General features: G+C 39.3%; 4 protein-coding genes across 6 annotated transcripts in view; 1 reads left to right on the top strand and 3 right to left on the bottom strand.

The window, feature by feature from the left end:
- Nucleotides 1-793: 793 nt before the first annotated feature.
- Nucleotides 794-19,404, bottom strand: LOC145990245 (uncharacterized). The gene is made up of 2 exons (XM_083125920.1): nucleotides 19,331-19,404; nucleotides 794-1,635 (listed from the first exon to the last, which is right to left on the bottom strand). The coding sequence occupies exon 2, from the start codon at nucleotides 1,626-1,628 to the stop codon at nucleotides 942-944; it is 687 nt and encodes a 228-aa protein (XP_082982046.1). The 5' UTR covers nucleotides 1,629-1,635; nucleotides 19,331-19,404; the 3' UTR covers nucleotides 794-941.
- Nucleotides 19,405-61,774: 42,370 nt separating this feature from the next.
- Nucleotides 61,775-245,786, top strand: wge (BAH domain and coiled-coil containing protein winged eye). Of its 3 annotated transcripts, none has more exons than XM_083125352.1 (21): nucleotides 61,775-62,920; nucleotides 153,373-153,501; nucleotides 156,714-156,869; nucleotides 167,268-167,759; nucleotides 170,120-171,031; nucleotides 193,559-193,756; nucleotides 205,056-205,199; nucleotides 210,579-210,698; nucleotides 211,894-212,432; nucleotides 213,214-214,846; nucleotides 218,309-218,491; nucleotides 220,828-220,988; nucleotides 222,403-222,852; nucleotides 224,861-225,191; nucleotides 228,219-228,409; nucleotides 233,044-233,272; nucleotides 235,092-235,315; nucleotides 236,172-236,828; nucleotides 239,451-239,642; nucleotides 242,612-242,782; nucleotides 243,219-245,786. In XM_083125352.1, exons 2-21 carry the CDS (start codon nucleotides 153,405-153,407, stop codon nucleotides 243,432-243,434), a joined length of 7,296 nt encoding a protein of 2,431 aa, XP_082981478.1. In that variant the 5' UTR covers nucleotides 61,775-62,920; nucleotides 153,373-153,404; the 3' UTR covers nucleotides 243,435-245,786. The 3 variants fall into 3 exon arrangements, with proteins under 3 accessions (XP_082981478.1, XP_082981477.1, XP_082981479.1); XM_083125351.1 differs by lacking the exon at nucleotides 61,775-62,920 and adding an exon at nucleotides 98,583-98,628; XM_083125353.1 differs by lacking the exons at nucleotides 61,775-62,920; nucleotides 218,309-218,491 and adding an exon at nucleotides 98,583-98,628.
- Nucleotides 245,787-263,319: 17,533 nt separating this feature from the next.
- LOC145990244 (hexosaminidase D-like) overlaps nucleotides 263,320-288,358 on the bottom strand; it is a 41,205-nt gene continuing 16,166 nt past the window's right edge. The window contains exons 5-8 of the mRNA XM_083125919.1: nucleotides 285,819-285,905; nucleotides 279,489-280,171; nucleotides 266,233-266,298; nucleotides 263,320-263,831 (exon numbers count right to left, since the gene is read on the bottom strand). Of these exons, the coding sequence (XP_082982045.1) occupies nucleotides 279,976-280,171; nucleotides 285,819-285,905 (283 nt within the window). The 3' untranslated portion in view covers nucleotides 263,320-263,831; nucleotides 266,233-266,298; nucleotides 279,489-279,975. The remainder of the gene's footprint in view (nucleotides 263,832-266,232; nucleotides 266,299-279,488; nucleotides 280,172-285,818; nucleotides 285,906-288,358) is intronic.
- On the bottom strand, nucleotides 276,302-277,738 carry LOC145990494 (zinc finger MYM-type protein 1-like). The gene has a single exon (XM_083126189.1). The coding sequence runs from the start codon at nucleotides 277,736-277,738 to the stop codon at nucleotides 276,302-276,304; it is 1,437 nt and encodes a 478-aa protein (XP_082982315.1).

Genomic DNA, 288,358 nt, shown 5'->3' with positions numbered 1-288,358 from the left:
GTCAGTCAGTTTGAACTTGTTCCGACAGGTTCTCGTGAGGACAAGAAAAAACGTTATCGGATAAACAAATTAGACTGTGCGTTCATCGGTTTTTTCAGGGTTGTAATTATTTCTGACAAAGGAAAACTGAATCAGTCATATTTGATAAAAAGGAACAAACTTTAAGAAATTCTCATAAAGGGATGCAGCGTACTATAATTTCTTCAGGTAAGAGAGACACAATACTGTTACTGCTTGAAAACTGTACAGTGAAAATTCCTGTTTTATCGAAACATTATATTTACAGCAGGCCTCTACTACAGTATGTTCATTTTGGAACTCAACAACTAGATATCGCTTTTTAAAATGGGTTCTGGGTTCACGCATTTAGGTGATACGGACCATTGGCCGACATCAGCCAAGACGTTTCAAAAAGTTCGTCTCCTTTGTGGAAAAAACACTATGATATTCCAAAATCTGAAAAACATCTGCTTCGCGTTCCTTCCAGAGGATTCACGTGAATCTGTTGTCCAGATATTCGCAATAGTTTCGTGGCTATATAAGACTATTGTCCATATTTAGACAATAGCGAAAGCAAACCACATGTAGATTCGCGTGAACGCTCTGGAAGAAATTCCAAGCAGACGCAATTTTTTTTCAGAATATGGAAGACCGTTAATTGATTGATTAAAAATCGTTATTTTACTTCCCATTCCTGCCATTTTGTATAATCGAGTGATAATATGATAAAATTGATGAAGGGAAACTCACAAAGAACATGCCCAGGTCGGGATTCGAACACAGGAGCCCTAGCGTCGTAGCGCGCTGTGCTAACCACTTCGCCACGGAAGTCTTGGCAGACGTCGGCAAAGGCCAGCGGGTGTCCAGTATTTCTATCTGTGCACAAGGTGAATACAAATAAGTTTTCTCGTGCATGATTGGTTTTGGGGTTGTTCTGACCTTCAAGATTTTTGCCCAGATGACGGCACTTCCAGCGCCATCACAAGGCAGCTCTCCGCACCCTCGATCTTGGCGTCGACTTGGAACTCCTCGTAAGACACTTCCGCGATAACCTCGTAGCCGAGTTTTTTGGCAAGGTTCTGGGACTGCGTCGCAGAGAACATCGTTTTGATGACCCTGACTCCGAGGGCCCCGCACAGCCCCAACCGGGCCCTCAGCAACTCCGTCCCGAGACCCTGGCGCCTGTAAGTGGGCCTGACGGATAGCCCGACGCCTTCCATGTACTTGTCGACGCCGTACTGGTCGTACATGTTGACCAGGCTGTTGCAGTAGGTTATGAACGCCATGCTGGCGGACAGGACCCTTCCTTTGAAGGCGAACTGTTCATCGTCCTTCTGCTCCACCACGAGGCAGTTGAATCCGACCACCCTGTTCGTCTTCTCGTCGACCGCCATCAGGGAGATCCCGACGTCGAGGACCTCCGTCCAGAACTCGATGGCTTCTTGGATGGACTCCGGATCTTCGCAGAGCCGCACGGCCTTGAAGATGGGTTCGTCGCGAAAGAAGTCTTCCTGGAGCTGGTACATGATCTCCGGGATCTTGTCCCGCGTCACGTCCGAGATGTGGAATTGGTCCTTCTGGCTCCACTGCTGGAGCGGTAGTAACGGCGGCCGTTTGAAGCTAAACATTCCCCCCCTGAAAAGAGAGATATGAGTGCTTACAGGTTGGCCTACTGTATGGTATGTGCGTATGCCCATCCTCTCTATCGCTCTATCGGTTAGCCTCCTCGCACATACACGCAATTGTTTAGGCAGGGGGGTAAGTTCGCATTTAGGTAGAGGTAAAGGTAAATTTAGTCATAATAACCATAATTGGGCCTTTGGGTGCGAAATCCAGGGGGGACAGGGGGGAATTCCCCCCAAAGATCTTGTCCTTAAAATTTTGCCCCCACCAAACTTTCCCGAGGGGGAGAGTTTCTTGTTCTAACAACAAATATAAACAGTTTTGAAGTTAAATTTTTGGGTACTTTACTGGAGCAATATTGAAAAAACACAAAGAATTAAGAACAAAGAGCCTCAGGAATCCCCAGAACATACAAATTAATCCGACTTGGTATTTTTCTTCTGCATTTCTCATCACCTTTTGTCAGCTACCGCAAAGTATATAAATATATAAATAAAATATGTATATGTAATAGCATTTAGATGTGAATTTTACATAAGATAGTATTATCTTCTTAATGTTTCTTAACTTTTGTCCCTCCCCCCAGTCACACAAATCATTATTCATAGCAATGATATTATATTAAAATCTTCAATGTGCAATCGAATTTTGAATCAAGAACAGTCCATACATTACATGTTTTATAATATAATGTAATTATTTAATAATTGACATATTTATTATATATATAAAAAAAACTATTGGACATCAATGATATTGAAGCTATGAATATTCCGATTTTATAAGAGCAGAATTTGACTCATATATAACCCCAACAAATGAAATAATAACAAAAGAAATCATAGATTTATACCAATTATTTTTTGAAACTGCAACTCATAAATCCTTTATTCATTGATTAATAAAAATTACACAAGAATCATTAGATGACTGAAAAGTAAGTAATGGTCTCTTAAACCACAAAATAGTAATATAACAACTACTTCTAATGAAAAAAGTTAGTTAATATATAACATAGGAATGTTAAACCTAAATTATCCTTATGGATACTTTTTTATCCCACAAATATATCCTTTAAACTGACTCACCCTATTCACAATATTTATATCAGATTCCGTTGTCAATGAGTCATGTCCCTGATAGAAGCTTCTGAAGATGGCGTTCTTTCTTACATGACAGTGGTACAAGATCGAGCTGTGGAGGACGGAAAGGTTCGAAAACGGCGTGATTACGACCCCCCGTAAACTTAAAGATGCCGTAAAAATGATAATTCATCATCATTGGACAATATATAAGGCTGCAAGAGAGTCTGGGATTCCGTGGAGTACCCTCAAGCTCCATGTAAAGCAGCATACCTCGGACAGTTCTTCAGATGTAGAAATTGACATTCCTAAACTTGGGCGGCCATTCGTGTTATCGAAGGAAGTAGAAACTATATTCTTATTCCCATGCCTGAAGCAAAACAACGTGTAAGGCCAAGGAAAACCACCACTGTTGAAGACCGTCGAACTTGTGACGACCGAACTAATATGACTGCACCTTCTACAAGTAAGGGAAAAGCAGGTGATACGTTTTGTGGTGAATGTTCTGGCTCCTATAATAAGGATGTACATCTCAAAAATGTAGCTGAGTGCATTCAATGTGGTTTTTGTTTTGTATGGTACCACGAAACATGCGCCAACATTGACGAATCTCCACAGCTCATGTTCTAAAAATGTGTGGATTCTGTGGACGATGACAGTGATTAAGAACAGAACTTGAAATTTGCCAAAACTTTTATATCAGACACTTAAAATATTACTACGTAAGTTTCTTGTTTATTATATTGATTAATTATGTGAAACACATACGGGGTTTGAGTTTTTTTAAGTTTATCACAATATTAGCAATCCTGTATCACAATATTACCATCACTGTCACAATATTATTCCATGCTGTGGACATAAATATTTTAATTGAAATATATTTAATGTAATTGTGCAGTGTGTTTCTTTGATAATGACATTACTTAATGAAGCTGTATACATGTCTCCTGTCATTGCCAATTAGTTTTATCTTATTTAGTTTGAAAATAAATAGGGTTTTTCTTTAAAATATCACAATATTACCAACCTTTACCCCTATAGTATAGGTCAGTGGTTCCCAAAGTGGTGGCTGGCTTGCAAGGACGCCGTGAAATGTTCCAATATTTTCACTGAAATGTCACTTATTCCAAATTTAGTACTTTTTATATTTGAATTTAAATTTTAGGTGCGTCAGCACTTACGCTATTTTGCACCCGTCACGTTATACGGGGTCCAGCCCCTTACCATAACAAAAAACATAACGGTAACGTCGCGTAACTAAAATCTTAAAATATTCTGACTTAAGTTAAAAGCTAAGGCTGTAAAGGGGCACTCAGCACACATAAGGACAAAAAACAGGACAGCACACAGAATTATACTGGCCAGACGCCAGAGCCTCGTTAGTCTGGAAAATGCAGTCCAGGGTGTACTACGTGGAAGGTCAGCCCTTACACCCCAGTACTGTTTACATGTAAAATGTTTCTTAATTTGAAATATGTGTTTAGTTATTAACTTTAGGCACCTAACCACACTAACTGAGTGTTGCAAGTGTTAGATAGGCCTACATTCTGACTTGGGCGCCGCGTGAAAATCTTGAAACACTAAGGGCGCCGTGAAGCGAAAACGTTTAGGAACCCCTGTTATAGGTTATTCATGCTGTTACCAGTTTAGTCTTCTTTAGGAAGGCCACTCTGGAGCAACAACTAATTTTATATTGATTAATAAATTAAAGGTTACAAATCGTATTTCAAAATGTGTAGCTTTATCTTAGTTGGATTCTTGGCTTTAAGTGGTATAATAGCAGCGTGTTTTCATAGCTGGCTGGTATGGAAGAAACGTTGAGTTATTCTATATTTTTAAATATTGCGAATGCTATGAAAATTCCAGAAACTATAAAGAAATATAAATAAAATAAAAAACTATACTGAAAACGCAGACGAAACGAATGTATACGTACTGTTTCTTCAAAGCAGTGTTGTTTCATCTGTTCCTCAGGTTGTAACTGGGTCTCTCGGAAATGATTTAAAAAGAGCAATAGACCTGTATTTGAAAAGCTGGCTCAGGAGAAAGTTGACCACATACCGTTGCAGTTCTTCCTCCAAAAAAGGCAGGCTGGTTTAATAATAACACAGAATAATGATAATAGAATTCACAATTTCATCGAGTCTATCTTCACTGAAAAAGGACGTACTGAATGAAACACATGTCGATTTTCTTTTTCTGGTTACCTTTATGATTACAGACATTAATTAATTAATTCTCAAACTATTTTCATCTTCGCACTTATCGACTTGCACCTGTTCCCAATTTCATACATAATACATTGTTTATCTGGATGCATTGGGCAAGACGCTTCATGACTTTTCGATTTATTTTTTTTTTCATTTTTTTTTTCATAAAGTACAATTAAAACTTTACTTTCATGGTAAAAGAATCGTCTTTCGGAAAATAAAGAGAACAGACATCGTGCATTCTTCGCAATTTCCTTGCCGCATTTCAATGTTATCCCCCATGCCAATCTTCTGTCAATCAATTCTGTCTTCCCTGATTTATTTACAAATTTCATTTTGTTGATTCCACGGGGTGGAAACACATGTAAACTTTTCACTTGTCCTGACACACAAAACGATTTAGAGCAAAAAACTGAAGAATACTCTTTCGAACATTTCCCATGCTTTGAACGACTTCAACACAACATAGTATCCTACATAGAGTGGTTCCGGAAAATCCCACCAAATGGCATATCGGATAATTTTAATCGCGAATTGTGAACAACGATAATCCGCGAGGCACCACCGCTGAAAGGTCGGTCCCTGGGACCCCCTTTGTAGAAAGCAGGTAGTACGGGACTACCAGAGCTTGAGCTTGGAAGAACTGGGCTTAGAGGGAAGGGTGTACGGATGAAAATGTACGTCGCAGTAACGTACGTGCGTAAATAAGCAGCGGATTTACGTCGCGTATTTGCACTTTAGTATTAGGGCATACCGCATTACAGAAAAAAAAACAACTGCCTCCTGAGAAAAAGGGGCTGGCACCTGAATTATTTTAAGTTTTTCCTACCCCTGGTTGGGTGGCAGCGGAAATTGACAGTCTTGTCATTTCTGGAATCAACTTTTTACAATGTAGCTAAACGACCAAAGGTGATGGTGATGCTAATTCCAAATTTGACTTTATGAAATGACCAACTGTGTACGTGGGGTTTCTTTCACAATAACTTCTGATGATCTAATAATTTCTCACTCTTAGCATTCACAGCACGTCCAATTACAAGTCGTTGTTGTTAACTAACTTAACAGAATAATAAGTTCGTTGTCATGTTACAGTCTTCGTGCCTGGTTGGTATTTTTTTCGCTTCATTTCTGACCAATGGTGGAAGGATAACGCTTTCCGGAGTGGTACGACGTATAGATGATTGTGGTGACGCGTTGGGGCATTGGGAAGTGGGAATGGGTACAACACGATTTACGTTCTAATATTATTTTTGCTAATGTCCGCATTGAACTTGATATTTTGCGTCACTTTGTTACATTTATCATCTCCGATATCAAAAGTGTCACGAAGTTGTCTAGCTCAACGCGATTTCATGGAACCAGAACTGTCTTGAATCCATCCAAGCAACGGACAGTTTATGCTTCAGTCGCATAAAGTCACACACTTGTCGACACGTTCTGTGAGAACTTGGGATAGGTGGCGTTTCGTGAGAAGATTTAGCACTGGAAAAAAGAGAAATATTTTTTTTTCTCGAAGTCTCAAAACTCAGAGTTTGTTTCTAGTGCACTTTATGCTCATATGAGCTAACCGGGACTGGACTTGTAGTTTAAAGTAGGCTTGAATGGGGGGCCAAATCCGAAAATGTGGAACAAACCCCGACTCGAACCCAGGATATATCTTGAAATCGAAAGCAGCATCATTTTTGTATACACTTTGTTTTATAATACGAAGTTTATTTACGTCGAGCTTACATGAAAATTACTATTCCCCGAGATCCTTCCCTCTGAGGCAGCTTGGGAGCACTGTTGCCAACTTAGCTCTTTTAGGGCCAAATCTGGCTCTTTTGTCCACTCGTTTATTATTATATTGGCTGCGTCGCCCCACCCCGTCTTATTTCCCCAGCTACTTCTATATAGCGCCGTGGCTGAGGTGAAGATGACAATATTGTAATCCCTTATTTTCGATTTCATATGACCATCGGTGGATTATTGAGATGACTGATGTCGTCAGATCTACATGGTGAAAACTAAGAATAAATTGTCATCACTTTAAAGTTACCGGTAATAGGAGCACCCCCACCCCCTTGACAGCTAAAATTACCATGGGAGGTAATTTATCCAGCCTTCCTAAATCTAGCTTCTTGAAAGTCAACTTTAGCTCAATTTAAGGTGAAATTTAGCTCTTTTATGCTCATCAGGTTTGGCAACACTGCCAGTCCATTGGAGGCAAGGAGAAATGCATTACTCTTATGGGGAATTATTTTATTCGTTTTCTGAGAACATCAAACTTCCGACGGAGGGAAAAAACATATGATTGGGTAGAGGATCCATTGAAGATGATATTTTCGCTAGAAAGAGTCGAAACTCCCATTACTTTAGCCGCAACTTGAATTTGAAGTTGTTTATCCATAAGGAATACATGGGATTCTGTAAATACTTATTCATCATATTTTTCAAAGAACGGTATCTAGCATAATAATCATTTTTTTAAAAAAAAACTGTTCCACTTGCAACATGGGGAGAAATTCATACTCTCAAATTATGTGTGGATTTTCTTTAGTAGCAGTGCCCATTCCGACGATATTTAAATAACGGCTAATTTTTTTTAATGCAATCGTTTAAGTGTTCTTAATCATAAATGAGTTACATACATAAATGTGCGTTACTCTATCTTTGAACTCTTCATGCACATAGGCGTGCGCACGGGGGGACAAATGCCCCCCTAATCATGAATGTCCTCAGATTTTTTTCTACGGAGGGACAAGCAAGGTATTATTCCATGAGGCATATTATCCCTATTATAGTGTTGCCCCCTCAAAAAACACCTCTTGAATTTGAAATTATCACATTCCTGCATCCCCATTATAATAATTAATGTAAATTACTATGACAAATCAAATTATATGCGTGAAAATGTACTTTTAGATTGACATTCGATTTCAGAGGGGGAGATGTGGCCATCCTTGCCCCGCTTCCAGACGTCCATGACCCTATATTATTAAATTTTCACCTAGAAATTTAGGATAGAGGAATTTTATCGCCGTTCAAAGCAACTACGGGGAAAGGTGGTGGAGTGGCGCAACCACAGGGGGTAGGGTGCATTGCCCCCTAACCTTGGACGGAAATCAATTTTAGGGGGGCAAACATGGAAGTAAAGGAAAGTAAGACTAGCAGAATCTAAGAGTAGCAGAACAAAAGAATACTCAAGGTGGAATTAGTTTTCACGTCTATCTTGCATTATTTCTTCCAGACGGCCAAGAGCACCTGAAGGGAGGCACAGAGCTGCAATTGAGCCCTCAATTTCAAATTTTATACAAATGAAAATACATTTCGTAAAATGTTCTTGCTCGCTTCGTTCGCAATGTCTGCTTTTCTTGCAGTCTTGTCAAGTTGAGAGTCGTAGCTAGGGGTCGGCCGAAGTTGGTCCTGGACACCGAACGGTCGAAATGAAAAAAAAAATGTAAAAGAGAATGCCATGGCGCTCCATGAAAGTTTTTGCGTCATATTAAATCAATACTGTTTTCATTTTGCAGCAATTGGATCTGAATTTTTTTTTGCTCGCCACGCTTGCAATTTCTTTTCTGCACTGCATTGTAAATTGCCAGGGAGAGAAGTAAGAACAACTAAGTACTACTGCTAAACTGTCGGGTGGGTGCGGGGGGGGGGGGGGGATGGGGTGTACTTAGTCTAGCCATAAATACTGTTACAAACTTTCGGCTTGGACTGTACATCCGGTAGTCAGGCTCATGAACCATGCTTGTGGTGAAGTTCACTCCTGACCATTGTGTATTTAGCTGTGAAAGAGCAAGCGTGTATCTTCTTGTGCTTAGCATGGAGTGGGGCGAATATGAAAACAGAGTAGCCGTAATTGCTCTGCATTTGGTTGCGAAGTCACTCACTGAGATTTTCCAGCCCCTAAAAATCCCGAAGATCAGCAAAAGGTATGTGTATCAGACAATCCGGAGATTCACTGATACTGGTAGCATGCAAGAGTTGGTCCACTTCACACCGTATGAACAGCTGCTGGCTCGCATCGGCGGAAATCCCATCCGGAAGCAACTGATAATGGCACAGGAGCTGAACATTTCACAACAATCAATGTTCAGGGTACTTAATGAAGACCTTGGAATTGGAGCTTACCGGTGGAGTACTGGAAATTTCCTGACGACACAAGTGAAGAAGCAGAGGGAACTGAAATCGAGACGGCTCCTGCAGCGGTACGTTGCCAGTGGGCATTGCAGGATTCTCTTCACTGATAAGAAATTGTTCACCACTGAATAAAGTTTTAACCGCCAAAATGAAAGGGTGTATGCTTCAAACGCTCGAGAAGTTTGTGAGAGAGTTCCCAAAAATCAGAGATGTCACCAGCCCTTCTCAGTCATGGTTTGGTAAAGGGTGAGCTATGAGTTCCACCAGGCCTCATTTTTGAGAAAAGGGCTTAAAAGCCGTGCGAAAGTGTATGTGGAGAGTATCCTGGACCCTCTCGTGACACTGTTGAACCAAACAATGCTTCACAATGAATCCTGGATGTTCAAGAAATATTCTGCCCCAGCTCATAAGGCAAGGATGACGCGACGGTGACTGGAGACCAGTGTACTCGATTTCATCTCCACTTTTGATTGGCCATCTGATAGCCATGATCTCAGTATCTTGGACTACAAACTGTGCCCAGAGCTAAAGAGAACTGTCTGCAAGAAGAGGGACCCTATAATTCAAAGTTAAAAGCGCTCCTTGATAGCAGCAGGGGCGGACTTTCCCATGAAGACCATCCGTGCTTCAATAGATGCCTGGCCAGAGAGACTTCGAGCCTGTGTGAGGGCGAAAAGTGTCCATTTGGAAAACTGATTGGTGCTATTTGTGTGTAATATATGTAAGTGTAACATACTACAAGAACAATTAAAAATCTAAAACCACATTCAATTTATTCACAAAATAGTATGTAACAGTATTTATGGCCACACTAGGTATATACACACACCCATCAATGCAATAAAACTAAAACAGTGAGATAAAATTAAGTTCTTCTTTCCCAACTGAACTTTTATCAATGCTTTTGCCCCCCTAATCACAGGGTCTACGCACGCCTATGTTCATGCGATAATTATAATAATATTATTATTCCTACTAACTGATATACGTGGTTAGTCTGATAGGAATCCTTCCGAAATATATTTCCCGATACGTGTCCGAGTGTAGGTCAATATTTGACGTGTGTAAGTTTTCCTTTGCAGTAGGAATGCAGGGCACTGAATGAACTGTTGCTGATTGTAGTGTAAGTACACACATTATTCGAGCGACATTTTAAAATTTTCACATTGCTGAAAATATTGTTTTTATGTATATGTGGGTGATTAGTTATTATTTTGTTTGCATTTGTAGGTAACGTACAGTATATTATATTCAATAAATAGTAATATCGTTCAGTTTATAATGCAAAAACGAAAAGGATCGTAAGGTTTATGGTTTACGTTTACCTTATAACTATTACTAATCCCTCCCGATTAATCTGGTATGAGTTTTAACAAACATGAACCTTTCCGTGTGAGGATGTGGCTAAGTCTTGATTCAGATATTTTCACCGCTAAATTATGATGAAATCGATGAAAATAAATCACAAAACTGAGATTAGAACCCAGGCTTTCTGGATTTTCAATACATTACGGTACAGTTATATAGCACAAAGCAGGACGATATTATTCAATTACATTAGAGCGTCGATTATCCGAACGTCGGTCAACCGAACGACCGCTTAACCGAACTGTGTACTCGCTCACTTTCAGATATCTGTAATGAAAAAAGTACGTGACTTAGCTGCTCGTAAGCGTGTAGGCTTGCTTAGACAGACCAAAATAAAGGATTTTTTTAAACGTTAATTTTGTGTACTGTGTGTATTGTTCATGCAAAATGCGTATGTAATATGTACATATTTTTGTTTAATAAACTGTACCACATACTATATATTCCTACTAAAGTTGCCTTTGTACGTTACTTTGTAATACATACTTAAAGAGATGCCTGTTTTTATGAATAAATTTACTGTACAGTACTTCTTTTTGGCAAATAAACATGTACAGTTCCATTATCCGAACAAACCAGTTTTCCGAACACCCATGTCCCCCAATTACTTCGGATAATCGACGCTCTACTGTATTTGTCTAGCATTTACCCCGCGATGTACAATGTTAAAGAGTTGAAGGGCAGTAATTTAAAGGTAATTATGTGAAAACACAATTCTTCTTCATTTAATCAATATATACTGTAGCACGGAGGGGTCGGGGACGATTAGGATGTATGGAGACAGCAAAACGAAATTAACTATACTTCACCCTCAACTTATGCACGTTAATTTCCGGTAAATATAACATTGATTTGGGTATGAAAACATATAAAACATATAAAATCAGAACTGTTAACGTCCCCGAAGAGGTTCTCACCTTGATAAAAACAGGAAAAGAGGTCTCGAAAAATAACCTGATAAATAAGACATTGCTCGTGGAAAGGGAACGTTCTAATCTGACAAATTCGTGCACAAAATAATGAAGTTATTCTTATTTTGCAATCGTTGTTTTTTTTAACGTTCTTTCATCTGTCCAGCAAAGAAAGTAAGTGCATGTCAACTTACTTGCCTATTCACTTGTATTCTCTTTGATTCATTTTTTAAATTTTGCTCTTTACGTACATAACGTTATATTCAGGCATTACTAGAGGAAAAGGTCTAAATATGGGCCCCGATTTTTATGTTGTCATTTTCGGAGGAAAAAAAATAATATATCAAGCACCTGCCTTTAAAATGCATATCTATGAAATATATACTTAAATGTAATAGCATGCTAAAGTATAAAAGGTCTCCATTTTTTTTAAAAAAAAGCAATTTCCAAAAAATGGTAAAATGATGTATTTCAAAATTGTGGTCTAACTATGAGCTACTAGTGGCAATATCACAAAAAGCAATTAACATTTTTAAAAAAACAGTCATTTATCGCTAAAACATTATAAAATTCATATTTATGAATAATGTTTTGAAAATCACGCGGAATGGGGAAAAATCGAAATTAAGAAAAACATCCTAATATTTGTTGAAAATGTGATCTCAACATTAGACCTCATGTCATATTTAGACTATCACGCTATTTTTATTCTTCAATTTATTTTCGCTCTCTGTGGTACATATTTCACAAACAAATCATGGCATTATAAAAGCCCACATTTGTTTTATGTACCGCTAATATCATAACCTATACAAAGCAGATGAGAATTCAGAAAACGCCGAGTTAAAACATACCTGCAAAAAGTTATCGGAGTTCGCAATTCTATAACAGCGTCCAAGGCCGAAACTAACCACCACTTTCTCTTGCGAATTGGCGCCGCAACCTTTGTCCTTGGCAGATAACCAGTTCCAATAGCCTCTGCCAGGCTGCAGCACCCAGGAGCGCTGATAACTCCAAAACCCATATTTAAACCTTCGCCCATATTTAGACCTTCTCCTCTACTTTTTGTTTTCTTTTAAACAGTTCTCATCAACACCATTTCACCCACATTTTAATGTTTCTAAAATCCTGAAATGTTCTTCAACCTTCCCAACAGGTTCGTTCCTGTTCGATTCCCAGTCAAGCTAACCGAAAGTTCAAGTTATTGTAATATAAAATAAGAACATCAGAAGAAAACACATAGCGCATTTCCAAATGTATGCGTTTTAGATGTAGATGTACGTACGCTGAAGACTGTGATTTACGTGCATTGGAATTGGAGTCCATTTTATGTGCAGATATTCGCCGGCCTCCGTGGCGGAGTGGTTAGCACAGCGCGCAACCCGGGCTCGAATCCCGGCGTGGGCATGGACCGCGTTATTTGTGAGCGTCTCCATCAATTTTATCATGTCATTCGTCCTCGTCTTCGCGGTTAGCCAAAAGTGGCAGAAATTCGAATTAAAATAAACCAAATTTATCAATGTTGAGATATGGTAACCAATCAGGAATGGACCTATTGTTTAAAGTGGGATCTGAATCACTGTGAATCAATCCACCTGGAACTGAACCAAGCACACCTTGTTTACAAAGCTCCAACATTAGCTTTTACGACATCGCAGAGGTCCGCAGTGAAAGTGTAAATTATGTACTAGCAGTATTCAGTATTTTATATTTTAACAACTTTTTTATATAACTATTTACGATGTTATGCAATGAAGGAATAAAAAAATGAATTTAGGACAATTGCGATTGCGGACAATTGCGATGAAGCCAAAATCACGGACAATTGCGATGATTTCGGCGGTGAAGGTCAGTTTACAAATGAATGGTAGCACAATTGCGACGTTCAGGACCTAACCTAACCTATCCAAAGGCGCCACGGAACTAATAATGCTGTAGAAGGTTGGAACAACAAAATGAATAGGTGCTTTGGAAAATCGCTTCCAAAAATTCATGATGTTCAGGCCTGCCTCAAGTCAAGAGCCAAGCAGAAGACACCCAACATCACGTACGTACATGCGGATGGAACTTAATCTAGGTCAGAAAAGAAAGAAGGGTAACATTAATATCGGGAAGTGTATGCGCACATATGAGGAAATGGGTGACTACAAAAGGTGTCCGTTGGCTCTAGCCCATGTTCAAAAACTTCATTGGACCAAATTCCCAGCCGAAAATATCAATATTTCACATAATTCTCTTGTAAGAGGTATTGTACTGGGTGTTAATTCACCCTTCAATTTGATAGAAGATTTAAAATGTCATCGCAATTGTCCACCCGCCCTTTCACTTCTGTGTTCATCGCAATTGTCCATCATCCCGATTGTCCGCCATCGCAATTATCCGGCTACCCCAAAAAATAACTTACATTCCATCATTTTTGTTGAAGTTTGTTTTAAGACCGTTTGATGCACAAATAGGCTAATCGGAACCAGTGGCGCAACCACAGGGGGCATTGTCCCCTCCCAACCTTGGATGGAAACCAATTCTACGGGGGGGGGGGGCAAACATTGAAGTAAAGAAAAACAAGAATAGCAGAATAAAATGATACTCAAGATGAAACTAGTTTTCATATATTTCTTGCATTTTTGTTCCAGACGGCCAAGAGCACCTGCAAGGAAGGAGGGGGGGGGGGCTCCCTCGATTTAAAATTTTATGCAAATGAAAATACGTTCCGTAAAATTTTCTTGCTCGCAATACCTGCTTTTCTTACAGTCTCACCAAGTCCAGAGCCTTAGCTAGGGGGCGGCAGGAGTCGGGCCTGGGCACCGAACGATCTAAATGAAAAAGTTGTAAAAGAGAGAATGCCATGGCGCCCCGTGAAATTATTTGCGCCCTATTGAATCAATATTGTTTTCAAGTTGCAAACAATGGATCTAAACATTTTCTTGCCCGCTTCGCTCAAAATTACATTTTGTAATGCATTGTAAATTACTAGACAGAGAGAAGTTACACCAAATATATACTTCAGACTGTTGCTGGTAAACAGTTTTGTTTTAAATGTATGAACAATTGTTTTGAGGGAAAGGAGCACACACTTGTGAGAGACAATTTACATCATTTTTGTGGTGGTTTGTTATGAGGTGGATGAATTGATTATTTAATGTATTTGAATAATATTTATATGTATTAAAGAAACATTGAATACGCGCAGAATTTAGCGTTAACATGTTGCATATGTATTTCCTTATTTTACGTCGCTCCACGTTGCATATGTGTAAAACATATGCTCTACATGAAAGTTACACGTCATATGTACAAAAAGAATTATATTCTTCATTTTTGTCTTTCAAAAATACAGTTTTGTGCTAGTTTTACATTACTACAGCTAATGTGAAATTGAACGTGTTGATAAAATACAAGGAAAAATGCCAATAATAATAATGCCATTATTATTATTCCTATTATTATTATTAGTGGCACGTTTATCCTCCTGGTACTTTGGTACTTGCCCCCACCCCCAGTGGTTGTGCCTCTGATCGGGACTGGACCTACAGTTTAAAGTGGGATCCGAAGCAATATGTGTCTCCACCGGGACCCCCTTGTTTGCAAAATGACGACGTTATCACTTCACCATCCGGGAGGCCCGCAACGTTTTTGTTTCAGTATACTACTAATTTATTGTCTCTCGATTTTTAAAATTAAAAACTGACACCACAAGATGGCAATGGAGCAGGTACAAAAAGCAATATCACGAGAAACACAAATGTCGCTTAGGTAGCACATGCTTATTTTTATTATTTGCATTTTAGCTATTTTGATTTCTGTTTTCTTTTCTATGTTAGTGTCGACAATAAAAATAGACTACATGACAAGAAGACTAAAATATAAATCGGAGGGAAATGTAGATTTTCATGATTGCTCGAAATTCAATCCCAGGCTGAGTGTGCTATTCGCGGGACCATAGAGACTAGCGGAGATTCCAAGCAATGTATTCTAAGAAATGCCTCACTTTTTCGATAAGTGCGTTAGTTTCCTGCTACCAAAATTTTACAAATATCGATAATGCATTTATAAATATCAATAGCTTGTTATAATTGTGCATAGAAGCAGCAAAATGTATAAATACAGAGATAACAACGTAATTCACATGTATAGCTTAGGTTAGTTCCAATTTAAGCTACTATAGTGGAAAAACACAACTATTCTAGGTAAAACACTAATGTCAAGGGGAATATTCAGAAATCAACATTTGCAGGATAATATAAAAGGTTCTTACTTCAAGCAGAGGAAATGTAATTTTTGTTCCTAATGTGTTCTAAAAAAAAAAATCTGAATACAAGAAGACAATCTGCCTGACGATTACTTTGTCCAAGATTTTTTTTCTTTCGACAATACAAAATCCTAGAGATTTATCAGGGCATATACAAAACGTCGTTAAATACATTATTTTTCTACTACTTCAACCGCAGTCCAATATTTTTCATTTGTATGCAAGTATCACAGTAGTAAATATTTTATCATTAGCACATATAGATAATTTTAAAAAATATTTAATTTTCAAACTGAGCAACTCTTTGCGATAAGTTCTGAACCCCCTGCAAATAACTTCTTGCCTACAGCCCCCTCCCGCTGAAGGATAAATTCCGTAATGGATTTGTATTGAAATGCAGGAATCATACTATCATGCACATATCAATCACTAAATCACTACCAATCAACTAAAAAAGTTTTTTTAATGTGTATAACTTATTAACGCATGTCAAAAATGGGCAGCATATTTTTTTGCGTGTGCGGTAGAATTGTGTAAGAAATATTAGTTTGTTTAATAACAATTCAGTTCCAACGAAATTCGGTGTGTATGTTCGTGCGTGTGTGTATTATATAATACATAATTTTATGCCGTGCCTTTTAATGAATCGTGATAATGACAATCTAAAATGTTGAATTGTGAAATAAAAATGCATTAAATTATGGTTAAAAACATGTCTATGTTTTACAAAATGCTACGGAAATACAAAATTGAAAGGGAACTGAGGTACAACTGAGACACCGATAAAAAAAAAGGTATTTATTTCTATTGATGATTCCTATGTTATACCATGTAACGGTTCAATTCTCAAATAACACTAAGTAATGTAAACATGAAGTAAAATTTATTTTCAGTATTTGAGATCTGACGAGGCCCACACAAATATTTTCTGTAAGGAATCTGAAATTTTACAGGGAAGAACTTGTCCACTCTTAAACCACTCTAAAATTTTGAGCCTTAAATTTTGCTAAATTGGCCCGCTTCACTTCTCATTACAGGAGTCTCACTACAGTAGATAAAATTAATTGAGCATCCAAGGAGCATGCTAGAAATTTATTTTTGTTACGTTACGTCTTTGTGGCAAATTTTGTCAACATGTTGTTCTTTCAAAACACGATATGCACCACAGAGTAATTGTGATCCTTATGATAGTAGTATTTTACACTGGAGAACGGAATAGAAATTTCTATACACAGTATATCCGGTCCATGTATGTACGTACAAATCCTGCACAAAGCATCATAATTTATTGTGTATAGTTATCGAACTGAAACAAGGAAAATTCACCTCCATTTAATGTTTCTTTCCCCGATTTAAGTATATTTCGAATCCCAATCAGAGTAAGAAACCTCCAAGTTTCTATGTTTATGTTATGTAATTATTTCTTTCATATTATAATTATTATTATTATTGAAAAAGGGGTTTTGCTGTAGTGGATACATAACATATTGGATTCCACATTCGTAGATAATATGAAGTCGCACGTCTGCGCTAAACCTTGAAAATTTCCAAATCTTTCATTTGATTTTTGTTATTTAGCGTCGCTTTCTTTCAACTTTTGCCTAATCGCGTCGATGAGAATGAGTGATGATGAAATTTTTGAAAGGCACTTGCAAAGATTACCCATGCTCAGCCCGGGACCCATATTATCGTAGGGCGCTGTGCTAACCACTCCGCCACAGAGATAGGCGAAAAATACTTTATAAGTAAAGATAAATATTTTAAAAAATGAGCTACTGGTTTTTACAAATGTGTGCATGAATTATTACACCGTGTTGTTTCGTTACTGTGAAGAATTTCAGTTGAGTTTGTAATTATTATTATTATTATTATTAGGTAAATCCCGTGTTTAAATTGATGGGGGAAGAAACCCACTCCTCAGATTTAGTTTTCCAAACTGTTCATTTCTAAATTCATTTCCACTCTAGGAAATTAAAATTTGCGCAACTTCGAGAAAATATATATTTTTTGTTCAACATCAATAATTTATTTTTTATTATTCATATATGAATTTTTGGCAATCTTAAGGTAGAAAACTGGTGTGTTAAATAGTTTGCAAAAAGAATGAAACTGTAGCTTGTAGCTTTGATAAAAAAAATGTCATCTTCGTTGCTTTTTATAAATAACACGATTTGTGAAGTGACTTCTATTGAATAAGTCATAACACTTTACAAAATTCGTAAATGATGGCAAATAATTCAGAGTTTAATCTGAACCCTGGGTTAATCATACTTTTAAAAAATAATGTACATTTGAAAATATAAAGTTCTGGATTTTACTGAAATTTAGCAATTTTTTTACACGTCATTCATTGGATATAGACAAAAACTTTCCAATTATAAGAATGTAGGCAGGCATCTTTTAATGAACTGTCATTATTATATGATTTTATGCATATTGTGAAATTTGCTCTGTTATCGAATCAGACTTAAACCTTTTTTGAACTGTATTCATAATATAGTAAGTTGTAACTCCAATGTCTTAAATTTTTTATTCTATTTTTGTATCTTGCAATGTTCAACATAAGTGGGGCTTCAGTCATGTGATGAACAAATAAATTAATAACAATATGAATCCGAACATCTAAAATTGAAAAATAAATTACGCCCCTTCGGAACTGCTCTGTTCATGAATATCAGAATTGAGGAAGTTAAAATAATCGGGTGATACGGGATAAGTGATGGCCCATATGGAAACTTGTCTTTTGTACAGAATTGTTGAATGATGTAAACCATACAGTACTAAATAAGAGAAACGAACCTGATTGGTGGGAATGTTTTTCTCAGGGGCACTGGGAGGCTACAAGAAACATTTTTCAATGATTTTTTTTTCTCAGGTAACAAATAGCGAAATTGATAGTTACTTTTTAGTCACTTTTTTGCACCCCTTTAACGGTAAGGAACAAAATTATAGTTTGCTAATAAATTATACAAATTCAATGTGAATGTTCTTCATAAAAATGTATGTTACGAGTTAATGTTTTTGAATCACGTATTTTTCAACTATAATAGTTTACTGTGTGTTTTCTAAAATCTATACATATTCACATTTGAACATGTGAGTTTTATTGTAATTTAATTTAATTTTTTGTTAATGTTTTATGATTATCGGTTATGAGAACGGACCGCTCGTACGTGCAACGCGTTCTTCGAGTTATAGATAAATATCTACATTATAATCTAGAATAAAGTAACTATAACTGAGTTACTTTTGTGCAAAGTAACGAAAAGAAATAACTTTCCGAACACTGCAGGAAACATAATCGCACTTGGGAAGGACGCACACAGCCAGGAGTCTATTATTGACCGGCTGCCACCTACTCATTACGCGATGCCTTGAGGGGGAGCGGCCATGTTAAAACTTGCATCTTTCCTGTTTTCCTTGCTCCCACCCCGCCCTGTCGGTGATGAATGCGTCGGCATTCAGTCCCATGTCTTCCGAATCTTTCTTTTTTTCGGTCAACTTCTGATATCCAGCGGCTCTGGACAATACGGACGTACAAAGCTTGAAGAGCCGAGCCGCGCGCGCGCATACGCATAAACACATGGCAGCCTACAACTTCCATTGTGTTGCGCTCTCCCACCCCGAAAGAGAAAGAAAAAAAACTCAAACCAGTAAAGCGTGCATTTAAAAAGCATTCAGGAAATGCGTTTTGCACGGCTTTCGCGTGCGTGCGTACAGTACAGTTTCTGCCTTTACGTGCTAGACTAGGCTTACCTGGGCTTGCGAAGGTGGCGTGCAGTTTTTCTCGCCTAGCCGAGCGCCGTTTCTCTTCCTCGTCGAGTCTTCCGATTTCCAGGAACTGGCGAGGCAACGTTTCCCTATCGGCTCGGGTCCCCCTTCCGCGTGTCCACCCCGAAAAACACAGGGGTGCCAACTGCTGCGGCGTGAGGGAACAGAACAGCGCCAGGCTCTTTCTTCTTCTTTTTAACTTTCTGCACCATCTTCAATAAAATATCATTTCTTTTTTAGTACCTGTAATGAGCATCGAAGTTCCTGGGCAGGTGTTGTTCGGGTTCGCACGTCTGACTCGGAAACAAAGAAATGCGGCAACGTTTGTATTTACCGGAAGGGAATGCTTGTTGCCTGTACGCAAGATAGGAAATCATTGAAGACTGTTGGGGGGAGGAAGATCTTAATTTACACAAACACACACACACACGAAAATATACCAAGGACGTATTTGTGGGAGTCCAGGAGGTCTAGGGGGTCCGGACCCCTCCCCCCGAAAGACTTACTAAGTCCTAAAATGAAATAGTGAAATAATAAAATAACTAAATTTAAATAATGGAAATATACTTGTTGTTTAATCGAGGGTTATTTATTTTCGCCGAACTTATTGGAATGCAAGGATTATCTTGGGATCATACGACTTTGAATGACAGTACCAAAGAAGATTTAGGGCGCCGACTTTCCAAAATTTCTGTGGGTGCATATCAATGGTGGTTAGATCTGTAATTATCAAGTATTGTATACTTTAAACAACATACACGCACAATGATTGCAAGAGGCAATGATATTATCAACACGTTACTAAAAGAAAATATCACATTCATACAAATTAAAATGAAAAATCTTCATAAATGCAAATAATTTTAATTGTATTGCAGAAAGAACTATCCAAGGATTTTGTTGTGAACAGAAACTACAAAAGGACTAACTTTATGTACCAAATAATAATAATAATAATAATCATGACATGTTAACTTTCAATATAAAACACATTCCTTCTTACGTCATTTGCAATTTTGGTAATGTCAATATTTTTAGTCATTTCTTTAGGAACATGCAAAATTTGCCAAATCATTCAATCTTTTTTGGGTCATTGTTGACCGCAAAAACGTTTCCAATCGTCTAAGTGGTAAAAATGACCGCTCAGAGGTACATGAAGTAACAGGTATAGTTAAAATCACCCGTACAAACTTCACAAATTCTGTGAGCATTTCACGCATGGGACCACTGTTTTCTCTACTTAAAATATTTGTAATGTCTGACAAGTTGGCCACTTTTTCTTTGTTCATTCTGCACACATAAAACTGCAGAATTCGATCAGCACCAATTTGACCGATAGCAAAATAAGTTCCAAAACCTTCGTTTGAAATCTACGATTTAGCGAATCCACAGCCACATCAATTATTTCAAAAAATATTTGTCTGTACATTTACTCCGGCGTTTGATACGTATGAGGATCACTACCTTCGTCATAGCGTTTTGGCATTTTCCTTTTTCTAGGCAAAACTGGTTCAACAATGTTCAATTCCTCCGCTTTCCTCATGGTTTCATTCCACAACTCAAACAATATATATCCCTTTGTGGAGCTAAACTTGCAGACAAAGTTTCAACCAAAGTTTTGATTTCTCCGTATGACAATGATTTCTTCTGAAGAGAAGAATGAAGTTGTTCAATCCTGCCGAAAACTGAAATTTACATTTTCAGGAAAATAAGAAATCTGAATTGATGTAGGTTTGAAAAATATCAACTAGCCTTCCCACCGACTTCACTTTTGTCTTCTGACAGATCTTCCAAAAATTTCAAGAGAACGTCATAATTACTTTCCACCTTGTGGGACAGAATGGTCGCAAAATCAGTCTGGGAATGTTTTTACAACACCATCTTCGTTGTCTTCTTGTAGCGATTGAAACACTGCTAGCCTCTTTGGCGAATGTCTTACAAATGATATTAATTCACGAAGAATCACCAGAAAGTCTCGCACACAACTGATACCTTGCATCGCATCTTGCACTACCAAATTCAAATTATGCGGCTCCCTTGTGTTTCGGTTTATTCTTTATTAGTGCTCAATATAGGCAAGTATTATTTTAAAACAATTGTTGACGAATGAAGTGGGCGTTAGTAGTGTGTCACTTGTAAGGAAACACCAAAGGAAGCCGAAAAGACGGGATTCTATTCACAATACAATATACTTCCATTGTTATTCTGGGGACTGCCTTTGACTTGGCCAGAGACAGGCAAGGAAGGGGATGGAATGTGGTGTTGCTTGGTTGCCTTTGCACAAACACATTTGAAACAATTATGTTTTAGAGTTTAGAAATTTTAACTTCCATCTCAATGTTTTAATTGCTTATTATTTTTTTGATAATGGCAAGTAAGAAATATTTATTTTATTTTGTTTTTATCGAACTAAAAATCTTGTGGGTGCGGCGCACCCACAAGATTATTTATGTGGGTGCTCGAGCCCCGGAGCACCCACGTAGTCGGCGCGCAACTACATATTAATTTTAATAGCATGAAATATTACCATGAACTTAAATTTACTTTTCGTCAACTGGGTCTAACATCCTTTTTTGATATTCAATAAATATCCAATTCTTTATCTATTTGATATTCATTTCCTTGCCACATCGTCTTTTTTTCTTGACTATACCTAAGCTGGATAATGAATACCGTATTTTTGCCTATTCATGTAATAAAAATATAACATTAATTTGAATATTTTAATTTAAACATTATTATTATTATTATTATTATTATTATTATTATTATTATTATTATTATTATTATTATTATTATTATTATTGAGACACTTGGACCCCCGAAATGTACTTGTAGATACGTGTCTGATATATATACAGTGATGTATATATTTATTATTAATACCCATACCAATGTTTGAAAATCGTAACAATCAAAAATTGTTTAAAATATTGATTAATATTAGTGAGTGAGCTATTCTACTCCAAATGTAAGCATCAATTTACCAGAGTTTTGCTTTGAAAATTTTAGAAAATTACATCAGAATACAAAAATACCTGTTATAGAATCACAAAATATACAGTTTATCCACATAATATTGGTACAAAATAAATGGAAATCTCAAATGTTGCATAACTTCCAGGATGATTAGACGTGGGAAAAGTGTCGGGCGGCATTTAGTGTTGCCCACGAGACGAGACTTTGGCCTGTTTCGTCTCGTGGAGTCTCGTGGAAATGCTGTCTCGTCTCGAAAATATTCGTTTGTCTTATGACACATGGTCAATCTTGTCTCGTCTTGAATTTTTAAAAGCCTGTCCCGTCTCGTCCCTTGGACAACACTAGCGGCATTTTTGCGGACCCCGCGAATGGTCAAAACATTGGGAAAATATTGGTAAATAAAACCCAGCAGATACTTTCCGATTAATCGGTATCGGTATCTGCTCAGTATTAATATGAAGAAATTCATTTGTTACTTCTATATCAGATATTTATTAAGTAGCAAACTAATTGAGGACTAAAAGTGGTAAACGTTGTAAGTGCCAAAAGCGAAACTGTTGCGAAATCGCATCGTTCCGCACATCAGCCCGTAAGAACGTGCACACTAGTGACCTCCTTACACGCCCTTTGAACTACTTAAAGGGCTACCAGCCACATTTCACGTTTACCTCATTATAAAGCATGGCACATTTCACAGTTTAACGCGGAAAACGGTATTTGAATTATTGTGGCGCTTACAGCGTTTACCAATTTTAGTCTTCAATTCATTTACCAACTGGTTAAAAATATCAGTAAATTACAAAAATAGCTGAAATGGTTTCATTACCTATAATTTTTTGCTTTCTACGAGGGGATATCAAAGAATAATTGAGTAATTTTTTTAGAGCCAAACGGAAATGTATTCACAAAAACTGAAATATACAATTTGAAGGTTGAACATTACTCTCCTTTTCCACATAACATCCATTCATATTTATACATTTGTCCAACCGTGACACCAATTTTTCGATTCCCATGCGGTAGAAATCGTTCGGCTGGACGCGTAACCAATGACGCACGGCTGTCACAACTTTCGTGTCGCAGCTGAAGTGTTTGCCGGCAAGGTGTTCCTTCAGTGGGCCGAACAGGTGAAAGTCTGACGGGGCCAGGTCTGGACTGGATGCTTGAGAATTTCCTAGTGCCACCAATTGACTTTTTGCGTCACTGATGCAGCCACATGGGGACAAGCATTGTCATGGAGAATGATGATCTCCTCCAGAGATGTTCTTGAACGTTTACGGCACAGAGCAGCTCGTAGACGATTTACTGTGGCACAATATGCAGTAGCATTTACAGTTGCTCCTTTTACCCGAAAATCAGCAAGAATGACAACCTGGCTGTCCCAGGGAACTAACTGTAAGCAAAACCTTTCCTGCAGATGGGGTTGTCCTGAATTTTTGGGGTGGGGGCGAGTTTGTGTGTTTCCATATCTTACTCTGTCGCTTTCGTTCAGGGGTGTAATGAAAAAACCCACGATCCGTCCCCGGTAACTGCAGTCGAGGAATGCGTTTCCAACACGTACCGGAGCAAATGCTCAAGACTATCCCATACGGTCCTCCATATGCTGTGGTGTGAGCTGTCTGGGGATCCATCTCGCTGACACTTTGCAATATCCAAGTTCTTCATGGATGATGGTGTATGCACTGCCATTTGAAATGCCCACTGCATCCCCTGTTGTTTGGATTGTTGACCGCTGGTCCTCCTGAATCAATGCCTCAACAGCGTCAACATTGCTCTGTGTGTGGGATGTCCAGAACGGGGTTCATCGAAGACATTTACATGCCCTGTGTTGAACTTTGCACACCAGTTACAGACATTTGTGAATGTCATGCACGCGTCACCCTACACTGCACACAACTCACGATAGATTTCAGGTGGTTTCTGTCCCTTTGACCACAAAAACCGAATCACACTCCGCAGTTCAACTCCAGCGCCTTGAATAACGTAGTGTGGAAAACGACCCAAGAAACTGGTTCCCGAGATGGATGACAACATAGATGGCAGTGCGATCAGTACGGCTGCTAATTTTCTTATGAAAGTAATGCGGCTTACTTAGTTTTTGGAGATTTGTTTGTCTTGAAAGGTGGTACATGAATTGATGGAAACAGTTATATTTGTGGAGTGATTTGCAGTAAGGAAATGGCATTAATTTGGAAAGAAAAGTAAAATAAAATAAATAAATAACATGCGTAACACAAGAAGAAACGTCGCAATGTGATTCCGGACGTCAGGTGTTGCATTGTGTACTAGAGTTTATTTTTCTATATTATTAGAATATAAATAGTATCCTGACAGATATTTCATACCGAGCCGACAAACCACAGTTGTCGCTTGGAGGCGAGCAGTCGGTAATCAACCAATGCAGCCTTTCGAACCCTAGGGATACAAGCTCTGACTGCACCGTTTCTTCAAGGAGATTTTAGACCAAAGCGACACGCGATAAACGATACGGGGATTTCACACCAAAGCGACACGGGTCTTTCGGTCCAAGGCAACTTTCATACCGAAGCGACACGCGACACATGTCGCTTGGAAACGAGCCAATCAAGAGCAATATTTCACATCGTAGCGGCATGACGGGCAGCACAGGCCAGCGTTCGGTTGGTGAAATCCTGAAGCGATAAGTGTCGCGTGCCCCTTGTCGCTTTGGTGCGCAATCTCCATAACGCAATACACACATTGCATCGCGCATGCGCGAACAACAAACCACAGCAACATGTTGCAAGCTATTGAGGAAATGACCCAGTTTGAACGACAAAGCGACACGTATGGCTTATCGTGTCGCCTAGATCTGTTGTTGTAACGTGCGGTTTATCGTGTCGCCTAGATCTGTTGTTCGCACAATTAGCAGCAAACGCTTGCTAATAGACTGAAGGCACCATGTCGCTTGTCACTTAGTTGGGAACTCCCCCCTGTAGCGCGTCGCTTCGGTCTGAGCACCCTTCCTTTAATGAGCTTTCCGACCGTAGTAACAAGTAGCACGCGAATACGCCGTATGGACGTGTTGTTTGTTGTTTGTACTCTCATCCGCAATGAATGCTATTTTACAGTCTGGAAGTGTCTGTGTCACTAGTCAGTCACATCCGTGTGAGCATCCCGTGTCGCTTGTCCCATCGGTCTGAAAGTTTCCTTACACCCATTTCGATGGCACCAAGGACGTTTTGTGGGGTTTCCCTTGTCGTTTCATGCAATCATCATTATCATCTTCGCTGCGATTACTTTAAAGCGGAAGAAAGAGACCGTAAATTTCAAAAATCCAAATGCTTCAGTGTGTATATCTTTAAAAGAAATTATGATGATGATGATAATAATAATAAACCTAATTCATACACAAAAATTTAGTTACCAAGAGCATTCCACGTGTATTTTTTCTCCCGTATTAAAGAAGGACCCTATTCTGAAACTGAACAACCTCACTGACAACAACAACTGACAACAGCAGGCTATTTTCCACTTATGTTTTCATGGCTGATATTTTACACGTATGAAAGTGTTCACAAGAAACTTGGAGGTAGGTTGGATGGACATGAAAGTTGTACCACAGACAAATTTTTGACCAGAAGTGAAAGCGGGCGCCACAAAGTGGAGGATATACGAACTTCTTGCAGGAGCTCTTTTAAAAACGCACCAGTTTGCTGTCTGAGATCAATGTCTGCCTAATACATTTGTCTGTGGTTGTACTTTGCAATGCAAATTTGGTCAAATTTTCGGTGTTATTAATAGTTCGATAGCTCTTTTATTTACGAGTGTGATTTTTCTTAGAATGTAAATACACTAAATTACGTGTAAATGTTATCATAAAATCTAATGACCCAGGCTAGAACCAATTTTCTAATGTACTTAGAACAGCAAGGTGTAACGATCCGGAATTTTTTTGTAAATTTTGATACTTGTTTTAAAAAAAATCAGCCCTCGTATATGTACTTTTAATTTTTTTTTTATTTTTTTTTTTTGCGAGAGTATAATTTTTCTTGGTTTCAAAGTAACGCAATTTCTGCCGGATGAAAAAGAATGCAGAGCAAGCTGAATCTTGTATTTTCTTTTGTCTCAAGAATGCGTTTCTTACACTCGGCGCTGCGCTTGGTATTATCAGTAAACTTAAGTTCTATAGTGTTTCTTTCTGTGTGTCTTTTGGAAGGGCAATGGTTGTGGCTAAAAATAACCTTCAGTTAGGCCCAATCATTTGTTCGGGGGAGAAAATTACGCAATCCGGCAAGTATAAATACTGGGAGATTCAACGGCAAAATTCATTCTGATCTTGGGTTTTGAGCTAATCACTTCGCACGTCGGGGTCCAGGCTTTGAGAATACGGGCATTGTGTGGGAAGTGGCTGGTCAGCCCTGTCCTTCCACAATGTCCGGCATTTTTAACAAAGTGCTGGTCAGTACAGTCTTTAAGGGGGAACAACGCGTGTCTGTAAATAATTAATTCATATATATATATATATAAATATTTAAAATCATTAATCATTTATAAATTTTCGTTGGAGTTAGCACTGGTCAGTGTGACCCAGCACTGGTCAGTGTGACCCCATTTAAAATTCATGATAATCAAACTGGAATTTTCAAAGATCTACTATCTTCTTGTCATGTTCGAAATCCTTTATATTTTTAAATCATCCGGAGATTTCCTGGTCAGGAGGTTCTGTAAATAACTTTGAAATTTTGTTGCTTTAAATTAAAAGCACTCTTCTGGTCAGAAGGTGCACGTTAAGAACTTATCGTGTGAAAATCATATTGCGAATTTTAACATTTTTAACTTAAATCTTTCGGAGCTTTCCTGGTCAGGATGTTCTGTAAATAAAATTGAAATTTTGCTAACTGAGAGCACTCTTCTTAAAGTCCGTTAGAATGTATATACTTGCGTCATTATGGAAGAGCAAATTGTTTCATTTATTGGTTGTCATGGTACAGATTATTGGGTCAGCTATAATAAGTTTTGGTCGTAAATTTCTAATAGAGAATTAACGAAGTGTATTCTGTAGATCTGCTTTTATAATATGAGTAGCCGGCGGTAGTTTGAAAAGGGTAGATATGGTTTCCCCTGTTGAAGAGGGTTGAGATTGGTTCCCCTATTGTGTTGCATTTATAATATAAGTAGCCGATGATGGCTTGAAAAGGGTTGAAATTTTTTTCCCCAGTTGAAAAGGGTTGATATTGGATCCCTTGTTAATTGTTGTGAATGCTTGATAGAATTCAGAAATGTTGCATTTATAATATAAGTAGCCGGTGATGGCTTGAAAACAGTTCAGATATTGTTTTCCCCTGTTGTAAAGGGTTGAGATTGGCTCCCCTATTATTTGTTATGAATGTTTTGAGGTTGGCCTGTATTGTTTTCCCCGGTGGTAAAGAGTTGAGAATTGGTACCATACCTCCTGAATTTTGTAGTAACATAATGTTAGTGTTGACTTTAGTGCTGTTAACGTTGGACTATAGCTGGTAGTATGCCTTGTGCACTAGCTAATGTTTTGAGGTTGACCTGTAATGGGTAGTATACCTCATATGCGAAAGAATTATGAAGGCAAAGATATACAATTTACAAATAATAAAGTTCAGTCTTTTGTAAAGGTTTTGAATACAAAGTAAGATCTTTGACCTTATGTAAAATTGTTGCACTCGTAATATGTCCAGTTGTCGGGACCGAGTAACTGCAGTTTTAGTTCTTTGATGAATTCAGACATGTAGTAGAAAAGGTGCTCTTGGTTTTATGGTTATTTTTGTATCAAACTTAATTCCAAATAACTGAAGTTATTATTTTTTTGTGTTTGTAAACTGTAAATCTTTTTATGTCATGATCAGAAGTTTGTACATTTTGGGAACTCCAACCATGATTCAAAAAACTTAAAATTTCAATTGATGCACAATTCAGGAATATTTCTTTTTGTATTATATTTAGGAGTTGGATAATTTCGAGTAGAGTTGTGAATTAATTCAGTAATTGATAAAGTTTGTTTCTTTGAAAAGTAATAAGTAAATATAACTAATGATCATTGTGTGTATATATAATATTTTGTTGATTGACGGACTTCTGGTTTGACAGGGTGTCAGCGGGGTGGAGGTGCTGTTGATCCACAAGTTCGTCAATTATTTTGGTGCTGCTTCCATCGTGACCCGCATGTACGTTCTCACTGGTCAGTGGAACGTGGGTGCGATCACGATGGTTAAGCCAAGTACAGAAGTGCGGATAATTATGCTTGAATATACGTAAGTTTAAGTGATTAAATCCAGTATAGGTATATAAGCTAAGTTCAGATGCAAACCCCATACCCGAACTCTGGGATGCGGTTTCTCATGTCCCGAAGGTTCTGAGTAAATACTTGAGGCAAATAAGTATCTGACATTTTAGGCAGCGACGCCCGGTCTTGGTCGTTCGAGGGTACCGAGCTGTAGCGTCGGCTACCTGACGGTGGGCAAACGGCCTTATTCGTTGCAAAGGCAATAGTTAATTTACTTACTGGTAGCATACACAAATTTGCATACCCAATGAATTCTTCCTCCCGAAATGAAATCACAAATACGACACTAAGTGGGTATCTCCCCCCCCCCCCAAGCAAAATGCTTAATTCGCACAGTGATTGGGTAGATCTGTCAATGGTCTCTTGACAGAGGGAGAGAGAAAAAGCATGCAACACTCATAAACACACACAAAGAGACAGACATTGTCCAACGTTCTTTGTGTATTTGTTCGGTATTATCTTAAGTAAAGTATGTTTGAAGTCAAAACTAATTGCTTATCTTTGTTGCGGACACCGCGAATTTGTTATAAATACAAAAACTCTCCGCCCGCAGGTAATTCTGGTGGGGGGAGGGATTTTTAGGACAAGGATTTGGGGGTGAAAATCTCCCTGTCCCCTCCTAGGATTTCGCAGCCTACCTGTAGGAGTGAGCTTGCCCCTCACGAAAGGATCCGAAAGGTTCATTAATGTATGCCGAATTGAAGAGAGGCCTTTCGTGGTAATCAAAATTGTGTTAGTATACTCTGTCCCAACTATCTTTGGAGCAGGCGAACGAAAACAAGTCTGCGCAAGTAGTGACGCGAGACGGCTCCACCAATGAAGAGGGAACGGGACTGCGGGGAGGGGGAAAGCGACTACAATTACCATCCTTCGCAGCAGCGTGTACTGCTTCGCTCTGCCCGCTCGATTTCCCCCCTTCTCTGCCGCTCTATCCCGGGGATAGAGCGTAGTACTAATGTTCTCCTTACTGCATGTAAAAATGCTTGTAAGAAACATGCGTGGTCCAAGGTCATAGCCCACCCTGTGGAAATGTAATAGGCAAATTTCGTGTTAAAAATAAAATTGAAGCCCATACCACTTTGAACCGATGAAAGTTATAATAATTAAAACTTATTCAAAATACTGATTAATACTTGTGTGTTAATATTCTATTCTAATTATACCGGCCCCGGTGGCGGAGTGGTTATCACATCGCGCTACGACGCCAGGGGTCCCGGGTTCGAATCCCTGCCTGGGTATGTATGTTTGTGAGTGTCCATTCATCAACAATAAAGCAATTAGCTCTATTCTAATTAGGCTATATACATCAATTTAGCAATATTTTTGCTTTCAAATATTCAAGAATTACATCAGGATATTAAATTCCATGTTATGTTATCACAAAATTCAGTTTCCTCAACAAAAAAAAATACTGGTTCAAAATGAAAAAAAAAACCTCCGAATTTTGCATAATTCGCGTGGCAGTTTTGTGGAGCCCGTGAAAGATCAAAATGCCGGAAACGTATCGGCCAGTATCCGTACATAAATCACAACCGTTACTTTCCAACACGGATACCATTGGTATCGGATCGGTATCGGTTCAGTCATAATAATGATGAATCTGTTTGGAACTTGCGAAGAATCCAACCCAGGTTGTGTAGCTTCTTGTGCGCTTTACTAACCCCTGGATCATAGAAGTTTTCACTACAATAGTATTTTACATATTTCCCATTAATAATTGGGTTATAATTTTAATTTTATTACTATATCAGTTGTGTAATGCGTGTACGGGACACACAAAACACTTCAGAGCCTCGTTTGCATGGAAGAATGCATGTTCGAAAGCGTCGAAGGGAAATTGATATTTGTGTGGCTGTCGGAATGCTTACAACTTACAGCTTTACGGTAACCATCACAAGTGTGGTAAATATCCTTGTATAAAGCGCTTCCCCTATGGCATAGTGGTAGCGTCGTCGCCTTGTTATCAAGGGGTCTCGGGTGGATACCCGGTGAAGGCACAAGTTGTTTGGAACCCACATTGGGTCCGATTAGCCTTCCCGTGCATAAAATGGATTTAAAAAACCAAACCCAATTTTGCCGGCCTACGTGGCGGAGTGGTTAGCACAGCTCGCTACGACGCCAGGGGTCCCGGGTTCTAATCACGTCCTGGGCATGGGTGTTCTTTGTGAGTGTCCCTTCATCAATTTCAACATATCATCACTCATCCTCGTCTTCTCTAATAGCCCAAAGTGGCAGAAATGCGAAGCAAAATAAACCAAAATCAATCAGTTTTGTTTGCTTTGTAACTTTAACTCTATCAAGATTTAATATTAAATCTTCTTCATTCATGTTTTCTATCTCTGGTAAAATCATGCATTTTTTAGCACTGCAATTCAGTTAGGGACCTTCAGACGTGGCAAGTCGAGTGGGATGAGACAAGGGAGAACAAGCTTCGAACTATCAAGCTCCTCACTGGTGCTTGGCGTTCCTCGTCTCGTCCCTCGCGCCGAGAAGTGACTTTAACGCGGCTCCGAATCGGACATAGCCGTCTAACGCATCGCCATTTGCTGCAAGGACTGGACCCTCCGTTGTGCAGTAGTTGTGACGTTCTTTTAAGTGTTTTTACACATTCTTCCTGTATGTGCCGATTTTTACAACCTCAGACAGAGTTTTAACCTTTCCAAAAACTTGTCAACCATGTTGGGTGACGATGTCAGTGCTTTAACTAATGTTTTTAGGTTTTTGAGAAGAGCAGGTCTCTTCCACTGTTTCTGAGGTAGCTTTAATTTATCCTTACCTTTTTTTTAATATGTTGTATTTGTCCAGTGCACGTCTATTTACAACCTGCATTTGTTAACCTTTCTTGAAGGGCTTTTCCCACCCCTTCTTTATCTTTTTTATTTGAGGTAAGGGTTTTAGATCAGGGGATCTTTTCCGCATTCATTGAAGAGTGCAAATGGCCTGATATGCCCACGCACCCAAAACAATTTTAATTCAATCAATCAATCGATCATAAATGCAGTCAGCAACGTTATGTTCCTGTTCATACCCAGAAAATATTTGCTGAGCAAGCACATCGAACAATTAATCGTCGTATGAACGCGACAACTTCAAAAATTTAAGCAGTCTCTTTCTTTTGAAGATGCCGCGCCGTTTTGGCAAGGGAATGTTTTACTTGCGAGTGTTGTCGAATACAGATTCTTTCATGCAAGTACATCATACAGTGCTTTATTCACTGATAAATTTTAATGACATTAAAGAAACAAAAACAAACAGAGGGTATCGTGCAAAAAATTGTTTAAATATACAAAATATCAACTTTGCCTTGTTTGTACAGTCACCTGCAATAAAAAAAGGGACACATAAATCCTGAAATACACACTTCATTGCAAGGCGCCAACTCTACGGCGTTGAACCAACTTCAATAGTAATCTTTCAGTAGCAAGTTCGCCCATCGCTGTACAGGTAGGCAACACACATAGCGCTTTGCAGTGAAGTGTGTATTTCAGGATACAGGTGTACCATTGAGTGCGTCAGGAACATCGATATCGGGTGTCGTGCGTGGAAGTCAGGCTGGACCTAGATTACATGGAGATTTTGTATTTGTTTATTTATTTATTTTATAAATGGGAAAAACTGTACCGTTTGTTCGAAGAACTGAAGCGAAACAGTTGAAATAATTAATATTGTGACCAATAAATAATTAATTTGTTATTCGTTATGCCTCTGTGTTCCCCTTTCCCTTCCTCAGGGTCTGCTAGGATGGATACTTTTGTCGTACTTTTTCAATGAACCCTAGTTTTTCCGGGGGGAGCTGTCAGGCTCACCTCCTCTTTTCTTTAACTGTTAATATTTTTATAAAAAATTGAAAATAATGACATTTTTCCCCCAGGGAAATATTTCTGTATTACTTTTGTTCAAAAAATCCTGAAGGTAACGTAAATAGGGGCAAAATTCACATGCACCCCCACCCCTCCTTTCGGGACGTGTGTTCCGACATGATACTCGTTTCTGAAATAGTATACAATTCGTTGGTAATGAAGGCAATTTTTGTAATTATTATGATTACTATATAACTGCACATGTATATATATATATATATATATAATAAAAAATCATTGATGCGCCATTAGCAATGTTTTTTCGAGGCTTGATAAAACATGTATTTGACACTCGTGCAATAATTGGTTCTTATTTTTTGTTAATGGTGGCAATTTTTGTAACTGTTATCATTATATGAACAAGAATGAAAGCAGTGATTGAATACTGTAACAGAGTGGTTTCTTGAATTTTAGTGAGAAAAAAACTGTGGGTGTGTGAGGCCTCCCTCTCTGGTAAATAAGTTTCTCGTAAGTTTCTAGTTTGTCTTCCTGCCGCTGTGTTTTTAGAACAAGAGTATTACTGAATCTATTTATCGCATGGACATAGTTTTCTGGTAATATTTTGGTACTTGTAATCGTTTTCAGTACACAACTTACACGATCCTTTCATTTTCAGGTGAGTACAGCCGTAGCTTGACTTTCCTGGGTGGTCTAAAGTTGGTAAGTACGTGTACCATTGTTATATCATTTCCGCATCGGCGCCCAAGCTGTCGGTCACTGTGGGTTCCAGGTTCGAGGATTGGGTGTACCCTTCCACGTGTTCCGTCATTAGTGTCGTCTATTCAGCATTCATGTTCATCGTCGCAATCACACAGGAGCGACGTAAAATAAGAAAAATACTTTCCGACCACGAAAGACGAGACTAGCTCGAAAGGCGACTTTAAGCATTTTCCTTAGCATTTTTCTTAACATTTACGCCATGACCAAAATGCTAACCTGTAAAATGAAAAATCTTATGGCATATTTCATGGCATTCCTCAAGGATAGAATCGGGTCCTATTTCCTAGCATTTCTCGTAGCATAGCCAATCAGAAACAACCTCTAGGTCACGAGTGCAGTTGTAATGGCGGCGGCGTGAGATGTAAACAACGTATCACTTCACATTTTTAAAAGCCGATAACTATTCAACCGAGATGAATAACGTTTCGTATAAAACGGTATTAGGTACGAAACAATGGCGCTGCTTGGATGCATTGGTTGTGTTGGTCTGTTTTGTTCATTATATCGATTGCTATGTTGTGTACAGGGACGGCTCAAGATAGCATTTTTACCCGGGCGAGGTGGATTTCTGGCACCCCTCATCCTGCCACCCCCTCACAACTTTTTACCCTGGCCCCCTCCCCTGTTTTCCACCTTCCTACAAAATCAAAAACCTAGCCAAGTTATATATTTACTGTTTCAACAACGAAAAAGAATATGCCTATTTTAAAATAACTTTAAGCATTACTGTTAAAGAACACCTTTATTGCAGGTTAACAGTAATCTCTTAGCTTAAATTGCTTAAATTACTTCAATTAATTCTTTTCTACACAAATTCAACTCTTTTTAGAACAAAGAGCCATGATTCTGCAATCTGAAATAAGTTTTTGACGCCCGGATCTTGAAGCTGCCCCTGTTTGTGATTATGATTGCTGTTACAGGAAAAGATGGCAAAATAAGGACTGACTACTGAAGGAAATATACATAACGACTTCCTTTTCGAAAATCCTGGGCACGGCACCATACACAAATACAAATGTATTTCGCTCCAGACTCCTGATGGTACTTACAAGTTCCCAAATGAAATTTAAGCCTAATTTGGATAATATCTTGAGAAAAACGTACATGTTTTGCACATATTACATACAGAATATTCACAAACCAATAAAAAATAATGGAACACTTTCCGTGCTTGATGACTAAATAAATGCAAATCTTCAGAAAACGTTTTCCTTGTAAAATGTCAGCACGTTCCACTGCTGGTCACATGCAGTTGGACGTAAGAATACAAAAGCAAGAACACACTGTCATGTATGGACCGATGGAGAACATACGTAATTATGGTACGCAGGAGTACCACCAGGATTTATCAAACGGTGAGTCCAGAAAGTGATTTACTGGTACTTTAAAGTGCCGTCAGTAGATAAAGGATTAAATTTCAAGGGTGCATATTAATTCATGCAAGAACACTGTAGTGCATTATGTGTGTTGCCTAACTCTTCGGCGATGAGCCAACTTTAATTACAACCAGGCGCATAGCCAGGGGGAGGGTTATGGGGGGGGGTCCAATACCCCCTCCCGAAATCCTGCAAATATCGAATTTAAATAGTGTATAGTGGTAATTTCTAAGGCTCTGTGCTTTGGGCTCCTACTGCGGGACGGCATGGGTTCGGTCTCTGGGTTCTCAGCCTATGTATAGGGCCGGTGGCAACCTACCATCGTGAGTAAATTGGGGAGCTACGAGTGAGTAGCGTAACCCGGTCTCGGAAATCTCCTATAACGATTGAGGGTTCGACGTGCTGACCCCACGTCACTCCATTACCGGTTGAAGATCTCCACATCTCTAGGTAGGATTGTGGAAGATCGGCCTAGGCCCTTCAAGTGCTGTCGAGCCACGGGTTATTATTATTATAGTGGTAATTAATTTTACTTCCTTAGCAGCATTAAACATCGTGTATAATAATGAGAAATTCATCTTCAAGACTTCTACCCCCAACTTTTTTCCAATTTAAATGGCGGCTGCTGATAAGGGATGGATAAGCCCCTCCAGAAATAAAATCCTGGCTACGAGCTTGATTGCAACCTTTCAATATCAAGTTGAATTGTCCACATTCTTCCTTCTCCTTCGTGTGTCAGATTTCACCATAGCCATCGATGTTTTCATTTCTAACCTTCCGTTTGCACTACATCCATGCCTCATGCAGGAATCAAACCCATTGCGAACCTTCGGAATGCTGACCACCATTTCTAGGAGCTTTGTGACTTGGCGAAAGATCTTTTTGGTTCACCAAGTCAAGATCATGGAAATAGGAAGAGGCGTTAGAAGTTCATGGAAATAGGAAGAGGCGTTAGAATTGAGGAAAGAAGACGGTCATTATATTAGTAAAAATGAGAAGATGGCTTAATTTCCACGTGAATAAAGTCCTCCCTCCCACACATAGTTTCTATACACACACTCTCATGAACATAAGCACCTGTTTCTGGGAGCATGCTCTTCTTTTATTTGTATCAAAGTGTGAACATATGCTCAGTTTTATTCACATGATCTAATAAACAGTCAGAAGCAGTAGTGGCTTGTACTGTCCCAAATTGACTTCTCACCCAACAATTAATTGAAGGGCTCGGGTGTTAAACATGGTAAGTGACATTTTGGTCATTTCAGAGCTCATCAAAAAAGAAAAAAGTATATTAGAAGCTATATTGTAGGTAAATTGTTTTCGTGTTGTGTTTACCGATTTCAGAAGGCTTCACTGAGTCCAATGCAAATTGTATGACATGGCAATTTTACTCGAAAATTGAAGGTACATTTTACTTTGTTACTCAAAAATTACAAAATGTCACTTACCATGTTTTATTTTACTTCGCTTTTCTGCCATTTTTGGCTCATCGCGAAGGAGATGGTGATAAGCTGAAACTGACGAAAGGATGCCGGACGCCAGAGCTTAGCTTGCTTAATGCAGTGTGTACTAAGTTCCGCGACAGGTTAAGTTTCCAGCAATTTTTCACATATATAGACCCCAAACGTGCACGCAGAATATAGTTCCGCTGCAATACTGCGGATTTTCTCACTGTATGTGATTGAATTGTTCGGCGGTTGAGGCAAGACCTCCACGGAAGGTGCTGAGCGCCGTTCTCGCGTGGATTAATACATAAAAATTGCTGCAAACTACCCTGTCGCGGGGATTCCGTGGAAGAGAGGTTTGCATTTGGGTGTCACCACAAAAGTTCAAAATGAGAGATCTGAGACGAGATGAAATCCTGTAGCAGTTTTGTTTGTTATTACAGCTAGATTGTGTATGTTCGTCATTAAAAAATTCTTACGGTGAAATACATATTTGGTGGGTCTGTGACCCCACACCCTTATTATCTTTACTAGATTTATCAGTGTCTCCATCCGCTCCTATTCGTGATGCATTGTGAATCTCTTTAGGTCTTTCCAGTGTTGATTGATTGATTGAGTTGGTGTATCAAGTCCTCTTTATGCCAGCGGCGTGCATTCGGGATACGCAAGGTACGCACTGCGTACCCACAACACAGTAAGAAAAAATAAACATTTTTTCGTCTTCCCCGAACATGAAAATTCAACAATTATCGCTCCGAAAGCAGTTCCACTGCAAGACATTCAGATTTCCGCACGAACACGCTGCTGCCTTCCTGAAGGCAGTCCCGAATGATCCCGATTGTGACTTCGGCACCCACCCGATCCCCGTTCCTGCCGATTTCCGCAGAAAGACGCTGTTTCTTCTGCTTGGTACCCTAGAAATTCGGAAGGTAACCCCATTGGCTCATATCAGCCCCGACCACGTGTTTGGGTCTGCCCGCGCTTACCCTCGCTCTCACTTCTTTCCCGGTTCTAAGCATCGAGGGTACCCAAGATTTTGACAGCGTATGCAGTGTTGACAGTAGTCAACATATATTTTTTTCTGGAATGCTTAGCCTACTAGCATTTAGCAGCCACGCGTAGATAGATCACTGTTGGATTGCAATAAAAATACATTATAAAAAGTGATACAGGAATCAGAGAGGAGGGCAAGAATATGTAGTGGTGGAAGATCATATTTAATAAACGCGTAAACTATCACATATAAAATATTTATGTAAGGTTAAAGTTACACTAGCAAGTTTTTTTTTTTTTGTATAGAGAGGTGAGGACCAGAATGGACTGTCACTGTGTCGAGGGGAAAATATGTGAACAATTTGCAAGTTTCGCACAATTCTCAGAGTATAAGAGTATCTGTTTACCTCCTTTCGGGATAAACATTTCCTTTGAGTTCCATAGCATGGGTGTTGATTGTTGACCCGTCGATATGAATGAATGATAAAAGAAAAACATCATAAAACACAATGCTTACAATGGGATTCGAATGAGCCCCGCTCCCTCCCGCAAGACATTGCAAAGTGATGTAAGGTAGTTTAGCTTTTGAAGTGTTCTGGGATGTATGCTGACGTATTTTCTACTTGTCCTTAATTATCTCCCTTCTACAAAATCCTTTGTCGACTGGCAACTCCGATTCATTCGTCCACAAGAACGCGTGGTTTTCGGGCATAGCGGGACCGGACACAACGTACCGTGGGAGGTTGACTTTTGCTTTCTTCTGCCGTGTGAAATTTGCAGCGAGTGTTTCGTTCATATTATTTACATTACAGGATCTCTAATGTTTGTCGGTGCTGTGAAGTGATAAAATAGGGGGACCGGGAGTTATTGATGACATTCTGGAGAAGGGATTTTCGGAATTTACGAAAAAAGTGTAAACAATCCGAAATGGAAGGTCTGTTCCTGAGTTGGAAGAATTGTTTCAGGCAGGAGTTGTGAAGGATGGTAAGTAGTATATTAGGCATTTTGATTTTTGAGAAGAAGAACAAATATCTCTACAGAGTGATTGACTGAGTATAAAAACAGTGAAACTTTATTGTTGGCCTTATTCGTTGGTTTCCTCTGCGAAAGGTGTTGTGAAATAGTAGAGGATACTGAAATTTATCAAATTTATTTCATGAAATTTGAAAGGACGGAAAATGATTATGCCATTTCCTTCCCGTTCAATGTTCATCGCACTGCATGAAGGAAATAATCGCAGTTGAATTGTTGGACTCTACGTAGCTATACGCCTTCATGGCGTGGTGCTAAGCACAGGGGAGTGTTGAGTGTTTTTACGTAGCTACCAGCAGAATATATTTGCGAATATAAAATATCATACATATATTTTACCTCGTTACATTTGGATATTGATACAAGGATGAGAAATTTCCCATTATAAAATTGTAGAAAGAAGTTATTTTCTGAATAACATGATGGCCAGGGAGGGGGGGGTTCTGGCCCCCATAATCCATCTCGGTTGGCCCATGTTGCGTACCCTAGTTTAAATGTCACCGCACGCCACTGCTTTATGCACAGTAAGGTAATTGGGACTGGACCTACAACTTTAAGTGGGATCCCAACCACTATGTGCCTCCACCGGGAATCGAACCCGGGACCCCTTAATTACAAGGCGATGGCGCTACCACTGCGCCATCGGAAGCCCCTTTCCAGTTGTGAGGCTTCCATCAGACACGACTGTTCACACACCACCAGCTCCTGGAGACCTCATTTTGGTTGCCAGCGTCTTGCGAGCTGGAGACGTGAGTGGAGGGTGCGATAAACATGACGCAATAAGGTGAACGCAATGATGCGTGCAGATGTGGCCCGGCTGTCGACCATTATTCAAGGGAATGTTCGAGTCTGCGTCCAAAACGACGAAGTAAGACTTGACGCAGACCAATGGATTGCTTCAGTGGCGTGCCCGGGATTTTCGATAGGGGGTTGCGGTTACTTAACCTTTTCGTAGTAGTCAGCCCTCATTTTGCCATCTTTTCCTGTCTTTGACATTCTATTTTTAGGAGTACTAGGCCAGATCCCCACCAATCCCACAGTGGTTTGCTTTTTGCCTCTTTGGTACAGTGGGATCCGTGAGTATTACCGTGCAAATTGTCTATGACTATTTTCATTAATTTTTCTCTCACATCCTATGTGTTTTTAAGCGATGGGTTTTATTGTATGCTGGTGCAGAAGTTGTCAACAGCTTGTTTTAAGTTTTCTTTTAATACTTGAAGCTCTTATTGGGGCAAATAAAGTGCTCGAACATGGTGATGGACAATTTGGACGGTAATACTTATCGATCCAACTGTGCGACGTTAAATGCATGAAATTAAAGTTGATGCACTTTTAATTAGGACTGAGTCGATACCACTTTCAACCGATACCGATATCGATAGTTGAAAATTGCAATAATTTAAAGTTGTTCAAAATATTGATCGATATCAGTGTGTAAGTATTCTACTTCAATTGCATGCATCAATTTACCAAGAATTTTGCTTTAAAATATTCAAGAATTAAATCAGAATATTGAAATGCATGTTATGTAACAAAAAATCCATTTTTTAACAGCAAAATTGGTGGAAAATAAAAAAGTAAGTTCGGATTTTGCATAATTTCCAGGATAATTAGTCTCGGCGAGAATGTCGTGCAGCATTTTTGCAGACCCCCATGAAAGATCAAGTATCGGCTGGTATCGGTTAATAGATTCCAACGGATACTTTCCGATACAGGTATCGGCTCAGCCCTACTTTTAATTGTAATTTGTTCCTTTCAGGTAGTCGTGTCTGACCTTCTCGAATGCATTTGTGAATTTGGATGCAGAAAAAGTGCACACTTGGCAGTTCATGCACTTTAAGAGTCAACATGCGTATTTGTGTCAGTTGGAATCTTGTGGAATCTGTCTGGGTTGAACCTTGAGTTTGTTGTTAAGTGCACTTTATACACAGAAAGGCTAATCGGTACTGGACCTACAGTTTAAAGTAGGATCCGACCCACTATGTGCCTCGAACCTGGAACCCCTTTACTACAAGGCGACACGTTACAACTATACCATAGGGAATTACCTGGAATAGATAACTAAGATAGGAAAAAAAAAGTAACAGTGATTTTATCGCACAATCCCAAACATCTTGCCTAAAATTTTTCACAAAGGCCGTGGCGTGTTTTTGCTTTAAATTTGCCTTACACTTCACTAAATACGAACTTATACATTCCCCAGACTGAAAATTCTGAATCAACTCCTGAGAAGTAGGCTTGCAGTACCGCGAAAGTGTAGTACAACATACCGCTATATCTCGACCCAGCTTTGATTCTAGTCTGTCTCTTGCGATGATGGAAGTCCTACCAGAAAGGCCTTCTGGACTGGCACCAGATGGTTGCCCAGCTTCTAATTTTTGTTTCACAAGGCATTTATCACAAAAACGCTGGTTTGGGTGTACTACGTGGAAGGTTTTGAGTGCTCACCAGAAGCAAATTATTTTAATAATTGTGCACATTTGCTTAGATTTACCAAACAATTTAGTCAAAATTACCAAATTTAGTAAAGGCTGCCAATTTTTTTTATTTGCGGTTACAAGAAACTTAACCAAGCTTGTTTTGTTAATTAAAACAAATACGATTTTTTCTGTACAAATGATGAATGTAATCTTCACCATTAGCAGAAAATGACAGAAAAACAACGCAAAATAACAAAAATACAATCTTGTCTTGTCTCAGTCTTGCGCATATATTGCATATGTTGTTCTCGGCTTCGTTCTTTCTCGATGTCGTTGTGAATAAACCCGTCGTTGGAGAACGGAACACGCTGCGCTCTTGAACACTAGCGACATCTGACCGCTGTCCCTCGAACTTTTACCAGAGCACGCGGCGGGATTTTGAAACTTGCTGCATTATCATCTGGGGTCTCGCTTATCGCACCCATATTGAAGACACTTCTTGTCCTGATGTCATTGTGGTGTGACCAAAAAGTTATTATTTTTGCTAAGAGAACTAAACTTAACAAGCCTACCCTAAGAACGAAGACATACCGCAATGACGCCAGGACATGAAGTGTCTTCAATATGGGTGCGACAAGTGAGACCCCATTATCTGCAGCTAACCTAAGGATTCTTGTTTCAAAGAAATTGAAAGCGATGATTGGATTGGCTCCTCGATGGCGCAGTGGTACCGTCGTCGCCTTGTAATAAAGGGGTCCCGGGTTCGATATCCGGTGGAGGCACATAGTTGTTCGGATCCCACTTTAAAACTGTAGGTCCAGTCCCGATTAGCTTTACTGTGCATAAAGTGGACTTAAAACACTAACTCAATCAATCCAATATCACTATGAACTATGGCATTGTTGGCCATTTTTTTTCACATTTCAATGTCAACAATGTGTCAATCCAATTTTCTTAAAATATTGGAGTTTTCCTCTCTGTTCACCTGGAGCTAATAAACCCACTGAACGAGTTTTTTCTCACAGGAATGTTTTGTGGACAAAGTAACAAGAACGCGCTCTCGGTGAAAACTTTGAAAGTTGTGAACATAATCACACCTGTATAAACTATTACATGTTTGTTTTAGTGTAGAATTTTACGAAGAATGGAAAGTGTACATATATACTGTATTTTCACTTTTCAAAATATAATGGCCCAGCTATGAAGTTCGCACAGGGGCTCGTGTATCCTAACGGCGGTCCTGGATACATGACCTACGGTCATAACGTTGCATGTAAACGAAGTCTCTACACAGGTCTATTATATGATGAGTAGAGCAGGGATTTGTATGCAATTGCATATTCTATTCCTTTGTAGATACATACCTTGAACAGGATAATGTCAACGAATTATATAACTGACATGATTTTGCATAAGTTTCATGTTACACATTTGTCAGGATATTACATTTTGCTAATTTACTTTACATGAAACAACATATTTCAGTATTTTTTCTATCTTTATCCTTTTTCCTATATTTTCGATCTCTGAAACATGATGAAGAAAATTTGTGATGTCATATTTTCTAATCAATTAGATGCATAGTGCTTACGGACACCTAAAATTGAATGCCAAGTCGAAAGACAAGCTGAAGACCCCTTCCCCAGAAAATAGAACTGTTTTTTATTGAAAGCTGCTGGAGTTTCTTCCCCCTCTCCCCACCTTCTAGTTACATATTTTCCTTTCGCTTTAGATTTAGGCAAAGCACCTATAGAAACTTGGCATCTGTGCACAAGAAAGCTACTTTCCTGTACCTAGCTAGTTGCTCAATACGTTCCCGTTCCCTTGTGCAAAAAAGTACAATAGTAGCTATGTATTTTCCTTCGATTCTTCTTTCTGTAGATTTTTTTTTTTTTTTTTTACTTTTTGTTTCGAAAATTGCGGAGAACTCTTGTTCATATTGTAATGATGCGATCATTACTGGATCCTTATTTATGTTATAAATTGTGTATGTCTATGTATTCCTGTACGTTTGAGTTCTTGGCCGTTGGGGTAGGTAGATGTGTCGCTGGACAGCCGACCAGCGGTAAGTTTACAGTAACGGGTTAAGTCATTAGCGGGGCCTATAAATAGGAAGGGCAGTGGAGCAGTGGGCCTCAAATGTTTGGCGGAGTACAGCGATGTAAGGGGAGTGGCTGGGCGAGCTTTCTTTCCTTACTATGTGAACCGAAGGGGATATTAACTTTCTTTCTTTTAATACACCCACTTGCTCTTTTCACACTATTTCATCTCATGTGGGAAACCGGGTACACATGTACACATACCTTCATCCACCTTTTTTTGGTACTGAAGGTTTTTTTTATTTTTTTATTCGTGAAGCCAGTGACTACGGGAGTCTACACACTCTCTTCGGGAAGGGGGGACATGGTACACCGAAATGTAGATTTTGAGAATAACGGCCAAAAAGAAACCTATATAACGGGAGGTTATTTCAGTCGTTCACCGCCAGAGTGACGGCCGTTCCGCGGACTCTTCATGCAACAGGTCCCGGCAAATTGCGTTCAGGAAGTCCGTAACAGAAACCGCTTGTTTTGTAATGTTTCCACTTTTCACAATTACAGTTACAATTACAATTGAAATAAGCACGTACCTTGTCGCACGGATGCAGGAAAAGGTGTCCTCCCAAATACAAATATTTCTGGCACCTTATTTCTGACATCTAATCTTAGATTAGTCATCGCTACTTTATTCTCAGTTGTCGCGACAGCGCCTGCAGCTTATCGGGGGTTGGGTGAGTTGTCAGCCGCGAGAGGGCGCTTCATACTGCACGTGTCGGCAGTGATGCCAACCGTAGGGACATGTCCCTACGCATAGGGACTTTTCACTAAATTTCGCCCGCGTAGGAACGTAGGGACAGATTTTGCCAAATGAGGGAAAACGTAGGTACTTTTTTCAATCTTGGTAAATTACATTTTATGAATTAGTTTATCTGGATACTTTAGCGAGGAGGAGAAAAAAGAACTAACTAACAGATCTCCATCAGAATTTTGGAACATGTTATCGGTTACCAAAAACTTTCAAGGCAAGTTCCTTTTTGAAAACATTTCCACTCTCGCGAAAATAGTGCTAACATTGCCGCATTCTAACGCGGAAACGGAAAGAATATTTTCAATGTTAAGTGATACAAAAACAAAAAAGGGAAATAAAATGGGACCAAAATTGTTAAAGAATGCAGGAAATACAGCATCACCAACCAACATCTATCTCTTCACAGCAGCAGCATGTATGACTTCAAATAACATAATCAGCAGTAAACGACTCAACGTTATTCATTAGGGGTGTGCTGGATTCTTTACTTTAAAAAGTCGTTAATTCTCGACGTTTTCTGCCTTGTAAGTTTCTGGAACTTATCGAAAGTTGTAAGTTTTTATTCTAGAAATGCAAAAACAATCACTTAAAGTGAAAATGACTTGTAAAATTCGAGATTTCCAGTGCTTCGGGAAATTTCGAACATTTCCCGTCCAGAAAATTTTCCGACTTGGTCGGGAAATTGCAAATTTTTCAGTCCCGAATGTCGGGATTTAAAAAAATTACCGTCCCGATCCCGTCCCGACCCAAAAAATTCTGTCCAGCACACCCCTATTATTCATTAAGGCAAGAATTTACAATACCGGACCCTTCTGTAATTTCTATGCTACGTCTTATACTCACGAAATAATTATTCGTGATTATTTATCTCAAGTTAACATGTTGGGGTGAGGGGGAAAAAATGTTCATTAACGTGTAGAAGTTGTAAAATAAGCTTTTCAATTCTCGCAATGATTCTCCGTATACAAGTATGGTAGCCATATTTGTTGATATGAACAAATTAAAATTAGTTACGCTGTCTACAGCGTTGCCACACTGTTGATTTCATACTTGGAGAGCATGGATCGTGTAAGAATGGCGGAAGAGAACAGTAAAAAAGTTGTTAATGTTGTACAGATTGTTAGGTGGAGTGTGCAGGAGGATGGCTGTGGGCTAATTAATAAACTTATGGATTTCAGTATATTGCCCAAAGAACGTGCTTACATGTGACAGCGACAATCACGATGTAGAAGAACTGATTTGATTACAGGTAAATTTGGCAACAGTACATCAATCATAAAATTGCAGGATACGAAAATGGCGTCTTCGATGATGAATAGTGTTGCCCACGGGACGAGACGGGACAGGCTTTTAAAAATTCGAGACGAGACGAGATTGACCATGTGTCATAAGACAAACGAATATTTTCGAGACGAGACAGCATTTCCACGAGGCTCCACGAGACGAGACAGGCCAAAGTCTCGTCTCGTGGGCAACACTAATGATGAACGTTTGCCGTTAAAGTGCTACGAAAATAATATTTTTTATCGGTTCGTAATCACAATTACCGCAAAACCATTCAGGAATAGCCCCACTGACCATTCTCGGTAAGTTTAGGTTAAGTTAGGTTAGGCAAACATAGTTAAAATTTGGGCTCGAAAAAAACATGCACGGGTAGCCCAACAAACCATTGACGGATAGCCCCACGAACCATTCAGGTACGGTTAGGTTAGGTTAGGATAGGCAAACATAGTTAAAATTTGGGGTCGTAGTAATATCAGGAATGTATATTTCGTTTTTTAAGTATTGGAAACACAAAATCTTCCGGTAAATAATAAGCAATCGTGCCGATCGCGGACCACTCAATGTCACTTATTTTGCAATTTCTACACGTGACCCCCCAAATTTTAACTTCAAATTCGTGATTAGGAGGCCTCAATTAGTGAGTATGCGAAATATTACAAAAAATCGGGGAGAGGTCCTGTATTGTAAATTCGCTCCTTCATTAATTGTGGAAGCACCGAGCAGAAAGATTTGGTAAGTAAATGTGTATATTTTATCTTCTGTTTTGCATGCTAATGAGGTGTTGTTTTTTTAGTCACTTTACTTGGCGTAGGGACATTTGGTCAGTTGTAGGGACATTTTGACTACGTCTGTAGGGACATTGCTGAAAAATGGTTAGCAACACTGTCGGCTACCAGACGTCAGTGTTCGTTCATGTTCAATTCTGTTTGCGTTCAACAGTACGCGTGTTGCTTATACTGTGTTATTGTAATGTGCTACTCATGGCCAGTGCTTTATTGTGTGTTAATTGTTATTCATTCATTACTTATGTCGTTAAACAAATATAGTCTTGAACATAGAGTTTTTATGTACGATAATTACGTGAAAACGAATTCTTGCAGAAAAGTGGTCAGGGATTACGATAGACAGGATCTCTTGAACCTAAGAAACGTGTTGTATTGCTGTTGAAGGAAGTCATTTTCAACATCTCTTATAACACAGGAGGTTAGTGATCATCATTATTATTACTTTTAAATATCATTTTACGCTTTCGGTTTGCTTTATGCGCCGGGATGCTGTCTTCCCTTTCTGTCAACTGAGGATAAAGTAGCGATGTCTAATCTAAGATTAGATGTCAGAAATAAGGTGCCGGAAATATTTGTATTTGGGAGGACACCTTTTCCTGCATCCGTGCGACAAGGTACGTGCTTATTTCAATTGTAATTGTAACTGTAATTGTGAAAAGTGGAAACATTACAAAACAAGCGGTTTCTGTTACGGACTTCCTGAACGCAATTTGCCGGGACCTGTTGCATGAAGAGTCCGCGGAACGGCCGTCACGCTGGCGGTGAACGACTGAAATAACCTCCCTAAACGGAAATGGGCATTAAGTTATAATTAGTAAAAGTACCTGTCTATTGCCTAAACTAGCATCCACAGCACTTCAGGTACTGCAAGTTTTGAACCTAGGGACAAGGATTCAAAAATGTATGGTTGTGTATATTGTGTATGTTGCTGAGAATCGCCTTAAAAGCACAAACTATACCTATACAATATTTACATATTCTACAATAATTTGCGATGTGAGAAGTAATTAATAGTTGGCAAAATTCGTTTCTTAAATATGTGCACGTTTCTGTGTTTTTTTTTTGAGATTATGCATTTTATACAAATGTTAATTTGAACAACTTATTTCTTTAAAATTACGTTGAATATGTTCAAATCAGATAAATATCTAGCAGAATTCTTGAAATTGCTTGGGTACTCGATTGTTATTAATATTACATATTTAGCTACATATCCTTTTGATTTAGGTACATACGAATTTTATCAATTATTGTTACATATTTTGTACTTTGATATTACATAATAATCCGGGGTTTAATGATGAGGCATCGGTTTCGCTAAGGAGAATCGCGAAATATATCTGCCGGAAAAAATAGAATAAAGTGCATGCCACTTTTACAGAATAATGGTCTAGTTATAAAATATGAACTGGGCGACCGTTAAATATTTTGAATGCGAATTCATTACAGGCTCAAGTAGCCACAGTGCGTTTACGATTAATAAATTTCTTGAGCTGATCTCTTCCAGACTTAACAGCACAGTGGCCAGCGTTGCATTTGTCAATAAACTCAAGGAATCGTAAATCAAAATTATCGCACGCCTCGGCCAGTTAGGTGCGTTCCTCATTCCATAGTATTTCCCTCGCAAGGACGTGCGACTGGACTGTCTTCCTTTACAAAAAGCCAATTGCAATTTGATTTATTAGGTTGCGGGGCGAATTTTCTTAAGGATTCATAAATCACTGGGGGAGGACAAAACATTTCACCCACTTCATCAATTTTTCCTTCTCAGCTGCTATTCTCGAATACTTTCGCTGAAAGGCTATGTTCTGATAAGAAGGGTGAGTTCTTGAGGTGAGACTCTTTGTTTAAAGCTACAGTCACGGTCGGTTTCGGGTTACAGGTGTCCTGTTTCCTCGTAGAAAACTTGAGGGAGTTACTTTTTCACTCAAAGAAACAGGAACGTGTGATAATTATTATGTTGAATCGAGCACTGCATTTATTTTTCCTTCTTTTTTTCCTTTTTACCAACTACACTCTGTTCCGGTAATGTGTGGAGCAAGCTAGAGGAAAAAAGTCGTCTGCGCAGGTAGTGACGCAAGACGGCTCCGCCAATGAACACGTGAGGGGAATTGAGTGCATGGAGGGGAAACGCTGCTGCAGCTACCAGTCGTTTGCAGCAGCGCACACTGCTTCGCTCTGCCCACTCACTTTATCCCCTTCTATGCCGTTATGCGTGGCGTAGCTCCACATATTCCCGAGATAGAGTGTATACAACACATTTCACGTTTGTCATTTCTTAGGATATGATTTCCCATCTTGTAACCCCACCCTTTTAAGTTCACATATATTCAGTCGACATCCCTTTATCTGCCATTAGAAATTATTTTATAAATTGCCCAAATTCGATTTGATGTTATTTTTTCTGCTGGACTGCATGGGTACGAGTCTGCCTGGGTTCAGTCTCTGGGTTTTCGGCCTGTTTATAGGACCGGTGGCCAACCACCATCGTGAGAAAATTGGGGAGCTACGAGTGAGTAGCGTAATCTGGTCTCGGAAATCTCCTATAACGGCTGAGGGTTCGACGTGATGACCCCACGTCACCCCATTACAGGTTGAAGATCTCCACACCTCTAAGCCCCGCGACAGGTTAAGTTTGCAGCAGGTTTTATGTATCAATCCACTCTAAAAAGGCACTCAGCATCCCCGTGCCAGTCTCGTCTTAACCGCCGAGCTGTTCATATCACAGACAGTGAGAAAATCCACAGTATTAAAGCGGAACTATTTTCTGCGCACGCGTTTGGGTCTATATATGCGAAAAGTTGCTGCAAGGTTAACCTGTCGCGAGGCTTAGGTAGGATTGTGGGAGGGAGGCTGGCAGTCGGGAGATAGGCCAAGGCACTCTGAGGGCTGTCGAGCTACGGATTATTATTATTATTATTATTATTTTAAACAGATAGAATAATAATTAGCATTATAGGGTTGATTCATTCGTTCATTCATTCATTGTTTCATGGGCAGAGGCACGTCTGTCCTTAAAACCTCTATGCTCTTCAATCATCGCTATGTAGGGTTGATATTGTTTTAAATTTAAAAATACAAAAACAATGTAAAAAATAGTAGAGATGGCGAATGGAAGTTTTCTTGCCGTTAAAACGCTCTAACCGGAGGGTACGTTGTGACTCGCCTCCGAATTTAGAATACGGACTGACCGGTCTTGAGTCAGGTCCGGAAGGGAGAAGCAACTTGCAGCCCAAGCTGGCAACCACCTGGAAAGATAGTCTTTCGTTCTAGTTTCGTTTCGACTGCGATAAAAGTTAACGCTTTCGTTTATTGATTTTATTTATTTTACTTCGATTCTCTAACACGTGTGTCTAATCGTGAAGATGAGAATGAGTGATGATATGAGAAAATTGATGAAAGGACAATCAGGCCGGCCGGGATTCGAACCTGGCATCCCTGACGTCGTAGCGCTCTGTGATAAACACTCCGCACCGGAAGCCGGCTTATCGCTTTCGTGACAGTGGAGGTGATGGATCAAACGGTCTATCCGTAATATGCGTTGATTCCAGCCTTCAAACTTGGAGGTAGACGGACGCATGGGCGTAACTTGGGACCTAATTTTGATGGGGCAGAATCAGACTTGGGGCCTAATTTTGAGGGGACAGAATCAGAATTTGGGCCTAATTTTGAGGCGAAATAATCAGAATTTGGGCCTAATTTTGAGGCGGAATAATCAGAATTTGGGCCTAATTTTGAGGAGGAATATTCAGACTTGGGGCCTAATTTTGAGGAGGAATAATCAGACGGGGAATAATTTTGAGGAGGTAGAATCAGACTTGGGGTCTAATTTGGGGGGGGGGGCAGAATTAGAGCTGGGCATAATTTTGAGGGGACAGAATTAAACTTGGACCTAATTTTGAGGTCAAGTTTTGAGACTTAACTTTGGGGGAAGAGACTCGAAAAGTTTTTCATCCCATGAAAACAGCGTCCAGGATTATTTGCTAAATAACTGCAACGTTTGCAAAATCAGAAATCTTTATTACTTTGCTCCTCATGTCCCCTAACTTGTAAATTTGAATAAATCTGCCCCCCCCCCCTTGTCCCCGCCAAGTGACGCCTATGGACGGACGGACCCGTTCTTGATTCAGCTTCGGAAGGGTGAAGCGACTTGCGGAGCCAGAGTTGGCAAGCACCTGGAAAGATGACACCTGCCACAATTATGTTGATTAACTTTTCTGCATGTGTGGAACGTAGCTTCATCACTGAACAGAATTGTGTTGATTAAATCGGCAATTCTTCCACGTTCGTCATCGGTGGTAGTGGTCTCAGGTAACATAATCTTTATTTATTGTAAGCGTTTTGAATACATACACGTTTATATCAATATAATTTACACAATAATTAATTAATTTTGTTATTAATTAATATTACATGTGAAACAATAAAAATATATTGGTCTGAGGTGGAAAATTTACACAAAATTCGACACAAATCAATTAACCTTTCGTAAATACACAAATTTGCACTGAAGATACATAATGTTACCGAAATAGATAGTGATTTTGGAGACACCCTGCACAGTATATGGACGTATCCTGGGGGGGAAAGGGTATAAAATTTGGTCCCTTAGGTTATCCTGCCGATATTATTATTACCAGTTTTATCATCATTGTATTTCACTTCCACTAATGCATGTTCTCTATTAATAACACTTGTAAATTTTAAAATATAGACACATCTGATTAAAAATTCTTTATTAAACTTACACTTTGCATTTCGCCACATAACTCTAATACCGCCCACGAACCAAAGGAAAAGGAACCGACACTACATTACGCTAGCCACACTGGCAGGGGCGGCGCCAGAAATTTTCGACCGGCTGGGCAGAAGCTTCATAGTGATAGATTAGGGTGGGCAGTATAAATGTATGTGTAAGTGTATGTAAGACGTATGTATCTCCCTCTCCTCTCACACTCCTGATTTTCCTCTTACTTCTTTCCCCTTTCCTTGTTTTCCTCTTTATTATTTTCTAATCTATTCTCGCATCTTGTTCCATTTCCTTTCGCTTTGTCTCTGATGGACACAATTATTTCAAGGAAGTGTTTTAGCCTGTGCAGCCATATATTCTAATCACATTCTTTCATGCATGTTAATACAGTGAAATAAATGTGAAGTAGGTTTAAGCTTGTTTTGCAAATACAAGGCACATACTTGATTTTATGTATTCGGCGACAATGATAGAAAGTGCGATGGTAGACAATCGTAAAGTTTCTCGTAATTTAAATGCATGTTCCTGAGCATAGTATTTTCATCGTACAAGTTTTTGACTGAAAGAGTTTTCTTACTCCTTGGGGGTTACTTTTCTTAGCTTACAAGGTTTGTACAACTGACAAATCTATCTGAATGTTTGTAGTACCAGCGATTGGGTGCCAGCATTTGAGGGGCAAGGGCAATATACGCAGGGGTGCCCATCCCCCCAAGGTCAATGGCGCATCCCCACAAAAATCATGTCCATGTCATCCGCCCCCCCCTCAAAAATCATATCATTTGCGCCCTGAAACTATATCCTAATCCCTACACCAAAAAGTAACTTTATCCTTAGCTTTTTGTTACAAATGATGCACCTGCTTTAAAATAAGCAGTATACCAACACTAAGCACTATATTTTAAGAAGTGATGTTACTCATGAATATGGAGAATATCGCTCATGTCTTGTAATGCAGCTATAGCATAAAAATTCACATTCACCCCAGTAAAGCGCCAAACACGCATTGTTGTAACAAACACATTGTTGCGAGCGAAGCAAGCAAGAACATTTTTACATCCATTTCTTTGCAGGCTTTCAAGAATATTAATTTAACGGGGTGTCAATACTTTCTTAGGATCCCGGGATATTTAGTCTTTTCCAACTTCTGTTTTGGCACGTTCGGGGTCGAAAACGTGTGGATACCATATCGCTAAATACAGTCTCCAAAATTTAATGTTCAAACTTTCTCTTCGCTACAGAAATCCCTTGACAATCTAAGATTTAACACTTTATCAAAAGCTTCCTATCTCCCCCTTTAAATTTAATACTCAATCCAACCACAAAAATGTCCATGCCAATTTTAGACTCACTGTTGATATTGAAGACTGGATATTGCCTCCTCCAAAAAATTAATTCTCAGTCTCCACACTGGAATTTCTGCAACATTCTAAGACAAAAGTAATACACAAGAATTGGATACCTTAAGGCTCAATGCCCCTCTAACTAAAATAGCCGCCATAATCTAAGACTTAGAGTTGAATACTGTCCCCGCCAACGTTCAATTCAGAATTCCCCCCAGAACCCAAGTGTCAATTAAGGCCTAATATATAAGAGTTGGATATTTACCCCCCCCCCCTGTTCCTCGCACCTTCAATAATGACCTTAAACGCTTTCTTTTCTTCATCTAATGGATTAAATATGGTGAATTTAAGGTGTAAAATTTTTACCTGTATTTTGGAAAAATATATAAATGTTCAATTTTACATTATTTGAAGGGAAAAAAATCCCCCAAAGAATCTCGATGGCGCAGCCTGCGCCATAATCCCCCCCCCCCTGTGGGCACCCCTGAATATATGTTTTCTTGGTAGAAAAGGCTTAGCATATAGAGGCCATAGTGCGGGGGAAAAAGTGGTAAAATGTGGCTCGGGAACTGCATCCCCCACTTCCCGCTCCTCCTAATCGCCGCCACTGAATATTTGGATTAAAATGAACGTCTTATTGGGAATGATTTAAAACACATTATTTGAAAGAAATTAAGAAACAAGTTATTTGTTCATTGTCCATTAAGTATCCCTAGGCTAATGAAAGGCTATTTTGACAAAATATCACTCGTCATAAGTAATAAACAAGTAAGATTGAGAAATCTGTTCAGAATTTAAGAGATTATTAGCTAAGTTGCTATTCGTTTTCTGAAGAACTGTCATATTACTAATGCGGGAGAAGCAATACACGTAAGGTTACATGAACATATTTTTTGAGGTAACAAAATGATTTAGGACACAAGAAATTCATCGAAGTTGATCATCGTACCAGTAATACTTCATCTATTTTTCATTGGATTGTATGGCGTGACCATTTCGAACACACTAGAATGTCAACCTCTATCCTGTGCAGCATACCCTGCAAACTTTATTCTTTCAGGGCAACGAGTTCCTGGCGCCTGGAACCACTGTCAAAGTAATAATTTATGAGGGTTTGTATTTTGAGTGTCAGCGTGTGTTTGTTTTCGCCCCTTCGTTACTTTCATCTAATCACCATTGAATCTTATAACATCGTCATTATTAAAATTAGCAGAAAAATGACTTACAATAAAACAAATCAACCAGAACTTACTCTTCCAAAAATGGAGTTTCATTAGTTTATACCTCTTAACAAGTTGAGGTGGTAATTTCAATCGCACAGCGTTTCATTAGTGGATCAAGGCAGCTAATTCCGTGAACAATGAAGTTGTTTTCCGAAAGTCTCAAATATTTGTCTCAGGCAATCACCCTCTTAAAATAGACGCATCTTCTGTTGTGATAAAATGCCACGTTTGGTGCGAGTTCTTTCTGTATATTTTTCACCAATGGCATAACGCTGTCGCATTATAATGAAGAGGTTCTGTGTTTGACTCCCCCCTCCTCTGGTGGAAGCACAATGCACACTGGTTTGGACTACACGTTAAACTGTAGGTTTAGTCCCGATTAGCCTATCTGAGCATGAAAGTGGGCTTAGAAACAAACTAACAAAATCTCTTCTGGATACTTCGTGACATAACTTGTTTTTCTTTACTTCAGCTGTATCCTCAGATTCTGTTGACTTTTTCGGCTGATTCATGTGGCAAAATTTATGTGTGAAACGAGGATTTCTAAATAGGATAAGCCACTCATTAGCAATTGAATAATTCTGTAGCTTTTTCCATATATAACTGATTTATTAAAATTTATTCACATCGGTATTGTAGTGATTGTTGTGATTCCTTCTTATTAGTAGAACGAATATAAAGTTGATATTTCGTATACCATATTGATATTTGAAGATGACAGGTATATAAAAATTGTAATGAAGAAAAGGGACACTTCTGGAATTTCAATGCAGAGCTAATTAAAATTATATTATACTCTATAGCAGGCATGTCCAACTTCAATCAAGCAGTGATCTACTTTTTATTTTCACAACAGGCAGTGAGCTACTATTAATCTTTCATCTTTGCAAAAATTTGTACCTGCTCAGCCACTATACATTATAGAATTTGAATTCAAATAACGTATATTCGTATAATTACAATAGATAACTGCGATCGACCAACAAACGCCCCGCGATCGACCGGTCAATCGCGATCGACGCGTTGGACATGCCTGCTCTATAGTATACTTAAACCCGAAGGTTTATGGCTGTCCCTATCCTGGGCAAGATCAATCCAATCTTTCCCATCCTTACGGATTTATTTTAGGTCCATCTCAACGTTGTCCCTCCATCCTCGTCTTAGCCTTCCTACTGGTCCCTTACCATCAGGTTTCCCAACAAGAATCCTGTAAACTATTATTTCCTCTGCCGTTCGTGTCACATGGCCTGCCCATCTAACTAAGTCTTCTTGATTAAACTATTCTAATATTAATTAAAAAGTCGAAATAATTTATTGTGTTGCTGGTGGAAGTAATGCTAAGATAATGTTTAGATTTGTTTATTTGGAGATTATTTTAACCATAGCCAGGCCGGAATATATATACGTAGTGGAGGCCCGGAGCTGCAGCCCTCAAGTTCACCCGCAATTCTGATTTACTCTTGATCATACCCTGCATAATTTTGAGCCTCCTAAGCCTACTAGCTGCTTTTAAACATAGAAGTATTCATTTGATCACAGTTTTTGTTTCAACAATGACAAAAGTGACTTTTTATGGGTTGTTAATATGTGAACATTTCCAGCATAGATAATATTCACAAGTAAAATATACATGCTATGAACACCAGGTTACACTTAAATATTTAATCATTCATATATCCCCGAGTATATGTACTTATTGAATTTGATTGGGTGGGCAATCAGGTGGGCACACGAATTTTTGCCCACCCCCTGTCGCCGTCCCTGCACACTGGCCACGTAGTACGTACTGAGAAACAAGGATGTTGATTGCAACCGTCAATATTCCTCCATTTGATTTTCAATTGTTGGCATTCAAAATGTTTACATTCGTTTCTTCGAGGAACAATTGTTTATATTCGAGCACTGTTACGTAACCTTTGAAAGGGTTATGATGTAAGAAGTTATTCAAAACTCAATAAACTCCGTCCTTCTACCATCTTTCATGAAATAAGCAAGTAAATGGTCTTGCTTGACATGTTGTTTTATGTTGCTTTCATCACAATATTAAGTATTTTAAATAGTCGATGGTTTTAGTGACTTGTAACCCCTTCAGCGTCTCATTTTTGTGAGGCCCCTAGACCATACCCTAAGATAGCGTAGTGGCAGGCACGTATCTAGAAAGGGGCGGGGTCCGAACCAAGTGTCTCAATAATAATAATAATATAAATGTTTAAATTAAATAATTGTTAGAATTAAATTAATTATTATTAATATTGCACTTTTATTATTACATGAATACGTAAAAATATGGTATAAGAATATAGATATCACATCATATATTTATTATCTAGCTTGCGTGTACTTAAGATCGCCAAAATTTGTATAAAAACAAGGAAATTAATGTCAAATATGCTAAAGAATTGAATATTTATCAAGTAATTAAAGAAGGATGTTAGATTCAGTTGACGAAAAGTAAATTCCTGATTAATATTTTATGCATATTATCATGAGTAGTAGTGTGCATAAATCTTCTTTGGTACTGTCCTTCAAAGCAGTATGTTCCACATATAATAATAATAATAATTGTAATAAATAAATATAAGTATAACCCTTACCTTCCAAGTTCATATGAAATAAATAGCCATCGATAATAGTACAATCGAATAGAGTATTATGCTGAAAAGTACATTTTCATTATTTTACTTTAGTACTTGGTAAGTCTTTCGGGGGGGTCCGGAACCTCTGGGCCCCCTTAAATACGTCCTTGCCTAGTGGCAAATCCCTCTCCTGGACGTACCCGAAAACATGCTCGGGATTTCGCTTCGTTAAAAGAGAACATCGTGATGAAGGATGAGCCTTCCTTTTAGCTGTGTCATTTTCACCAGCCCCAGGAGTAGTTAGCTTACTTAGAGGGCGAAGGCGTGTAGTGACCTTGGCTCTTGATTGAAGAAGTTCTTTTCATCTCCACTCCCTTCCCACGAGTTTCCGAAATCCAATCGGAGGTCCTTTTGTACGGCAGTTTTTACCTTCCACATCGCGGCCTGGGCATGGATATGCTTCGTGAGTGTTCATTCATCAATTTTATCATATCACCACTCATCCTCACGATTAACCAAACGTGGCACAGAAGCGACGCTAAATAACAAGATCAATTCAAGTCAGTGCTGCACACAGAAAAGAAATTACATCAAATTTTATTTATCCACTTCGAATATATCAACTGATACAATCGTAATTATTGATCGGAACTTCTGATCCGATGCATTTTAATGCATCCTAAAAACATGATGTGCTAAGATAATTCAAGCAAGACACTGGATAGCTCTTATGCACTTGAGTAAAGATTTAATGTATTTCCTTGCATTCATAGACGCCCCCCCCCCCCCCGTGGAAAATGAATGTCCACCTAAAAATTATACATTTCACACATAATTTCATTTCAGTCACAATAACTTATGTTAATTATTATAAATTAGTTGAAGAAACATGATAATTTCAGACTGAAATAGTGTTTTTTGAGGGAATCACTATTAAGGGAAAAAATGTGCCTCCTTTGCTCCCCCCTGGAAAGAAATTACCTTGCTTGCCCCTCCCTGGAAAAAATTCTGAGGACGTCCATGCTTGAATTTATGCATTTCATCGCATCATTGGTTCATATGACTGCTTTACTTTCCCGTTAATTTTCTTTAATATAAGGATGGCGGGGATGTCATCTCACAGAGAGACCGAAAAAGGTTATTTCAGATGGCAGCCATGCCACACGCTGTGGTTTCTGCAGGTCTAAGCATGACAAGAACTTCATGCCTGCAAGAAACGAATTCCCAAAATGTGAGAATTTAACAGGTCACCCCTGGGTACCAATGAACCTAGAAACACTCCATACGAAATTTGGTATCCGAGCGACATTTTCCAACCGTGCCAAAGCTTTTATCTTTCCCATATGGATTTCATGCCTAGAATGTAAGCATCCACGCCGAGTCTGCCCTGTGACCCTCAAAGGGTCTGATCGGTATTTTTTTTTTTTTTTTAGGAGAAGGTAAGCTATGCAGAAGGTCATGGAAGAGTCAGAAAGTCACAGAATACATATTCATTACAGAAACATTATATTGTAAATTTGTATCGGTAGTCTAGTCAGCGGCTCTGGGGTTGGGTACCTGGGGGATAAAGGCGGCCGGAGCGTGGTGCTAATCATCACCTAAAAAAATCGGCTGAGATCGAGAATATGTGGGGCCCTACCCCCATATCCCCTAAATGTGCCTTCATGGCACATTGCTATATGCACGAGGAACTTTACTTTACCTAACATTACGACAAGATTATGTTGAAAAAAGGAGTACAAGTCACAACTTAAGCACTTGCCTAATAATTGTTAGGCAAGTACTTAACATCGTACTCATAAAGGTAGTAGATGAGCCAAAAGTCTCTTAACTGATTGATTGAGTTGGTGTTTTTAAGTCCACTGTATGCACAGTAAGGCTAATCGGGACTGGACCTACAGTTTAAAGTGGGTTCCGAACCACTATGTGCCTCCACCGAGAATCGAACCCAGGACCCCTTAAAAGTCTCTTAACGACCCCGATAAAATGTAAAGGAGTTATGCTATTCTGGGTACAGTTGGTCATGATACAGTGCCTTTTATAGTCGAGGCGTTTGTGGAGCGGCGGCTTAGGCGGCGGGAAGTGGGATTGCGGCCGGCAAGCTGGATGCAACATGCGCGTAACTGGAACCGCTAGCTATGTAATGAAATAATCTCGTACAATTACATTTACAGTTACAATTAAAATGAGAACATACTTGTTACAAGAGGTGTTGGAAATGATGTCCTCTTGCATCCACACATTTATGACATATACATATAGCCTATAGGAAATGTTTACTAACACGTATCAGTTCCTCTTCCGAAATTGCTTCAATTTCTCTCCTGATATTTTCCTTCAATTCTTTTAATGTATGGATTGACGTTTAAAAGCTTGGAGGCTCGCCACGCAGACGTCATCAAAATGTCTGTTTCTTGAGAGGGTCGTATTTCAACATCGTCTAGTTTCTCCTCTTTAAGCACACGCCGTTTTACCCTTCGCTTCTTATCAAGAACAGACCCTGATTACCTAAATTTGTTCACAAGTATCTCTGTGTGAAACAGGAAGATCTGGGAATTCTGCTGCAAAACGTATTCTAACTTCCTTACAAGAATTCGTAATGACGTAAGAGGCGTACATAAAAATGCTTTGTTTCAAATTGTACGGTGGCATTGTTAGTCTGCATAAAAGCACCAGTAATACGTAAACTAAAACAAAACAATCTAGAACACTTGTTTACTCCTTAACACTTCACAAACACGTGCAAACTGGACACCAGTTATCTGGATATTGAAGCACTGACGTGCCCAGTGCCAAGGTCAGCTACAGCTGTGGGTCTAAATGCTGGCAGACGCAATCCCACTTCCCGCCTCACTAGCCGCCGCTCCACGGACGCCTCGAACATAAAAGGCACTGGAACAGGGGGAACCATAGTTGTGTGTGCCAAGTGTACATACTGCATATCCTTAAGCTCAAGGAAAAAGAGGATAAGACCCCTTTAGGGTCATAGAGATGCATACATTCCAGACATGTTATCCTTACGGAAGAAAAAAAAACGCTCGGCCAAGACCGAAAAATGTCGCTCGGACCATCGGAACCCAACTGAGAGGTGACTTGCTTTAGAAAAAAAAGGAATTTTAGCAAATTTCGGACCAACCTTAAACCCACCTCCGACTCGAAACTTCCATAAGATCTTTCACCTCTTCAGTTCGCGAAGGCAGCAAAAGGGGTTTCACACGATCCTTAAAATCGCACCCTTAAAAATGGCGACTACACAAACACGGTATACCACTTCGCAAGTTTAGATGCTAATAACTGCTGAAGATTTGGGAAAATAATGTTTGCTCTTAAAAGAATAAGAGAATAACATTGGCACTGTTGAAAAATGTAGCACATGTAACCCGTGGCAGTGAATGTGAGTGTATAACATATGTTACTTCAAGTTGATATACCACTTACGGACACACTAGCATAAAGTTGCATTAACCGTGTATTACGATAGAAGTTGTATATTCTAATGAAATGAAACCCTTCTCCTACGGTTTTGAAACATATCCTCCAATATCAACTAGTCAATTAAATTACACCAACTTCACAACATTCAAAGTGCGAAAATTGTGGTGTTTACATTAACATTAAGTTACCATATTATATTTATATTGATACTTCTTTGCTCCTAAAATACTTATTGTGAAATTTACTTTGAAGTCCATGGAGAACTAATTACAATTCATAACTTACGTATATATGATTACAACACTAGCAGATTAATTTACTGCGATGCTACACACAGCACAGTCTACTTGTTACAGCCAGCCAACAAACCATGTATATACGTATGTGGCTGTTCAAAATGCTTTACTTCAAAATAAAATAGTATTCGCGTCTGTTGTGAAAGTAAAATAATAAATAGTATTCTCAGTAGGAAATTTAGACTTACGAACTATTTATTTAAAACAATAATAATTAGTAGACTCTTCACTCAACAAATAAAATATTCGCCCTAATCATTAAGGCCGGCTTTAGACGAAAGCATTTCCTTTAGCATTTATGCTAGCATAAATGGTATGTAAAAGCTTCCAAAAATCTTATAGCAGCTTTACACGCAACGCAAACATTTCATGTAACTTTTCGGCTCGCTTTTGCGATTACAATGTATAACATATACAGCATGAAAGGCACGTCGAGTTACACCATCTATGTTGAATGCATGGTGTTTACATTTGAAACAACTAAAGTATTATTTCATACGTGTACAGTAAACGTTGTAAAGTATGTATTTAAGCAGCGCCATTGTTTTTTACCTATTAACGTTTTATACGAAATGTTATTCCTCTCCGTTGAATAGTTATTGGCTTTTAAAAATGTGAAGTGATACATTGTTTACATCTCACGCGGCCGCCATTACAACTGCACTCGTGACCTAGATGTCGCTTCTGGTTGGTTATGTTTCCTACTTCAGCTGCCAGTGTGCTCCTCAATTCTGATTGGTAGTTCTATGGCATTAACGATGGATTTAGAGATGGTTTCTAATTCTGTCGGGAACTGAATAACAGAAAGCTCTCACACGATCGTTAAGTAACGAAGCTAGAAGTCGATGGTGAAGTGAGGACGTATCTAACTGCCGTGTGAGACTGGCTTTACGAACCAGATTTGATTCGTGTAAATGCATCCATTTTTAAACTGGCCTTAAAAACAAAATTGAAGAAAGAAATCAACAATGACCTGTGCTGAACACATCCCATGACACTCCAGCATTATGTTTTAGGTAAGCACTGTTGCCAACTCAAGGGCCTCTTTGATGGTGTAGTGATAGGGCCGTCGCCTTGTGTTCAAAGGGTAAAGGATCCGATACCCGGTGGAGGCACATAGTGGTTCGGATCGGAGGGTAGACAGCCTCGCTTTACTTGTTTGTAAAGTGGTTGCATACCAGCAAGGAATGAACTTATTACAATGATTGGAAAATTAATTGTAACGAGTCATGTATTCTGTTTTTAAACGAAACTCTTATACACGTGCTGTACATGTCCCAGAGCCGGGCTTAGGAGGGGGGGGGGGTGACTACTCAGGAACTCGCCCGAGGCCCCGCGTCAGGCCATTCCCATACAGAATAAAAATAAAGTATTTATCCTCATCGGCAAGTACAATATTAAAAATATTTGTAAGATAGGGTAAAAGAAGGGATGTTCGCCATGCTGGGAATTTCGCCGTACTTGTGGTTTTTGTAATCGTAGATAGAAACTATAGGTTGGAAACACTCACTGATGGCTGTAAAAAAATCAAGTAACATGTGCCTTGTTTCCACTGAAAACTACAGTGTGGTGAGCGAACTAGCAAGCAAGCAGTGCAGTTTGCAATGCGCAGTTGCGTCTACACAGTTGCATCTATTTTTCACTTGCCCTTCCCTCTATCTGTTATTTTCCCCCTCGCAAGAAATATTCTCATCCACTGGAAAATTTGAACTTGTACGAAAAACTGATAAAAACTAAGCTTTGTAGTTTGGCGACCAGTTGACGAACACAGTTATCTATCCACAACACTGAGCGTGTAAGGGGTAACCTTTTTATAATACACCCTAAAGTCAACCTCACTTCCCCCTACTACACCCCGGTAACTGCTTTTGCAGGCCAACGAGGCTCTGGCGTCTGGATCCACGGCCATTATAATCCTCTGTAGAGCTGTGTGTGTTGTCCTGAGTGCCCCTTTATAGTTTCAGCTTTTAACTCAAGTAAGAATGTTATTGTCCTCAAACACGTGTTTACGTGGTAATAGATTGGGCCCCGCTTAATGTGACGGGCGCCAAAATAGCCTAGGTGCTAATGCACCCACGATGTTCAGTCTACCCACAACACCACCTTAAAATTCTAGAATGTTCCATGTAGACTACGAATGTTTTGGGTAAGAATTTGACTTTGCATTTTCCTAGAAATTTCTTACATCACTACCTCCTGTTTGAAAATGCTACAAATTCACTTCTTCCTGATTTTTTTCTTTTATCCTGCTAGCCCTTTGTAGATAGGCAACAATGCAAGTTGAATAATGTTGCTGTTCAGTGTATGATACTAGCAATTAATAACACTGCCCGTGTTGCCGGAGTACATCGAGGGAAGCGTGCACGCGTCTTCAAGCGATTCTTGACAAAATCGAAAGTTGCGAGGTCCGCCCGCGACTGCGCGCTGCAACTCGTCTCTATTTAACCTACATTTAACAAGGAACGCGCGGGGGGGAAACTGTTCAAGATATTCTTCAGATGTTTCCAAGATGTTGGCACTACTGCTCGCTGCCTGTAAGGACCCGGGAAGAATCGATCTGAAGCGAAACTTCCCCGCCACAAGTGGTCCCCGCTGCACGCACGTTTCCTCCCCTCCTCTCTGCCAGGCCTGCACCCCCGCCCACCCTCTGGGTAGAAAATACTCCTCCTTCCCCCTCTCCCTCCAACTCTCGTAGTTGTTGCGAGCTCAGGTGAAGCCCAACCCCGAAGCCCTGCCCAGTGCCGCCTCCTCCGAACTGCGCCGAACATGGCCGAAACGGCACGGGGTTCGTACTAAGCTGAAATACCGGTTACATTCGACCAAAGCAAGGGACAACGTGCTCTCGTATCGAACGTGGGACTGCGATATGCAGTTCTTGTCTGAACCGGAGCACCGAGCAGAAGTTTTCCCAATGTCCAACATAAACGTAGCCACGGCGTTGTCATTCTTTTTTTAGACTTTCCAAGTTGACTGCAACGTGCGATGTGTGATTCCAGTAGGTGTCTGCAGCGAAGTAGTTGTGCAAAAGTTTTTGTTTTGTAAAGAACATATCTCCCTCCAACTTATTAATCTTCGCGTGCGAACGAAAACCTGAAGTTCGTTAGGCAGTCTCTCGAACATTCGGCGGATTCGAACAAGGACAGGAATAAGTGTGCGACGGTGTGTGGAAACAGCAGGTGGAGTGGTGTGCGGACTAACGTGGGTGAACATTGGCCCTCGTTCGGAAGGATCCAGAACTGCACCAAGTGGTACCCCAACGGTGACGTTTCGCATCAGTGTAGAGTGAACCTTGACGAAGACGAGAAAATTATCGTCAATCCAATCCGAGAAGCGTAAATACTGAAATCGCCACAGAAACTCCCACCCCGAGAAGTGCACCCGCGTCACCGACCGTCGTGCCCTGACGCAAACGGCCACGACTCTCGCTCTTGCCGAGGAGCAAGTTCGACGTCTCCGGTGAACTGCTCGAACGAGTGACAACCGGTTTTTCAATGTGACAGCGTTGCAAGTCGACCGCAGTCCAGTGTTACTGCAGCAGTGCACTTCGGCCAACAGTGTATATTGCAAATTGAAGTTCGCAGTGTTTGTGTAGGTGCCGAGTTTTGTTTTTTCGTTCAGAAGACCAGAACAAATAAATATTCGGGCTTGTGCTTGAGTGATGTGATAACAATTATGCATTCGCGTTGCACTGTTCAACGATACCCAGAAATCCTTGCACCCTCAACTAGCGAGACGCGACACTCCGGCGGTGTGATTCTTGAAAATGTAAACTCTCAGTGAGGACAACCATTGTCGAGCTGTGAGGGTAATTTTTGTCGACGCGAGGGATACTAAAAATTCGTCAAAACGCCTAACTACGACAGTTTGTCGCCGTCGAAGCAATGGACTGAGCTGCGAGCGGCAGAGGGGCACACTACTGGGGACTTCTGCTTGATACCAGGTAGGTTGCAGGTCAAGGAAAATTCAAAACACGTAAATTCGAGCGGTGTCATGGTCATTTTTATTTGTTACATTGTCCAGTTTGCCACAGCTAATCTCGGTGCTCACGGGACATTTGTATTTCGAATTTTTGCGTCTGCTTGATACCAGGTAGGTTGCAGTCAAGGAAAATTCAAAACACGTAAATTCGAGCGGTCCTATCGCTTGTCATGTTCATTTTTATGTGATACATTGTCCAGTTTGCCGCACCTAATCTCGGTGCTCACAGGACATTTGTATTTCGAATTTTTGCGTCAAAACTGATTTATCCGTGGTCCCATTTTTTTTTTCGTGAATTTCCCAAAGTTTTTCACCGCAACCATATTTACGGTCATTATGGCATAACATTCGCAGTTTCACCACCAAGAAATTCTCCAGTGAAAACTGCTGATTAATTTATGCTTTTTAACCGCGAATAGACAGCTAGATCCCATGTAATGTCATTGTAGCAGCAATTCAACCTAAACGCATACGTTATATGCACCCCTGGTGTTGAATACTGTACACTAGACATACTGACAACGTACCGTCTGAGTGTGGGGTTAAACCGAAAATTGTTGTCGAGTGTTCATAATAACAAACGAGCGCAAGCACAGCGGGCCCTTCCTCAAGATCACGCCGGCATCGCTTGTTGCCCTGGCCGGAGTTCGATCGAGCGACAGCGGGCTCGCGGCATTGGCGATGATCTTAGCGTGTTGCAGTCCGACTACATTCAGTCGTGCTCATATGGTATTTTAACATGAGTTCTGGCGAGAAGTTATGCATTAATATGAAATTAAAATCGGTGTTATTGTTCAACTGGGTAAATATTATTATTATTTTTTTATTATTAAAAAAAGTGAAATTGACTTTAGAATTTGCACGAGAGTGGACGTCACAGCCACGTATTTCCACGAAAAATCGAACTTTAGAATTATTAATTATTAAAGCAATAATATCCTTTGGACAAAATTAGGCCGGCTTCCGTGGTGGAGTGGGTAACTCATCGCGCTATGGCGCCAGGGGCCCCAAATCGAATTCTGAGCAAGTTGTGGATTGGCCATTGTCTGTTTTATGAGTAAATTCGTACTCATCTTGGCGATTAACGTAGAGATAGGAAAGTGCGTTTTCTTATTTTTTACGTCGGTTTCGCGCCTAGGCGAATCGTGTTGATGAATGATATGATGAGATTGAAAATGGATACTCGCACAGAGACTCAAGTCAGGGCTCAAACTTCGGTAAGGTTTCGATTTCTCGTGCTACGATTGTTTTAAAAACGATCTCCTTCGTTACGCAACAGCAGAGAAATCGTTTGGGGGTGTTACAATTGATTATGACTGAAAGGAAAAAAAGCAGGAATTAGTTTAAATATCACTGGCACGAATTATTTTTGATATTTCAATCATGCAGGGATTTCGACTTTTAAGAGCAACTAGCGTATGATCATCCCCTTTCCCCCCAAAAGATGAATGATTGTTTTGCAAAGTTCCGTGGCAAAATCCGTTGACGAAGATTCATTCCCCTTTGCCGCTGTCAAGTTTTCCGGGCCGATGTGACAAAATTCAACTGCGCAGTCGACGGGGTGCCCACGTGTGAAGAAGCGATGTAGAGCGCATTTTAATAAGTCCCACAATACAAGCAGATCAAAAAAATACTGCCGCGGGCGGTGGAAGCCGAAGGGTGCAAGGGGGGGGGGGTTAGAGTCAACATAACATTTAACCCTCCCGAAATTCCTTCGTGCCCATGCGAGTATGGTTTATTTGGCAGGTACACCATCCCGCACCTGATTGGAAATCCAGCATACGTACGAAAATGAGAGAGAAGGGGGAGGGGAGGTAAAAAAAAACTTACGAGGACATGCGTATGTCGTTCTGCGTATGAAAGGCATTCCCGCGTAGGGGGAGAGGGGCACTTGCTGTTACCTTATTTTGCGCGGCAATAGTAATTGTACCTCCCACCGTTTTTGCGTAAGCCACGCCTACCGGGCCGTATTTTTTTTACACACATATATACGTCGCAGGTAAAGAGTGTTTGAATGGAGGGAGGGGTTCGTATCAACGGGCTCTTGTTGGGGCAGTCGAAATTCGGGGTCGGCCCTGTTTTTTTTTGCGCCTGGGACGGTCGAGTCCTTCGTGCGTGGTTCGACTCGGGGCTCGCCTCCAGTGAAAAATGTTGTCGCATCTTCGACCGGGTATTCTTCAGGAAAACCGTCGTCCACCGAAATCAAAGACGAATCGTAGATACAAATTATAGTGACGCTACCGTAACTTAATAATTCCCCTTTCCGTACGTCGATATGTTGTGACAAGTTCTATACCAAAATGCGCCTCCTCAACAGTAATTGAAGCTTGTTCAAGCTTTCAGTTTTTTCCAATCGTTCATTTATCCAAATTGCGCATCATAATACCTGAATACATAAAAATTAATTCTTTTGCGGTCGACTGGTTGTTAAACTCACGTAACGGGAAGTATTCACAAGCTATTCGAACTACAGCGAGATTGAACAATGCAAATCGGAAACGACATGCCCAGCAAAATTTTTGCTACTTCCACACTTCTAGTACGGTATTGATACATGCACTAAGGTGAGGCCGACGTAACTCCCGGCGCTGGACCCGCCTTTCTGACAGTGACCCTCTGTTGCCGCCTTTACCTACGGAGGAACTTGCGGTCAAACAGACCTACCGCTGCCACCCTGTTTGGGCAAGAAGCGGCAACTTTAAAATTCCTCCTCCCCGAAGCAGTCAGCAAGGAAATAGGATTTTGTCAAATTAGCCCTTCTGTAAAACTTCTTAATAACTTTTATAGTCCTCGTTTTAAAAGTTGTTCAAAGACAAAATATGGTAACGGGGCGTTATTTTAAGCACTTTGATTTTTGCAGTGTTCTGTGCTGCTTTCGTTCGAAAATTTTGATTTTATCAAAATTTCGAAACGCTATGTAGACCCATAAGCTCCACCCCTGCGTACGCTAGTGACTACATGTATCGATATGCTTTACTTGCACGTTACTAGTTTTAAATTTCCGCATGTCATTCATAATTTCCGCGAATTTATTTGGTTTCGGGTGCGTACAACACTTGAATTGCGTCCGATGTTCGTGCGTCGGTTGTTCCTCAATGTTGTAATCTGACGCTTATTTTGAAAATACAGTATGCAAATCTTTCTGCTTTTTTATGCCAAGCGGACAAAATGTTTGTATTTATTTCCATTCGCGCGTAGGGAGTTTAGTGCATCATAGATGTAATAGAATCATTTTCTTAGCTTATTATATCGCTAGGTAAAACATAACGCTCCCGATAAAATTTATATGCGAACCTTGTGGTCCGCTGCTTGTCACCGACAACGTAAAGATTCTGCTTCGAATCTCTGTATTGTATCTTTTGTCAGAATTATGTTTCACAAATTATAACCGAAAAATAGTTACTTTTTCCACAGAAAAATATTTTTTAAATATTTTTATTACTTAAATTAAATTAATTTTAAAATAAATCAATTTTAAGTACAAAACTTAAGAAAAAAATATTTTATTTAGTGTCTCAATCCGACATTGTATCAGTAATTCTCATCGTATTAATCCTGTATACATAGAAACGAAAAACGTAACTCTTGCGACCAGCATTTAATTTTTAACAGTACCGTACGATAATATATAATTAATAACCACACTCAATCCCAATCTTTGACCTTTTCTGTTTATTTCCCTGCGTGTCTCGTATGTAGCAGGGAGGGAACTTATCCAAAAATTATCAATTTTCGTTATTGTATCTTAGTTAGAATTATGTATCACTATTTGTTACTGAAAAATTTTATTTTGCCATTTTTATTACTTTAAAAAAATTAATTTACAATATAGTTTTAATAGAATAATAATTATTCCCCTCGCTGATGAATAATTTATCTCGCGTCCCAAGAATATTAAAAATAATATAATACAATGAATTTATCTCTAAAAAATGTAAGTTGCGAACCCAGTGTTCTAAGAATTTCCCCAATATTTTTTTTCCTGAGCCATTACAGTAGTGCATTCAGTAAATGTTAGTAGCAGAGGGAAATTGTGAGCGGACTCTGATGTCAACATTATTATTTTTGCTCTCGGCATTATTCAATGTCGAATTTTGTCAGAGCTTTAAAACAATTTTGAGATTGGTGCGATTTAGTTAAAAGTAACTGATATATTTTTTAAAAAAATCCTAAAATGTAATTCTTTTCACTTTTTGTCAGTTTGATGGTTTAGAAAAACCATGTTGAAGAGGCGTTTGTCTTGCAACTCTTCGACTGTGTGCGAGAGCGACCTGTGTTCTCAATTCTCCCACATGCTATCGCTAACTCCCGCATCTCATGGTCCAACGCGACAAATTGCTACATTCATTTATCGAGTGAATCTAAAAGTATATACACGTATGTGTTTTTATACATAATGTAAATTCAACTGTTCAAGGCAGCTAACTAAAAGTTAAGAAAACGACCATCTGTTATTATTTATTAAAAAAACGGACGACCCCGACGTGAGAAGCGGGATTTATTAATAATGCAAATATTAAATCCACATATTTTTTCTGACATTAGACGGGTTTAATTATAATTAACGTTATGATGCCGTTTTCAGAATGATGTTATATACCACTAAAACAATACTAACAACATAGTAATTGAAATATTACTTTTTGAAGCTTGACAATTCAACCTAAAGTATCTAATATTATTTATCCCAGTATCCCTAAATATACCTGCGATAAAATAGATGTACATACAATGTACCAACCATGCCGTTTGAAACTTTTAAAGTAGTAGTATGTAGATACCTACTTTTATTTCTTACGTAATACAATTCCATAATTAATTTGATAATTTTTCGGTATGTTTTGTATTAGTTTTAGAACAAGGCTAGATCCAACATTCAAAAACCGAAATAATTTATAAAATATTACCTACACTAGATTTCATTGTCGGCAAAGTTTCCGTTTTCTAAATATATTGTGCAGCTTGAACGTACATTTTTCCAGCTATATGTAAGTTAAATTTGAGAGTTCTTGTAAATTCTACACCAAGACAATATAAATTGAACAAGGTTAAATAAATAAATTAATGAACTAAGATCCCCTAACACCAAGAATATATTTAGAAGGGGTGTCAGGGGGCCCCAGATCCCTCTCCCACAAGAAAGCTCTCTTATTTTTGACGAACTTTCATGAAGCCAAAGACGATTGGGATGAATGATGAATCAGTTTTGAAGTGACTATGATTGCAAAAAATAATGTATAAAAATAATAATTAAAGACGTATAATGAATTTTTCTATTTATTTTGACCCAAAATTTTAAATAATAATAATATGTATTTAAGTGGAGAACGGTGTAACACAAAATTACAAAATTGAAGATATAAATATTACAATTATACAAAAGATCGTACAAAATTATTCATCATCAAAAATTCATATTGTAGCTTTCCACAAGTTCAGCCATTATACATCTGTTCTTTTTGAGAGATGCTAGAATTGAGGTATTGCTCATATTCCATTTAGGAAGTTTATAAAGTAGATTATTTCAGAAGTATTCACTATCCAATTGGAAAGACAATTATCTTTTATACAAAATTGTTCCTTTTCAGTTTCCTTATTTCTTGTAAGGTAGACATTATTTAACTGTGTTAGCCATTCGGAATAATGCTGTTCATAGTAATTATTCCTAAACTTCGTACATAGCAACCTAATAAAGAGTTTCTGAACAGATTCAACGTTTGAAAGTAAGTCTTGGCTCCCAAGGACCATAATTCATTCACATATTCAAGAATAGGACGGGCTATTGTTTTATGCAGCCATGGGAAAAATATTTTATCTGCTTGCTCTCTTGCAAATTTCAGAGATGTGTTCTTGAAATAGAAGGAGGGGTCTGTCTATGAATATTCCCAAATCTTTGTGCCTGTCACGTACTAGGATTTTACTTTGATAAATGTAATGGTTAGAAACTACCTTATTTGCCGGCTTATAAGACGCAGCCCATTTTTCGGACACATTTTTGAGAGAAAAGCGTTATCACTGAATTTATAATTAATTTACAGTATTTCAAATATAAAGTAAACTGTACGCCTTCAACATATAACTTACGTAATCTAACTAGGAAAGAATACATTTTAATATTCTTCGTCACACATCGCAAGAAAGCAAGAAAAAGATCGTCTAATTCAGAACATAGAAAGTTTCCAGAAATTAAGGTAATCAAAACTGATTTTCAGCGTATAAGAGGCTACCTATTTTTCAGACATATTTTTAGAGGAAATTCACACCTATTTTAAAAGGAAAAAAGACGGCGGCAAATACGGTATATACTTAACTTTCCTATCTTAAAACTTCACACTTTTTCAAGTTAATTTCCATTTCATTAATCTTACACCAATATGTCATTCTAAGGCCAACGTGAAATTGAACAACATCATTATTTGTTAAAATATTCTTGAAATTTTTTGTATCATATCAATATAATAATATAGGACAGCTTAAAAATAAAAAAATAATTTATTATTGTTAGGTCTGGGACACCTGGTTATCATACATTTTTGAATGCATTCCTTTTTTTTTAAATTTCACTAATATCTTACTTAATATGATTTTTTTCTTTTGTTACAATTCACAGCCATTGTTCCAATCACCTCTCAGTCATATACAATAGGTAGGTAATAATTAATTACCTACCTGTAATTAGTTTTGTATGTGAAATAAGATATTTGTTTCTGTATCTGCTGTTCACAGAAATTGATAAATTTCATAGGCACTGATTTCTATTAGCATTAGCAGTCAAACTGCACATGGTGTCCAAAAAAAATTAGCCAGACATTATTTTCAACTTCACTTGTGTGGGGAAAACATTCCACCAAAATTGTATTACGTGTATACCTATGACCATTGCAACAATATTTTTCCAAAGAACCGTAAATATTTTCGTATTTAAGTAGCTATTCGAACTGTCACATAATTTAGAACCAGACACATTTCAGTAAATTTAGCGGAAATTTTCTGAATCCCATGACGATAAAAAATTAACAGTAGGGCTACCTAGGTTTTCTCATGCGTGCATATTGAAATGTTTTCGAACCATTGTGAACACATTTTATTAATTATGATTAATTACCGTTTGTTATGTGGCTACCTTGGGCTAGATGCGTACTGTTCTTTAGCTGTGTAATTGTAATTATTAAAATCATTCTATAAGTTTTGATTAATCGGCTCGCAGAACCAAGAAATTCATAGTATTTCTGTGAATTGAAATGTCATAGTGCGATAGGTATGCACTAAAAATAAGCATTACCTAATTTCTGTTTTATTTTTGTGATAATTGTGAAAACTGTGAAGTAACTAGAAAGTTCGACTATCGTCCAGAGTAACACAAAATCCTTGTATTGTGGATGCTGTTGTTTTGTCCAGGAAATACATAGACATGAATGTCATTGTATCCGGTTTTATGCTTGAAAGTCCCCAAGAATTAAATTCTTGGAAATACCTTTATTGACTTTTTTTGCAAAATGACTTCTTTGTAGTTGCATAATTTAAATTTTAGTTGCTTTCTAATTTATGTATTACAGTTTGTTCATAATGGTAAGAGTATAAAGTAGAAAACAATATTAATGTCACGGCTGACGGACGTTGCCAGATATTTTTGAAGAAAGGGTCAGTCATTTGGAAACATATGAATAGTGAAAATAATAATGACAATAATAATTATTATTATCGTGGTTATCATTATTACTATACAATAATTCCTATTATGAAATAATTTTATTCTAATTTTTTATTATTATTATTATATCCCCTTTGGGAGACTGCTACCCGATCGACCAGATGAGTGAATATCCAGAACAACTGTTTTCCATTATTTTTTGTACATTTCACACAATTAGTGCACTGAAACGCATAGTTATTCTATTTCTTTTATTAACTTTTACACACCTCGTTCAAGAAAAAGGTTTAAAAAGTTGAAGGGAAAATTTCAGTCATAAAGCTTACGTTGTCTAACCTCTGACAAAAAATTATATATCTAATTTTTGGAACCATTTATTCTTTGGTTTAAATGGTAGAATGTGAAAACACAGCCTGGTTCCTGTGTCTTTACTTCCGTTATTCTCTTCGAATACAAACAAATAAACTTTATTTATGTTATTTACAATAAAAATAAAAGCTTTCTGCTTTTTCATTACTTGAAATGAACCAACTTCCAGAGCGAACGACAGACTAGTTCGATAAGTTGCGTTGTCAGTGAATTATCGTAACTAAGCTCCCGATAATTTCCACTCATTTTTCAAACAGGCACTATCGCTTTTAATTTTCTTTATCACAATCCTATGTTCCACAACTTTTTTTTATTCTTTTTCACGTTTTTGCATTGCATGTTCTATTCCAACTAAATTTGTATTCTTACAATGTACGGAACTTCTTTTTTTTTTTTTTGTTTATTAAACTCAATGTCCCTCTCAGCTCTGAAATTTTCATCCCTTCAGTCAGTCGAGTGGCGAAATATACGTGTGTCAAGCCGCTCGTATAATTATACAACAATTATAGAAGAATATTTATTAGAAGCATGGTGTTCAGAGTTTTTATGTTTGCACCCGGAACCCTGTAGTATCGGTCAGTTTATTTATACGTATAATGCTGAAAATAAACTCTGGACGACATCTTTAGACGAATTGAAACATGCATATGTGGTGATTTGATGCATGTACATTTTATTGTCGGTAGATGTAAGATTCTACCACGGTGTCTTGATATGTATTTGTTTGTTTGATTTGTCTTATTTTACTTCGCTTTTCTGTCACTTTTGGCTAATTGCGAAGATGTTCTTGCATAACATGGCAATATTTTAAGCAGGTTCTTTTTTATCTTCACGGTTCTTTTTTTTTAAGGGGGAGATTGTATGCAGGAATGTAAACACTTGAAATGCATTTTTTTCATTGATCATAATTTCTTGCAAAAATGTCGAGGAAAATGTGTGCACGAGAGATTGGAAAATATATTTGAAGTCTGTACCGTTCGTGTGCGTAAATATCAGTGGCGGCGATTAGGGGAAGGAGGGCGAGGCGGGCAGTTGCTCCCCAGTTTTCGCCACTTTTGCCCCCGCACTATACAAAATCAAAGGGAAATATACTGTCTTTGCCCTACTAGTTTTGACACCCCCCCCCCCCCCGGTTTTGGGACCGAATCGCCGCCACTGGTAAATATCCATTTGAAGATTTGCTGCAATGCAATTACGCATTTCTTGTAGTACGTTCGGTGGCTGAGGCCAAACCGACGTCGGACAAATATAGATATCCATAGAAAATATACATTTTTTAACAGCATGAAGTAGACGACTTTCGATTTCTCCGTCAAAATTTCCAGATTCGAGTCCCGGCTTGGGCATTGATGTTCTCTGTGATCGTCCCTTCAACATTTTCATCTAATTACTGCTCAACCTCATCGTCGCGACAGAGGTTGTGGCAGAATAGCGACGCTAAATAACAACAAAAATAGGCTATCCTTTATATTATAGCTCCCCGGTAATGACGTCGTCGCCTTGTAATCAAGGAGTTCCGGGTTCGATACCCGGTGGAGGCACATTGCATAGTGGTTCGGATCATTCAATCAACCTTTTTATACCATAATATACAGGGCTCCATGCTATTGACTAGTCAAATATATCCACTGCTTTGACAACAAACAAAATATTTTTGTCATTTCAATTGTTGCTATTCAATGATAAATGCATATGTCGACGATTGAAGGGGCAGTAATTTATTTATTTCAGGATATTCCAGTCAAATCATTCACAACATTTTTAATCGATCGTGCCAGAGGCTAGTAACTACGCAATAAAACGGATCGCGCGTGTTCAACATGAAGGGGTTAGCTTCGTGCAGGCCATGGCCAGGATTTTATTTCGGGGGGGGGCATCCCTTATGAGCACAGGGGTTGCCAGAAATATTTGTAGAGGGGGCTAGGACGTTGATAGAACTTGATTAGTAGAAATAATAATGACAATAATAGTTATTTCCACGGTTATAATTGCCATTTTACAATAATAACTATTATAAGATAACCAAGTTTAATCCAAATTTATTATTATTATAAGCTACTGAATCCACTGTATGAGTGAATATCCAACACAACTGTTGTCCATTAGTGTACTGAAATTCATAGTTATTGTATTTTGTCCTTAACTTTAAAAGTTATAGGGGCAAATTTTACTCAGTTTACAACCTCTCACAAAGAAAACTATAAATTTTGGAAGCTGTGGATCCATTTTTTATTTGGATTAAATGGTAGAATAAAAATATAGCTAATCTGGATTCTCTATTATACACTAAATTTTTTCGATCTAATGTTTAATCCTGCTAAGGAAGTAAAATTAATTACCACTATATACTATTTCAATGGTATATTTGTAGGATTTCGGGGGGGGGGGGTTCAGCCTCCTTAGCCCTTCCACTGGCTACGTTCCTGGCTTCTTGCATTGCGTTCGCCTTGTATGCAATAACTGCGCAGAATCTTGTAACCCGATATATATATTATTTCGCAACAGCTTTATGCAGTGGCGCCAGGCGTAATAGAGGAAGCAATAAAACTTAGTTTTTTTTAACCCTTCTTCGGGTAGCCTACTTGTAGTTTCGTTGAGTCATTTGGTGCGATTGCGGTATTTTGCTCAATATGGAGACAGTCAGCCTCTGGTGCCGCTCGAATTGCGAAGGGGATAAGATGGAAGGATAGTAGGGGAAGATTTTTAAAGAAGTTTCAGTTTCATCTCGCTGTTAGTGGTTAGTGGTTGTTAGTGGTGTACAGACACAGATAAATTAACTTTATAAAATATATAAACTTGTAGCTTCCCAGGGACGCCAACTTTTGAAAAAAAACATTCCGTGTGCTCAATCACTTGAGTTGCAAGTTCACAATCTCATAAATCCTCATCATGATATTAAGGCACGCCAACATGCCTTCCTTATTTATATTTTAAAATATTATTTACTGATTTCAATAAGCAATCCACCACGAATAACGATATCAAATATATAATAATGCCACACATTATTGGGTGGACTCGGCCCTACGGTCCATAAGGTAGGGAGGGGGCCCGAATTTCGTCCCCCTCGGTATTTCGGCCCTGTAGCTACCGTAGAAGCGCAGTCGGCGCCAGCACTCCAGCATTGAGAAAGGCAAACAGAACCAGTTGTGAAAATTTTGGGCTCAAGACGAGTTATGGTCCGGTGTAACGAAGAAGTTTCTTGATAAGGTGAGTTGTTGCAATATCATTGTTAGCAGTCATTTACACCCAGTATAAGTGTAAGTTTTATATTCGCTGCATGTCATTGGCTTAGGTACGTTGGCAATATAGAAGGGTGTGTGCATTGGTTTCCATCAAGGTCACTTGTTGAAAAGGTAGGAACCGTCATGTTAGTTTGAGGGTTGTTCTTAATTTCGTTCTCCGTCAAGTTCCTAATTTCGTCGACGAGATCCGCTGCACAAATGTTCCATATGTTTCCACGAAACATGCACAGGAGCCAAAACCTGTGTGCGATTTATTTGTGCTACTTCCTTGGAAGGCTAAAGGTTCATCTTACAAATAAATAATAACTTCTTTTTTTTTTCAATTAAACATAATATTGTTTCTGATTTGTGCTAAATTTATGTTTTCAGTTTGCTACATTCTACTAATTATGTTCATTATGTTCACTTTTGTAATGGCCTTTTGTAAGTAACATGAATACCTTGGCAAATCATTATTACCCTCATGTTTTCCGACCTTGTTTTGGGGGACGAAATTAGGCATGCTTTTTTTGGTTTTGCGATATTGAGTCCTTACGAAATTAATTTGTCTTGATACTAACAATAGATTATACAAGCGCTTTGACTTGATTTCCAGGTAAAGAGAGTTGGCGAAGGTAATACAAAATATTGGAGATCTTACGTCATTTGCCGGACTCTGTGGCCGAGTGATTAGCACATCGCGCTGCGACGCCAAGGATCCCGGGTTGGAATCCCGCTCGGGCTTGGTTGTTCGTGAATGTCCATTCATCAATTTCATCATTTCATCACTCATCTTCGCAAATTAGCCAAGAGGCACAAAACGCGAAGTAAAATAAACTAAATCAATCAATCTTACGTCATTTGATATGGTCTCCAGGCACGCAAAGTGACTAGGGGACGATATTTGGGCCCCCTACCTTATAAGCTGCGCCACTGGCCTCTATCAAACATCTAAATTCACCAGAAAATGAATATATTTTATTAACTTATTCAAACAAAGCTAAGTTATTTAAAATTCTTAAGATACTCCATTACTTAATAACTCCATTTTGATGTTTAGAAAAATGTATTCTCCTTTGGGATTGGAATACAGCAAATGTTATAAATTAGACCAGTGTTCTCAACCTTCCTAAGACCGCGGCCCGGCAAATTCTTTTAGAAGTCTATGCACCAACTTAACATTTTTATAACCTTTTCCCATTAACTAATACTCGTGTAATTAAATACGTATTAATAAATAAAGTATGGCATGATGAGACACAGTAATAGATCGATTGTGTCCATACGCTTGTTGAAATTATGTTTAAATTACTTGTCACCACTCGTTCTTATGAACCTTTCGCGGGTCACTACAATTGATGTGTCAGTAATTTTCACCGTAATGTTTTCAGAACTTTTTTACATCTTCAGCAACAAATTAAAGAATAACAGAAAAATGCACGGAATCAGATAAATGAATGATCGATGCAGTGAAATGCACACATGCAATAAAACGCATTAAATTTTCTATTCAAGTACAAAAAAGCATCTCCTGATTCATCTTCAGTTTCTCTTGATACATTCAAAATGCATAAACGACAAAACGAAGAAACCAACAAATATACGCTCAGTCATATAAGTTGAATATTTTTGAAACGCAGCAAATAAATTTGATGCATGTTATTTTCTTTTGCTCAGATATTAACAGAATTAGTTTCAGCTCCTAGTATTTCATGTTGTTTTTTCCCTTGCTAACAATGTTTACCCAAGGCTTTATCACTACATGAAAATATTTCAAGGTCCTGTTTGCACTAAGTGAGGTTAGTGGATCAAAGAACAGCAAGTATCATATCATGTACCCCGCGTGGAAACCCATAAATAATTTGGACCCCTAAAATCCCGCGCGTGCTATACAGAATTCATCTGAGGTCGCCGTTCTTGTAACTACACTCTCTATATACGTATGTATGTAATCGAATGCCTTTCATGTTTTTGCTGCTTTTAATATATATAATATATATATATATACACATTACTTCGTTAAGAATTTGAAACATTTCTGTAATTTTGATTTTATCACTTTTTGGTATTTTAATTATCTGTGAAAATGGATCCGTAATAATATTAGCGAGATACCCATATGCAATTACAGGTTTTGAAACGTGCTTACACTGGAATGTTTTTGATTGTCTGTCTCTAATCACTAATGAGCCGTAATTAATTCAATTATTTAAAGTAAACACAACATTTTTTTTTTATTTTGTTGTCTAATTGGCAATTTTAATTTTCCATTTGTATTTTTGTGTGGAGGTGAGCATGTTGATATTTAACTATGTGTTCTAAATTATGGACAAAATCTGTGGTCAATGAAATGCACTTTGAAAACACAAAGTAGCAGCATATTATTATGGCCTTATGTGATAAATTCAAATTTGATCCTCGTCGGTGACTCATTCGCATTTAATAAAGGGTAGGAATTTCAGCGTCATTCCGATAGTGCCGCAACAATGCTAAATGTATACAAACTGTACATATTATTATAAACAAGATTTATTATAAACTATTTCGTAATTATTCCATGATTGTTTTATATTTTCACATATACATGTTGCCGCTGTGAAGGAAGTATTCACCATGTGTCTGTAATTAATTAAATAATAAAGAAACCAAAGACAAATTATTGTTCAACTTTCGTTTTCTGCCTCATGTAGAGCAAAGAGACTTTAGTCGAGCGTACATCCGTTGATTGTGCCATTTGTTACATACTGTTTTCCTTTTGCATGTCAGTAAATCATAAACATTTTCCAGTTATACATATTGTATAGTATTCATGTCGCATGTTGCTAAAATTTCACAAATGTAACACGTAAAAGCAAGATGGAGTTCCATTGCATGACTGTAGCTTTTATAACCTCCCACTGCGAGGCATCTGACCTGAGAACGCATAATCACTCAGAAACCTTCCTGGCACCAGCGCTAATGGCAGCTGAGACCATTTATTAGATGCACGCATGCACACATATTAATTCATACCAAAGGGGGTTGGGGTGGGTTATTTTTTCCACGGCGTAGAATAAAAAATACATTTAGAGGGCATTTTTTTCATATTTCTTTCCCAATGTGTAGCCATGCTTTGATTGGGTTGGACAAAATATAAATAGTCAGTAGCTACATGACCAAAACAAAGGAAGGTTAGTGATAAGAAGGATTTTTACAATTTTAGATTGCAAATAGTGTAGCAGTGAAAAGTTAAATAAGATTGTTAACATTAATTTATAATGTTACTATTTATTTTTATTTTAAATCAGCATTTATACTGCTATATACAGAGAAATTCCACTTTATCCGTACACACAGAATATAAATATACTACCACAGAGTAAACGAAGAAACAAGTTAACATAATTAGAACATTCAAAATCTTTAACAAAGATAAGAACGATATCAAGATCTTAATGGCAGTGTAGAAATTTAAATCGTATATTATAAATTTAAAAGTCTAAACAAAATACCAAAAAAATACGGTTATTCTTCGTCACATAATATAAAGTTATTAGATTATGTAAAATGATTTCTTCCCATTACACACTCCTCACAAAAAGTTCGCAATATTGTTATATTAGGCACAAATAGTTTGGAATGTTGTTATAGTAGGCAATAAGTGATAGGCACAGTGGCGTATGTCGGCGAAACCACGAGAACTTCCGGCAGACAGATACCATATGTTGTTTTATTCCAAGGCTGTGCCTATCACCTATTGCCCAATATAGCAAATTTCTAAACTTTTTGTGAAGAATGTATTACACATTACTCATACTCTTCAGTTAATTTCGAACACCATATGTTGGGATATTCAGCCCTAACCTCATAAGATTATCGACGCATGATAATAGACTAGTCATAATACCTTCTACAAATTTAATTTTGACATTACTTCTCGTATCTGATAATGGCCTAAAGTTTAATCTGTCAGATACTCTTTCATAGTCGTAATAGAGACAAAATAATTTATTATAAATAAACCCAACTGAGAATTTCTGAAATCTTAAAGAGTTGAATATTGCAGTTATTGCAGTCCCTTACTGTAGAAATATAGTCCATTGACACAATTAAAACCTTTTTTTTTTAACTGTGTAAGCAATTAATGAAAATATGTTTTTTTTGCTTCATTTTTATTTCATAAAAATAATTACATTGTACAATTAATATCAAAGAGAAATCTTGTTAATATTAAAGGAGTTATTTATCGGCTGCATTGTAAGAGAACTATAGAAACGGCATTAAAAACTGACTCTAAAATTTTATGAAAACGCAGGTTGTCTAGAGTTAATCGTGTTATTAGAAATCTAAAAATAGAAGAATAATTTTGTAAAATGGAAATAAATCTATGTTCAGCTCAATTAAAATTATATTTTGTTTCTTCCTTCCACATAATACGTGCGTGCGAAACTATTAGATTTTGTTGTGCTCGAGTGCATTTTTACTATACTTCATGTATTCGTATATTACAATTGAAGATGAAAACCACCCCTGGACTCGCACGTATACCGTATATATATATATATATATATATATATATATACCCTGTCGCAACTAACTGTAGTAGAACAGGGCAGCGCATATCGGCAGAGGAGGAGGAGGAGGAAAATCGAGGGTCTCACTTATCGCACAACACTTGAGCAACCTTGTGTTCTGACGTCACGGGAGAAGGCTTTTTAATTTTAGGCTAAATGCCTACATTGTTAGGTTAGGCTAGCTAAGTTTAGTTCTCTTAGCCTAAATAATAAATTGTCATTGTATTTATGCTAATGGAACCTAACAGGCCTAACCTAACCTCGCAGGAATTCCTCGTCTGACGTCATAGCACAAGGTAGCAAAACTGTTGTGCGGAGAGGAAGACCCGAAAATCGAGTGGTGAAAGCGCAGCGTTGCCAAACTTACGGTCCAGACCTTAGTCCGTACGCTAAATGCACGGCTTGTCAAAATTTGCTCTTGCAGCTTTATCCCTAATATTTCCCTAAGAAATTCTTAAACCAATCGTACGGACCTAGAGACAAAAATACGGCCCGTTTGCCATGTGCGTTCGGTATTATCCTTTTCAAAAGTTTGCAAAGCTTACAGATTTCCTCGAGGAAATCGGCTCCCGTCACCCATTACACAATCCCGTTTCTCTCACTGTTCATTGGTGGAGCCGTCTCGCGTCACTACTTGCGCAGAGACTTGTTCTCTTGTTCACCTGGTCTACAGTTAGCTGGTACGGAGTTTAGTGAATTTACAGTGCATTGAAAGTTGAAGAATGTCGAAACTACACTCATTTTAACTCCACGAATTGAATTCATAATGACTTCTAGAGTCAGCGACATGAAACTTGTTTCCAGAAAATCCGACCATTAGTAGTAAGGTCAGTGAAATTCTTAATTCTAGAGGCTGGTTATAAAAACCGAAGCAGTAGCGTTTTCCAAGTTTAGGAAGTTGTGTATCAACATTTTAAAGCTGAAATAAGTTGTTTAGAAGATGATGAAATGAGACCCACTGCAGAACATTTGGTACATAAACACCGTTCTTAATACTATGTTTCCGTTTGTACACAAACTTTTTGAACTTACTTTCCTTCATATTTTAATATTTAAAATTTCACTCAGAACAAAATAAAATGCAAATTTTAGAAAATTTTTATCACTGAAAGCACATAAAACAAACACATCCAGACATCATACCAAACATAACTGTGATAGAGTTACGGAAGCATTCCCATCTGTAAAGTTTATTTCTTAGCTTGTTTTTTTCAGGAAAGTGTTAAATGAGACGAGGTCACCATTAGACGTTGTATACATATTAACTTGCAAAGAAATAAAAAGTTGATGAAGCAGTTGAAAAAAAAAAGAACTATGGACTATCCTCTTAGTTGACGTGGTATTTTTAACAGTGCTTTCTTGTTGCTCTGATTATTTTGAGAGAAAACCCAGATGAAAATACCAATAGCAACTACAGTTTGGTCCAAAAAAATATCCCCACCCAAAGGTTTTATTGAAAGCACATGAGAATGAAAACTAACCTAATTCTATTGAAAAGAAGGTAGTATTCTACACTATTTATCATCAATTTTCTTCTTCTACTATCCATTATATTTTTCAATTTTTGTGAAATTTGTCACAACATTTTGTGTTCTATAAGAGCCTGTGACCACAACACAGGATTCTGGGTTCGACTCTCAGGGTCGTTAATATTATGTGGGAATTTTCCCGTCTATGTCAATCTGGGACACACTCTCAGCCTTTCATAAATGGGGGAAACCGCTAAGGGTAAAAGTTGCTCAACAGTGGTGCTATTATAGTCTCCTACGTGCCTCATGGCACAGGGTAATGCACAACCAGGAGGGGAGCGAAGGTGTGCTTGCACACCCCTTAATTTTCTTCCATGCCCCCTTAAGCACCCCCTATCTGATATGTTATAAAACTTAGTGTATAATAAGATGTTTCAATCCAATAATAAAATACTGGGTCCTTGTTTTCAATAGAATGAGGTTTGTTTTCATTCTCATGTGCTTTCAATAAAACCTTCGGGTGGGGATATATTTTTGGACCAAACTGTAGTTCACGATCTTTAGTAGCTTTTTTGGAAAATACTTAACGAGGCAAGTTTATAGTTAAAGATCGAGTACCTCCCCCCACATGAACGCAATTTTCCTGCCGTCGCGCAACGAACATATTGCGCGAAGACATGGGGGAGAGGCGTGGGAGTTCAAAATATTATCAAGACGTTACACGTGACACCTTAGCTATCACATCAGAGATACTGTATCCTCCTCAAAAATTTGATGGGAGCAAGATGATGGTAATTGTAAGCAAATATGCAGGATTACTAAAATATCAATTATAAGGTTCTGTTGGTGAACAATCATTTGCTTGTTGTTTACGAGGAACAATATTTTGGTTAGTTCAAACAACCTTTTCTCTCTGTGCTCGCTCTTGAACTTATCGTTATATCTCTTTTCCTTCGTCGTCATAAGAAATACGTAAAGAAGTGTGGATCTACAACAACATCACGGTTTCAGATTTGGGGGGGGGAAGCTATACATAAATGTTAATTTTATTTTTCAAAAGGTGGGGGGGGGGGGATACAGAATATCGGATGTACAGGTAAGTCACAGAAATTATGACATTGTAAAAAAAATCACTGGAAGAAAAGGGTGAAACAGTTTAAACACATTTTTTTAAAAAAAAACCTTTTGAAATGCGTGTTTTTAAAATTGTCCATTCTTTGGTAAATAGTATGCTAAAATATACCACTTGAAATATACATTCAGTTCGCTTGCGTGTGGTTTTCGCAATAAAATATTACAACGTTACAAAAAGACACTAATTGGGAGAAAATAGTTGTGAGGTTGGGATGCGCTGGCAATCTCGGACGCGAAGTTGTCAAGAAACTGAAGCCGGAGAGTGGAATCGAAGAATCGCACGATGTGGCAACGCTGCGCCACTCATCCCGCCGCGGGTCTTGCCAGGGAGGTTTGGTCAGAGAGGGGGAAGCAGGGGAGGGGAACCACACCGGTTGCAGCGAGGGACTGAATGTCATGGTTACTAAAGCCAAGTCGGAAAGAAAAGAGAAGAAAATCAGAACGCGCACAAAAGTGGGCGATTATGAGGCAGAAACATCGGCTTTTTAGAAGTTCATTCTCTGCTCGTGAATTTCTGAAGGAACCGTAATGGGATTCTTGCTTGTTTGTGTGGTCGATTTACGCAGCGAGTTTGTGCGACGCTGGCGCGGGGCCGAAAATATGGGTATGCACTTCAGTCTGGATTTGAATCCCAGACAAGATATACGTGTCGTTGTGAAAGTATGCATAGATGAGTTCAGTCGGAAATCATAAATCAGGACTCGAATTGCTGAGAATCGAACCCTGGACCACTTTATCTAGGAGTGTGTTTTCCTAACTCTTTCCAAAATCTTGATTCGCTCTCATTATGTGGAGTAACGAAGAGGAATATTAAGGCTCCACCGAGCAACAGTATTGTCGCATATGATTGAAAAAAAAAATACTTGGTCAGTATACAAGTATATTGTTGCTAAATCCACACACGTTCATTCACTTATCGCGTTGACTCGTGACACCATATAATTATGAATATTTTAGTTATTGAAAAGACCAACGCCAAGATTATTGTTCTACATGACTAATAATAATTGCAATTTATTTTCTCACTCAATTGTATTTCTAGTAGTGTGGTAGTCAACAACAAAAACTTGTTCCATACGCGTTTCTTTCAAAATGAAGCAGATACATATAAACTTTAAATAGTATTACAAGACGCTAAGTAAATATTGTTGTTCGTAAACAGTTCGTTCCAGTTGCAAGATTTTTCACCCCCTCCCCTTTTCTGTGCTTTCTTTCCAAAATTCTACATTTCTCATTTCGTTCCCACAACGTTATAATCCGGAAATTGTGACTACAAGTATTTATTTTTTTAATTGACCCTTTGTGAACTGGAAACTAGATGTCTCCTATCTATTGGATATGTTTATAAATAATCTTCGCTTTCACTTGTAGAGGTTGAAAGGACAGCCGGGGAGGTAAATGGACAAAGTAAGATCCCTATTTACAAAAACAGTGTTGCCAGCATTTTCTTAAAAAAAAACCCGCTAACCTCCACATAAAAGTCGCTAAAGTGAGCAAGCATGCCAAAGTAAACACGGCCAAAACTAACGAGCTTCTGATGTGATCGCAGTTCTGCCTAACGATATTTTAGCTGACTAAAGATCTATCTTCGTCAGCTTTGGAAAACGAGACTACAGAGGAAACTGCTGTCCTGTTGACAAAGTGATATTGATTTACGATGCGGTTTCTTAAGAATCATCAGTAATTGGGCTGTGAACTACATTCAAACAATTGTCCACGTACGCCAGTGTCGTCGTCCATAGAAATACTGTAAATGTGGGTGGAAGGTATGAATCATTCGTATTTGTACATGGAAATCTGCAGGAAATAGCTCGTCTTTTTTGGCGTTTTTTTTTTTCCAATTAGACTTTTCAGATCTTGTTTATCGCGAAAGAACCAAGGGTATGAAGAGCTTGTAACACAAATATCTTTGAAACTTTTTCCTTGCCTGCAAACAGTTAAGCGAAAAATGTTAAATTGGACACCCGTTTACAATATAACCAATGCAGCTGAACACTCTCCAAATAGGTAGGCGAATGTCGCATATCTGTATAATTTTTGGTGCTTTGTTTCTTCTTTCGATAAGATTGGACCCAGATTCAACTAATAAGAAGGGCAAATAATAACTTACCTTTAGTAAAATGTGCAAGGTCAATTCCGGTCCAGTTAGATTTGAACGAGTTCATGAAACTCATGTTGACAGATTTCGAATGCAGCAACACCTGTAGATAGAGTGTTGGAAATCCTTGCACAATTTATTTTTACATGTGTTATAAGAGACAATAAAAAATTTTTGTACAAGCTATTCGGAATTTCTCACAGACAAGGAATATGTTTTCCCTCTAGGATTATGTAAATACCATGCTGAATGAATTTTGTAAAACAATCAGGCATTCTGGAGCCAAATTCCGATACTACAACAGCAGTAGTAACAACTTGTACGTACCACAGTAGAAATTCAATTAGAAACCGGTTCGTAAATTTTAAACATTTGTTTTCACTGGTGAATGAAAGTTGATTGAATTGCATTATTTTACTTCGCTTTTCTACCACTTTTGGTTAATCGCGAAATGAATTAAAATAAATGCATATACTTGATGTTCGAGGGAATAATATTTTCACCCGTTCGCATGTTAAAATATATTTAAAAAAAACAATCATTAAAATTGCATTAATTAGAGTAACTATGCTATGAACATCTTGACGAATTTAAGTGATATGTGCCCTTTATATGTAAAACCCTTATTTTTCAAAATCTCGATAACAAAACAAAAAATCGTTTGCATGTTGCCCAAAATTTGCTTAGAATTTGAAGTGGATAAATTACTGCTAAACATATTTTCGTGTGGTCCCGGGTTCGATACCCGGTGGAGGCACAAGTGGTTCGGATCCCACTTTAAACTGTAGGTCCAGTCCCGATTAGCCTTACTGTGCATAAAGTGGACTCAAAACATCAAACCAAACCATATTTTCATGCATAGAATTTCGCGAAATAATACAAAAGTAGTATTTACCCTGATATATTTTTTAGTGTTTCTCATAGATTTCACCTCATTTGTCACATACTCTGTAAATCTTGCCACAAAATCGTAAATTTTCTGCTATTCGAGTTTAATGTCTTAGATAATATTTTGGAGAAAAGTAGTCAGTGACAGATGTATTCCAAATTGTTACTTCCGTATTCTTTTGTATCAAAAGTTTGCCACCACCCGAAAACAAATCCTGCCAATTCGCCTGAAAATCACATGGAGTTCCAGACTTTGGTTTGAAACTGATTTAAGGGTTGAGTTGAAAATAGTCGTGATTTGTTTTCTCTTGCCGATATCGATGCTTTTAATTGCCAAGGCAATGTTTTTCTTTCTTAGTGCATGAGGAAATTATATTGTTTTTATGATTCTACTGTTTGGTATCGATGAACGCTTGTGGAATAATGTTCGAAATTGGATTTTCAGTACATATTGAACGTGTGCGGTTTTCCAAGCAGTCGCCAAGTTTGGTTGGAAATTCCCATATTGCACTACTGAATTCACTGCATAAGACAATAACAGGAAATGCATCATCAGAAAAGTCTCTTCTCAGCATTTTCCAATATGCCTTGAACGTGTTTTTCTCTCACACGCAACGTACTCGAGTTCGTGGAAGAACTGCGTAATTCCTTAAAAGAGTACTTCGCCGATTCGTGTCAACTTTTTTTGTGGGCGGCAAAATATTTAAAAATTAATATTGTTTTCTGTTTTTATTTATATTAAAAAACGTGAACGATGGTTTATTATTACTTAATGACTTTTACTGTATTGTTTGTGTAATTTCTGAATCAATTATAATCATAGTTTCGGTAAAAGTAAACAATATGTAGACACAGACACACCAGCGTAAGCAGAGTATTTTTTTTTCGGAGGGGGCTGGAGTTGTAAAGGCGACTATTGCATAGTTGCATTCTAGGGAAGGGGGGATATAAAAGGGAAGTTTCTCGCTAATAACTCAATTTTGTTATTATATATTTAATTTGGTAACGCGTCTGACTACCATGCTAAAGGTCCCGGGTTCGATCCCCGGCCGGTTCAAATCCGGGAACTTTTCTAACGATGGAAGCGGCCCCGGCGCCCACCCAGCGTCGAATAACATGGATACCTGGGGGAAACCCTAGGGGGTAAAGGCGGTCAGGGGCGTGATGCTGATCACATCACCCCCACTCACGACCGGATCAAGAAAGTGTGGGGCGTTACCCCCACACCCCCTATACGCCTTCATGGCGTGGTGCTAAGCACAGGGGAACACTTTACCTTTTTTTTTTATATTTAAGATCTTCATTATTTTTCTCTAGTTTTTTTTTTTAAATTAATTAACAGGTTTTCGAAACGAGAGGAATTTTAGAAAAGGTATTTCCTGGCATAGTCAAAGGTCCAGCGAATCCTCAACATACTACAGCTCTGCTATAGAATGTAGATACAGGTAGGTATACTTCCCCGTTCCCATGAGGGCACATTTTCGATCTCGGCCATTTTAGACGTGATGTGATCAGCACCACGCTCTGGCCTCCTTTGCCCTCTAGGGTTGCCTCAGGCACCAATTCACTTGGTGCTGGGTGAACCCCAGAGTCGCTTCATGCAGGGACAAGATCTTAGATCACTCACCCCGGGACCGGTCTCCCACGTAACAGTCTGACGCTCTACCGACTATACTCTATTCCCGGTATCTCTGGAGCAAGGCCACGCATAGCGGCAGAGAAGGGGGGAATCGAGTGGGCAGAGTGAAGGCTGGTAACTGCAGTCGCTGCCTCCACGCAGTCTCGTTCCCTCTCGCGTGTTCATTGGTGGAGTCGTCTCGCGTCACCACTTGCGCAGAGACCCGTTTTCGTTCGCTTGCTCCAGATATACCCTGGACAGAGTATATTAAATCGTGGCACACACACACACTACAATGTTGCCTTGGGCGGCAGTTTCTGTCGGAACGACTTCCAATTGCCGTGTTCACGTGCAGGAGGATATTCTATGCGTTCCAGTATGGAAATTATAGTACGTTCGCTCGTTTCGTCTGATGGCGTTGTCGTGTCCTTGTGGCGATGGGAAGTGCCTGCGGGCAGGAAGTATTTGTAATCGTCACTGTCACCAAGATGCGTCCTATCATTCGGGTTTGCTTTACGGAGCGTTTCCGGCAGAGGTATTCTTCAGAGAAGGAAGAGAAAAGCACTCATTATATCTGTGGTCTAGAATCGTTGTTGATGGGGTGGACTTTCGGGATAATACTGCTCTGGTGTATGTCAACGTAAAGTGTAGAGTCTTCTATGAAAAATGGCTCAGAAAAATGATGAAAAAAATTATACTTCTGAAATATCCCGTAGCCCTAGTGTAACTTGCTTTCTATGTAGCCCCTGGTATGTTCCCCATCGAGAAATATCTCGGGTTTCTCATACTCAGAGACTGTTTGAGTGGAATTCACAATTGTGGCCCGAGAATAAAAAGATTCTAATAGTTGTCATTATTGTTAGTATTAATAGCTTCATAATTAATCAATGAACTATTTCTTTCTAAACAATTTCGATGGGAATGTTCGAGGCAACAATGTTATATTATATATATTATCGAGATGGACCGATGGAGAACTTTTTGCCGATACCGATATCGATATTCTATTAAGCCGATATAAAATTTAAAATGTGCATTCAATAACATGAATGGTTCATTAATCTCTTTAATTAATTTATGTATCCAGGTGACTGTAGTGGGTTTTACATTTGGATAAGAAACTAAGCGTTTAGACATTTACTTTAGAAAATAACTGTACATGAATTACGTGTTTATGCCCATAAAAATAAATACATTGGCAAAATTTACCATTTCTTTAGAGGAGATATATATTTCGTATCGGTTGGTAATCTTACCGATATCTTATACTGGCCGATATACATAGGGCACAGATCAATGTCCAATCCCTGATGCGTGTGTGTGTTCACGAAGTCCAAGTAAATCCTAGCCAACGCAGCACCTACGTTACACTTTTGCGTGTTTAGAATACGTAGTCAGGCATTCACAAAATGCAAGTTCGTACATGTGCGTACACTGGAAATGTACTCCTAGGAATTTCATGTTAAACCATCCTCCCCCTCCACTCCCCCAAAGAAAAAATCAACCGGGTAAATACGTGACTCTCGCAACAACAGGTTGTCTTGTACTCTTTGTGTTCAATTGAAGACTGCGTAACAACCCATGTATATAGCTGCAGCTACTGGAAAGTTTAATTGAATGGGCGTGCTTGTTGAATTATATCCTGTTTCTTGTTCATTTCCTGTGCAGTTTCAGGCTCATAAAAGTGCACCATTGCACCCGACGCAATGGAGATCTTGCAGTTTGGTTACGCCAATCAGCACTCTTGAGCAGCGTGCATCGTCCGCTCTGCTATTTTTTTTCGCTTGCTGGAGAAAGTTTCCATGGCGACTTTCGTACCAGTACGTTGAATGTATGTTCGTTGCATATTCAGTATTAGGACTAAGTTGTTCGTGTGTGTAAATAGATAAAGCTTCCTCAATTGGTTGTCCTAGGACTTTGGAGTTTAATGCCCATCTTAAGACCTTATAGGGTTTTATTGCACCCTATAGTTGGCTTTCTTGATAGCTCTGTGGCTCTGTCGCCTAGAAATTGAGAGGTTTAATTTCTGGTGGAAGCACATTCGAAAGTGGTTCAGATCATATTTTAACATATAGGTCAGTCCCGGTTAGCCTAGCTGAGCAAACTTGAATCAAACTGTATCCCCTGACGCTCTCCTGATGCTGCTAACAATAGAATTGTGTATTGTGAAGATGTGTGTACCTCGAGCAGGAAGAATGTGGTACACTCTCTTCATTTTTTAATTCCACGATCTTTCTGTGGTGAATCGACAGGATTCCCTCCTCCGACCTTTGAAACCTTGACAAGCGAGAGAAATAAATCTGAGTGAAAAAGCAAGGTTTTCTGATTGGTTAGCTTTATTTTACTTACCTTTTTGTTCCACTTTTGGCTAATTTGCGAAGATGGGGATGAGTGATGATATGATGAAATTGATGAATGGACACACACAAACATCCATGCCCACGCCGGGATTCGAACTCGTGACACCTGGCGTGGTAGCGCGATGTGCTAACCATTCCGCCACGGGAGCCGGCAAGGGAATTTTGAAAAACATACAAAATCTTGGAAAAGTGAGGGAAAATATAGTGCAAATTTTGTACTTGCCAGAGTTTGTGAATGAAAATGAATTCCACTTTTTTTTTTTTTTTTTTTCATTCATGAACACTTTCCTCTGACAATTTTCAATCTATGTTTTTAAAAATAGCCAGTTCGATCTGCACAGCCCAACTGGCCTCTAGAGGGTCAGCTGTGAAGAAATGTGAAAAAAATATTTCACGAGTAAAATTAATTAACGAATTATTGGGATTTTGATGCAGTAAATGAAAACATTAGTCTTTCTGTAGAAACGTTTTTTTCTCAGTGCTGAGGTAAAATTTTGAAATGTTTTGTCGACTGGTTCTCGCAATAATCGTGACTAAAGTTTACACAGGCTTGACAAGGAACGTGCTCTAATTTTCTCATGGTGTGAGATCATCTTAATATGTTGTTCAAACACGAGGTCAGGTTTCATTCTGACTCCCCAGTTATCTATCAGTTGCGACTTTTATATCTCTAACTGGCGGTGGCTGCTTTTGAAAGTCTTATTGCCGATTTTCAATAATTCACATCTCTCGTTGAATCTATACGTGTACATTTGTTTCATTCTGACTCCCCAGTTATCTATCAGTTGCGACTTTTATATCTCTAACTGGCGGTGGCTGCTTTTGAAAGTCTTATTGCCGATTTTCAATAATTCACATCTCTCGTTGAATCTATACGTGTACATTTGTTGTTATTATATTGTGCTGCAACCTATACATTCTCGTACTTGTGGCTATTACACATTCGATAAAGTGCACGTTATTATATATTCGATTAGTTGTGTTAATAGGCGTTCAGTAGTAGGTGGTACAGGCTCTGTGTTTTGCAAGTGAAACCTGTTAAAGCGCGTACAACGAGCGTGCATTTTCCTTTCGACAATAGCTGCCTTGTATATGTCCCGTTAGTGTTTGCGTCTAAGTTAATTTCCTATTGAATATAAAATAAATTGTTGCTATGCTTCGCCCTCAGCTGACATTGTTACAAGCTATTCTTCGTGAGATTTTCACCAGTAGCACTGTAGAGGCCGGAATTTGAGTTTCTGTGAAAACTATTATGGCGACGATAATGTGTTCTTGTTTCGAAACAGTGGTTGCCACTGTTGCCATCCCACTGCAAATGAAAATGATCTAGATTGCACCTTTTGGTAAGGTTTTGAAAGTTTGCTATTTGATTCCACTCATCGCCGTAGAGTTAGGCAACTCGCATAACGCCTTGCAGGATCTAGGTGCCCAATTATTATTACCGGTGACTGTACAACCAGTACAGGCACGTAGCCAGTGGGGGCTAAGGGGGCTGAAGCTCACTCCGAAATCCTACAAATATCTAATTTAAGTGTGTTTTTTTATTGTTAATAACAGAAATAAAGTTATAGCCACAGAAAAAACTGCATTACGTCGAAAAAAGTTTAATGTACAATAGAGTAACCAGGTTATATTTTTATATTCTACCATTAAATCCGCGGTAGCCTAGCTGAGCAAACTTGAATCAAACTGTATCCCCTGACGCTCTCCTGATGCTGCTAACAATAGAATTGTGTATTGTGAAGATGTGTGTACCTCGAGCAGGAAGAATGTGGTACACTCTCTTCATTTTTTAATTCCACGATCTTTCTGTGGTGAATCGACAGGATTCCCTCCTCCGACCTTTGAAACCTTGACAAGCGAGAGAAATAAATCTGAGTGAAAAAGCAAGGTTTTCTGATTGGTTAGCTTTATTTTACTTACCTTTTTGTTCCACTTTTGGCTAATTTGCGAAGATGGGGATGAGTGATGATATGATGAAATTGATGAATGGACACACACAAACATCCATGCCCACGCCGGGATTCGAACTCGTGACACCTGGCGTGGTAGCGCGATGTGCTAACCATTCCGCCACGGGAGCCGGCAAGGGAATTTTGAAAAACATACAAAATCTTGGAAAAGTGAGGGAAAATATAGTGCAAATTTTGTACTTGCCAGAGTTTGTGAATGAAAATGAATTCCACTTTTTTTTTTTTTTTTTTTCATTCATGAACACTTTCCTCTGACAATTTTCAATCTATGTTTTTAAAAATAGCCAGTTCGATCTGCACAGCCCAACTGGCCTCTAGAGGGTCAGCTGTGAAGAAATGTGAAAAAAATATTTCACGAGTAAAATTAATTAACGAATTATTGGGATTTTGATGCAGTAAATGAAAACATTAGTCTTTCTGTAGAAACGTTTTTTTCTCAGTGCTGAGGTAAAATTTTGAAATGTTTTGTCGACTGGTTCTCGCAATAATCGTGACTAAAGTTTACACAGGCTTGACAAGGAACGTGCTCTAATTTTCTCATGGTGTGAGATCATCTTAATATGTTGTTCAAACACGAGGTCAGGTTTCATTCTGACTCCCCAGTTATCTATCAGTTGCGACTTTTATATCTCTAACTGGCGGTGGCTGCTTTTGAAAGTCTTATTGCCGATTTTCAATAATTCACATCTCTCGTTGAATCTATACGTGTACATTTGTTTCATTCTGACTCCCCAGTTATCTATCAGTTGCGACTTTTATATCTCTAACTGGCGGTGGCTGCTTTTGAAAGTCTTATTGCCGATTTTCAATAATTCACATCTCTCGTTGAATCTATACGTGTACATTTGTTGTTATTATATTGTGCTGCAACCTATACATTCTCGTACTTGTGGCTATTACACATTCGATAAAGTGCACGTTATTATATATTCGATTAGTTGTGTTAATAGGCGTTCAGTAGTAGGTGGTACAGGCTCTGTGTTTTGCAAGTGAAACCTGTTAAAGCGCGTACAACGAGCGTGCATTTTCCTTTCGACAATAGCTGCCTTGTATATGTCCCGTTAGTGTTTGCGTCTAAGTTAATTTCCTATTGAATATAAAATAAATTGTTGCTATGCTTCGCCCTCAGCTGACATTGTTACAAGCTATTCTTCGTGAGATTTTCACCAGTAGCACTGTAGAGGCCGGAATTTGAGTTTCTGTGAAAACTATTATGGCGACGATAATGTGTTCTTGTTTCGAAACAGTGGTTGCCACTGTTGCCATCCCACTGCAAATGAAAATGATCTAGATTGCACCTTTTGGTAAGGTTTTGAAAGTTTGCTATTTGATTCCACTCATCGCCGTAGAGTTAGGCAACTCGCATAACGCCTTGCAGGATCTAGGTGCCCAATTATTATTACCGGTGACTGTACAACCAGTACAGGCACGTAGCCAGTGGGGGCTAAGGGGGCTGAAGCTCACTCCGAAATCCTACAAATATCTAATTTAAGTGTGTTTTTTTATTGTTAATAACAGAAATAAAGTTATAGCCACAGAAAAAACTGCATTACGTCGAAAAAAGTTTAATGTACAATAGAGTAACCAGGTTATATTTTTATATTCTACCATTAAATCCGCGGTGGCTCAGTCGGTAACGCGTCTGACTACCATGCTCAAGGTCCCGGGTTCGATCCCCGGCCGGTTCAAATCCGGGAACTTTTCTAACGGTGGAAGCGGCCCCGGCGCCTACCCAGCGTCGAATAACATGGGTACCTGGGGGAAACCCTGGGGGGGTAAAGGCGGTCAGGGGCGTGATGCTGATCACATCACCCCCACTCACGACCGGATCAAGAAAGTGTGGGGCGTTACCCCCACACCCCCTATACGCCTTCATGGCGTGGTGCTTTGCACAGGGGGAAACTTTACCTTTTTTTTTTACATTAAATCCGAACAATAAATAAATCCACAGCTTCCAAAACTTTAGTTTTCTTTGTGAGAAGTCACAGAATATAAACTTTATAAGTAAAATTTACCACTAACTGTTAAAGCCTTTTTTTGAACGATTGTATAAAAGTAAATAACAAAATACAATAACTATGATTTTCAGTACACTAACTACAAAATATAAGAAAAATAATGGACACAATTTGTGTTAGATATTCACTGATACGGTGGATTGAGTAGCAAAGTGTCTCCATTTATGTAATAACAATACATTTGGATTAAAATTGATATATTTTTAATAACTTATAATAGTTATTATTGTAAAATAACAAATTATTATTGTCATTATTATTTGTATTAATCAAGTTTTATCTATGGCCTTACCCCCCTCTACAAATATTTCTAGCGACGCCCGTGCTGGTAAGGGATGAGCCCCCCTCCCCCCGAAATAAAATTCTGGCTACGGGCCTGACCAGTAGCGTTCTTAGGATGTGATTATCGGGGGAACTGAACCTGGTGCTTCAGAGCGCCAGGCTGTTCCTACGAGGAGGTGAAAATCCTCTGCTCTTCCATATGAAGGAGCGTACTGTCCTGCTGAGTATGACGCGACGGGGTCGAATGAGACGCCACCCAGCTGCTAACACATCGCTAAAAATGCGTTGCTAACAGCCCTAAACCTGGCCTCCTAACACTACAGGCATTATTTTATTGCTTTACATAATTTTGTACTATAATGAAAACATTGTTTTATCGTCAATAGGAAAAATGTGTGATGGCTATGGGGATGGTGGAAGCCAGAAAATATTTTTTACCAAATAAAATTCTTCTAACTTTTAGGGTCAGCAATTATTTTAGTTAAATTAGTAATCTTGACCACTAGATTTTTTCATACCTGTACTCGTACACCCACCGGCGAAAGAAACAGTAGGCGAATTGTCCACCACCATTTTCATTCAGTCTGTATTACACAATGTGATGACAATGAATTGAAATAAAGATGTCAATAGCAGAGAACAATGCCTGCTTCGAACCAACATAGTTTCATTCCTTAAAGCTACACACGATGTAGAATAAAAAAAATAATGAAAATAGCGGTGGACAATTTGCTTACCATTATTTTTGTCGTTGACTGTACGTATACCGTATATAATGTTTATGCCAAGCTTGCCCCCAAATATATTTCAAGACGGCGCTTGTTTGAGTAGAACATATTTTACAAAGTGAGTGAACTTTGGTTCGTAAATACTTTCATACAAGTACATTAACAGAATGTGTATGGTGTATACTCTGGAGCGAGGGAACGAAAGCAAGTCTCTGCGCAAGTAGTGACTCGAGAGTTCACGACCAATGAGCTCGTGAGAGGGGAAGCGAGTTCAGCTAACAGCCGTTTACAGCGGCGCGCACTGCTTTGTTCATCCAACTCGCTTTCTCCCCTTCCCTTCCGTTATGCGCAGCCTTGCTCCAAAGGTTCCAGGGACACAGTAGGCTACATATACTTGTGAAGTTGATTTCGGATCAAATCCAGTACAAAAGCAACTAGATTGGCAACAGTGTCTCCGCTGTGGGCCTCTCGCATCAAGATCAGCATACACGCACACGTGTGCACGCGGGGGCGGTGGGATTTCTTGCCAGAAATGTTTTTAAGCAACATCATCAACAGCAAAGAGAAAAAAATAGCTCTGCCACTTAACAGTGATACAAATTGTCCAATGCCATGGGTCTCAATAAGGGTTCTAAGTGGCTGTCGTAAAGAGAGAGAGAAAACAATTTTTCCTGTTGCTGCTGTTGTGCGGTTTTTCAAACCTTGTAGATTGTTACGTTAAGAGAGTAGAACGTTATTACAAGCGGTCGTGATCATGGACCATTTTGATGCGTAGACATAATCTATTTATTGATCTCGTGATATGCCCCAGCTGGCGTGTAGATCGATCTCGTAAGAAATGGAGAGATACCTCTGTGCCAAGCATTCGGCCGAAGAACATGTTCTTCGTAGCCAATGTTGCGACACTAGTATTCCGAGAACAAAATTTGACGATAAATTTTTTTGGATAGGAAAAGTCCGGATTGCTGAATCATTTTGACGGCGTGCAAAGTGCCTGGGTTTGCTATTGGTTTGATACATTTCGTTGAATGAGACGAATCTTTCTCGATATGTTAGTACATTCCGAATCCGAATAATATTTAGTGTTGTATGATTCATAAGAGCAACTTGAGGGCTAACTTTGGGGAGGGGGACGGTGCAGACTAGCGATGCTCTGGCGTCTGGACTCACAGCCAATATAATCCTCTCATTCTCGTATTGTGTCGTCCGTATACACCCATCTCACCTTATCACCATTCATCCTCATCTTCGCGATTAACCAAAAGTGGAAGAAAAGCGAAGTAAAATAAAGCAAATCAAGCCAGGAAGTGTTCCAACAGCTGCTCAAAAACTACAAATTGTGTAAAGTGCACTACAAGTGATCGAAACTATTTTCAAAAAGTACACTTTCGGAATACGTCCATATGATTGTACAGGATGTCTACCAGTCAAGAAAGTCAAGAAATCAACACGTAAGTCAAGAAAGTCAAGAAATTATGTTTGTGGTCAAGAATTTTTGCTATGTTTTACAGTATAGTGAATTTTTATTGTCATAGCCTATACATGTACTGGGATTTGATAAAATTAAATATTTGGAAATCTAAAATTGTTTCTTAAGAATTACAGTCTTATATGCGTGAAGTTTTGATAAAATATTAAGGTAATGTGCCCATCCCCCATCCAGGATGAAGTCTGAAGCATTAATTTTTACATGCATTAATTAAAGCAAGTCTAAATCTCTTAATAAAGTACAGCTTCAGTTCTCGGCTTAACCAATTTTGTGGTAGGGGTTTTTTCATTGAATAAAAATGTATATTCTCTTAAATTAAAACTATACCTAAGTATGGGGTGATTAAATACATGTTAAGAAAAAGGGAAAAAAGGTCAAGAAAAATTCAAGAATTTTGGATTTGTTATTTTTGGTAGACACCCTGTTATAGTAGAAAAGTGGGCATGAAAGTTTTATAATGTACTGATTACAGTATGCCTGATGTAATGCATTGGGAACGCCAAATTACAATGAGCCAAACTCACCCCAAAGGGACTTCGGAGTATTTTCCCTTTTCAGGGGTAGTTGAACGGTTTGGTGGCTTGAAGGAAGTTGTTGCGCTGATTTTATTCTGAATTAGAAAACTTCGTCCTCATGGCCAGATTCTTAGTGAAGACATTGCTTCTTACATCGACTTCCAGTTGTTATTTGTGTTCAACCTTCATCTGCAAAGATAGAAAAAGAGACTGGAAGTTGTTATTTGTGTTTATCCTTCATCTGTAGAGATAGAAAAGAGACTGGAAGTTGTTATTTGTGTTTATCCTTCATCTGTAGAGATAGAAAAGAGACTGGAAGTTGTTATTTGTGTTTATCCTTCATCTGTAGAGATAGAAAAGAGACTGGAAGTTGTTATTTGCGTTTATCCTTCATCTGTAGAGATAGAAAAGAGACTGGAAGTTGTTATTTGCGTTTATCCTTCATCTGTAGAGATAGAAAAGAGACTGGAAGTTGTTATTTGTGTTTATCCTTCATCTGTAGAGATAGAAAAGAGACTGGAAGTTGTTATTTGTGTTTATCCTTCATCTGTAGAGATAGAAAAGAGACTGGAAGTTGTTATTTGTGTTTATCCTTCATCTGTAGAGATAGAAAAGAGACTGGAAGTTGTTATTTGAGTTTATCCTTCATCTGTAGAGATAGAAAAGAGACTGGAAGTTGTTATTTGTGTTTATCCTTCATCTGTAGAGATAGAAAAGAGACTGGAAGTTGTTATTTGTGTTTATCCTTCATCTGTAGAGATAGAAAAGAGACTGGAAGTTGTTATTTGTGTTTATCCTTCATCTGTAGAGATAGAAAAGAGACTGGAAGTTGTTATTTGTGTTTATCCTTCATCTGTAGAGATAGAAAAGAGACTGGAAGTTGTTATTTGTGTTTATCCTTCATCTGTAGAGATAGAAAAGAGACTGGGAGTTGTTATTTGTGTTTATCCTTCATCTGTAGAGATAGAAAAGAGACTGGAAGTTGTTATTTGTGTTTATCCTTCATCTGTAGAGATAGAAAAGAGACTGGAAGTTGTTATTTGTGTTTATCCTTCATCTGTAGAGATAGAAAAGAGACTGGAAGTTGTTATTTGAGTTTATCCTTCATCTGTAGAGATAGAAAAGAGACTGGAAGTTGTTACTTGCGTTTATCCTTCATCTGTAGAGATAGAAAAGAGACTGGAAGTTGTTATTTGCGTTTATCCTTCATCTGTAGAGATAGAAAGGAGCCTGGAAGTTGTTATTTGTGTTTATTCTTCATCTGTAGAGATAGAAAAGAGACTGGAAGTTGTTATTTGTGCTTATCCTTCATCTGTAGAGATAGAAAGGAGCCTTTAACTAGAAACTTGTAACTTTTAGATCATGTATGGGAAATTGTACATGTGTTCCACTTGGACACATCATTTCTTTCCATGGCGCAGTTACCAGAGATTACCGACACTCGGCAAATGATATGCATTAGTAAGTTTGTACAGTCTTACATTCCCGCTTGGGTGGACTAAGTGGAAATATCAGGAAGAGGAGGGGGAGGGATGATGTGTGTTTTCTTTCTAATTTTCAACATGACACAACACCAGCCAACATCAGGTTTTTGTAACAGCGTTCTTTTTTTGTTCCCGAGCTCATTGTTCTACAGCAGCAGTCATTATGCGCGTTTCGAGATAACGTCACAGGAAGAGTCAGTTGGTGCCGTACTTCGTTGTAGCCTTTTTTCCCGTATCCACTGGATACGCTTTGGAGCGGCTAGGACTTACGGCCTGCCTGCTACCTGCAGTTTAATTGTATCAGACGAAACGGAGCGTAAGTTTATGGTACGACTTCCTTCGCCCACCAAAGCACACAGCGCGGTGTTAATGTTCACATGTGGCCGAGAACGTTGGGAGGTTGAGTTTTAGGGCGAGGGTGGAAAAGGCGGAGTCGTGACGGTAAAATGAATCCGATGTGAGCTGCCGATAAGGTGTACCGGTCAGAAGTGTGACAGGTGACTTTTTGGTGGAACTTTTTGAACTTCCTTCTCAGGTGTTATTACTGTCCCCCCACTGCGTCATCCAGGCTGCAGCAAAATAATAACGTGTTTAGTTTTCTGATCATTTAATGCGTACGAGAACTTTTTCAGCAACGGATTTGCGTATAGTTATTACTTTATATGCGTGGGACAGTTTAAACCCCCGTTCGTTGTCTCGTGAGCTGTAGATGTAATGTAATGGAAGGAACCATAAACTCTAGATTGGAATATCGACAGCGTTGACTACGTACTATTTTGTACCTGCACCCCTGCACGGGATCCGTATGTTAAGAAGATCTATTTTTTGTGTGTGCATCTAGACTCTTTACTTCTCACTGCCTGTCAATTTCTCTCTCTCCCTCTCTCCCCCTCTTTTCTTTCCATCACCGTATTTCGCTCTCTTTTTCTCTCAGTCTGTCTCTGTCTCTTTCCCCCCTCTGTTTTTGTCTTAATCTCCGTCTTTCTCTCCCCTATCTCTCTCTCTCCCTCTCAATCTCTCTCTCACTGTGGGTGTGTGTTTTTCTCTCTCTTTCTCTCTCTCTCCGTCTTTCTCTTTTTCTCCCTCAATCACTGTCTCTCTCTTAAATCTCTCTTTTCTCTCTCTCCGTCTTTCTTTTTTTTCTTCTTCGTAAATCTCAGTCTCTCTCTTTTTCAATCTTTGTCGGTCTCTCTCTCTGTCTGGGCGTGTGTCTTTCTCTTTTTTTTCTTCGTAAATCTTTCCACTAATTATTTTTTCACTGCCTGCCCTTTCTTTTTCGTCCTCTACCTTCCCATTCTGTATCTGTGTAGTTCCATCCTTTTATCCGTCGTCGCCTTGTAATCAAGGGGTCCCGGGGTCGGTACCCGGTGGAGGTACATAGTGGTTCGGATCCCACTTTAAACTGTACGTCCAGTCCCGATTAGCCTTACTGTGTATAAAGTGGACTTAAAACACCAATTCAAATTAATCAAGACCATCTTTTTATCTCCTTCTGTCCACACATCTCTCCTTTCTTTCTCAGTCTTCCATTCTTTTTAATTTGTCCCTTTTTCACTTTCTTTGTCTGTCTCATTCTCTCCCTTTTCTCTGTCTCCCGCTCTGATAATCCTGATAAGGGTTTGATTCTGTAAGCGCACTTTCAGCCTGTTTTTGTTGTGTTTAACTTCACATTCCCACAGTGTATTTCTTGGTAAATGTCTGTTCTTTATTGCAGATTTGTGTGTTGGCAATGCATTTGCTATCGAGTGGATACCGGTAGCCGTACTCCACGTTGCAATCAGTCGCAATGATATTCTTTTCTGTGTTCGATGTCTCAGGTAAGATTCCTCCGGGCTGTGGTGTGGCTGTTGTAAATAGCTTCTGTTCCGAATTGGCGTTTTTACTTTCACGGAACAATGGGATTGGTTGAGGTTTGATCGCATGTTTGGTGCAATGAAGCACTCCCCGTTCGACCGAGGAATGGTTGTGTGGTTACGGTTGGTTGGTTACGGGAAGACAAGTTTCTTGGTTCTGTCTAAAAACAAAACCTTCCCTTGAAACTGCAATATTGTCCGCTTAGCAATCTGTCCGATGTACAGTTACCGGTAATAAAGGCAATAAAAATGGGGGCTTTGGGTGTGTTGCCGGCGATGGTAAAGTTGCCATTGAAATTTTACTATTGAAATCCATTTATCGCCGTAGAGTTAGGCAACACACATAGCACCTTCCAGGAAATCAAGTATTTCAGGATCTAGGTGTCCCATTTTTTATTGCCGATGAGTGTACGTAACTCAAGTCCTCAAAGCAGATTTGGAAAAAAGGTCCATTCTAGGATCAGGTCGGGGTAATCGGGACTGAGACTACAGTTTGAAGTGATACTGGCGCCGCAGAGATGACCATACCGGGAATTTCAACACGGATACCCCTTTTTTTCACAGTGATAGTAAGTTCCACTTGTAGGGTCCCATAAGATGCTGATGAAGAAAATCGCAGAAAAGAACAACAGTGTAGAAGAAATGTAGGCAGCGATTTTTTCCCCTACTATATGTTCACACCCATACAGCATACAAACGTCCAGGAGACATCTAATGTATATCTTCTGGAAAATCGTGTCGAAGTTCTGGATATCCATTATCCGTCCAGGGGACATCCAAAATATATCCAGGAATGATATGTTTTGGACATTCTGTGGATGTCTTTTGGAAATGTTTCGGACTTGGTATGACTTGGTCCACATGAACGGGACGTTATCTGAATGTTTTTATTTGATTCTGATAAGCATAATTTTAAGCATATATTCTGGGCTAGAATTGAACTTACTCTGGACATTATCCTGATATTTTCTCACACAAACTTTGGATGCAAACAGAACATTCCTGGACTAGATTTACGCACACCAAAGATCTCATGTACACACATGTTTATAACATGTACTCCTTTCTGTTCGTCTCCCCCCTTCATCTCTTACGCACACATACACGCATGCATCATCCTTCTTCATGATAACGCCTGCCACCACACTTCCAATTTGATGGGATTTGGATGGGAAACACTTCAACATACTCCCAGGTATTTTTCCATATGATTTTCACATTTTTGGTGATCTGAAGTGGGACTACTGGGAATCGGTTTCACTTGAACGTTTGCGACTGGGTGAGGTTGTGGATATCCCACAGGGGCCGACAGAAATTTGCTAAACAAACTGAGCCACCGCGGCCACTAACTTTTGGGGTAATACATTTTCAATGAAACTTTTTTGATTTGACAATCCCTTATACCTAAGAAAAATCTACATCAAATTTGGTGGGAACTCAGTTGATTGGCAACACTGACTCGAGAGGAGAGAGTTTCGAGCGTCAATGGCTGGCGAGGAGATGATCCGAGATCTTTTATAGCTTTGGCACATGCGTGCCACTGTGGAGCAAGAGGGGCAGTCGCTCCCCTCAATAGTCTCACTTAGAAATTTAGTGCAGAGGAATTTAATCACCTTTATTAAACAATATTATGCTCTTTAGAAAATTAAGTATTTTCAAGCCGACGAAAGTTCCAAGCAACTACGGAGGGAGCACATTATTTCCTATGTAATTTAACTATCCAGCTTTGTTGTTTAGAAAAAATTCTTGTTATTAACACTCCCACACACTTTATTCGTTAGATGTGTTGCCTCTATGTGTTTGCAGAATAAATTGCCCATACATTGGAACTCGGTAGCGGCAATTGGATGCCATTACGGCGTGGGGAGGGGGAATCAATTTTCTTTTTTGGTAGATAAATCCCAGTGTTCCTATTATTGATGGGGAATAGTTCATTTGTGTTCCATGCAGAATGGGCAAAGCTTAGCACTAAGTGGCAAAAATTGACGGGTTAACTGTTCATTGTTGGAAATAAAAAAGTTATGTGTAGTTGTTTTGAATCTGCTGCTGTATGAAACCGTAATGGAGGGGGGGAAAGAATATTGGTGCCACGGAAGTTGCAATTTTTCTAATACAGTGATTGTCCACCCAATCTGCGCACGCCTACGAGCAACGTTGGATGTCTTGTAGTGAGCAAGCTCGAACTATAAACTGCATACATAGTCTGCCCTTCAGAACCTCGTATGCAGCGTTGCAGGACATTTGTTGGAGGGACGGTCTTCGGGAGGGAGAAAAAAAATGACGAAAGCTGAGGAAGTTGTGGCATGATTAAGTATATCCGGCAAATTAGCTCCACTTCCCGTGTATAACGCGGCATATTTTATCGTAACGACCATCCCGTTGCGCGCAAAACATCAGAGCCTGGCAGTGGTTTGGGTGTTTGCGCGAAGGAAAGAGAGGGGGAGGGAAAAAACGCTATCAAGACACTTGGCGCAACAACTGTGCAGGACATTATGGCCCAGAGCGGAAAGTCACTGGCATAGTGATTGCCCAGTGACGTCACTACGTGGGCGTTCCCACGATTTTTCTTCTTAGCTGTCATTATTTTGTTACTTTCCCTCTCATGTGCATTTAATTCTACGGTCATAGTGTGTACTGTAGATTCGGCGGTGAATTTGGTACAGAGAACTAACTACGGTCCCCGCAATGAAAGAACAGAACTGGACGTTTCAGCTGCAAATGAAAGAGGGACAGCACAGTGTTGTTGCTTTGCCCTGTCATCGTAAACCACGCTTCGGCAAGTTAACATATGCTGGTCGTTAGCTGTTGTACCAAGAACGACGGAAACTTGATCCACTGTCGCGGCTGCTAAGTTTGGCAACACAAAACAAATAAACCGTCGCCATGGTAACGGTACTTCCTTGGTTGGTTCAAGAACCCCCTTTCTACCCTCTTGCAAAAGTGACAAATGACTGACAGCTCGGAATTCTCGTCGCTTGAAGTTCCCTATTTAGTTATATATTTTGTTTTTGTGCAAGCCATAGGCTGTACGCACTACATAGTTTTGATTTTTCTACAATATTTTGTTACATTTAGTTTTCTTATAAGCTGTCTCTCACTTTGTCCCCTATATACACATTCTTCCCCTCCCTCGACAGTTCTTCCAGTCATTCTTCCTTCTTCCTCGCCCCACTTCTCTTTTCCTGCACTCTCACCAAAAAACGCATACATTTTACTTTACACACACTTACACTATAAAGATGGCTCAGCTGGAGCATGATTACTCATTTCGCTGCCTTCTCTAATAGCTTTCCCCCGCCGTTCTCTTACTTCTCCCAGGTATTTCCCCACTTGCTGCCCCGCTTCCTTTATCTTTATTCTGTCGTCCAGCACTTCTATCACATACCTCCCTGTTAAGTTTTTCATCCATTTGTCCCTTAGGTCACGTGTAGAGGGGCAGTTCAGTAGGATATGCTCGTCCGTCTCCTCCCCCATCGCATATAGAACATATCGTTTCCCCTGCTTCGTTTCTCTTTCTTAGTTGTTTCCATCCACCTAATCTGAACCATGCCAGAGCGCCTCTTTCAACCTTGATATATTTCGCTTTCCCCCATTCTCTTACCCTTAGCTGTTCCCTGATTGTGGTCTTTGTTTGGCATGCACACACTATCTTGTCGGCAATTTTGGCCTCCCCATGTGGTGGTAGCGTCGTCGCCTTGTAATGAAGGAGTTCCGGGTTCGATTCCCGGTGGAGGCACATAGTGGTTCGGATCCCACTTTAAACTGTAGGTCCAGTCCCGATTAGCCTTACAATGCATAAAGTGGACTTAAAACACCAAATCAATCCAATTGTCGGCAATTTTCTGATAAAAAGCCACTAGCTGGAACAATGTTGCCATCCTGGCTATTTTGCGCACTGACTTAGCTTTTTGTTGTTGTTGTTGTTGTTGTTGTTGTTGTTGATTTGGCGTTATTTTACTTCGCTTTTCTGCGTGTTTGTGAGTGCCCTTTCACCAATTTCATCATATCATCCTCATCGTTGCGATTGATCAACAGTGGCAGAAAAGCTACGCTATTTAACAAAAATCAAATCAAATATTTTGCCCTATTATGACCACTCACTTTCACTTCAAGTGTCTCGTTACCGAGAAAGTACTTTATACTTTTTTGAGTTCTTGATCCATCTTTCGGCAAAAAGTGAAAACTTGTCATAATTTAGTACTTTCTAGTTTTCCAATGAAGAGTTCTCTGTTGTCGATTTTTTTTTATTTATTGATTTGGTTTATTTTACTTCGCATTGGCTAATTGCGAAGATGATAATGGATGATGAGTTGAGTTGAGTTGGTGTTTTAAGTCGACTTTATGCATAGTAAGCCTAATCGGGACTGGACCTACAGTTTAAAGTGGGATCCGAACCACTATGTGCCTCCACCGGGTATCGAAGAGAATGGATGATGATATGATGAAATTGATAAAGAGACATTTGCAAAGAACACCAATGCACAGACCGGGATTCGAACCAGAGACCCATGGTGTCCTAGCGCGCTGTGTTAACCACTCCGCCACGGAGACCGGCTGTTGTCTATTTTGTTGTGTCTTGAACGCTTTGTTCCAATTCAAAGTTGGGCCTCCCCGATGGCGTAGTGGTAACGTCGTCGCCTTGTAATCAAAGGGTTTCGACACCCGGTGGATGCACATACTGGTTCAGATCCCACTTTAAACCAGCCTCGATTAGTCTATCTGTTGCAACAATTCAATGTCAGTTGAATCGCGCAGGGATCAATCTATACCTGCGCCGCTCTTATATCTGGCGCGGGAACCGTCTTTATGGCAGTGACCCTCTGTTGCCGCGTTCCCTACGTAGGAACTCGCGGTCAAGAAGCGGCAACATTTAAGTCCCTCCTCCCCAAAGAAGCCAGCAGAGAAACAGGATTTTGTCAAAATAACCGTTCTGCGCTGTGAATGCACACCGGTTCCTGTGACGTCAGAATTATAACTCCTTGAAACTCGAAACTGATTTGCTCTTTTTCTATCAATTTGGCAACACTGAGTGAAACTTTGGACTGGGGCCCATGCACAGGAAGCGTCTACTTTCCTAACGTGTTTGAGAAGGGGATAAAAAGATAACTTCCATTGAGATTAAGTTGCACTAGATTGACAGCTATACTTCCGGCGATTGTGGTTCCAGTTTGAGGCTCTTTGAGAAACCTCCATTCGCCAGCTTGTAACGACAGGTGGCTCTCAGTACCCGTCAGTAAACTTTGCTAGTTTCCAGCTACTCACGGAGCTTGGCAACGTCAGCGATTAGAAACACTGGGTTCTCGTATCCAATTCCACGACCTCTTGCCTCGAGCTTCGAAAATATTTGCATAAAATTAGAACTTTATATACACATTTTATGATTATGCTGTTTCTCATGTATACCTGATGTGCGTAGAGTGGCGAATTAATGCCGCTTTTACTAGAACGCGAATGTCAGCCTCCGTGTCAAAGTGGTTCGAAACCCGATCTCGGTGTTCTTTATGACTGCCCCTTCATCATATTATTACTCATCCTCATCGTCGCGATTAGCCAAAAGTGGAGGGGAAAGCGACACCAAACAAAAATCATAACTAGGTCTAGGATTTTTATGGCCTGAAAATCACCAAAATATGCAAAGTAAAATATGCTCTTATGACCTACATTTTTACAAAATATGCCCTTATAACTAGACTGTTTCAAACATCAATATCTAAATGCTGAGATATTTTCACATACGGACTATTTTTACTTCACTTTATGGGCCCTGAGTTGAAATGCACAATGAATACTTTCTCTAAATTCTCAAATAAAATGAAAAAGATTTTGCTGCAGTCAAAAAAAAACAACCTTTCGAGTAAACATGGGAGTAAGAACGAATCCACTACGAAAATGGCTGTATATTTCTTGAAAATGCAAAAATATGCTGAATATGACCGAAAATCCATCAAAATATGCTCCATCACGCAGAAATGTCCAAAATATGCCGTTAAAAAGCACCTTAATTCAATTAGTTTCTTCACAATATGAATTTCTATATATTTAGGGTACACATCACCATTACCAAAAAAAATATGCTAAGTCATAAAACTCCTAGTCGTAAACAAACCACTCTTGGATTCGAATCAAACAGTTCAGTCACAGAGCAGAAAATTTGCCAATTCCGATTTACAAGAGCATTTAATTGCGAATTGGTGATGATATGATGAAACTGATGAACCCCCCCCCCCCCACGGAGAACACCCACACTCAAGTCGAGATTCGAACCCTGTACTTCTGGCATCTTAGCGCCCTCTGCTAACCACTTAACCCTAGAATGAGACTACTTGGTTCATCACATGGAAGAATTTTTCTTGTATATATATTGGATACATTGTTTGTACATAGCAGACAGTGAGGTGCATAGAGTGGGGAATACTAACTCATTTTAACACTGTATTAATTGGAAAGAATATTAAAAAAGAAATCAGTTAAGGCAATAACATCATTGAGAATTAAAATACTGTCAGCTATAAATAATATTTCTTATTTATTTATTAGCTAAATGTTGCCAGTACATAGTATTTTGTACAATATCATTTTATTTACATTCGACTTGTGCCAAAGATAAAGGGTGAAATAAATCATACAAGAATAAGGAGAAGGCTCAATAGTAGGCTGGTTTTAATTATTTTGCCAGAGCTGTATATTTCTTTTAAATTTTAATACAAACAGTTAAATTGCACTAATGCATTTTGAGTGAGAATTATGAGATTTTGATTTTGAAATTCGAAGTTACGTTTCTGGACGGAATATTCATTTTTTGTATATCGAATTAGATGCCAATGTTAAATTTAATTTATAAAATGGAAATGTGGTAATGTAGAATAATTTCGTTTCAATTATGTGTGTTGTGTAGGTATACGTATGTATGCATGGTCAAGAATTTTCACTTCTAACATTGTCTTTTCTTCCATTTCAGGTGAGTTGAATATATCACGTCATAACAGTGCTGGTCGTGTCTGTGGCCCATTTTGTAAGTAGAAACTTTTTACTAGAATTTATGTTCCCGTGACATTCCTTTCGTGAATAATACGAACTAGACGAGAAACAAAGCTTGTCTTGTAGACAAGGCCTATCCATTTTCCACCTATTTGGTTTATTTTGCATAGCTTTACTGCATTTCTGGGTTAACGGCAACGTTGGGATGAGAACACATCCATGCTTTACCGGGGATTCGAACCTAGAATCTGGAATTGTACCTACAGTCGACAGAGATAATAATAGGCAGGTAAACAGGTGTAAAGAATGGGTATACTAACCAGGGTTGTTAAAGGTCCAGGAACCCATAAATTCTATTCGGTTCCTCTGCAGGACCGGAACCTTTTTTCTTGGACAATTTAAATTCGGTCCAAGTTGCGTATTGTTACATTGAAAAAAGGTTCCTCGACGTTATTTTAATTGTTCCTGAAAAAAGGTTCCTGGACCGAATTGAAATTATTCCGTAAAAAAGGTTCCTGGACCGAATTTAAATTCATTCTGGAAAAAATGTTCCTGGACCGAATTTAAATTGATCCTGGAATAAAGGTTCCTGGACCGAATTGAAATACTTTACAGATAAAAAGGTTCTTTACGGTCCAGAACCCATTTACGCTTGCTGATTTTCTCTCCTGGACCGGAATTGAATTTATTTAAAATTCCTGGACCTTTAACAACCCTGATACTAACTCATTATAACATTGTAGTAATTGGAAACCGCTATGATATTCCAAATTGTGAAAAATTACTTAACTCAGAATTACATCTGGAGCATTCACGTGAATTTTCATGTGGTTTGTCTTTGTGTTAAGTAAATTTATCTTTGACACGCAATTCGACAAACAAAAATGAATATTTCGTCCAGGAACGTAATTTCGAATTTGCATTGTTTCATTTAAAGTAATGTTTTCACATCATGATTTAATTCTTTCAAAATCAAACTATCATAGCTCTCACTGAAAGTGCATTAGTGCAATTTAACTATTTGTATGAAAATTGAGCCGCCCCTGTGCAAACTACACAAACACGGACAGATCCTGTGTTGATGTGGCGTCACCAAAGTTCTGCAGGCAGAGAGTTTTCCCGTTCCCCTTGGCCGCGTGTTCCCTTCCATCGGCTCTGCCTCTCGGAAGATGACAGTCGCTCGAGACCTCGTCACGCGAACGCCCGAATGGCGTCTCGTCCTCCTCCTATCGTCATGGAAAGCAAGTTTTTAATGGTTAATAAACCCCTTCCCATCCTCCTGCGTGTCTTCCTTTATCGACTGTTGCGCACCTGAGCATTTGTTTCTGAAGCCAGTGTTGCCACGTGGCGAAAGGAAGTTGTCCCTCCTCGCACAATCGTTGCCTCTCTACACTGATACTCGTCTCGTCGGATGTAGAGCCAGTTTCGTTTCGTAACGTCTCAGTTTTTTACGAGTCTACAATCAGAGCCGACTCCTCCCACTAAAACAGGCGCATGCGCAGGTTGTTTCCTATTCTTTCCCGCAGTAGGCTAGAGTTTAGGACCACTGGCTATTAGTGTTGCCCACGGGACGAGACGGGACAGGCTTTTAAAAATTCGAGACGAGACGAGATTGATCATGTGCCATAAGACAAACGAATATTTTCGAGACGAGACAGCATTTCCACGAGACTCCACGAGACGAGACAGGCCAAAATCTCGTCTCGTGGGCAACACTACTGGCTATACGTTAGCAGTGTTGTAGTCCCAAAATTTTCAGAGAGGGTATACACTAAGTTTAGTGAAACGTTAAGTGACACCATGTTTCCACCACCCCTATTTTCATTTTGCCACTGTATTCGGCCTTTTAGCGCTTGCGCATGCGCACTAACACAGGCATTGAAGAGGAAAGAGCTGAGTGTAAGCCTGCCTACCATCTTATCAACTGGGGCTAGATTAGTGGTCATACGCTCATCCTCACGTATCTAGTTGCAACGACTGAGATCATAAGAGGTCACGGTGACCTTCCTCACGACCTAAAAAAAATAGAAGAGAGTGTTAACCAATAATTTCGCAACGCTCTGGAATTTCCAGGAAGCGTAATTCACTGTAAGTTGGGGAAGTAATTATTTCAAAGCTTGTTCGTTCAGATAGAAAATACGAAGGAAGTGAAATGCTTGCATTCTTCAATGCTGTTCCCGTTGTGCGTTAAAAAAATCGTATGCATTGAGAACGAGGAACACAGAGTCAGATGCAGAATGTGAAATTATGTAAAGGAGACCATTTGGAACGCTAGGAGATGGAACAAGACCAAAAGGAAGGCCAAACGTGGAAGACTTGATGATCTGAAAAGAAGACGTGCGCAAGATATACGTAAGTGATTGGATGAAACTCATTGAGCAGGCCAAGACTCACATCGAGTTGTAGAGCTAAAATAAGAACAAAGGTGATGGCAAATGAGCAAAGAATAATATCAAAGAGGAGATTAAAACGAGAGAATAGGGCGATTTTACAAGTTCCAGTGCAGTTGAATACCATAGAGAGGAAAATACAGAAGAACAGTGATGCAGGACATCGGTTTCACACAGCAGAAGAACTCAGTACAAGTGTAAGGGAATTTGAGATTGTAAAAGTTTACAGTACGTGGAAGATATTTCCACAGGGTAGAGTCTGACAGCGCCGAAAGACGATGACGGAGATGACGAGGAGTGTAGGAGATTTACAGAAGCGGAACGGGAGCTGATTTGCAACTGCGTCACATGGCTACGAGGTAGACGTAAGCAGATTGCTGTAGATTAACGATGGTGAAGAGGATTCCATACAGCAGGCAGATAATGACGACAAAGGCAAGATGACAAAGAACGAAGAAGACAGTTGAAATTAGTAGAACATCGGGTGAGAATGAAAGACGATTTCGCGCAATGGAAACGAGAAGGAAAAACCGTCTCAAGCAGATGGCAACAAGAGGAAAGAAGACAACAGAAAGTGGCATCGTGACAAGTCTCCTACGTGCAGGGAAGACTTGAGGATTGTGCGCAGTAGATGGTATCAATTATGAAAGAAGGCTATCCTTCCCGGTAGAAAGCAGTGGAAGTATGGAAATTCAATACATTGCACAATGATGTAGTGGTTAACGATAATGGAGGAAATACAAAAAGTGCAGTGGGTAAACACCCACGTCTGCAAATCAATAACTCGTGCATCGGGGAATATCAACACTCGAGTGTAGTGGGAACCTTGAAGGAGGTCACGAGTGATCATGGATGTTTATTGACATTGAAATACTTTTGTAAATATTAATTATTTTTGCACATTGTTCACATTAGGTTTTGATCTTTAAAACACTTATACAGGGAAAAAAGTGTTGTTTGAATTAACAAGATACGAGCTTTTTGACAAGCGTAAAGAAAACAAAAATAGTAATATTTATCAAACTTGGTAATTTTGGCAAACATTTTTGACATCTCTAAACAAGTGTGCACGATTACTGAATGAATTTGGTCCTGTCGAACAACCATTCGTTTGTAGCCTACTTAGACCAACATTTGCTGACGAGAAGGTATTTTTTTTTGTTATTCCAAACCAACTCTCTCTGTGTACTTGTGTATGTGTGATACGAATATACAGTATGTTTCAAAAAAAAATTCGGTCAGTGCCGTGTCAGGGCGCGGATATCCGGATAGTACAAATTTGATGAAGAATTTCTAGAAAATCCGTACAGTGAAATAGGAACATGAGGAATAAAAGATAGCTCGTGAAACGGATAAACAATAAATTAAAAATTTGAAATTCTTTACTCATGGGCAAAGTTCAGCCTGTGGCTGCTCTACCACATAACCCGTACAATGAAACAAACAAAAATACAATACTACTATAACATATATAAGTATTCAATTACGTGTACCCCTACTAAATATTTCAGTAACGAACAATATAAAACAGATAAATACAATTTTACTCATTCTCTGGTTCAAATGTGCTCATGTATTTGGTTTCGATTTGATATCAGAATATTCGGATATTTGAAATACGAATAGAAAATTATCCGGATTTGACCATCCCTACAGTGGAGTCGCCTTATCAACCGATGTTCATTCACAGCGCAGAACTGTTATTTTGACAAAATCCTGTTTCCCTGCTGGCTGCTTCTGGGAGGAGGGATTTTAATGTTGCCGCTTCTTGCCCATGCACTAGGGCTAATTGGTTGCTTGACCGCAAGTTCATTCGTAGATTAACGCAGCAACAGAGGATCACTGGCACGGTTGCAAAGGCGATTCCACTGTAGTTTGGAGCCGCTAAACCCTCCCCTGACATACGTCCACGATTGTGTTAAGATACGATTATTCGCTCTTACCAAGAACGTATTTATGGGGGGTCCAGACCCCCCCGAAAGATTTATCAAGTACTAAAATTAAATAATGAAAAATATACTCGTTTAGCATTTGTTGTATAATTTCTTCTGAACTTATTGGAAGACAAGGATTACATTGGAATCATAGGGCTTTGAGGGACACAAAGGACGTATTTTCGGGATCCGGAAACCCCCCCCCCCCCACACACACACCCGAAAGACTTATTATGTACGAAAATTAAATAATGAAAATATACTCGTTTAGCATTTGTTGTATAATTTCCTCTGAACTTATTGGAAGACAAGGATTATATTCGGATCATACGGCTTTGAGGAACAGGAAGGACGTATTTAGAAGGAGTCCATGGGTCCGGACCCCCCTCTGAACTTTTTTTTAATCAGAAACTTACTTTTCTCCAACTACATATGACATCATTTTTGTTATTCGATAAATAATGAATTATTCATCTACTGGACATCAATTTCATTGCCAGAGCACTTGTTTTTTTTGTAAATTATTCCGATCTTAACTAAAGGTAAGCTACGTAATGAATATGCGCTGTTATATCTCGATTTTTATAGCTACAGTCTTTTTACCTAATCGTGTAATAATAATATAATATTAATTTATGTATTGTAATTAGTATTAATTTGATTTAATGTAATTATTTTAATTTAAAAATTATTATTATTATTATTATTATTATTCCTGAGACACTTGGTTCGCACCCTCCCCCCTCCCCGAAACATATTTCTAGATACATGCCTGGCTCTTACCACCATTTATCCTCATCTTAGCGGTTAACCAAAGAGGCAGAAAAGCCAAGTAAAATAAAATAAATCAATCGTCAATCAGATTGTTCACAGATCAGGTTCCAAGAAATGTAATGGTGAATCGCAAAGGTTTCGTCTTTGCGAAGGCGGAGGCTCGGTGGGACTGGGAGCGGTTCCCTAATTCAGTCGCTGGCAAAGAACTTTCGGGAACTGGAGGACCTCGAAGCCCACTCGCAAGTTCCCGGGAAGATTGATCGGCAGCGTCTTGCCTTGCGCCGTCGCCTGGCAGCCCGGGGCTGGCCGGGATCTCTTCGGGAGAGTGGCACAGGCCTCTGCGCACGTCCTTCCTCGCATTCCGCGTTTCTTGCGGAGGAAATTTGCCACCAGCTAGGCATGACCTTCCGGTGACTTCACTCTGAGCTAAAGTACCTCGACGTTGGTTTCCCCATCCATTTCTCTGCTCTCCTCCCAATGTCTTTGCGATATGGATTTTGGCCTACGCTTCTTTTTGTTGTTCATGCGCAATTCGTGTTGCTTAAGGGGAAAAGTAATAGTCGTACCAGTTGTGCATTTATTTCAATGTCTTCGGAATGGGCACTGCTACTAAAAAACAATCCGCCTGGACAAGAGAGTATGAATTTCTCTCCAGGTTGCAAGTGGAAGCGGTTTTTAAAGTTGATTATTAAGGGAGATACGATCTTTAAAAGAATAAGTCCTTACAGAATCCCATCTATTCCTTATGGAGAATCAACTTCAACATCAAATTACTGCTAATGAAATGGGAATTTTGACTTTTCGGACGACCAAGAAATTATTCAATGTGTTCTTTTTCCGAGAGAACAAATAAAATAATGCTCCCTTGCCTCCTACGGCCATCCTGGCAGTGTTGCCAAACCAGATGCGCATAAAAGAGCTAAATTTCACCTAAATGGAGCAAACGTTGACTTTCGAAGGCTGGATAAAGTGCCTCCTACGGTAATTTTAGGTGTCAAAGGAGGGGGGCCGCTGCTATTACCGTTAACTTTAAAGTGATGACAATTTATTCTTAGTTTTCACCGTCCAGATCTGGCGGTATCACCCATCTCAATAATCCACCGATGGTCGTATGAAATCGAAAATAAAGGATTCCCGGATAACAGCATTATGTCATCTTCACGTCAGCCACGGCGCTATATAAATGTAGGTGGGGAGTTAAGAGGGGGTGGGGCTACGCAACCAATATAACAATATCACGTCTGGTGCAAAATGCATACTTATGGCAAACGTTGGTCTTCGAAGGTCGGAGCCAGTGGTGGCATCATAGTGGGGTAGGGGAACAGCCAAAAGTGTAGACGAAAGAGCAAGATCTCGCTCCAAAACAGCAAAGTTGGCAACAGTGGTCCGCAGCCCCCGGGGAGGGAAGAACCTCGCGGAAACCTTTCATACATGCCCTTAACGCCATTTTTCGTGTATTGTTACACCATTTGCTGTCAAACCACAACATGTATGGAGTGGAGGCCTTAACACCCAAGTAGGTGTTATGTCACATCAATTACGAGTGTTACTCCCAGGCCCGTAGCTAGAATTGATCTCCAGGTGGGGCTCACGGGTTATCGGGGAGGGGGGGGGGGGCTATGTAAACCCAAGTCCAATTTTCAAAAGTTTAACAGTATTAAATGAAGGTAAATTATGTGTGTGGGAGTCATTAAGTTATATGAATTTTAGAAATAGCTATCATACAAATCCTTTTTTTTTCTATATCTTTTAAAACATCGTTTTTTTGAAGTGTTGACTGCTACTGACATCATCCCTCACTACACACCCCATACGACTTTTGATGATACAGATATCACACAAGAAAAATGCACAATATTCAATCATAGTGCCTACAATACATTCCACCCCCGGCCGAAGCAATGAAACTCCCCTTCGTTTCCAAAACATGGGAGCTGTTGATCTTTGACGCAGATGCGGAGGGAATTTGCATGATGACATCAAAGTCACAGATTTCTGTCTAAACGGGAGGTCGCAACAGGAGCAGCGAACGTACAGATAAAGAAGCTGCCCTATGAAAGAACCTTCTTACTAGAGTCTAGAGAGAGAATCTTCTAAATACTTGCCGTTACTTATACATCTTCTTACAATAAGATGTTAGCTGCTGTTCATGTTCTGTGAATTTATCCTTCACGAAAGTTGTGAGCAAAATAGAGTGTTGAAGAGAATACCTGCTATCTACATTCTGTGGAGCAGTATTATCAGTAGACCTCAAATTTTTAGGTTGTAAAAAGTGTGCTTGTAGGTTCCTAAAATAGACTCTAAAAATCCTAAAATAGGTTCGAAAAACCCTAAAATAGATTCTACAAATCCTAAAACAGGTCGTAAAAATCTTAACTTAGGCTCGAAAAATCTTGAAGTATGTTCAAAATAACTTAAAATAGTTCAAATTCCTGAAAAATGCTGATTAGGTATAGTCACCGGCAATGAAAATGGGACACCTATATCCTGAAATACGCACTATCTTGCATAACGTTATGTGTGTTGCCTAACCCTACGGCGATGGCAGAACTAACCACTGGAAATTTGCTATTAAAATCCACTCTTCGCCGTATAGTTATGCAACTATCTGGTTTCATGTTATCCACAGTCAAACTCCGCAATTTTGTCTGTTAGGATCATCTTTCAACAAAAACATAGTCAGTGGTGCAAACTTCAATGCTGAAATGTTAGTATGCAAGGCGTGAATGCCGTAAAGCACCGAAGTGACGCGAAAGTGAGCAAGACCACACGGTTCAGACCACTTTGGATTGTACAGGTAACAGTGGCACCAGACATTTTGCTTTGTTTAGAGCTTTGAATAATCACCATGGACTTGGAGGAAGGGAAATCGACAGAGAGTAAGTTTCAAACACGTTCGTCATTGAATTTTTTCTTGACCAAACAAAGCAAATGCCTCTGTGTGATATAAAGATCCTGTAAAACCTTTGAAAATATATAAGAACCTAAAAAAAGGCTTGATTTAGGCGCATAAACCTAAAATAGGTTCTAACAAGCAAAATAGTTTTTTAGGCACTATAAAACTTCATCAGTTGTTACATTTAGTAACGAAACGCTGACAAAACTTATTATTTCTTACATACCTGTAAAGGAAAAGGTTAAAAACCTAAAACCGAGTATCAGCTACATGAAAAGATGATAAATATGCGTTACTTGATACTGTGGGGATCATTAAGAAATTTTTCGACCCACAGCCTTTTCTCCCTATTGTTTTTATCTCCCACCCTGTGGAGGCATCTTGAACAGTGGCTGAAATCTCACTTTAAAGAGGAGATGCTCACATCTGAACAAAGTGGAGTGGACTTACAGGAAACATGTTGCAGGCGGAAACCTATTTTTTGTGTCCCGCACCTTAGCCTAAGGCGTCAGTCAGGCTTTGGGCTCAACCTTCTGGACGCACCCTGGTTCGAGTCTCCCTGGGGGGAAGCGTAAAAAATTTTCTCCTGAGATTTCGGTCTGAGTATGGGATAGGTAGCCACTAAGGATGGACGATATCGGATATTTGATATCGCGATATATCGCCACAGACGATACGATACGATATTCTTCCCGTATCGTGATATCGCCGATATATTGTCTCCACGATATATATCGCCATGTCGTGACGATATATCGCTGACACGATATATCGCTAAAATATCGTGACGCTATATCGCCAACACGATATATAAATCGCCAAATATCGTGACTATATATCGCGGACACGATATATATCGCCAATATGTCGTGACGGTATGTCGCCGACACGATATATATTGCCAAAATATCGTCTAGTTGATGTCGCCTTGACAATATCTTTTCAATGTCGGCTGGAAGATATATCGGCCAACACTAGTGGCCACACCATCTTGAGGAAATCGGGAAGCTTCGAGCGAGTAGCTTAACTCGGTCGTGGGAACCTACAATAAACGACTGGGGGTTCGTCGTGGTGACCAAATGGTTAGATAATCGTCCAGCTCTGCTGAGGCATATGGGAGTGAGGCGGCAGTCGGTAGGTAGGCCCTGGCCCTCAAGGGCTGTTGCGCCACGGGATATTTTTACTTTTTGGTTGTTTCTTAACTAAACAGGTATTTCTGTACGTGTAATTCATTGATATGAATAATTCGGGTATACTCTTGCTGTTGCTGAAACTTGCAGGCCTGTTATGTTCCTTGCATTTTAAGGCCAGTAGCACCGGGGGAGGGGGGAGGATTTTGTTCGGTTAGTAAACTCGTTTATAAGAGCAGGTTGCGTTGAGGGGGGAGGAAAAAAATGTTTCATAGGTAGATTGGATGCGCATGCGCACTCATGCATGGGGCAAATGGAATTGTGTACGTACGTATCCTTTCCACACATGCACGCACGTTCGAGGAAGTGGGCGTCAAAGCCGTAATGTGCATAACATACGCGTTTTACGTCCCTTTCTTTCTGCCCCGTAGCCCGGTTCCTTTCTTTGTTTTCGGAACGTAATTTCTTTCGGGAGGTCGTTTGCGTGTTCGGGCTCTCCTCCCTGATTGGTCGAAAGCTCACGAATGGGGCGAGGAACTGCCTCGGGAAGGGGAAAAAAGAAAGATTCATTGCGACAGGGGGCGGGGGAGAACGATGGTTAAATGCATCCTATTGTGTCGATGGTGTTTACATCACCAGCGTTGCAAGGGTTCGGGAGCATTGCAACGCAATAATACGTTATGATGCCCCGTGACAGAATGTGTGGGCCCCGATTTCGAATCCGGGGACTTGGCTCGTTACGTCTTTGGAATAGATTATGCTCATAGGTTTTCTCTAAATACTCAAGTGGTGATTGCCCACGTTTTGTATATCGAGAGGAGAACACGTGGCGGAGTGGTTAGCAGAGCGCCACGTGTCCTGGTTTCTAACCCCTGTCCTGCGTGTGGATGTTCTTTTTGAGCTCCCTTTCATCATATCAGCACTGATGTTCGTCGTCGCGATTAGCCAAAGTGGCCGTAAAGCGACGCTAAATAGCAATACTAACCCTTCGGACGACACGAGACTGCTGTGTCCAAGATCCTCGGTCTCCTTCGTGGCTTTGGATAATTTGGTGACCAAAATATTTAAAGACCAAAATTAATTTACTCTGCTGCCTATTCAGACACACACAGAGGACATCGACATAGATAGGGCATACACTTCGATATCGTAATGGTAAAGTTAATCCGTCAGTGGTAATTGTGGACCTGTGCAGCGTGGTTGCATACGATCAGGATAAAATTTCGTTTTTTCCCAATGTTTCTGTCCTATGGCAGTAATAAATTCGAATTCATTTAGTAGTCTTTGAGTACTAAGATTTGCCTCTCGCGCGTTTTCTCTGTTTGATTACAATGCTAAGTTGATTGATTGGTTTGTTGTTTTAAGTCCACTTTATACACAGGTGACTGGACCTACAGTTTAAAGTGGGATCCGAATCACTGTGCCATGTGCCTCCACCGGGTATCTAACCCGGAACCCCTTGATAACTAGGCAACGACTTGCTATAAGTGATTTCGATAAATTTTCATCTAGTCTTTATGTGAGCATCGACTATTTCGTGCCGCATGGTACGCTACTTATTTTATTATAGCGACTAATTTATAGTAGAGTAAGAAATACCCGCAAGTTCATGGATGATTTTGTCTAACTGATGTTGGATGAATGCTCGAAATTGACGTTTTCTTTTTTCGAATTTCCCCTGAACATCGGACATATACTCGGAATTTTATGTAATTACATATTTTTCCCTTTGTATGTCGCCAAGCAAAAACAACAAATGGCGAATTACGATGTTAGGAACCATATATGTGAATTTCATGTTACATATTTCCCGATTACATAACATATTTTTACATAAAATGCTGTAATTTTGGGGTCATCTTTCTGGTTTTTCATTGAGTAATGAGCTCTAACTGAGCGACAAATATTCATACTTTGATATATCCAAAAATAAGAAACCGAAAATAAATAAACATCTCTCAAAATGTATTTGGTTGTTCACTGTTCCTCACATTAAACAGAAGCACTTTTTATTTGTTAAGCTCGTATAATGCATTGTTGCATTAAATGTACATTTTATTTCTTTCCTGACAAACCATTTTGTTCATTCAATGAGAATATGCTTCAATATTGTAGAAATTTGAATGCATCTCTCGCGGTAAATAATATATTTCAACACTGTACTCGAGACTGTTGTCATTCATGTTATCTATTTATCGGGTAAGGGTTTCTTTCAATGTAATTCAACACATTTCAATTTATTCTTTCAACAGGTATTTTTAAAATATAATAGTATTGAGAAATTAATTTTGTCCGGATCCTTCCCATCCCCCACCGAAAGACTTACGAATTACTAAAATTAAGTAATGAAAATATATTTGTTTAGCATTTGTTGTTTAGTCGAGGGCTATTTATTTCCACCGAACTTATTGGAAGGCAGGGATTTATATCGGGATCATAGGACTTTCAATGACTACCAAAGAAGATATGCACACTACGCATAAAATATTAATCAGGAATTTTTCGTCAACATTCTTCTTTTTGTTATCTATTTTACATTAATTTCCTTAATATTGGCGACCTAAATTATACATATGTAAACTAGATAATGAATACATGCTGTTATAGCCATCCCTATTCTTATACCATCCTTTTACCTACTCATGTAATAAATATACACTATCAATTAATTTACATATTTAATTAATAATATTATTAGGGATTTGTTCAGTACATTTACATTGTTTTACATATTTCAGCGATATTTTCTACATATTTGTGGAAATATTTCCCATAGTATGCCCGGGAGAAAAGAGGACGTCTGGTAACTATGTAAACAACACTTTTACTTATCGAGTGTTTGGTTGGCAACACTGGGTGTACCGAGAGTTCGCTTTTTACGTCTCGGGGGTAGCGGACCAACAACCCACGTGATCCAAGTGGAGCGGAGAATGAAATCTCATCGCACTCACAATTCCCCCCTTCCTCTCGCACTCCTCCTTGTGAAACAATTGCGTATGTTTTTGGCGGGAAAACTCGTTGCCAAGGTAACCAGTACCAGTCTGGACACCACGCTGCTTGTTCCTCCCAGCTCCTCCTTCCCCTTCCATGGTGTTGAACCTCGGCAGCAGTGTTGCCACAATATGAGGACATCATTTCCCTTTGCAAATGGAAAAAATTAACTTTTTCGTCCAATTTCCCTTTCACACAAAGAAATCATGTAATAATAATAATGATTGATTTGCTTCATTTTACTTCGCTTTTGTGCCACTTTGGCTAATTTGCGAAAATGGGGATGAGTGATGACATGATGAAATTGATGAATGGACACTCACAAACATCTATGCCCAGGTCGGGATTAGAATCCGGCACCCCTGGCGTCGACGCGCGACACGACGTGCTAACCACTCCCCCACGGGGGCCGGCTTAATAATAGTAATGACAATGCTACTACTATTATTATATATAATAAACATAATAATGATAAGTGCAGTAGCATCAACCATACTTTCGTTGACCCATGTTCATATTAAAATAACAAATTCGTCGCATGCTCATACTTTGATTGATTGATTTCTTTTTTGAGTCCATTTTATACACAGAAAGGCAAATCGGGACTGGCCCTACCGTTTAAAGTGGAATCCGAACCACTATGTGCCTCCACCAGGTATCGAACCCGGGACCCCTTGATTAAAAGCATACTCATACTTGCTTATAACGCTACCGCGCCAGATAGATGTCTGGTTCGAATCCTAGTAAGTCTAGTCAGGCATGAATTTACAGCGTAAAATAAACATTTCATAAATATAAAAAGACACTATAATTATAGGCTTATACTCAAAGGGGTAGATATAAACATTTCTCTTTTCCCTCAAAGTTCTGTACCGAATTTCCCTTCATGTGGCAACACTGCTCGGCAGACAATTTTTGCTCGCGAATTTACTCCCACCCCTGCTCTCCCTTTGTTCCCCTCTGCTTTCCCTCCCGCCTCGCTGTGCACTCGTATTATATCATTGTTGCCGATTCCCAACGAAGCGACTTGGCGAACGAGCGAGACTGCTAAGTAGATCAAATCGTGCAGATAAGCTTGGATGAGGACATTTGAATTGAAGGAACGCTTTCTCGCGTTCCGCGAATGTAAACTTTACGATTTTGTTGTTGTTGTTTTTTTTACCTCCACGTATTCGTTTAAAATGTGATTTTTGCTTCAGGGGAGCGGGGAGACGAACCTTTAATCGGGGAGCATTGCACTGCGTTCTTTCTCGTTGTTGAGAAGGTCAAGGGACCAGTCCTTGGTTTGCTCAACTGCCGGCTTGTGCAAGCCCAGGATCTCAACTGAAACGTGTGCTACAGGGTGATTCTTATAGAACCGGCCCGGCAAAATATGCTGTAATATGAAATATACCATGCAGATATTAACGTAATGCGTATATGACGTTCCTTGGATAGCGTGCCGTTGATTGTGAGATCGGAGCATGTGTGGGAAGTGTCCGCCATTTTGAAGAAGGCACGCCTCCACCCGCGTTTGCCTATTCGCCGTGACTCTCCGCAGTGTTTTTCCGGTGATGTTCCTGATTTAAAGCTTGTAACGTTCGCCAGGTTTACCGAAGGATAGGTGTAGGTAAACAAACCGCGCGTGGATTTTCGTCTTGTTCTGCATTGCCAAGCCTGACAGTGGAAACGTTTTAGCAATTGGATATGGGTAGAATAGAATATCATTAATTTTTCAAGTATGAGCCTTTGCAGCTGTACATACCACACGAGACAACAATTTGTGCGTTTTTTCCCTATCCCCTTGTTCTGTTAAACTACTTTCTCTCTTCACTTGGGAGCTGACTACCATCGTCTTTCATTTCCTTCACATTCACTAACCTTGCACAATTTCACCAACCTCTTACCTAAGTGATTCGTATGGGATTTTGTTAGCTCCCTTCATGTGTATTCCTCCTTTTAGCTTGTTTACTCTCTTTGTCCATACATAATGTATAGGAAAGTTTCCAGATTCCTTATTTGCGCCTCCCCCAGCCTCTGCTCTTCTGCTCTCTCCATCCTGATAACGGTTCACATTATCTATGTTAGCTTCGTTTATTTCCCTAATATGTATTTTGTCTTGTCTTCCCTGTTTCTTTGCACTGGAGGAGAATGTGAAATGTCGTCTCCTCTTCACAGCATAGCGGGCGTTCAGAGCTTCCGTCCTCCCGCTTGCGTCCATCCCCCAGTCTGAACCAGGCCAAACCCTGCCCCTCTTTTTTTGCCCCACATAAGTCCACGTAGTTCCTCCTTCCACATTCTCGGCCAATATCCATTATTATTGTTCACGTTAAAATATTTTTTCGCCACATTTCGACATTTCGTAAAAGAAAAAAAGTCGTGTTTGTTAATTCTGCCAGTCAACATCTGCTGTCTGCATTTGAACCAAGAAGTCTGGAATTCCACTGTGAAGTTACCCGTATCCATATTTGATATTCCTGGTTCAAATGCGAATAGACAACATATATATATATATATATTTTAAAGCGTGGTTTATGTCTACAACCCGGGCATTTCCATAAACGCTTACGTTGTTCCTGTAATCAGATTCGTATGCTTTCAGTACAGAAGTAGCAGGGTGGTTACTCACCGGGAATTCTTTTAATTTCTGGAATTATGCGTGAATTATTGGCTCCGGGAATTATGCGTGAATTCTGCGTGAAGTTTTCTCCGTAGACGTGAAAATTTGCAATTTTTATTAATCTAAATACCATTGAATTAACAAATATTTATAAATGCACTGAGCCAAGTTTTTCACAGTTTAGCTTCTATTTTCTATCTAGGAAGGAAAAGAATGTGTCTATTTTATCTAGGAAGAAGAAAAGCTCCGTGGAAACTAAAACAGAATTCTCTCGTTCCGTTTATTTTGTTAGTGTCCTTTGGGAGAACAGTATCAGACAGACGGAAGATTATTACAAGATAACATATGTTGAACTTGATTAGTTAAAATTTGAGTTTGAAATTCTTATACAATTAACAATTTTTCATAGATTAGTATATCCCGTAATATTTGAGACTTGTGTGTCTGGATGTATTTCAGGACTGAATATGTGAAATGGCAAATGTAAACTCCACACTTTTAATTAAATATTTTTATATAGGGTAAAGGTTGGTATTATCGTGATATGGGTAATATCGTGATAGTTTTGTATTGAGGTATCACGAAATAACCTCGCGTGCGAGAAACTGCCTGTCGTTCGTACGTGTTTCGTAAAGGTCCTGCCAGTACCTAAGTGAACAAAATGGCGCCAGGCAGAAACACACGTGTTGACCAGGATACGTCAATACAAAACTATCACGATAATACCGACCTTTACCCTGCAGTTTAATTGAATTAGAATTTTTGGATACATTGGAATCACACAGACCCTTTACATTGTTAATATATTTATTTGCCTTTGAATGTGCAAGGGTGGTGAGCGGTGGTGATACGTAAGGTTGAAATAGAGAATACATCTGCTTGTATCCTTGAATTTTTGGAAAGTTCGCCTTGAAAGTCGGGAATATACTTGAATTTTATCATGGTCCTAGAGTGGCCACACTGAGAAGGTGGTAATCCTATCATCATACTTAAATTCTATACTCTCTCCAGACTATTTTTTATGACCGAGGGTAACCTTCGTTCAACTGTTCCCAGTTTTCCCATCATGTCATCTCTCAAAGTATGAAATAACAAGGTGACTCCAATTGAACCGTTTTTTGACGATGGAAATGTATGGACGGTACATCATTGTTTTAGAATCGAGTTTATGATGATGGCATCGAACCCTGTCTAAAGCATATCTGTTCATCATTCATCCTCATGGTCGCGATTAACCTGATAGGTAGGAAAGCGGCGTAAAATAATGGAAATATAAAGAAATGAAAGATAATAGTGCCACTAGTGTAGTTTTTATGGACGGATGGAATACTTCAATTGTAATCTACAAAAACTTCGTAAGAAATATTACCCGATAGCAACAAGGCACGAAAAGCAATATTTAGGAATTTTATGCGCGAAATGCAACTAAATGACCCCTTTGAGCACCAAAGCGAAATTTCTGTTCGCTGATTCACGGTCAGAACGTGGACCCTCTCATCGGCTTTCGCTGTTGCTCCCCACTTGTCGCCCTCACGATGCTTAGTCATCGCAGAAATGGGGGGTCCCCTCCGGGAATCGATTCCCCAAACCCCCCTCGCAGTTACACTCGGGGAAACTTGGCCATCAGGACTTCACTACCAGCGGCCGCTTCAGAGTAGGGATGGCCAAATGCGGACATCCAAATAATCTGGATATTCGGATCAGGGTTGTTAAAGGTCCAGGAATTTTAAATAAATTCAATTCCGGTCCAGGAGAGAAAATCAGCAAGCGTAAATGGGTTCTGGACCGTAAAGAAACTTTTATCTGAAAAATATTTAAATACGGTCCAGGAACCTATTTAAATACGCACCAGTAACTTTTTTCTATGAAACAATTCCCAACTTGTACCGAATTTAAATTGTGCGAGGAAATAGATCCTGTTGCGGAAGCCAATAGATCCCATTAGAATTTATGGGTTCCAGGACCTTTAACAACCCTGATCCGGTTTGTCAGAAATATTCGGATTATCCTGATATCCGAAATATCCAAATGTGTGCATTATCCGGACATATTTATCAGTTTAACGCCCCCCCCCCCGCATATTATTTTATTCGTCATGTTCGTGTACCTTATGTACGGATTCTCTACAAATTCTTCATCCAATCTGTTAGTTTATCCGTTTACGGGTTCTCAGCATATTCATTAAATGTTTCCCTTTCCCCTCTAAAACAGATTTCTCACCAGAATAAGTTACTCAACTTGAAAAATTAAATTGTGATCTGCACACCAGGGTTGTTAAAAGTCCAGGAATTCATAAATTTCAATGGGTTCTATCAGGAGCGTATATTCTAGGCTAGCTAGGCAATCTGCGAAGCCTGAAGCGTCGAGAATAAAATACAGGAGAAAAATCGACAGAAATTGTAAATAAAATTATTCATATCAGTGAGATGATGATGGTGATTCTGGAGTTGGTAATCTGATTTCTTATGAGTTGGTAACCAGACTTCCTATGAGTTGGCAACCTGATTAATTATAAGTTGACAACCTGATTACTTATGAGTTGGCAACCTGATTACTTATGAGTTGGCAACCTGATTACTTATGAGTTGGCAACCTGATTACTTATGAGTTGGTAACCAGACTTCCTATGAGTTGGCAACCTGATTTCTTATGAGTTGGCAACCTGATTTCTTAGTAGTTAGTAAATTTATTTCTATTCATAACCTAGGAGCACGTGACATAGCCTAGACCTTGAACTCAGTATACGTCACTGGGTTCTATTGGGTTCCGTAACAGGACCGGGACCATTTTTCGCACACAGTTTAAATTCGGTCCACGTTGCGTATTGTTTCATTTCAATACCGAACTTCGGCCGTATTTCAATTGAGTTTATTTACAATTTCGATTGAATTTATTTACAATTCCTGGACCTTTAACAACTCTGCTGCACACAGTGATTATCTGAATATCCTAACTATCTGTATATATCCGGACTATCCGTTGCATCTGAAACGGATAATTTGAAATCGGAATATCCGCCATCCGGTATTTTGTTTCAGAGCGAACGCGGAAGGGCAAACGTATCGTAGGATTGCGAGAGCGTGACGTAAGCTATGACGCAAAACGATGATGGGTAATCCTTGATGTGAAAGTCTTGTGATTCATGGTGGAAGGCGTAAGGTTATATGATGCTAACAGTAAACAATGCAGGAGGAAAGGCGGCAGAGATGGACTTGCGCGTTTGGCGAGGTCACATCACGAGAGGGAAAAGCGCGGGAAATGCTCCCGTCCCTCTCCCTACAGTGCATGCATGAATGTCTCGATTCTAGATTAGATCTCGCAAGTGTTTCCAAATCCAGAATCGGCAATTTCCCTCCATGCAGCTACAGAGGAGTTTGACTTGATTTTGCCAATCGCCACAATGAGGACGAGTGATGATTTGGTTTATTTTACTTCGCTTTTATGCCACTTTGTGTTAATCGCGAAGATGAGTGATGAAATTACTGAAAGTACACTCGCAAAAGAACACCCATGCTCAAACCAAGATTCGAACCCGGGATCCATGGCAATTCATATCTTGGTCGGATCTGATTTCAACGTATTTCAAGAATGAAGCATCAGGTTTGTCGAATTCGTTTTAAGTCCTTTCTTTCCTCCGATAGACCAATGCGGACTGCGTGAATGAAATCCAGGACCTCTTGAATACGCCAGTCGCTGGTTGTTTTGATTGGAACGCGAGAGATCTAGGTTCTATTCCCAGGGTGAATGATCTAAGGTGGGCATTTTCCCGACTTATCGTCCCTGTAGGTACATGCTCGGGGAGTTCACCCAGCCCTTAATAAATGGGGTACGTGGAGCAACCTTGGGGAGTAAAGACGGTCGGAGCGTGGTGCTGACGCATCACCTCCACAATGGCCGAGATTGTGCGTGTGTGTGGCCCCTACTTTCATCCCATCCCTTACGTGCCTTCATGGGACGATGCAGTGAGCACGGGGTAATTTTACTTCACCTATCCTACCCTGAAAATTGATTGATTTGCTTTGTTTTACTTCCCTTTTTGTGCTATTTTTGGCTAATTTGCGAAGATGGGGATGATTGATGATGTGATGAAATTGATGAATGGACACTCACAAACATCCATGCCCAGGCCAGGATTCGAACCCGAGACCCCTGGCGTCGTAGAGCGATGTGATAACCACTCCGCCACGGGGGCCGGCCTACCCTGAAAACAATGCGACAGTATTACCACTGCGCTATCGGGAACAGCGATGAATTCAGGGGTGGCTAGGGCGGGGGGGGGGGTCCCCCCGAAAATTTCAATAACCTAGCAAAGCATTCGGACAACAGCAAAGAAATTTGGCAACCATGTTCATTTTAATTTAACATAGAACGTAATGTCTCATGGCTTTTTCGTAATAATAAGCAGTGATTCAGTCCTCATTATAATTAAATGTCAATATGGAGATACTGAAGGGATTTATATTATTGTCCGTTTTAATAACTGCTAACTAATAATTTGTAATAAAATTCCATTTCATTGAAACTCAGCAGGGCTTGTGTAATGTGAGCTTGTAATGTTGAAATGAATTGCAACTTCTTGCAGCTATTTTAACTGTTTCAACAGTTTGCTGTGGAATGGTGGAGACGTGCCTGTGCAGTCTTAACAAAATTTACACTTAGTTTACTTACGTATTAGAGGTAAGGGACTATTAGAATTTCATGCCTAGGACATCCTCCCGTGAAGTTTGATATCCTCCCTGGAGGAAAGTGACTGAATTCAACTCACTGATCGGGGAGGCCAGAGAATCGAAAGTAAATCCGTGCAAAATGGTTAGCGATTTTTGCATACAGGAACCGAAGAAGGCAGAATAGTTCCGTGGTTTGCAACACTGACACCGCCCTGAGTCAAAATACAGGTTTTTCAGAGGCTTCACGCGACGTTGCCAGCTGTACAATTTTTCTGAGGGGGGAGAGGAGGTTGAGGACCGGATTTTCTCCGTGCACCTTTTATTTTAGGAACCTTTGCCATAGCCTGTGCGCGGAAGAGGTTTTTGACCTTACGAGTAGTCATTGCGGTTTGTATTACCCTCACGGAACTCTTTATAATGTGACGTAGAACGCTGGACAATGGTGTGGGGTGACTGGTTCTATGGAGTGCAGGGAATGACAATGGGAAACCTGAACGCTTTGCAGCAATTGCAGTGCAACACAACAATGCCCTTCGTATCGTAATGTAAGCTAAGAATATGCATGAAAAAATGTTAGACGTGCAGGATATCGTCGTAGAACACCGTCATATTTTCACAGATACCAAGATCATTCAAATCTACAGGAAATAACATCATCTCCCAGTGAACCTCTAGGATTGTCCATTGACTTCAGTTGAAGTAGAAATAACATTTTTTTCGCAATTTACAAATCGATACTTGTGCAACTGACATCGAACATCGAAATTCATATTCACCACCTATATTGATGCCTTTAGAGAATAATGTATTTTTAACTCCTATTCTCATCTTTGTGGTGCATGTCTACTTTTTTTACATTACAGGCAGCGTGCGAATTAACGGGGAAAAGCCGGGGATCCCCCCACAAAAAATCATTCCCGGCAAAATAAAATTATTTTTATCCCTACCAGGGAAGTTTCTTTTTAAAAACCTTTCAAAAAAATTGAATTGAAAGCATACAGTATACCATGTCTTCACTAACAAACAAAATTGAAGAATCATTTGGCCCATTATTGGCCCAGGTATCAAAGATTTCCCTGCAGAAATGTATGCAGCTTTGTGGGTTAAAGGAGGACACAATTCTGCAAATGACTAACCTCACAGAGCCGAGACAACAGGAGGCTATTCATGACATAGTGCTCATATTTTACATGTATTAGAGAGTGCACAAGAAACTTGTATGTTGGTTAGATGGACATTAATAAGTTTCAACTTGGCAATAGAATATTTGGATAAGTTTTTGTTGTTACTAATTTGATATCTTTTCTTTTGTATAAGTTTGGATTTTGTAAGTACAGTAAAACCTCGTTAATCCGGACAGGCAAAAGAAAAAAAGAAGCAGAATGCAAGGTTTTAAATGTGGCTAGAAGTCAACAATCGCATTCGTCATATTGCTCCGTAACCGCTAAGAATAGTTACATCCAACGTCCATGGAAGAACTTCCCAAAAAAGACGCAGTCAACCACTGATGAAATTCTGTTTCCCGCAGACTTTCGGGAAGAAGCCGCATTGACACAGGAATACCCTCGGCATATTCTCGTAAAACTCTGGTCACTATAATACGTGGCCGTACAAACATTTTACTATACTGTATATAGTGTATTCAGGCCTATGCTCTTTAAATACACCATAATAAACGTGTTTTATTGCTATAAACGGAGTTTTAATGCACTTTCTACTGTTTTTTAGGTTATTTAAGTTAATCCGGACTTTCGTTAAACCGGTCAACTTATACCCCCCTTAGTCCGAATTAACGAGGTTTTACCGTATTTCTAAATTACGTGCAAATGTTATCATAGGATTTAATGCCCTAGGTAAGAACCAATGTTCTAAGGTACCGCTCCTTAGTACAAATGTGCATACCCAAAAAGCCTTTCCCCAAAATGAAATCAGAAATACGTCACTGAGTTCACACTCCCCAAAGCAAAAAGCTTAATTCGCATAGTGATTACTTGATTGCTGTAAATCCGCCTCCTGTTTACAGCAGTTGAGCACGGCGCCGTACGGTTCGAGCCCTGGGCTGTGCATGAGTGTTCTTTCATATCATCACTCATCGCCCAATGATCTAAAAATAAGTTGTAAAAGAGAGAATGCCATGGCGTCCAGTGAAATTATTTGCGCCCTATTAAATCAATATTGTTTTCAATTGCAAAAATTGGATCGAAAAAATGTTTTTGCACGCTTCGCTTGCATTCTACGTACTTGTTTTCTGTAATGTAATGTATTTAAATAATATGTGTTGTATATTTGTATTGAATAAGCTTTGAGTGCGTACACAATTTAGTGTTAGCTTGTTGCATATGTATTTTCTATTTTATGTCGCTCCATGTTGCATATGTGTAAAACATATGTTGCATGAAAGTTACACATGCATCTTCGGAATGCATTTATCATTCGTTCATTTTCTGCCATTCAAAAATACAGTTTGTGTGCTTGATTTCCATTATTAGCTAATGTGAAATTGACGGTGTTGAAAAAATATTTCAAATCGTTTGTTCCAAATAAATGCTTTAGCACAGACTTCTTACCCCTTTTTGCGTAATTTATGAGGATGTTCTACCTTTTGGGGGGAGTGCGTAATGGGCCTTGGGGGGGGGGATGGGCACCCCTGAGCCTGGTCATAGTTGTGTTCATTTTATAACCCATTTCCTGAGATAAGTGTTCCAGGTATAGTCCTGTTAGGAAAATTTAGGCAGAACATCCACCATCACATTGCCCACCCACAGGTATTCGCAAGGATCGAACAACCAACCATTTCCCCTTGAAGGGCTGGATCATTTCGTTATTCATCTTCATCGTCACGATTAACCAAAAGGTAGAAAATGGACGTAATATAGCGGAAATACAAAGAATAGCTTTTGCTCAGGGAAGGCAAAGATGCAAGTGAACCAAACGTGGGGAAGGTATGTACAAGGTAGTGCTTGGTGCGGAAGCAGTTGACATCTGCAAACGAGGCCAGCATTTCTTTCCACACGCCACGATCATTTAATCGAGAGGGCAGCACGTGTATTGAAATGCTGGCAGGCGCTGTTATTCAAAGCCATCGCTGTTACGACCTGTGGAAACAATATAGGCAAGAGTCGTTTGTGTTATAAACCAAAATGTTATCGCTTGAATGGCGTTTCTTCTTAGTGGAGACTTGCAGTGCTGCGTAAATATGTTTTTCGTGTTTTGGAATGGTTCTGGTTCTGAGAATCTATCGGTGCCACGTGGTGGTAGGCATGGAATGTTCTCCAATGAGTCGTGCCTAGGGATGCCTGCCTGTTCTTGCTTTGCAGAGCAAGGGCAGTGGGTGTTTTCATCGTCATTTGTTGGTTAATTTTCATTATACATTTGCAAATCTCTATTTATATTATGGTTTGTTAAGATCATGTTGTGAAAATATGTCCCTTGACGTTCGATATTCTCTCCCCAGGCCTGAAGTCCAGCCTTGTTTGTTTATTTTTTGGCCAATTTGTATTTTTCTGTCGATTTTGGATAATGAGAATGGCCGATTATTGATAATTAATAAAGTAGCACTCATGTCCAGCCGGGACTTCAACCCTGAACCTTCAACAGCGAGATCGTGGATTGAGCTTTTCACGCCTCGCCAGACACAGGAGCAAGACATAATTGGAACGCACACGTACATTGGCCTCTTTATACTACGCTTTACTATTACGCTTTATACTGTGACTACAGCTTGCACCACGACTGGCCAACAAAAATCCGAATTTAGGTAAAAATGGCAAAGTGAAAGTGGCAGGCAGAAAAAATGGCAACGGTAGAAATGGCGAAAATAAAAATGACAAATACAATATATTATGATTTTACATGAAAATTGAGAAATTATATGTCTTGCATTTCACTGTTTGAAATTAAAAGTTAATAAAATTTAGGTTTCTCTTGACACTGATTTGTCTTTGAATGGAGACATTTTATTTGATGTTTCCAAAAATAATTATAATGCCGTTTATTTCTTTATTTCTTCTGGCAGGAGTTACTGCCTCTATAGAATCACATGTTAATAAAAGGTAACCTTTGTAAATAATTTGAAGCATGGGTGATTGATGAAACTTAGAGGGGGCGGGGTGTTGCAGCCTAGCATCTTGACTGAAGACAAGTTTACGCCTTGTGCATACCTGCTGACCAATCACACGTGTTTGTTACTAGCAGAACTTCAAACCAGCCCTTATATAACCCTCTCGCACTAATTTGTGTCACTGATTTCTCTCAGAGATACGAACTTGTTTATTTTTTCAAAATGAAAATTTTAAATATCGGAAAGCTGGAGAGAAGCTCTGCTTTCTACGCGTGTACAAAACAGTCTGACCTGAAGAATGTTATAAGGTGGAGGAACAAATTCAAGTGTCGAGGAATTCTAAAAACAAATTTATTGAAGTAAAATCGTATGTGTTCCTATAACCATTATCATCCACCTGATTACAATGCTGTAAAGATAGCCAAGTGTCGTAATGATATGAAGAATAGAAATCATCATTTGTGCAATCCAAGTGAACCTAAAATACTAGATGATTTTATTTTGGATGTTATAAGGGAACATTTCGTACAATATGCTTGAAGCTAGACACTATAAATATTGATTTTGTTAAACACAACATCAATATTTTTCTTCTTTACAATTTACGTATGAATTATTTATATCAAATATTTATAATTTGCTTTTGCTTTCTGTTTGTGATTTTTACTTTCGCCATTTTTCCATTTGCCATTTTCACTTTGGCCATTTTCTTCTTTTGCCATTTTTACCGGACACCAAAAATCCGCGTGTAATACAAAATGAATACAATATAGGCATTTATAAAAGAAGAAAGCTTTGGCGCTGTGTACATACATTTCCAACAATATGAAATTATTATTTTATGGGTGTCGAGGTTATAATTATTTGCAAAGGGTTAGAACAGCATCTTTACCACCATTGTTCATCATTATGATTTGTTCTTCGTTTCAACTTCCTAAATTTCCCTCGCTGCCCATCCCCTTTATCGTTCCTGCATTCCACTTCCAGGCAGGCTGCATTTTTTCCCTGTCGGGGTGAAAGTTTTCCTCCCACCCCCTCCAAGCACCGTTACACAATGCAGCAGCCGACGGCGTACTTGCTTCTCCTGAGACGTGGCAACGCCGCATCGCTTTTGCACTGTAATGGATGAGCCTGTTTCCAAGTTTCCATGCGAGAGGGCTCTGGTTGCAGCGGCCCTCGAAGATAGCGCCGCGCAAGGGACGAAGATTGATGTCTGACCGCGGATGAACTGCGATTCGTCTTGCGTTTCTTTTTTGTTTCTTTCAATTCGATGGGCGGGCGCATGAGGGCGTTCCGAGCGCTACTGCAAGTGCAAGGTGATGGTGTTTCTTTCGGTACGGTAGTACCCTAAACTGTGCAATTTATGCGTGAACTTTCGCAAAGACGTTCATTTAAAAATACTTCCTCCCGGGTTCGAATCCCGGCCTGGGAATGGCAGTGGCGGATCCAGAAGTTACAGTTGGAAGGGGCGAATTTCAGTCGGGTACCTCATCTCACCGATAATCAATTCTAATCTTCACTTGCACTATTTTATATAAACAATATTTTGTTCTTAGGAACCGACTATGTTCTAATGCTCTACAGATTAGTTTTTTTGGGGGGGGCAAAAGTAGGTGTGCAGAACTGGAGCAGATGATTATTATTAGACCTGTTGTATGTAGTTATCATAATTTCTCGATTGTCACGGTAACTGAACGATTAGATGTGAGGAATAAAATGCATAAACGAAGAAACAAAACCCCATTCTAAACACTGGTCCCAGGTTGGATCCCCTTTTGAGCCATCTTGGAGACTGGTTACGATCCAAATTTAAACTGTAGGTCCAGTTCCGATTAGCCTATCGTGAGCAAAATGTGGGCTTAAATCAAACTCATAAAAAATATTCTCGAACCTGTTAAACTTTGTGATAAAAGACAGAACCGTCATACGACTTTGAATGACAGAACCAAAGAAGATTTCTGCGCACTAGTACTTGCAGTGGCGTCGTTAGGTCATCTGCTTTGGGGGGGCTGCAACCAGATACATGACTTACTACTATTGTAAATATTTTTAATGTTTGAAAATAGCAAAGTGATTTATAAGACAATAATATATAACAATCATAAGGAATTAAAACTAACATAGACTTACTGCATTAATTTTTATGAAAAATAGGTAAAGTGCTCCCCTGTGCTTAGCACCACGCCATGAAGGTGTATAGGGGGTGTGGGGTTAACGCCCCACACTTTCTTGATCCGGTCGTGAGTGGGGCTGATGTGATCAGCATCATGCCCCTGACCGCCTTTACCCCCTAGGGTTTCCTACAGGTATCCATGTCATTCGACGCTGGGTGGGCACCGGGGCCGCTGAATATTCTTGTCCTGTTTTTCTAATGCTGGTGAACTATGTCTTTATGTATCAGCTGTACTCTGCGGTTCGAATTTCTTGCAAAATTATCAATAACACAATCCACACACAATTCATGACACTCTTCCTTTTCAGATTTCCGATTTCAGGCGCTTACTTCGAATAATAAATTTGTCCATTGTTGTACGAACAACAGTAAATCTCACAAAAAGCTTTGATAACAAACACACAATATCACAAACTCCGTAACACAAAACGCACCACTACTGTTTCCTCGCGTAGCAACCGTTGTGAAAATAGAACAAATGACGGCGATCGTTTGCACTGTTGCCAGCTAAAGACATGACGTGTCAGATGTAAGATCGTGGTTTAAAAAAAACTATGTCACAACGAAACGAGTCTTTCCAAGAATATGTATCTAGAGGTATGTTCCTGCATTAACAATTGTTCAAATATGTTTTCTCGAAATACTGTATGTAATAATAGCTAAAAATTGGGGGGGCTTATCGAGGGATTGGGGGGGCTGAAGCCCCCTCCAAAAGGGCCTAGCGACGCCACTGAGTACTTGTAATAATATCCATAATGTATTAATCAGGAACTTTACTTTTCGTCAACTGGATTCAACATCCTATTTGTTATTTAATAAATAATCAATTCTTTATCTATTTTACATTAATTTCCTTGCCAGGGCAGTTGTTTTTACACATAATTTTGACGATTTTAACTACACTTAACCATGGACGTCCGCAGGAATTTTTACAGGGAGGGGGCAAACAAGGTGATTTTTTTCCGGGGCAAATGAGGTGTATTTTTCCCATAATAGTGATGCCCCCTCAAAAAAACACTGCTTCAGTCTGGAATTACCATGTTCCTTCAACACATTTATAATAATTAAGATAAATTACTGTCACTGAAATGAAATTATGTGTGAAATATGTAATTTTTAGGATATTCATTTTCCAGGGGGCGTGCCCCTCCTTGCCCCCCCTTCCGGACATCCATGCACGTAAGATAAATAATGATTACGTGCTGTTATATCTATTCTTATACGGTCTTTTTACCTATCCATGTAATAATAACAATACGATATTAATTAATTTACACATTTTAATTAATTTAATGTAATGATTTAAATTTAAACATTATTATTGTTGTTGTTATTGTTTCTGAGACATTTGGTTCGGATCTCCCCCTGAAATGTATTTCTAGATACGTGCCTGGCATAGAGGTACTAGCTTTTCTCTTGTGTATCACTTGCACGTATACGGCTAGCATAGGCTGATCATGACTTGGGCCAAAAACATATTTGAAAAGATTGACCCGAGAGTAGGTCTTCTTACTCAGGATGAGGGCAAGTGTTTTCTGCTGTGGTAGTAAACAGTGATATATGATATTCATCACGATATTGTATTTTGTGCATGTGGAAGGCTACCTGAAGTGGGGTATCGGGTATCTCATCCCCAGTTGCAGCACATTATTTTAAAAAAAAATAACGGCCTTCTGTACTTTGCCGTTAAGTTCCTCCTGGTTGTGCGAAACATGCCAGTGTAAGTACCCCCCAAATCTCTTGTTTCCCTCTCTTGTCACCGTTTGACTGACGTCTTCATGCAACGCCGTTCGCGGAGTGGTCCAGCGCGCTGAGTTCCGGTGGCGGACCGGTCAGGGGAAACAAACCAGATTTCGAGCAACAATGGCCGAGTCGAAATTTGGCTTTTCATCGAGACCACCCTTTGTTCACCTCAGCCGAGGTTCCCGTGGAATGGTGTTCCAAACGGGCCCTGCAAGAGAAGTGGATGACAATAGTTACCCTCTCTAGAAGACAAGGTGTGGCTCCGAATCCTCCATGCCTGCAGCTGCTGTCTGTATCGGGTTGCAATTTATTTTGAATTTCGCGTCTTCCCACTGCGCAGGCTGGGCGCCGAAAATTGTGTTACGCTTCTGCGGGCACATTCAAGAGGAAAGCAAAAACTTGGAAGGATAATTTGAATAAGGAACCGAGACACTTGAAGCAGAAGAGGAGACGAAGAAGCAGCTGATGTCAGGACAGAACAGTCTTTTGATTATTTTGCAAGTTCTCTGCTCAAATGTTAGTTTCTTTGATTCGTATGCCTTGTCTTTCTCCCCACCCAGTATGCATGTTCTACATTTTCAAACTTTTGCGTAAGGTCCACAGTTGTCGCTTTTCCCTTGCTCATGTTCTCATTAGGCAAAGGTAAGTAGCGAACAAAGGAAAGAGACGAGAAGGACAAACAGCAAAACTGACGCTCAGTGGAGCCGGCGTGGGGACCGACTTTATGGCAGTAACCCTCTGTTGCGGCGAAGGAACTTGCGGCCAAACAACCAATTAGGCCTACTTCTCGGGCAAGAAGTGGCAACCTTAAAATCCCTCCTCTCCGACGCAGCCAGCGGGGAAACGGGATTTTCTCAAAATAACCGTTCTGCGATGTGAGTGGACACCGGTTGGTACGACGGCTCCACTGTAGAAGAAAAATGAAATATAACTTTTTCTGATTCTTGAGAGTTTTAGAGAAGAGAAAGGACCTTTCCTGGGTAGATTTTCGAGAACACAAAATAATTTTCCTTGATAGCTTCAGAACAGAAAGTAACTTTTTCTTGATCTGAAAAATTTGGTGCAACAAAATGGAACTTCTTCACTGGACAGAGTGTCTCGCATCTCCACCATGTTAAGGTTTTTGAACGAATTAGCATTCTACTACACTTTGGGGATGGCAACATTTTTCCTTGTCCCACAGACTTTTACTTAGGCCGCAATGGACGAAAGCATTTCCTTTAATATTTCTGCTAGCATATAAAATCTTACAGCAGACAGTACTTTACACGGAAGCATTTCATGTAACATTCCGGTTAGCTTTTGCGATTGCGATGTATAATATATACAGCACGAAAGGCAACTCGAGTTACACCATCTATGGTTAGTATGCGGCGCTTACAATTGAAGTAACTAAAATATTCTTCCATAAAAATATTCTTCCATACGTGTACTGTTTACGTTATAAAGTATGTATTTAAGCAGTGCCATTGATTTGTACCTACTACCCTTTTTATAGGAGACGTTATTCATCTCGGTTGAATAGTTATCGGCTTTTAAAAATGTGAAGTGATACGTTGTTTGCATTTGACGCGGCCGCCACCACAACTGCACTCGTGACCTAGAGGTCGCTTCTGATTGGTTATGCTACGAAAAACGTACGGAAAAAGGATCGTTTCTATCTTTGAGAAATGCCATTGAATATGCCATGGCATCTGAAATGCCATAAGATTTTTAATTTTAAACGGTCTAAAGCGGGCATTACAAATTCCTTACTGCTGTTACCCGAGGAAGCTCTCAGAAGGTGGACTATGTTCGCTCATACAAGGACTAAGCGACACCAATGTCATACTCGCCCCGTTGCAAAATCCTCTCCGATGTATGGAATTAAACTGACTGATTCTTAACTCGCACCTCCTTCTGTCACCACCCCTCCATGACCCCCTTTTCTTCCGCCTTCCTTTCGGAATTTCTGGACTTTTCCACCCGGAACCAACAGCCGACGCCTCGCAAGAAACGAATGTCTTACCTATTTCACCTTGCTGATGGCTATGGACTTTGTGAGCTGGTTCTCGCGGACAAGCCATACATGCTCTTACAATAGATATAATATTCTAGATATGAAATTTGTGAGAGAAGAAATTGGAGAAACAATTTTACGAACCAATGCACTTTCTAGTAGTTCTAGAGTGTGGAAAATATATTCCTTCAGATTGAGATGACTGGAAACCAGCGTGTCCCACGGAAGAAGAAATCATTGAATCACGTGCCAAACAGCGATGCATTTTTTCCTAAGAAGTTCACTACATTTCTGATGATGGTTCTGGCAACACTGATTGTAGATATTTCTTATCGTGCGAAACGCAGGACTTCGATGGAAAGAGTAGCAAATTTGCCTCACGCTGCATCTGATTTTTCTCATGCAACACGCTCGTAATACATGATCGCACGGAAATAGAGGGGATGAGTAATTTGATGAATTGTCTACCAAGATAGGTGCTACCCTCTCTTGTTTCTTTTGCGAAGCTGGACGTCGAGAAAAGTTGGAAATCGACTCTGAACAGAATCTGCGATCGAGACGAGAACGAGACCAGCTTCTTCGAGACCGAGAACGAACGGAACAGACCTATGTGACGAGACTTAGTGTCTGAATCTGCCAGTCCCGCACGAGACAAGGGTGGGTCATAATATCTTTAATCAGCACTGTTTCATCCTGATCACCGCGATTGTCGTGCAACGTGAATTTGAGCGTTTGTTTTAAATCCACTTTATGCACAGATAGGCTAATCGGGACTGGACCTACAGTTAAAATAGGATCCGAATCACTATATGCCTCCACCGAGTATCGAACCTGGAACCCCTTGAATAGAAGACGCCGACGTTACCACTAAGCCACCGAAAAGGCCTCATGGAACATGAGATAAAGGAAGAATGAATGACAGAAGAGTGGATATGAAGAGCGGCCCTGTAAGGGCCAAGGCCTGCCAGAGCGGCATTTTCATTGGGTGACACGTTGTCAGCGCAGCGAGTCCCATCCCCAGTGTTTTCTGGATTTCGAGACCGGGAATCGAACCCATGACCGCACCAAAGGCGAGAATGTGTTCATTTGGCTACTCGGGAGCCCGTGGATGGTGATATCTAGATAGGTGTTTGATGAAGGAGATTTTATAGAAGGAACAAAGAACCGTACAAATTCCTCGATCCCAAAGACATAAGATATTGACTCTAAACTCGACTTTTTAGGTCAACCTAACCAAAAAATTACTCCGGCTAAACAAGCACATGTACCATTTTCAAAAATTAGCCTAAAGTGTCGCACCAAGATGGCTACCCAAGTTTTTTCTGTAACTGCTATGTATTTGATACACCAATCGGCAAACTTTCTGCACGTGTACGGCAGCATCCTGGACTACTAACAAAGATCAACATCTTGGAAAAGTTGAAGCAGAAAAGTGAGACATAAAAATTCTTAAACAGGGTGTTTCATTGGGAAGTAACATTTTTTTAAAACAATATCTGTATCTTTTGTTTTCGTAATGGCAGCCACGTATCACATTCAACCGTCACGTGATATGTGGATGTTCGACGGAAATAAGCGACAGACTGCACTGATGTTCGCATGTTCCGGATGTTCCTGTTTTTACTCACCTGTTATTCACGATAAACGCTCACGCGACAGTGTGTACCTGTGAAGAGAACTGACGAGTAAACGCAGGAGCATCCGGAATATGCTTCCATTACGGAAACAAAAGTTACAGTTTTTTTTAAAAAAATGTTACTTCTCAATGAAACGCCCTGTATAAAAGCTCGAGCAGTCGATTCTTATCATTTTACATACATATTAGCTGTGCAGCAACAGTGTATGATGTAAAACCCTGCGCATGCTTGGATATGGACGAACAACTCCAGTAATTGAGACATTTTCCTCAAGATCGTATCAACAGTGGCAGAAGAGAGGGGTAGAGAGAAACCAGAAATGCGGTAGTACCAAGTGAGAGCAGGACTTTACTAATTGTAGGTGGGAGAATGATCGGAGGCAGACTTTGATAAGCAACTAGATAAGATGTAGTTTTGTATTCCCAGTTGTCGTTTTTCCCGGCGGCCTTACCGGCTGATCCACCGAAATTGTTTGCATCTCTTTATTTTCATCTAGACGTGTTGTGAGGTTTGTTTATTCAGGCATGTCTTACGTTGTTTCTAGGTTTCAAGTGGAAAAAGAGACCTTTGCTGCGGGAAAGCGGCACTATTGTCCATTGCGCTGATATAAACGAAAGGGAGACATTCTTTGAACACTTCGGACCTCCTCGGTGGCGAAGTGGTAACGTCGTTGTGGTGTTCATCACAGTGTAGGTAAAATGTAACCGTTCTTCTTCTTCTCCCAATTATCATTGTACTGATTTTCTTGAATTCTCATTGGATATTTTTTACGTGCAAAAATCTTGCGTACTGGAAACTGCAGGGAAAAGCTCTGAAACTCGCTGTCTTGAAGGAAGCCCACAGGTAGGTCTGTGGCCCATTCTGTCGCGACTCCATTCCACCGGTTTGTTTTACTTTTCCTTAACAATATTACCACCGTCACCACAAATATCGACATGAGTGACCTTGGCCTTGAAGATTGCAGCGAGGTTGTGCGACTGAAGGGCAAAATCGATTTTCCGAATATCAATTAAATTTCGCGCTCTCGTCAGGCATGTGCACGGAAATTGTAGATACTGGACAACAGTGTTGCAAACTATTGCCTCGCCAGGGTTGCCAACTAGTCTCGAGAATTATGACGAAAACTTATCCTTTTAACTCGCAGTGCCCGTCCTGGGAGCTGGAACTGCAGCAATTGTAGGCTAACAAGGCACACCTGCGTGACATCTAGGGGTGACCCAACTCTTCATCTTAAATAAAAAAAATGTATTTTTTTTTCTGGTTGCTGACCTCCGTGGCGGAGTAGTTAGCACAAGTGACCCGGGTTCGAATCCCCGCCCGTGCATGGCTGCAATGACGTGCCCAGATTTTTTTAATGGGCGGTTACGTATACTTTTTTTTGTAGCCAGTCCCCATTTTGCCATCTTTTCCCGTCTTTGGCGTCCTTTTTTTTATAAGAATACTGCGCCAAAGGGGAAGTTATGATCCCCACAAAACCCCCACCCCAACCCTTGGGCACCCCACTGCGTGGGTGTTCTTTGCGAGAGTCCTTTTAAAAATTTCGTATTATCACTCGTCCGCATTGTCGCGATCAGTCAAAAGTGGAACAAAAGCGACGCTAAATAACAAAAATAGAAAATCAAGAGCCAAAAATGGCCAATATTTGAGCCTTTGTGAAAAATTTTAGGGAGGTGTTGAGTAGATTGGGGGAGATTGAGAGCATTAAATAAGAAAAACACAATTTGGATTGAATAGGTGTTTTGGTTACCTATGCGTCAGGCTTCTACTTTTGTAATTGGTCACGACGATGAGGGTGTTGTATGAATTGATGAAATTCAGGATAAATTAACCCTGGAAATGTGTGTATTCCATGCAAACCATTGCCACAAGCAAGTAGCCACTTTTTGTTCTATTTCTGTTTGGTTTATTAGGTTTTGGGACGTGAAAAAACGTGCACATGTTGCGTTGTTTTAACCGAAGTAAATTTGCCGAAGCCATGAATGGAAATTTGATCTGTGAATTTCCCCCTGCACCCCCAAATTGGAGGAGAAAGGAATAGCATGTGGAAGGGCTTTGTGTTGTTTGCTCGACGGCGCAGTGTTGCCACAACCAGGAAGCACTATGTCCTTCTAAAGGTGCAGAATTTCCAATTTTTGTCCAAGTTTGCCCTCCATGTCAAGAAAATTGATGCTATAAAATTGACAAAACTTTAAAAACTATTATTATTTTTATTAGTAGTACAACAGTGTCTCACAAAGGACCTCCCCGATGGCATAGTAGTTACGTTGCCACTTATAATCAAGGGTTCCCTGGTTCGATACCTGGTGGAGGCACAGTGGTTCGGGTTCCACTTTGAACTGTAGGTCCAGTTCCGATTAGCCTACAAGTGCATAAATGAAGTGGAAACAAAAACTCAAACAATTGACTCACAAAAAGCATCATCTCACAGAAGTATTACGTTTGATTGAATGGATGAACGTAAGGAGGGAATAAAACAATGAAGATTATTGATACTGTATAAACATCATACAATAATTTTAAAAATATAACTATGGTAAGATAATAATTATTTCTAAAATTGAATTTTAATTTGGTTTGTTTAGTGGAGTGCATGGGCGTCGGGACGTTCAAAAGACAGGAAAATTTGTTACTTTTATTGTTAATGACAGAAATAAGGTTATGTTAGTATTTGAACAGAATATGGAAGGAAAATAATGCCTTTAATGCCAGTTTATTTTTTGGTCTTCTGCCATTTAAACCAAAGAATAATTGGTTTCACAGTTTTCAAGATTCCAAAAACGACTTTTATGTGAGAGGGCACACAACAAATAGGCTAAAATTTCCTCTTAACTTTTAAAGCCTTTTTTTTTTGTTTTTTGAACGAGATGTATAAAAGTTAACAAATAAATAGAATAGCTATCATCTTTTTACACTGTGTGAAATGTACAAAACTAAATAACAAAAAAAATAATACAGTTGGGCTAGATATTCACTCATTTAGTGGATCGAATAGAAAAGTCTCCCCAAGGATATAATAATATTAATAATAATAATAAATTTGGAATAAAATTTGCTTTATGAATTCATAATAGGTATTTTATAATGATAATAATAATTGTTATTATTTCTACGATTCAAGTTTTATCCATTGTCTGACCCCCCTCCCCTACAAAAAGTTCTGGCGACGCCCATGGTGGGGTAAATTACACGGCAGAAAAATTTAATATGTTTCACAATCTAATGAGACTGAAATTAAAATGTGAAACATGTATCTTCAAATTTCTTCTCAATTTTTTTTCGTGGAATTTCTCATTTCACGTAAAATCCTACCTCTATTTCCTCCCTATGATGCAATACTGCCGACAGAACCGCTCTTCCCACATCTCTTTACTTATCGCGGGCGAGTGATAAAAGACTGCAGGGACACCGCGCGGCATTAGGCGGAACTATTTGAGCGCCGCCCAGGGAGTGTACACAGCTCGGTACATGCACACATGTAGGCATTGTGTATCTATGGGAACCAAGGTCACCTCGCGGCTCCAGGAGACAAGAGGAAAGAGAGAACTTTTGGAGATACTGACGTTTGGAAACCCGAACCTCGGCGAGCTTTTTCACTTGATAATCGTGAGAGCTTACCGCTGTCATTTACAGCATCAATTTTTTTAGGAACACGAGACATTTGCCGAAAAATGCGCAAGATTTAGGCACCGAAATCGACAATTTAGTCGTCGGAATGCGATTCGGTAATAAAATTTGGATTTTCGAAACGGGGTTACGTATACTTTCTTAGTAGTCGGCCCTCATTTGGCCTTATTGTCCTGCCTTTGACCAGGATGTCTACCAGTCGAAAAAGTTAAGAAATTAACAGGTAGGTCAAGAAAGTCAAGAAATTATGCTTGTGGCCAAGAATTTTTGCTATTTTTTTACAGTATAGTGAATATACAATTTAAAATTGAATATTTGGAAATCTAAAATTGTATTGAGTTGTGGTTAAGATTTGATTACTTTGTTCCTTAAGAATTACATATTTGTATAGTCGACGCGCTAGCTACGTTAACGACTGGCTTTGAAGTCCAAGGAGCGCGACCACCAGCTGCAACAATCACATTCAACGCACAGTGTTGCCACGCATCTACTCTCCACACGTAACAACAACTGTGTATCCGCAGTCATGTGACTGAGATTCCACGTGGAGTAGACGAGCAGAATGACAGCTGCGCCCATTGGCTGAAGGTTGAGTGTGATTGGACGAAAACAACTCGTCCGGTATTTATCCCCACCCACGTTCGTGGCGGCGGCTTTCTTCAGTTCTTCGACGTTAACGAAGTAAACGCATCAAGTTTTGTAAAAATAATAAAGTAAATATGGCCATACCCCATCCAGGACGAAGCCTGAAGCATTACTTTTTACATGCATTAATAATTAAAGCAAGTATAAATCTCTTGATAAAGTACAACTTCAGTTTTTATCTTAACTAGCCTTGTGGTAGGAGTTTTTTCATTGAATAAGTATATATATTTTCTTAATTTCCAACTCTAACGAACTAGGGGGAAATTAATGTTAAGAAGAAGGAAAGAAAGATCAAGAAAAAGTCAAAATTTTGAATTTGTTATTTTGGTAGACAACCTTTTTAAAATTCTTTTTTTTATGAAAACTGGGCCAGGGGGGGTTGTGACCCTTCCCTCCTTGGGAACGCCACTGCACACAAGGAATGAAACTAATACAGTAACGGACACTTTTGGGTTGTAATCAACCTATTTACTTTCAGTGGGTTCGTTACAACCCAGCAGTGTCCGTGACTGTACATTCAATCTTTGTAAAATATTCCCAGCCGTATATTGTAGGATGAAATCTTTTTTGGCAATAACGTTTCGATACATTACACTTCAGTTTAAACAGTGAAAATAATGCATATAAATTAGCGCTAAGTAAGAGGTTCTATATTCGAATGCATACGTATGTGGGATTAATCAATTGGTCAGGCCAAGGTCATGTAAATTAAATGACCCATTGTCCAATAAAATCAGAAGATATCAAATAGGTACTCACTGCTCTTGCATTTAAAAATATTCGGCATGAATTTACAATACCGGAAGTATCTCCAATTGCTTTGAAATTCGGCATACTCACTAATACTCGTAATCACGAATCTGCAGTTAAAATTTGGCGGTCACGTGCAAAAAAACCTTGTGAATTACCGCTATGATTCTCCATACAATAACATGGAAACCATGTTTTCTGATATGAAGACGTTTTCCTTTCCGCACAACGGTCTTGCTACCAACGTTGCTCAAGTGCTGTGCAATAAGTCAGAGCGTTGATTTGCATGTGAAAAAGGCATCTTGCGTAAAGGTGGAAAACATGTTTGCCCCACGAACCATTCACGGTAAGGTTAGGTTAGGTTAGGCAAGCATAGTTTAAATTAAGGATCATCATAAACATAGTTTTGAAACGCTAATCATTGCAAAAAATAGTTGTTTTCTTCATAAATCAAGGGTATTTACTCCGTTCACGGACCCACTTTTTTCTACTTATTTTGCAATTTCTAGAAGTGACCGCCAAATTTTAACTGCAGATTCGTGATTAGGAGGCCAAAATTAGTGAGTATGCCGAATTTGAAAGCAATTGAAGATATTTCCGGTATTGTAAATACGCTCCAAATATTCAAAATCGTATAATTTTTCTCATGTTTTGAAGGATAAAAACTGTATAATCCCCAATAATGGCGAGCTGATATTTTCGGGCGAATACGGTAGTTTATTTTCATCGATTGCTAATACAAAGTTATGAGCATGGTTAAAAAATCACGTACAGATTCCTCTGTTATACGAGTAGAATCAAACATTTGCGTGGACCGTAAGGTATAGAACGCTGTTTTTGAAGACTGCGTCCCTTTCATCGATGTTCTTTTATTTGCTCCCCAGTTCCCACTGCCTCATCGGTTTATGGTGGCTAGAGATTGAAGATAATGACGTCCCGTCTCTCCCAAGATGCATTTCCTCCTCCCGCTTCTTTTCTTCACTGCTGGAAGGACCCTGGAGTTAATTTGACAGGAAATTAACGTTTTCCCTCGAGTTCATGGAGCGGTGATCAATTCTGTATTATCCGGTCCTCTCCAGGGTGTGCGTGAAGTAAATTCTGAGCGCCGGCTGATATAGAAAGATCTCTCCCGGCCCTGGTCTGTGAGCCATCACTCCCTCTTCCTGAATCTTTTCGTGGCACAGAACCGAAATTAGGCTCCTGTCAGGCACGTATCTACAGAGCATTCCCTGACATTCGCTACGAGACTCGGCGGCAAGCGGCCCGGCGTCAGCGCTTGTCTTTCCCGGTGAACGGGGTCCGCGACAGTCGCACGCTATAGTCTGTATTTCGGTGGGGGAGGGGGTGGGCTTTCGATTCAAGTGTCTCAAACTATGATGATAATAATAATAATAATGTTTAAATTAAAATAATTATAATTAGTATATTAAGTTAATTAAAATACTATTACTTAAAATATTTAAATTAACTAACGTTTTTATTAGATGAATCGGTAAAAAGACTGTGTAAGGATAGTGATGTAACAGGTCTTATTCATTATGTAGCTTATGTATAGTTAAGGTCTGCAAATTTGTAAAAGAAACATCTGTCCTGGCAAGGAAATGAATGTCAAATAGATAAAGAATTGAATCTTTATTGAATATCAAAAAAAGATGTTAAATCCAATTGGCGGAAAATATAGTTCCTGGTAATATTTGTGCATATTATTATAAGTAGTAATAAATCTTGCTTAAATCTTGTTTGGTACTATTATTCATAGTCTTGTTATCCCAATATAATCCTTGCCTTCCAATACGTTAGGCGGAAATAAATAACTTATTAAACAAGTAAATTTTCATTATTCAATTTTAGTTATTTTATTATTTCATCATTTTCGTTACTTCATTTTAGAACTGGACCCTGGACCCCCTGGACCCCCCTCCCTCCTAAATACGTTCTTGGCACCTGTACTTTGTTTTTGTGCATCACAATTCGAGGTTACAGCGGTGACATTACCAGAACCATGCGCTTCATTTGTACGGTCACCGGGAAGAAAAATGGGACACCTAGATCCTGAAGTACTCGCTTCCCTGCTTGGCGTTATGTGTGTTGCCTAACTCTACGGCGATAAGTGGATTTTAAGAGCAAATTCTCAATGGCCACTTCTTTGTAATTATGCCGTTTCCCTTCTAGCACAGATCATTGGCGCTCCAGAGTGCAACCTAGCCATACATCGTGTGTTGCTCTCTTTTCTGTTTCAGCGGTTCGTTGTCACTTCGTTCACATTCTGAACCGGAGCATTTTGTGGATAAGATTTAGGGATGGGCGATATCCGAAATTTGATATCCCGATATATCGTCAAGAAAATATAGTCGAGGACGATACGATACGATATTTTTTCGGTATCATGATGTCGGCGATATATCGTGTCCACGATATATATCGCCAAATATCGTGACGATATATCGCCGACACGATATATATATATATATCGCCAAATTTCGTGACGATATATGGCCGACACGATATATATAACCAAAATATCGTGACGATATATCGCCTGGATTCGAGAGGCAAGCTGATTGTTTTTGCACTCACAACTGCTATGTGAAGTCTCAAGTGTAAGCCTCCCCGAAGGTTAAGCAGCTCATATGTCTCGAAGGGGGAAGCAGGTAAGAAAGGAGAAACCAAATGAAAATTACCCGGAGAGGCGAGGTTATTCAGCGTTAATTCTTTTGTTAGCGCTCCGAACGGCTGCCACGGTCACGATGTTACGCGCTCTGGTGACAAAAGGGTTATGCTTGATTCCACCCAAGTTCAAGGCGCTTGACCTATCGTGTGAAGAGCGTTCTTCCTCCATTGAATCAGAGTGGAAAGAATATCTTTTCGGCATCGGTTGCTAGAGTACCATTAATCCCGTAACATCCCTTGCTGTTGTGCGTTAGCAGGTTTAGAGCGAGCGAGGCCTATAGGCTTGCTAAGTGGACTCGTGCAATCATCTGAAGCTTGATTTGATTGATTGATTTAGTTTATGTTACTTTCCTCCACCGGGAATCCCGCCTCAAACCCCTTGATTGCCAAGAACAGCGTTCGGCATTGCATTTTCATGGAGGCCCCCGACATGCGACTATAATATCGAATGCAAGGTTCACGAATGGGAGCGAAACTGAACAAAGTAGAAGACACCCGGGAATATGAGAAATGTTTGGTAATTATTAATTCCTTTGTTACATTTGTGTTTCCCTTTCTCTAAATTCACCTTCCTTCTTATGTCTTAGAATCTATTTATCCTGCTTATTTCCTTCACTGCCATTTCTCTCTCCCCTTTTCTGTTTTTACTTTCTTTAGCTCCTCCCTCCTGCAACTTATTTTTCTCTCTCTGAGGGGCTCCCCGATGGCGTAGTGGTAACATCTTTGTCTTGTAATCACGGTGTCGAAGGTCGTTGGAGGAACATAGCGGTTCGGATCCCACTTTAAACGGTGTCCTGATTAGACTTCCTGGACTAAATACAAAACTCAAACACAATCTTTCTTTCTCGTTCCTTCCTTGAATATATTTTCTTTCTCTCCGCTCGTTTATTTATATTCCTTTCCTCATTCAGTTGCTCGTTCTCTGTCGTTGTTTTATTTCTCCATCCCTTTCTCTCCCTCATTCTCTCCGTCATGGCCGTTGAACATGACGTCACACTGTTCAACGTAGGTATAAAACTTTCTGATTTGGACCGCTCCTCTTGACAATTTTCAGAAAGATGAAAGTACAGCACAGAACAATTTGCATCCTCGCATCTCGGCGGGGAACTGCACATTTTTCTAATCGTGAGTCAAGGTGATGAATTAGGGAAGGTTTTTGCGTTCCGTAGAAAGCGATGATTGCGAAACAACGCTTCAGCTTTTTTGTGTAGATGTTACCGCTTCCTTATCATCAATAATCTCTCCTGAACAATAAAAACAGCATTACCCGTGCTTTCCGGCATAATGCGGCCGGATACAGCGCTCCTCGAGGCCACAAAGCGAACACCTGTTTCTCCACTGATTAGCCGCGCTGCGGTACACTTTGTTGCTCTTGGGCCGCAGATCGGAAGCGAGACAGGAAGGGACTTTTAGGGAATCGACGTTCGAGGGGCTTCGTGTAGGCCTCCGCCGCCATGATTCCAAGATGGCTTCTGTTCTCGTGTGCGCAGCGCCACCGTGCTCTGTCTCTCCACTCGGCTGGTTATTTGAGCATAGACTGATTTTTTGGTAAACATTCAATCAGGGCCCAGTGGCGTATCCTGAAAATTTGACCTGGTTTACTGCAACAATTATTATTTATTGTAGATTTACTAGATAGAATAGAAATAAAGCACCAATGCAGGTTTTCTATTAAAAATAAGACGGGAGTCCGATAACATCAAATTTCGATATTTTTTTATACAATTTCCCTGTTCACCGAAAATTGGACCTGGATTTCTCTTCAGCAGGGAAAATTTCCATTCTTCCGGCAACGCTGTTTCCCACTACCTCCTCGCGTACAATCGGAGATGGCACCCGGTGGTCAGAAGGGTGCGTTATGCAACGATCAGTGGCGACGTAAACCAGTCTTTAAGTTCTTTAAATAGTTTACTTAAATTCTGGTTTAAAAGCTTGCATAATACTTGTACATAATAAGCAATTTTCCACATATTAAACCTAAGTATATAAAAATAATAGATAGTTTACCGGCGATAAACGCGGTAACACAGAGGGTCAGAATCGTACGCATTTTTTATTGTATTTATTTAGTGGCTGGGATTGTAAAAGTGAATGTAACGTAAAACAGCTCTGCTTTGGATAAACTATAAAATGTTTTGCAATAACCACTTTTGACCTTTGTTTTAACAATTGTTTAAAGACAAAAATGCCAATCAGAGGTCATTTTAACGGATGTTTGCATTTAACACACAGGGCATCGCACTTCCGACATAAATCTAAAGAACGTTAGTCTGAATCTGAATTTTAACAGGTTGAAAAGTGGACATCGAAAAGTTCCTTAGTCCGAGAGGTCCTTTCGAAATATTTTTACTACCTTTAAACACCGTTCTCGCATGAATTGAGCGAAAAGGTTAATTCCATGGTTCTCATCCTGTCGGCTTCTCAGTTAGAGTGATCCCGTTTCCGTAGTGCCGTAGTGTTCTGTCGTCGTGTTACCTGAGAGAAAAAAAATCTATCAGAGACAACGATGATTGTCTAGTGCGTAGGTGCATACAAACATGGTAAAATGTTTTTCGAGCACTTGTAGCGCCGAAACAAGGTGTCAACTCGCAAAAAAATATCAAGAATAGTTATATAGCAATATGGTCCCTACGTTTTTATTACTAATCGTTAATCAAAATTTTGTAGCTAAGCTAAATGATATTTCTACAAGTGTGGCAGGGTTGCTACGCATTGCAAGATAAGCAGTTGTAAAACGAAGAACAAAGTTCATTTCCACTACCGTATTCGGTTCTTGTGATCCCATTCCTCAAAAGATTCAGTTCAGAAATTTTTGATTTTTGATTTGATTTAGTTTATTTTACTTAGCGTTTTGTGCCTCTTGGCTAATTTGCGAAGATGGGGATGAGTGATGAAATGATGAAATTGATGAATGGACATTCACAAACAACCAAGCCCGACCGGGATTCGAACCCGCGTTCAGAAATTTGTTCCTCTCGTCCTTATGATTCACAGTCTGGTACGAAGTTACGGTTTCTTTGAATTTAGGTTCCACATAGAGTCGTAGGTAATATATTTAATTTTCGCTTTTTTTTTATACTAAGTTTTAGAGGCTACAGCCGGATTGCGCACACTTTTCCGGTTTTATCAGTAATATCTGATAAGCCGTTGACAAGCTGTCACAATGTACAGGATTGCGCACAAAAAAATGAGGTGATGTTTTCAGATGTAAAATGTTCTCAAGCCGTTCTCACTTCTGTTGCGGTTGTTTGTGTGTGTGTGTGTCTGTGGACTTACACGTGTTTTTGTTGGAAGGGTAGCATTACACTGTAAAAAAAAATACACTTTCTGCACACTTTTGGAACACTTCCTAGAAACTACTTTTGATCACTTCTTGTACACATTAAATGTGCACAAGAAGTGTACAGGAAGTGCTTCAATAGTGTACAGGAAGTGCTAAAAAGTGTACAGGAAGTGTACAAAAAGTGCAAGAAGTGCTTCCAATATAAAGGTATCCCAAAAGTGTATAAGAAGTGTGCTGCAGAAACTACTTTTGATCACTTCTGGTACACTTTACACATTTGGAACACTTGTGAAAATACTTGAGCGACACTCTCAGAACACATTGAAAACACTTCTTGCACACATAAGATATATCGCAATTCAGTACTCATACTTAGTTTCTAGAATAAAAATACAGTTGACACATTTAACTTGACAATTGAAGGAAGAAAAAGCAACAACTTTCAACTGTGAACCTTAAATTTTGTGTCATGCGTGTTTGTTTTTCTGCAACGTCATCATCATCATTCTTCATTGGTTAGAGTTGGTGTAAGTGCCGTCCCGTAGGACTCTGCTTTTATTGGGTTTTCGCACGTACCTTCTACTTATATAGTCCAGAATCAAAAAGGTTGCTCATGACAGATTCACTTTTATTCACTGCAGTACATTTTCTTCTTTAATTTGTGTCTTAGATGTTCACATATTTTTCGAAGAGTGTTAAAGCACAATTTTTCACTATGATTACAATCAAACGTATCATTATTTGTTGTACAAAAACTTATGTTTCTTGTACACATTTTGACAGAACCATCTAGCGGCCGGTGTAGGAACAACCAGCCCCCCGAAGTTAACGATCTGTTTTGGTGTGCTTTAAAGATGAATAGTTCGATTTAAGAAAATCTATTAATTTCCTCGGAACATTCAACTTGCTCCTTCTTCAATTTTAATGAGATTTATCCAATTATCAAATTGGTACGTTAAACAAAAAAGTATTGATAGTTTCATGCTGCAATGCGATTTCCATGTGTTCCAGGAAAAAAAATAGTTATATTTTGTTATTGTTTAATGTTGCTTGCTTTCAAGTGTGTTACTGCTTTATATAATTAAATTGATTTATGTTCATAGGATATTCATTTGTCAAAAAAGTATAAAATAACAATCGATATGACCAACAACACAAAATGAAATCATGTGCTACAAAGGTGTACAAGAAGTGTACAGACTTACTTTAAACAAAAGTGTACAGAAAGCGTTGAAGAAGTGCACACAACTTTGAATGTGTCCCCAAAGTGTGCAACAAGTGTACAAAATTTCGTCATTTCGGGTCGCACACATCTAGAACACTTTAAGTACACTTTTGCAACACCTTCAGTACACATCTTGTGCATATTATATGCAAGAAAGTGTACCAAAAGTGTACAAGAAGTGTATTTTTTTTTACAGTGTAGATAGGCATAGAAGATGAACCTGATTGGTGGACTAGAATGTAATGGTCGGTGTATCTCCGTATTTATACCGAAGGTCACGAGCTTCGATTGACAGAAGTGTTTGTATCGGGTCTTGGTTGTGTTGTGATTGCCTTCTGACGCTGAAGAAGGCGGAATTCCAATTAAGTGTTACTGAAAAACCTAACCTAACCTAAGCCTTAAGAGATTTACTATTTTATTTCTAATTTCTCTCTCTCTTCTTGTCTAAAGAAAAAAACAGTTTTGCGCACAGACTTTAAAGCTATCTAAGTGGCAACGATCGATCAAAATCTGTGCGCAAAACAGGTCAGTGAGATTTGTGCGCAATTCTGGATCTAAAGTGTGCGCAATTCGGTTGCGGCGGTTTTAGAAGGAATAACAAAGCAAAAGTTGTAGTCGAGCTATACTGATTGATAACGAACGTAGGTTGACAAAATGATCATGATTATCGGAAAGGTTGGCGAAGAAGAAGTTATCGTCTGTTATTTTGTAGATCTTGGTCTTGTTGGCATTTACATTTTGATGTAGCAAGGAAGAATGTTGTTAGCAAGATTATAATAAATCTAGTAGAATTTTACGTAATGAACGTTAGCCTGACTGTTGATTCTGATTGATTAGTTACTCCATTGGAAGCACCACCCTCCTATAAACCAGGGTTATTAAAGGTCCAGGAGAACCCATAAATTCTATTGGCTTCCGCTGCAGCACCGGAACCTTTTTTCTCGCACAATTTAAATTCGGTCCAGGTTGCGTATTGTTTCATTGAAAAAAGGTTCCTGGACCGTATTTAAATTGATGAGGGAATAAAGGTTCCTGGACCGAATTTAAATTCTTCCGGAAAATAGTTTCCTGGACCGAATTAAAATTGAACCTGGAAAAAAGGTTCCTGGACCGAATTTAAATTCATCCGGAAAAAAGGTTCCTGGACCGAATTGAAATACTTTACAGATAAAAAGGTTCTTTACGGTCCAGAACCCATTTACGCTTCCTGATTTTCTCTCCTGGACCGGAATTGCATTTATTTAAAATTCATGGACCTTTAACAACTCTGCTATAAACACGTAATAAACCATACACAAATAATTATTTTTATCTATCTCGGGGCCTCGGGCGAGTGTCCGAGCTGTCACCCTCCTAGGGTCCGTCTCTGTGTGACCTCACCGGGAATCAAAACCGAGACACAGTCATGTGAAGGGGACAGTTTTAGCCACTGCACCATCGGGAAGATCCAAATTGACCCACATATGCGTACACACACTATCTTTGCCCTTGAGGGACGCGCGACGCAGAAAGACGACCAACGTTCGCTTCTGGCAGATCTCGACCGCGGACTGTGCGGTTCCACGAATAGCGTCCGTGCGCGCGGGCGGTTAAACCGGAAATAACCGCATTAGCGACATCTATCAAAACATCCGTCGCAGGTTGCTAGAGTTTGGGAATCGCCATGGCAACGCTTCCCCCTTTTTCTCCTCCCAGAAGAAGTGCGAGCCACGTTTTATTGATCGGCGCCTGGCTATTTTAACACTCGCCCGTCTGAAATGCGATTGCCTGCTTTTGTCGGTCGCAGCGTTGCCAACCACCCGACCAGAAAAAGTGCTGATTAAACTCTTAAATTGTGCTATATGCGACTAAATATTGTTACGATATATTATTATTATTTTAGGATAACTGTAGTTTTAAGTTTAATGTATGCATCTATTTTAGAGTTGTAAAGTTGCGTTACTTATTGAATTTCCCCAATAAATTAGTTGTAATGGTTTAACTAATTATATGGGTTCAATATAGTGCTTGAAAAAAAGATAAAGAAAATTCGAACACTAGTAACGACGGCCCGTTTGTTTTATTTTTGACCCCAACTTTCTACAGATTTCAGATTAAAAGAAGGTCATGGACCAGGGGGTGTCAGGAAAAACTTGTCCCTGGGTCGGCACACACCGTTTTGATTGAAACATGTCTGTCGGAGAAGTACAAATAAAAATCTGCGGATTTAAGATATATATTCCTTTTATCTGCCTCCGAAGAACGCGCGTTTGAAGATGATGCTAGATTTTACCATTATGCCAAACACAGGGTGCTAAGTGCTAGGTTTAGCACCATTATTCTAGGGTTGGCATCACTGGTTGGTCGGCAGCCCCTTTTTTTTTATCGGAATGGGAGGGAGGGTGCTCGAACAGCATCACCTGCCGCCTAATGATGTCGCTTATGACGTCCCCCCCTTTCCCCTCTCCATTGCTTTTTGCAACCATTTTTTCCCCATCTACGTCTGGCAACAATTTCACTTTCCACTTTCAACAAGTGGAAACCGTGATTGTGTACCGGCAAAAATGGCACGCACCTGTCTGCGTTCATATGTTCAGGAATTGACATTCGCAGTGAGCACGCGGCTCTTTTTCGGTGCCGATCTACAAACCTTATGGTGAGGGTCATTTCAGCGTGTTCGTCTTTGTCAACTGTCAATACCCCAGGGCGGGGCCTGGGGCATACAATATTCGCGGGACCTGTAACCAAATTTGTTGAGATGGCTGAAAAAGTCCGATATTTTTGTTCCTTAGTCTGAAGTACGGGTGTTCTATGCAATCACAGCATATACGTTATTGCAATTAATACACAAATAATTTATGCATATACAGGATGCGGCACAAATAACTGGCCCGTTTCCGATCAGTACGTTTGAAATAATAATGAAACATGTACTACTGTTTACAATAGATGTTGAAAGTGGTCACCATTAACCTGAAGGCACATTTGCGTACGGGATATGTTTCGCATGACAGCTTGCAGTTCCGCATGTACATTTTGTGTACTAATCGGAACGGGGCTAGTTCAAGGTCAAAACCAAGAATTATGGAATGCTAATTAAAGTTTCTAAGTTTTATCATAATTTCCGAGGTGCCACTAGTATAGTTCATTATATTTAATTACAAAACTGGGTGTGTTCAATATCAAACTATTATTTTTCTATCAAAGTAACAATTTTTAATCATATCTAACTTTCTCTATCATAATTAATTTTTTTTACTTTTCTTAGAATTTTGGCTGTGTAGTGTATATTTACATATAAAAATAATATTTTCACTTCGTGATTTTATTCTATAATTAAATTAATAGTATATATTAACTGCTTTTGATTGAAAACTAATTTTGTGCTGTGCTTTCTTTCGAACATGACTTCAGTAATTTTGGATATTTTTAAATATGTCGAGACAATTTAGTGAGGAAATCTCATATGAGTTTCTTAATTGGAAGCACCAGCGTTTTGTTAAGTCGTAACAAACCGTACGCACACAATTCTTTTCCTTTGGCGTAAGGTCCCTTGAAGCACGGGACCTCGGACTTGCCCCTCCCCAGTGCCGGCTCTGCCCAGGGCCATAGCTGGAATGACTCCTTGGACATGCTCTTCAGGGGTTTATCTAGAATTTTCCATCTGGGGGATGTAAGTTTGTATTTAGTGGACTGTAAGAGTATATATTTAGAGCCAAAATGACAAAAATGTAAGCCTTCCTGAAAACAATTATGGGGTGCATGGACATCCGCTATGGGGACTAGTACGGAGTACGCCGGAAAGTTAATGGTAATCCGCAGCAATAAAAAATAATAATAAAAAAAACATTTTATTGAAACACCTTGTATTTTACGAATGCTGATTACTTAATTCGTCATTGTAAATATGAACCGACTTATAAATAGTACCCATTACAACTATCCTTTTAGAAGATACTCCGAATTGGTGTCGTTACATTACATTGCGACGAAAAATTACACACTTTAGAACTGTTCATTGTCATATCATTTTATTATTGTTGTTCCTATTGTTATTTTGTTATCCTTTAACCTTAACATTTCGCCGGCTAATTACTATTTTGTCGTATGTCCATGTGCACCGAATTTGCAGGAGAGCTGATTGAAGTTCGTCTTATGTGGCTTGACAGCCAGATACGTCACTTTGGAACGTGATGCATTAACCTGTAAGGAACACAATAACGTCGTCAACTCATCTCTGGCGAGATACGACAAAACAGTATTCAGCGGTGATTTGTTTTCCCTGTAAATTGTTTAAGATATCTTAGGCATAAGCTGCATATATATGCACAGTGTTACACAGTTTTTTCCTACCACTCACGGTAGCGATTTCTAGATATGTGCTTGCACCGTTGCCGGTACAATCACGGGCCCGTCTGGGCTGCAACGACACCACCGACTTTCAACGGTGTCGTCACAACCCAGAAATGTCCGCGACCGTACGGCCAATATGAAAACGTATGCACCTACTTACGAGAGATAGCGAGAGTTGAATTAATGTTGCTGTTGTCTTTTGTTTCAGGCGGGAGTTTCCATCCGCAACCCAGCACCGCCATGCTGGGGAGCTCGCTCCCTCCGTCGCCTGGTTCGTTCCGCTCAACAGCCACCACGCTAAGGCCTCCCTGGCCTTCTGCTGCGCATGCGCCCGAAGGTAAGCAAGCTCACTTATTATCACTAAAAAAAAGTGTAAGATATGCACATACTATATACTCTATGTGATCAAAAGTATCCGGACACACCGCGAAACGTGTGTTTATCATAGAGGGCGATACAGTACTGCCATCTACCGCGTGGAACACATAGTCAGTGAACTCAGTAGTCTACAGACAGTGTGAGACAGCAGTATGGGATGGTCTGAGGAACTCATGGACTTTCAACATGGTAAGGTGGTTGGGTATCACTTGTGTAAGAAGTCTGTCCGTGAGATTTCCACTCTCCTAAACATCGCTCTGTCCACTGTTTCCGATGTTATAGTGAAGGGATGTGTACAACCCAAAAGGGTGCAGGCCAACCTCCCATGTTGACCTACAGAGACCATCGAGTGTTGAAGATTGTCGTACAGCATTATCGTCAATCATCCATCGCCACCATCACACGGAAATTCCGAACTGCATCAGGATCTACTCCAAGCACCATTACTGTTTGGCGCAAGGTGCGGCAACTTGGTTTCCATGGCCGAGCAGCTGCCCATAAGTCAAACATCACACAGACAAATGCCAAACGTCGCCTCATGTGGTGCAAGGAGCATCGAAACTGAACCATAGAACAGTGAAAAACCGTTGTGTGGAGTGATGAATCACAGTACACAATGTGGTGATCCGATGGTACGTGTGGGTGTGGCGAATGCCTGGTGAACGACATCTACCAGCCTGTATAATGCCGACAGTGAAATTCGGAGGTGACAGTGTCGTCATGTTTCTCCTGGAGGGGGCTTGGCCCCCTTGTTGCTTTACATGGCAATGTCACGGCACAAGCTTACGTTGACATTTTAACAGTTTTCATGCTGCCTACCGTTGAAGACCAGTTCGGGGATGACGATTGTGTCTTTCAACACGGCCGTGCACCCGTCCATATTGCAGGGTTTGTGGGGGAGTGGTTTGACGACAACAACGTCCCACTAATGGACTGGCCTGCGCAGAGTCCTAATTTGAATCCCATAGAACATCTCTGGGATGTTTTGGAATGCCGACTTCGTGCTAGACCACACCGATCCACATCAATACCTCTTCTCATTTTGGCGCTCTGCGAGGAATGGGCTGCCATTCCTCAGGAAACCTTCCGGCACCTGATTGAAAGTATGCCTGTGAGAGTGAACACTGTCATCAAGGCTCAGGGTGAGCCAAAACTGTATTGACTGCCAGTGTTCCAGATTGAGGGTTGCCCAAACTTGTACTTTATTTTCAGGTGGGTGTCCGTATACTTCTGATCACATAGAGTATATTCAGTTATTTTAATCAAAATATGGAATTTAATATGGACGTACATTGTCAAAAATGGCAATTTTCATTTAACAAGCGGCTCAGGTAGCTGAATAAAATACCAAGTGTTTCATAAATAATTGAGGGGTTACACAAAATTATTGCAAGTAAACTTCGTTAATGAAACCAGTCCAGAACGAACGAGGAATTCAAACAGATTTATTTAACACCTACAAATTGTCAATGTATGCACCACGGGTGACACGGCACGCATCAACACAATAGGAACGCAAACGGTTTTTGTCGCCGCAACCGAATTCGGCACAGATCGAACGTTGCCACTTTGATAGCTTTAAAGTCTGTGCGCAAAACTGTTTTTTTAGACAAGAAGAGAGGAGAAATTAGAAATAAAATAGTAAATCTCGTAAGGATTAAATAAAAAAATATATAATTTGACCAGTAAATGTAGCAAGTCAAGATACATTTCATACCAATTTACATAATACAGTAAGTCACTTTTAATGTTTTCAAGATACAATTTTCATAGCAATTTACTCAAACTCAAAAGTTAGGGTAATGACTGCACAACACACACTTCTGTCAATCGAAGCTCGTGACCTTCGGTATAAATACGGAGATACACCGACCATTACATTCTAGTCCACCAATCAGGTTCATCCTCTATGCCTATCTAATGCTACCCTTCCAGCAAAAACACGTGTAAGTACACACACACACACACAAACAAACACAACAGAAGTGAGAACGGCTTGAGAACATTTTACATCTGACAACATCGCCTCATTTTTTTGTGCGCAATCCTGTACATTGTGACAGTTTGTCAACGGCTTATCAGATACCACTGATAAACCGGAAAAGTGTGCGCAATCCGGCTGTAGCCGTTTTTGTGCGTGCATGTTTCGTTAAGCTGAAAGTTCATATCCCTGCCGCTAGGCGACGCTCAAATCACCCACATCACTCACAGTCTTTTTGTAGAATGTTTTGGTCCTCAAGATCACGGGACCTTACACCGTGTGACTTCTTTTTGTGTGGTTTCTGCAAGGACAGGGTGCCACCGATGCCGAGTGATATTGCAGCCTTAAGGGAGGGTTTCATCGCATCGATAGACAGACACTAGAGACAGGTCAATGTTGATGCGAGTGTTGCAAGAAGTAGACTATCGTGTGCATGCAATACATACTGTATATTGTATTGTTTTAACTTGTCACAAGTTTCTTGTATCTGTATTGGCTAGAGAAAGAACCTGAAACATCAGGGGGCTGAGTCATCGTCGTAACCTAAAACGACTAAACATACATAAACACATACACATTAGTGCTGTTAAAACTAGGTCTTGGAAAAACTGAAAATTGTTATTTTGAAAAAGTAACATTTCGTAAACTGTGTTCCCGCTTCCCGGATTCGATGTTCGGAACGATTTTTCATTGTCGATTTTAAAACCACTGTTTGGTTTCAGTTTTCAAGAAAAGCGAAAATCGGAAGTGTCAAATAACGTCAGCAACGTTAGCATGTCATTCTGGCATGCATTTAAAACAGACGCGCCGAACTTGAAACTCAAACCCATTGCCGAACTGTCCAACACACTTGTCAGCTATTCTAGTTTTTTTTTTGTTTGTTTTGTTTCGCACTGTTGCACAGGTACTATGGCAATTTCATCAGAAACAAACATACGCCCTGTCTCGGGAATCTGTGGAGCAAGACCGCGCGTAACGGTAGAGAAGGTAGCTGCAGCCGCGTTTTCCCCTCTTACGCGTTCATTGGTCGAACCCTCTCGAGTCACAACCTGCGCAGAGGACTTGCTTTCGTTCGGCTGCTCCAAAGATTCCAGGGACAGAGTGTAGACATGTTTTTCCTTATCTTAAGGCGAGAAGAGCATGCAGCAACTTTGAGAATCGTTCAACAGATGGTGCTATTGTCGTTTCAGGATACGGCAGGTATGGCGTCGGGAGCAACCTCTACTCGTTGTTCCCCGCCGTTCCGAGTGCGACCGAGGCGAGCGCCATCTACTCGCAGGCGTCCAGCGCGTCTCGGTTTGGACAGACGACCACCACGTACCATAGCTTCATCGGCTCGCAGAAAGGTGGGTAGTATTGTTTTTTAAGTCTTATAATTTCGAGCACAAAAGGTAATGTAAATATGGGACTTTTGTTTGCGAGAAATGCATTGCAGGTTTCATTATTGGAGTGGAGATCATATGTTTATGACGCCATAATCTGTTATCCAGGCCTGTTTTTTTTATATGTACCTAAATGAACTGAAACAAGTTTTTAACTTTTGTAAACACGATGGTGCTGGTTTTCTTGGTCTTAAAAATAAAGTTTTTTTTACTTTATTTTGGATTTTTGTCATATATTGGATTTTTTCATTTTATCATTTCATCTTAGATTGTAAAATCATACTGTGCCGTCAATGCAGATGCATTTGTTTCCCTTTTTCACCTTTTCTTACAAGTACGTTTGTTTGTATTGATTAAGTTCATTTTATGCACAGAAAGGCTAATCGGGACACAACCTACAGTTTAAAGTTGGATCCGAACCACTGTGTGCTTCTACCGGGTATCGAACACGCAACCCCTTAATTAAAAGGCGAAATGAAGGAGGGTAATGGGAATTTACCAAGATTACCATGGGGAAAAAGCATGAGAGTGAACGATGAATTTTCTTTTTTCTGCCAAGGAATATTAATTCAATTTCTGTGTCAAATTTTTTTAGGGTGAACAATATTTTATAAAGATACACTTTGTGATGCAACAGCATTGTTTTTACGTTAGGTCCTATTTTCGTAATTTTTAGGACATACATGTACATGCAGGACTATTCAACAGAAATGCCAGGCTTTCAGTCTTATTTTGGTGATGTATAATGTGCGACTGTTAGCAAGAAAACCTCAGGGTTTTGTTTCATGCTGCTGGGCATCCGCTAACTTAAGCAGTTTGACCCGCTTTTCAATGAGAGAAGCGAAAATGGACCACATCAGAAAAGCATTTCAATATGGAGATGTCTACAGACAGAGTAACATAGTGTTGTATTTCATTTGCTTGTTATTTTGATATAATTTTTCTTACACGCCTATATTTCTACGTACGGCGTTAAAATCTCGACATTCTTTTTGAACATCCCTATATATTGGACGATTTCCTGTCACCCCATCACAGCAAAAGCTCCATTCGGACAGTCATCCAGATTGAGACATGATAATCGGAGAATAAACTTATAGACAGTGATTTATTCACAGATCCGTAACATCATCATACTCTTCGTTACACCGCATTAAAAAATTCTCGCATCGGGAAATTTATGGTGAATCTGACATCCTTTGCACCTTTCTAGAAATCATCTCACCCACTCTCCAGGTGGAAAATTTCCGGTGGAGGCACATAGTAGCTCGGATCCCACTTTAAAAACTGTAGATCCAGTCCCGATTAGCGTGCATAAAGTGAACTTGAACAAAACTTAAGACAGGACATATTTCAAACCTCACTCGTGCAACAAGACTTGGTGAATGCCTAATTGCAGGGGCGCCAACTTTTGGAGAAAAAAAAAGTTCACATAAAACATCATAAATCCTTCCTTCCATGATAAAAGTATGTTATTTCTTAATACAACAAGGAATCCACCACGAATCACGATAACCAATATAATAACAAAAACCTAGGACAATTGCGATGAAGCCAAAATCACGGACAATTTCGATGATTTTGACGGTGAAGGTAATTTTACAAAGTAATGGTAGGACAATTGCGACGATCAAGATGACTAACCAACAGGTGCACCTAACCTAGCCTAAAAGTGGTGGTAATGAAAGTACGCTTACAAGCTACCTTGCCAGACAAGCCTGGTGAAAGTGCGAGAGGATTCAGTGTTCTATTCGAAAATATCAATATTTCACATAATTCTCTTGTAGTAAGAGGTATTGATTTTATTGATCTGTGAGTGATGACATGTTAAAATTGAAGAATAGACACTCACAACCATCCATACTCAAGTCGGGAATCGAAACGGGACTCCTAACGAAGCGCGATGTGCTAACCACTCCGCGTAAGAGGTATTGCACGGGGTGTTAAGTCATCCTTCAATCTGATAGAAGATTTAAAAGGCCATCGCAATTGTCCACCCGCCCTTTCACTTCTGTGTTCATCGCAATTGTCCGCAATCGCAATTGTCCGGCTACCAATAAACACGACGAATTATTCTCGATCGAAATTATCCGATATGCCATCTGGTGAGATTTTCGGGAACTACTGTTTGTATTATAATACGTTTATCTGTGGTAGAATCACTGTGCTATCTGGAAGGCGTTCAATTCAAAGCATGGGGAATGTGCGAAAGAGTAACGTCCTGTTCAGTTTTTTGCTTTGAATCGTTTTATGGGTCAGAAAAAGGGTTTTCATGTGTTTCCAGCCGGTGAAATCAACAAAATGAAATTGTAAATAAATCAGGGGAAACAGAATTGATTGACAAATGACTGGCATGGGGATGACACTAAAATGCGGCAAGAAAAGTACAAAGAATGCACGAGTCAGCTCACTTTATTTTTCGATAGAAGATTATATATTACCGTGCAATTAAAGTTTGAAATTGTAATTTCTAAATAAATCCTCCCCCCCCCTGAAAGTCATGAAGCTTCTTGGTCAATGCATCCATCTAAACAATGTATTATGAATAAAATTTAGAACAAGTGGAACTCGATTAAGTGCGATGAATTAATGCTTCGTTCACAGCACAGCGTCACCTTCGTTATACAGTTCTTGGCATTCACACCGTATTCACAATATTTAAAAATTTAGCGTAAGTTCAAAGTTTCTTCCATAACAGTCATAGCCACACGCTACCTACTACTAACTGAACGCAAATAAAGGATGTATCCTACATACATCTGCCATATTGGAAGCGACACCAGCGCTCAGGTGGTAATTTTAATCGCGAATTGGATGGGCTGAGGCCCCACGAACCCATATAAGTTGGCGCCACTGTCTAATAGCCGTCCATTTTCCAGGATGTCTTGTGCGCCAGTCCCGTAGCCCAGTGTATAAAGTGCACTTTGTAGCTGCAGTTGCACGCTGCGTCGTTAACTGTCCCCCATTGTATTCACCTCGTGTTCACTGCATGCAGCGAATGGTGATTTCCTTTGTAAAACGATATCGTCGTTCGCCATCTTGGACCCGACGCAGCACGTTTCTCGAATACCAAAGAAAACGGCCGACCCAAGCGACTCGCGAGCATTGTGGTTGTGGCTTTCCAGACAAAAGCTTCCTCAAGGTGAAACTTCGCATGTCGAGGATGTTTAATGGCTGCCGAGCGCAGGTCGAACGAATGTTCGTTGTTTACATTTCCCGAAGAAAATTACAATGCTGTTATGATGTTCACATCTACCCCTCCTCCATGTAGCGTTAGGTTACTTCTACATGATAATTCAGCTAAACTGGACAGGTGCATTTCCTTTCGTGGATGGACCTGCCAAGCACGATGACTTCCCAACTCATGGACTATGGAAACTCCAGTGAAAACAGTGCCATTCAGGAACTGGTCTATACTCAGTGGCGTGCCTACGGGGGGGAATTGGCGAAGCGTGACATTTGTACGTAGTCATCGCAAGACTTGCCAAACGTCAGGGTCAATCTTTCAACCCGGGAAGGGGAAGGGGAAGGGGGAGGGAGCATTCATTCCTACATTGATAATGATGATAACAGTGTTCGTACATGACGTGTGAAGTAGAGATGGCTAAATCTATTCCTAAAAAAAAAATATAATAATAATAATAAAAACAAGGAAAAATTGTTAAACTTCTCTCTCCGAAATTCGGATTGCTTCCGAAATCCGGGTAGTAGAATTTTTGAATCGAGATTTTTAGATTTTCCGGAATCCTGATATTTTTGGCCATCCCTGGTGTGAAGATATGTTAGGGAAAAGGTTCTGTTTGAGTAAGTATGTCGATCACCTCGAGAACAAACATCTTGATCAATCTTGTCATTTGTAAGCATAGTAAATACAAAACAGCAGGAAGTACTTCGTGTTTTGCAAACCAAGAACATCCCCAAAAAAAATCAATATTTGAACCGCAGGATCCAAAAAAATTAAAAGAAGAAATACTATGAAGAAAATAGAATGGAACCAGAACTGCTTTTTTTTTTTCAGTTCTTTCTAGCACTAAGCGTGGGGAAATTTATGCTTTTGCTTACTTATGTTTTTTTCTATGCACCATTACTTTCATCATGTATTCTGTGTAAGTTACGTTGCGATGCTCTTCAATATGTTTTTTATGTCTTAAAAACAAGAGCGTTGCATGCTTTGCAGTGCTGGACATTCTGAGAAGTTTCATCTTGACGTCACAGAAACTGCCGTGTTTGTAAACAAGGAGGCTGAAAGAAAAGGTCTCTCATGACCAGACCTTCAAAAGCGGAGGAAAAGCGGTCGAAGGACCTTGGATTCGCAGACCTGCTGCGATGAGCTGGCCCGCCTGACACCATTGCACTCAAAGGAAACGCATCGGGACGGTTGGGCACGGGGGAAGGGGGTGTAGAACTGGGCTCTCCTTTCGATGATCTAAACTTAGCGAATCTCTTGCGTATTTCTAGCTGTTTAATGGTGTTACTTGCCTAATTTCGCTCAAATATGCGAATATTCTGATTTATTTTTCTTCTTTCCTAAAATATTTAAAAAGCAATATTTTTATTATTTTGCTTTGTCATCGCCGCATCTCCGGATGACCGGACGCCTCACCTATGGGGGTGTGTGTATGTTACGCCCTCCCTTGCCCGGGAAAACAAATGCTACCACTACCTAGATAGAGGCGGCAAAATCTCCCTCGGACAAGCGAAATAGCGTTACGGTCCAGGTTAAGTTCGTGTGTAGGAACCGGTGACCAACAGTGCATAGTAATAAGCCATATCGAATAAAAACAAAGACATATGTACTTTCAAATTACCACCTCTTTACCTGTAGCCGGGAAGCGGCTAGCTGCATACCTGAAAATCACGGGTAGCGACATGCATACGAAAATGATATAGCCCAAAATTAACATGAAAATAAAAAGTATATTCTATTCATAACCAACAAAAATGGAATTATTACAGGTCCCCACACTTGCACTCTCACATTCTCTCTCAGATTCAATCCTCATGGGGTCATCGACACAAGAAATTATACATGACGTGTACAGGTTTTATGACGACAAGCCCTAATTATTGCATTCTCAATTAATTTTATCTTACTTTTTGTCTAATCAGGTCATTTGTGATTTTGCTCCAGTGCTACTTAAATCCTAGCCAGCCCTTACTTAAGTTCACCTTTTGTTTTTAAAAAAGAAACTAGTCGGCGCGGTGACAATACATTACTTGACCAGTATAAACAAAGGCGCCTCAACGGCAATTACATTCACGTGGGCGGACGTTTTCCTTTTACAGGACCTCACGTGGTTCCAAACATAACAAGTAACCTCCGTTGAGTGGCGCAAACATATACTCTCTAGCAGGCGGGACTTAAACACTTCGCCGCGACGAGCAATTCATATTACCAGGCAAATACTTTAACAAATAATCACATATGCGACCTGACATAGCTAGCAGCGACACAGCGCTGACACATAAAAATGAACAAACCTCAAGTAGAATATGCAATTAAGCGGGCGGCGCTTTACTCTAATAGTACGCACTTTAAACAAATACAAAGGAGCACAAACAACAATGAATTTAAGATCATAAAAAAATATCACAAGGAATAAGAAAAATTGACCTGAGACGAATAGATTACAAATGACAAGCGCGACGGGAGTTTGGTATAAAGTTCGAGTTGAATGGGCGTTTTCAAAATGTCGACGAATTTCAAGGGCGTTCTCTAAATCAATCGGGCCGTCACGTGTTAAGGTTCACACAGATGAATACTTTACCATCTCTCAGCTTCCGGGGTGCATCCTGGCGTCTTTATGGGCGATTGAAAACGCATAGTATCCACGCGAAAGGTTTCCTTGGTCACGACGGTGAAGATGCGAAAAGGGTTCAAACACCTAGTTCCCCGGCTCCTCTTCCTCTCGGGATCGGTGGATCTCCGTGGTATGGCGTGGTTCGGACGTCGCATCTGAGCGGTCGTTGTAGGCGTCGTCGGCGTCGTCGGGGCGTCAACATCTCTCTCTACATCTCTCTGTCGCGGCTGGTAGGCGTCGTCGGCGTCGTCGGGGCGTCAACATCTCTCTCTACGTCTCTATGTCGCGGCTGGTAGGCGTCGTCGGCGTGGCTCGTCGTCCCTCTCTCTCCGTGGCTGGTAGGCATCGTCGGCGTGGCTCATCTTTCTCTCTCTCTCTCTCCGTGGCGGGTAGGCATCATCGGCGTGGCTCATCTTTCTCTCTCTCTCTCTCTCCGTGGCGGGTAGGCATCATCGGCGTAGTCTCGTCTGACATCGGGCGAATCGACGTAACGCCCTCATCTCTCTTCTTCCTCTAGCCCGCCATAGTTTCCGGTGTTCCTCGTTTCTCAAAAAATATAAATGGCGTAAGGTAATCACGGAAACACTGTTTCGCTTCAACTTCCCCCAGCGGTTGAGGTAGGCGCACTCGTGTAGACTTACTGCCTATCACACACACTGGTGTTCGCACAACACAACAAAGTCCACTGTACACGAAAGGTAGCACGAAGGTGCTCTCGTTCCAAGAATCGCGGCAAAACTGTATATGGAGAGGTAGCACGGAGCTGCTCTCGCTACAAGGATCGCGGTAAGACTGTGTATCGAAAAACCATGTCCTTCGTTTTATTTGGATTTTGAAAAAGGACGCTAGGCGCACGTTGGAGTGACGCTTCCGGAGAGGTTATTCCACCACGCTCTATTGTCTCCAAACTAGGACGGACCGTGTCCGAAGTTTACTTGTGCGGATTAAGCTTCCGCCTGGCTGTCGCCCATAGCTCAATTGCAATCGCTGTCCACAAACTGATCAATTAGAACCGATTTGATCTGGCGTCCGTAATTGTCGCTTGATCGTGACGAAACTCCACACATCCGTCCTTGCACACATGCCGCTGCGCTGGTATAAGTTTCACATGAATCTGACCGTTGGAAACCGAGATATTTAAATGTTTGTCATTACGGTCGAATTTCCTAAGCTTTAGACGCATAGCGTGACCCTTCAGGTGCTCACCCTTAACACACGCCAACGTCTCGTTCCTCCCGTCGGCTTGGCAAAAATCAAATATGTAATCTTACAAATTAAAACACTCAACACTTTGAATCAACACGTCTTTTTACCGCTACATACATGAATACTAATGATAATAATAATAATGACGGTAAATCTGACTGTCACAGGTGGTTGCTGGGGATCATAACCTCCCCCCTTTGGCGTAGTATTCCTAACGAAAAGAACGTCAAAGGCAGTAAAAGATGGCAAAATAGGGACTAACTGCTAAAAAAAAGTATACCCAACCCCCTCCTGGGCACGCAAGTGTCTATACTAGTTGGATATTTCAGTAAAATGTCTTCCCAACTCAGGACGTCCTACTAATTCCCTCGAGGGAGGATGAATTGGCGTCTGAAACAGTTAACATTACACACACCTGTGTAACTGCTAACCTAACCGACAAGCAAAAGATCTGCAGTATACTCAAAATATATTGGAGGCAGGGTTGTTAAAGGTCCAGGAATTTTAAATAAATTTAATTCCGGTCCAGGAGAGATAATCAGTAAGCGTAAATGGGTTCTGGACCGTAAAGAACCTTTTTATGTATAAAGTATTTCAATTCGATCCAGGAACCTTTTTTCAAGATGAATTAAATACGGTCCAGGAATCTATTTACCGGGTCAATTTAAATCCGGTCCAAGAACCTATTTTCCGGATCAATTTAAATACGGTCCAGGAATCTCTTTTTTCAATGAAACAATATGCACCTTGGACCGAATTTAAATTGTGCGAGAAAAAAGGTTCCGGTCCTGCAGCGGAACCCAATAGAACCCATTAAAATGTATGGGTTCCTGGATATTTAACAACCCTGATTAGAGAAAAGAGGAAGCTCCCCGTAAAGGACAGTACTTTTTTTTTCTTCAAATGGATATATATGTACGCAGTATTCCAGGGTAACGTGCAGTAACTATAGGAACCTCTCAAACACCGGTCCTTACCTCTCCCCTCCTCAGGCAGCTGTTCCTGAGTTGGAAACATTGCACGTGAAAATATCAGTTCCTGAATTGGGACGTCCTTAGTTGAGACATCGCCGCCAAACTCTGGCTAAACGGCCATAATTAGCATTAAAGTTAATTTGTCTGCCCGGAGTGGTCAACGAATCCAGGGTCCCCAGTTTCGAACTCTGACTATACTCCGCCCCAGCTAACTGTTGAGCAGGCGAACGAAAGCAAGTCTCTGCGCAAGTAGTGACGCGAGACGGCTCTACCAATGAACACGTCAGAGGAACGGAATTGCGTGGAGTGGGGGAAAGCGACTGCAGTTACCAGCCTTCACATCAGCGTCTACCGATTCTCTCTGGCCAATAGATTTCCCTCGCTTCTCTGACGCTATGCTCGGCCTTGCTCCACAGTTAGCTGGGACAAGGTATAGGCATGAGTGGTCCTACTCCTACCATCCATGCCATCCGTTCAGTACCAATCCCTCGCGATTGATCCAAAAGATAAGATAGAAATCGAAAATAACCGACATAAAATAGGTTAGTTTTGTTTGTACTCCTAGTTGACAATATATAACCTATGTGCATCTCTGACAGGGAGTTCGTTGAGTGGTCGAGTCAAAGTCTCTTCATTCGGGTTCGAGTCCTATACTGGTCATAGAAGTTCTCTTACGATTTTCCCTTCATTTGTTTCGTCCCGAGTTTTTGTTTAAAGTCCACAGTATGCACAGATAGGTTAATTAGAAGTGAACCTACAGTGTGAGCCTTCATCGGATATTCCTGGCAAGGATGTATTTAGTATTAATTAATTTGAATATTTTATTTAATACTATTTTAATTAATTTAATATAATTGTAATTATTTTGGTTTAAACATTATTATTATATTATATTATTATTTTGAGACACTTGGTTCGGACCCCCTACGAAACATATTTCTAGATACGTGCCTGATCCCTGGGTACAAGGCACGACATTACCACTACGCAATCCGGGAGGCTCTGAGTTTCGTCCTGTTCGGGCCGCGTTAGCCTAACGAGGCCAACGACATAAATTCAAAAAATGGTTTCTTTCTGTGAACCAACAACGTTTTGTTCAGGCTTTTGTATTAATCATAGTCGCTTGGTTGAACTTTTGTCTTAACCAATGCGTTTGATTGGACGTGTTAATCAAGAGCGTTTAATGAACTTTTGTCTTAACCAATGCTTTTGATTGGACGTGTTAATCAAAAGCTTTTAATTGAACTTTTGTCTTAACCAATGCGTTTAATTGGACGTGTTACTCAAAAGCGTTTAATTGAACTTTTGTCTTAACCAATGCGTTTGATTGGACGCGTTAATGAAAAGCGTTTAATTGAACTTTTGTCTTAACCAATGCGTTTGATTGGACGTGTTAATCAAAAGCGTTTAATTGAACTTTTGTCTTAACCAATGCGTTTGATTGGACGTGTTAATCAAGAGCATTTAATGAACTTTTGTCTTAAGCAATGCTTTTGATTGGACGTGTTAATCAAAAGCTTTTAATTGAACTTTTGTCTTAACCAATGCGTTTAATTGGACGTGTTAATCAAAAGCGTTTAATTGAACTTTTGTCTTAACCAATGCGTTTGATTAAACGCGTTAATGAAAAGCGTTTAATTGAACTTTTGTCTTAACCAATGCGTTTGATTGGACGTGTTAATCAAAAGCGTTTAATTGAACTTTTGTCTTAACCAATGCGTTAGATTGGACGTGTTAATCAAGAGCGTTTAATTAAACTTTTGTGTTAACCAAAAGAGTTTCCTTGAGGTTCTGTATTTATTCCAAAGAGTTTGTTGGAAATTCTGAACTAAATAAAAGTAGTTCGTGCTTATGTTTTTACCAAAAACGTTTGTGTGACTCTTTGAATTAAACAAAAACAATTGTTTGAGTTTTTTTGTATCACAAAGGAAGAGTCTTTGTAGCTTTTCCTAAATTTGGTCATTTTGACTAAATAAACGATTCGATAAATAAACCTGACTGATGTTGTCATTATTACTAAAGTAATTTGGATCAAGTGAACAATCATTAGTTTGTCACATCTTGCAACAAGTGTTTGATCCCTATGATTGATTTAATTGATTTGGTGTTTTAAGTCCACTTTATGCACAGGAAGGCTAATCGGGACTGGACCTACAGTTTAACCGAACCACTAGTGCCTCCACCGGGAATCGAACCCGGGACCCCTTTATTATAAGGCGACGAGGTTGTTTGAAATATTTTTTTCTGTTTACAAATACACTTGAATCTTGTTCTATTGTCACCTTTGCGATTTTAATGTAATGTTTATTTGGGAAAGTCTCGGCATTTGTTTTTCTTTTCAAATTTTTATTGCTAACATGGTATTTTCTCTTTGTTTACAGATTCATTGTTTTCCACGGGATACACGTTCAGCGGCACGGTACCATCTCACTACAATTCTGCTCCAGGAACGATTTTGGGTCCGGGACTCGAACCGGGAACCCTGGACCGCGGGATCAGCCAGCTGGAGATCATGGCGAAAGGATTCAGCGTGATCCGGGACGCCGAGAAGAAGGCGGAGGCCAAGGCCCCCGTCAAGGTCGAGCCTCCCGAGAAACGCCCGAGGGGGGAGGGGAAGGAGAAGCCCCCCTGCGCCCAGAAGGAGCGAGAGTGCCTTGCGAACGGTCGCCAGGAGGACCTGTGGGGCGGCCACCACGACGCCGAGCGACGGAGGGGCGGCAAGAAGCGTTGGGAGGGTGGTGACCACCACCACCACCACCATCCGGAGGTCGCCGTCAAGGTCGAGGGGCGGTCGAGCTGCGCCTGCAGGACGACCACGGTCCCCACGACCACCACCACCACGACGCTGGTGCCGTCTGCGGTCATGTCCACCAGTAAGTATCCATCTTGCCACAAACTGTTGGCACAATATTACCTTTGCAAGTTTCAAAATCCACATTTTCTTCCAAATGTTTTCCTTGCTTTAAAGAAATCGCATAGACGAGAAGGTCTAAATATGGGCGAAGGTTTAAATATGGGTTTTGGATTTATCAGCGCTCCCGGCTTCTGCAGCCTGCAGAGGCTATGGGAACTGGTTATCTGTCAAGGGCAAAGGTTGCGGCGCCAATTTACAAGAGAAAGTGGTGGTTAGTTTCGGCCTTGGATGCTGTTATAGAATTGCAACCTCCGAAAACTTTTTTCCAGGTATGTTATAACTCAGCGTTTTCTGAATTCTCATCTGCTTTGTATAGGTTATGATATTAGCGGTACATAAAACAAATGTGGGCTTTTATAATGCCATGATTTGTTTGTGAAATATGTACCACAGAGAGCGAAAATAAATTGAAGAAGAAAAATAGCGCGATGGTCTAAATATGGGCTATGACATGAGGTCTAATGCTGAGATCACATTTTCAACGAATAGTAGGATGTTTTTCTTAATTTCGATTTTTCCCATTCCGCGTGATTTTCAAAATAATAGATTATTCATAAATATGAATTTTATAATGTTTTAGCGATAAATGACTGTTTTTTAAAATTTTAATTCTTTTTGTGATATTGCCACTAGTAGCCCATATTTAGACCACAATTTTGAAATACATCATTTTACCATATTTTGGAAATTGCTTTTTTTTAAAAAAATGTAGACCTTCTATAATTTAGCATGCTATTACATTTAAGTATATATTTCATAGATATGCATTTTAAAGGCAGGTACTTGATATATTAAAATTTTGGCGTTCAATTCAATATGGCGGACCTCAGGTTGGTACACACAACTATGGTTCCCTCTGGGTCTAACCTGTTTCTATCATGACCAATTGTACTCTGTATAACTCCTTTACATTTTTCAGGGGGCTGTTAAGGGACTTTTGACTCACCCTGTATATATGATTGATTTATTTTACTTCACATTTTTGCCACTTCCGGCTAATCGCGAAGATAAGGATGAATGGTGTTAAGATAAAAATTATGATGGGACTAGTAATATTGAGTGTGATATCTTCAAATATCCCTGAAAATGTGGTACTTTTCATCAAATTTCCCTGCAAGAAGAGAAACTACCCTTCGTGTGACACCACCGATAAGTGCATCATGTCATCACGTTGCAATAGTAGCTGAAATCTAGTCCTGGATCTAACAGCGTCGAGAGGTCAACTCACAATCCCCTGATCGAAGGCTCCGTGTCCGAGTCCCGGTATAGGCACGGATGTGTGATTGATTTTTTTGTTTTCTTTTATCTCGTTTCTGTCACTTTTAACCTATTCGCGAACGCGAGGTGGGTAAATTGTGACAAGGCGAAGTGGATGAAGGGACAATCACAAAAATGTATTGGCAAAACACAACACATGACCTACAGAGGATTGTACTGGCTGCGAGTCCAGCCGCCCGAACTTCGTTACTTTGCAACCCAGGGTTGAAGAGAGGTCTCTACACCGGAAATCGAACCAAATACCATCCATCATCAGAGTATAAGTTGAAAGTAGTGGCGCGCCCATGAATTTCTCAAGAGACGGTCACATTACTTCTCTTATTTTGTCAGCAATTTTTAAACTTTATCCCACTTTCTTTCGTTCGATTTCAAAAAATGAATCGCTTGGGGAATAAAGAATTAAATTGTGATTCTGAATGATTGATTTGGTTTATTTTACTTCGAATTTCTGAATTTTTTGCCTAATCGCGAAGATGAGGATGAGTGATGATGATATGGTTAAATTGATGAAGGGACACGCACAAAGAACAACCATGCCCAGGCCGGGATTCGAACCCAGGGCCTCTGGCGTCGTAGCACACTGTGCTAACCACTCCGCCACGAAGGTCGGCAAATTGGGTTTCTCATAAATCTCCTTGAGCATGTCACTGGCTTAAAAAAATATGAGAGCAACAATGCGCAATACCAGTGGCGCCAACTTCGATATGACCACGAATAATATGGAACACTGACGTATCAAATTGGAGAACTAACAAATTATTGTGAACAGTAATTAAGTTGGGATAATTCTTTAGTGTATAATTATAAAACCATTTGATTTGTTAAACGGAAACTGTATTTCTAAAATATAATAACGAGGTAAATTATTGGGTGCGCTCGAGCCGCACAGACCCATCCAAGTTGGCGCCACTGACAATATGCACATTTTTTTTTAGTAATTTCCTTCTAAATATAATTATAAAAATACTGTTTTTTCTGTAGACAGTATTGAGTAACGTTGGAGAAACTGCTTGTTTATGTTTTTTTCCTTCTTCTTTTCAGGCTCTTCGTATTATACGTCGTCCCAACACCAGAACGGCGCTTACATTCCTCAGGCGCACCACCACCAGCCTTCGTCCGAAAGACGCGGCGCCCCGACGCAGTGCACGACGTCCCACAAGACGTCAGCATCGATGAGCGCCGTCCGGTCCCCGTTGCCTAGCAACATCCATTGCGACGGCGGCGGCGACATCTACCGCGTGAGCGTGAAGGAGGAGGATGCGAAGGTGCTGCCACGAGGCGGCGGAAGCTGCCACCAGAGGAGCGGTGCTTTGGACGACGGTAAGCTGGGCGGTGGCTGCAGCCGGACCGTGCCGCTCGCTCAGTGCTCCCTCAAGAACAAGGATGACGTGTTCGGACATGGCGGGAAGGGCAAGGAGGCGTCGAAAACGTGTTCGGCCGCCGAGACAAAGTTCGAGCCTCTCCTGGTGACGGTGAAGAAGGAGGCGACGCCGTGCCAGGTGTCCGAGGTGTCGACCAGCGTGACTCCGCAGTCGCCCGGCCAGTTCTTCTCGCTCCAGAGCCACGTCGCGTCGTCGCCGAAGATCTCGTCCCCGGACGGTGCCGTCCCGCTGTCCGTCTGGGTGCCGCCGTCGTCGCCGTACGCCGCCACCAACCCCATCACGGCCCTCGGACAGCTCCCGATGCTGAGCATGTCCCCGAACAGCGCGTGCAGCCCCACCGTGGCGAAGCTCGCCTCGCCCCTGGCCGCGTCGACCACCTCGTCGTCGGCGGTCATCCAGGCGGCGTGCGTCAAGGTGGAGGCGCCGAGCTTCCCGCCGAACGCGTGCGGCCAAACGGTGCACGCGTCGTCGCCCTTGTCGTCAAAAGATGTCGCCACCGGACGACCGTCGAAGGCGAAGAAGGAAGCGGCCTTGGTGTACGATGGTACGCAGCAGCACCCTGTCACCACAGGTAGGTGCTAGTTTCCAAATTACTGCTTACTAAACTTTGGACCTTTCTCTAAAATTGCTTTTGCAGGACACTGTCTTCCCTACTAGAAAGTTTGAAAAAAAATATGTGTAGGAATAAAGTCCGAATCACACGGAACAGGATTTCCAGCAGAAATGTCCTAGTTGGCGCTGGACTGGCTACCTGGCTAGAAATAATAGTTACCAGGGTGGCTGCAAGACTTGTTTTGTCGACTAGACCGTATTCTAATTGCAACTGTCTTTCACTGCTAGATTCTGGAACAGCCAATCAGACTGGTCATGTGAAAATCTGCGAGTTTGGCAAGGAAATAAAAATCTGTTGTTACCCAGTGTTGATTGATTGTTTTTGTTCACTGCCCGATGAAAGAAAAGGAGAGAAACACGATGTGCATTCGTGTTCATTAATATTGAGGAATTTATCCTAAGCGATAAGATTTGTACATGACAAATGTGATTAGCCGATAATGAAAATCCCTATTATTGCCAGTGTATACATACCCGAATTCATTAAAAAGCTTCTTATACCTTGATTTGCATATTTTCTTTCGAGCCAATTTCTGGCCCATACTTTTAATTTTTAATAACAGTAGTAGTTTCAAGGTTCTTCAAATCGCTCGTTCATCTTTTTACCTTGTCTGTTCTGCGCAATGCCTTGTGGGAACAAAAGTATACCGACAAGTACGGCAACGAGTAGTATCATATGAGGCGATAAGTAGCAGGTGAGGCAAGCACTACACAACTAGTCCAACTCCAACTGGAAACTCCAGGAGTATTCTATCCTCGTATGATTGAAGCATAACATTCATGTGGATAACTGTTTTTTCCTAAAATCTATTCAGATCTAAGGGTGCACTGAGATGACAGCAGTGTTGCCACGTGCAGCAAAAGTTCTCTTCTGCGGTACACCCCAAAAAGCACTTTAGGAAGTTAAAACGCACACACAGCAAGATAGCTGACATTTGGATCAACCCACTTCCTAACGTTTTCCTAGGCCTTTCGAACCTCTTTTCCTTTCCAACGCGGCCAAATAACACGTATCAACAACCAGCAGTCTGTTATTTTGTTATTTTACTGAACCGGGTGTCGAGCCCGTGACCCCTTGATTACAAGGCAACGACGGATCTTCGTTCTAAATAAAGACGTAGAAGGTATTAATAAATGATTCCCTATGCGAGCCGCACATTCTTTCATATCTCTCGAACAGAAGAGCCTGTCCGTAAGAATGTGCAACACGTGCTTTATCAAAGATCCAGTCAACTAGACGACCAATACACACGAAATTTTTCTTCAATATCCTTCTAAGACACATAAACGGAATCTATTCACGCTGTGTCCGAAAGGTACAAAGTAGATACTTGAAGTATGGTCTTGACGGAAGTGACAAGAACAGAAGCACACAAGTACGCAGCTCGCAGCACAGATGGTTGGTGACTAGCTCACGTGATATCCACACTCGTTGTTCATTTGTTTAAAATCGCCGAGATAGCAACACGGGTTAAATATACGTTATGGGTCAGCAAGTTGTTGGTTAAAGTGCTTCTAATGTGTGGAAATGTATGTGAAAGAACATTTGAAAATGATATGTGATATCTATGGTGAAAAACAAGTGTTTAAAACGCGAGGAAAACAACGTGTCCTCAGTTTTAACTACTGATCGTATTTGGCGCTGAAGTCGAAATGCAATTCGAAAGACTTTCACTTCCAGTCCACGACTTCAAGACCGCGCTGCAAGAGCATACTCGGAGGATGCTCGCTTGAAGTATGGTCGGTCTTGCATCTTTCGGACACGGCCTGAGACAGATTCTTCGAAAGTAACATCAGACATGTTTGTTATAAGGTGTCTTCTGACAATTGGTATGGATGCTTGTGAGTGTCCATTCATCATATCATCACTCATCACCATCTTCGCAAAATAGCCAAAAGTGGCACAAAAGAGGAAGTTAAATCAATCAATCTCAGAATTGGTAATACCCTTTTGGACGTTTCTCATTCCTATTTCTCATCTCACATATTCACCCAATCCTTTCAGTGATTTCAGTGATATGCAGTGTATTTGTAATTAAACTTAAAAAATGGGCAGAATGTTTTGTGTGACGATCACGTACAATCACCGGCAATAAAAATGGCGACACGTAGACCCTGAAATACTGGCTTCTCTGCAATATAAAAGTTAAGTAACACACATAACACCTTGCAGGGAAGCGAGCATTTCATGATCTAGGTGTCCCATTTTTATTGCCGCTGACTGTACTTCAAATTTAATCTTGTTCACAAAAGGATAAGACGGTGTCAAAACAAGCAATATTCGAAGAAAAATGTTCGATAGAATATATTTTGTAGGTTAAGGGCATGCGAGACAGTCTCCGCTTGGCTTTTCCCTCGGAGTCAGTGTTGCCAACTTAGCTCTCTTAGAGCCAGATCTGCGCCGTGTTGACGTGAAATTGGCATTATATTGTTATCAGGGAATCCTTTATTTTCGATTTCGTACGACCATGAGATGAGCGATGCCGCCGGATCTAGATGGTGAAAACTAAGAATAAATTGTCATTACTCTAGGAAGCACTTCGTAAATCTAGCTCATTGAAAGTCAGTTTTAACTCCATTTAAGGTGAAATTTAGCTCTTATGCGCACCAGGTTTGGCAACACTGCCATGAGGCAAGGAGAAATGCATTGGGCATATGCGAGTATTATTTGATTTGTTATCTTGGGAATATGAAACTTCCGAGGGAATAGAAAATGATATCAACGGGAAGAGGGCAGTTTGAAGAAGTGATTGTCAAGCGGAAAAGTCGAAACACCCATTTGATTAGCCGTAACGTGATGTTAAAGTTGATTCCCCATAAGGAATACATGGCATTTCGAGAATTCTTATTCTTCATATTTTTCAAATATCGTGTCCAGCTTAATAATCAACATAAAAAAACGCGTCCACTTCCAACATGGAGAGAAATGCATACTCTTGATACGCCCAGTTTTTTTTTAGTAGCATTGCCCATTCGGGCGATATTGAAATAAATGCACAATTGGTGCGTAACTGTATCTGCTCCCCACGAATCTGCGATTTCACTGTTGCCACTGCCACGTGGTGCAGTCACTTAGTCATTCATTAGAAGTTCCTGTTCAGTTGTAGTTTTCATCCTAGTGTGACTAGTTAGCCAACTTTTTCACGCCGTGTTCCTGTCTCCGTAAATTGGACGTGTCCGAAACTCGCGATAGTTATTCACTTTCAGTTCTTCAAGTAAAATGAGGCAGGTGGTCGAAAATGGACCAAAATCTATATAATTCTCCACGTCGTCATCTTAACTACGAAAAGTTGAATTGCACTCAATTTTCTTTCTCCCCCTATTTGTTTCCATCTACACTGTAAACTGTGGCACATGAAACGACGTGATATACGAGGGAGAGTCAATTGCTTTGATGTTCCCGTAGTAAGATTTCTGCACTTAGCATTGCACAAGTTTGCTGCGTCTAGATTTTCAAGTTTGAGTTATTGCCTGCATACCTCAGGAAGAACAATCTTTGGGATGCATGTGCTGTCACTTATGAGCTACTTTGAAGGTCTTTCCACTCCTCTGCCAGTGAACTGAGGCAATTGTCGAACTTCCCCCTCCATATTTAAACTTGCCGTCGTTTCAAGCATGCAAAGAAGTATTGATTTTTCATTTGACGGAGAAATTCTGTTAGTTTTAGGCTTCCAAAGGCAAGAAACCACTGCTCTTTTGGTGCAATTGTGTGGAGGGGGCGTCATATTTAAAATGACAAAAATGCCATTTTGAAGTTCTCTTGATCAGTGTTGTAGCCTTGAGGTCGTTCTCTAAATAACATTTGACACCCCAAGTAATTTAGAGCCGCGTCCTTTACGTAGTTTGTTTGACTTCTCCCCGTAAATGTTAAACCAACAGCATGTAGAACATTAAAGACCTGCATAAGAACGAAAAGCAATTGAGACTTTATGGTAGAGTACAAAATGTTAAAGGCACGTCAGTAGCTATTTGCAGCAACATACGAATATGCAGTATTATTTTTGTGTTCATTTGCATTATATTTAATTCTAAACGCATTATATTATATACAACTGGGTTCGGTAACCATTTTTGTTCAAGATTTAGTGAATACATATTTATTTTCCAAACACGAAGAAAGAGCATTGTTCGCAGTGTCCATCGTCCCTAAATTCTTTCAACAGGTTTCTTCTTGTAGCAGTGATTTAAAGTTTTCAGAGTTGCTGCGGTCATGACCTGTAGCCAGGATTGTAGTCGTGGATATACGGCGATATACACCGTATACCCTCTGGTAAATCTTACTCGTTAGCGTATACATTCTGCTATAATGCGTATACATGTACTTTCTATTTTCCTTTCGTTTAATTTTATTTATGTAATTTTGCCATTACTTCAGTGAGCTTATTACGGTTCAATAGGTACTTCTCGTTTGACGTGATCGGAAACATAATGACCCACCAGTTGATCAGTTTAAGCCTCAGGAATATATGAAGATATGGCTGCAAAACTACATTGCTCCAAATGACGCTTATTTTATAGTTTGTGCAAAAGTTCTGGTGACAAGATTGCTTTATCAAAAGATGCACTTTGGAGTGTTTTCGAGTACACTGGCGGAAGGAACTCCAGAAGTCTTTATTTTTCAATGTAAGTTCAAAAAAATTTTCCCCCAAGTTCTTTTTTAAATGTTACTATTATTAGTAGTATTATGGAAGATTTTAACAATATGTAGGGTGGCCATACGTTCCGTTTTGACCGGGACAGTCCCTTTTCAGAGGCGTGTCCCGGTCGTCTCGTCCGTATTTGTCCCGTTTTATGAAAGTCTAGGAGTTATCTTGAAAACCAAGTCTAAATTTGAGACATTTCATGCTAAAATAGAAGCATTGTTTTGCATGTGTTCCGTTATTTGTAGAGCAGTGATTAAGCGTGGAGTTTCTCTACGGAGTTGCAAAAATAACTACTTTTTGACAAACTCAAAAGAAAAATCTTAAGAGTTATGTGTTTGATATGTGGCGTAAGGGTTTTAGGAGAGATTTATTAACGGTGAAGAATGAAGCTGCTCTCAAGAAGGCCAGGTCTTCTGTTAAATACTTCTTGTATTACTCAACTTCAGCATAGGACTAACATCAAAGATTGATCAGAAAGGACGAGAAACACTATGTAAATTATACCGAGATATTTAATTTATTGTTTATGATGTACCAAAACAATGCGTTAATAATAACAATACTCTTATAATTAAGTCTAACCTATTTTTCAGGAAAACGGGGTTAAACTGATCTCCTCGAGATGTCCCGTTTTTGGGTCAAAATATTATGGTCACCCTAACAGTATGCAAACTGACAATTCGCAAAATCAATACTAACAACAAAATAAAATACAAGAACATGCTGTACCGTAGCTCAGTGGCTCCCAAAATTTTTAGTTTCACGGCGCCCTTAGTGTTTCAAGATTTTTTCCGCGGCGCCCAAGTCAGAATGTAGGGCCATCTAACATTTGCAACGCTCAGTTATAAACATATATTTTAAATTCAGAAACATTTTGTATGTAAAAAGTGCTAAATATGGACATATTTGTAACATTGATTGAATATATTGAAACATTTCGCAGCGCCCCTGTAAGCCAGCCACGGCGCTCCAGTATTCTACCATCAATGGCATATGTATATATGTATATATATATAACTTAAATTATTTTATCCATAAATTTAATGGAAACATAATCCTAAGTTAATGCAAACATGGTCTCCACTCAACGTTTCACAAAATTAGCGTATACCCTCTGAAAGTTTTGGGACTACACTGCCTGTGGCCGTGGTAGGACACTGCACAGCTATCAGCCACACGCGATATGAACGTGCCTATGTTAATACGAGGGTCACTATTTATATTTTGAGCCTTGGCAACACTGATTGAAGTTAGCCGCGATTTGACGTTTGCACGGAATCGTCTGGCATTATTGACCATAACGTACTTCAAATGTTTTGTCAATAGCTTGATTTGTGTTGTTTATGTTGCCTTGGAGATTGCGTGACAACAATAAAATGGAATTAACTCGTGAACATTTTCGTGCGATGATTTTTTACGATTTTCGACGTGGAGTATGAAGACAAGAGTGCATCGATCAACTTACTTCCACATTTGGCGATGAAGCCCCATCCTTTGCCACTGTGAAACGCTGGTATAACGAATTTAATCGTGGCCGCCATTCGCTCACCGACGAGATTCGCGAAGGTCGTCCAAAATCAGTTATTGTTCAAGAAAACATTGATGCTGTGCAAAACCTAATACTGCAAGATCGTCATGTGACATACTGTGAGATTGAGGCAACCATAGGCATTAGTTCCACCAGCATATATAAAATATTACATGATCATTTAACTGTGAGAAAGGTATGTTCTCGTTGAATCCCACACAATTTGACAAAAACTGAAAAAGACGGTCGCGTCAATTGGTGCAAACAAATGCTCAATAAATACAATCGTGGTGCTTCAAAAGACGTATATAAGATTGTAACAGGTGACGAATCATGGATATATGCATATGAGCCGGAACGTAAACAGCAGTCGACTGTATGGGTGTTTCAAGATGAACCCAATCCAACAAAGTTGTTCGTGCTCGAAGCACATCGAAACAAATGGTCGCCTGTTTTTCGAGAAAACTGGTCATGTGACAACTGTGCCTTTAGAGGATCGTAGAAGGGTCAACTCTGAATGGTACACAACAATTTGTGTACATTTGTCACACATCTCGTCTAACAACCGACTTTATGAACAGTCAAAAAATCGAATTGATGGGTCATCCGCCGTACAGTCCTGATTTGGCACCCAATGACTTCTTCTTGTTCCCGAATGTCAAGAATAAATTGCGTGAACAACGATTTTCGTCGGCGGAAGACGCCGTTGATGCGTTCAAAAACCAAGAAGATTGGAAAAACTCCTTTGACAAATGGTTCGAACGAATGCAAAAGTGTATTGACCATAAAGGAGAATACTTCGAAAAACAATAAAGCAGTTTTCAATGCCAAATTCCTGTTTTTTCATTGTTAGGCTCAAAATATAAATAGTGACCCTCGTAGCATTCCGAGAAAGAAAAAATGCTCCAATCCCTGTAACTATACGCATCCAAATAACCACATCAATTCAGACTGAAGCACGTTCCTTATCCTGAACTGCATGGCTTTCTGCTTCCCACACAGTGCGTATTTGTTGACTGTGTGTTATCAACGCATCCACCTAATTTGACCCAGATAAGTGCCCTGTTTTCTTCCCTCTACTGATGCGCATGAGCAGTGTCAGGGTCGGGTACACAGAAAACTGTTGATTGCGTATTGGCGATAAGATTTCTGGAAATTATTGACGTAATCCTACATGTGATGCTCTTGTGTGTGTTTTATGTTGATGGGTCTATTTGTTGTGTGATCATGTCCAAGTGCCCAGGAACTTTACTTGTTCAAAATTGTGGTATAACCTTTGGCGAAACTGCCCTTGAGGGCCTGCCGGCGTCACTCCCACATGCCTCAACAGAGATGTGGCTATCATCCAACCAGTTACGGGTGACGTGTGGTCAGCACGACAAACCCCCAGTGATTGTGGGTTTCCTTGACCTGTTACGTTACTAATTCGTAGCTCCTTAATTTCCTCACGAAGGGGCGTGGACACCGGTCCCATACACAGTCCGAAATCTCAGGACGAAAGTTGCTATGCTCCCCCCTCCCCCCCCCCAGGAGACTCGAACCAGCCCGCGTCCCGTAGCTGTAGCTCAAAGCCTGACGGCCACGGTGCAGGATACTAAATTGATTATACTTATGTCCAAGTTGGGGTAGTGCCCATATCGAAGGCCACCGACGCTTTCATTTTACCTCCCTCATACACCATTTCAAAGTTGGTTAGTACGCCTAGCTGACGGTGAAAGTACCGTCAATTGCATTATGTATGTTAGGTTTTAAAGTCAACTTTATGCACAGATAGGCTAATCCAGACTGGGCCTACAATTACAAATTGATTGCAAGGTGATGATATTACTACTTCTCAACAGTTGCAGAGATCTGTTATACATGTAAAGCTCTCCCCTGTGCATGAAGTGAGACGATGTGATGGGCACCACGGTTTACTTTCCGTCGTCGCCGTCTCCAAAAAGAGCTGATTTTTGTATCAGTCAGAAATCGAATGTTTATCGCAATAGTCACTGTTACTGATTCATATTATTAAAAAGGTTTCCTTTCATTGATGAATACAGCAGTTCAGCGATAATCACTCGTTGAGGCTATAATTAAAGGCAGAAGTGATTTGGTGGCCGCGGTGGCTCAGTCGGTAACGCGTCTGACTACCATGCTGAAGGTCCCGGGTTCGATCCCCGGCCGGTTCAAATCCGGGAACTTTTCTAACGTTGGAAGCGGCCCCGGCGCCCTTCCCAGCGTCAAATAACATGGGTACCTGTGGAAACCTGGGGGGTAAAGGCGGTCAGGGGCGTGGTGCTGATCACATCACCCTCAATCACGACCGGATCAAGAAAGTGTGGGGCGTTACCCCCACACCCCCTATACGCCTTCATGGCGTTGTGCTAAGCACAGGGGAACACTTTACTTTTTAAGTGATTTGGTTTGTTTTCATTCGATTTTCTGCCACTTTTAGCTAATCACGAATATGAGAATGAATGATAATAAGATGAAATGGATGAAGGGACAGATATAAATATACAGGGACGACACAACACGAGCACCACAGACAGAGGATTTTACTGCCTGTGAGTCCAGACGCCAGAGCGTCGTTAGTCTTCAAAATGCAGTCCAGTGGGTACTACGTCGACGGACATTTGGGTTTCTTCAGAAAGGGTCACCTCTCACAACCCAAAAGTGACTTGGGAGTTCAGAGTAAAACGGTTTGAATTCATGCTTGCGGAGAGGCAACCCGACACACACAACGACTTGTCAGGTTGCATACTGTGCTAAGATGCAGGTGGGTATTTATTGTGGCCTACGGCTGAAAGGAACGTGGTGTAGAGAACAAACGCAACGGAATATACGGGAACGTACTTTGTCCAGGTATCCTCTCCAAGTTACTTTTATGCAGCGTGATGGATGTCTGATTCAATTGAAAAGTTCGTTTTGTCCCGCTTCTTTTGCGTCCGAACTCTTGTCCGTGACTGTACCCAGCGGTCAACCAATGACAAACGCCAAGAGGAAATTCTCAGAATGGGGCGTGAGTCGTCACGGAAAGATATTCTTAAACACATCGTGATGTATCGCCGACGCGGTGTACCGAGAGATGACGCCATAAGGAGTGACTTATAGCCAGGGCTCGGACGTTTAGGAAAAGTCATCTCTTTACTTTCCGGGTCCTTGAAGATTATGCTAAACGTAACAGCAGGCCATGTCTCTTCAGTTAGAACGATAATACGTACACTTTTTTAAAATTTTTAAGTACTTTCTCGGTTTGGGGAATGTGCCTTCTTGAGCCTTCTTGCAGATTTTTATTTTTCTGTCTGCATTGTGCCCCTTCAAGATCTTTTCTTTATTTTAGTCTCATTTCATTCTCCCAAATTTCTACAACATACAAGAAATCTAGTGCTTCGGTTCAAATGGAGAGACCGGGGGGGGGGGGGGGGAGAAATATATATGCACAACTGCCATTCGAACAACCACGTGTACAGAGAATACACACTTCACCATGACAAACATTCAACAGATAAATACTAGACGAGACAAGACTAGAGCTACAAATATCCTAGTGGATCAGTAAAAGATGACTTTGCATAAACTTCCGAGCCAGTTTCCAAATCCGATCCCTCCAGACAGATGACGTCATTTCGATTCAAGTGTTCTCCTTCGCGTTTTCTGAACTTGAAACGGTTTGCCACCAATGCCCTAGCTTGTCCCCCCACAAGCCGCAACATTATAATTGTGGTGGCGAGCAACCACACCTTTCTTGTGAAATACTCTCGCGACATTCGAGAACGAGAAACTTTTCCTTCGTGGCGCAGGGGGTTGTGTTGTGCAAGGATGGCTTAGTTCGATCGTCTCCCGCTGCGAGGTGCCCACATTAAAAGTTCATTAGGGTTGGCGTTGATGGAGATGACGTGCAGTGCGCATGTGGTGGTGTTTTTTTTTTCATTTCTCCCTCAGCTGTGAAACAGCGTTGCCAGCTCTGGTCCTAATCGTAAGAAAAGACCATTTCTCGCCGCGGGACATAGAAGGAGCCGTCAAGGTTCATAGCCTGAGGCAATTATTTTCTGTTTTTCTGCCTTGGCCGAGGCGTGACGAAAAAATCCACCATTAGGCGCGGAAAACTTTGTGATAGTTTTCGGCAGACCTCCACGTGCAAGACGTTCTCGGCAGTGTTCGTTTTCTGTCAGGGAAACTCTGATGAACAGTGTTGCCACCTGCTGGTGTATATTTTACCGCGAAATAATAACGTGATGCAAAATGATCAACATTGCAATTTGACAGTTTGTAAGCTCAGGTTTCAATTTTCAATTAAACAAATGGTTCACCAGGGCCATAGTCTCTGTTTTTCAAAGTCCTGAAGAATCTAACTGATCAAATCTAGCAACATTATTCCTTGTGGACTTTTTATTTTATGCCGTGCCAGTAACTACCTCAGTGATTATATAGTTTCGAGATTTTGTCTGGCCGTAGGTACAGACGACAGAGCCTCATTGTCTTGCAACACTACATTTATAGGGGTGTACTACGTGGAAGTGAGGTTGACTTCTCAAAAGGTCACCCAAAGTCAGGTCATAATAAATATAATAATAATAATGATAATAATAAAACCCTTTGGCGAGCATTAGTCTGCAGAGCATCCAGAATTGATTGATTGATTGATTTGGTGTTTTAAGTCCACTTTATGCACAGTAAGGCTAATCAGGACTGGACCTACAGTTTAAATTGGGATCCAAACCACTATGTGTCTCCACCGGGTATCGAACCCGGGACCCTGCAGAGCATCTAGAATTGTCGTTTGGACTGAATGTTCGATTGCGTCGAGTTTTGCACGGCGCTGTTTCCCAAGAAACCTGTCCAGCGTATCGATTTGAGAAATTTAGATATAATATTTTATAATTAGTAATTTTTTGATTTGCCCACCTACGTGGCGGAGTGGTTAGCAGAGCGCTAAGACGCCAGGGATCCGAGTTCGAATCTCAGCCTGGACATGGGTGGTCTTTGTGTGTGTCCCTTCGTCATATCACTCATCCAAATCGTCGCGATTAGCCGAAGGGCCAGAAATGCGACGCTAAATAACAAAAACCAAAATATTTTTAGTTACCAGAACAAAAATTACGAACAACAAACTTTCTCCCTTTGAGTATCCATTCAGGTAGGCAACCCAGTCAACAGCGTTGATTATCCAGGTTGCATAACAGCAAGGATAGAACTTTCGACAGGACGCAAACTGTAGCGAGCAGTGCCTTTGTTGTAAATGTCTTCGTACGCTTGTTTCAGTACTAAGGCATTTTGTTACAGCATATTTGCAAAAGATACAATTCAACTTACATGATTGGATTACGATAAAGCTATAATTTCTTACGCGATTGCATTACAATGAAGCTATAATTTCTTGCCCATCAATACCATATTTCAGAAACTACTTTGGTACGGGTACTTCATACGTAACGTACTGATGGAGAGTGGTTGTTACCTTTCAGCTGGATAAGACCGAAATCTCGTATATAATTCTGTCCGACCTCAGTGGAGGAAAGGTTAGCAAAGCGCGCTATGCCAAGGATCCCGGGTTCAAATCCTGGCATGGGTATGGTTGTTCTTTGTGACTGTTCTTTCATCAATGTCCTTAAAATGAAAAACATTTTGCAATATATACGTATTGTTATTTTGTTCGCATAATCCGTAAAGAATTAAGGAAATGCTATTATACAAACTATAAATGTTGATGTTACTGTAGTGGGTGTAATGAAATCTAGATTCATGTTAAGTGACATTTGATAATTTCTTTACTTAATATTGCAACCGACCTTCCACATTTGGGACAGTTGCAATTTCATCATATCATCTCCATGTAGGGAGCCAAGTAAAATAAACCAAGCTAATTAAATTAATGAACCGTATGTAACTCTGCTGCATTTAGCACACTTGGGTTGGAAACCCTGTTCCTTGTTTTCGGGGCTGCAGGTGCGGAGGCATGCTTGCGTACAGCTGTTGAGACAGCATCGTCGTCATTAGCGCCGCGTGATGTACCGATTGGGAATCTTGACTCCATCCACGGCGGATCAGCGACAAACCGCTGCGTAACGCTTGCTCGCGGGGTTGGGAAAGAACACGAAGAAGATAAAAGGAAGTCAGCCGAGGAAGATTTTTTTTCCCATCCCTGACGCTAGTTTTTACCACACAATCTTGCTTCGTTTCGCTTCTGCTGATATCGTCATTTTGGAGAATTTGTCGGTGTTTAATTCTCCCAGGTTGCTTCTCTGTGCAAGTTGAGATTAGATTAGATTAGATTTATTCTTTCATGTGCGAGCCATAAGCTGTACGCACTACATAACATTTGGATTTTTTCTACTATTGTATAGGCTATATATATATATATATGTACACACACACACACACTTTGCATTTGGTTTATCTTATATGCTGTCTCTTAGTGCAAGATAGCTCAATGCGCAATTGCTGAAGAAGGAGTAATCCAAAGATCCAGATAAAATATAATAGGAATAGTGTATAGATGCTGAATTATTAAAAGAAAGTAACTATGTGTTTTCCTAAAACGTTTTCTTTGTTTAGCAGATTATCACATTTGCGTGGTAAAAGTTTATATCAGACCAAGCGCATGAACTATATTTTTTTTACCATTTGCACTCCATGTAGTGAACATTTTGGTTTGTCTACAGTTGTGTAAACCATTGGTAATAGCTAATACATTTTTACATTATCGTTTGTGATTATTTGTCCATACCATATATCAGTCCGCCCACGGCTGTGGCAATTTGTTTTCACCGCAGTACGAAGCCAGGGGACCCGGGTTTGAATCCCGGTCTGGGCATGGGTGTTCTTTGTGTGTCCATCATATCATCACTCATTCCCACCTTCGCGATTAGCCAAAAGTGCCAGAAAAGGCTGTGGACGTATAGAGATGTCATTGATATATAGTCACATTTTTTTTCTTCCATTGAACATTTTCCATATTGGGAAATAATTTTTCTTTGTGCTATGTATTTGTGATCTGTTAGATTTTTCAAAGAATAATATTATTTAGGATGTGGTTCTAAAGTCCTTCCTTTACTGGGGGGGGGGGACTTAGCCAGCGGATCGCCTGTATCCAATGGCGTACCCAAGCAGGCGTTGTAACCTTTCGCCAAACGAAAGAGGGGAGGGCAGATGTATGCAATGTTTATAAAGTATAGAAATTACTGCTAACAGATAGAAACAACCTCTCAACTTCATGGCTTAACAATTGCTTGTGTTCATTTAATTTTGACTGGAAGGGCAGGTGAGGGCCTCTCCGATAGCGTAGTGGTAGCGTCGTCGCATAAGTTTTCCCAGGTTCGATACCTGCCCTTCCAATTCAATTAATGTTCTTGTATTCGTTCCTAAACAGCCTTTTCAAGCGCTGAGGTTTGTTTACCCTTCACATGGCATCGTCACTTGTCTTCCAGCGCCTTGCAATGCCCCCCACCCCCATCCTTATCAGGGCAGTCGCCATCAAGACACCACCATCTGCTTCATACGCCTGTCATTAGTAGCATTCATAGCCGGGGCCAAGTTCCACGACTCTTGATAACCCCTATTGTTGACGCGACGCTTCTCAACCGGAGACTCGTGGTTTTATTGCTTTCGTACTGGGCTGATATCTTGAAGTCTGTCGAATGGAGTATCGCGATGGAAGTAGTCAAGATGAAATGGCGTAGCGTGGCAAGGGCGGGGAGAGATGTTTGTTAACTTGGCGATTGACTGGTGTCGTGGTATGTAGGCATACAGGGCGTCCGCAAATGAAGTATAACCCTTCAGGTTGCTTTCAAAATGAAACGACATATACCAGAAGTGAAAGTTTTGCGCGACACAGTATGTCCCCACATGCGCATCGTTCGTTGCTCGTAGCATAGATAGTCCAGTTGGATCCATGTACGCTGCAGAATGTCCGGTGTTACATCAGCGAACGGGCCATATTGGTGTGACGTCACGCTTGAAGACTGAGTCTAAACAGATCCGCACGTGTTTTTTTTCCTATTCAGATCCATTGAATTTACCATTGATAAGGGTAACGTTAAGAATCATGACAGCTGTTACAAAACAAAATTGTGATGTGTGTCGTATATCAAAGTAAAGATGAGATTTCGGAGAATACGTCGCCAATCCGAAAGAGCAACCAATAGGCTGCGTCACTCTCATTGGCCACGAGTCGAGCTCGGCTGTGTTCGTTTGTGGTTCGGAAGCAGAAAGGCCAGAATTCCTTTATACATGCATGGTTTCCATTTTCCAGGTATTCTTTACCTTATGCTCTGTAAGGTATGCGTAATATATCAACGTATTCTCCGAAATCTCATATTTACATTAATGTACGATAGGGTACGCATCGCAATTTAGTTACATAACTGCTGCCCCCTTCCGATGGAAAATTCAATTGATTTGAACATGAGAAAAACACCTTGCCGCTTTGTTTAGACTCAACACGTGTTTTGTCGTCTGCTGTGACGTCACCACTAATATGATCCTTATCCTTGGTAAAGCCCCAAAGAAAGAATCACAAGACACACACAGCTTTATCCTGCGGAGACGCCATTTTTGTTTATTGAGCCCCGAACGTTGCCAAACTTTCACTGTTGCCAGTTAGAGTGCGCGTCAAATCTCCTGCATATGGCCTTCAACGGTTGAACAGCACCAGCGAATCACAGACGTGCGGCGTTGCCGTGCTCTCCTTGACAAGGCGTTTCGCTCAACCACGCTGTCTCTTTTCCGTGTGAGATTTCGACATGGCACCGCTGCAATGCGCTGCTATTGGCTATCGCCATATGCAGGAGATTTGACGCGCACTCTAGTTTTCCAGTAACGGAGAAAACATATATGCAATTTAGTTTTCATTCTACAGGGAATGGAAGTTGTATACATCATTTATAGGCACCCGGTATATAGCAACAGACTTGCAATGCACGTCGTAGTAAAGCACCAATGCGTTGATTGCTTTGGTTTATTTTACTTTCGATTTTCTGACGCTTTTTGGTTAATCGCGAAGATTGAGATGAGTGACGATATGATGAAATTTATGAAGGGACACTCACAATGAACACCCATGTCCAGGTCAGAAATTGAACCCGGGATCCTAGGCGTCGTAGCGCGTCGTACTAGGCACTCCGCCGGCTTCTGTGAAAAGTTGATCGAGGAAGTGACAGTTTAAGGTCGCCAATCTCCTGTGCCATTGAACTACTGTGTGTGTTATTGTCAAGAATAACGTCTCACGCAGTTATCTCTTTATGTACAGTTTATTTACACTTCTACCCTTCGCCGTATATTCATTACAAATCCAATCGCCAATGCTCTAAGTTGCCTCTTGCCCCATCACAGAGAGAAATGCACTTCTCAGGGCTTTAATCTACGAGCGCAGTATTTAGCATAGCGCTAACCCGCCCCCGCTATCACGCAGAGGTCCCTAAACATACGGCGGTCACTCTGTGTCTCTCTCTATGCATCCATAAAAACTTCCTCAATCCAATGGGCCTTGTATAGGAGTATGTGAGAGCCTGCAACTTCCTGGGTCTCTGAGAGCCTGGGAAATACAGTTCAGTCCCGTTTATGTAAATTAATAGGCAGACTGTTAAATTTTAATGGTAGAATATTGCAAATTTTACAGGCGCTGTACCACGGCGATTACACTTTCATCGACGTTAAATGATCTGATTGGGTCGCAATTTATTTTCTAAAATCCTTCTGTTATCAGTAACACCGTATTGTTTCTCCACAAGAAAGTATTTTCCGTTGGTTGCGTGTGAAACTAAACCACGGCCATGAAAACAGGCGGCTGGGCAGAATTGCGCTGGTGCCACATGTGGGAAAAGCAAAGCGAGAGTGGGACAAAAGTCGCTGGTTCCCGCGCACTGTCTGGCAACGTCATCCGGGCTGCGTTGCCTAGTTCGAGCGTCAGACCGACCTCTCTCCGGACCACTTCTGTGCCATCCCTGACTTTTCGAGCAAATACTGACAGTTTATATCACATGGATTACAAAGACCAAGTCTACAACGAGATCTTTCATTCTCTTAAACCTCCGAACACACGGAGTTGTGCTCCGACGTGGCAACAGCGCGAACTTCTGCCACCCGCCAATTTCATGGCCGCGCGTTTAGTTGTTTTAAAGATTTCATAATCAAAAGGAAATGAGTAATCCGATTTGTTAAAAAATCTTGGAAGCTCGAGTGAGCGTAACACGTGAAAATATTGATTTCGTTACCTTTGCCTGTTTTTGTTAACAGTGGAGGTACAGAAGTTCGTCATGCAACTCTGTTAATTGGTAAGTTAATTGTTAGCGAGTCCTGCAGCAGTATCGAAGAATAGGCTGGATCTCGCACCAGGCATGTTGACATCTCTTCGAGTGACGTCATATGCGTCGTGGCCGTTTCTCGCGCCTTGCATCATGCCATGGGGGGATGAGTCACTATGCTTTGCTTCTGGCAAAGGATATGTCGACGCATTACGATATCAGGGAAGCCCCTTTTCATAGAACTAGAAAGAAGGGTCACCCAGGTCGGTTGTCGATGTCACTGGAACTTTGTGTGGAATACGATGTACTAAACACTATAGCCTTATGCAAATTGGACTGACTGTCACTATTGGTTCAATAGCTTATACCCCCCACTTACTTGTTGACATCCTCTGCGGAGTGGTTAGCGTACCTTGATACGAAGCCAAGGGTATGGATATTTCATCGTGCCTGTACCTTCGTTTGTGTCAACACTGCACCATTCATCCCCAACGCTACGATTTACCAAGAGAGGTAGAAAACCAGCGTCAAATAACATGCTGCTTCTTAGATTACTGGTGCCTTGCAAGAATTTCCTTCTTTGAAAGTTGATAGTAAGAAGTTGAGTTGTTTCAAGTACTTTGTGCACAGATTGGCTAATTTTTTAAAGTAGGGTCCGAACTAAACTACGATGTACCTCCACCGAGTATCGAACCCGGGACTCCTTGATTAAATCAGGGAAGCACATAGTAAGCATCTCAAGTGTCTCCTGTACCCGGGCTACGCTAAGAACGGGCCCCAGTTCACAGCACAGAACGGTTATTTTGACAGAATCCTGTTGGCTGCCTCGGGAGGGAGGGATTCTAAGGTTGCCCTTGTAGCACAAACAGGGGCAGCGGTAGGCCTAATCTGGCCGCAAGTTACTTCGTAGGTAAAGGCGGCGACAGCAGGTCACTTTCATAAAGGCGTTCTCCGCGCCGGCAGTTAGCGTGGCGGTACTCTAACTGGGTGCGTAATCTTGTTGAGAATTTTTTTTCCAATTGCCCTTCGAACGCAGTCTAGTGCCAGCTTGAAGACAATGTACATGTGGGCAAACCGAAAATTGCAGTTGTATTTCCGACCGCGGATTTCGAACGCTTGGTGACAATAAGAACACGAAGAACTATTGGCTCCAGAGGTAAAGAGCAAGATTCAAACTAGTCGCCAACTACTTCCTTTCTGTATTCGTAATTGGTTAAACTCCGGAGCTGCAGTTCTGCTCACAAACCTGGTGTTCTTTCTTCGCTCAGAACGCTGCGTCGGTGATGGCTGTTATCTAATTGGAAAGAAACCCTGCAACTGTAGCCGTGACATCTTAATCTCGTGAATGTCTGTGGCTTCCTTTTTCTATTACAGTTTGCTTTGGGCTTCGTTCTCTCTCCCTCTCCCTCCCCCCCCTCTCTCGAGTTCGGTAAGGCTTAGCTGGACCTTTGGCCGACGCAAGGACAGCTGTTTTCAAAATTTTCACTCCTGTTGAAAAATTTCTAGAATATTCCAAAATCTGAAAAATTACATCAGCTTTGAATTTCTTCTGGAGCATTCATATGGATTTTTGTGTGGTTTGTTTTCACTCTTGTCTCGATATTATCAATAGTTGAATCACTTTTATAAAATATCTTTATGATGCACGCAACCTTAATGTCTAATCATTATAAATCTTCATGCGTGACAAAATTTTCAAATTAAAATAAGAAGCGAATGCGTCCCGAATTTGGAAATGAACAGTCTGACTAAAATTTGACGGCAGGGAAATGTTACGGCAACTTCTAAAAATGCGCTATCTCAGTTGTAAGGTGACCTCATTTTTGCATTACTGAATCCTACTTATCGTACGTGTAGTATTACTAAAGGCGTTCGGTAGGATTGTGCATAAATTGTTTCCCGCTTGGATAAATCGGGCTGAGTGAAGCAGATTGGTTGATTGATTTGGCACTTGCGACGATGAGGATGAGTGATGATGATGATGAAAGGACACTGCTAGCTCTCTTGGGTGCAGTTCTTTATATTTATGCCACAGCTAGTATCTCCAGGGTAGGGTTCTTGTTAGAAATGAAATCAGACAGTAAGCCTATCTATGGAGACAATTAATCGATTACATTATAGGCTTTCTTTGTACATGAAGATGATAGTTGAGAACACAGGAGAATATATTCATATAGAAGTAATCAGACTTTTACAGAAATTTCAGTTGCTATAGTTATTATTTGCTTGTCGTCACTTTCACATTCACGTTCACATTCACTTGTGCGGGCTTCCTACGGGATCTGGGTCTTGACTTGGACTTCGTTCTGGACTCGACCTGGGACTTTTCTGGACTTGGACTTCCTCTTATATCAGAGATCTTTTGCTTTATTAATTGCCCTTTTCGAGTCGACTACATCCCAGAAAGTCTTGCCTTTTCTTTTCCCAATACTAATATCAAGACCAATCTAGTAACCCACCTTGGGGCGTCGATTTGAACGCGCCACCAACTATACTGTTCTCGACCACAAGTGTAAACTTGGTGCTGCGGTTGACAAAGCGCTCCAAGTCGGTGCAGCGATCGTGACGCGCAGCCAGAAAGTGTTGTGGGTCGCGATCGGAACGCGCCGCCACTGATGTAATCAAAAATTCCGCAAAGGGGATCGTAGTAAGCCTACAGATCAGAGATCTGTTAGGAGACGCACATTTATATTGATATTTTCACTTCTTTGAATTTCTTATCTATTTACATATGAGTACATTGTTAATTTCACAAGTATCTTTATTAATTACTCATCTTTATATCTCTTTTCTTTTTTCTTACATTGTATTTTATTATTGTTTATCTTTCTAATTAACTTTTACGTCCATTTACACTATCATTTATTTATAATACAGCGATCTTCTTGTTTACACGCCTAGTGCTGCCATTTCTGTTTCACTTTAGCAACTATTTACAAGTATTAGGTACTTATTGGGTACGTAAGAACACCCACAAAAAAACAACGTCAACCTCCGTGGCGGAGTTGTTAGTACAGCGCACTACGACATCATGGATCCCGGGTTCGAATCCCGGCCTGGGCAAGGGTGCTCTTCTTGCATGTTCCTTCATCATATCATCACGTAACCTGATCTTGAACGCCCGTGTACCAAGGTAGGGATCCTAACCCGGGACCCCTGCCGTAGCCCGCTGTGCTAACTACTCCATCAGGAAGTCCAGCTTGGCTGGTCCTAGAATAGAAAAGTACCAAAACAAACTTGAAAACATTTTCGCCTTTTTATTCTGTGCTAGTTCAAAACTTCCAGCGTGGAGTTTCGGAATATACTCGGGAGTCAACTTGGCTCGAACGCGCTGATCGATGCTGCCCCCCCCCCCCCCTCCCCATCCCTTCCTTCCCAGTCCAAGCGGATCCTTCTGTTTAGAAATGCTGACGGTGTTCCTGGCTCGGCGCGCCACCTGTTGCATGTCCCGCAGTGAAACGTGTCCCCTTATCGTCCTGTTTCGGGAAAAGATAATCTTATTACCCCTATAACCGCAAAGTTTTGTTTACAAGCGAGTCTGTTGGTGCTGAGTCTGCTCTACACAAGTATATGCTCGGGGCAGCAATGGTGCTCTACGTGCATACGTCGTACACCTCACGGCAAAAGTAATTGCAGGCCAATTCTGCATCACTATATTTCATTCGTTCTGTTTTCCACAGTGATGAATTGAAGTAAAAACGTGTATAATGAGAGGATATCGCCTCGACCGAAGCGACAGGCGACAAACGACGCGTGTCGCTTGAAAGAGATCACTCAGTAATCAGTGCAACCTTTCGAACCGAAGAGACACGACAAAGCTGCACGTGGCGCTTACATGTCGCTCAGACTGAGACGTTTTCTCAACACCGTGCATCGTGTCGCTTCGGTCTGCGGTTCACGCATCCGCAGTGAATGTTTTTTCACACCGAATGGACTCGTGTCGCTTGAGGATTTCACCAACCGAACGAAGGCTTGTGCTGCGTGTCATGTCGCTATGGTGTTAACTGACTCGTTTTAGCTTAACCAATAATTTAATTTCAAACAACTTCACAACAAGAACACAATGGAAATAGAAATTGTTAGGCATGTTTACAAGTGTCAGTAAATTTCTCTCGCAGCATACCGGCTTTTGGAACAATGGTTCCGGTTCACGGTTTAGTTTCTACAGTGACGGAAAATTTATAATAGGAACACTATAATACACTATATTCATATACTCTAAAAATAATGCAACTGAATTGTCACTAAAAGTGGTGGCAACGGGGCACTTCATTTGGTGTACCATGTACGGAGGTCTTGAACACTCGATAAAGTGTTACACCGCTTTTGAGTTAGTTTCAGTTGCATATTTTTTTTATATTGTCCTGATCGAGTACTGGACTTACATTCTCCCCAGTGTTGGGCGATATATCGTCCAGATGATATTTCGCGATATTGGAAAAAAATCTTGCAGGCGATATCAACTAGACGATATATCGTCACGATATTTAGCGATATACGTATATCGTTTCGGCGATATATCGTCACAATATTTAGCGATATATATCGTGTCAGCGATATATCGTCACAATATTTAGCGATATATATCGTGTCGGCGTTATATCGTCACGATATTTTGGAGATATATATATCCTTTGGAGACCATATATCGCCGATATCACGATACGGGAAAAATACCGTATCGTATCGTCTGTGACGATATTTTCTTGACGATATATCGCGGTATAAAATTTCCGATATCGTCCATCCCTCTAACCACCGACTGATCCAGGTTCGAGTCCTATTCTGGACATGGGTGTTCCTTTTTTGAGTGTCTCGTAACTAATCAACCCCCTTCTCTCTCTCTCTCTCTCTCTCTCTCTCTCTCTCTCTCTCTCTCCATATATATATATATATATATATATATATATATATATATACATACACACACACACACACACACTATATATATATTCAGGTTATTGTAAGATGTCATTTTTTTCTTTAGTTAAAAGTGTTGTACTCTTGTAGAAAGTTTGCCGCCGTTTTGCCGTGGAGACTAGTGTTGCCTACGAGACGAGACCAGACTTTTTTCTGTCTCGCCTGGAAACTATTGGTTTGGCACATCTCGCGTCTTGTCTCGATAAAGGATACAAGCCGTGAAATGTCTCATCATGTGAACAACTCTAGTGAAGACAGGTCTCCCTCAACTCACAACGCGATTCCAACATTGCGTTCTGACGTAACCACGGAATAATTTCATTGTTAGGCTAGATGCCTAAGTTGTAATGCTTAGTTCTCTTAGCACAAATGGGCCTCCCCCGATGGCGCAGTGGTAGCGTCGTCGCCTTGTAATCAAGGGGTCCCAGGTTCGATACCCGGTGGAGGCACATCGTGGTTCAGATTCCACTTTAAACTGTAGGTTCAGTCCCCAACCTAACAACGAAGGCATTCCGCGTCTGACGTCAGAACGCAAGGTTGCTCAAGTGTTGTGCGATAAGGGAGATCCGAGTTGAGACGTGCAGGCGGGACTATATTAGTGGTGACGTCACAGCAGACGACTAAGCACAATTTGAGTCCAAACAAGGTTGTCACGTGATTTTGTCGTATACTTTAGCATTGGAATTTGCATCGTAACAGCCGAAGCTCAACCGAGTCAGACCGAACTCATCTTCAGTGATTCTGGCGATATGAATTCTGGGAGTTCAGCACGCTCACGTGACTACAGCGCCGCCGCCTATTGGCTGCCGTTTCGGATCGAATGCCTGTAGGAGCATTCACTTTACTCGATTTCCTCATTCATTTATTCTTTTCATTCTCCTCTGTAAAGTATTTCTAATCTATGGACCTCTCGTCTTTACGTTGATGTACGATACGCTTCACAATTTTGTTTTTTTCATATCTGCTGTCACAATTCTTAAAACTACCCCTTCCGTTGGAAAATTCAATGTTTTTGAATAGGCTAAAACTAAGTGACTGCTTTGTTTGAACTCAATCTTCCAGCGTGACGTCACACTAATATGGTCCATTATGTGACTCGGCTGGTTGGCGCGAGTTCGACTCCCGCTCACGTGACACGCAACACTCACGGTTGTTCTCTTTTATTCCAGCGAGCAACATCCCTGTGGGGATCGCCGTGGCGAGGCAGAGGCAGGCCTTCGACAACCAGAGCACGCAGCCCGGCGGCCAGGGCGACAAGAGGGACGACTTCTTCCGCGACCAGAAGACGCTCCTCGGGAGGCAGAAGCCGGCCAGCGACGGCGCCGTCTGCAACCCTCCCGAACTCAACGGTTGCCTTGCTACTATAAGTAAGTACTCCTGCTCTATTTAGTTACTTCGCAATAGATAGATCTCGAGGACGCAGTGATGTCCCTGCCCCAGAGGGAAATTTCCCTGTCGTATTAAAAAAAAACTTTTCGAACTTAAAAATTCCCTCTCCTAAAAAAAAATATATATGTTGAGGATTTTTCGCGAGATTTCGATCTAGGAGAGTATACGAACGATTTTAGGTGATGTGAAGCAAATTAGGCGATTTGTGAATTAGTTTAATAGGGGAATGTCACAGTGAATTTGATTTGTATGTTAATTGGAGGCGAATAAATCTTGGACTATGTACTTAATTTATTTCCTTTTTATTGGCAATTAAAGTTACAAAATTTGCCTTACCTTCAATCCTTACTATTTATCTTACAACTTGAAAGTTCGTACATTTTTCATTTTAATTAATCAGTCAAGTTCAGATTGAAACAAATGACGTCTAATTTCTCTATTTTTTTATTGCAAATTTTTTGATGACTCCCTTTTTTCCTTTCCTGTAATATTCGACTCCAAAATTCTCCGTTCCCCTGCTGGGCATATCACTGCAAGCGAGTGTACTATGCTTCTTTTGGACGCAACGTTTCAACATTTCTCACGATTGTAACTGTCATCACACCAAAATATTCCTCATATTTAATATTATTATTGAATATCAGCAGTTATTTGGTATGGTAATCGTTAATATACAGTATGAAATGTTACCACAAAAAGAAATATAATACTTGTGTTTTTTATTAAAAGGTAGATAAGGTTGCATGACGATGGACGTTCCGAGTATAGGTTTATTAGTATCTGTAATAGATATTAGTTACTTTAGACATCTATTGGGTCTTGCTGGTAGAAATAAGTATATGCTCACGTGCACGTACTACAACGGTGCTGAAGAAGAAGTCTGTGTATTTTTATTTTATTTCTTGAGGACATTCCAGATGCCGCGCAAGTTGCTATTTCCCTCTGAAATCTTCAACAGTGAAAAAGAACAAAAATAGCACAAAAATAAAGATTAATAAAAATATGTCGGAGATGTCACGATTTGATATTATTTTGCAGGATTTGTTCTGAGGGAAAACCTGAAGTATATACTCTTGAGTAAAATATATCAACACTTGACGAGAAGTCTGTAGAAGAGAGATCTGTTTTGAATTTCTAGTCTACGTTTTTCTGTATAAAACATGTTTGTGCTACGTGGAACTCGAAAGTAGAATTTCTGAAGGAGTGTGTTGCAGCGAGTTTTGCCAATGACAGTTTTTCCGGCACGATGCTTGTTAGCGTTGAAGACATTCTTTATGTTTAAAGAAATAAGTAGGAAAAGATAAGATTATCGTACATAGAACACTGGTTATAGAAATTTAGTGTAAAAGGATTGAAGAGTTATTAAGAAGATGGGAAAGGACGATATTAAGGTTGACTGGACCTTTGGCAGCCGTAAGGGCGAATGTTTTCAAATTTTCCTCTCCATTCGAAAAACCGCTGTGATATTCCAAAATATGAAAAATTACATACGCTTATAGAATTCCTTCTAGAGCATGACGTGAATTATTTCCGTGTAGTTTGATTTCACTGTTATCTAGATATTCTCAAAAGTTTATAAGACTTATGCAATTGCGAAACTATTGATAATATCTCGATAACAGTGAAAGAAAACTACACGGAAATTCACGTCAACGCTCTAGAAGGAATTCTGAGCTGATGTAATTTTTCATATTTTGGAATATCACAGCGGTTTTTCGAATGGAGAGGAAAATTTGAAAACATTCGCCCTTACGGCTCCAGTCGAGCCTTAAGAAAAATCTTTGAAGCAGTTGGAGAAAATGGAGTGTGGAGAAAAAGAACAAATACAGAACTGTTGGAGCTGTGTAAGGATAAGAAGATATTGTGACAGGGCGAAGAAAATGGTTACGACATGGAGTTTGTTTGTAAGTCCTCTTCATGCACAGATAGGCTGCACCTACAGTTTAAAATGGGATCCGAACCACTATGTGACTCCACAGGTTATTTACCGGGTACCCTTTGATTACAAGGCGACGACGTCATCACTACGCCATCGGGAACGCCACGGACGGTTATGGCATGTATGGAGAATAGAGGAGGAAAAGGTACCTAGCGAAGGCACTAACAGGATGATATGATCCGAAGGGGAGGGGGGGGGGGCAGGAGAATAAGGGAAGATGAAGGAAGACATGGGTCGACGATGTTGAAGATTTATGGAAACTGTGAATAAGAAGTAGGTTATGAAGGAGGCCAAAGTCCTTCAAATTCTGGTTATGTATAGGCAGATTCTTGTTTGTTCGTTTACATTTTTGCATTGTTATTTTGAGACGCGAGAGGAGAATAGATCGATATTGTCCCTTCGAGACCGACTTTCGCAACTCGAGAGGGACCGAGAACAAAACGAGCCTCCCCTTTGAACATTGTTGAAGTAGACTTGCAACCAGTGACGTGCCCAAGGGGGGAAGGTCAACGCCCCCTTTGGCTCAATATTTCTAAAAAAAGAACGCCAAAGGCAGGAAAAGATGGCAAAATGAGGACTGACTACTAAAAAATATGCTTGCAACGTATTGCTGGACTTGTTTGACACTTGGATGATCTTCGAGAACATGCCAAGACCAAAGATGTCTTAACGTTGAGTGCATTACATCCATCACGGGTACCATTAAAAAGCTTGAGGAACGCCACCCTATTCTCCTAGTGACGAGAGTTTCGAGCTGTCAAGGAAACAGACGCATACGCACACTCGTATATCCATATTAGCCATGGAATAAACGCATGTATTGAAGACTAACCTTGTTAATATGTTTTACGTCAGCGTCAGTACAAAGATTGGAATCCCGATTCCTGTATAGGGCAAGGATGGTTAATGATGATTATCTTTCCCTTAACCTCAGGATGTTAAGTAGCATTAGTATTGGAATTTAAGAGCAGGAGGTACAGTTTTTGTCCAGTCAGAAGTGAGAACTCTAAACTGCTTCTCCCCTACCGACTTTCCCTCGCGGCGAGATGGGGAAAAAGATCTCTGTGCGTTGAATGGATGTAGGATGGGATATTATTTTACTTGTTCTCTTTGTTTTCTACCGTTTCAGGTAGAAAACTCCCATTTGATTAGCCGTAACTTGAAGGTGTTGCACTCTTCTCTCCATAATCAATGCATGGGAATCTGAAAATTCGTATTTATCATATTTTACAAACATCCTGTCCAGCTTAATAATCAACTTGAAAAACAGCTTCCACTTGCAACATGGAGAGAAATTCATACTTGTATATTCGGGCTTCTTTTTAGTAGCAATGTCCATTCCGACGGTATTGAAATAAATGCACTCCCCGTGCGAAACTGTCACTCTGCGCCTTGAGAAATTGTAGAGGTGTTTCGGGGAGAGGTGAGAAATTTATTTCTACAATAAAGATACTTTTAACACTATGACCTACCTAATAGAGATGGATTCAAATTATATCATGTAATGACAATAGCAACAAAGTGTGTTGATCATATTTAAAGTATAGTTATCAGAAGTCGAAAAACATTATAATTTTGACATTTCGGCCTGACTTAAAGTTCAAGCACAGAAAAATATATAGGATTTCACTCTTTTCACACAGATTTTACATGCCAATAGCATTTCGTTTTAAATTAAGTTCTAAGAGTAGAAAGGTTGGTAGCACAAATGTCCTCAGAAGGGAAGAAATTTTCTTGGGAACAAATTTAGAAACACCGAGGTTAGGAAAGATAATATCCATATAGTTGAGAAAATTCCCTTTCTCTTCAATTTGAACACTGGGTATCATCGTCCTTCATTAGGAACGATTAAAATGTCATCAATTCCACTGAAGCTCTCCCATCTCGAGTGACAAACTGAGTTGTTACTTGCGAGATTGCCATTTCGGCTTGGGTGAGTCCAGGGAGAAGGCGGGAACGGCCAACCAAGACCCTTGAGGAGGAGACCTTTCCTTCCCCGCAAGGTCTTGGGTGAATGTAGTGGATCGATAGAAAGAGGGAAGATGGCGAAGTCTTCCGTCCAGGGGTGCTGCTGGGGAACTCCAGGATGCCGCAGCCGCCAGGGTGTAGTGAAGAGCCCAGCGAAGTCTCCGGAATGGACGTTGCTTCTTGAGTTCATCTGCGTTCTACTTGGAATCCGTCGTTTAGACTCCTAATACATACGAAAATGCACTGTTGTTTCCTATACAGATACGTTTGTAAAAGTTTAGTGCGGTGCCACTTAAATTTCAAGGCCTCAGATCCGATTCGTGTCGTCAGTCATCAGAGGCAGAGACATAGAATGGACATATTGCAGGAAATACTATATTGACTTGACAAGTTACAGGTTTTACGTACATCCTCGGTTGAAATCTTTCAGGGAAACAAAATATATATAGGTACATCTTTATTATTATTATTATTATTATTATTATTATTATTATTATTATTATTATTATTTAATTCACTTATTTATTTCTTGAGCTCAACGTTTTGTCGACATGTCCTCGTTAACTTTATTGCAAAGGTTTGGTCCTATTACTAGCCGACTTCAGTCGGAAGCATTGAAACTCCAGAAAAATCTCGAGGCGTGCTGGACATAAACTCGTATCTCTATTTTACAAAGACAGGAACACCAGAAATCTCAAGATATGGACTATATACGTACATGATGGATGCTTTCTCAATGGTCACATGGAGAGCTCAGTCCAGAACCTGCATCTATTCATTCACCAATTATGTTCGCAACGAGAAAAGAACTGAACAAGTACAGATCGGAAAATCAAATACGCCGAGACGACAACATACCCTGGGAGACATCTTCACTATATCATTCCAGACTACAACAACGCTTTCAAATCTGCCCAATGCAATCTCGGTGGCATAACGCAGATTAGAACAGGAACTAACGTATCATAGAACTCTAAGCTAGTCTACCAATTGTACATACAGCATTCTGAAGAGCTTGCGTCCTTGGGGACAAATACGCACAAAAGGAGGGAACACAAAAGTATCAAGTAGCATATGGAATGAATCCGCCGATTACAATAGAACAATATAGCAATGCTACACAAAGAATCAAATCGGAAACTAGGAAAATCAAGGAAGCAGCTTATATAACCATGACTGACATAGTGTCGAGTTGTTCAAACAAGAAATGAAAAATAATTAGAAAATGGCTGAAATAATACAGAATGTCTGAGAGCACGGTAAAGTAGTGGATCACTTACAGGTACAAGTGTAGGTTTTGCACCGTCGGCGAGAGGAGCAAAAAGTTCAACTTAAGATAAGAGAAGTAGGTAGTGTTAGAAGAGATAAATTGCAAATGTTATAGATAACAGGTAGTGTATGCCAAAAATAAATAAATAAAAACCATTGTCAGCAACTTTTAAACCAGAATTGAAGAAGCTGCTTATACGCTTCTGTTAGAAATGTCTTGGGCCCGCTTTAGACGAAAGCATTTATTTACCTTAGCGTTTTTCTGAACATTCGTGCCAAGACCAAAATGCTACCGTGTAAAGTGAAAAATCTTATGGTATTTCTCAAGGAGAACCCGTCCTATTTCCGTAGCATTTTTCATAGCATAACCAATCAGAAGCGACCTCTAGGTCACGTGTAATGGCGGCGGCGAGAGATGTCAACAATGTATCACTTCACATTTTTAAAAGCCGGTAACTATTCAACTGAGATGAATAAGGTTTCGTATAAAACATTATTAGATACAAAACAATGGCTCTGTTTAAATACAAACTTTACAACGTTTACTGTGCACGTATGGAATAATATTTTATAGTTGTTTCAAATGTAAACACCGTGCACTCATCATAGATGGAGTAACTCGACGTGCCCTTCATGCTGTATATGTTATACATTGTAATCGCAAAAGCTACCCGAAAAATTACATGAAATGCTTTGCGTGGAAAGTACCATCTGCTATAAGATTTTTGAAAGCATTTACATATCATTTATGCTAGCAAAAATGTTAAAGGAAATGCTTTCGTCGAAAGCCGGCTTTAGTGTGAGCTGACATGAACTCGAAATAAATAGAAAAGAGAGAATAGTTAGTGTAGGAAGTAAAAGCGATCCAAACTCGATTTATATAGTGGGGATGTAAGTTCGTGTTTAGGGAGGTGTACGGGCAAATTTAGTGCCAAGATGAAAGTAAATTGGTTCTTTGTCAAAAATTAATAAATAAATGGTTGTTGAAGACATTTCGTGGTAGGTAAATCACTGTTTGTCGTCACTCACCCTCTCATCAATGCACAGTCCAAACCCCTGGACTTGGAAACTTGAAATTTCAGGGGTGTCCTCTTCGCATGACGTAAGAACCCATTAGGAAGAGTTTCCCAAAAATCATTATGTATCGCACTCGGCCAAGATCGGAACTCGTGTTTCAAGATGGAGGACAAAAGAAAACTATTTTCCGTAAATGACATATGCTCCAAATTCTGCTGATATTTTCGTTACATTTTCGAGCTCGTGCAGGATGAGAATGTAACTCCCATTAATTCTGTTTCATCCAAGATGTGATGATAAAAATGTTGAAACATAGTAAAATGAATAAGATGGATGGAGAGGCTTATGGAAGACAAATTACTAGTTTTGTTGCGATAGCTGCCATAAAATAAACAAGAGTTTTATAGCCGTTCGAAACCTTAAAGTATAGGGGCTATCCAGCGGAAGGAAGTGTCTTCGCGCAGACGCCATACTTGTAGCACAACAACTTCCGGTTCGTAGGCTCTTAACATGCTGCTAAAGGGAGCTGAGATTGTGTCATGTATGAAAGGAACGAATGGGTGTGTACAAGGAAGATGTAAACTACGATCAGGGCTAAATAATCTTTCACGGATCTTTCTTCATCAATTTCCTCGAGATCTAGGTGCCAAAATTATTGCATTCAAGCTGTCAGGCGTGAAAATTGGAAGTCCATTAGCAAGGAGTAGACTCCCCAGTAATAACAACGGATGTGCAGGAAACAAAAAAGTCGGAACCTGAAAAAAAATCCCGGTCCGATCCAGATTTCGGAAAAAAATATAAGAGTTTAAAAGTAGTTTATTCCCTACATATTTTTTTTGTACTAAATGTCCGAAATTTATTGAAATTAGCAGTTTTTTATTCCAGAAATGCAAAATAAATCATCACCCGAGAGTAAAATTGTATGTATAATTAACATTTTTTTTAGTATCGGGTAATGTTGAATATTTTCCGCTCCTATAATCTCCCAATTTAGTCGGGAAATAACATTATTTTTCCCGTTTTGAACGTCAGGACTTTAAAAATACCCCGTCCTGTTCCCTTCTTAACCAAACATTTTGCGTCCCACACCCCTTGCACTTCATTAAAGGTAGAAGAGAAATCATTAAAATCTCGATTTAATCTCTAGTGATATGAGAAAAAATATTACTTTTCCTTTCAAAAAATGCTCGGTCATGGTCAGATAGGTTACACGTTACGTTCTTGAAGTACACACGAACTGTACTAAATTTTTGTGTAACCAGATTTTTTTTTGTGTGTGTGACCAGATGATTTTTTTTTTTTTTTTTTTTTGTAACCAGAAAATTAAGTGCCGGTACTATTATTAATTTTCGTCTTTTGCAATGGAAATATTTTCAACATTGATAGAGAAGAGGTCCTAGGTTTGAACACAATGGTCAGGCAATGGTGTGTCATTGTGTTTGTCCCATCAGTAATTTTTCCAGTTTATTATTCACCTTCATCGTTAACACAAATAGCAGAAAATTGACTTAAAATAACAATGAGCGTTTTGTATTTCTGCGTTCAAACGGGAACGAAACCTCATCCCTCTGTCTTGCCCTGACTGAAGAAAGAAGAAAAAAAGCTCCTTTTCCCGTTTTTTACATGTCCGTACATCTCACACTTTTTCACTTAAAACATAAATGTATGCATCCAAAGATTTACATGCTTTAAGCGCTCTCGTTCTGTAGGAAAAATTACTTTCTATTAAATATGTAGGCTACAAATATCGCCAATGCAACGACGATTATCAAATGGATCTCATCCTGGAATAATGCCGTATTACTTCCTATATGCTCATCCAATTGATATGCAAAGGCCTCTACTTTGCCCTGATATCTCTTATTCTCCTCGTCGTCAAGTGTTTTATATGATCCATTTCATCCGGTATACAAAACGAGAAATAATGCCACAAGTACGCGCTTGAATTACCCGGCCGACGTGAACCGGAAGTTGTTGTGCTACAGTTCCACAATCGATTGTGCCGTTCGATATGTTTTTGTTTACTCGTGGATAGCCCCTATAAGGTTCGTGAGGCCGCGGTTTTGTTTTTTAAGTCGATGCCCCGATCGCAACAATTTTTCTCGCAAATAGCTTTCTATTTTTAATATATATATATATATATAATATATATTTAATTAATAGAAAGTCTTGAAATTTAATGTTAATAAATAAGTTAGGGCATATACAAAGAGAGTATTAGTTCGATTAGCCTATAGAGTTGTTGACAAATATAAAATTTGGTTAAAATTAGTTTGCAACGACTGTATATATACCTATAATAGAATGTTTTAGTTCCCTCTGGCCAGTAGGCCCTATCATTAAATTAATTGACCTTGGTGTAAAACATGGTAAGTGACTTTTTGTTAATTTTTGAGTTACAAAGCAAAATGTGCCATCCTTCAATTTTCGAGTGAAATTGCCATGTGACTCAGTGAAGCTTTCTGAAATTGGTAAACACAACACGAAAACAATTTATCTACAGTATAGCTTCTAATAACCTTTCTTTCTTAATGAACTCAGAAATGACCTAAATGTCACTTTATACCATGTTTTTCACCCGAGCCTTTCAATTTGGTAAGTGCTGATTTTCTTTAGCATGTTTCATTTAGGAAACCTGAAAATTCCAATTAATCATAATTGATTGATTGATTGATTGATTTAGTTTATTTTACTTCGCGTTTTGTGCCTCTTGGCTAATTTGCGAAGATGAGGATGAGTGATGAAAGGATGAAATTGATGAATGGACATTCACAAACAACCAAGCCCGACCAGGATTCGAACCCGGGACCCTTGGCGTCGCAGCGCGATGTGCTAACCGCTCGGCCACAGGGTCGGGCAATTAATCATAATATTTCCAGTTCAATATATTTGTTAATGAAAATTGCTGTGCAAACTAAATTAACCTTGGTGGCCGACCGTCAACCTCCAACGCACCGTTTGATCGCACACCACCACTGTCACAAAAGTATTTTCTGTTAGCGCAGTGGAAACAACCAGGTGGTTGACAGCTTCGGCTGCAAGTCGCTTCACCCTTCCGACCCCAACTCGACAACGGCCCCACGGTTGTATTTGCAATATGGAGGCTGCACGGGTGACTTTTTTTTTTTTTTTTTTTTTTTTTTTGCAGGTGGTTGCCAGCTCGGGCTGCAAGTCGCAAACTTTCAGGAGAACCTCTTACGGCCCGGAATAGTTGACACAGAGCCCGGTGGTTAAGAAACACTGCCTTAGAGAACTTGCGAGGTATTGCATTTGGGCAAAATCGGTCAACGCGTTTTAAAGATGGCGGACGAATAATAGATTTTCCCCTACGTTTAGTGCTTTCGAATATCTGTAAATGGAGAGGCATTGCGCTGAATGATAAGATACGTTGAAGTACTGAAGGGACTGACGCGTTTCAATATGGCAGGTTTTGGTTAGATTCCACACCGAAGCGACAAGTTACACGAGCACAGTCGGTCTAAAGGAAAACATTCACCGCGTATGCGCGAACAACAGCACGAGGCGACACCGCGACACAATACGCGGTTGAGAAAACGGCCCAGTCCGAGCGACAAGCAAGCGACATGAGACACGTGCAGCTTGCCGTGTCTCTTCGGTTTGAAAGGATGCATTGGTTGCTAAGGGTTCGCTTCCAAGCGACACATGTCGCTTGTCGCTTCGGTGTGAAATTACCCTAAACCTTACTTACTGAAAATTTAGGAAATACACATTTCACAGTCGATGCATTGAGCGAGATCTTTACTGAGCCCGGTCTTATAGGCTACTTTGTGGTACCTCGTTTGCAATTCGGTACACGTATACCGACGTATGTGTATGATCCAAAACTTTTCCGGGACTCTGGTATCTCTCGGAGCCCACAAAGTGCCGCGTGACATTTCCACGGAGTCCAAAGATACTAAAAGTTATCCAACATTGAGCTTATTTTGCACCAATATTGTGTGGGGAAAATAAATATTTCGATCAAATGACAGCTGCATATTTGAACATTCCCATTATGCCGTGTGTGAACTTATATGAATATTCTACCGGTACATTGGTATGGTATGTATGTATGTGTGTGTGATATCATTTATAAATTTTTTGAACAATTTTAAGTAGTTACAGTGTTCAAAGTATCGCCACCGGCATGGGTTCAACCCAATTTCAAAATCAAACTAGATTTCCCAGATCTCATCATATTTTGGAAAGCCAGGATTTCACAAATCTCCCATATCTGTGTGTGTGCGATGAGGATGACAAAAAAGTAATTTCACGAATCATTCCTTTGAAATCAAAACCATTCACCTTCTAGAGAAAGTAACTGCAACAATAAAGCTTCCTTTAACAATAAGTTATATGAATATATTTGTTGTCAACTTGTCAGTCTCAACCAATTATAATTCTGGAAGTGGAACGGAACCATCATTGAGAATGTAAAAGAGGTAGTTTAGGGAAAGCATTTGCCAAGGAGTTTTCTATACATTTAAATGAAAGGTGTTAACTGTATTGTGATATTGGGTGAAAACTAAAAAGTTAGCCTGCCATTTCGAGGGGAAGAATGTCCCACATGTTCCCGTCACCTATAGCTTATTCGATATTATTTTTTTTATTATTATTATTTCAGAAGTAAATTACTACCTGCTAGCTTGTTATGGTTAATGTTTAGACTATTATTTATTTGTAAGCTTACAAATGTATATATTTATTAGATATTTATAATGTCTGCTTAATGTAACTATAAAATTCTTCATGAAAATCCAATATTACTAGTAATTTATTTGCTTGTTTATCTATTTATATGTTTGAAATGCAAATGCAAACATTGTCTGCCATGACCTTACAGAAAAGGTTTAAAAAACAATAAGTTAAAACCATATGGTAGCCTACTTTAAGTTTGCATGCTAGAATAAAAACGCGAGAATGTGCATTTTGTAATTTATGAACTTCATATTTCTTTGGTTCCTCGCTAATCCCGCGGGCGACTTGTGCCGGACTCCCAAGTTATTAAAACGGCGCGACGGCAGCGCCGCGGCGGGAGGTCGGCGAACCATTTCGCATTTTAACATGTCTCCTTTTCTCTCCAGCCGGGGAGGCGGTGCTCCGGCCAGCCCAGTGCGACGAGGCGTCGGCGAGGGTGACCAATGGGATTCCTCCGTGGGCGGCGCAAGCCCCGCAAGGCCCCGCCCTCACGCCGCCCACCCTCTGGCTCGGACAGGGCCAGTACCCAGGTGAGTGCAGACGATTTGCTTGCTCATATATTAATACCACCTCCTGTGTCCCCCTCCTATCCCTCTCATTGCACGGGCGAGGAGGGGTCTGTGTGCATGTTATGCCTTCAATCCACAGCGTTAGGTCCGCCCCTCTTAGCGTAATTGCATCGAATCCTATTATCAGAGGCTTTTTTTTGCAGCTAGTTATTTCTGTCAGATGTGGTAAACCCCCCAGCCCCCCTCTACCGTCTTTTTTAATAACAGATTTTCGGTAGTGGTTTATGGTAAATGACCCTAGATTTACCTCTGGTCGTAAATTTCCAGTGCAGGTAGACTTGTCGAGCGGCTTGTAAGAGGGCTCGTGCGGCCCTGTTGGGTTTCAACGCGCTGGCGTAGCCAAGCAGGGGTTCATCGGGTCCGTGGCCCTCCTGAAATGTTCGCCAAATTACGTCGGAGGTGTCGGTAAAATTGATTATTACTATTGAAAGTTAATAACTACTATAAACTAACAATAGCTGTAGTAAATAAATTATGGCGCCAAATTTGAGATAGATTTTCTTTATTTTACTTCGCTTTTCTGCCAATTTTGGATATGCGCGACAATGAGGATGAGTGATGATATGATGAAGGGACACTCGTAAAGAACACTCCTACAGGCCTGGTATTTGAACCCGGGACCCTGTCGTTGTGGTGCGCTGTGCTAACCACTCCGCCACGGAGTCCGGCTGGTGCCAAATTGTTATTAGTGTTATTATTATAGCTCTGGGGACACTCTTTACTCCATACACCAGATTAGTGAATATCCGATGAGTCCTTTTATTATTATTATTTCACACTTCACAGCGTTAATATATTGAAATGTGTAGTTATGTTTTTGTTTTTTTAATTTAACTTTTACACCCTCCATCTTCAAAATCAGTCAAAAATTGGCAAAATGAAGTGAAGTAAAAAAAAAAAAAAGATTTGGAAGTCGGGTGAAAATTTTAATGAAGTTTACGTTGTGCGTGTAGTGTTGCCCACGGGACGAGACGGGACAGGCTTTTAAAAATTCGAGACGAGACGAGATTGATCATGTGTCCCGAGACAAACGAATATTTTCGAGACGAGACAGCATTTCCACGAGACGAGACAGGCCAAAGTCTCGTCTCGTGGGCAACACTATGTGCGAGCTTCCATATACAAATCGCATATGCGTAATTCTTCTTTCGATTAAGTGATAGAATACGAAAACATACGGAGTTTTGATCTGTTTCCTGCATTTTCCACGCAATTCTTTGATTTTTTTTCCATATGTAATGCGAATTAACTGAGCTTTATTTCCTATTATTGACAATCAACATCATTGTTTTTTTTTTTGTTTTTTTTTTTTTAAATATAATAATATAGAATTAATACCAATTTCTCGGGTCGACGGCTCCACTCTCCCGACACCCATGTTTGGGGTGATGAATTCTAAAATGATATTAACTGTTGTTGGTTGGCTCTTGCAGTTTTTCATGTATTGCGAGAAAATTTAACCAGCCCCATAGCTAGCTTTTTTTCGCGCCCTAGGCAGGATATTGGTAACATTTTGTGTTCGTCCTTCGATATTTTCTTCTTATGCCATTGGTTGAGATATGTACATCCTACAAATTTTGAAACAAAGAAAACTCACGAAAAAATATAGGTTAAAGATTCTGATTTCAAAAAAAGTTTAGCATATTTAAGAATATTTCACTTATGTCTCAAGACCATCTTTAAAAACATACTATTACTTCTACTGTGGGAAACAGAAAATTCCATGTGTACATTTCTCCGTCGCATATTCTGACTTTGTTGTCTGTGAAAATCAAAAGCTTTGAATGGCCCCCTCTGTGAATGGCGCCCTAGGCCTAACCCCTCGTCACGGACCTGTGTAACTGGGAGCAACATAACGCATTACGGAAATTATATGAGTCATTCTAGTAGCACTTCGTTACTTTGCGACTTGGATACATTCAGAACTGTAGGATTTATTTGCCACGGCGAAGCTTGTTGTGTTATTTTTTTAATTTGTGCATGTGAAATTACCGGTACATTGCGAAATATTCAGAGTCCTTGTTGGAAGGGTGCAAGACCGTATACTTGAAGCGAACACACTTCGAGAATGGTCTCGCAGTTCATTCTTGAAGCCTTGGACAAGAAGCGGAAATCTTTCAAATTGCACTTCGACTGCAGCGCCAAATACGACCAGATAAAAATATATATAAAAAAAAAACATTGTTTTTTCCTCAAGGGGTCCCGAGTTCCTTACCTGGTGGAGGCACATAATGGTCGGATCCCACTTTAAACTGTAGGTCTAGTCCCGATTAGCCTGACTGTACATAAACTTAACTTAAAACACCAGTTGAGTCAAACAACATAGTTTTTTTCTCCCCGCGTTTTAAACACACTGTTTTTTCACCATAGAAATCATTGCATTTTATAAAGTTATTATTCTTACACGCATGACGCCTTGCAGGAAAGCGTGTATTTCAGTATAGGTGCCCCATTTTTATTGCCTGTGTCTACATTTGCATTTGGAGGACCGGGGTTTCTCCCTCTCCCCCCTTCCCTTGAGGCTGGCGCTTTTGTTGAGAGGTTGTCACCTGACATCCTCGTCACATCGCCGAACCATTTCAATGGTTTCGGTTTTATCCACTGTGTAAATCAAGCTTCTTGCTTTTTGCCCACTCAGTCAGTAAACTATACTATTGCCTTGCCGAAGATTTCAGATCGAAGCGACACGTCGCTTGGGAACGAGCCAATCAACATCACAGTTTCACACCGTAGCGGCACCGTCGCACAAGCCCTCGTTCGATTGGGCATGCTTCAGTGTGAAATTTCCTCATACTCCTCGCGATGTTGTATAATCTCCTTCTTCCCGGTTGAAAAGTATAGAACAGATGCTTCTTTTCACTTGTTCCTGATGTATCGTGCATGATTGTTTACGTCACAGTTTTGTCGAGCACGTTGGAGATGTGCCATTTAGTCTCAAATTGAGTGTTATGTACAAAGATCTCTCTAATGTGTGGTGCGGCTGTATGATTCACGGTAGTCATGGAAACAGATAAGGTTATCAAATCAAGCTTCGCAGCCGTTCGTGCAATCCGGAAAGCGGTGTGTCGCGAGTTGTGAGATGTTACCCGCGTGTACTTCCTTCTCATTTGAGTTGTGTTTGGTCAACTGTGTGCGCAATCTTTGAAGCTGCAGTTAGCTTCTTTTTAAATTTGGTTTACGAATGTTTGCAACCCACTTGCGCGTCGTACTGCGATCAAGATTGAATGTGTGTTAGCGAGTATGTAGCACACTGCACTGGCATTATGGACTTGTATCTTTCAAATGGCTCGAATCCCCAACGGAGCTTGGAGAAACTGGTGAGTGTATAGAATTACATAATTCTGATCTTCCGGTATTATTATTATTATTAATCAAGGAGACTTAGGTGGGCAGGCCATGCAGCACGAATGGGAGAGGAAAGAAGATTTTACAGGATTCTTGTTGGGAAACCTGATGGTAAGAGACCTGCAGGAAGGCCAAGACGAAGATGGAGGGATAACGTTGAGATAGACCTAAAGGAAATCGGTAGGAATGGAAAAGATTGGATTGATCTTGCTCAGAATAGGGACAGATGAGAGGCATGTGTTGCTGCAGCCATAAACATTCGGGTTTAAGAAGGCTAGAGATTTAGTTAGTTGGTATTATTAGGATAATTAAATTTTAAAAAAAAAAACACTTCTAGAGAGGGTACGGAAGGAGAATGAATAATGTACCTACAATACAGTGGAATCCCCAAGTGGGGTTTGTGGGCATTATAGACCCCCTTTGGCTCAGCATCTCTAAAATAAATAACTTTAAATCCTGGAAAACATGGCAAAATATAGAACATCCTAGTAAAAAAATAAGGCATAACCCCCACTTTCAAAAACCCTGGGCACGCCATTGGTATAGTATTAGGAAGCCTGTGATACGAGACTAGGATAGCCAATTAAGGTGGAAGGGCATGCCAGGGTGCGAAATCCTGGGGGAAGTATTTTTTTTATAACAAACACACACAGAACGAAGAACGAAAGATGGTGTCTGTATCTGCATATCTGTGCGTGCATGCACCTTCACAATTGTCGCGTTGTGGGACGAGTCGTTGTCTTGCAAAAGGAACCAGTCGCCAGATACGCATGCACATCAAATTCTTCAACTACGTTCTTCCTTACTGTGTCCGTGCTGATGTTCACCTCATCTGCTATAGCATTCTTAGCGAAAGGTGACGGTTTTGAAACAACAATTCACGAATTTGTCGGCATTGTTTTCACCGCGACACTCCTGGGGTCGTCTTCCATGTCTTCCCGTCTATCAAGAAGTCGTCCATACCATCGGAGACAAGTGTTTGGTCCCCATAAGCTGCATTTACCATTTCGAGCTTTAATACAGAACTTTATAGGGGCGGCTCTTTGACTTGGTTTCGAACATCAAGAAGGCTATAACGAGTAAAACACCATTCCAAAGGGCAACTTCTATAGAACCATCCATAAGTTGTGTAATTTGTTGATTGATTTGCTTTATTTTACTTCGCTTCTTGTGCCACTTTTGGCTTATTTGCGAAGATGGGGATGAGTGCTGATATGAAAAAAAAAATGAATGGACACTCGCAAACATCCATGCCCAGGCCAGAATTCGAACCCGGGACCCCTGGAGACGTTGTATAAGTTTTTACCTCTAGTATTCTGTTCGAATTTAACCGAACTTTATTTCCGTTAAATAAGTTATGCCAAATAGGGGGGTCGATGAACCGGTTCAACCCTCCTTCCTGAAGCCCTTGCATTTCACATATTATATATCCATAGGTGTATAATAAATATGACTTCCCGTCCCGACTTTCTATTTCCTAGAGTACTTGATGTATAGATCCTGAAATACTCGCCCCCTGCTTGGCGTTATGTGTGTTGCCTAACTCAACGGCGATGAGTAGATTTTAATAGAAAATTTTCAATGGCAATTTCTGCCAGCGCCGTAAAGTTAGGCAACACACATAACGCCATGCAATGAAGCGAGTATTTCAGGATCTAGGTGTCCCATTTTTATTGCCGGTGAGTGTACCTCCAGCTTGAGTATTGCTCAGTTATGAGATATGATACGCATCAACTCAACATGCTTCCTATTGAAAACAAAGTTAATGTTTTTGGTGCAATTTTCTCTATAAATGTAATAAATGAATAGTTTCTTTTCTGTAATGTTTTACTTTTATCATAGAAATCTAGTGAAAACGACAGGATCTAATACTACCTGGGTTCGGGCCCTGGTCGAACCTTCACTCTTCACTAGTTTCCTTTGATAGCAGCACATCTCCGAAATGTAATAGAATAATAGTGTACTAGTGGTGTAACTCGAATCAACTCTTTTCAGCACCTGTACCTGTACAATTGGGCCCAGCGGATCCGAACCACCACCCCTTGCCTGTTGGATATCAGCTGGTTCGAGATCCGATGACAGGGCACTTACTCCTGATTCCAGCCACAAATATAGGTAAGTAATGTGTGTCGTTCTACTGGACTAAAGTCTTAGTCATTAGTTCTGATTTGAGTAAAGACTTCTGGCTAGCTACTAACACATGTTGTTTCCATGCTTTTGTCAGTTTTGATCGTAAGATGGGAAATAATGTGAGATCCAGTGTTCGAAGTATGTCCCCAGCTAGGATAATATGCATAAGCACCCCCCCCCCCCTACTTGCTTCTGAACTATACAAGCATCGCCTTACTTATCCCCAAACTTAACCAAACAAGGATCCTCCCACTTCAAACACTGGTGAAATCTGCAACCATCCAGTGGTGATGCCAGTAGGAGTACCTCTAATACAGCCAAGCACTAATTACAATTCATTTAAGAATATTCCACTTTGGTCTTTCAAAATCTTAGTATTTTGGAGTAATATTTTTAACCCACGAGGGGTGTTGATGAGTGCGAGTTGCCTCTGATTTGATTATGTATGGGGATTCAGATTTGCAGTTCTTTTCCATTGAAGACAATGTAGTTATCTGAATATGAAGATGTAGCCAACTCCAGTCTGCAAAGCCAGATGAATGCCACAATAGGATTAATGCATTGACCACATGTTGTTAACGACAGGACTGAGTACACGGAAGTGCAAGAAACAAATACTTCTCATACTCATGTTCTAGTTAGGCAAATCAAATACACCAAGACAGATCTCTACATGCAAAGTCGAAATTTAAAATTTACTTACACACAGATAGTGCATAATAAGTGTCATCTGAATCACTAATAAGTACTCCCCCAGCGGGGATACATAGTGCATTGTACTGCACTCTGTTTTCAACTTCATTACATCTGATGATACAAAGGGATTTGTGAAACATGACCACTTGTAATAAGAATGGTGGTGTTTATGATATGAAATAGCTAATAAAATTATCATTTAAATTAAAGGGATCTCAAGTCTAATACATTTTACCATACAGGCATATGTGGTAGCCATTGTAGCACAGTGAAAATATTCTACAATAGGCAGTTCCAAGCATAGAAACTGTTTTGCAGTGTTTTGCAAAACTGCAAATTTAGATGACTTTTGATGTTTTTTTGTCTCAATTTATACTTCATAAAGTTTTCCACATTGGAAAAAGATCTAGAAAAAATTAACATTTTTAAAAATCTCTGCCTCAAATAAGATACTAAATAAGGTGAATTATGTTTTTCTTTGCAGATCATCTTCAAAGAGCAGCTGTGGTATGGCCGAGTTATCCCACCTTGCCATCTCACACCGCATCCCAGCACTTACAACAGCTTATGCTTCATCAGCAACAGCAGCAGCAACAGCAGCATATACAGTTCCTTCAGCACCACCACACGGAGACAGAGTACCGCCTGATGCTCCAACAGCATCAGCAAACGCAGCATCCAGCACAGCAACAGGCCCAGCAGTTGACCATCATTCCGGAACCGATGAAAAAGAAAGATGTGCTCGATGCGGACACGAACACGATTCCAACTGTGGACGATACAACCCCAGTGCCGGTGGATGATGGTAAGGTGAAGTATCTTACGCCATCTACTACGCAGACGGAAGTGGTCAATAGCATTCCATTGTCGTCCGCTCCGCAATCGGCTTATCCATATGTCTTCCCTGCTTCGGCAACAGCAGCTCCTCTGCAGTACTTCTACGAACCTCCTGGTGTTGTACACTTGGCGCAGACATCACAACCGTCAGCTGCAGTGCAAACTGATAATGGAAGGCGATCACAGGTGAGGTTTCTCCATTTCTTTTGATTTGATTTTTTTATTTGTCATAGCTTTTCTCCCACTTTTGGCTAAACGCGATGATGAGGATGAGTAACAATATGATGAAATTGATGAAGGAACATTTACAAAGAACACTGATGCCCAGACTGCAATTCAGGACCCCTGGTGTTGAAGTATGCTGTGCTAACCACTCTGCAATGAAGGTCGGCATGAACTCTTCTTTATTGTTATGACACTTTAGCCATAAATTTTTGTACAAGACTGCATAACCAGTCAAATATTCTTAATAAAAAGTAATTACAATTTGGTAGCAAGGTATTTATTTGTTCATGAAGCAGAACTTAATCTTTTTTTAGCAACTTGTGTTCAAAAGTGCTCATTATTTTGTAGACCAGTGGCCCTGCGCATCAGTTTTCAAATTACTAAGATGAAAGTAAGAATTAACTTTAATAAGATTGATTTATCACTTGCTAAAAGTTTTTGAACAAGAATAACGTTCATATTTTGGAAAATGAAAAATGCTGTAGTAAATAAATGCATAGAACCTTAGTACTCACTTTTCCGCAAAGCTTTTTTACATTGTTCTATTAATTTTGATGGCCACTGCCACAATTCTTGCTGCACTGCAGTGCCAAAACTAATAGAACAACAAAGGCACTACTACTAGTGAGTACTAAGGTACTCTGTACTTAAGAATGATGTTCTTAAAAAGTGACAAGTTTTTTGGGGAATTGTGTTCAGTTTCATTAGAAGCTTGAAGCTTATTATGTCGCTGTGCTTACAGGGGACTTCACCTGTCAATCCAGCCGAATCATTAACGCCGCCACTAGAAGTCACCAGCCAATCAGAATCTGAAGATGGAGTGCATGAAGGGACAGATTCGAACAGCGGCACTGAAATGCCTGAATTAAAGTCATCGTGTTCCGTGCGTGATTCTTGTGAGGCGGAAGTCCAAGTGCAGGATGCCAGCAACCAAACCGAGACTCCGCCAGTGAGTGAAGATGAAACGGTCGAATCGTGTTCAACAAACAGTTCAGAGGTGCTAATGAGTGTGGTAGGAGATGTTGTATCTGGTGCCATACCTGAAGAAAGTTGTAGTTCAAAAGTTAAGTGTGGCATGGAGATCGAGGTCTGTTGTGATGATACAAACAAACAAGTCGAAGGTTGTGAAAAAGTGATGTCTGAAGTGAAGCAGGACGTGGTAGACCTGAGTGGGTTAGAGTTGCTTTCGAACAGTATAGAACAATTCGAAAGCCACCAAGAAGAAATGCCTCACCTTGAACGAAACATTCCGACGTCCAATATCGGCGACGATACCAGTTCGTGTCGAGAACTCGACTTGGACACAAACACCAACAGCAGCCAGGACTGTTCCGAGCCACCACCGGAAATTGAGCGTGCTTTACCTGAATTGGGAACAGAAACCAGTGAGACCAGCGCCGTTGCAAAAGTAAACGACGAAGAACCATGCAAGCAAGCGGAAGCAACCTCTACCTCATTAGGAGGATTAGGTCTGTTGTGTGCACTGGCCGAACAAAGGTTTCTGGAAGAAATTGCCACAGCACCTGATTCTCCATCTGATTCCATTGATCTCGGTTCACCTTTGCCTTGTTCGTCCCGTGCACACGACAGTATAGAATCTGACTGCTCATCAAAGTCAAGTGCAGATGGCAGCAGCGTGAAAGATGTTAACCGAAACTACAAGAGTCCGAAATCAGAGAAGGAGATCAAAGCGTTCATTGCGAGCAAAGTGTCTCAGTACCAGTCAGGAAGTGGGTATAAAACTCCACCAGGTCTCAACAACCCAGACTTGATGGATGCGATGGAGTTAGATATGAGAATGCGTCTTGCAGAATTGCAGAGAAAATACAGAGAGAAGCAGCGGGAGCTTTCAAAGTTGCAGCCGAAAAAGGACAAAGACGAAGTGAGCCCCGTAAAAAGAGGGCCTGGCAGGCCACGTAAGCGGAAGATAACACTCACGGGAAGAGCAAAGCTAGGACGTCCACCGGGCAACAAGAACAAAGACAACCAGCAAAAGGAGCTGTCACCGCCAGTATTAGAGAAGGTCACGGAAATCGACAAGCCGTTCCTTGCAAACGAGGATGACATTAAGGATGCCCCAAAGCTGAAAGCCTCAAAGGATATTCTTAAACCGCCAACGTTGACTGCAAACAAGATTTTGACATCTTCAAAGTTCAAACCAACGTCTTGCAGTGTAGCCAATGCTAGGAGTTTCAAGCTTCCTCAGTGCAACGTGAACTTGGTGAAACTGAAGTCAGTGGGTACCAGAATCAAATCCGACGTTGACTCTCCGTCTAAAGAAGTGCCATCAAATGTAGTGAGCAGTACAAGCAGTGAATCTACTAATGCAAAGAAGCCTGTGTCAGAAGCTGATGTGAATGATAATGATACTAAAGGTAAGCTGAGTTACATTTCTATTTACTGTTTTGGGATTGAATGCTCATTAATATGACATTGGTAATGGTTGTTTTCTTCAACATTAAAATTTATATATTTACTTCATAGTAACAGAGAAAGTGTATGTTTTCTTCAACATTAAAATTTGTATATTTACTTCATAGTAACAGAGAAAATGTATACCAGAGACACTTCATACATCTTTTCTTGCATTATATTTTTTCACTATAACGTCAACTGAACTGCATAGTATCCAGCTCATTTCACAACCTGTGGTGCAACAGCCCTTGGAGGCCAAAGCCTACCAACTGACTGCCGGCCTCACTCCACCTACCGAGGTGGGAGATCATCCAACCATATTCAATGACTAGGTTACACTACTCATTTGTAGCCCACCAATTTGTAGCTCACCAATTTCCCCAAGAGGGTGGGTGGCCACCGGTCCAATACACTACTCAAAATCTCATGAGAAAATTTGTTACGCTTCCCCTCAGGAGACTCTAACTAGCATGAGTGCTGGAGACCAAATGCAAAACCTGATGCCTTAGATTCCGTAGCCATGGTGCAAAGTGTTTCGTTAATTTGCTTAATAAGAATTCCGAACGCTTCCTCTCACGTATGTGCATTGTAAAAATTCATGTATCCGGTATAGTGGATACCCTAAAAATCTGAGACAACATTCAATTATGCAAAACAAAATGTTACCAATGTTGTATTAATTTTTTACGTATGTGGTGATTCACGTTTTGTCCTTTTTTTTTCTTAAAAAAAAATGTATATACAGGGCTACACTGATGCTTTAGCACAACGAATTCAACCAAAGCTTTACAAGTTTGTGGCTATTAGCTTTCATTTTCTTATACTGTCTTGTCTGGGCTTGGCTGCTGTGTGTTAACTTAATAATTTTCTGTGTTCTGAAAAAAGATAAAAAGGAAAAAAAAAAACAAAAAACAAGGGTCCTTTTTGCATTCTAAACTAACCCAGTTTGCAGTTGCATGAAGTGTATTAACTGAGCAGTTGTGTTTATTTTGTGCAACATGATAATTTGTCTCTGTCTCTCTCTTGGCTCTTACTGATTTCATTAGATCTTTAGAAACTTTCTGACTGCTAATAACTCCTGTCAGAAATGTGTACTCCAGAATAACTATTTAACCCTTAATGCGGTATACTTTAATGTCAGGATTGTTGAGAACTAGGTGTGCATCACACAGCATTTGTTGTAGGCAGTTCAATTTGCACCAAGTGTGTTTTTTGATAAGTAATGTATTCATTATATTGTTTCATATATCCCCCCTCTTTTGATCTTTGATGATTCATTTAACAAAAATGTTGATCTAGCCTACTTCATCATGAGTGTACAGATAATTCATTAAATAAGTTCTGCTAATTTCAGTTTGCATTTCATGGATGTATCGGACCCATGGAAAAACTGTGAAGTACCATATTTCACTGCATAATCGTGTCATGTTTTATACTAATTTTTTGTTTGTAAAAATTGGTGTGCGACCATCATGTGAAGCTTTTTAAAAAAAATTCTGGTGGTATTAAAAATCTTTTTTACTAAACTGTCTTTGCTGCTAGATTAGAATGCACCAATACTTGTGAAAATATGTTAAAATTGAATAGTCCAAATCAACGCACATCATTTCTTTGTGATAGTTTAGCAAACATTTTTCTGATCTGAAGAAAAAGTGAACATGTCAGTTGTTATTCATTTGTGCATTGTAGTCGAAATTTACACTTGAGAAAATTTACTACAGTGATGCAAGGTACGGACTTACAACTTTTAATCTCTGTCCAAAGATTCTGTACCACTATCATTGGGTTCCTTATCCCACAGGCATCGACAATTACGCAATGTAAGGCTATAAACCAAGTTTTGAATTGAAAAAGAAAAAATGGGGTGTGACGATTATATGGTGAAATACGGTAATGTTTTTTTGAGTTTAGTTAGTATAAACACAAATATTTGAAGTTGCTTTTATATTTTGTTGTCATCCTTTCTGGTTTCTTGTCCACATACTCCGTGTTTTACATTTATATTATAATAGTTTTGCATGAAATTTGTTTTACCAGAATATCAATATACTCTTTTATCACCCATTTCTGTCCATTGTTATCGTGCATACATTGCTTCTTCTTTTATTTTCTTCCACTTTTTACATATTATCTCATATGTTTGAATTTGTTTTTAACTGTTTATCAAAAACTATGTTCTGATTGCTTTTTCAAGTCTTCAAACCTATATCAACTTTTTTCCCCGCATATTTTGTAGGCAATGATATTGTCTGAATCTCCTTTGCAGTCATGAACATAATCCTGCTTTATCTTCATCTGCACAAGTGCACTATTTATTTCTCCTTCACTGGAAAGTTACATTGTCTAATAATTATATTTTCCCTTCATCATTATTTTCTACAGGGTGTTAAGGAAAATTGAAATTTTTGTTTTAGTATGTATATGATAATTTTGGACCAAGATATGGAAACAGTATATCGAGGAAATAGTCTTTGAAATCAGTACAGTATCACATAGAAGCTGTTGTTCTGAATCCTAAAATGACTATCCTACATTTCATTCATCATTTTTGCATTGTCTGTATATTTTTCTTAATCATTATGAAATTCTTGTTGCTTTTATAGCTCCTACTTTGTTCCTTTTTCATATGAATATATCTCCAGTTAGTATCTTTCTTTGTTAGATTCATAGTGTTATTTCCATTATTACAATTCATCATATACATGTGTCACTGTTTCAATAACAGTAATGTTGTGATCTTGTAGCCTTTTGTGGTAATGAAAAGACAATAGTACAGCAAATGCAGAAATGAAACTGAAAATTTATAATTGGTAGGTTGAATGAACGAAAAAGGATCTGAAAATTTACTAACATGTTCAAAATCTTTGTAATGTATAAGTTCATAACTTCAACCAGAAATTTGGTTCATCTTAATTTTTAGTAACAATAAGTAGCAGGTGAAGTTAATTTAATAATTATCTTGTAATAAGGTGTTACATTTCAACCTACCGTTTGCATTTCCTGTAGACTATCCTAAAAAATTATGTCTTATAAACATTTGCTGTGTCATTTTATGGATAAAGAGGAGAAGCAGTTGGTTGTTAGTAAAAATAATTTAACCATGCATTAAGGGTTAACTTACTATTAATTTGCTTCTAAAATAATCAGTTAATATTTTCCCTAGTTCTGTCTCAGCTCTATTTCAATTTTTTCTTGTGCTTTCATAGCTTCGTCTGCATCATTTTTAAAAGAAAGAAAAAAGATAGTTAAATTTGAAAAAAAAAAAATAGTGGGAAAATAAGCTTTTATGGCCTTGTTGTTTAAAAACTGTTTAGTGACTTTTAGTTGGTATGTAGTACTCTATAGATTCTTTTTTGAGTTGGCTGGCTATGGGATAATAAGTTTTGCTTCAAGTATACCACTTGCACTATTTGCTTTTACAGTAGTGTCCTCCTCTTCCGACTGGGACGGAAACTGGCTTCACTGCGACTTTCCGTTCCGAAGAGCTTTAGCCTCACCAGTACGAACGAAAGCATTTCTGCAAAAACCGAGCCAAGTCACGAAGCAAAGTTTATGTTGTTTCACATTTGGCTCGAAACATTTTACACCATCACTGTTCTCGTATGGTAAGTGTCCTCGCATGTTTGCAATAACTTAATTTTTTTTTTCAAATAGGATTATGAATAGGGTGGAAAAAAGGCTTTTTTTTCTTTTTTTATTTATTTATTATCGCCTTGTGTCATGTTGAAACATGTTGAGTCTTATTTGGGTGCTTTGTAAATTGAAAATGTGTTTTGTAACGTAACATGTGTGAATCTCCGCATTGGATGTCACTTAGATATTTATAGGAGAATTATGCAAAATTTGAATGAATGAATTTCTGACAACGATACATGGCATGAAATCAAACACTTACTTTTAAATATAAAGGAAATTTTAGTTGCCTTTTTTTCCAGTGTATAAACTACTTGAAATTTTTCAGTTACTACCATGTAATAATTCCTAATATGCAGAGATTCAAGCATGGTCTGTTACAAGTGTAATTTTGTCTTTAAAGAAATTTTGCTTAAAGGAATTTTGTACTGCTGTTGTTTTTAACTTTAAGGCTTAGTGCAGTGTATTTCTTCAGGTTTTTCCCATTGATATTATCCAACAAATGCGAACGTTCCGAACTCTGTTGTAAACATGAGTGTTATTTCTAGGACAGGATGTGCACCATAATTAACAGTTCAAGCTATGAAATGACTGCATATTTTAGGTTTCCTTTGTGATGAAGTCCAGTTTTTTAAACAACTTGTAATGCAAGTAACAGTTTTTATTAGAAGTGAATACATAAATAGGTTACGTGCCTGGTCACCACACTATCTAGTTAGTTTTGAAATAAGGAACTGTAAGTCTGTTACTTTTTTCAGATAACAAAATAAACAGTAAATGAATCTATGATAAATTGATGTGGAAATTTATATGGAATGCAGTTATAATCAATGCTCTCATGTACAGTTGTTCAACTGACAGTATACAACAGTACTGGTATATTTTTCATAGGCGATATAAAAACTAAAGGCCATTCCTGTTGAAAGAAATATACATAGATAAATATGTACATACAAATATATGCATATGTTGCATTAGTTTGTGGTAGCTCTTTGTAATTAACTTTGCATCAATATGATTTGTGTCACCATAGGAAACTGACTTAAGAAGGGTACTGCTACTCATTTTCCAGAATAACAACAATTTTTATAGTAATAAGTATTTTGAAAAGTGTTTAATTGAAACGAAGTTCCAAGTTTTTGTACTAACAGGAATCAGGAATTAGCAACCCCACCTTGATTAATTTGTAATGATGATAGTATCCAGGGCCTTCCCGATGGCATAATGGTAGTGTCGTCACCTTTTATTCAAGGGGTCCTGGGTTCGATACCTGGTGGAGGCACATAGTGTTTCAGATCCCACTTTAAACTGTAGGTCCAGTCCCGATTAGCCTTACTGTGCATAAAGTGGACTTAAAACACCAACTCAATCAATGACAATACTATCTAGAATCATATCTGTTTTTTACTTCAGTCTATATATGTTCGAGAAACCAGCATTCATTGTGTGCACTATTTTAGCTTAAAGTTTAGAACTTAGTCATAAAGTCTAGTTTAGTTGAAGATCCATTTTGAGTGGAAAGAACTGTGTGGGGTTTTGTTTAGCATTCTAGAAATAATAAATGGTGATGTTACACAAACTTCTTATTTTCATCTTCAGACAAAGTGGCGTAAAATGAATTTCTTATAAATAATAAACAAAATATTTTGCATCACAAGGCAAGACACATTATTCTATTAAAAATAATACATTAAATGTTCCTACTAAAGTGGTTTTTATTCTTGCAACAATGTTTTATATTGATTCCCCAGAACTTATTCAAGTTTACACTAGCAAGATACACACACACATGCACACACACAATCTTACATGGCTAGTCACGCATGTGAACGCCTCTTCCAGGTGCTACCTTGCTAGCGCATTAGTGTGAAGTCACTAACCATGCAAGGTTGTGTGTCCATAAATTGATAATACAAACTTGAAAAAAACGTTCTAGGGAATTGGCATGATATGTTGCTGCAAGAATGTCAGGAAATAAATAATATAACTGTAGGTATATAAAGCTATGGAGTAGTTGGTTAGTGCACCATATTTGTGGTAAAATCACAGATCTGTTGCAGGTTCGATCCCCAGTATAAAAGCTCTCGGTAGTGGATAATGTTCAATTAACATTTCATAAAGAACATGAAGAACCATTGTCCTAATGTTCATATAATCAGTATCTTCATACTTGAATTATCCTAATGGCAGTGGTGTGTATTTTACATGAAACTGAAAGTTTGCATGTGGGTACATATATAGTGTGGTTGTGAATTGAAGACAGAGGAACTGTGCATATGAAAAGTTGTTTTATGCATAATCTTTCTAGATGAAAGAATGGAGAAGTCAGTATTGGAAGGGTCATCACTTCTTGGTGCCGATTCTCTGTTCTGGTCTGTGAAACCTGATAAGACTGAAGAGGACAATGGAAGTAGCTCGCCATCTGTAAAGGATGATGAGAAACAGTCATCAGACTCATCACCGCCAGAGGTAAGTGTAAAATTTGTAGGACAAAACATGTGTTTTCGAAACCTTTCCTTTCTGTGGAATGTTAGGTTAATACAATCTCAACTCTTTTAATTTCCAAGAGAGGCATATCTTTATTTCAGTAACTTGTGTGTGTGTGTGCTTTCTCATTAGACTCATAAATACAAAATAGCAAGACCTGACTTACAAAGCATGCTACATTGTTTACTTGTTTTTTTTATTCAATTTTTAAACCCGATTGTCACACTTTTGTGATGTTACTTTTTATTTTACTTGCTTGATGTAAAATTCAAAATATAGTTCTTGTTTTAATTGGAAGATTGAGATGTCAGTGTACATTTTGCATAAGGTTTCACACATTTATTTCAGTTCTGTCAATATGCTCACAAGAGAACAGCGAGTTTTACAGTGTGGATTTCTTCTCCCATTGTAGTTGTAAGCACATCTTTAAGCTGATTATTTCCTGATCTAAAGCTTATTAAATTATTATTCGTAAATGTGTTTTGACTACCACGGTAGATGAAAACACCCACTATTCAACTTAAAGCTTTCACTAATCAGAACATTTTTTTGCATTTTTCTTATATTTGTCAAACCTTTCTTTCCATGCATGTGATATTTGAAGATAAATGAACATGTTTCTGAAGTACTTAGAAAAAGGAATACTTCCATTAGTACGGGCCTCCCCAATGGCGCAGTGGTAGCGTCATTGCCTTGTAATCAAGAGGTCCCGGGTTCGATACCCGGTGGAGGCACAAATGGTTCGGATCCCACTTTAAACTGTAGGTCCAGTCCCGATTAGCCTTACTGTGCATAAAGTGGACTTAAAACACCAACTCAAACAAAAAATCCTCATCTAAAGCTTATTAAAATATTATTCGTAAATGTGTTTTGACTACCACGGTAGATGAAAACACCCACTGTTCAACTTAAAGCTTTCACTAATCAGAACATTTTTTTGCATTTTTCATATATTTGTCAAACCTTTCTTTCCATTCATGTGATATTTGAAGATAAATTAACATGTTTCTGAAGTACTTAGAAAAAGGAATACTTCCATTAGTACGGGCCTTCCCAATGGCACAGTGGTAGCGTCATCGCCTTGTAATCATGTGGTCCCATATTCAATACCCTGTTGAGGCACATAGTGGTTCAGATCCCACTTTAAACTGTAGGTCCAGTCCAGATTAGTCTTTCTGTGCATAAAGTGGACTTAAAAACAACAATTCAACTACCGTAAGTACTTATGTAAAAATTCTATCTTCTGTCTTGCAAAATGCTGCGTGATATCCCTCTCTTTCAGATCTGTGAAGGTAAACAGTATCTCTCCTCCTAAACTTACTTCAGGGATGGTTTGAAAATAAATGTGGTTCTGTATTGAGCACTTTTTAATGGTTTCACTTGTGCATTGTTTCAGAGCCCAGATGTGAGCTCGAGCAAGAAAAGGAAACTCGCCCCAGAAACCGAACACGAAACATCTGCGTCGGACCTTGAGCTGCCAACATCTTCCAGTTACAGCCTTTCGTCATCTTCAAAGAAGAGGAAGCCAGGAAGGCCGAAGAAGCACTCTCCCACCAAGGAGGATGCCACGGAGACCATCGTGGCCAAAAAGCCGAAGAACATAAGCTTCATCCTGAGTCAGCCGTTCCCATCAAGCCCGTCACATAAGCCAAAGATCAAACCAAAGTTAAAAGCAGAGGCCAAAATCAAGTCATCCTTGTCGTGCGATGAGGACGAGTGGCCCCAACGGAAGGTGCTCGGGGATCCTGTGTTCGACTATGTGGAAAGGAAGAATATTCTTGCATCGCCTACGTTGCCGTCAGCTTTCAGCGAAAGTTCGTGGAATGATGAGAATGATGCTACAAAGGTATGTTGCAATAATATTAAATAATGAAGTATTAGATATAGTGCAGGAGGCCTTAGAAAGATCGCTTCACGGGCTTACAGCAGACGACAATATGGGGGTGTGTCTGCGAGAACCAATCAGATCCGCGAATGAGCGAGCCCGGTTGCCACAGCTAGCTCACTGCACCCTTCTGGAAGAGTGAGTGACCTCTGCCTCTTGCTACCTCGGCCTGTTTGTTCGGCTGAGGAGCAGACGACACGAGAGTATCGGCAATAGTGTGCGAGCGACATCTGCTGTTAGCCCGTGAAACGCTCTTTCTAAGGCCTCCTGCACTATAATAACATTGAGATGGACCTAATGGAAATTGGTAGAGATGGATAAAACTGGATAGAACTTGCTCAGGATAGGGACGGATGGAAGGCCTGTGTTGCTGCAACCATAAACCTTCAGGTTTAAGGAGTTAGTATTAGATAATTGACTGGTCAAACATAGATCCTGCTACAGCCTGCTTTAGTCTGCTACATATGTCATGTGGTGATATTGTCAGGTGCCATGTTCTTCCAGCATACCATGGCCTTGGGGCTGTTAGATATTATACTCACCTTTTAGCCCAACTTTTCTAATAAAACCACATCGGATACATATACCACAGACTTCTGTAAAAAAAGGGAATTTCTAACTACCATTTTTTCCTTAAAAATATTAATGTAAGACCACGATGTTCATTCCAGACATAGAAGCAAGAGACATATCTTAACCAAACCATTTTTATTGGGTCTATGATATCTTGGTGTTAGGTAATTTGAGTGCCTGGGCCCCAACATAGGTTTCAGAGTCTGTTGAAGCCGGGGTGACATCTTATGTGTATCTGCCACCTATTGAAACTATTAGAAAAAACACTTGGGTCTTTGTTGTCTTCCAGAAGATGCTTTCCACATATATCCTTTTTTGTAATACTAATAAACTTAGATGTTTCTTAATATATTAATGCCTTACCCTGCTGAAAATTTTGTCTACTGTTTTCAGTAGATCTATAGGTGTTTTGAAACATCTACTGTGTTCAGAATTTCAAACAGATATAAATATAAAGTGTTAATAAGGAGCAATGAAATGTAATATTTACAGCCACCATATTAAGCTAAACAAACTACACATATTAAATATGATACTAAAGAAGTTACTTTCACTTGTAGTTGCTCTGCTGTACTGTTTTCAGTAGATCAACAGGTTTTAAAAAATCTACTGTGTTTAGATTTTCAAGTAGATACAAAAACAAATTGTAAATCAGGAGGAGTGAAAAGTTATATTTACAGCCAACATGTTGAGCTACGCACACTACATGCAATATTACATGTAATACTGAAGAGAATATTTCACTATTTCTTCTACAGTAGGCCTACTGAAGGTGTTCAGTGGGAAACCATTGAGTTTCAGTAGATTTCCAAGTCACACAGTAGAGTACAATTGATTACCGTAAACAGTCTAAATTTCCATCAGGGTATTGTTTCATTTAACTTTCATATTACAATAGTCTCTAAAGAAATTAAGAGTGCAATGTAGCTAAATGGGCCAAGGCTTAGTCTATGTCTTGTGCACGAGTATGTTTCTTCACAAGTTTCAGAACTTCATCCATTTTCTATGTGATAAGGAAGACATTCAGCATATACAGTCACTGAAAATGAATCAGGGGTCAGAGGTGAAAGGGTGTGCAAAAGAGAAAGTTCTAGAAAAAAGTCTTGGCACCAAAATGCCCAGCTTCCATTTTTATTTGTCAAAATAATATTTCTCAACAGTGGTACCCTTATCTAAATTATGCTCCAGGGCATAGTGATTTTTGTTCTTCAATGCATTTTAATTTGTTCTTTATATGGAGTTCAAAGCCATAATATTTGCTCTAGGCAAAATATTTGTTCTTGTAATTCATGGAATTTGTTCTATTTTGCTAAGAGAATGCGGGGTGCAAATAACCTCTGATCTGACGTACCCATTATAATTTTTTCTCAATCGATCATTATTTTTGTTTTTGCAGTTGCCAAAAGCAACCACAAAAGCCACACTGGAACCTGCAAAGTCTGCCGTGAAGCGAAAGACCCCCATGAGGGGGAGGCTATCATCCCTCAAGAAGAAGCCCCCAGTGTCCCTTCGGGAGAAGAGGAAGAGCATAGAGAAGCCAGCAACTTCGCAGGAGCTGATCAAGTCCCTTCGGCAGCAGAACAAGAAAGGATGCTGTGGTGGGAGTAGGACGGGGTCAGCATCTGGATCCAACCGACACCATCACGATGCAGATAATCACGAGAGCAGTTTCAGTGAGGGGGAAAACGTGCCTTTGATTGCCTTGAAAGAAAGACCCAATACTCCAGGTAAATCTTCATCGATGTCCTACATTTTTCACTTCGACCTTCATGTCAGAGTGGTTACAGTAGAATAGGCAAGACAAGAAACTCCTCGCGGGCTCACGCCCAAGCCATACGCAGGGGAGGGACGCACGGAAGCAGGGTTGGCAGTACATATGGGCCAAACTGTCTACGCAGAATGAGAACACAAGAAAAGTAAGCAAGAAGATCTGAGTGGTATGGCGGTAAACGTACAATGGAATGACTGTTCTGCTAAGATGGAATCAATTTTGAACATCTTCAGGGGTTTGTTTATTTTCACCAATAACACAATTCTGGTTTGAACATGTGTGCATCAAAGGGGATGTTGTTTTGAACGAGCTACTGAGTCATGGTATCTTTTCGGGAGGAGGAAGAAGGTGCAGGATTTATTTGTACATTATGGTATGAGGCGTTGTCAACAACAACCATACTGTTTCGTGTCAAATTCGGGATCAACTTCTCTCGTAGCCACTTCTCAAAATTTTGGCCATTCATATTATGGTGGTAATCGCCAGAAGATTTTCCAGATTTGAACTTTAACAGTGCACCTGGAACAAAACCCTTTTCGCCGCCAGCATGTACAACAATTACATGTTGCCCTTTAGACAACGGTGCTTTGATGCCAGCCGCGGTTCCATCCACCCAAGCTTCTTTCTTTGTTGTCGAGCTGTGAAAATAAGTCTCATCAACGTAAACAATGGGTCGCCCTTGTTGACAAAATATTTTTATGGCTTTGAGGTACGATGAACGTAAACTTCTTATTTCGTCCTTTTCTATATGTAATTGTTTAATTATTTTCTGCTTGTTTTCACTTAAACTCTAGGTCACGTATTATCTTACACACACACACACCAGACACTGCCTTGGAACTCTATTCTTTGTTTCAAAACCCTTCGGATACCTTCTAACGTTGGCCTTTACCCGTCCATAAGGTGAAATTCGTGCACAACATGCCTAACAACACACTTATCGAACTCGTTTATATCACTCTTGATTTTTCGGCGAGGTCGTGTTTTATGGGGCATATAAAAGTGTTTCTTCAACGTAGTGCATGCTTTACTTTCTATTACAATTCTTCTCACACTGCTGAATGAAACATCACATGCGCGAGCCACCCTCCTTTGCAACTGTTTTTTAGACATACGAACTCCCACCTCGTCTTTCATAAATGCATTGACATTATATACAATTTCTCGCCCTTGGCTGTGGATTACTTTCCGTCCACCGAGTTTACTTGCTTTCTCTGAACTGCAAGCTTTCATGCTAGCAAGTACACTGCACACAAAATCACACACTTTAAATTAAGACAAGGAAGTCGATCACATTGTTTCTTCGTGCTCACACAACATTTATGACGTTCGGCAATCTTGCCTGTGTGCACGATAAGTTCGCACATGCGCTTGCCGCGTTTCCGACCCAGCACACCAGTGGGAGAGTTTCTTGTCTCATGTCTTGTACTGTAGCACAGTGTGCTACGATGCTAGGAGTCCAAGGTTTAAATCCCGGACTGACTGAGCATGGTTGTTTTTTGTGAGTGTCCCTTCATCAATTACATTGTATCATCACTCATAGTCATTGTTGCAATAAGTCAAAAAACAAAAATCAAACCTTGACTTTTTGCACATACGTATTAGAAACAGATTCAAACAAACATGGAATCACATCATTGTTGCAAAAAGGAATTAAATATGGCAGCCCTGATTCAGCAAGTGTACCTGGAATCTTGTGCTTTATTTATGCCACATTTTGTAATCACATCACTTAATCCAGAAACATACTGTTGAGTGCATGTGGTTGAATGATGAGGAATTTGATATAAGTGAGTAAGTAGTACAGGTGCCCTCCAAAAAATAATAGTATATTGTAATGTACTTACTTGTAACAATCTTAAATTTGAGAATGCAAGGAATACACAAAAAGAATCTTGGTTTTCACCTGTGCCCAGATTTGAGGGTGTTTTATCATCTGAAAATGCCAAGCTGTGATCATTATATTGGCACAGCCCCCAAAATCATTCTGCCCTGCTCACCAGAGGGTCTGTCCAGTATTTTTCATGTGGAGGGGGGGTGTTGTCAGTTTACATTTAGGGGCATAAGGGTAAATTTAGAGCTAAAATGACCATTAATTTTGCCTTTGTGAAAAACGTTTGGGGAGTTGAGGAAATTTTTGGATGTTGTTGGGTGTGTGATCACAGACATCTTCCTTCACATGCCCCTCCATCACTTTCACTCACTTTTTGACATTACTAACTTTCGTAAATGAAAAAGTAAAGTAAAGTAAAGTAAAGTTACCATATTAGATGTAAATCAGACATTGCTAATATACACACGCTGAAGTAATGAAATGCAAATAAAAGCAGCCTTGCCTCACATACATCTTTATTTGTCAAAAAACTAAACTGTATGTGTTTGCTACAACTCTATCCTGTTCCCACCACAGAGAGTGAATGCTGCTGTCAATATACTTGCATCATGTACAGAAGCAAATTCAAAGTATCTGGTGTTCCTCCATGCAATTGCGGAATCAGTTACTCTGTCAAGGAGTGGTTTGGCAACTGTGGCATCTGATTCTCTGACCTCATTGTTTTTTTTTTTGTTTTTTTTTTGTTTTTTTTTGTTTTTTTTTTGTTTTTTTTTTTTTTTTTTGTTTTTTTTTGGTGGATACACTCCTGAACAGACATCTGCAGTTTTGGTGTGAAGAGGACAGAATTAAGCAGCACAGACTGCAAATAAATTTTGCAATGTCTTTGACCACCCTTGAACATATGAACAATGGTACCATCTACCTGCATTAGAGCATTCAAAGTATACTTAGGTTCCACAGCGGTCCAGGAAATTATGATGAGCTAAGTAGCTCATTGACAGCTTGAATCCTTGATTTGAGCAGCAATGCCCTTTTCATGACCATCATCGCCAAATATCTAAGAAAAAGGTTAAATATTGCCTCAACAAATTCATAACCATGTTAACACAAAGGTATTTGCAAAACACTGAGTGCAATCCTTTATTTCAGAGCCAAGATCCTGTATAATCTCGCAGGACGAGCTGCAGGACAAACTCAGAGCTTTGACTGTGATGGGAGGTCTCTTCTACGCTGGCCATATCAATGCTATCCATGCCCCTGATGTTTATGGCATCACATTGGATGGAGAGAGAGGAAATCGGCCTCATATATATTCACGAGAGGAAATCCTGAAAGAAGCTGTAAGTATATTTTACGGCAGTTTTTAAATATTATTATTATTAATAATATATATAAGTGCTGGGCAGAAGCTAGAATTGTGTATGGTTGTTTATGGTAGCATTACTTTTTTAATTTACTCAAGTATCATGTTACTTTCAAAGCTCACAGGCAGAAAGAAGAGAAGTGGAAGAAAATAATGTGGCATTGAATTGTGAAAACGTTGAGGAGACCGAGTGTTTTTATTCTCCATAAAAATAGATGTGAATGTAAACACATTTGTTGCTGGTTTTTTAAGTCATTATGCAGCTTAATAATCAACAGAAAAGAACTGCCTGCATCTGTCACTGAGGACTGATACATGTTATTGAATACACCAGAGGTTTTTCTAAATACAGTAAAACCTCATTCATCCAGACCTCATAAGCTGGACTTCGCTTAATCCGGACAGGCAAAAAAAAAGAAGAAGAATGGAAGGTTTTAAATGTGGCTAGAAGTCAACAAGAGAACTTCCCAAAGAAAAGGCAGTCAACCACTGATGGAATTCTGTTTCCCACAGACTTTGTACTGTATTTTGGCCTATGCCCTTTAAATACACCACAGTAAATGTATTTTGTTGCTATAAACGGAGTTTTAATGCACTTTGTACTGTTATTTTACGTTATTTAAGTTAATTCAGACTTTCATTAAACCGGTCAACTTATCCCCCCATTAGTCCGGATTAACGAGGTTTTACTGTATTAAAGCCATCCTCCATGGTAGAGTGGTTAACACAGTGTTCTACGTTGCCAGAGATACCAGCTTCCAATCCCAGCCTGGTCATGGGTGTTCCTGTGTAAACCAAATCAATCAATCAATCAAAAATTTAAATATTTAAGTGCAATTTGAGAGATTTTTTTACCTTGTGGAAAACTATATATCATGCCCTTGAATAATGCACACAATTTTGAATCAATTCATGTATACAGTACAATGAAAGCTTGATATAATGTCCCATCTTGCTATACTGTATTAGCTCCTATATAGCCAAATGTTTTGTGCTCTTGCCATCAATGCAAGCCACTGCATGTTTGATCCCTGGCGGGAGATAATATATGTTGGAGTTGTCCCAACATCGTGGGGAGATTTGGGGACCAAAGAAGCAGCAGCTCTGGTCTAGAAAGCTGGAAAAGGGTGTATATGAGACTCCACGCACCAACCTTACATTAAAAACATCTTGTCTGGCAAACTCCTGACCTCTGCATAGTTCCACATATAGCCTCCTTTTGTGTGTGGGTGAAGTATGTTCAAAGCATGTGAAAACTTACATAGCCCCCAAATACATTTCTTCCACAAAAATTCTGTATCTGTTCTGAAACAGTGAGACATGATACTAATATGTAAACTTCAGAACTATTAATACTATTAATATTAATTCCAAACCTGCTCTTCTAGCACAATCTCACTTAATAAACATTTTTCTGCCATGTCTGGTTGTTGACAGCTTGGCAATTTTATTTTGGAAGGGACTAGGAGGTTTTTCTTTTCTTCTGTATAGTACTGGTTAATGAGTGGATTCTACAGTTGCAGTTGCACCTTATGAATAATGACCTTGAAAATGTAAATGCAATGTGTAGTTAAATAAAATTTACTTGCACCTTATGAATAATGACCTTGAAAATGTAAATGCAATGTGTAGTTAAATAAAATTTACTAAGTTTTTAATAAAGTGATTTTAGTCAACAAATGAAAATACTAATTTAGTCTGGACTCGAACTTGGATAACACCAATTAGTTGGTATTTCGAACAGAAGTTGAATTCACTTGAAATCATCTTTAATGATGATTCTTGGATAATTTGAATTTTTTCGTGTCTTCTTGGGAGTTCAAATTATTTTTTTTAAAAAAAAAGTCCACTGTAATATTTGGAGTTAGGGCATTTGAAGGGCCAAAGCCCCCTTCCACCACAGATATACTCTGTCCCGGGAATCTTTGGAGCGAGTGAACGAAAGCAAGTCTTTGCGCAAGAGAGAGCTCGACCAATGAAGAAATGCAAGGGAATGGGATTGTTTGGAGGGGGAAAGATGCTGCAGTTACCAGCCTTTGCAGCAGTGTGTTCTGTTTTTCTCCATCGATTCCCGGGTATATTTATCAGTGAACTTCATTTTGTTATAAGACGTAAACAAGTTACTAAAGATATATCCGCGAAACTTACTTGTATATGTTCTATTAATTTCGGTGGCCTCTGCCACCATCCACTTTGGAAATTGATGCTTACTGTTGAGTTGACTTCCGGTTCCTGTTGTTTCCTCGTTTACCCCTAGGGGCGCTGGTGAAGCCATTTCAACTGCTGCGTGTAATGGGTTTGAGTTGTAATAACGGGAGCCAAACATGATGAGCCTGACCACTGTCGATATTCAGTTCATGCGGAAAGTGCATAATTGTATGCATCTCTTTGATTTTGGGGTCAATTAGGGTGTGTGATGTGTGCCTAACTGAGACTTTTTGGATCCTGTGTTTGTTAAACTTGTGGTGCCTTACTAGTCCGGTAGTGGGTTGGGATTTTTTGGCATCCGTTAAGTGCTGTTGTATATGCTCGTTGATGGATCTGATGGATCTGCCAATGTAATGTGAGTTGCATTCACACTCAGCTTCATATACACCTGGGTTGTCTAGTGGTGAAAGGAATGATCTCTTGTGTTTGCTTAGGGCATTGGCTATTTTGTTCATTGGTTTGTGTGCGAGTTTGATGTCATACTGTTTCAGGGTCTTGGTTAGACGGTTGGATGTAGCCTGGTGGTAAGGGAAGGCAAACCATTTAGATTTACTGCTGCTGGCTGGGTGGTGTAGGTTAGGTTGTCGTACTTGCATTTCTGCTTTGCTGCACCATGTAGAGAGTTGATGTACTGTGTATCCATTTTGAAGTCCTATGTCTGTAACTATGGTAACCTCTTCCTTCAAATCTTCTTCACTTGAACAGTTCGACAAAGCTCTTCAGTAGAAGTTAAGCCATACATTGGCTTTATGTTGGGGTGGATGGTTAGAAAGGGAATGGATATATTTGTTCCCTGCCTCTGGTTTTCTATAGACCGTGGTGGTGAATTTGTTGCCCCTCCTTTTGACGGTTAGGTCTAGGTAGTTAATGATGCCTTGGTTTTCCCGTACTATTGTAAATTTAAACCTGGGGTGAATGTTGCTAAGCTTTTCCATAAGTAGATCTATTTCTTCTTCCTTTTTGTAAACGACCAAAGTGTCATCTGTATATCTGCCATATCGTATGTATCGTAGTTCTGGTGAGTGAAGGATATCTTTTTCAGCTAGGTGCATGACAATGTTGGGTATGGGAGTGGGCAGGGGGTTGACCATGGCTAATCCTTCTGTTTGTATGAAATACTTGTCGTGAAATTGAAAATAGTTGTGCCTCAGGCAGATTTCCAATAACTTAGATACCTCAGACACTTCCACTGGACCTTATTGGCCGCCAACCATCTTTCCACGGAGGTGAGGGTAAGGTCGATTGGGATGGAATTATACATGTCGACAATATCGATGATAGCAATTTTGGCATGGTTGGCTTGCACTATTGAGGTTATTAGTTGTTTGGCATCTGCGCTTTTTTTGGTAAATGTACGACAGTTTGTGATTGTGTGCAGAGATTTTCTTTTTTAGCCACTTTGTGAGGTGGACCATTGGTTGGTTGAACCCTGTGATGATGAGGTGCATTGGAATCCCCTGTTTGTGCATTTTTGGAATGCCATAGGCTATGGCGGGTGATGGGTGGGTGTTAAGGAGAAGTTTGCAGTCTTTCTGGTTCAGCATTACACAACTTTCAACTGCACTCTTGATTATGGGTTTGCACTTTTCGGTTGGGTCCCTGTCGATGGTCTTGTAAGAATCACTATTTAGTTTTTTGTGCATTTTACGGGAGTAGTCACCTTTATACATGATCACATATTGGTTTGTTTTATCAGGTTTCATGCACCAACAGTTGTTGGCTTCCAGCCAAGATTTGAAGTCGGTTAGCACTGACCTGATTTTTTGATGGGTCGGGTGGGATTTGGATGCCTTCTGTAGGGCCGCCTTCTGCAAAATGCCTGCTGTCGATGTCCGTATGCTGTCCGCGTGTTGCGGGCTGGGTGCAAAACACGTCGCTTTCTGCTGCACAAATGCTATCCAGGGTGGGGGGGTTCACTGGTTAGCACATTGAATTTTTCGCCGAAATATGTAGCTCCCACCATTACAACAACTCAAACCCATTACGCGCAGCAGACGAAATGGCTGCACCAGCGCCCCTAGCAGTAAATGAGGATACAACAGAACCGGAAGTCAACTCAACAGTAAAGCATCGATTTCCCAAGTGGATGGTGGCAGCGGCCACCGAAATTAATAGAACATTTTCAAGTAAGTTTCACGGATATATCTTTAGTAACTTGTTTACGTCTTATATTATTAACAGCGTTGTTTATTCCCCTTAACATGTATTCATTTTGTTCTTTCTGATTTTGTACTTAAGCAATTCACACTGGTTTTTGGAATTGATAATGCATTTCTTTTGCTATTCAACAGATTTCACAGGGTACGTAGTGCTGGATTCAGTTTGGCTGGAATGTGCCAAGTGTATTCAACAACGAAGCAAATAAAATAAACATGCTGAAAATCTTTTTTGCATTCCTTTCAGATTCTTGAGGTGAAGCCAGTGTCAACCAAGTTCCTCCCTCCAGGGACAAGAGTGTGTGCTTACTGGAGCCAGCAGTACAGGTGCCTTTATCCTGGCACAGTGGCATCACCTTCGTCCCCAGACCCAGAATTAGACCAGAACTTCGTAAACGTTGAGTTTGATGATGGTGACAGTGGACGGATACACATTGATGACATCAGGCTTCTTCCGCCGGACTTTCCTACAGTTGGTATGTGTTTTTTTCTTATTGAGCTAAGGAACATCATAACAATATGTGGAAACAAGTGTTTTTTGTACTTGCCAGGATTTCAAAATGAAATATTTTATTTTCCTAGAGCCAACTTTTTGCTGAGAAATATTCAATAATTATAGGAATTGTAGCTTTCCTTGCGACGTGATTCGATCAAGTATTCTTGGATAATAATAATAATAATACAGGGTGTCTACCTGTCAAGAATATGTCAAGAAATCAACAAGTAGGTCGAAAAAGTCAAGAAATTATGCTTATGGTCCTGTACTGGGATTTGATGAAATTGAATATTTGGAAATCTAAAATTATATTCAGTTCTGGTTAAGGTTTGTTCACTTTGTTTCTTATACGCCCTCTATATTGTGCTGCTGTAATGCGGAAGGCGTATATATATGCTTTATGTTTGTTTCAACTATATTCGATTTACTGTGGCGTATATAGTAACACAGATGTTTGGTGAGATGGCACAGGTGGTAGGAAATGCACAGGGAGTAGGAAATACACAGGGGGTAGGATATTCACAGGGGATTGGGAATGCAAAGGGGATGGGAAATGCACAGAGAGTAGGAAATAAACAGGGGTTAGGCAATGCACAGGGTGTAGGAAATGTACAGTAAGTAGGAAATGACCAAATTGATAACATGCACAGGGAGTAGGAAATGAACATTATTTATATTTGTCATAAAATATGAAAGCCTTTGTATAGATAAGAACTTTATAAAAGAAAAAGGAATGCAAATATTGGTGTATTATTTCAATAAATGTTGTTAAACTGAATTTGACGAAAAAAGTCTACATTTTCCAGCAGCGACTTGTTCAACAAATTCCACACTTAAGGGGTTAAGAATTACATTCTTATATGCGTGAAGTTTTGTAAAGATATTAATGTAATGTGGCCATTTCCCATCCAGGATGAAGTCTGAAGCATTCATTTTTACATGCATTGATAATTAAAGCAAGTTCTAAATCTCTTGTTAAAGTACAGCTTCAGTTTTCATCTTAATGGGCCTTGTGGTAGGGGTAGTAAAAACATCAATTTTCTTAAATTTTCCAACTATAGCTAAGTAGGGCCGAAGAAAAATGAAATACAAAAAGGTCAAGAATGGAAAGAAAGGACAAGAAAAAATCATGGAAAAGTCAAGAATTTTGGATTTGTTATATTGGTAGACACCGTGTAATAATACTATACAGGTAGTTTATTTTTGTTCAATAATTTTGACCAGTGCTGAAGAAATGTGCTTCTCTTGAATAGTAAATACAGTTTAGCACTTCAAACCTTTTTATTATCATGTTAAAGCACCACAGAAAGGAAGATAGGTCTTTTTTTTTCTTCAAATAGAAGAGAGAGGAGGGAGAGTCTCTCTCTCCTATCTTAACCTTTCTCTGGATTTCATTCTTTCTTTCTTCATACAGAGAAAAAGAGAGAGAGAGAGAGTGAGACAGAGGAAGAAAGAAAGTGAAATAATTCTCTCTCTCTCTCTCTCTCTCTCTCTCTCTCCCCCTCCCTCCCTCCCTGCCTCCACCCCCCTTCCTCATTTCTTTCTATCCATCTCTCTATAGAGAGAGTGGGTATTGAAAGAGACAGAGAGTGAGAAAAAATAAACATATTCTTCTCTCCTCTCTCTCATAGAAGAGAGTTGGGAGAAAGAGAGAGAGAATGTTTTGCCAAAATGAGTGGGAACCCTGTGTATGTGATATCTGTAGCTTTTTTTATTCTCCCAATATATGAACATTATTTATGATCATTAATTTACTGGTGGTTTAGCACTGATTCCATGCTTCTGTATGTCATCTTCAGAGTACGATCCAAACCCTCTGATGTCCCTAGCAAAGCGAAGGCGGAGAGCTTCAGGTGCAAGCAGCGAGAGTCACTCCAAGGATCGCAAAAGCAGCACAGAGAATGCAGGAACGTCTGAAGTAGCTGGGAAGAAGACAACTGCAAAAGACAAACCGAAGGAGGGAGAAACTACGACAGCAGCCACTAAGGAGGATGTTGGGAAGCAGAAAGGCCCAGAGTCAGAGGTAGGTGCACGAATCTTATGTTCAAACATTCATCCATCCAACACCAGGAGTAACTTTGGTAGAGGCAGAAATATTTGTGTTTCTAGCATCCATGAACACAGACACACACACACATACATATATCTGACTGTACCACACCTTGTTATCAGCATGTTGAAGTGCACAGTAAAATTCATTGTATTTTTATGAATGTCATAAGACTTAGATGGGCAGGTCATGTGGCATGAATGGTAGAAGAAAGAAGAGTTTACAGAATTCTTTTTGGGACATTTGATGGTAAGAGACTTGTATGAAGGCCAAGAGAAATCCGTGAGGATGGAAAAGATCGGATTGATGTTGCCCAGGATAGGGACAGATTTATTTATTTATTTATTTTCACCTATAACAGAGCTCTGGCTCCAATTTCAACAATACAAAACAAAAGGAAGAAGAAAGAGGAACAAAACTACACTAATCATTGCGTAAGGAATACCAGCACAAATTTTGTACACATCATAAATCTAAAAATGATATTTATGAAGTATAACAAGATACATGTCTATGCATATGCAGACATTCATCACTATGCACATGTATATACTCATATATAAACAAATATACACACATACGGACATAATTATATTTACAAACATACCCATTTACACAGAAACATGTATAATTCTTTAGAAGTTTAATTTGTTCATAATGTTCTTTGAAGAACAGTCAGGAATTGCTTGAATGGCATAGCAAAATGGAAGGTTTGTGTTGCTGCAGGTATAAACCTCCTGGTTTAAGAAGGCTAGAGAGTTAAGTTAGTTAAGAGAGTGTTAATTTTTGATGACATGTGAAGGGAATGAGCAATTTCCTTTCGTTTTAGGTTCCTGCATCGTCAACCACCGCACCTGCAAAAGCATCTGTGCTGCAACCTAATGAGACCTTGCAAGGAACGAGCATCCCGTCAGATGAAAAGGACGTGAAAGATAAGGAAGTGACAGACAAGAAAGACAGGGAAAAGAAACGTCTGAAGAGGAAGGAGAAGTACAAGAGGAGAGAGAAGCTGAAGCGGTTGCTGGCCAGAGAAGGGAAACTTGCCAAGAGAAAGCACAAGAAGCACAAGGCAAGATGCGAGGAACACAAGCATAAGCATCACCACCACCACCGCAAGCACAGGCACAAGCACAACCGGGACAGGCACAGATCAAAGGAGATGCTGACATCATCTTTGTCTGTCGAGTCGCCAATTTCAACCTCGGGCGGAGAATCTAAGCTGTCGGGTGAAGAGTCGCCGTCAACTACCTCAGTTTCCAGCACCATGGATGCGGCAGATCATGCAGAGAAGCCGGAGCGCACAGTCAAGTTCAAACCCCAAGATGAGGAAATCCCTCCAGCGATGGAAGAGCCCGAAGAAGAGAAAGACCAAGAAGAGAGCAGCCAGAACGAAGAGCAGAGCGAATCAGACGAGGTGGAGGAGCAGTCTGCTGAGGCAGAGAAGGATCCGTCAGCTGGGAAGGCTGATGGAAAGAAAAGTGCAAAGGTAAGTTTTTGTTGTTTTTTCTTCTATGTCCGTATTGCTTGCATTGTAGAATTATTTCTCTTGTAGTTCATGGTTCTTACAAGCACATAAACACAATTTTCAACATAACATTTTGGGAGAACACATTCTCTTCAGCTCCTGAAATGTTACATTGAATATTGCATTTGTGCTTGTAATAACTGTAAACTACAAGGATATCTTATTTTATTTATATCTTATTTGTTCCCTTTGGAATATCAAACTTCGGATGGCACAGAAAAATCATGAATGGAAAGAGGACAGGTTAAGGATTTGATTTGCAGGTGGAAAAGTCAAAACTTCAAGAGAAGTAAATAGTTTTTTGAATTGCAAAATATGCTTGTGTTTTGTGCAAATATCTAAATATTAGCAAAGGAGAACTAAAATTGTTACCAAGAAAGAAAAAGTACATAGCGAAGGTGAATGAATAATGACGATGAGTGCATCGGAATGTATGGCCATTTTGCACCCTTCAATGTATATGTGGAAATATCCCCTCAGGTGGAACAGTTTGTGTCCAGCCAGATGTGAGGATCCTAAACTCCTTATCCACCGACCTTTTCCCATGGCAAGCTGAGGAAAGAGAGGTCTGTGTGCTGGTCATAGGAGGAGGAGAAAACTTAGCACTACGTTCATGGGAGTATTACTTTATTTGTTCTTTTGGGAATATCAAACTTTGGATGGCACAAAAAACATATACGGAAAGAGGACAGGTTAAGGATTTGATTCACAGGTGGAAAAGTCAAATCTTCAATTTGATTAGCCATAACTTGAAGTTGTTTTGCTTTTCTTCTCCATAAGGAATACATGGGATTCTGAAAATTCTCATTGATCATATTTTTCAAACATCCAGCTTAATAATTAACTTGCAAACGCACTTCCACTTGCAACAAGGGCAGAAATTCATAGTCCCTTGTATAGTCTGGTTTCTTTTTAATAGCAGTCCCCATTCCAACGATATTGAAATAAATGCACACCTGGTGCGAAATTGTCACTCTTTGCCTTAAAGTTAAATACTTGTAAAGATCTCCTTGAGAAAGATTAAAGGACCTGCACAGGACATGCAAACTTAAGGATACACTAAAAAACTTCCTCAGAGAGAGTGGAAAAGACCCACTCTTCTCACAAAGCTAAAAATATTAGTTAAAATTAGGCTTACCATACGTCTGGGATTAGCCCGGACAGTCCTGGTTTTTCAGTGCTGTCCGGGGTTTTGAGAATCTGAACATGAAAATAGCTACCGGTATTGAATATTCACCACCAGGATTTCTGAGAAGGTAATTCAAAACCAACAGGTTCAAGTTATGAAGAAGTACCAGATACTATTGAAGAGAAGTGGCAAGCAATTTTTAAGGTGTTTCAAAAGACTGATATTTCATGTACCCACATTTCTAAAATGGTTGAGTTTGCTATGTTTTTGCGTGGAACATCTGCTCCAGTTGAGAGAGTATTTTCAATTATGGGGAATATTTGGTCTGCAGAAAGCGGTAGACTTCTAGTATCCACTGTTAAACATCTGCTGAATGTTAAAATTAATTCAGAACTTTCATGTTGTGAATTTTATGATGTTATTAAAACAAACAAGCCATTTCTGAAAAAAGTCATGTCTTGTGAAAAGTACAACTGAGTCAACCAACAGATAATGGCTACCTAAAACAGAGAGGTTTCCTAAACATCAGAAAATGTATTATTCAATTAAACATATGAAAATTAATCGATTGATTTTAGAAAAAAATGTTAATATTTTTTCTTGTTCAATTTATGGTTTAATGTTCCAATAAAATGTTAAGGCTTTTAAGTAATTTCAATTTATTTTTGTAAAAAAAAAAAACCCTGAAATTCAGCAGTAACGAGTTGATCGCGAATATGTCCTGGGTTGGGCCCAAAAAAATATGGTATGCCTAGTTAAAATGATCTCGTCATATTTCAACATGGATGATAAATTGCTGGGAAGACTGAAGCTTTGTCTAAGGAATTGAAAATCCGCACATTTGATTGAATTGATTGAATTATGGTTTCAAGTCCACTTTATGCACAGAAAGGCTAATTGGGCCTGGATGTACAGTTTAAAGTGGGATCCAAACCACTGTGCCATGTGTCTCCACTGGGTATCAAACCTGGGACCCCTTGATTACAAGGCGACAACGTTCCCACTACACCATCGGGGAGGTCCCCGCACGTTTGAGAAGGATGTGCTGAAGAATTAAAACATTACAGACTGGACACAACAGAGGGTCCAGCCCTCGCAGCAAATGGTGATGTGTAGGACTGACAAATGGATATTAAAGAGCATGGAAAGTCAAGAACAAAAGTTTTCCAAAGAATTTAAATTTTGGCAGATGAGAAAATGGACAGGTTAGCATGTACATAGAGACTAAGGACTGAGGAAAATAAATTACAGATCTAACAACTACTGGTATTTATTTATGTATTTTAATAGGAAGAAGGGACAAATGTTGGTAGACAAAATTTGTTTCTACAGAATACACAATATATTTCGTTAAGACCTCTCCAATCATTCACCATCAAAATGCAACAGCAAATATTACTGAAGTGGCTTGTTCATTTGCATCTGTACTGAATTGTGTCATTCTTCTTTTTCAGCAGAAGGATAGCGGGAAGCCAAAGAAAAGGGACAGGCAACCATCTCTCGAGAGTCGCAGCAAGATAGCCGCGTTCCTTCCAGCACGGCAGCTTTGGGGTTGGTCAGGGAAAGGGTTCAAGAGGCCCGGAGCTAAAGGCCGAGGCAAGAAAGAGTTCTTCAAGTCGATCCAGCGGGGCAAAGAAACGATCACAGTAAGTTAATTAAATTTATTTATGAAGGTTAAATTCTACTCATGTTAGGATTCTTATTTTCATGGAAAGGTTGCTGAAAGTAGCATTTTAACATACTGTTATTTACATAGTTTTATTCTTTGATTCAGCACATTCAATTAAGTTTACATATTATGGCAGAATTGATTCCACTCAATGTCCCAGTTATTCCTGTCAATATGATTACTTGACAATTGCAGCAGATATTGGGCACATTCACACACACACAAAACTATGACAGATGTAATGTACTGTATTTACCGTTACGTAAATGCTGATGACTTTCAACCGAAACTATCTTTTTGTATAATATACAAAACTATGCTACATGTGTCTCCTCCCTGTCATCTTGCCACTAGCAGACAACTATGTTGACTGTAGGTAGCACGTGAAATCCTTGATGGCTAAAGCAGCAATTGCTGCCTCGCTTTGCTTCAACGTTGAGCATTCCTGGAGGCACTCATTGTTGCTGAGGATTAGGGGTGGCCAAATCCGGATAAAATTTTATTCATATATCAGATATTTTCTATCCAAATTTCAAATATCTGGATATCGAATATTCTAATGTTCAGATTATCAAAACTATCTGAATTATACAGATTACCCGAAGTGTTCGGATATCCGAATGTGTGCATTATCCAGACAATTTTATCATTTATACATTTTACAGGCTATCCTCATATTCTTTTATTCATGATTTTTCATATCTCACTACAGATTTTCTACAAATCCTTCATCAAATCTGTTCTATCCATATATCAATACTATACATATCTGGATATCCAAATTATCCAGATATTTAGATTTTCCAAATATTTGGATATCTGGATTTTGTGATCATCCCTGCTGAGGATAGCTGTAGTTCTTAGAATAGCACAATTCCATTATTTCACGATTAGCCAGTGTCAGGAAAGCGAAGTAAAATAAACCAAACCAAACTCCCATTATTTCATCAGAATATTGAAGTAGCTTCCATTTATAATGGTGCAGAAATAATAAGAATTGAGCACACACATACATATTGTGCATAATTCCTATGATATTTGGATTTCAATCCTATTATTTTCATAATTTCAAATATAATACTGTAAACTTGATGACACAACAGCCCAATGAAGTCATGACCTGCAAAGCAGATTTTCATTATGTAAAGTGTGGTCAGTGCATAGAATCTCATTGCTAGTGTGGAGTCGCTACTCTTTTCAAGTAGCACCGCATTTTCTTCATGGTGCTGGATCACCACCACCACCAATCTCATCAGGAATCGAACCTAGGACCACTCATATGAAAAGCAAAGGTTCTAGCCATTCATGTACAAGAGATTCTTTGTAATATAAATACCAGGTGCTATAATTTTATTTATAAGCTAGATATACAGTATTGGCCAAATTATTGGATCCATTAGTTGATAAAATGAAACACAGATAAACACTTTATTTGGAGGAAATTTACAGATTTAATGTTTTGTGATGCACATTGCATTGTTATACACACTGCAAGTATGTATTATCACTACTTCTTCATATGACCACGTTTGGTCTTCATCTTTGGCTCTTTTATAGCCAAGGTGTACACTGCTTGTGTACAATTCCATTTCACTCTTATTCCTAAACTTCAAACCACGTGGTTTATGAAATTCATGTTGCTCCGGATTTACAAATAAAGAACACCCTTACAACAACCAGAATTAATATTATTTCCTTTCTTATAACCAAAACAAATAGCATAAGTAACACGGTAAACAATGTACATATTGTTCCAGCCATTTATGCGAATGTGCAATGAATCATGGTGCCACCTATTTTTTGGACACAGTAATAGAAAGGATTGTGGGAAACAAGATAATATCAAAGCAGACAAACAGTTTAATCCTATAAAAAGTTATAACAATCGTCAAATATATTTAGTTAGAACACTTTCAAAACAAGGAAATGTGCTTCTTTTTTTTACATTGAGTCCAATAATTTGGCCAATACTGTACATAGCCCAGAAAAATGAATGGATTTGATCATCTTCTAATGCAAATACTTCAGTCTCTGCTGATTCAAATAAGAAGTTTGTGAAACGTAAACATTTTGTTTCAATCTCCATGCTGTGTATATCAGTTAGCACAGTAATTTTCATCTTGAATTCTGTAGAATCCTCATTGTTACTTGTTTAGAGCTATTTTAGATGCTGCATATATAAAGTTTCGTGTTTTTGTGTTGTGAATTGGATCATTTTTCCAATTAATTTTGAAGGACCACTGCTTTCGTTAATGGAAATCTCGCCAAGAAACAAGATACTACCGTCACCCGGGAACAAACAAAGCAGTGATGCAGTACCATCTCTGTCCCAGATGTTGTATCCTCATTTATTGAAGGCAGTGGCCCTTTGAAAATAATTAGAACAAGCAATGCAATTCAGAAATACGAAACTACAATATTAAAACTGCATTTATCGCATCCATCGTGAATACTTTAGATGCATTTCTGATTTTCTGTGATCTCAATTACAAAGCCATTTTACCATCACTTGGGACAATGAATCAAGATCAACTGAAAACATGAATTTCAAACATTATGATCATATGAATAAATGTTTTCGGGTTTCCAGCCAGGTTAAATCGATGTTAGCTTCCAACGTTTCGAGCGCATACATCGCTCTCATCATCAGGGAATGTGATTATGTTGTGATTTCTTGATGATGAGCAATGTATGCCCTCGAAACATTGGAAGCTAATGCCGATAAAAACCTGGCTGGTAAACCAAGAACACTTGTTCCAATCACGTCGCCAGGAAAGCTACAATTCTTATGATGATCATAAGTACAAAAATGCAAGATTACATAAATTGTACGGTAGAAACCAGAAAGTTTGCAATGAGGGATAAAAAAAAGTACACACAAATTTAATTCCATGTGCAGTAATAAGTACGGCATTGAAATTATCATATTGTATGTGTCTTCTGCAGGTTGGTGACTGTGCGGTGTTTCTTTCAACTGGGCGTCCTGATAGGCCATACATTGGTCGCATTGAAATGATGTGGGAATCATGGGGTGGTAACATGGTGGTGAAGGTGAAGTGGTTTTATCACCCTGAAGAGACTAAAGGAGGGAAGTGCCTTTCTGCTCTCAAATATCCGGTAAGTCTACTTCCTTGATTTTGCATGTGCTAATAAATTACAAAAATGACTAATTTCTAGTTATGTACTTTCAACTAAGATCCGAATTTTTTAATTCACCTGGGTTCTCATCTAGAGACAATCATCATATTTAAACATTACAAACCAGTGGAATCAAATTGTACCTGTGCATTCATCTAAAAAATAGAACAAACTTTTAGGCTGCAAATAAAAATATTTCACTGGAAAAGTTATCAGCAGTTTTGCTAATCTACCATGACACAAATCGGTCAGTACTGATAGTGTACTCGTTAATGCATCTCATTTGTACAAATTGTGTTGGCTGTTAGGTCAATAAAATGAAATTGTTCATGTCCTAGAAACTGTTTATTGCTTTTACACAGAACCTGTTTCAAAACAAGGATAGAGACCTAAATTGTTTCTTTTGCTTTTACAGGGAGCCTTGTTCCAGTCCCCACATATAGATGAAAACGATGTACAAACAATTTCTCACAAGTGTGAGGTTCTTGCCTTTGAAGAATACAAGAAGAAAATTGGTGAAGAACCATCACGGTACAACAGTATATACGACAACAATGATATATACTACTTGGCTGGATCATACGATCCAACAAATGGTGTTCTGACTATGGAACCTGGAGTATGCAGTTAGATCTACCTTTGCAAATAAGTAAATAGTCTCAATTTTCTTACAAGGAAATATTGACTGTTTGATAAACAGGAAACAACTGGTGCTGTGTGTTATGTACTTTGTTTTTTGCACACTTGGTGTGCAGTTAAACCTATGTACATTATCAAAGTAAAGATGAGGATTACTTGTTTCGAAGTATATAAATGTTATAAATGAAGAAATATTTGCCTTAGTGATCTTGGGACAGTCCAAGATGTTGCAATGCCTCAAAGGGAAAAGATAGTGAAGGATTCTGAGGGAGTTTGTTGTATTTGTCTGCAGTCTGGGTGCAATAGTAAGAGAAAGGGGTATCAACCACTTTGATACCCTTGTTTCTTTTTGTAGATATCTATAGTTTATCTTCAATCGATGCTATTCTAATGAGACAAGTTTTTTTAAAAAAAAAATACTGTCTCCATGTTTTTTCATTTCATATTATTTTTCCATACTGAGTGAGGGTGTCGTGTGTGTATGTATGTATATAAAAAAAAGCATCTATTTTGAATATCATAGAAGTTGAGTCCTCAGTGCAGATTATGAACTTAGAAGACTGCAGTGTAGGGAGGGAGTGGATTATGTTGTCACAACACAGTTGAAACAAGTATGTCCATTAAACACACCCCTATGTCAAGAATTTTGAAATACAATTGCAGTGTGTAGATTTTTTAAAACTCTTTAAGTGTATTTGATTTGTGCCACACCTAATTTGCAGCAATTGTTTGTTAATATCATTACAATTATTGTTTTACTGTGAACATGGTGTAATAACCATACTTTTTTTAACATTTGCTTCCTCCATACCTAGTTTTGCATACATATGCAGCAGGTAAACTGCTAAACAGAGCATCAAAAACTCCAAACTTAAGTATGCAAGCTACATTTTCATTTTATACCAGTGTAATTTACCCTGTTGTTCTAGAGCATTTTACATATTCTACAAATATCCAGTGTTACTATTCTCTGAGTTGTACATTATTTTTTTGTGCACCAGATATGTATTTTTAATAATGGCCACACAATAGCATTATTCTTAATAGAATATAGTATTAGCAGTGGGGAAAAAAAAAAGTTGTTAAAGCGTCCACGTGAATTGTATACCTAAAAAAAACTACAAAATGCAAGGTATAGTAGTGAACGCATGTCTCTGTAATATATTTATTGTGTTCTAAAAAAACCTGTTTACATTATGCAGTTTGTGTTTTCATGATCACCCTTCCTCCTTTCTTTGTGTACGAGAGAGAATTTTGTTGAAGAACCCAGACAAAAATTATGCAAATATACCGTTACTCTCTATCATGCCTCTCTGTATAAAACAAGATACCATGTCATTTGAAAAATCTATGCATTCAGTGTAGTGTAAGTCAACATATTAACTAGTCTTTTTTTTATATTTATTTTTAATAATTTCTGTTCCCTGATGTAGTCGTACGTATAACCATTTCATTGTTCTTACACATTTTTCCTCTTTAAGACAATGACAAGTATTATTATAATTTCCCTCCATTCTATGTAAAGTATAGTGTGTTTAGATGTAGCATTTTTTTATATATATATATTTCTGCAACAAGAAAAAGTTTCAGCTTTTAATTTTTTTCTTTATGAGTAGGTTAATTTTTTTAACAAAAAATATGCAGCTTTATTATTAAAGGAACTTATAGAATTGCTATATCAGATACAGTACATTCTCCCCAGGCATTTATATTAAAAAAATATTTATGTAAATACATATATATATATATATAAATATATATATACTTATCAAAATACGCTTATACCATAAAGTTATACAGTCTTCTATGTTTCTAGGTGCTGTCATTTTTAAATGTGTTTAAAAAAAAAGGGATGTGTGATTTTTCTTTGCAAGTGAGAATGAATGAAAGCTGTATTTGAAATAACAAAAAAGAAAGAAAATAAAGAAGAGAAAATCACCATTGCCATATTGAAATGGGTGCTATAGTCATTTTAGCAGGAAAAAATCATAGGAAAACAGAGTTTTTAAGAACTATGTATGTATCTATAATATTCAAGGTATTTTTTGACAAATCCTGCGCACTTAGTTTGTAACAAGTATCATATGTATTAATGCCAGAAACAAATCTTTACAGAAATGGAAGTTATTTAAAAAAATAACAGAAAAGCAAGAGAAAAAAAGTGTACTAGTAGCTTTTATGGAGATCTGAGGCTCAAAGTATTCTGTATTTATTTTTGAGCATGTCGATATGACAAAAAAAGTGTGTGATAAAAATAAACGTTTTAACTTTTATGTTTTGTACATACACTGTACATAATAACTGTATGAAGAATTTAAAAACAAAGATGAAATAATAATAAACATGGCAATATTATAAAAAAGTATGTTTTATTTTAACCTTAAAAATCTAGGATAATTACTTATATATCAATACTGTAGTATTCAGGTCAGGGAGTTAGAGGATGGACTTGTGGGGCCTACACGAGGGGAAATAGTTGTAAAGGGCCACAAAAGGGGAAGAACATGAATATATGAAATGTTAAAAAATATAACTACCATTTGACATTTTCTTATCTGTTATTTTATTTAAAGGGAAAAAATTTCCTCTAAAAAGGACAAAATAGGAAAAATTATTGTCAAAGAAAGGGGAAAGAAAGGACTATAGTGTTTCATTTAAAATAATATTTTTAGAGGAGTGCAAAAATAAAACTATTGTCTTTTCCATTTCCTTTTTTAAAGGTGAAGTACAGCGAATAATCTTACCATCGATGGATGAAGGTGAAATCTTCCTTGCAACAGCTTACATTCCATAGCTAGCTGCTGCCACTTGTACCGGGCTTCGCCATTACTGTCATCACTGTTACACAGTCAAGTTAAAACTATTCTAAAAACTTCACAATAAAAGTCTAAATCTAGCAGATAGGTACGTACACTTTCTACCCAACATGCATGCAGCTTACAATGTGTTTGTTGCTGCTTAAGCCCAGATCGCATTGTTTCAACAATTACTGCAATGTACTCCCAACACTCATGGAGGGAAGGGAAGGTAGAAGGAAGGCACTGGTTCCTTCTTTCCTCTAAGCTGCACCAAAGAGACAATTGCTGAATATTTTGTTCAGGGAAAAAAGTCTTGCAAAATATTTGATATCTTATCAATAAAGGGGCCAAGGAAGATGTTTTTTAAAAGGGAGGAAAAAATGGAATGTAGGCTGAAATATAGGGACCAAAAAGAAAAATGTTTAAAAAAAGAAGGGGAAATGTGGACTTTTAAAAAGGGAAGAAGAGGAAAGTTAAAACCATGTAATCTTGTTGGTGGAAGATAATTATCAACATTTTTGTTATTTATTCCTGATCTGTAGTGAAAAATAAAAAAAAAAACTTTTCTTTAAAATCCGGTCTCTAATTATGACTACAGTACCAGTCTGTTATCAGGAAAACACATTTCACTCGTCCATTTCATCTTTTTTTACATTCGTACTTACCTATTATGCATTGCAAAGCATTTTTTAAGGTGGGATTTTGCTTTTTTCACAGAAATAATTGTAATTTTTCACATTACGAGTATTTATTGTTCTTAGCTTTTTTCGCTTCTGTTACACACAATATGGTGGGCAAATCTTGACTAGCGTTGTCTATCATCCGTGGGTATGCAGTGTTTTAAACCATCTCTACCGAAAAATTCCTACTTTCGTATTAAAGATTTTTTTGTTCGGGTTCCAAAACCCCAGGAACCATGCACCATGCACAAACCATTCATAAATAGAAATAAAAAATAAAAATATATAAATAACTTATGTGAGTGAGTAGGAATGTTTCAGAACGACGTTTCGGAAGTATGTACTACTTCCTTCATCAGGTAATAAAATAAAAACTTTAGGTGCCAAACATGGTCCCGCATTGTTAAATCATAAGTTGAGGATAGAAAAGGTAAAAACTTATGGTGACATCATAAAAACTCCGATGGAAGTCTTCGCTGGTTAAAAATTCCCTATGTTAAAAATAAATACCACAACTAAAATAAATAAAAGTTGAAGACCTATTACAGTCCCCTAGTGTCAGTATTGTCACTAGGGGACTGTAATAGGTTGTAAGCCCTTTTTCAGATTTGGTAATGCTTAAATCCAAAAAACTCTCTAGCCTTCTTAAACCCAAAGGTTCATGGCTGCAGCAACACAGGCCTTCCATCTGTCCCTATCTTGAGCAAGATCTATATACTCTTTTCCATCCCTACCAATTTCCTTTAGGTCCATCTCAACGTTGTCCGTCCATCTTCGTCTTGGCCTTCCTACAGGTTTCTTACCATCAGGTTTCCCAACAAGAATCCTGTAAACTCCTCTTTCCTCTCCCATTTGTGCCACATGGCCTGCCCACCTAAGTCTTCTTGATTTAATTATTCTAATAATATCTGGACATGAATACAAATTATGTAGTTCTAAATTATGTAATCTTCTCCACTCACCTGTCTCCTCATCCCTTTTAGGTCCAAATATTTTCCTAAGGATCTTATTTTCAAATACTATCAATTTATGTTCCTCTTTCAATGTAAGGGACCAAGTTTCACACCCATATAATACTACAGGCAATGTTACTGTTTTGTATATTTTAACTTTTCGTTTCTTAGATATTAAACGAGAAGACAAAATTACATTTGGAAACTGGTTCAAACGAGTTATCAATAATTAGATTTTCATTATTACCCAACACTTGGTTTCGGCCTGTAAGCATATATTTAGTTTTCTCTTTGTTAACTTCTAAACCTATCTCTTTAGCAGTTTTGAAAAATATTTTAGCATTATTCTTAATTGTATTTATATCATCCCCTAATAAGTCTACATCATCTGCATATGCTAACAACTGAGTTATACCATTTAATTTTAGTCCTTCGTTAGTTTTTCTTTTAACTTCCTAACAGCATATTCTAAGGCAAAATTAAAGAGCAATGGAGATAATGCATCTCCTTGTTTTAACCCACCATGAATTGTAAATTTGTCAGACACGAATTTTACTTTCTGTTGTTCTGGTGCATACTTTTATCATACTAACAAGCTTCTTAGGTATTCCAAACTCGACTAATATATTATATAATTTATCTCTTTTGACCGAATCATATGCTTTTTTTAAATCAATGAATAGCTGATGGACATTTTATTATATTCCTACTTTTTTTCAAGTGTTTGTCTGATGTGAAAAAGACATCTTGTTTCCCTAATTCAACAAAAGCTGTGTCTAATGCATTGCTGTCCCCTATAATAAGGATGTCGTCAACATATCTGCCATAATACATTAAGCCTATCCCCACTTGATCTAAAGCTGCTTTTTCAACATAATGCATGAAAACGTTGGCAATGAAACCTGAGATTTTTGCCGAAAAATCTTATTGTTTACAGAAAAGTAATTATATTCAGTAAGAAGAAAAAACATCGGATATACTCCCACGTGACAAGAATCTCCACCCCAACATCTAAGAGCCATCTCTGGAGGCAGTCTCCAGCTTTTTCTCGGGGTACACTCGGGAATAAGTTAACATCAAAACTACTAATGGTGTTATTATCCCTTCAAACCAGTTTTTCAATGGACTTTTTGACCTGAACAGAGTTTTTTACACTAAACTGAGGATTATCCTTGATCTTCCCCAGTCTCTTAACCATTTCTTTGGCCAAACCATATCCCGGATGGTCATACATTGGGATGATAGGTCTAAGCGGGACTCATAGGCGCCGACTCCGTGGGGCTTGGGGGGGGGGGGGGGGCTCGAGCCCCCCCAATGTTAATGATGTGGGGGCAGAGCCCCCCAAATAATTTTGCTTAAGAGGATCTAATGTATTATTTTGCTTCTCTTGTAAAGTTTACTTTGAATTGTGCCACATGAACTTAACTTTAAATACACATTTGAAATGTTCTAGACCATCAACTTTGGTGGGCTGAGACCGCTAAACCATCAACTTTGGGGGGGGGGCTATGACCGGGGACAGCAAAACACATGACACTAAGTATATAATTATTATTTACTATTATACATATATTAATCAGAGACATAATGAATTTATCCGACGACTTCTAAAAGACTGTTTGGGAATCCCCTTAAAGAATGCAAATATTTAGGAATATTATTGATGTGAATGAGAAGGCTAGCCATACTGCACTGCGACCACTTTGCCCTCATCGGTGGACGTTGAGAGCCTCCAGTATGCAACAGATCTTAAGGAACTATGAAAACCTTCTCAATTTTCTTGAGAAATTTTCTGAAGAAGATTCTACTGACGCAGCATCAAAATGTGCTGGATACCTGGAGACTATGCTTCACTTCAAGACATTTTTCTTTCTCTTCCTCTAATACAATGTGATGGATCCAATAGAAGAGGTAAATTGTAAGATTCAGTTTCCACGCTTTGGTGCTACAGAAGTGGAATCAAAACTAAAATACTTGACTGACATCTTTCAAGAAAAGCGAATGGGTTTTGAGCAGTTCTGGCAGAAATGCACAGAGGGCAAACCCAGCCTCGTTGATGAACCAGAATTGCCCCAGCAACATCACGTCCCTAAGAGACTTGAAAATCCTGATGCTGCCAAAACTCACAAGTTCTAAACTCCCAAATAGCATTATAAATCAATATATGTACACTGACGTCTGTGACACAGCAAAATCATATCTTAAACAAGAACATGAATCTACAGGACTACAAAAAGTAACATCTCAGCTGTGAACAGTTGCACAACAAACTTTGAGCAAACACGAGAATTCGTTCGCCAAGATTTGGATGCCGATAGGCTCTCCTTACACATGTCCATGCTTGGTGCTATCGCCAAACAGAAGAAAGTGGTTCTAACTACCATGCGTGACATAAGGAAGTTTCTTTTGGAAGACAGCACCCTCTAGGAGCTTCTGCCTGAAGTTGCCAAATTCATGATGGTCCTCCCCACTGTGCCAGTGATGACAGCCACAGCCGAATGGTCATTTAGTGCTATTCGCCGACTAAAGACATATTTGAGATCTACAATGGGGCAGAAGAGACTAAGCAGCTTAGTGGTGCTCCACATACATCAAACTGTGCTTGATAATTTGGACCTGAGACCCCTCATTAATGAGTTCATTAAAAAATAACCCAGTGCGTAAAGCAACTTTTGCTTTATTTTGAAATCATGTTCATATGTTTTTGTTATGTATGTCACTTTATATCTTAGTGTACATGCTATGTGTTTTTTATTATTGCAAAATTAAATTTAAAAAGTAAAATATTGTATTTTCCTGCGATTTATGTTAGCATTTATGTAAATAATTAAATAAAAATGTTAAATATTGTAAATATTCGATATTTTATGGGTACGTCAACACTAAGGTTATTTGCAACCCGTCACATGTCTGTTGCGGACATTAAAACACACCCATGCCATCGTCGGGACTCGAACCCGAGACCTCTGGATCAAAGGGAGTCAAGTCGACCACCCAACACATTCGGCTACCGAGGCCGGCATAAAACTGTTAGGTTGGCCTCTTAATGTAAATACATACTTTTCAATAAAAATGTTAATTGTTATCTAAAAAAACAAATGAGCAGACACAAAAGACATAAAGAGACTTTGAAACATTTTCTAAACGTTTTTCATGTTACATTTAATTTGCATGAGGAATATAATAGCTGCTTAAAAACTGCTATACGAAGACGTAATTTTTATTTTTAAAAAAAGGGAGGGAGTGAGTCATTCATTCATTTATTTCAGTGATCAGAGCCCCCCCAATAATTTTGACAAGTCGGCGCCCCTGGCGGGACTTCAGGTTTATGTGTTTTTTGGATACCGAAGGGTGTTGGAATCTTCCCTTCTTTGACAAGTTTTTTTTTTTTCGGCAGTTCCTAGGGTGATGCTAGTTTCGATGCCTTTCTTTGTCTCTTTTCTATTCTTATTGATTGGGTTCCTTTTAATTTCTTCAAAATCCTTATTCCTAAAAGTATCCTCTAGTTTCTTATGATACGCATCTTGTTCCATTATTACCATTTAATTTTCCTTATCTGATCTTATTGTCATTGACCCATTTTTTCACCTCTCGCATGTATCCCCTAAATTTTTTGTCTTCTTTCCCCCTTTGGTACTCACCATGGTTCTTATATATCTCTCGAACTTTAAGGTTGGAGTGCAAATGTTCGTCTATGATATCACGTATATTTTGCCTAGCATTAACCGTATTTTCTCCATCATCCAGCCCTCCCACAATCCTTTCGGAGGCTATGATGAATTATTCTTTTTCAAATGCTTCTTTTTAATGGCGAATTTATGTCCCATTTTCATTATTTCTGTTCAAGCTTTGGGGGGTTCAAGTTTTGTCAGATTCAGGAAGTTTTCTTCTTCTTCGGCCTGCTTATGTTCGTGCACCTCCCTTTTGACCCCATTGTTAATTTTCAATTCAGAAATTGTAATCCAGAAAAAACTAGCTAAATTGACTGATTTAACTTTACCAGACTCAAATGTACTAAATTTCTTAATGACAACTTCCTTGTGTAATTTACTGTATGAATGGCGATGTCCTTGTGTAATTTACTGTATGAATGGCGATGTGCATTAATAACTAAAAGACCAATGTAGTTTCTGTCAAAACAAGTTTGTAAAAATTGCATTGAAAGATTTCATTCCTTGTATGAAAAATTAGAGATTAGAAATTCGTGGGCAAATTTCAGCCTGCGGCTGCTCTACCACTTGACCTGCAAAACTAATACCATCATTAAGAAGGTTTACTTTTTTGTTAATATTATCTGGGTGCTTAGTTTTGTCCCAATGGATATGTTTAACATTTGTTTTCATACTCTTAATATTGAACGATGAGTAGCCTCTATACAAAATTATTTTAAAATGTTGATCAATTTACTTGGGATGCGGTGAGATGTGAGCCAAACTGTAGTCTGAATTACTAAGCAGCAATGTTATGTCAGTAGAGTGTACGATAGTTGGATCATCCATAATAATGATTCTACTAATGTTCTAGAAATGCTTGTTATTTCAGGTAGGTTTCTTAGCAATGTAGTGGTCGCTATTGTGATCCACTTGTATATTTGGTCGTGCTACTGCAGTTTGGCAACACTATTGACCTTGGCTCCCAATGTACCTTTCTGTAACAGTCCAGGAACTATGTTCGTTCAGCAGTTATTTGAAACATATCCATTGCTGACTTTTTATTAGAGCTTATATTTCAGTGGAATACAATAGTGATTAATGTGACCATTCACAGGAGAGTTTTTGGATATATAGTATTTATATATGTATATGTATGCATGCTGGGTTTCATCCCTACTGTGGGGTCCTAGGGAATACCAAACTTGGAAAGTGGTAGATATATATTGCCAGACCTTGTACAGACTACATTTAATGTCAAGAGAATTAATAACTCCTTTACCATCATTATCCAAACCCCAAATGGAATTCTTTAGCATGCCACTAGATTTACGCCATTATTCACAATTAGGGCTGAGCCGATGCCGATGTATCAGTATCGGAAAGTATCGGTTGTAATTCATCTACCGATACCAGCTGATACTTTTCCAGCATTTTGGTCTTTCACAGGGTCTGCCAAAATGCCACGCAACACTTTCGTGGAGTCTATAATTATCCTGGAAATTATGCAAAATTCAAAGTTTATTTTTATTTTGCACTAATTTCGACTGAAAAACTATATTTTGTGAATACATAATATATATTTTAATATTATGATGCAATTCTTGAATATTCTAAAGCAAATTTCTTGGTAAATTGATGCATATAATTCGAGAAGAATATTTCCACACCAATGTTGATCACTATTTTGAACAAATTTTAATTATTGCAATTTTCTAGTATCTGTATCAAAGTGGTATCGGCTCAGCCCTATTCAAAATGTCCATTTTACGCAGCTTTGAAAGTACTTCTAGTTGTGAAAGAGAGGAAGGCATTCTCTCTCTTCAATTGTACAAATTGCTTGTTTTAATACTTAATGGAATCTTTTTACAAGAAAAATCAATGCGACTTTTCTTATGTAAAAAAAAAGATTTATAAGAGAGAAAGGATGCTAGTACAAGAGGGAGGGAATGAAGCACTAATGGTATTCTAGTTGCATGTCTTAACCCACTCAGTCAAACCTCTGCCTCACACATCTTTTCATTCATAATACTTTGTAACAGACTTACTATGCCATTTGCATGATGTAATTAATAAATACAATAATTTTCATTGCATGCTAGTTCATTAAAGGTAAATATTTATTTGTTACCAACAACGTAAATTTACATTTTTTGCCCAAATTCCCCGTTATCCCGTTCAAATCTCATTTTTTTTTTTACAGAGTACACTTTATGCAGTAAATATAATTTTTTTAGGTCCCCTCATCAAAGATATATGGGCTCAAATTGTGAAATAAAAAATCGAGCATTTTCAAAGAGCTCTAACTGAAAGAGGAAACCAGTGGCAGAAAACCTAAATATTTTCTGCCAAAACTTTGGATGTGTATTTTTATCAAAGATATATATATATATATATATATATATATATATACACACACACAGTGGTCAGAAGTAGCGAGCTACTGTAGCTAGCTACAAAATTTGTAGCTGTAGCGACGCTACATTTTGAAAATTGTAGTTGTAGCGGTAGTGAAGCTACAAAATTCCTGTAGTTGTAGCGAAAATTTCGCTACAGCTACTTTTTTTCTTAGCATTTTGAGGTGAATTTTGAATGTGGCAACAGCGTCAGAAAAAATTGACAATAACCCTTAATTTTGCAGGAGGTTCATAAAGACAGCCTATTACATGGAGATACAGATTATCTAGATTGTAGATTTCTGCGTATTTAATTAGTATCTGAAGAATTCAGATATCCAGATAACTAACTGACATATATGAATATATTCCTGCTAACAGCTACGTTTTTTTTATCTGTATCGCTATTTTGGGGAGAAATGTGCCTCGTTTGCTGCACCACTGGAAAAAAGTGCCTCGTTTGCATCACCCCCGGAACAAATCCTGTAGATATTCATGGTGTAAGACACACCAAAATGTCATTAATTGCTGTGTAAGACACAACTTGCAGTGCAAAAACGAGCGATAGATTTTCCACTGCACTGACAAGGGAATAGTGCCAGCAATAAATGGCTCAGTACGTTAACAGCATTGATCATAGTCAGTATATAGGATCTCACCAGCAAGAAATTATTCTTACAAGAATGATAGAGTTTCTGGAATTACAATTACTTTCGCGATAGTATTTGTTCACAAATTTTAAAATTACAATACATTTAGAACACTCAGGTTTACACGACAGTTTCCTCAATAATTTTGTCATATTGCAAAAAGTATGTACGACTTATTGACTTCCCTGCAGAAATGACAATTTTCTTTAGTTAATATACATAGTTTTCAAATTTATGTATTTATCCCACTTTTGCATCACGTTTCTGTAACTTTTGCTAATCATGACATCATCATCATCCTTCGCTGTTTCCTGCCTCTTGCTAGGTCGGCATAGTAGAAGTCAAGCCTCTCCACTTTTTCCTGGTCTTCCACCATTCCTCTCTTTCCACGTTGTTCCAATTTTGTCCTATTCTCCTAACACTCTCCACTATCTGCTCTTTCCACCGACATCTTGGTTTCCCCCTTGTGCATTGTAAGCTCTTACTAGTAGTCTTTCTGCATCCGTCCTCTTCATGTGTCCGAACAATCTCATCTGTGCCTGATCTTTTCTGTCCTGAAGCTTCACTACACCCACTGTCTGTCGGATCTCCTCATTTCTTATTCTATCCCTTCTAGTCTTCCTCAAAAGACTCCTTAAAAATTTAATCTCCACTGCCTGCATCTTTTCTTTGTCTCTCTATGTCATTGTCCACGTCTCTGCTCCATACGTAATTATTGGCACATAGTATGTGTTATATATTACCTTCTTGCATTTCATAGGTACATCCCTAACTAACTCTCTAGCCTTCTTAAACACGAAGGTTCATGGCTACAGCAACACAGGCCTTCCATCTTTCCCTATCTTGAGCAAGATCTATATACTCTTTTCCTTCCCTACCGACTTCCCTTAGATCCATCTCAACGTTGTCCCTCCATCTTCGTCTTGGCCTTCCTACAGGTCTCTTACCATCAGGTTTCCCAACAAGAATCCTGTAAACTCCTCTTTCCTCTCCCATTCGTGCCACATGGCCTGCCCACCTAAGTCTTCTTGATTTAATTATTCTAACAATATCTGGACATGAATACAAATTATGTAGTTCTAAATTATGTAACCTTCTCCACTCACCTGTCTCCTCATCCCTTTTAGGTCCAAATATTTTCCTAAGGATCTTATTTTCAAATACTCTCAATTTATGTTCCTCTTTCAATGTAAGGGACCAAGTTTCACATCCATATAATACTACAGGCAAAATTACGGTTTTGTATATTTTAATTTTTAGATTCTTAGATATTAAACGAGAAGACAAAAGTTTATGAAGAGAGAAGTAACATGCATTTCCTGAATTAAGCCTACTTTTTATTTCCTCTTTAATATAATTTTCATTTGTTAATATTACTCCTAAGTATTTGAATTTGGAAACTGGTTCAAACGAGTTGTTATCAATAATTAGATTTTGATTATTACCTAACACTTGGTTTCGGCCTGTAAGCATATATTTAGTTTTCTCTTTGTTAACTTCCAAACCTATCTCTTTAGCAGTTTTGAAAAATATTTTAGCATTATTCTTAATTGTATTCACATCATCCCCCAGTAAGTCTACATCATCTGCATATGCTAACAACTGAGTCACACCATTTAATTTTAGTCCTTCCTTAGTTTCTTTTACCTTCCTAACAGCATATTCTAAGGCAAAATTAAAGAGCAATGGAGATAATGCATCTCCTTGTTTTAACCCATCATGAATTGTAAATTTGTCAGACATATTAATAGGTACATCCCTGTTCCATATTAATCTTCGAACACTTTGATATAGTCCACCACCCATTGTCCTCTTCTGTTTACCTCCTCATCTATTCTTCCACTTCTCTCAATCATGAAAATGAGGATGAATGGTTTATTTAAATTATTCTCTTATCTATAGTCGCTTTCTGCCACTTTCGGCTAATTGTGAGAACGAGGAAGAATGATGAATGATGAGCAGTGTGGGGAATGGAGGAGCAGGAGGATCTCATCCTCCCAACTTGGCGTCTTTCCTAGTTTTTGTTTTGAGTCCATTTTATGCATAGATAAGCTGATCTAGACTGGATCGTAACCACAATGTGCCTCCGCTGGGTATCAAACTTGGGGCCCTTTTGTAGTCAAAGGGCTCCAGGTACTTTTCATTCAAAATGATGACTTCATATCAGTCTATAAAAAATGAAATATTTATTCTCAAGAAAAATATGTTAAGGTGAACATAATTACGTAATCCTACCAAATTTTATTTGTGTATAGTTGTAATAATTAATTTGGGTAACACCCTAATTGCAATGTTCATATATTAAATTTGAATTGATATGCCACTTGCATACGTATGGTATTCTCAAAAACTATAGTAAAAATAAGTAACTGAAGTAACACTGCTTTCAAAATTATCAAATGACTGGAATCATGATAATAAATAACAGAATCTATTTACCAATAGTAGGGGATTTTTTTAATACCCATATGGTTGTTTTTCATTTTTTTTATGCAGAAGTAGCGTAGCGAGCTACTTTTCGGTAAATGTAGTTGTAGCTGTAGCGAAGCTACATTTTGGAAGAGTAGCTGTAGTTGTAGCGTTCTGATCACTGTGTGTGTATGTGTATATATATATATATATATATATATATATATATATATATATATATATATATATATACACACACACACACACACATATATATACAGGTGCTGTTAACTCACCATCACAGATTTTGCTGCAAAAAAATGTGTGTTTTAAGGACTACATGACGCATGTCCAAAAATAAAATATTTTTCTTTTCTGTTGATTTGTTAGTGTTACAAGCTCGCAAAGAAAGACACCTATTTGAAAAAAAAAAAGTACACAAGGAAAATAATGCAGAGAGAGAAAGAAAGAAAGAGGGGGAGGGGAATCTTTCCTTCTTTCTTTCTTTCTTACCCTCCCCCTCTCATTTTCGAGAGAGAGAAAGAAAAAGGAAAAAGAAAGAAAGAAAGAAAGAGACAATATTCAAACCACTATAAATCAAAAACCAAAAATGGTAGAGACTAAAGGTTTCCTTTCTTTGAAAGCTTGTTCAAAGTACTTCCAAAACCTTATTAAGGAACATATTTATGAAACTCTCTTCAACTATAAAATTAAGAATCAAATGACGAAAATTTGAAATTTTTTTCAGTTAAATTGTTTTTGTTTTTTTTTAAAAAAAAGTGAAGTGAGTTTTGCTGGGATAATAGAATTTGGTAACTGTACTAACTATTTGCAATGCCATTTCTGCAATAACTTCTAACGTTATGTAGAAAATTCTTTGTAAAAAAATTAGAACAATCCATTTTGATGTTTTTCAGAAAGCATTTTCTCAAAAACACCCCTCTCAAAATTTCTGAGAATTGCACAATATAGTCTTTGGTTACTCTACTTGCAGGAGGTTTAATCAGACCAGGCAATATTTTTGTGCAACCAGGGAGAAATTCTTAATAATGTCCTCCATGTTTAGGCTGACCAAATTTTCTGAAACTAAAAGCAGAAAATCCATGGATGCATGTGGGAGAAATTATATAACTAAAACAGCTCAGGGTCAAGTGTACCTCCCCTTCTTTGGCAAAGAAAAGGTCATGCTGCTTACAGGTCTCCTGAAATAATACACAATTCTCTTTTCTCGATTTGATTTGATTTTTGTTACTTAACATCGCATTTCTGTCACTTTTGGCTAATTGCAACAAAGAATGTGACATGTTTTGGATATCAAGTGGGACGTTATCTGAACATTATATGCTTTGATTTAGAGAGTTTTTCTATGTACTTTGGATATCATATGGATATGAAAAGTGCATATTTTTAGACTACATTTGAATATTATCTGGACATAATTTATTAGTAAAAAAAAAAAAAAAAATTGGTCGAGCTTAGGGGATTTCATGGATTGTACACATTTTTAACATGCACTCCTTTCTCTTTCTCTCTCACACACAACGGACACACTCAAACATCCGAAAAATATCTTATATTCGCACACATTTCCATGATAAGCAAAGTATAGACAGCTTGTTCTTCACTGCGACGTGAATTTATCGTAACTTTTATTGATTAATAAATTAAATGTTTTAAGGTCACATTTCATAGCTTACATTAGTTGTATTCATGGCTGTCTTAACCTGTATTTGGAAAAAAAAAAAAAAAAGCTGGCTCCAAAAAATGGGGGGCTAGTGCCCAAATTATATTTCGTTCTGCCTACCCCTACAGTTACACTTCATCGATGTTTTGAGGATTTACTCATATCTATATCTCTATCTCTCTCTCTCTCCCTCTGGAGTCGTCTTGTCAGGAGTGTAGTATATTTATTAAAAAAAATATATTTCAATATGTAATGTAATTCAAGTCACTATTATCATATACGTTATACAGAGGTTGTTTCCGATCTATGGTGACGAAATTGCACACCTCTTGCACCACCACCAAGCGGGAAGAGAATGAAGCTGCCAGTCATGTGGGCATGTTGGAGCGTTGACTGTGCGTGTCAGGTGTGGTCATTGCATATCGGGGAAAAATACTGCCGAAAATCAGTGCATATTGGGAGGGTTACATATCTTTCCGACGTAAACTACAGTGATAGTGCCATTATAAAACTGTGCAAGGAGCGTGGATTCACTGTGTCCAAAAATGGCATATCACTGGTGTTGAAAGGGGCAGGTAAGGCGAGGCGTGGGATGATTCCTATGGGGCAGAAACAGGCCAACCCCCGGCCTGCCACTAGCAGCACACAAGCTACACTTCGGGACGTCCAGGCGCTGGTCATCAGGGAGAATCCAGCCACACAGAGAAGTATCGCGAACCGGCTATAAACATCACTGAAGACAGAGCACACCATCATTCACCGTGATTTGGGTTTGGAAAAGTGACGCAAAGGACGTGTTCATAAGCTCAAAACAAGGTGTCAAGTCACACATCTCGCTCAACCTGCCTCTTCCTCCAAAAAATGGCAGATGAAACTGGAATTCGTGACATTTGTTTCACAGACATTCCAGTGAAGTCACCTGATGCCTCACCAATGGACTTTTGCACCTTCAGCCTACTGAAACGAGCCTTCTCTCACAGGAGACCCTGCACCATTGAAGGGCTATGGAAAGCCTGTCAGGAGGAGTTGTTGAGGCTGGGCATACTACACTTCGTGCCAGTCTCCTACAGTGGAAACTTCGCTGTCGGCAATTGCCAAGATGCAGGGACACCAAATAGAGCACTCTCGATGGTGGCGACATGGTTTCTCTTACAGTAGGTGCAGTTTGAAATCGTCACCTTAGATCGGAAACAACCTCTGTACATAAGCAACAGAAACCCCACAACTTTTTTTCATAATATGTTAGAATTAGAACATACTTAAAAGATTAATTTAAATAAATAGAGATATTCAAATTAATATATTTGACTAAAATATTAATTTCTACAATTTAATAATTTTTGCAGTAAGAAACAGGTTTTTTATGTAAAATAATTTTTTGCAACAGTGAGAAAATCACAGATGTCTTAAGGCATATTTTCTTTGATTCTGTGCACTTTGATTGGCTTACAGAAAAAAAGCTCATGGAGCTCTGAAGGCTATACGCTGAAATATTTGTTTTATTAATGTACTACACTGCTGCAACATGTACAAGCAAATCCTGAGAACTTGGACCTCCTCTAATTAAAAAAAAATATATGGTTTCTTATCTACGTCAAGGCTACAAGTATACAAAATTTTCTGGAGATCCGTGTGTGTGTGTGTCTGTGACATGGACTGACCTTTGTTAGTGTGTGTACCAGGTTTTTTCATACATTTACCATTCACGCTAATTCTTCTATCTGTCATTCCTTTCCAATATCTGTCTTACATTATACTTGTACAGTAGCGCCAACTTTTGACAAACATAACTCTGAGATTTGATTTATAACTTTATATGCATTAAGCTCTGGTAGCTCAGTCGTTGGGGCATCTGACTACCATGCGAGAGACCTGGGTTCGATCCCCACCAGGAGAGAACTGGGATTTTTTTCACCTGTTCAAGCGGCTCCAGCACCGACCCAGCGTCGTATAAAGTGGGTACCTGGAGAAAACTCTGGGGGGTAAAGGCAGCCAGGGGCATGGTGCTGATCACATCACCCCCACCTTCATCCGTGATCAAGAAAGTGTGATGCCCTAACCCCACACCCCCCCATACACCTTCATGGCATGGTGTATAGCACAGGGGAGCACTTTACCTTTTTTATGCATTAAGTAGGCTGAGGATTTGCCTTTTTTTTTTTTTTTTTTGCCATAGTGGTCTTGTCTTTAAGGTGTCTGACTGCCATGCATGAGACCCATTTTCAACATTTTGTCCCTGCACACCCAGTCTGAAAGCAATGGGTACCTGGGAGGTAAAGGCAGCCAGAGGCATGGTGCTGATCACATCACCCGCACCTTCGGCCATGATCAAGAATATGTGAGGCCCTATCCCCACATTCCCTAAATTTGCAAACATGCACTTTCGTTTTTTCTTCATTCGCCAGAAAATGTAGTTTACAACCCTTTCAGCCCATTCTGAGAGGAATGCATGAATTTTATAGTGGCTATTTTTTGCCTACTTCGAAAATAACTGCTGATTGAATGCCTACTCCAGAAAAATGATGAAAAATCTGAAGAGGTTTTCTCTGACAATGCCAGGTGATTTCCAGAAAGGCTTCCGAGCTTTCCAGAGCTAACATCACTCTCATCATCAGAGACTGAAGTGCAGAGATAAGCCAGGGTGAAGTTATATGTATTTGGTGTGGGAGGGGTCCGGTGTAGGTGGCAGGCCAATCAGGTGACGTTTCTCCGAAGTCCGTGCTCTCAGTCAACTATCGCTAACCAGGCTGGGTCCCGTGTCCCTGTTGAGCTTTTCTTTTCCCTGTGAATGGCTATTGCTTCTTTGATGAGATGGTCCCAGTATTTTTATGATGAAAAATCTATTGATATTAATAATTTTTCAATGCATATTGATAATTATCTTTGGTATAAGCCCTTATCCTAATAATGATGTGAACACAGATGCAACAAATTATCATGAAATATTTTGATAAAACATGGTAATTAAGTTGTGAGAATGCTTTAAATGTATAATGATCAAACATTTTGTTTTCTTTAGTGCAAGGATTTTATATCTAAAATAAAATAACAGGCAAAATTATTGGGTGAACTTGAGCACCATATAAGTTGGCACTGCTGTACTTGTGCATAGTGAAAAGTATGTTTTGTACGAGTGAAAAATAACACTGCACAACAAATTTGAAGACATTTTCTGTCCTTTAGATGAAATTGTGTGATTTGGACTAAATGAAGGATACAGAATTGAAGTATGAAAACCGTATGCTTCTATCACACATCATTTTCATTGGACAGCCACCTGATGCATTGCTACAAGTATGTGTGAAAGGCATATTACAATACACTGTACAGTAAGAAAACACAGTAACAATACCTCCAAACATGATGTTGTGAAGCATTTACGTTTGTACATATCTGCAGCGGTCTCCCTGATGATAGAAAAACAGTAGTCAGCAGTGGCCGTGATTAATGGAGGGGCAAGGGGGACCGTCCCCCAACTTTTTGCCCCTGCACTATGCTAACTCGTATCTACAAAGGGAAATAAACTGTCCTTGCCCCACCCCCTCATTTTTGGCAGTATGCCCTCCTCCCAGTTTTGGAACCCAAGTGCCGCCACTGATAGTCAGCAAGCATACTACCCTGTCAACATCTTCTGAAGCACTTTTCAAATGCAGCAATGTACTGGTGGAACCTTTCCCATGTCCATCACTGACTGCTCCCACGTTTTGCGGAGAATAGACCACATGTGAGTCCAGAAAGTGTAATTTGAGGGACATGTGGCACCCCATGACATGAAATCAGTGCACCATGTCACGAACAATGGCTTCATAGTTGTGTGCTTTGAATTTGTGTGTGTAAAATCAAAATTGTCTTATGTAACTTTCAAACTTTACGTTTTTGGATGACACGTGATAGATGGAAACAAATTGCAGATTCGTTTTTGTCATGCACGAATACATTAGAAACCCGTATTTTCATTCAAAGGACAAATTTTGTGTTGTGCAGTGTAATTAGACCCATTTATAACACTTCCTATTTTCACAAGGAAGACCCACTGTGAGGATGATGAATACAGATGAATCTTTGAGAACAATTTTCCAAGATAGTAAGAATATTCAAACTAAAAGTAACGAGGTATCTATGCACTAAAATTTTCAAGTATGAATGTTGGGAATTTTACTTCTGACAGGAAAAATTTGCACAAGTAAAATTTTGTTTCCATGTTATGAATTCCAAGTGTTTTTCCTGAGAACCATCACCTTCATTAACTGAGGTTAGGGTGTTTTGAGAGAGCAGGGGGTGCAGTGCATTACTGCTTTCTTTGTTCATGGGTGTAGATGTCTTAACCTCAATTAACAAAGGTGGTGGTTCTTTGAAATGAATCAGGAATTCAGAGGGAAAATGCAGGCTTGACCAGGATTCAAACCTGGGTATGGCATACCGTGCCATTGCTCTAACCACTGAGCTACCGCTGTTCAGGCCGGCTCAGTGGTTAAAGCAATGGCACGGTATGCCAGACCCGGGTTTGAGTCCTGGACAAGCCTGCACTTTTCCCTGAAAATTCTATGTAGTATACATCTCCTGAGTGTGCCTAATTTAAAGAAAAAAAACTTAGAGAAATACAAAGTGTATTTTTTTAGGAATCAAATACAAATTTATGTAAATTTTGGCTTCTAATTTTTTTTTTTTTTTTTCAAACCTTCCCCTACCTACACAGTTTCTGCTAAAAATTGACAATTACGGTCTCCAGCACAATAGAAAACTTTATTAAGAAAGTTGATATAAACAGAGTCAACGCAAGAATCTTTAGCATTGATAGAAAGTGCATTTAGATATATATATATTTAAGCAATTTTTAAACTTGTCATAGCCCAAGGTCCATAACATTAGAGATAGTAAAACATGAATACTTACAGATGAAAGGTAGCCCTAAAAAGTTAAATAGTTGCGAAACTTTTTAACTTGCTTTGGTTACCTTCTACACATAAGTAAGTACTCCTCTTTTAATATCCTTGATATTAAGGTACTTGTGAAACATTGTTATTATTGGCCTGAGCCAAGCTACAAAGTGTGCATTACAGGAATTCCCAAGATAGTTACAATATTCATTTGGCACAAGTGTCTTTTGACTTATGATTGTTGTCCACTTGCAGCTCACATTCAACATCACATGTTTCTGCTCACCTTGACCTAAGAGATTAAAAAAAAAAAAAAAACTCATTACATGATGCAAACATGTACAGAGCATTCCCTGACATTCGCTACGAGACTCTGCAGCAAGCGGCCCAGCGTCAGCGCTTGTCTTTACCAGTGAACGGGGTCTGCGACAGTTGCACGCTACAGTGTTTTTTCGCTCTCCCTGCCTTCGCTCTCTTTCCCTTTCTGTTGACGTTACAGACTGACGCCAGTATAATCCTTCCTCGGAAGTTTGTTGTGTCGTGTCCTTGTGTTGAACATTGTGGCTTAATATGGCACCACAAAAGTTTACATTACAACAAAGGATGTATCTTGTCGAGTGTTACTTCGGAAAGAGGAATTGTGGAGAAGTGCGACGACATGTTGCAATGAAATTTCCTTGTGTTCCCGTTCCACATAGGACCACTATATTAAACCTCGTAAAAAAGTTACAAGAAATTGGAGAATTACAGTAGACGAACTTGCACGTGTAAATGCCAATTTCCTTCAGAGATGGCAGGAATGTGTTGCAGCAGAGGGACATAATTTTCAACATCTTCTGTAGTCAAGGTTAGTACACAATACGAAAACTGTAATTTTAATAGACTAGCGACTGTCGTGGACCCATTCACCGGGAAAGACAAGCACTGATGCCGGACCACTTGCCACTGAGTCTCCTAGTGAATGTCAGGGAATGCTCTGTATATTGCTGACAAATTTTATGGTTGTTAATTCCAGGGTGTTTGGAAAAAAGCACATTAAGTCACAAACTGCAATTTTCTGTTGTCGCAATCAAAGGAAATATTGCAAGTAAAAATGTTTATGTTGGGCATGTATAACGATTCTAGTGATGGTCCAAAGTGTATATTAGGTCTGTAATATTTGACTTAGAAGAAAAAAAATCAACCTTATGAACATCTGCTGTAAAATTGCATTTCTTAAGTGCTTTTTCTCGAACATCCTAGATATTGCAGAATGTTGTAATAGATTCAATATTGTATGAAAGTCATGTTCTACTCACTCAGTGCAGTGGGAATTTTGCCACCATTCTGCATTCAAAATCTTTCAGAGACCAAACTATGATTCTGTTGCTCAGGCCTATCTCAGGGGTTTGATGCACAAAAGAATTGACTCATGCTTGTAACATACAGAGCATTTTGTAAACAACATTAACAAAATACCAGGATTGTTTAATAGCACCTTGAAGTTGAAATGACATGAAACAGTCACTGGTCACCATATTCATATAATCCAGGAGTTCTTAACTTTTCATCTTTTCCCTGTACAGGCACATAGTGGTTTGGATTCCACTAAGCTGTAGGTCCAGTTCTGATTAGCCTTTGTGCATAAAGTGGACTTTTAAAACCAAATTCGATTATTTCTTTTGTTGTGTTGAATTAGCAAAATGCTGTTCGCAAACTTTATAACATCAAAAAATGTCAACAATAAGGGGACAGAGAGAACTCTCAAATATCTACCACTTACATCTCTTAACTGCTCAAATTACCTCACAAATTACACATCCCTTACTGACTAACAGGATTTAAATTTTAAGCTGTTTTACCGTTTCTAAACTTTTAAAATGACAGTCAATCTGCATCAAAATCGACCAATAAAAATATTTTTGAATCTTTAGAATTCATATTGGTAAGAATTTTTTGTTTATTCATTGTACCTGTCAAGCAGATCTACAACTTTGATCTACAACTTTTAAAAGATTTTAAAATGTCCTATTTTAGCAATTTTTATTTTTTTGAAAGTCTATAACTCAAAAACTGAGAGCCCAAAACATCGGAAATTTTAGTTTTTGAGAAGAGACTGTACACAGCCAGAAATTGATAAATAACTATACACATGCAATAACCGAACTTCTTAAAGTACCATTAAATGTTAACTAGTTACTTTTTAAATGGTTAGATTTCAGGTAACAAGTTAATAATATTTTTTATTTTTAACTTTAAAGATTTACTTGGAGTTTTCTTGTCTTGAAGCTCATGAATGCAACATGTATTGTGGCTTATCTAGGATAACGTAACTGTTAAAAGCAATAGTTGCTATAACCAAGTTACATTTTTGAAGGAAAAAAAAAGTACCTATTTGTTTTTATCTTTTTACAGTGCTTCCAACCTTGCAAAATTTTCACCGCTTCTTTAAACATGAAGAATAGTGCAGATAGTAGGGCATTTTTCTCATACTTCAATTTATTTTTTTTATCACTATGGGGGCATAAATCAATTTGTTGATACAAAGTTCATTGAACTTTACAATTTCTAATGTATTCATTCATTAATGCAAGATTCAAAAATTCCATTTAGATATTGCAATTTTGTAAAGAAAAAAGTGTTCTAAAAATTTCAGCACAAATACCAAAAAAATAATCACCAACTTTAAAAGAACAGAAAAGCTGTTTCCTTACCTTAAGAAGGAATGATAAGTCCTGCAGCATAACCTGCACCTAGTGTGTACAGGTAACTCCTGGAGCCTGTGAAATACAGAGCAGTCTCAGAAAAAGAATTCTTTTAAATGCAGGTTAGGTTTCAATTTAAATCACTATACAGGAGCAATTAGTAAAATGCTGTACACATTTATGTAGCCACAAACTCAGCTACAGCCCAACCAAGATGCAAACTAAGTGGACAGTCATTTATTTTTACTTCCCCTTTCTTGTGCCCAAGTACCGCATGTGTAACTTCCCTCCATTGCTTTGTTGTCAGAAACTTCAACATTAAATATTATACAGGGTGAGCAAAAAGTCACTGGAGTAGACTGAGATTTTTTATTCATAGCTATTTATTTATAAATTCAACAGACTGAAATATGCACAATGTAGGATGTATCTTCCTGTATTCAATAAAACTGACAGAATTTCATTTGTGCATTTGTTTTCTTTATCATCTTATCTTTTTTAATATCACACTAAGATCTGTGTTAATAATAGTAATAACAACAACAATAAATAGCAAATTTTAGGAACAAGACATATTCATCGGAATACAGTCTTCTCCGCTTTTCTACACACTAAGTATAGGTCTTCAACTCAAAGTAAGCCTCCAACAAAGCAACATGCTTCTCACGATTAAAAACCATCTTGTAGTGTCTGGTCAACAAACAGCCACTGCTGCAGTTACAACGCCAGCCTCGCTTTCAAAATATGCTCCTCCCCTTCCCAAGGATTGTCCAAACAAACCTTCACAACGGAACCGAACTTTGAAAATTATTTTTAAAATTTCAGTCTAGCGACTTTTCGCTTGCCCTGTATATCTACTTTTGCTGTGTACAATTTTCCCCTTCATAATCACACCAATGCTTGCTGCACATTTTGGAATGCCAGCACAGGATTACAGGGTAAACAGCTGATTGCATCCCCACATGCTCCCTCTGATCCCGTACCCTGGTAAAGCTGTAGCAATTTGTCGTACTTTCTTTTTCTCCCTAATAAATAAACAAAATGTATTTCTACTGATACTAGAAAAACATATTACCTGAAATTGTCCAAGCAGGAATTTACAATGAAATTATTCACTAAATATATTCCAAGTACAGTGGAACTGTGATTTTACGTTTTTCAGAGAACCAGGTTGGAAGAAGCAAAATCAGGGACAGCGACAGGGGTGGGCAAGCACCCACCCAAAAATTCCTGTGCCCACCCAATCAAATTCACTAAGTACATATATTTAGAGATATGTGAATGTTGCAATAAATAAGTGTATTCTGGTGTTCATTACATGTACTAATGAATATTATCTATACTAGAAATGTTCACATATCATCATCCCATAAAAAGCTGATGTAACTTTGTCATTAAAGCAAAAGAAATTACTAGAGACCTTGAAACAAGAAAACTGTGACCAATTGAATACTTCTATGATTAGAAGCAGCTAGTGGGCTTAGGAGGCGCAAAATTATGCAGGGTATGGTCAAAATGAGATCAGGATTTAGGGTGACTTTGAGGGCTGCAGCTCTGGGCCTTCACTGGGGAAGAAACTGCTTTGAAAATTACCACATAAAGAAAAAAATACGTACTTCGAATGTGATGAAAAATGTAGAAATACGTATAACCAACCACCTCAAGTTGCTTGGCGAAAAGTTATAACTGAAACTGTGGAGGTGATTGGGGGGTGGGGTCTTGGTGTTGTAAGCTCCGGGTCTTCACAAATATAAATCCCGGCCTGCTTATTATTAAAATAATCTCTAAATATACAAATAAAAAAACCTCAGTGTTGCTTCCTCCAGCAACACAATAAGTTATTTCGACTTTTTAATTAGGTCTACATTGAAATTCCAGAAGTGTATCTTTCTTTATTTCATTACAATTTTTATATTTATAGACTAGCTGAATATCCGGCGTTGTCCGGGTGTTTAATGAATTCTAACTATAGCGTAAAATGTAACTAATTTTATTTACAGGTATTTAAAAGTATAAGTACAGTATACAAATTATAAAATAATATCTTTTACAAATTCACTATAATATAAATTTAACAATAATTTATCAACAACATTTTTAGTTCCACCTACAAGAGCAAAAATAAATAAATTGAACGGCATTGGGAGTGTCACTATTTATCTTAGCGACCCCGATAGCTATTGATTCCACACTAATATCGGTCGTTTTTTATTATTTTTATATGTCGCCCAATTCCCACACCATCCCTAGGGGTATCAGGTGTGTCTTGGGGTTGAACGGCATTGGAAGTGTCACTATTCATCTTAACGGCCCCGAAAACTATGGATTCCACACTAATATCGGTCGTTTTCGATTATTTTTACATGTCACCCCCTTCCCACCCCCAAAACTGGGGGTGGCAGGGGTGTCTCACCTCCACATTATTTCTTTACAGGTTGTAAGTCATATGTGTACCAAGTTTGGTCATCGTGAATGTCACTAATTAGCTTAGAGACTCCAAAAACTATGGATTCGACAATAATCTCGGTCTTTTTTGACATTTTAATTTTCACCCCCTCTTACCCCCCATGCCGATAGATGATGAACTTGAAATGGAACTGTATTAAAAGTGTCACTATTCATCTTAGAGACCCCGAAAACTATGTATTCCACACTAATAATCGGTCGTTTTCGATTATTTTTACATGTCACCCCCTCCCCACCTGTGCCAGGGGTGTCTTACCCCCAGAGTATTTTTTTCGAGATTGCAAGTGATACGTGTTCCAAGTTTGGTTGAAATCGCTCCAGGCATTCGAGAGTTATGGCGGAACAAACATATACACATACATCCATTTTTATATATATTAGATTTTACATACCTGTCATTTTCAAATATCTACATGGTATACAATATAACAACTTTGTATTCGTTCTACTAATAAATACTAATAAGAAGCAATCACAATAACCACTACAATACCGAGGTATATTAATTTTGATGTAACAGTTATTTGTGTTTGGAAAAAGCAGCAGAATTATTGAATTGATAATGGGTGGTTAATTCTATTTAGAAATACTAGTTCCACACATAAATTTTGCCTATCAGTTACGTAATCATGCGATTTTTCTTGTGATTAACTTACGTATAATTAAAAGAAGAAGGGGTGGGTTGGAAGGAAAGCTTTGTTTTGAGGGCGTCAGAGAACTAATCAATCACGATGAGAATGGTTTAAACTTTAGAAGCATCAGAGGTTAAGCAGAAAAGGTCAACAGAATCTGTAGATGGTGATGAAGTAAAGAAGAAAAGGTATGTCACGAAGTTTCCATAAGAAAATTTTGTTTACTTATTTTTAAGTCAAATTTTATGCTCAGATAGGCTAATCGGGACTAAACCTACAGTTTAAAGTGGAGTCCGAATCAGTGTGCATTGTGCTTCCACGAGGGGAGAGGGCAGTAGAAGCCAGAACCTCTTCATTATAAGGCGACAACGTTATGCCATTGGAGGAAAAAATATAAGGAAATAACTCGCAGGGAACGTGTTATATTATCACCATAGAAGATGCGTTCATTTAAGAGGGTGTATTGCCAGAGACAACTATTTGAGACTTTTGGGAAACGTTATTGTTCACGGAGTCAGCTGCCTTGATCCAACAATGAAACACTGTGAAATTGAAACTACAACCTCAACTTTCGAAGTGGTATGAACTAATGAAACTCCACTTTTGGAAGAGTAAGTTGTTGCTGATTCGACTGATTTGTTCTGTGAAATCACTTTTCTGCTAATTTTTGCTAATGGCGACAATGAGGTTCAATGGTGATTAGATGAAAGCGACAAACAGGGGAAAACAAATACACCCAGACATTGAAAATACAACCCCCCAACAAATTATTATTTTGACTGTGGTTCCAGGCGCCAGAGACTCGTTCGCCTGCAATATTAAAGTTTCCAGGGTATACTGCACAGGATAGAGGTTGACGTTTGAGCGCTTTCGAAAAGGTCATGCCATACAACCCAAGTCGCCTGTGAAAAAGAGATGAATTACCGGGTATAGTGATCAATTTCGATGAATTCCTTGTGTCCAAAATCACATTCTACAAAATGTAAAGTATTTGTTACCTCGGTGCATGTGTTAATCTAACCATACGTGTATCACTTCTCCCGCATGAGAAACGAAGACTTACTTCAGAAAACGAATAACAACTTAGCTAACAGATTTTTCAATGTTGCTTGATTATTACTTTTGGGCGATATTTTGTCAAAATAGCCTTTCATAAGCCTGGGGATACTTTATGCAGAATGAGAAAAGAATTGGTTTTTCCGTGTGTGTGTGTTTACATTCCCAATAATACATTAATTTTAATCCAAATATCCAGTGGAGGTGATTAGGAGGAGTGGGGGGGGGAGTTCCCCCCCAAAATTTTGTCACTTGTTCCACCCGCACTATGGCCTCTTAATGCAAAGACTTTTCTACCAAAAAAGTAAACTGCCCTTGTCCCCAAGTTTTGGCACCCGATAGCCGTTACTGCAAATGTTCAGATACATTTGTCAGTTGTATAGAGCGACCACAAGAACTTGGATGAAAAGTCCCCACGCAGCTTTTCCTTCTTCCGTTCAGCTCGGGTCATAAGGAAGAATGATCCACTCTCCTCCTCCCCTCCTCGTGGGAGTACGGTGCACAGGAGTCGCGGGTCTGCGCAGGATTCTTTGCTAGAATGTATGGCTGCGCACACACAAACACTTCCTTGAAATAATTGTGTCCATTGGAGACAAAAAAGTGGAAGATGATGGGAGAATAGATTAGAAAATGAAGAGGAAAGACACCAAACACACACACACATACATACATGTGATGTGTGTGTGCATAGCAGTTAAGAGAAATATTTGAAGAATGGAATGAGAGAAAGTGGTAACAATCTGAGAAAGAAAGATAAGATAACATTAGGGAGTAAAACAAAAAAGATTAAAAGGAAAAGGAAATCGGGAGTGTAAGAGAGAAGGGGATACATATGCATGTATGTCGTACATATATGTGTCTTACTTGCTCTATATAGCTTTACATTTATACCTGCCCACCCTAATCTATCAGTATACAGCTTCTGCCCACCCGGTCGAAAATTTCTGGCGCTGCCCCTGAGTAAAATCGAGGAAAATTTTATATTTTGCTACATTGGGTTTGTGTGTGGGTTGCAATTTGTGCAACAGGACTCGTTGGATCCTTCTTTTTTCAAGGAACAGTAACAGGAGAAAGTAATATGGAGATGCTTGATACAGACTTCCTTCCATGTGTTGCTAATTCGGAAAACATTAATGATGTGTGGTTCCAACATGACTGGGCACCACCGCACTACAGCATCCTAGCACGCAATTGGTTGAATGAACATTTCCATAATCGTCGGACTGAGAGATGAGGGGAGACCAAATACCTCCTCCCCGCCCCCTTTCACTTTCCCGATCTTATGCTTCCAGACTTTTTCTTGTGGGATGTTCTGAAGAATGAGGTGTATGATAGATGAACTGAAACGTAGCATCGTACAAGCATGTGCAAACATTACCGTGGATCTGTGAACCAAAGTCTGCTTCAGTTTGTCACAGAGTTACCAAATGTCTGGCATGAAATGGTGCACTATTTCAACACTTGCTATGAACTATGAACTACACTCTCAATGTTGTAATAGTAATACATATTGTTCCTTTAAACTAATTCCATTTCTATTTCTATGTGTACCATGTTCAATAAACGTAGATCAACAGATCATACATAGTTGCCTTCTTACTTCTGGGACACCCTGTACAATGGTTATGTTTGGATGCTTGATATGGACACACATTTCATGTTTTAAGAGTCCAAAACATCAGCATGAAGACCAAATTTTTGTAGCGCAGCCAAATTCTGCACTATGTTCTAACATATTTCACGTGACAAAGTTAGAAATAACTGGTATCGCACAGTGTAAGAGTTGTGAAAGATACCTTCACGCACGTGACTCCGAATTATCTCTGCAAAACATCTGCAAGAACATAGTGTAGAATTCGGCTGTGCTACGACTGTCTCCATACCGATGTTCTGGACTCTTAAACCATCAGGTATGCATCCATATCAAAGCATTCAACCATAAACATCGTAGTGTTGAAAATAAAAGGGGGTTCACTCACTTTGTGACCACTCTGTATAATGCTCGAAAATGTAAAACCGGGGAACGTAAAATTGGGATTCCACTGTTATCTATCGTAACCATTTCTTAATTATTGCCTATTTCTCGCACATCTAGTGAACTTAAAAAAATTGAATTTCTCTAGTAAAAACAAAAGCAAATAACTCCAAGTAATCTTTTCATTACTTTGTCAACAGATTTTGCATGCAAACTTCGGGGGCCACCATGTTCGGTGGTCAACTAATGATCTCTCATGAAAGGTTCTGGGTTCATATCCTGGTCTGAGAATGAAGTTTACAAGTGACCCTTAATTGTTGCAATTAGTCTACTGAGAGGAGTGCAGCACAAAATATGAAAAATACCAATTATTTAAACCTGTAATGACGGAAGGATCATAATGTTTAGATGTGTTTTAATTTTTCACTACAGCAAACAAATTACCTATGTTTCCATGACTTATCAACAATTGTCCAGACCTTCAAAAGCATTTGGCATATTCTTCTGTGGATCTGTGTGGGGCACATCCTGCTGCTAACAGTCACTAAAACTAAATGCTAAGAGCTCTAAATCTGCCCTCCTAACCAAACCACATGTGCCATTATTAGAACCAAGCGGAATTGTTAAGTTAGGAGCACCTGGGTGTGTCCCACATGAGACCCATTCTTCTATTGCTGTTTTGACTTAGCCAGAAATACCGTGCGTCCATTTCGATCTGCAGCCGAGAGATCGGGAGAAGCGTGGCGGGCGGCACTGACGGAGATGCCGACATTTGCGGCCTGTAATGCCCGCTTATTTTTATAGACATATGCAGACATTTATATAAATATTGCAAAACGAGCACTAACCTGTGTTATAACACGCAAAAGTTCTTCTGTAATTCATCCAAGTTCTGCTCTTATATACACAAATAAATACGCTATAGAAACGATGTTAAGAGCCACAGATAATAAAGCATTTTAATCATAGTTTTGACCAGTAACGTCCTGTTTAAGTTTATATCCTTGAAAGAGTTTTGTGACCATGGGAATCGTTTGGAGGTTTCGAATGTGCAACACTGTATCAGGATTACACTGCAGACGAAACCGATAAAAGTGAATGGTTTTCGTGAGCTTCCTTGCAATCCGAAATATCCGAGCTCGAGTTTTTTGTTCCTTCGCGACTAGATGAAGACAGAGTTGTAAATATAGTGGCGAGCAATGTAAACCAAGAGCGTGTTAATTTCGTACTGTGCGCAAGAGTGTTATTCTTGGTTACTTGCAGTTACTTGTTTGTGTTATTGTAGTGTGTATGTGTGACGTGTCAGTGAGACGATTGGAATGCCAGCCGCAAGATTCACGTTAGAACAAAGATTTTTTATGTATGACACGTATGTGAAAACAAACTCGTGTCGAGACGTGTGTAGGTAATTTGTACAGAAATTCCCATGCGTTTCAACTCCACACAGAGATACGGTTAGACATCTTGTCCTTAAATTACGAGAAACTGTATCGTTAAATTTTAAAACACCTAAGCAAAAACGACGGATTCTAACCGAAGCAAAACTCGATGATATTGGTGCAGCGTTAGAACGTTCTCCAAACCTCTACGCCGTGTTTCACAAGAGGTGGGCGTGTCAAAATCATCGGCACATACAGTCACTAAGCTACTAAAATTAAAACCATACTCTTATAACACAGGTTAGTGCTCGTTTTGCAATATTTATATAAATGTCTGCATATGTCCATAAAAATAAGCGGGCATTTCAGGCCGCAAATGTCGGCGTCTCCGTCAGCGCCGCCCGCCATGCTTCTCCCGATCTCTCGGCTGCAGATCGAAATGGACGCACGGTATATGTGAACACTTTGCTGAGAGAGCTAACATGCTTGGTCAAGTTAGCAGATTTAAAATAATGCTCTATTTTATCCACTACCCTGTGCACCTGGACTTTGATGGAAGGAAACCTGAATTTTTCCAGTCTTTCACTTTCATAATAAGTTTTATCACTCCCATTTCACAACCACTAATTTGTACACTTCTTTCATCTATTTTATTACGTAGTGCCAAATGGCATTTCAGAATACAAGGGAAGCTAATCTTGGTTGCTTCCTGCACTTTGCACCATGCCATGAAGGCATATAGGGTGTGTGGAGTTAGTGCCCCACACTTCCTTGATCATGGCTGAAGGTGGGGGGTGATGTGTTTAGCACCACATCCCTGGCCACCTTTAGCCCCCAGAGTTTCCTCCAGGTACCCACTTTATACGATGCTGAGTGGACACCACAGCTGCTTGAAGAGGTGGAAAAAAAATCCTGGGTCTCTTGCATGGTAGTCAGATGCCCTAACGACTGAGCTACCATGGCTACTGATTTGTGATAGAAGATATGAACATTTCCTCAGCAAATTTCACAGAATGCTTTCGGTTAACTCTATACCTGTGCATTCTCATTTTCTACGACATTTCTAATAGCAAAGAAATAAAAGTGAGAGAGTTTTTATTCATTGCAGCTGAACAAATTGCATGATCTTTCTATGTTTCCAAGCCAGTAAAAGCAGCTAAAACCCAGTGTTAGCATGCAGGGAAGCGACACGAACTAGAAACTGGCCAAGCAGTGAAACAACAAGTCCCTGTGTGGATGGTGGCAGGGGCCACCGAAATTAATAGAACCTTTATAAGTTTTGCGGAAAAAGTTAATGTGCATTTATTATACTACAGCATTACTCATTCCCCCAAAACATAACTAATTATTAGTAATTACTACCAATTTAGTAATTTGTTCATTGTACATTTGGCTACGGGGGAGCTCAATATTGTGAAGTAAAGAATGTTTTGAAATTTGTATGTGCCAACCAAGATTGTAAAATCTACAATTTTGGTATTTATGCCCTGGTTACTATATTCAGAATTCGTTAACTCAAGGGAGGGGAACAATCGAATCTAAGCTTATAATTGAATAAACATTGCAAACTAGAGTGCTGCAGAAAGAGGATTTTGCTCAAGCGCCAAACAGTTCACCCAGACGACGGTACATAGCATACGGAATATAGAGCAGCTTCCCTCGAGTGAATAACGCTCGACCAGGCAAAATAACCGGTGTACACTGGAAACCTAATAGTACATGTATAACCATAATTCCAGGGGCGGTGCGTGCCTTTTCAGGCAGGCAGGGCACATTTTTATTTTTGGGTGGGGAGGGGGGGCAGTTAACCTCTATATTCCTCTTTAAGGTTTTTGAGAGTAGTTCCTTGACATGGAGTAAGTCAATTGTTCGAACAATGGGTCACTATTTGGAATAAAATGTAACATTCTGATCAAGATATCTCTCCAAAGAGCATTAAATACTCACTACGTAGGAATACGAAAAATCAGCAACATTTGGAACAAATTACATGAATAACAAAAACTCGAATACTGACGTTGGAACCCTATACTCTTGCAGTAACTAAAGTTTGGGTAGATACTGGAATGATTAGGAAAATGTTGCACTGTTAACTCTGCTATAAAGGGCATGAGAAAGGAAGCAATGCCAAACGTACTTTCAACAACGACGGTGAAATCTGTGAAATGGTCAGCACCCCTCACTGCTGATCAATAACAGAATAAAATGAAGAAGTGAAGATACTAATTACAGAAATAAGAGAAAATAAAATACCTTTATTTCCATTTATAATGATGGAAGAGCTTCTCCAGTTCTGCAATGAATATTTTCCTTCGTACGATGAATTGTGATGACAATGATGGTGAATGAAGCCTATATGCATCATCTATCTCCAGGCGAGCGGCTGCTCCTCGTCTTTTAATAGAGGGGAGGGGGCATGGACTTCGATCCCACTCAAAGTTACATAGTGCAGAGTAGTTGATTCACTATAATATGTCAAAATTTCACACATTCACACTTTACACACGGGGGGAGGGGATCTTGCTCCTCATCCTTTCTGCACCTCACCATGCCAATAATGTAAACTAATATTAATGTGTTATGTCTTTGTATAAGAAGTCCATTCTGCGGTTCTTCAAACCTGCAAACTTCTCCATTACTCTTTTGTTGAAGTCAGGAATTTCACGAACAAGTTCTTTTTCGATAGATATGGTATCGCAAACTTCTAGAGATGCCGCTAGCTTCCCTGTTGCTGAGTTTGATTCACGCCGACGTTTTGGATCACTTCCTTCCTCGGATGAACGTTTTCTTCCGGATATGCCATTTCTCACGTCCGTGACTGCATTTTCGAATTTATTTATAGCAGCATGCACTTGTACTGGGTCCATGTTCGTTTTCTGAACTTCGGCGTACAAGCGGTCAACATGCGGCATGATTTTGTGAAAGAGTGATAGCCAATACATAAAGGTGTTGTTTTTCAATTGATAACATAGACCAGCAGCCTCTCGAATTGTCACACCGTCGAATTCGGCACTCTGTTCTACTTTCTCAAGACATTCAATAATTTCCGTCCTGTATTCAAGTACTGTGTTCACCAGTCTGCTATTGAAATTCCACCACATAGGAATTGCCCTGGGCAACCGCTTTGATGCAACTGATTCTAAAGCAGCAATTCTCTGAGGTGACTTCGAAGAGAATGATGCAAAGCCAGTAAGATGCATGAAAAATGTCCTGACCCCACTTATATGCAGAGTAGCCTGTTGCATGGTGAGATTTAATTGATGGGCATAGCAATGAATAAAATATGCACATTCATAATGCTTCCTAATAAGTTTTTGAACACCTGCATGTTGCCCACTCATTACAGCTGCCCCATCGAAGCACTGAGCAATGAATTTATATGGCTTATCTTTTAAGAACTGACCTATTTCGGATAACAATATTTCTGCAATATCATTTGCTCTGGCACGAGCAGGATTAAAAAATCCCCAGAATCGTTCGTAAACTTTTCCATATCTCTCATAGCGGAAAATGAGAACAAGTTGTAGCTGTGAAGAAGAATCTGTAGTTTCATCAGCCTGAATTGCAACCAAATGAGCATTTTCTATCTGAATGCTTATTTCTTCTCTGCATACTTCCAAAATGCAGTCCAAAATTTCATTTTGAACCGTGCTTGAGGTTCCCTTAAATACACTACCAGACTCAAGATGTTCTTTCAATGATGAATCAAGTTCTGCCGCAAAATTTACAAGGCCAAGAAATATTCCTCTGTTAAGTGAATCTGCAGATTCATCATGACCTCTCAATGCACATTCAAATACACCGCAAAATTGAATGCAGTCTATAATAGTTGATAGAATTTTCCTGTTCTTGTCAACCATATCATTGTGCCGTTTCACTGCTATTCGATATGACGAGTCCAGTTGTTTAGCAATGCTTACACAACCCAGTAATGCAAGATCCGTACATGCATTAATGTGCAATTTGGAAGATTCGTGGCTTTTTATCTTTTCTGACAAATGTTTCATGTCCTTTATATCTGTACGTGTCCAAGCAAAGTCGCCCCCAAACAAAATACAAGGAAAGCAAAATAAAGCGCTGCGTTTATCGCAACCACAAAGCCACACTTTTCGTTGATACCAGTCCATGTTAAAATTCCGATTTACTTGCTTTCCCTTACATGTTGTATGCTGAATTGAAATATTTGGTCGATGTGGTCCTAGTAGCTTTATCTGCAGTTTCTCTTCCATTGTCAATGAATTGAAAGGCGTAGATATTAAAGTTTCTACATGATTCAATGTCATTTTAGCGTCGCAAAATGTCTTCCAAAATAATTAAAAGAAATATTCTATATTAACCAAGCATCCACTAATATCAATGACTAACTTGGAAGATGATGCAGCGTTAAGTTCAGTTACAACACTTTACATTGGCCATGTACCCCCCAAAATTTTGTTTATACTTACGAAGATATTCTGCATGTCAAGTTGCTGGAACACAGACACAATCACACAAATAACTAAACACGTACAATAACTATAAACCGCGAGAAACTAATTATTTCGTAAGCGACCAATACACACAGACGGAACACAATGCAAACTCACACAACTTCAGGTCGCCGGAACAAGCGCAAAGAAAAGCATTCGAGGGATTTTTTTCTATCTTATTGCTGCAGGCTGGAAGAACAAATGAACTGCCTGCCAAGCGTTGGAAACACTGAACGGTGAACGAGGCAAACATAAATGGACAGGGCACCTCGTTCACTGCCCAGAGACAGCTACGAATTTTGCGCTTTTCCATTGTGAGGGGACGGTCCCTTGCCTATGCTGTAAATGTTTGGATCAGTCGGTGACGTCACGTCTCCGGGCAGAGCTGAGATTGGACTCTCTCTAACAGGACGGAGAAATATATTAATCTCGCACAGGGTGCATACCCTGTAAGTTTGGTTGCAGCAACGTAGGAGTTGAGGGGAAAAAACAAAAATTTTTAGTTACGCGTATATGCTGTAAATGTAAATGGCGTCTCTTCAGATGAACTTTTTATGTTAAAATTGTTGTGGGGCAGTGCCCTAGTTGCCCTTATGTAGCATCGCCATTGCATAATTCATCTGTGATAGTCTGCCCTAAAACATGGATCGTGAAGGGAAAGACACAATGTCCATATTAGCACATTCATGCCCAGCTCTGGGAGGGGCATATAAACGACCAGCCCAGACATTTTTTGAATCCAAAAAAAATGTTGCCGCCATCTTGAATTTCAGTTTTTCCAAATGGTGCCTTTTCGTAGCCTTTTTCAGCCCGGTGGATAGGAACCTGGCCTCTTCAAGGTTTCCTGTTGGGGTGGTCTGGAGTCCTTGGTAATTTGGCACCCTGGACATGTTCTCGACTATGGCCTCACCCCCACCAAAAAAAAGTCATGTGGTGCACCTCTTTTTGTTAACCAATCAACATGGGGGAGAAAATGCAAAAAAATGAAAAAATTGACACCGCAGCTAAACAACCAGGCAAATACAAGCACATACTTAAAACGACCATGGTTATTTACGGGCAGGAACGTGTTAAAATGTACTTTAGTCCATCTTACCAGTGCACAGATTAAACAGATGATTGTGGGCTCAAACTACCAAGGCAGGATGTGTCCACAACGATTATTGTCACATTAAAATGATATTCCATTGTATACGCTCAAGCTGGGTGAGAGACTCGAATGAGTACGAGTACATACAGTACTCTATTGCAAACTATAAATTGTTCATTAACATGGTAGTTGGCTTACTTTGACTTAAATCCTGCTGCTCCTCCTGTGAACTGCTCCATTTCATGCCTTCAATTGTACTTTCCAGATCTTGAGGACCTCTGAGGGTTCCAGTCTAACCACATCTTTTTAGTTCCACTTCAGTGTTGACTAGTATCTTCCCAAACTTCTTCATTTGTTATTTTACATCACCATTGCTGCCCCCAGGTCACATGCCATGCACAGGACCTCTTCCCTGTGAAGGAACTTTGGAATTGTAGTTATGGAAGGGGTAATTTATTCCATTTTATTCTTAGTCTTAATGCAAATTTCCTCGCAGGATGCAACAATGACACACGAGCCTGTAAGTGGCAACACGAATGGCTATGACTGCTCCATTACACTTTAATTATGTCCAAAAATAAAATTGCATATGTTTCACTCTAGGGAAGATGCGAGTCAAATCACAAAGATGCCAATTTGTGATAATGATCACGAAAGCAGATTTTCTCCCCAATGTTTTGTAGCATCACAACACTTTCTGGTAGCCTTTGACGTGACCACCAACCTTCATTTGAGTCTCTGCGTCTTTTATCAGCTGCTGCAACCTCATCTTCTTCGGTTCAACCAGTGTACCAAACCATTCTTCTATCGTATGTGTGTAGAACACATCCTCCAATTGCGTGTGCATGTAAGTTTCAAATGAAACAAACTCCGATAACGTGCTGTAAAAAAGAAAAGGTACGTGTATAGTAAAACAATACTTCAAATTGCTGTACCGTACACTGCATGACATATACATATGTTTCAAAATTCACATATCGGGTTCACGGTCTGGAGTTCGAATAATGGATCTAGGGTTTAGAAAATTTGAATTCAAACAAATTACTTAGACATTCATTATCAGTCAATTAAGCAAGGATGTTCTGTGAGAGATTATAAATTACAACACCCTGTAGTTGTAGTGCAAACAGCCCAAGGCCTCCCAAGCAAACTTTTGTTGGATGATGAATCATTGTTTTCTGGCTTTCAAGCTACATGAATACATTTTGTCAATATGTTTTAAGGGTCACTCCATGCCAAAAGAACCAATTTTAAAATAATTGGTTGCATGACTATTTTAGAAAAATATCATTTTTAGTACATAGGTTTGTACATGTTTCTGGATATCAAAACCAATGTTCAAAAAAATATATTGTCTTTAGTTATCCTGGGGCAGCCATTTTTCCATCATGGTGCATGGATTTTTTTGCTCATTTAGCACTTTTCAGAAAGCTTGTATCTCAAAAACCATTAGAGCTAGAGACCTGAAACAAAATTCATTTTGTAGCTAATGAAGTATACTTTCTATGATATTCAAGTATGTTTTGCTTAAAATTGCATCGTAAGTACGAAAATTATGGTGGAAATTGGGGTAACAATAGTTAAAAAATTGGATTCTTAAGCCCAATTTTTTCAGTGAAGGGGTTTAATCTAAGGCTTGATTTGTTTTTTCATGTGTAGACTTGCCTGCAGGGTGTCTGTAAATAAAATACCAGTTCTTAGAAATTCAACCCTTTTTTACAGCATGGGCTCAAATATTGAATTTTGAATTGAAAAATTCTCAACATGGCCGTTCATTGAATTTTGAATTGAAAAATTCTCAACATGGCCGTTCATTGAATTTTGAATTGAAAAATTCTCAACATGGCCGTTCATTGAATTTTGAATTGAAAAATTCTCAAATTTGGCACAAAAGAAACCCTGCATGAACCTAACTCTCAGTAAAAATCTCAACTTCTAGATTCAACTCGTTTTGGTGAATATGAGGTAACGTATGTCACCTAATTTCTGACGTTGCAAAGTAAGGTTAAACTACATCCCATACTTAGAATAATGAAGTCTTTTCTTTTCCTTTTTTAAATTTGGGTTCAATAAAGCTTCAGAAAATATAGTAACATAAGGTTTTAACACTTGACTACCAGAAATTGAAATTACAAGGTATGATAATTGAAAATCTGCGAAATCTAATTGCAAAAGGTTTGATTTATTAGGTACCCATGACCAGTTGGTGTTTTTAGCTCCAGTTTCCTATTCATTCTCTTTGTTAAATTGGGCAGAATTATTTGTTCTTTCACTAAGTTCCTAAGTAAATTATCAGAAAACTTCAGTTCATCACAAAAAAATTTTCTTGACCAAGTGGTAGCAGTCAAACTGATGATTCTGACCTTTTCAACATTAGTTTTTGCTAATTTACATCTTTCTTTGTATAATTTCCATGATATGATTGTACTGGCCATGCAAAGGATTGTCACAGTTGTCTTCCATTTCTTCAGTTCTAATACTTTCCAGTTTCCTTTGCACTCCTTTGTATAATGTGTATAGTTTTTCAAGGAATAGCACTTTATTGTCTTTCTGCAATCAGCCTCCTCAGTTTTGAAACAGGAGATACATTAAAAACAGAACAGACTTCATGCACTTCCTTTAGTTTTTCTTGTGTTGGCACAAAGACATCATTTCCATTCTGGCATTTAAGTGAGTCACTTTCTCCAGATACGAAAATTTTACTCCAACATGTCAGGCATATTGATTTAACTGGTATAAGGCTTACTTGATACTTTTTTGCCTTACCATATGATGAAAATTGATTTTAAAAATTCCCTTACTTAAAGAAAAAGTTAAATGGTACTTCTGAAGATCACGACATATTTTACCATATAAAAAACTATTTTCAATGGTATTTGCATATTGTCTCTAAGCCATCCACCTGTAGTCTTGACCTAAGAAGTGTTTTATCATTTTCACTGAGTTCGTTAAGATTAATTAGGTCTTTGGGAACCTTACCAAAGTGTATTTATGACAGTCCTCTCCAGTTAAAAATTCTACAGAACAGCACATTGCCAGTCACAGATAACGAACATTCACAAGTCACTACTCTTGGCACATTAGGCAAAGGAAGAATGACAGCAGAGATTGTCCATGCACTGATTAATTCCTGGCTTGTCTTACATCAGCAGAACTCATATCTACTTCAACGAATGTATTTTCTTGAAAAAAGAAAAAAACGTGGAAAATACAGGAAACAAAAAATAATATATTCTACCAGCTTTGACCCTCCAAAATAAATAGCCTACTCTCAGTGGAGTGCAAAAGGAGGGGTTGGTGGGGGTCATAACCCAATACCTTTGGCCTAGTATCCATAAACAATTACGTAAAAGACAGGATAAAGTGGCAAAAACAGCACTGTATACTAAAAAAGTATATGTAACAACCTCCCCTCAATTTCAAAATTTCTGGGCATGCCACTGCCTATCTTACCCTCCATTTCGAAATTTCTGGGCATGCCACTGCCTATCTTAAGCGCCATGTACTGCTACATTTAAAAAATGTGGGGAAGCTCAGTTTTGGAGCTGATAATACCAACTGGTCGTGGGTACCTAATAAATCAAACCTTTTGCAATTAGATTTTGCAGATTTTCAATTGTCATACCTTGTAATTTCAATTTCTGGTAAGTCAAGTGTTAAAACCTTATGTTACTATATTTTCTGAAGCTTTATTTAACCCAAATTTAGAAAAGAAAAAGAAAAGACTTCATTATTCTAAGTATGGGATGTAGTTTAACCTTACTTTGCAACGTCAGAAATTAGGTGACATACATTACCTCATATTCACCAAAACAAGTTGAATCTAAAAGTTGAGATTTTTACTGAGAGTTAGGTTCATGCAGGGCTTCCTTTGTGCCAAATTTGAGAATTTTCCAAGAGGACCCATCTGAGATATTTAACCCTGAAAACTGTCAAAATTCAATGAACGGCCATGTTTGAGCCCATGCTGTAAAAAAGGGTTGAATTTCTAAGAACTGGTATTTTATTTACAGACACCCTGCAGGCAAGTCTACACATGAAAAAACAAATCAAGCCTTAGATTAAACCCCTTCACTGAAAAAATCGGGCTTAAGAATCCAATTTTTTAACTATTGTTACCCCAATTTCCACCATAATTTTCGTACTTACGATGCAATTTTAAGCAAATCATACTTGAATATCATAGAAAGTATACTTCATTAGCTACAAAATGAATTTTGTTTCAGGTCTCTAGCTCTAATGGTTTTTGAGATACAAGCTTTCTGAAAAGTGCTAAATGAGAAAAAAAAATCCATGCACCATGATGGAAAAAATGGCTGCCCCAGGAGAACTAAAGACAATAAATTTGTTGAACATTGGTTTTGATATCTAGAAACATGTACAAACCTATGTACTAAAAATGAAAATTTTCTAAAATAGTCGTGCAACCACCATTGGATCGTTTGGCATGGAATGACCCTTAACTGTTGCACATCTATTCTTGAAATTTAACAATTGTAATGGTCAACAATTATGAATGTTGCAGATGTTATGATCCTGGTTTACCATATTTAAATAATACCTTCAAGAGTTAAAAGGAGCTTTAGAAATCTGGTAAAAATTATAGCACAGGCTGTATGCATCTCAAATTTACACAGCTGTCCTGAAATGAGTGAGGTACAATTTCCTACCATTTTTTGTCATTAAATAATGAAAAATAAAATCATAAAACACAAACTTTGGAGTTTATTTACCAACAACACTTTCTGAAGTCTGAATTATCCTGGGAGTTAGGTAAAAATCAAAGAAAATGGATTCTTTCTGTAATAATTTGAGAAGCAAAAAATGAACTACTTCACAGTACAATAAACTTCATGCCTAAATGTGCTATTAGAAAAGAAATGTTTATTTTGTGCAATAAGTACAATTTTTTAAATCAAATTTGTGATTTTATATACCATTTTAACACCAAAATGCCATATTATTTACTACTTTTGATCCTGAAATGTATAGTTTTCATACTGAAATCTTGATCTATTTACAATTAAGTGCATTGAATTTTTTTTCTCCGAAAGTATTAGCAATAAGTGCGTAATTTTATTTATTTATTTATTTTAATTGCATTTCATTTCTGTCACTTTGCAACAATGAGGTTAAATTGGTAGTTACAGGGCTCAAATTAAAATCATTAGTAATGAGATCTTGAATGGGCCACTTGTGTTCAACAAAGAGACCTTCTAATAAATAAAAAAGATTAAAGAAAATAAAGATTTTTGCTTATGAATCAACATAAATTAGCAAAACAATTTTGAGAAAAAATCACTGTTGAGAACTGATCAAGTTGAAAGACAGGAGAAAAAGTTATTGATGTGTTTTTTGTGGGTGTTCATATAAGGAATTTTATAATTAGGGACACTAATTTTTAGCTAAATAGAAACTGACAAAAGTATTTTTTTTTAAAATGAGACCATATTAACGACTTGTCACAAATCAGCATCACAAACATACAGCCCCATTTGCTGTTTTTCTTGCATTATTTTCTGACTATTTTAACACTGGAGATCCTGGTACTGTACTTGTAGGATTGTAAAACTTATACAGTAAAACTTCTAACGGACACCTCTAAATTATGGACATTTTTAAATTCCTTGGCAGAAATACACATGGAGTTTAACGGCAATATTACTTCTCAATAATGGCCATTCTTAATACCTGATGCGGACACTGAAAAGTACCTCCCAAACGCAAATAAAACTTCTTAACAATGGGGAAGTCTGAAAGAAAACTGTCGCAATTCCTGGAATTTGTCACAACAATGGCCAGTATTTCGAACTAGCATGCATTGTTTCATGTTACACCGAACGTGTTTCTTTTTAAAAGTGAAGACAGTAGACAGTATTCTTTGTGGTTATCTTGACTAGTAAATTTAAATTCACCATATGTAGTACGGTATTTTGTTCCTTGAATGTAGGGGGGGGAAACATTATGTTCATAAAGTACGTTGTAATATGCTTATCCTATTGTGTAACATCCTACACTTTTTTCTTAATAATGGACATTTATTTTTTCCCCACGCCTGTCCATTATTGAAAAGTTTTACTGTATCGGGTTGCACGTTTTTGCATATTGTAATAATTCTATGTTCCTAACTATAATATCACATTTTTAAAGATGGAAAAAAGTATTAACATTTTTAAAGATTGAAAAAGTACTAACATTTATAAAGATGTATTAATTTAGGTGTACCACTTTCTAGATAAGCAGAGAAACATCTAAAGCGTGGGGACATGTGTTCTTGTGTCAAGTCCTCCGAATCACACCAATTCTTTTTTTTAATCTGCTGATTGTTGCTCATTTCCTCATGAAGAAAATAGTAAACCGAAATGTTGGACAAACCACAATTACAGCCACACACAAGTTTCTTGTCAAACCTGCACATTTTCATGAAAATTTCTACATTTCATACCCAAACCAAACCAGACTTCAAAATTTCAACAACCACTCTATTAAAAGAAATTCACTAAAAGGATAAGAAAATTAAAAACTTACTCCTTAAAAAGAGGAATTAGGCTCTCAACTTGCATAGGGCTTGTGAAATTGTTGGTTATCTGCCATGAATTCAGCCAGGTCTCCACCCTGAAAGGAATTCAACAGTTAGTGGAACTGAAAATGCCATCTTGCAACAATGTTGTCTCAAAGTATGCTTAAAAATGTTCAATTTCAAATACACAACAATTGCAAGGATCAAGTCCTGATATTTTGCATGCACACATCATGTACATGGATCAAATTGTATTCGCATATAAGCACATACTGTTACACTTCTCCTACCTGGGTACTTAATGCATCTTAAGCAGAACGTTTCATTCTTTCCCAGTCCTATATACTGATGCTTTGATTAATTTGGTTTATTTTACCTCACTTTTCTGCCACTTTTGGCTAATTGCAAATAAGAGAATGGGTGATAGATGAAAAGACACTCACAAAACACCTATGCCCAGGCTGGGATACATAATGTACAATTTTATTCCTTCACTTTTACTGTTACAATTTATATATGCTTTGAGTAATAGAGGATTGTTAGGACATCCAGCTTTACAGCAGCAATCAATTTTATGTTCGGGAATTCTTTACACTGTCATATCACTTAAATGTTTCTGAAGCAATGTGCTGATAAAAAAAAATTAACTTACAATATATGTTTCAATGGAAAAATAAAATAATCTGTCGCGCAACAGCCCACGAAGGGCCTAGGCATACCTACCGACTGCCGGTCTCCCTCCCACGCTTTCCTTCGTCACCTCTAAGCGTGGAGATCTTCAACCAGTATTGGAATAGTCGGGGGGTCAGCCCGACGTATCCCCAGCCATTATAGTAGGTCTCCGTAACCGGATTACGCTCACTCACTCGGAGCTCCCCAATTTCCTCACGATGGTGGGTTGCCACCGGCCCTATACGTAGGCCGAATAAATTCCGACGCAATCATTTAATTTCTCGTGTGGTCCTAAACAAACCTTCACCACTTTTAACTGAGTTGATAGCCTTTCTGGTTTCTACTGCTAGCAATGTTTCAACATTGTAGGTAACGACAAGTCATTCAGAATAATGGTTAATATTAATACCATATTCCACTGCAGATTTTATGCCTTTTTTTTTTTTTTGCAAAAATGTGTGGTGCAACCATTTTTTTTTCTTTATAAAAAATATGCCGGTATCATGTTTTTTAAAAAAATCATTTATTACTAGGTAAACTATTTTGGTACAAGATTAGGATGCATGGGATACTAGTAAATGTGTGTTAAAATTGAATAGTCAAAATTCATGCACATAATTTCTGTGACATTTTCCAGTTCTGAATAAAAAAAAGTTAATTAGTTAACACATTACAGAGCAACCACAAGGAAAAGAACCTTTGGCCAAAAGTCTCCCTGCACCTTCTCCTCCATCGGTTCAACTTTGGCCATAAGGAAGACAACTCCACCCTACCCCTCCCCTCCATGCAGGAGTACGGTGCACAGGAGTCGCAGGTCTGCGCAGGCTATTTTGCCTGCAGTTCCACTATAGTTATTATTGGTTTGTGAATTATAGTGGAAGTATTATACTTGAGAAAGATTACTACAGTGTTGCGAAGTACAGACTTACAAAATTTAATCTTAGAGTCATTCCATGCCAAATCAACACAGATTATGTGCAATTCCCAACCTGACCATCTTCGATTTTCATGAAATTTGGGGAGTTGAAACTATGCATGGAACATAGTAACTATGAAAATTTTTAGTCTCGTGCATCTTGTAATTGTTAAATTATTCAAGGTCAAAGTTCGCATAAATTGCCCTTTTTGAGCTCACTTAGCTATACTAAATGTGCTCTGTAACTCCACCCCTATTTTGCCTAGGAAGCTCAAATAAAGCTTATTGTACAGGGAATCGAATAAGCTTTCCAGTGATATATAACAAGCCTAACTTAGGATAAAAATATAATTTTGTCACGTGACCTTGACCTTTGATATATCACATCAACCACTTTCCTTTAAATTTTTTGTGTTGAATTCAATATGGCGGTCAACAATATGCCGGACCTGCACTTGACACACACAGCTAGGGATCTCCCTGTGCCTAACCTATTTATTTCATGACCAGGATAACTCCTTTACATTTTGTAGGCGGTGTTAAAGGACTTTTGACTCATCACAGTTCATGTAATGAGGCTTATCTTAAGGTAGGCTTGTTATATATCACTGGAAAGCTTATTCAATTCCTGTACAATAAGCTTTATTTGAACTTCCTAGGCAAAATAGGGGCGGAGTTACAGCACATTTAGTATAGCTAAGCGGACTCAAAACGGGCAATTTATGCAAACTTTGACCTTGAATAATTTAACAATTACAAGATACACAAGACTAAAAATTTTCATAGTTACTAAGTTCCATGCATAGTTTCAACTCCCCAAACTTCATGAAAATCTGAGTTGGTCAGGTTGTGGGTTGTGTTGAATTCGTATGGAATGACTCATTCTGTGTCCCAAGATTCGGCACCGCTATCAATGGTTTTGTAATCTTGTGCGCCAATGCAACAATTATGCGATGAAAG

This window comes from Lepisma saccharinum, chromosome 7 (assembly GCF_977018435.1).
Source record: "Lepisma saccharinum chromosome 7, izLepSacc3.1, whole genome shotgun sequence".
In the NCBI taxonomy this organism is placed as follows: Eukaryota; Metazoa; Arthropoda; class Insecta; order Zygentoma; family Lepismatidae; genus Lepisma; species Lepisma saccharinum.
The sequence above is the reverse complement of the archived record's forward strand: the minus strand, read 5'-3'. Positions and strand labels throughout refer to the sequence as shown.

Coding starts and splice junctions, on each gene's coding strand:
- LOC145990245 (XM_083125920.1), bottom strand. CDS start 1,628: ATGTTTAGCTTCAAACGGCCGCCGTTACTACCGCTCCAGCAGTGGAGC.
- wge (XM_083125351.1), top strand. CDS start 98,598: ATGATATTCTTTTCTGTGTTCGATGTCTCAG. Junction 156,870..167,267: donor CTTCATCGGCTCGCAGAAAG/GTGGGTAGTATT, acceptor CTTTGTTTACAG/ATTCATTGTTTTCCACGGGA. Junction 236,829..239,450: donor ATGGAAAGAAAAGTGCAAAG/GTAAGTTTTTGT, acceptor CTTCTTTTTCAG/CAGAAGGATAGCGGGAAGCC.
- LOC145990494 (XM_083126189.1), bottom strand. CDS start 277,738: ATGAAACATTTGTCAGAAAAGATAAAAAGCCACGAATCTTCCAAATTG.